Raw genomic sequence first — 253,016 nt, 5'->3', positions numbered from 1 at the left:
GCCTTAGACGTCGAGGCTCAAATCCTCAAAGATATTTAGGCTCCTAATTTCCATTAATTTTCCTGTAGAAGCAGCAAAGAATCCTGTGGCACCTTATAGACTAACAGACGTTTTGCAGCATGAGCTTTCGTGGGTGAATACCCACTTCTTCGGATGCAATACCCACTTGCATCCGAAGAAGTGGGTATTCACCCACGAAAGCTCATGCTGCAAAACGTCTGTTAGTTAATTTTCCTGGAAGTTTGGAACCTAAATACGCTGGAGGTGACAGGCCTGCCCAAAGAAAGTCAGACGAGATACAGCATAAGAACATAGACTGGCCGTGCTGGGTCAGCCCCGTATCCTGTCTGCCAACGGTGGCCAATGCCGGGTGCCCCAGAGGGAGTGAACAGAACAGGGAATCATCAAGTGATCTCTCTCCTGCCATCCATCTCCACCCTCTGAATAACAGAGACTAGGGATATTAGTGTCAAACTGGGGCGAGAGAGAGACTGGCTCCTTGCTGACGTTCCTGTGCCACGACAGATCCCTGTGATGTGCTGCTCCAAATGGAGACTGCCAACACCGTGACTGTGCCACATTGTAGGGTACTAGTCAGTGACGGGCACCTGGGATTTGAATAAGGGGATTTTCCCTGCTAAACCGCCATTTCCAGGCTGCCCCGAATGGCAACGGCCTGCTCAGCTTTCATTGAAACCAGCTGGTGGAGCTGGTTGTTTAGAAGACAGGGAGGAATTGCTCCCCGCTGCTGTGTCACTGGCGAGGTAGATGGGTAACACTCTGCCTGCCCCTCCGAGAGGCCAGCGCCACTCTCCCAAGGGGAGAATAACTTTGGAGGTGAGCTCCCTTTCCATGGCTTCTGCTGTGGCTGCCGCTCAGTGCTAGGTGCAGCTCTGTGGGCTTTACAATGGGCTCGCCCAGCCACAGCGACTGGAGAAAAAGCCGCCAACCCATTTCAGAGAAGCCACCGGATGTTACTGAGTTTCAGGCATTTCTAACCTCGTTTGGATTTGGGGCAGACCTGTGAAAGCCAAGAGCTTTATACTGCACCTGTTGAACTACACGGACAAGAGACAGGTGTGGCCTCACTGCCCAAAGGAGAAAACATGCACCTGTCTCCCAAGTTCCCAGGACTCCCCCAGCCCAAGTTCTGCGCTGGGGACGAATCTTTCCTGGACACTCAACAGCAACTACCGTGCTGCAGCATCCAAACTCTTAAGGGCAGACAAGGAGTCAGAGCTAGACAGATGAACCCTGCTCATACATCCCCCCGAGTCATTAATCCCTAATGCAGATGCCAATAGCTACCTCTGGAGATGCTTGTCTGATGGACTAGCCTGGCCCAGTTACCAGGGAAAGAGCTGTTAGGGCTTCATTTGTAACGTGAGTCCAATGCAAGCTGCAGTCGCTGCTGGAGAAATGCAACTTCCAAGGCTGGGGTTTAATAAACATTCGACGTCCCCTCAAACCAGCCATGGGGTTCATGACAGGGACACAGCTGGGCTCGAATTTCCACAGCAAGGATGTGTGGCGCAAGGAAGCCTTTCCTTTCACATACACCAGTGTTCCTCTGCATGATGCTGATCCTCCCTCTCTTCTGGAGGAGCCACAGACAGAGGCAGGTGTAATACAGAGCTGATTGCTGGCAGCTGGTTGCCCGCTTGGGAGGAAGATCAATAAATGCAGCTTAGGAAAATGACAAGAGTCCATCCAGGAGGAAGATCCCATCCTTGTCTGGGGTGAAGAGTAGAAAACTTTTGGCAAGGAGTTCCCAGTCTGATTTAGCCACAACCCACTCCTCTCCCAATACCACACTTAAGGAAGAAGGCCAGACTGGTTAAAACATTGACCTGTTTAGAAGGGAAGTGAAGGCTATAAACAATTTTAAAATTATATATAGCACATGGAAGAAAGGGGAAGTTGATAAAATGAATATCAATCAGAAGCTAGGAATTGTAGAAAATTGATAAGGGAAGCAAAGGGACAGAGATTTTTCTTTATGGCCTGCAGAGTTAAGGACAATAAGAAGGAGTTTAAGTATATTAAGAACAAAAAGAATCTTAACAATGGTATTAGTCCATTACTAGATGGAAATGATAGAATTTTCAGTAACAGTCCAAAAAATAAAGCAGTTGGTATATTCATATCCTATGATGATGATCCCACTCTTCCTATTCCACTATTGCCTCAGATGGATGTTAAACCACAAATACTAGAGTTAGAAATTTTAAATTAGCAGGTCCAGATAATTTGTATTCGGGAGTTTTAAAAGAGCTGGTTCAGGAACTCATTGGAAAACAGCGTTTGGGGAGTCCCTAAAATAACCTACTTACTGCCCCCTTAATCTGCTTTTCCGAAGGTCTGGGTCACCAGGGTTGTTAAGGAAATACTGGAAGGACACAGATAAGGCCTTCCAATAAGTGATTGACACAAGCAATATCCTTTTCCAAATATCCTGTTTATTGATCTGAATAATAATCCCTAATCCACTAACAATCTAAAAACATAAATCAGACCCAACTCCCTTACTGACGTGAGAAAAGCACAAATCCTTAAATGCAAGTTAAAGAGCATTCAAACCGCAATATCATACAGTTTAAACGATTCTAAGTGCTGCGGTCTTACAGACGGCCCCCTGTAAGAGATCACTGCAGTAGTTCTTAGTTATATTTTAAATTTTAAATGTGTAAATTGCAATTAAAAGTCACACACCTCTCAAGCCTACGCATACACTGCGCTGCACTGTACTATGCTGTGTTCCACCTGTAATTATCAGTGACAAGCTTACTCTGTGCCTAGAGTGCCTGTGTCCCACACAGTCAGCCAGGGCTCAGCAGGCTAATATATGAAGGGCTGCGGGGCATGAGATCAGTTCCCTGCTGGAGCGTGGCTGGTGAGCCTGGCTGGCTGGCGGAGCTACAGGACCCTGGACAGAGCAGTGCTGGCAGAGACCCGAGCGGTGAGGAATGCAAAGGAGCTCCAGGCTGGCTGCTGGGACTAACCAGCACAAGGCTCCGAGGTGAGGCTGAAGAATGGGCTGGGGCCATGGGGAAGTGGCCCAGGGAATTGGAGCAGTGACACAGTTTATTTAAAGGGATGTGGCATGGCTGCTAGCTGTAGGGTCTCTGGGTTGGGACCTGGAGTCGAGGGTGTCCCCACGCCCCCGCCAAGGGGAAAGTAGCTTGGACTTTGATACATCCGAGAAGGGGAACTGAACTCTCTTAGTGGCCAGAGCTCTTCAGGCTCCAGAGCGGTGAAGGTTTCTGGGGAGATGAGTCACTTTGCTGTTCCTGTCTTTGATAACCACCAGCTAAGGAAAAGCCTGTGCCCAGCGTTCAGCCGCAGGGTTGTTCTCCTAAGGAGAGGGGCTGCCAGGAGAGTTCCTAGGAAAGGAACTCGGGGAGGGATCTCCCAGCTAGCCACAGGAGGCCTGGCTGGGAGAAGGGCTGCAGGTCTCAGGAAGGTCCTGGCTCCAGGGAAGGGAATCGAGGTTGAGTGTGACTGTGGGTAAAGGCCCTCGCTGTCAGACTGGTACACTCAGATGGAGTTTGCCTCCCGGAGAAGCAGTCTGGGTGAACGTCTTGCTTGGCTCAGACGGGGGAGGCTGTTTGATACCTAACAGCCTTGGTGAAATTTACCCATTCCCCAATTAGGGAAATTAAGGTAGCACCTGGACGCAAGGGGTCATGCGGAGGTGTCCTGCACCTTTTACAGTATTCAAATCCCCTGCTCCATGGGACGTGCACCTTCAAGAAATTAGCTACCAAACCTACTCTGGTCTGAGAAACGTCTGAGAAATACCGGCAACTGGAGAAATCTGAAAAGATTGGAGAAAAATGAATCTAGTACCAGCCTTCCACTAAGTAAATAAGAACAATCTTTGCAATTGTGGCTCTATAAATCTACCTCTTCCCCCTGGTACCCACGGCTTGCAGAACCCACAGCAGTGGTAACTTAAACCTGTTTCAATCCGGGCGGTGTCTGGAATAAATCAATGGGAACACAGCACTTCTGGCTGATTGAGGAAAGTAAGCGCGCTCTGATCTAAAACTACTAATTATTAGCCCTGAGCACACACAGACATAAGCAATGGGTTTAGAAAATCCCAAATAATTACCTAAAATCAGAGATGGCATTGAAGTAATTAGCAGCAGGTCAGCGATGGCTGGTCATGTCCCTGCTGGGGAGTATGATGCCAGAAAAGTCTCAGGCTAGCTTCAGAGAACTGCTCCGAACTACACTCTATTATATTATCGAGTCTTTTTATGACTCACTTTTACAAATCACACAGCTCACAGTGACCCCTGCTGGGTCATCACTTCTCCCAACTTCAATAAACCACCATCAACAAACATTCCCAACAGTCGTAGACATCACAAAGTTCTGTATCAAAGGCGCCCCAAACTCCAGGCCTCCATCCACTTATTTTCTGTCAGTCTCCAATTGTTGACGCTTTTCTCCCCTCCTCCCATTAGCAGAGCCTGCCAGCCTGCAGCTAGTATTTGAGCCTGCCTCCAGAAGCCCTGCTTCTCCAAATGAACCCTTAACAAATGATGGTCTATTTTATTAATTCACGGTGACTGGATGCACACAGTATGGCTGCAATTAGCTTGCTGCAGATCTGCAGTAACGCACCATCCATTAGAGGGAAACACCCCCCCATAAAAGATGTAGTTAATATGAAGAGGGAAGATTGCTGAACAGCTGTGGGATAATAGAAACCCAGAAGCAATAAACTGCACAGGATTCATAAAGAATAAATCCTACTGCACAAACCTGATTGCTTTTTTGATAGGATTATAAAATAAGTGGCTGGAAAGGCAAGCAGATGCTGTAATGAATTTTGAATTTATTAAAGCACTTGATACGCCATCGCATGAAATCTTCCTTGAAAAACTATTTCAAATTGGCTTGGGAAGGGAGGTGGTCACGCCAACTGAAAGCTGCCGGCAAGAACATTAAAAACAAACAGCAATGGGTTGAGTTGTGGGGTGCGGTCTAGTGAATTGCTAGAGGGATCTGTGTTAGCCAGGATCACATGTAACATTAATGACCTGGCAAAGGGGTAATGAAATGCACAGCTGATACTGCTGTAAACTGGGAGGGGTTGCAGATAACCCAGAAGACAAGGGGATAGTGGAGTGCACTCGGATAGCTAAGAAACGTGGGCAGCAAAGAAATGAAATGAGATTCAGTTGGGAGGGAAATAACCTAAAACACAAATACCCAAAGGGAGCATGAAAACTGGAAGGCAGGAATGGTACAGGCAAGTAGACACGCAGTGTGATGTGGAAGCAAACCAGGCCAATGAGATTTGGGCCTGCGTACACAAAGCAAGTGGGGGGAGGTGGTGGAATCTCTCTCTCCGGCTGCAGGGCAATCACACCTTGAATATTGCCTTCATTATCCAGGTGTCTTATCACTGGACTGAAACTGACAGATTGGAGGGAGTTCACAGGAGAGCAACAAAAATTATGAAGGGGCTGAATTCCAAGGTAGGAGTTAAAGGGTTAAAGAGTAGATAGCTTGGTGATGAGATGCCTGAGGTTGGACATGAGTCTGCAGATATCTGGAGGGAGAAGAACTCTGTAGTGTGGCACCAGTGGTTATTTTAGAGCCGCGTTAGCTGCTGCAGAGTTAAGGCTGAAGTCACCATGAGCCTAGCCGTAAGTTTCCCCAAATAAATCAGTCCCGTGGGTATTTCCCACCTCATCCTAGAGGAGAATTGTCCTCGGAAGCTTTCAAAAAGTTGGAAAAGAAACATATGTGGAAAAGGCTTAAAGTGAGTGTGTCGCTTTAAGTCACTGGTTCAAATTCACGGCAGGGTGGCGGTGAGAGGAAGTCCTTACCAGTTGCTCCCTGTTTGATGGGGGAGTTCTTGGGCTGTGTGCCCGGATCCTCAGAGATCCAGCTGCTTTGCTGTTGTGATCCTAAGTCAGAGATGCCGCCTGTTGGTGGCCTGGCAGAGACTGGGGCTGTGGGGCCCAAGGAGAAGCAGGAGACGTCTCTCACTCACGTTACAGGAGACTGTGATTAACCTTAGCCAACAATCTCTGGGCCCCACCGTGAATTCCTGCCTGACGCCTTACCTGGCCCAAGCTCTCCTGATGTCAAAGGGAGTTTTGCTGAGTTAAGGACCAGAGAATGGGGCCACTGAGTGAGGCCTTCAGGAGAGATTTATAGCGCTCCCTTGGAATAATGTTCCGATCGGAGACCTGATGGTGGGAATGTCCCCTTCTTACTGCTCAGGTCTGCAGCTGCTGATTTCCTGTGTTTCTCCCATCCTTAGCGCTGCAGCTGGAAGGAATCCCACTCTGCTTGTGAGTCATGAGCACTATTGACAGCTAGCTTTGGACTGTGGCATCTTAGTTACCAGTCTGAGCTTGTAACAAGCGGCAGAGAGAGCCCCGACGGCGTGCAGGGCTTTGATTGTCAGCTACAAAACTACTACTCGGAACAGATCTCCAGTGCTTGCGGAATGGACACATTCTTTACTCATTTTAAGTCCCTACCCCCCATGTATAGCTTTGGCGGAGGGACTCTGTCATGTGCCCTACACAAAGATTATCGGCTGGCTAAGCAGGAATGGTTTGATCATTTCTCCTGGGTAGGGTGATGGGTTCGGTTCATTCCAGCTGTTCTATGGACAGTTGTGCAGGGGTAACAGACTTCCTGTATCTGAGGCTGGCTGACTCTTCCAGATCAGATCGACCGAGCTACGTTAATCAGTGCTGTGAACAATGTTGCACCTTGAGTGACATAGTTATGTCGACCTAACCCAGCGGTGGGCAAACTATGGCTCATGGGCCGGATACGGCCCGCCAGCCGTTTTAATCCGGCCTTCGAACTCCCGCTGGGGATGGGGTCTGGGGCTTGCCCCGCTCCAGCTAGGGAGCAGGGTGGGGGCCACTCCCCGCTGCTCCCTGAAGCAGTGGCATGCCTCCCCTCTGGCTCCTATGCACAGGGGCAGCCAGGGGGGCTCTGTCCTGCATCCTTCCCCCACCCCAAGCACCACCCCTGCAGCGCCTCTTGGCCAGGAACCGCGGCCAATGGGAGTTGCAGGGGCAGTGCCTGTGGACGGGGCAGCGCTCAGCAGAGCTGCCTGGCCACACCTCCGCATAGGAGATGGAGAGGGGACATGCCGCTGCTTCCGGGAGCCACTTGAAGTAAGCGCTGGCCAGAGCCTTAGGCTTAGGGCTATATTGATTTTGTGTGGTACTAATTAAGTCAAATGCCTTACAGAAACCTTAACTATTATGTCAACACAGTTACCTTATTGAGCAAACTTAAAAAAAAAAAAACCACAATGTCAAGTTTATTTGGCAAGACCTACTTCCCCTAAACTCCATATTCACAGACAAAGCCTCAAGGGACCATGGTGATCATCTCATCTGCCCTGCAGAGTAAGGGTCATCCCAGAATGAATTCCTGCTTTAACGACAGCAGGTCTTTTATAAAGGCATCCAGTCTGGATTTTAAGATTTCCAGTGAAGGAGAATTCCCCACTCCTAGCCCTTGGTAAGTTGGTACATGAGGGCTCTTTATTTCTGGCCTGACTCTGTCTAGCTTCATCATGTTAGTTACGCTGCCACTGATTGCATCCCACACCGGCCTTTCCATGACTTTGCCTGGGCCCATGTCAGGCTAACCGGCCTATAAACTGAATTTTAGATCTACGTTGATTCTCGAGGAACCTGTCCAGCTGGGTGCACCATCTCCCCAGCAAGAACAAAAGCTGCTCATCGGTGGATAAAGGGAAGAAAAATATGAAAACCATGCAGGATGGAAAGTGAAACAAAACGGAGCTAGGAATATGCCTAGGGCCACTATTACTCCGTCCCTGACCGTGTCTGCCTTCACGCTGCACATTGGAAGAGCTCTTTTTGTTCCCATTTTTCATGGGCAATTGAGCGCAAAGCTGAGGATGGGGAGGGAGTGGCAGGGACAGAGCAATTTAATGACTGATTGACTAGCCTGGGGGGAGAGATTCATCATTTGCTGCTTTGTCAGTGGGTGAGAAGAAGTTCTCCTCACCTAGGAAGGGATTCATACAGCCCCTTCCACTAGGAACCAAAGTGCTGCACCACTGTTAATGGAGCTTCACCTCACAACCTCCCTGTGGAGTAGAGAGGTATCATTCCCCTGGGGCACGCAGGGGAACTGAGGCACGAGGTAGATTGAGTCACTTGCCAAGGTCTTGCTGGGATTCTGCAGAACCAGGACTGGGATCCACATGGACTGAGTCTTGCTCCAACACCTTATCGCCTATGCTGTCCACCCTGCTCTGAAACATGGGCCAGCTGCTTTGTAACAGATCCCTTATGTCCATCCTGAGTTGCTCTGAACTGACACTAATGACCATGGCTCAGTATTTCCACCTCTCCCTTCACACCCCGAGATCCCACTTTACGGTCTTTGCACAGTCAAGCAGCTACCCAGTCCCTCGCCAAACATAGTTCACTTACAGCTAAGGCCGCGGCGCTCCGTATAACCCTTACCCAAAGCATGGAATGAGACAGAGGGCCCAGTGATGTGATACTCTCGCTATGTGGTGCCTAACGTCTGGTGGGACCGGTCTGCATGGCATCCTCTTCTCATACTGACTGAGTCTGTGCAGGCGCCTGGTACACCCCTGTCACCAGCCTCCAGGCCATCCAGGCACGCTCCAGTCCAGAGAGCTCATAGCCCATCTTGCAATTATGACCAAGCAGCTGGTACGTTGGCTAGTCTAGTGGCCAGAACTGAAGCCAGGCAAAGCGTGGAGGGGGGGGTTTGCAATGGCGTCCATGAGGGGAACTCTGGGGCTTAGTCCTTGGGGAACTGGCATGACATCCACACTCTTCAGGTTTGCTTGGATGAATTCAGAGTCCCTTCCCCCCAAAGCAACATCTCACCTCCACCCCCCAAACCCATGATGGTCCCTCACTCCCTCTATTTTCACCTCAGTGCTTTGCTGCAACATTCAGATGGGACCAACAGCCTCCTGGACCTCCAGGGACATGAGCTGGTAGCTCCTCACATCTTCTTTTCCTGGACAGTCCTTAGGCACAGCCACTGCCTCCCTGAGGGCCATAGGAGGGACCAAGAAGTGTCAAATAGGCCAGAAGAGAGAGACAAAAATGTCCATCAGCCATTGCAGTTGGTTCTTCGCTGAGGTGTAAGGGCAGGTAACACCCCATGAGGCCTCAGGGGCTGCATGTCCCAGTGCCTGGGTGCTGGGGAAGCCTGTCCCAGAACAGCACATGGTGGGGAGGGGTTATCGTGTGGCTCCGGAGGGGGGTTCGGGCTCTCTTGAGAACGGCATGGTGTGTCAGAGAGAACATAAGAACATAAGAACGGCCGTACCGGGTCAGACCAAAGGTCCATCTAGCCCAGTATCTGTCTACCGACAGTGGCCAATGCCAGGTGCCCCAGAGGGAGTGAACCTAACAGGCAATGATCAAGTGATCTCTCTCCTGCCATCCATCTCCATCCTCTGACAAACAGAGGCTAGGGACACCATTCTTTACCCATCCTGGCTAATAGCCATTTATGGACTTAGCCACCATGAATTTATCCAGTCCCCTTTTAAACACTGTTATAGTCCTAGCCTTCACAACCTCCTCAGGTAAGGAGTTCCACAAGTTGACTGTGCGCTGCGTGAAGAAGAACTTCCTTTTATTTGTTTTAAACCTGCTGCCTATTAATTTCATTTGGTGACCCCCTAGTTCTTGTATTATGGGAATAAGTAAATAACTTCTCCTTATCCACTTTTTCAACATCACTCATGATTGTGGTCAACCAGGGGGAGTTGCTATACAAGCGCGGTGCACTATTGTTACAATAAGTCAGGCGTCAGTTATCGGAGTGCATAGGAAAATCATCAGAGAACGCTCCGAGAGCGAGGAAAACCCTCGACCGTCCCCCATGCACCAAAGAACAAGTCCAGGGGGAGTTCACTAGCGTTCAAAAGCGATTCCCTTGGGCTGTTGGTTGTCATCTCTTTGGGGCAAGGCCCGTCTTTCACTTGGTGTGTGCAGAGCCCAGCACAGCCGGGGCCCACCAGACAAACCATGAAGCAGGCAGGAGAAGCGGCGTTGAGACGCTCCCCCAAAGTACCGTAGGGGGTGGGGTTGGAGGGCTAAGGGGACGTAGAACCTTGGCCTGGCTTGGCAGTGAGTGGAACCTGTTCCCATCTGATGGCAGTTCAGTGCCCACTGTGTGAATTCAGTCAGTGGCCCCTGCTCCAGTTCCTAGTAAGCAGATGGGCACGTCCCCAAAGCCACCAGCTGGACAGGACCCCTTGTAGGCTGGCTCAGAAGACACGGGCCATGGAGGCTGACCTCCTTTCTTGCCCATAGAAGACTCACAGATAAGGCCAGAAGGGAGCACTGTGATCATCTCGTCTGACATCCTGCATAGGACTTCCCCAAATTAATTCCTGTTTGAAAAGCAGGGCCCCTCCCTCTAGGCAGAGGCTGACGTCCCTTGGCAGGGCAGGGGGAGCAAGTTTCAGCTAAACTACACTAGGAAACAGCAGTTCCTCCTGCAGCCCCATTACTTCCCTGGGTCTCGACTCTCATAACAACGTAAGAACGGCCGGACTGGGTCAGACTAATGGTTCATCTAGCCCAGTGTCCTGTCTTCCAACAGTGACCAATGCCAGGTGCCCCAGAGGGAATGAACAGAACAGGTAACCATCAAGTGATCCATCCCCTGTTGCCCATTCCCAGCTTCTGGCAAACAGAGGCCAGGGGCACCATCCCTGCCCAGCCTGGCTATTCTCCATGAATTTATCTACAGTAGTTCTTTTTTGAATCCTAGAGGCAGCTGCTCCTGTTGATGCCCCCAGAGCTTAGCTGCACTTCAAACCCAATTCATCCCCGTCAGCAGAAACGCGCGTGTGTCTAATGGATTGGAAGTCCCATGGCCAACGTGTCCCTCTGTGCAGGGCGCAGGTGCCAGAGAATGCAAGTGCCACCATGTTGCAGAGAACAGCTGTCCAGAGTCCAGAGGCTGTGCCAAACCTGGAGAGCCAGGGCTCTTTTAGCTCCACCGGGCCGGGCGGACATGTGATCACGGGCTGGAAAGGGACAGTAAAAACAACCTCATCCTATGTAAGGTGCCTTGGCCAGAATCAGGCTAACGTCAGATGTGTCCTCTCCTGGGCATGTGCAGGGGAGACTATGTCCTGCCCTGGCAGGGGGGTGAGTGCTGCATTGTGACCCACCAGGTGTGCTCCATCTCTAGCTGCTGTAATGCAGGAGTCGCTCCCTGCTGACACCATGTTATTAAGCAGGCCTCAAGCTGCCCCCGTTTGCAACATGAACATTGCCTGTGCATCCCTTTGCTCAGCATCCCTGGAGTGCACCGTCGATCCCAAGGCCAGGAGGAACCATTGCAATCTTCTGGCCTGATCCTCTGGGCAATCCAGGCCAGAGAACGTCCCCCAATAATTCCTAGAGCAGAAACACATCAAACGTGATTGAAACGTTGTCCGTGATGGAGAATCCAGCCCTTCATAAACGGCTTTAATGGTTAATTACTGTCACCATTAAAAATTTACACCTTATTTCCAGGCTGAATTTGCCTCGCTTCAACTCCCAGCCGTTGGATCTTGGTTGACTTTTCTCTGCTAGACTGAAGAGCCCATGATTAAATATTTGTTCCCCCATGTAGATACTTATAGACTGGGATCAGCTCAGCCTTTAACCTTCTCTTTGTTAAGCTAAAGAGATTGAGCTATCACCATCCGGCACATTTTCCAACCCTTTAATCATTCTCATGGCTCTTCTCTGACCCCTCTCCAATTTATCAACATCCTTCTTGAATTGTGGACACCAGAACCGTCCCCAGGATTCCAGCAGCGGCCGCACCAGTGCCAAACACAGAGGTAGAATAACCTCCCTACCCCTACTTCCCCTGTATATGCAGCCCAGGATTGCATTAGCTCTTTTGACCACAGCATCGCACTGGGAGTTCATGTCCAGCTAATTATCCACCATGGGCCCCCAAGTCTTTGTCAGAGTCGCTGCTTCCCAGGATAGAGTCCCCCAGCCTGTAAGTGGGGCCTGCAGTCTTTGTTCCAAGATGTACATACGTCTATTTATCCATATTAAAATGCATATTGTTTACTTGAGGGGCCATGTGCTCAGTCCCAGGCCTGCATGTCACCTTCTTCTCAGCACTCCAGGGAAAGCCAAGGTCAGAGAGCCGGTCACCACCCCACAGGGCCCAAGACAGGTGGGCAGAGCGTGAGGAGAATCCTGTCCAGACTAGCCTGGCACTGAGACCCAGATGCAGCCAGGTGGCGATGCTGGCGAGAGGAACGTGACACGCCCATCGTACGCTCTGGCGGCGCTTCCAGCAGAAAGCAATTCCCCCTCTCAGCGTGCTCCCTGCAGCCCCATGGGGGCCAGGGACTAACTGGGGTGGGGAGGGGCAGCGTGGTCTAGTGGTCGGAGCGCAGGAGTGGGAGCCAGCCTTCCAGCACTTCTTGTGTGGCCAGGGGCACCTCACTTCGCCTGGCTGGGTCTGATTTCCCCTCCTGTAGATTAGGGTTAATGACGACGACTCTCCTCTCTCTGAGGGGCGTGAGGAGGAGTCAGTAACTGAGAGGTGTTTGTGATTAACCCCTCCCACTTCTCCCTGTTCAGGAACTGAAAGCAGCAGCAGGGCTGGCGGGCAGGACGGGTGGGGGCTGTGATATTCCAGCCATGGGGAGGAAGGGATCCGCTCACTTTACAACGGGGAAAATCCGCCATCTTCCGGGCACTGTGAGCAGAGACCCCCTTTGTGGGCAGCGCCCCGGCCGCTCAGCCTCAGGGAGTTTCCTCCCTCGGAGGCTGGGGACTGGGCAGATGAACTGGCCACCGAGCAGTGAATTCTGAGCTGGTTTATAGTAGGGGATAAACAGATCCCTGTGTCTGACTTGAAACGGGTCAGGCAAACCGTTCCCGGCCTAGTTACGGGTTCAAGGCCCTGCCCTGCCGGATTCAGCGCCGGCACTCGACTCGGGGTCTGTCACAGCCCAGCTGAGCACGTCCTACCCCCTGGGGGGTCTCCCTCTCTTCCCAAAGGGCTCATTTTCAACCAAACCTATTCTGAAGCTTCTCATCCAACAGAATTCGGGTTCCCTGGCCAGCCCTCGTTCCGCCAGGCCCGGGCCTTACCTGGGTGGGCAGGATGCCGTGTTTGATGCCCGTGTTATGTGTCCCTGTTCCAATAACCCCAGCGGCCGCCACTTCCGAAACGGCCCCTAAGCTGCACGCAGACAAAGAAACGGCATTGGGCGGTTAGTTGTGGTTCTCGTTCCCGGACGTGTCAAGATGATATTAATTAATGTGACACCCAGAAAAAGGGTCGTTAATTGCCAGCTGCCCCAGATCAGGAGGTGCCAAGTCAATGTACTGCACCCGCTGCTTCGCATCAAACCGTGCTGAGATCACAGGCTGGTGGGCAGGGGATCCAGACACGGGCCTGATGCTCCGATTCAAGACAGTCCCTTTGATGTTCTCCCAGGGCCTTGGGCTGATCTCAGGGAACGCCACCTGTCCCCAAAATCCACGGCACGGACCCAGTGCCAGGCAAGTGGGACTTGTGCACGGGGCAGGTCGAGCCCTGACTGCTTCTGGGCACTGCGGGGGCATGTTCACATGACACCAGCTGAAATGGAACCGGTGCCCCGGGCCACCTTCCCCGCCAGCATCCGAGATCCCCTGCTACAGGGGTAACCTGCAGTCCCTGTCATGCTGGGTGCTGCACAGCCAGACCCTGCCCCAAGGGCCCAAGCTGACAGACAAAGGGTGTGAGAGGAAAGTGACTTGCCCTACATTAGATAGGACGTCAGTAGCAGAGCCAGGACTAGCACCCAGGTCTTCAAAGCACCAATCCACTGCTCTAACCCAGGGATTGGCAACCTTTGGCACAAGGCCTGTCAGAAAAATCCACTGGCGGGCCGGGCCGGTTTGTTTACCTGCCGTGTCTGCAGGTTCGGCCGATCGCGGCTCCCACTGGCCACGGTTCACCGTTCCAGACCAACAGGGGCTGCAGGAAGCAGCAGCCAGCATGTCCCCTGGCCTGCGCAGCTTCCCACAGCCCCCATTGGCCTAGAACAGCGAATCACGGCCAGTGGGAGCCGCAATCGGCCGAACCTGCTGACGCTGCAGGTAAACAAACCCTCCCGGCCCATCAGTGGATTTCCCTGATGGGCCACGTTCCAAAGGCTGTTGATCCCTGCTCTAACCACTAGGCAATGCTATGTGACATAAATAGGAGTGTAAGCGGGGATGTGTGTGCAGAAGGCTGGGGTTGTAACATGGGACGCATCCAAAGGGAAGTGTCGGGGGGTCTGCTTTCTCTCACACCTCGTACACCCTCTTGCTGTGGCTGTCTTTGCTACAGCCCTGTCCTTAGCCTGTAAATTACACTGGCAACCACTCCTGGCTGTGTAACTTTCTGCCTCATTTGCACTGGCTCTGAATTCACCTCTGCACCCAACATTACAAATCCACAGTCCCCTGCAGCCTGTGAGCTGAGATGACTGTATGGGAGACGGGGGAACACAAGCCAGATGATTCCTATTTATTTTGCCATCATTTAAAGGGTTAAATCTCACCAAGCCCAAGAGCTAGTGCAAGTCACGGGAGCTTGGCTAACCCCTGAGGGCCTGTCTTCAGAACAGCTGCACAGCTAGGGTGCAGGTGCCGTAGTGTAGACGTGTCCTACACTAATGGAAGAGGGTTTTCCATCGACTGGCTGCATCTATACCTGGGATTAGGTCCGGGGTGGGCAAACGTTTTGGCCCGAGGGCCACATCTGGGTGTGGAAATTGTATGTGGGGCCATGAATGCTCACAAAATTGGTGGTTGGGGTGCAAGAGGGGCTGAGGGCTCTGGCTGGGGGTGCAGGCTGTCGGGTGGGGCCAGAAATGAGGAGTTCAGGGTGTGGGAAGGGGCTCCGGGTTGGGGCAAGGAGTGTAGAGGGGGTGAGGGCTCCAGCTGGGGGTGCAGTCTCTGGGGTGGGGTTGGAGGTGAAAGGTTTGGGGTGCAGGAGGGTGCTCTGCACTGGGACTGAGGGGCTCAGAGGGCAGGAGGGGGATAAGGGCTGGGCAGGGGGTTGGGGAGGTAGCTCAATGGTGCAGGCTTCGGCCGGCGCTTACTTCAACTGGCTCCCAGAAGCAGTGTCATGTTCCTCCTCCAGCTCCTATGTGGAGGCATGGCCAGGTGGCTCTGCTGCATGCTGCCCCATCCACGGGCACTGCCCCTGCAACTCCCATTGGTCGCGGTTCTCAGCCAATGGATGCTGCAGGGGTGGTGGTTGGGGCGGGGGCAGCATACAGAGAGGAGCCCCCTGGCTTCCCCTATGCATAGGAGCCAGAGGGTGGGATGCCGCTACTTCTGGGAGCTGTGGGGAGTGGCCCCCCCACCCTGCTCCCCAGCTGGAGCGGGGCAAGCCCCAGACCCCATCCCCAGCGGGAGTTCGAAGGCCGGATTAAAACGGCTGGTGGGCCGCAACTGGACCGTGAGCCATAGTTTGCCCACCGCTGGGTTAGGTCAACATAACTATGTTGTTCAAGGTGCAACATCGTTCACGGCGCTGATTGTCGTAGCTCAGTCGAAATGATCTGTAAGTGGCAGCCGGCCTCAGATACAGGAAGTCTGTTACCTCTGCACAACTGTCTATAGAACAGCTGGAATGAACCGAGCCCATCACCCTACCCAGGAGAAATGATCAAACCATTCCTGCTTAGCCAGCCGATAATCTTTGTGTGGGGCACATTACAGAGTCCCTCCGCCAAAGCTATACATGGGGGGTAGGGACTTAAAATGGGTAAAAGAATGTGTCCATTCCGCAAGCAATTCAGAGTGGTATACAATCATCCGTAGCTACTTCTCAGTAATTAAATAGTGAGTTACTTTGTGCAGTTTTTCACCCAGTAATTGAATTACTTACAAGAAATCACACTAATCCAGTTCCTTGGTTAAAGCCAATCCTCAGACAAGCTGGGCTGGGCTTGCATTGTGAATCCGGAGAGTGTTGTGGAGTTTAGCACTGGAGATCTGTTCCGAGTAGTAGTTTTGTAGCTGACAATCAAAGCCCTGCACGCCGTCGGGGCTCTCTCTGCCGCTTGTTACAAGCTCAGACTGGTAACTAAGATACCACAGTCCAAAGCTAGCTGTCAATAGTGCTCATGACTCACAAGCAGAGTAGGATTCCTTCCAGCTGCAGCGCTAAGGACGGGAGAAACACGGGAAATCAGCAGCTGCAGACCTGAGCAGTAAGGGGACATTCCCACCGTCACGTCTCCGATCGGAACCATATTCCAAGGGAGCGCGATAAATCTCTACTGAAGGCCTCACTCAGTGGCCACATTCTCTGGTCCTTAACTCAGCAAAACTCCCTTTGACATCAGGAGAGCTTGGGCCAGGTAAGGCGTCAGGCAGGAATTCACGGTGGGGCCCAGAGATTGTTGGCTAAGGTTAATATCAGTCTCCTGTAACGTGAGTGAGAGACGTCTCCTGCTTCGCCTTGGGCCCCACAGCCCCAGTCTCCACCAAGCCATCAACAGGCGGCATCTCTGAGGATCCGGGCACAGAGCCCAAGAACTCCCCCGTCAACAGGGAGCAACTGGTAAGGACTTCCTCTCACCGCCACCCTGCCATGAATTTGAACCAGTGACTTAAAGCGACACACTCACTTTAAGCCTTCTCCACATATGTTTCTTTTCCAACTTTTTGAAAGCTTCCTAGGACAATTCTCCTCTAGGATGAGGTGGGAAATACTCATGGGACTGATTTATTTGGGGACACTTATGGCTAGGCTCATGGTGACTTCAGCCTTAACTCTGTAGCAGCTAACACGGCTCTAAAATAGCCACTGGTGCCACACTACAGAGTTCTTCTCCCTCCAGATATCTGCAGACTCATGTCCAACCTCAGGCATCTCATCACCAAGCTATCTACTCTTTAACCCTTTAACTCCTACCTTGGAATTCAGCCCCTTCATCATTTTTGTTGCTCTCCTCTGAACTCCTTCCAATCTGTCAGTTTCAGTCCAGTGATAAGACACCTGGATAACGAAGGCAATATTCAAGGTGTGATTGCCCTGCAGCCGGAGAGAGAGATTCCACCACCTCCCCCCACTTGCTTTGTGTACGCAGGCCCAAATCTCATTGGCCTGGTTTGCTTCCACATCACACTGCGTGTCTACTTGCCTGTACCATTCCTGCCTTCCAGCCAATTTGAAATAGTCTTTCAAGGAAGATTTCATGCGATGCCGTATCAATTGCTATAATAAATTCAAAATTCATTACAGCGTCTGCTTGCCTTTCCAGCCACTTATTTTATAATCCTATCAAAGAAGCAATCAGGTTTGTCCAGTAGGATTTACTCTTTATGAATCCTGTGCAGTTTATTGCTTCTGGGTTTCTATTATCCCACAGCTGTTCAGCAATTTCCCCTCTTCATATTAACTACATCTTTTAGGGGGGTGGTACCGCAGAACTGCAGCAAGCTAATTGCAGCCATACTGTGTGCATTCAGTCACCGTGAATTAATAAAATAGACCATCATTTGTTAAGGGTTCATTTGACCAAGCAGGGCTTCTGGAGGCAGAGTCAAATACTAGCTGCAGGCTGGCAGGCTCTGCTAATGGGAGGAGGGGAGAAAAGCGTCAACAATTGGAGACTGACAGAAAATAAGTGGATGGAGGCCTGGAGTTTGGGGCGCCTTTGATACAGAACTTTGTGATGTCTACGACTGTTGGGAATGTTTGTTGATGGTGGTTTATTGAAGTTGGGAGAAGTGATGACCCAAGCAGGGGTCACTGTGAGCTGTGTGATTTATAAAAGTGAGTCATAAAAAGACTCGCTAATAGAGTGCACTTTGGAGCAGTTCTCTGAAGCTAGCCTGAGACTTTTCTGGCATCATACTCCCCAGCAGGGACATGACCAGCCATCGCTGACCTGCTGCTAATTACTCAATGCCATCTCTGATTTTAGGTAATTTGGGATCTTCTAAACCTATTGCTTATGTCTGTGTGTGCTCAGGGCTAATAATTAGTAGTTTTAGATCAGAGCGCGCTTACTTTCCTCAATCAGCCAGAAGTGCTGTGTTCCCATTGATTTATTCCAGACACCGCCCGGAGTGAAACAGGTTTAAGTTACCACTGCTGTGGGTTCTGCAAGCCGTGGGTACCAGGGGAAGGAGGTAGATTTATAGAGCTACAATTGCAAAAGATTGTTCTTATTTACTTAGTGGAAGGCTGGTACTAGATTCATTTTTCTCCAATCTTTTCAGATTTCACCAGTTGCCGGTATTTCTCAGACGTTTCTCAGACCAGAGTAGGTTTGGTAGCTAATTTCTTGAAGGTGCACATCCCATGGAGCAGGGGATTTGAATACTGTAAAAGGTGCAGGACACCTCCGCATGCCCCCTTGCGTCCAGGTGCTACCTTAATTTCCCTAATTGGGGAATTGGTAAATTTCACCAAGGCTGTTAGGTATCAAACAGCCTCCCCCGTCTGAGCCAAGCAAGACGTTCACCCAGACTGCTTCTCCGGGAGGCAAACTCCATCTGAGTGTACCAGTCTGACAGCCAGGGGCTTTACCCACAGTCACATTCAACCTCGATTCCCTTCCCTGGAGCCAGGACCTTCCTGAGACCTGCAGCCCTTCTCCCAGCCAGGCCTCCTGCGGCTAGCTGGGAGATCCCTCCTCGAGTTCCTTTCCTAGGAACTCTCCTGGCAGCCCCTCTCCTTAGGAGAACAACCCTCCGGCTGAACGCTGGGCACAGGCTTTTCCTTAGCTGGTGGTTATCAAAGACAGGAACAGCAAAGTGACTCATCTCCCCGGAAACCTTCACCGCTCTGGAGCCTGAAGAGCTCTGGCCACTAAGAGAGTTCAGTTCCCCTTCTCGGATGTATCAAAGTCCAGGATACTTTCCCATTGGCGGGGGCGTGGGGACACCCTCTACTCCAGGTCCCGACCCTACAGCTAGCAGCCGTGCCACATCCCTTTAAATAAACTGTGTCACTGCTCTAATTCCCTGGGCCACTTCCCCATGGCCCCAGCCCATTCTTCAGCCTCACCTCGGAGCCTTGTCCTGGTTAGTCCCAGCAGCCAGCCTGGAGCTCCTTTGCATTCCTCACCGCTCGGGTCTCTGCCAGCACTGCTCTGTCCAGGGTCCTGTAGCTGCGCCAGCCAGCCAGGCTCCTCCAGCTCCAGCAGGGAACTGATCTCACGCCCCGCAGCCCTTCATATACTAGCCTGCTGAGCCCTGGCTGGCTGTGTGGGGGACAGGCACTCTAGGCACAGAGTAAGCTTGTCACTGATAATTACAGGTGGAACACAGCATAGTACAGTGCAGCGCAGTGTATGCGTAGGCTTGAGAGGTGTGTGACTTTTAATTGCAATTTACACATTTAAAATATAACTAAGAACTACTGCAGTGATCTCTTACAGGGGGGCCGTCTGTAACAGACCGCAGCACTTAGAATGGTTTAAACTGTATGATATTGCGGTTTGAATGCTCTTTAACTTGCATTTAAGGATTTGTGCTTTTCTCACGTCGGTAAGGGATTTGGGTCTGATTTATGTTCTTAGATTGTTAGTGGATTAGGGATTATTATTCAGATCAATAAAAAGGTTTCTTGCTTTGGAAAAGGATATTGCTTGTGTCAATCACTTATTGGAAGGGCTGATCTGTGTCCTTCCAGTATTTCCTTAACAAGCCTGGTGACCCAGACCTGCGGAAAAGCAGATTAAGGGGGCAGTAAGTAGGTTATTTTAGGGACTCCCCAAAAGCTGTTTTCCAATGAGTTCCTGAACCAGCTCTTTTAAAACTCCCGAATGCAAATTATCTGGACCTGCTAATTTAAAATTTCTAACTCTAGTATTTGTGGTTTAACATCCATCTGAGGCAAGAGTGGAATAGGAAGAGTGGGATCATCATCATAGGATATGAATATACCATCTGCTTTATTTTTTGGACTATTACTGAAAATTCTATCATTTCCATCTAGTAATGGACTAATACCATTGTTAAGATTCTTTTTGTTCTTAATATACTTAAACTCCTTATTATTGTCCTTAACTCTGCAGGCCATTGATTTTTCCTTATGTCTCTTTGCTTCCCTTATCAATTTTCTACAATTCCTAACTTCTGATTGATATTTATTTTTATCAAATTCCCCTTTCTTCCATGTGCTATATATAAATTTTAAAATTGTTTATAGCCTTTACTTCCCTTCTAAACAGGTCAGTGTTTTAACTATATGGCCTTCTTCCTCAACTGTGGTATTGGGAGACGGATGGGTGGGTTGTGGCTAAATCAGACTGGAAACTCCTTGCCAAAAGTTTTCTCCTCTTCACCCCAGACAAGGAGGGGATCCTTCCTCCTGGATGGACTCTTGTCATTTTCCTAAGCTGCATTTATTGATCTTCCTCCCAAGCAGGCAGCCAGCTGCCAGCAACCAGCTCTGTATTAAACCTGCCTCTGTCTGTGGCTCCTCCAGAAGAGAGGGAGGATCAGCACCATGCAGAGGAACACTGGTGTATGTGAAAGGAAAGGCTTCCTTGCGCCACACATCCTTGCTGTGGAAATTCGAGCCCAGCTGTGTCCCTGTCATGAACCCCATGGCTGGTTTGAGGGGACGTCAAATGTTTATTAAACCCCAGCCTTGGAAGTTGCATTTCTCCATCAGCGACTGCAGCTTGCATTGGACTCATGTTACAAATGAAGCCCTAACAGCTCTTTCCCTGGTAACTGGGCCAGGCTAATCCATCAGACAAGCATCTCCAGGAGGGAGCTATTGGCATCTGCACTAGGGATAAATGACTCCGGGGAGATGTATGAGCAGGCTTCAACTGTCTAGCTCTGACTCCTTGTCTGCCCTCAAGAGTTTGGATGCTGCAGCATGGTAGTTGCTGTTGCGTGCCCAGGAAAGATTCGTCCCCAGCGCCTGCCCCTTTGAGGATTCAACTCAAGGCCACAAAACTTGGGCTGGGGGAGTCCTGGGAACTTGGGAGACAGGTGCATGTTTTCTCCTTTGGGCAGTGAGGCCACACCTGTCTCTTGTCCGTGTAGTTCAACAGGTGCAGTATAAAGCTCTTGGCTTTCACACGTCTGCCCCAAATCCAAACGAGGTTAGAAATGCCTGAAACTCAGTAACATCCGGTGGCTTCTCTGAAATGGGTTGGCGGCTTTTTCTCCAGTCGCTGTGGCTGGGTGAGCCCATTGTAAAGCCCACAGAGCTGCACCTAGCACTGAGCGGCAGCCACAGCAGAAGCCATGGAAAGGGAGCTCACCCCCAAAGTTATTCTCTCCTTGGGGAAAGCGGCGCTGGCCTCTCGGAGGGGCAGGCAGGGTGTTACCCATCTACCTCGCCAGTGACACAGCAGCGGGGAGCAATTCCTCCCTGTCTTCTAAACAACCAGCTCCACCAGCTGGTTTCAATGAAAGCTGAGCAGGCCGTTGCCATTCGGGGCAGCCCGGAAGTGGCGGCTGAGCAGGGAAAATCCCCTTGCTCAAATCCCAGGTGCCCGTCACTGACTAGTACCCTACAATGTGGCACAGTCACCGTGTTGGCAGTCTCCATTTGGGGCGGCACATCACAGGGATCTGTCATGGCACAGGAATGTCAGAAAGGAGCCACTCTCTGTCTGGCCGTTTGACACTGGTGTCCCTAGCCTCTGTTATTCAGAGGGTGGAGATGGATGGCAGGAGAGAGATCACTTCACCATTCCCTGTTCTGTTCACTCCCTCTGGGGCACCCAGCATTGGCCACCGTTGGCAGACAGGATACGGGGCTGACCCAGCACGGCCATTCTATGTTCTTATGCTGTATCTGGTCTGACTTTCTTTGGGCAGGCCTGTCACCTCCAGCGTATTTAGGTTCCAAACTTCCAGGAAAATTAATGGAAATTAGGAGCCTAAATATCTTTGAGGATTTGAGCCTCGACGTCTAAGGCCATCCTGAAGTGACCCAATCTGACAGCCCCACGGCTCTGCACCTCTGACTCTTTACATAACGGGTCACTCATTTCCAGCTTACCATGACAACACTGTCCTTTCGCCTACTTAATATCCCATTGCACCGATGCTGGCAGAATGCAGGCTAAGTGGTCGCTGGGTTTGCCTTCGCTAACGAGCTGTAAGTAAAAAGCACAATAACGAAGCTTGCAGATGCTGAGAAACAGCACAGTTAACACTGGCGCAGGCATTCACAGAACCGAGGATGCTGAGAGCACTTAGAAGCCTGGGCAGAAAAGAGAGAAATGTCTCTACCTGGTGGAACGTACCCAGTCAATCGGGGACGGAGCTGGTGATCAGTAATACTGACAGAGAGCTACTGCAGAGGTGGCCAGTGAATTTTTTTTGCTCTTGTATCCGACTGAAGACAGAGGTCTCTGGGTACGTCTACACTGCAGTTGGCCAGGTGCCTGCTAGAGCGGCGAGACAGACTTGCATCAGCTTTGCTCGAGCTAGCATGCTAAAAAATGGCAGAGTGGATGTAGCAGCTCTGGCAGAGGCTCTGGCTAGCCCCTGCCCCGAGTCCAAGCCCACCCCACCCAGCCCCGTTGGGCCGAGCTCGGCTGCTATTTTTAACACGCTAGTGCAAGTCTGTCTGCCAGGCTGGACGGCTCACTCGTAGCTGCAGTGTAGACACACCCTGCGTGACTGTGCAGCGCACACATGCAGGAATAGGAGGGGGCTGCAGTCAGGACTCAGGTGCGCCAGCACAGCGGTAAGTGTGAAGCAGGTGACCAGAGGTGTCGGGGTGTTTATGGGGCAGGCTGGAGGTGGAAACAAACAAACGGACGAATTTCTTCACACGACGCACAGTCAATCTATGGAACTCCTTGCCAGAGGATGTTGTGAAGGCCAAGACTATAACAGGGTTCAAAAAAGAACTAGATAAGTTCATGGAGGACGGGTCCATCAATGGCTATTAGCTAGGATGGGCAGGGATGGTGTCCCTGGCCTCTGTTTGCCAGAAGCTGGGAGTGGGCGATGGGGGATGGATCACTGGATGATTCCCTGTTCTGTTCATTCCCTCTGGGGCACCTGGCATTGGCCACTGTCGGAAGACCTGATACTGAGCTAGATGGACCCTTGGTCTGACCCAGTGTGGCCGTTCTTATGTTCTGGGAAGGAGAGCTGAGATCTCAATTCTAGTTGAAAGCTTTGTGTTATTAGTCCCTCCTTTTCAGAGCACAAGACTCACCTCAAGAGAACACCCCACCCCATTTTTGGTTGGCGTGAGGCTCCCTTCTAAAAAGGGTGTCTCAGGATCTGTGGGGTTCTCCATCTGGTTCCACTGTTAACCCCACTTCCGAAAGCACTCGGGGGTGACAATGTACCACAAACACGCCTTACAAAGAACCTCCACCTGCATGATCATAACCAGGCGCCACCTGGAAGAACACTGGATGCCACGAGATCAATTCTGGGATTTATTTCGGTTGCTGGTTTACAAAAGATGCTTGAAATAACAAAAGCAGAAGCAAGTTTTCAAAGCAGCATAGAAGAGCTATTAGTATCCTGCCAACCCCGTATTAAACCCGCAAATGTACAGCTTAAACTGACAACAAAAGCCCCAATCGCAATGCAAACAACCACTGGTGCCAAGCAAGGCAGCGCTTAGGGCTTGACTAGCTGCTGGCCAGGGTCCAAGGTTTGGGCACGAGAACTGACATCACAGGTCTCCAGTCTGAACAATGGACACCAGGGGGCGCTAGCTGCTTTCAGGAGATTTCATGGGACAAAAACTCCTCCCCTCATCTCTTATCGCAAAGGTATTGGCCGTGTCTGAACTGGAAAACAGGCCTTTCTGATTGCGGGCCCGAGCCGAGCGGTGAGTTCGAATGCCAGAGGTGGAAGCTTAACCCTACAAAATACTTACAGGGTTTCAGATGAGTGGTTCAGTATCATTAATAACTGAAATAGCTGCAGATGCAGGAGGCACTTGGGAAGTCACCCGTCCCCTCTAATCCCTGTGTCCTAGCTTGAAATGTTCAGCCGCTTCCTAGCCAGGGAATTTCCCCCCATTCTATTTTTCTGCAGTTTACATTATTTGCTAAGTATACGACGACGCTCGGTTTACTGCTCCCTGCAGCTTTGAGACTTTGATTTGGCCTCCTCACTTGCTAGCAAAGGGTGTCTTGCATCATAACACATGCAGGAGAACTGCCCCAAATCAGAGCGTCATGCTACAATCCCTCGCTGAGACGCTTGCATTCCAACGCAAGCACAAAGCAAGGCAGTTATCCGGCTTGATGTAGCTAGCCGAGCCCAGGCTACCCCACCTTTTACACTGGCTAGCTTGAAAACCAAAACCAAAAACCCAGAGGCAAAACCTAGTGCGATAGTGGCAGGGCCCACACCGACACACAAGCAGCAAGATTCTCCAATGAAGCAGGAAGTTGGAGGTTGAAATCTTCCAAGGGCAAACTCAGAGTTTTGAAATCTTCTGCAGCAAAGAATTGTCGTGAACATCCTCCAGCCACTGGATGAGGATCTTATTCAGAGCAGCTGGGCTGTAAAAAAAACAACACCACTCCATTAAGCTAGGGCTGCTCCTTACTGTGCCTTCTCCGGCCTAGCTTTCACGTCCCAAGGAATTAGGCTTCCATCCATTTCCTAGGGAGACTGCTCCATAGCCTGTGCTGCTTCGCTGTTGGGAAATGTTATTTCCCATGAAAAGTTTAGAAGAAAATGATACTGCCAGTTAATAATAAAAAGTAATGAGGTGGCGTTAACGTGGGGAAAATGCAGGCTGCCAATTAGAAGAGGCTGAAAATTTGACCCCAAAATGCCTTTTTGACTAAATAGAATGTTAATTATTTTATTGTTCTAATTTTTCAATCAAAACACTGTACCACGGCCAATGCCCTATTACATCTGTCTATTACATCGACACTCCCACTTGTATCAACCAAACTTGTCATCTCGGCAAAAAATGAGTTGGACAAAATCTCTTCTCCATAAATCCATGTTTACTGGCATTAATTATTACTCTCCTTTCATTCTTTGTTATTAGAGTCTGTATCAGTCACTCCACTGTTGTGCTGTTTTACAGCTTCTCTGCCATTCAGGCAGACCCAGGATTTAATTCCAGGAGTCATGGCTGAGCAGTCAGTGGGGGGTTATTTCCCAAGGAGCCTCTATGGAGATGATGAAGTGCTCTCTCTCTCTCTCTCTCTCTCTCTCTGAGGTGCAGAGGAGGTTTGGGGGCATGAAGGGGTATGTGAATAATTTGGGAGGATGGATCCTTTCTGTGGGGTGGAGCTATAGGAGCGAAGTAGAATGGAGATTTACTGAGACTTAGGGGAGGTTGGGGGGGTTTCACCCTCTGGCTGATGGGCAAGTGTAAAGGAATCTCAGCTGTGTCATTTCCTTTCCAACGATATGAAGAAGGTTTAATTTAAAGGAAGGGTGGAGCCTTCTTTAATTGACACCTCCCCCCACCCCACTGTGGGTCTCTATTTGCTTGGGCCAGGCCCTTTCAAATACCTGCACTGTCCTGCTAGAAGTCAGTGACAGCTAAGGGGAAGAAAGAACTCGCTGCTCTCGTGGAAGGGGAAGGGAGAGGTGGCGAGGAGGTTAGCACCTCTCACAGTTCAGCTCAACTCTGGCTGCCTGTGTGAGCTTGGGCAAGTCACTTAGCCTCGCTGTGCCTCAGTTTCCCCATCTGTAAAATGGAGATACTAGTGACCCCCTCCCTCCCAGGGGTGTGTGAAGATAAACATGTTTGTGACAGAGTGAAGTGTCACCTGGGGGGAGGGCGAGAAGGAAAAAAGCAACCGACTCAAATTATTCAGTCCTCTCAGAGACTGCTAGAAGAGTGTGTGTGTGTATATTGGGGTGGGGTGGGGGGGCGCCTGGGCCTACACAAACCAGACCCAGTTCCTTGCCGGAGGGGGAGAAGGACGAGGACGGATGCACTCGGAAGCAGAGCCTAGGGAAAAAGAGGGCCAGAAACGGGCAGGGGCAGGAGAAAAGACCTGCACCTGCTGGGGAAAACGTGCTGGGTTTGGGGCGCAGGCTAGGACCTGCCTCCCCTGGAAACTGAGGCCTTGCCACAGAGGGACGAGAACTAGAGACCTCGGGTGTAGAGGAGGATACATTAAATAGTGACCCAGCCCTTTTGATTAGCGTTAGTGGCTCAATGACTCTCTGAACTCCCTGGGGCTGGGGAGCATCCGCCAGTTCACACTGCTCGCCACCGGGGGGCTCAGACGCTCCCGCGGAAGAGGCCCTGTAAGGACCATAGAACGTATAGGTTGAACTTTGACTAACTTTTGCCTTTTCCTAACCCCCCCCATGACTCCGGCTCAGGCCCGCTCGCCTCACCACGCTCAGTTCCCTTCCGCCTCCAGTGCCCCGGGGATGCTGCCGGGAACGGCCTCTCGGCGAGCCGCGCGCACGGAGCTGTTCTAATCTGTTCTCGTGAGACGATCCCTCCCGGCCCAGCTCCTCTTCTCTGCTCATTACTTGTGCCGGAATAATGGCCAGCTGATGCCATGGGCTAAGCTAATGAGGCTGCTTTAACAGAGCTCATAAAAACACCAGACACCCCAACGGGCCGGCTCGCACAGTTGCAAGCTGCCGGAGGCCAGGCTCGGAAGCTGCAGCGCAGTAACGCAGGGATGCTCGGACGGCACACGAGCTGCCGGGGATCCCGGGGGATCTCCCCGCGCGGCACGACTGGGGCTGTGATGAACTCTCTCGTTAGCAGGTGGCAGGACGTGCGTTTGGGGTCGTATCCCAGCAGTCCCCACGCAGACCGAATCTCCACTGACCTCACTGGGGGGATTTTGCCTGAGCAAGCGCTGCAGCAGCTGGTTGGGTGGGGGTAGCCCAGGGGGTGGTAGCCCCTCCGAATTCTTGGGCTGGGCTATGGGATGAAAATGAATCTGGAGCTGCATCGTGGCCCCGGACGGTAATGCTGGCATAGAGGTAGGCTGGGTTATGCGTATATGTATTGGCCTAATTCAGGGAGGTGCTGAGCCACCCTGGCTCCCTCTGAAGTCAATGGAAGCTGGGGGCGCTCGGCCCACTGAAAATCAGAGTCAAATATGCAGTGATCTGCCATGAGCCATTTGGTCTGGTCCCTCCAGCTCAGGCCAATACTGGAGGCTTCACAGGAAGTGTTAAAGTCACTAAGCCGTTTAGCTAATTGCACAAGGCTTCCTCATCGGGCGGGGAGTGGGGGGGAGATAATCCATGGTGATCCCTGTGGGCAAATCAGTTCACGGACCAGACACGAGCTGACTGCCCTTCCCAGCTTCGCTTGCAGTGCTGACCCAGCCGAGCCGTTAGCAAACGCCAGCCGCAGCGCCCCACTCCCTCGCCGCGCGTACTCAGACTGGCTAACGGCTCACTCCGTGCATCCAGGGCGCTGGAGCAAGAGCTGGCTGCCAAGCAGCGCTTAGTCAGGCCCCAACGGCTGACTACGACTGGCCTTTAAACGCCAGCCAGCCCGCCCGCCCCCGCTGTGCACGTGGTACCTTTCCATCTGAGTCCAGTGTCCGCACTCTTCAATGTGGCCCCGGGTCAGCTGGGGAATCTGGAGAGAGATGCACAAGAACAGTGAGACTCTGTTTCACTCCCAAGAGGCTGCCGGGCCTCTCAAAGGTACGGAGGCTTTTAGGAAAGGTTGCTGCTTAGGACCTGCCATATGGGATCAGTCCCATCGAGCCTGGCACCACCACCCCGGCGCTGGAGAATTCCTGACGCTTGAGAGGAAGGTCAACTCCCCGGCCCAGGCGTGTGGGGCTATCCCTGGCTAGAAGAGCATTTCGCCCTGACCCTGCACATGGCCTGAAGCATGAGGTTGGATCCCCCTTCTCGACTCCTCGGCAGGCACAGCTTGTGGGATTGATGTAGCTCGTCAGTCAAGGCGGCTGGTTCGAGGCCTCCTGCTACTGGGAACTCCCCACAGTTGCCTCACATGTGAAGCACGAGCCACTTACGAGGGATTCGTTCAGCTGAGATGGAGTCCGAGGGAACCAACGTCAGCCCAATGACACTGGATATTGCTGGCCGCCGGGTAACCGGGACGCCATCGGGCAGCGTCTTATCAGGGTGGATGATGCTGCTCACTTACCCACTCCTCCATGCCTTTACTCAGATTCGGATGGAGAATAAAGTCCTTCCCCGCAGTAACCATCAAAGCCGGGACCAGGATCTGCAGGGGGATAAAGACAGGGCTGGGACATGAGACGCCCCCAGATCAAATCCGCTCTGTAAACAGTCTCCTTCCCCAGCGGGGTAGCGCTCACTAGCCGTTCCCAGCGGTGCGGAGCGGAGCAGACTCGCGTAGAATCCATGGGAGCGCGGTGGGCGGGGCCTGCGTAGACACCCCCACCAGGTGAGGATGCGCTGCCCAAAGCCACGCACAGCAGTGCACATGACACCCCTGCAGACGGGGAGCCCCGGGGCTTGTTGCAATTGTTCCTTGAATTTCAAACCGTTTATCCAGTGTATGGAGAGTATGGGCGGCGCGTGAACCCCCCATTTGAGGAGGCTAGTCCCCCCAGCCCCACCCCTTCTGCCCGAGGCCCCACCTCCCAGAGTCCCAACCGCCTCACCCTTGCAAATGGAGGAGCCCCGAGCCCCGGCCTGACCCCAGCTCCGACCTGACCCCCAGGCTACTGGCTGGTCCAAGCCCTGAGCTGGAGCTGAGCCCTCACTGGCTTCAGGGGAGAGGGGGAGCGTGGGTGGGGCCACGGCCTGGGCTACCGGAGGCTAAGCCTCCCCTGACCTTCGCTACCCACCGCCCACGATGGAGAGCTACCGGCTGAAGCCCCAGGGTTTTGCCACCTTGGCAGGCGTTTCTGCTCTTCGGTCCAGGAAATCACTCGGGGACGCTCGCCCAGCTAGAGGCCTAGAGAGGAGCCCCTTCGAACTGCCCCAGTTAGGACAATTGATGGCTGTCCAGGTACTGTGGCCATCCCAGCCAGAGCACCAGCGAACCGACCGTAGAGAGCACTTCTGCCCTGGCCCCAAACCACCATTCCTAGATCTGAGCCCACACTGAGCAACCACTCTGACCTCCTGCAGCAACCAGCCCCAAGAAAACAGCTGGGCAGATGGAGTAGATGGGATCTAATGAGGCTTCTCTGTCCCTCTGCTCTGAATTCCCCAGGGGAGCCGCTAGCCCCAAAAGAGCAGGGTGGGGACAGTGCAAGCCAGACCCGAGCCCCAGAGGGACGTGCCCTTCACACACTGCCCTGGGGGCGAGAGAGAGCGGCTGCACCGTGACCACTGTCTAATATAAATCACGACTCAGCCAATCAATCCCCCAGCTCAGCTGCAGGGGAGGAAGTGCCCTAGGCTGGAGGCCACCCACTGGCCCAAGAGTTCTCGTTTATATTCGCCGAGACCGAAAGTGAAGCGAGATCACAGAGCCAAAGCATGTGTCAGCATCGCATTCATTGCTCCAGCCAGTTGGCTAACCGCTCAGTGCCCTTGGGGGGGTGGGCTGGTGCTGCCCTCTTGTGAAGGCAGCATGGTTCAGTGGTTAGAGCACAGAACTGCTGTCCAGCCCACTGGCCTGCAGTGTGACCTTGGTCATGCCACCTCACTGCTCCGTGCCTCAGTTTCCTCAGCTCTGTAACGCATTTGAGATCTCCGGAGGAAGAGGGCGGCATGAGTGCTGATTCCTGTTCTTCCAAGCACAGCCACACTGACCCCGCGTTTGGCAACCGCTGAAAGCGAGGTCTGGGACTGTGTTCAAATCCTGCTGGGGTGAGCAGGTAAATTCTTAAAGGGATTAAGGTACCTAAAGCAGGCGTCACAATATCCTTACAAATCTGGCCCTAAGTCCGTAACCTTCCAAAGGTGTTGTTCTACCATGGAGACAGAGCTGACGGAGACCTGTTGGATCACCCCGCCCCGCTCCTGGCCAGCGGAGGATGGTGGACTCTGGGTGACAGGGATTTCAGCCCTCCACAGCCCCATACTCCCGCCCTCCAGAAACTTTTCCTTTCTTGCGTGGAAAGGTGGCCCTGGAGGAACAGACACAACGTTACTAGAGGCTGAGAAGGAACCAGTTGCCAGTTCACTCCATGGGTGCACTAAGTGGGTGTGTGTCAATCCCAACTGCGGGACAACCCACAGCCCCACAGGGTCCCCAGGCCAGGCTCCCACATGGGGGTACCACGAAGGGCACCCTGCCCTTCGCCAACCCTTTGCCTCTGGCAGAGAACACAGACGTTCCAGATGCCGGATCACGACGCTCTCGCAAGCCTAGAGGAGGACAGACAGATGAGCCTAGCGCCTGTTACCAAGCTACTGTTCCTTCTGCTCCAGGGAACGGAGGCACCACGGGCTGCTCTCGGCACGTTCCCGCATCTGCGAGTGGCCCAGGGCTGGGGCTGGAGAATGCTAACCGAGCTCCTGCCCCTGCTCCGAGATCCCAGCCCAGAGACAGGCGCCATTGACAGCCGCGCTAGGATCCGCTCTCACCTTCCTGCCTTTCGCAGAGAGGCCCCACTGCCAGTTGGCTCGCATGTTCCGGTACCAGTTCAAGGGTCTCCTAAGGGTGAGGCAGAGAGAAAGGGGGGAGGGGCGTAAATCCTTAGTGGGGTCCCCGAGAAGTTCTCGGGTGCTGCGTTCCGTGGGGAGGCGCAGCTGAACCAGGGGCCCAGATTTTGGCTGAGCTGGTATTTCCTTGCGATCCCAGGGCAGACCCCCCAGCCCTCTTAGCTGGGCCTTCTACGGTGGCTCATCTTAGGCTCCCCATGGGCACCAGCACCGCACGCCTGCCCCCAAGCAGGGGGGAGATTCCCAGGAGCCCCATGCAGGGGAGGGAGTGGCTGGTTTGCAAAGGACCCAGCCGAAGGCCTTGTAACAACGTCTCTGGGAACATCCCAGGCAGAGCCGACGTTACCTCCCTCTCGCCAGCGCCAGCCTCTTCCTTCGTTCTTTAGCTTCGCTCTTACCTGAAGCCAGACTTTTTAAACTGCTGGATGAAGTACTGGAGATCCGCTCCCGCTAGGATCTGGCTTGGAGGTGGGTCTTCCGGCATGCCAGCCAGAAGCCCTCCTGCCGAGAGAGAGAGGGGGGTGGTGAGAACATCTGCTAGGCAACCTCGTGGGCAGAATCAGCTGCAAATGACCCCGAGTCTGTGGCCCCGACAAAGGACTAAGGGCTTGCAAAGGGCCTCTGCAGACTCCCTGCACACACCCCCATGCTCAGTTTTAAAGCCGGGTGCTGCTCTGCGAACGGGATTTAGGCTGAGACGGGGGAGCCCTGTGGTGACGGGTGGATGGCGTGTGAGTTTCATGCCGGCCCAGGAGTTCAGGCTCCTCATTTAAGCGGCTATAGGAGCGGCCTCCTCTCCAGAGGCGCTTGGCAGCTGCAGCTCCCACTGAGGGGCTCAGTGCCTGTGATGGCAACACCGGTTATTTAGGCACTTAAATGTGGATTTAGGTGCCTCGACTTTATACACCAGAGCTTGTGATGTTCGGCCCAACGGCTACAGGGGCAGTGGGACAGAGGCCCAGTGGTGCCGGCTGGTAAAGGGTTCCCTGGTCTGTAACAGCAGCGCCTAACAGGCCTGACAAACTCACTACACCCCCCACCCGGCTTTCATAGAATGTATCCGTACCAGGGGTCACAGGCAGCCCGGGCGTGGCTGGAGGAGAACACGGCACTGGCCGAACTCACAGCGTGACGTTAAACCAATATGGTGAAACTGGTCCAGCTAAACCCAGACTAGCTGTTCACACTGAAATCCACACCGAGGTTCGCTCTAGGCTGGTTTCAAAGCCAACTTCAAGTCCTACCATTGCATCTTTCTCCTTTAGACCGGCCCTTGGTGCCCGGAGAAGAACCCTGCAGCCCTGGGCATAGGCCACCCCTCCAGCTCTCCTGGAGGTTTTGGCAGGGTACATGCCTCCAGCTAGAGCTGCACAACGAATGCTTATCGCTGCTACTATTTATAGCGCCCTTCTGCAGCGTGTATCGGTGGGTGATTTGATTAGAACGTGCTGCGTAAGTGGATTTGCAAGAAAGGGAAGAAACCCAAGGAGGGAGAGAGGAGTTTCAAAGCGAGGCCTTCAGGAGCTCTGGTTAACATTCAGCCGCTCCAGGCCATCCCACTGGCTGAGGCGTCCCTCCCGCTGCCCAGGTTTTAATTAAAGGGACAGCATCAAGGGTGTTTCTCAGTGTCATAAACATACAGCAAAGGGGAGCATAAAATCCCTCCTTTGCCTGTAAGGGGTTAAGAAGCTCAGATAACCTGTTTGGCACCTGACCAAAAGGACCAATAAGGGAAGAAGATCCTTTCAAATCTGTGGGGGGAGGTTTTGTTTGTGCTTCTCTTTGTTGTTCTCTCCAGGACAAGTATCAGAGGGGTAGCCGTGTTAGTCTGGATCTGTAAAAGCAGCAAAGAATCCTGTGGCACCTTATAGACTAACAGACGTTTTGCAGCATGAGCTTTCGTGGGTGAATACCCACTTCTTTCTTGCATCCGAAGAAGTGGGTATTCACCCACGAAAGCTCATGCTGCAAAACGTCTGTTAGTCTATAAGGTGCCACAGGATTCTTTGCTGCTTCTCCAGGACAGAGAGGGACCAGGGCAGGAAAAACCATCCCCTAAAACCCTACCTGAAATAAGCATCCAAGATTACAAAAATTGTAAGTAATAGCAAGGAAATGCATTAGATTATCTTTTGGTTTAGCTTGTGAGTTTTTCCTGTGCTGAGCGGGAGGTTTATTCCTGCTTTTTGTAACTTTAAAGTTGAGCCTAGAGAGGAATCCTCTGCGTTTTAAAATCTTATTACCCTGTAAAATTACCTTCCATCCTGATTTTACAGAAGTGCTTCTTTTACTTTTTTCTTTATAATAAAATTCTTTTTAAGAACCTGATTGTTTTTTAGTGTCCTAAAAATCTGTTGCTTGATATATTATTCTCAAGCCTCCCCAGGAAAGGGGGTGAAGGGCCTTGGGGGGATATTTGGGGGAAGCAGGAACTCCCAGTGGGCCTTTTCCTGAATCTTTGTCTAACTCACTTGGCGGTGGCAGCAATACTGTCCAAGGACAAGGAAAGAATTTGTGCCTTGGGGACGTTTTTAACCTAAGCTGGTAGAAATAAGCTTGGGGATCTTTCATGCAAGTCCCCAAATCTGTACCCCAGAGTTCAGAGTGGGGAGGGAGCCCTGACACTGAGAATAGCTCATATTTGACTACACCCACCCTCACTTACCGCATGATCTACCTAGAGGAACTTGCAAAGAAAAGTGATTTCTTTCTTAATACCAGCCTCTCTGCTCCCTGCAAGCACACAGGGTAGTTTGTTATTGCAGGGTCTCTCCCAAGCCTTGGGCTGCAGACGCTGGGGTATTATTGTAGGGTTGCACTATTATGGGACAATTCAGTGCTTCTTTCTATCCAGCCCTCCATACACCCTCTCTCTCTCCTCCATTCCCTTCTGTCGTGGCCCTGGACTTCCTTACGGCCAATGAACAACCCTACAATAACATATCTGCGTGCGCAGCCCAACCCTCATGAGCAACCCAATCCTTTGTTATTGTAGGGTTACTTGTGAAGTCGGGTCTGTTCACGTTTGGAGGGGAAGGGAGGGAGCCCCAGGAGTAGCTCAGCAGTACCCCCCGCTCCCCCGCCAAGTATTTGAAACGTCGTCGATGAGAGAGATCCACCTGCACCACTAACGAGAAGGCTGGGAGATAACTGGGGAACAGAGTGACAAATCCCTTCCCACCTGGGCCATTTCGTACCCTTACCTCGCTCCCGGACGTTGGTGGAATTGAGTGGAACAGGCAGCTGGTCCTGTGAGGGAAACAGCTCTAATTAACGGAACGTGATTAACTCCCAGGGCTGCTGGCCAGAGGGGAACTTGGAGAAAAGCCATGGGAACAATCACACGGTGGCAGGGATTGACATAGGGGGTTGGATTAACAAAGTGACGTACATCTAGCTAACGAGCCTGGAAACGTACTGTTATTGGTTAACTGCCCAGCTGTTCAGGGAAATGCTCCACCGGGCCGACTCGGCGTTGCGGGCGGCTGCAGGGAAGGGGCAGGCCAGGCTGTGGAATGGTTCCCCAAAGCTGCATATGAAGGCGCTTTTGTGGCCCGCAGCAGCACCGGGTCTCCTCTGTGCTCTGCTACCGAGCGCAGCCCCCGCAGCGCCCGGGGAAGGGGCTTGTTGGGGCCTTCCAAAGCCAGGAGCCGACAGACCAGCGCAGGATTTGCACCGAGCACACGGGGGCTGGTGCAATATGTAATGAGGCTGCTTGGATTGTAGGCCCTGGCCCAGTCCTATGCAGACCATGCCCAGTCCTGCCCAGGCCTTCGCTCGCCCGGCTGGCTCGGAGCAGACACTGCCGAGAGCTCTAACCCAGCCAGCCCCAAGCAGCACGAGACGCTGCGTCTGGGGCGAAGGAGGATCCCAGGCACGCGCAAGGGGCCCCGAGCGCCCCACGCTGCTGCTGGAGCACTCGCTCTCCGCGGGGACAGCAAACACTCGACGCCTGAACCCCGATGCCCCCGGGGCGTGCAAGAGAGTGGGTTCAACTCCCAGGCTGATCTCACTCCCTGGACTCTCCCGGGACGGGACTGTTACTCCATCGGCTCTGCAAAGGCCTGGAAGCCAAGCCAAAGAACTGCAGCGACGGCCAGACGTCCCTGCCTCAAGCACATGGCTCCCCCTTCGGCCCCCCTGGATTTACACTGTAGATTAGGGAAATAGCATCATCCCTGCATTAATGATGGCAAAGGGCAAACTGCAGTCAGGTAACTCGCCCCAGGCTACACAGTGAGTTAGCAGCTGGGCCGGGATTAAAAAAAGCCTTAACTATGAATCTTCTGCCTTCCAGACTTTGAGTTTGTTTAAATTATAAAGCTCTCAAGGGTTTTTGCCCTGAAGCTGCTGATAAATAGTTACTGCCTCCGTTCTAGGTTAATGACGCTATTTGTATTGTGCTCCGAGAAGGAGATGAAGAGACTCGATGTAACCCCTGGAGAGTGCTCAGGTTGTGCCGTATGCTCAAGGCCCTGCACCCTCCACCGAGTCCACCCCAGCATAGGGCCGAATTGGAGTGAGTTTCCTTAAAGGACATCCCAAGCCCTTACTAGTGAGAACACGGTTTTCCGAACACGAAATGGAGTAAGGCAGACAGCAGTGCCCTGGCTGAGTCTGCAGATAGCCAAAATTATTGTCGCCAAGAAAGGTGTGAACTAACACCCCATTCGTCTCAACAGAGCACGTTAACTCTGAAACCTACCGATGATCTAAATGCCAACATTCTTCTCCAAACATCCAGCGGGCCCATCACCGTTGGGTGGAGTGGCAGATATTGGGGTCGGGGGTTGTAACAGTTGGCAAAACTTCCAGCTGAGTCTTGATGCCACACCCCTCCCCCCCGGAATTTCCGGTCAGGCCTCCCCAGGTGAGAGAGATGGGAGCAGAGCGTTAACCCAGGCTGGGGCTGGATCATCAGCCTCCACTTCTCCTCCTTCAGACTCCAGCTATGGGATAAAGATCACACAAAGCCCCGCCCTACCCAGCCGCATGCCCCGCCCCTACCTCCTTCCTCATGGAGCGGATCATGATCCTAAACGCCCTGCTCAGGTCCTTCTCCAGTTCGAGCTCAGCAACACCCTGAAAGAGAAACAGCAGCAGCCGCTTTCAATAGCTCTCTCCAAAGAGGACCCAGAGTCCTGGTGGGCGGCTTGGCAGGAAGCGGCCTGCAGGGTAACACGGCACTGGTTTCCCAGGAATGAGGTTTTCGTTCATTATCAGCGCAGCTAAGATGGTGACAAACTCCTGCCTGGGGAACGGCCTTCTATTTGTATGCTCCGAAAAGCGCGTCTGTGTCCGTGCATGGAGTCAGGCCACGTGAAAATGTGCATTCAGGTGCTTAGTTACCCCTCTGCCTGTGCAGTTGTCCCGTTTGCTCGTGCAGAGGCATCCGAGATGCAACTTCCACACTCCGCTTGCGAATGGGGTCTCGGCCATTCGGGCAAAGTGAAGAGAAGCTCACAGGCTCACCCGGAAGGAAACACCCACCATGTATCGCACACAGCTTCATTTGCCTAGCTCAGAAAGACGACTCAACCCCACAGAGTTTCATAAGATTCCAGAGAGTCAGGGGGGTTCAAACTGGGGGGGCTACGCAGCCTGGCTGCTGCTCTGTGTAAATCTCACGCTGGAAAGACCCAGTTTAAAACCCTTGGTCAGCAAAGCAGCTCCAAACTAATGACAGGTCAGTCATATTCCCAGACGGGAACTTCCAGGCCAGCCATCACTCTGCTTTGGATTCAGAGCCTCCCCTTCTTCCCTCAAAGTTTTCCAATAGCTCCTCACTCCTCCAGGAAAATAAGGTTGGACTATAATCTCCCCACCCAGCCCCCGTGCTCTGCTGTGAGAATCAATACTATGCCTGCATCTAGCCCCTCTTAAAATCCCATCCCTTCAATTCCTTATTCTCATCCTCAAGGCCCTACGCAGCAGAGCTCAGAACATCCCCTTTCATTCCCTCTGCCAAGGCCTCTTTGCTCACAGGGCAGGAGCATCTGCCTATCTTGAAAGCACCAGAAAGTCCGTCTGTTCTTTCTTTATCTCCTCACCTGCCTGCCAAGCATGACAAACAAAGCCCAGCTCTGCCTCTTGCGCTGAAAACACATCCAGGTGCCATCTGCCTAATTATCATTTAAAAGACAAAGTGCGAAGGGAATATGCGCGGCCAGGGCGGAATTCACACTGGAAAACTCGCCATGCACCACCAGTTCGAGTCAGCTAATCGGATTTCTAACATGCTCTAAGTGACACTGGCTCAGCCCTCTGCCTCCGACAGGCGGAAATACATTTGCCATCCTCAGAGGCCCGGCCCCCAGCTACGAGATGAGCCCGCTAATGGTTTGTTAGCCACCTGCCCTCTGTGGAGAGAGGCTGCCTTCTCCATTTAATTTTGCACAGAGAACAGGGACTGAGCAGGTGGAGTTCCCACCCTGCTCCAGACAGAGGGCGGGTCTGGAGTACTGTGTCCAGTTTTGGGCCCCACACTACAAGAAGGATGTGGAAAAATTGGAAAGAGTCCAGCGGAGGGCAACAGAAATGATGAGGGGGCTGGAGCACATGACTTACAAGGAGAGGCTAAGGGAACTGCAATTGTTTAGTCTGCAGAAGAGAAGAATGAGGGGGGATTTGATAGCTGCTTTCAACTACCTGAAAGGGGGTTCCAAAGAGGATGGATCTAGACTGTTCTCAGTGGTAGCAGATGACAGAACAAGGAGCAATGGTCTCAAGTTGCAATGGGGGAGGTTTGGGTTGAATATTAGGAAAAACTTTTTCACTAGAACGGAGGTGAAGCCCTGGAATGGGTTCCCTAGGGAGGTGGTGGAATCTCCATCCTTAGAGGTTTTTAAGGTCAGGCTTGACAAAGCCTTGGCTGGGATGATTTAGTTGGGGTTGGTCCTACTTTGAGCAGGGGGTTGGACTAGATACCTCCTGAGGTCCCTTCCAACCCTGAGATTCTATGATTCTATGCTACACGACCGCTTAAGTCGATCTAACTTACGTCGCTCAGGAGTGGGGAAAAAAGTGACTCAAGTTACAGAGACCGGTAGACATGCCCAGAGTAAAACCAAACCGCTTGTAATCTGCCCTTTTCCCCTCCCCAGGGCTTGGAACTCAACCTGAGATCTCCCCCAAACGTACCTGCTCCTTGACTGTCCTTGCAGGACCTCTTCTGCCCTCAGCCCTTCATTCCCACAGCCCCCAAGAGACACACCAATCCCTCTCGTACCCGGGGCTAGCTAACAAGAGCCACCTGCCAGCACCAATCCGCTGCAATCACTCCACACCTGCTGTAATTACTCCGCACGCCTGGCTTTAACGCCAGAGACATTCCCAGCAGGCTCTAGCACCCGACACTTATTAGGGCTCCTCTTCATCTCGATCCGCTCTAGCCCTCTCTGGGAAGAGCCCATTTGGAAGGGGTTTCGGTCCAGGCAGACATCTGCCAGCTGTGACGGGTTCCGCAGCCACGCGGCTGTGGGCGTGTCTGACAGAGGGATACCGGGCTGCTCTGGAACTAAGCCATTGCCCTGGAGGGCACCGCACAAGAAACGTGAGCTTCCTCGATTCCATGACCCTTTCTAGGCACTTGGACGCTGGAACCGGTTTCCACTGAGGTTGAGATCTCCAAGGATGGTAAGATGGGGGGAGCAGTGCCCAGGAGTCTGCGACTGTCCCTTAACTCTTTTGGAATAGTGCTAGGGGATCTTTAACCCCCTGCCTGGACAGATACCAAATACAGGCAGAATCAGTCTCAGTTTAACATCTCATCTGATGGACAGAGCGCACCCACTGGTACACACTATATCAGCAGTGGGGCATACGACCAAGGGCGGAGACAGAGCATTACCAATGGAACCATCTCCGTCAGGCAAACTTTCTCCGCTCCAGCTGTTTTACTACCTTACGAGCTCTCCCCTTCCGCTCAACTCCATTTATGGCTCTATGGGGCTAGATCTTCGACTGGTGGAAACCATCCAGTTATATGGATTTACAGCAGCTCCGAATCTGGCCCCCAGCCGGAGCCATCTTTTGTATTTCCTCAGGTGGAGCTCTCTGTTGATGCCTTACATCACGGGACTGGCAGGCAGGAGAACAGAACCCACGGAGCGCACGTACCCAGCGCACTAGGAATAGAACCTCTTTGGCTCGTACTCACCGGCTCCTGGAAATAAAGCTGATAGTCAAACACAGGATTGGATTTGATCATCTCCATGACATCCACCTTGGGGTTCGCAGGTCTGAAGGGCGTGTTCAGTCCAGCCACTGCCCTAAGACACCAGCAGCAGGAATCAGAGAGGGAGAAACCAGAAGACCCAGTTTACAACCAAATACACTCTGATTTAAACAGTAGACTCTGAATTCACACACTGGCATTGGGCTGCATGCGCACACAGGGGCATTTACATGGGACAGGAAGTCACCCACGGGGAAGCTCCAGAGAGAAGTGAGATATGGACCTTTTCAGGTGCTCGCTCTGAGCTTCGAGCACATGGAGCGCCTTAACTAGAACTCCACCATGAAGGAGTTTGGAGATGAAATGATCGGGGAGCCATCCGACGGTGACTCACCTCACTCGCTCTGGGTAAAAGAGGGACATGTTCCACACCACAGCGCCGCCCCAGTCATGGCCGATGAACACGGCCTGGGAAATGCCCTAGGGGAGTACGGGAAACAAGTGTGTCAATGGGAGCAAAGGGGGTTTCCAGGGCAGAAGGACTCACGTTACTCTGGCAAGCAACCCAGGAGGGTGACCCAGCACTTACCAGGGGGCACAAAGGGGCTTTGGGACAAGGAGACATTTGGAAGCTCTCCAGCAGCCGGAGCGAGAGAGGAGTGCGGCTGAGTTTGCCAATGTGGCACCGTCTTTCTCCCCACCCCTGCTTCCCCCACACATCCACAGGGCTCTGCACCAGTCCAGGGCCTGCAGAACAGGCCCATGGTCATTGTTCCCCAGCCCTGGGAGGATGGGGAAAGAGACAGCCAGGGGAGGTGCATTTCCACACCCCAGCCGCTGGGGCGGGGACGGACTAGCTGCACAACCCCTGAGAGCCTGGCTCCAGTTGAGCCGCAAAGCTAGGGAGCTCTGCGCCGTCCCCTGGCCCCACGGCAAGCGTTGCTAGCAGGGAGTTCTTTGCTTGCACTGGGCTCCTAATACAGCAGGCTGGGTAGCCCACCCCGAGTGAAAACCAGTCCACTAGTGACCTCGTGACCCCCTGGGCACGCGAGCCAGCGTACCAGTCTGATCGCCCAGGACAAATTTCCATTCACAATGCCCCGCCAGGGGCCGACACAGGAACCAAAGCTTCCTCCTGCCAACCCACAAGCGGGCTCTCAAGTGCAATTCAATTAGCTGCTGGCTGCAGTTCTGCTGGGTCTGTTACAGGTGACTCGGTTGCTCTCCTGCCGCCCGCTGGCTGGGAAGTTTAAGGCCAAAGGCTGGATTCAAAGGGGACATGGAAGCTGGTGTCAGCTGGACCCTGGGATGCTCTCACTCCCGTAGCCCTCCTGACACTGAGGAGCCTCCAGTGATGTCACTTGCAAAGGGGCTGGGAGGGGGGTTTCTTCCAGTAGCGCAGGGGCTGCTTGAACTCCAGCCGCCTCCGCCTCCCGCTCGGCGCGTCCCTTGGGTCTCTCGGCACGTGGCCTACAGGGATTCGCTCCCTTACATTTCCAGCCGGCGGCCGCGCGAAGCGGAGCTGTAAGCAGCAGGGTCAGTTACGTGTAGGCGAGTGGGTACAACGCCAAGGCAGGGCAAGAAAGTTAGGAGCAGCAGAAATGATCAATTTAAGCAGGGCAAACCCTTAGCGTAACCACACTCGGACTCATTGAAACGGCTCGTAAGCTTAGCTCAGTCAGGCCTGGTCTATACACAGCGTTTCACAGTCTAACCAGAGGTGTGAATTTAAAGCAGTTTAGTTAAAGCAGTTCCCAAGGGCACAGGGGCACTCTTACCGGGGTCGGAGAGGGGCTTATTACAGCTTAGCCTGAGCAGATCCCGAACAGACTGAGGACAGGGCACTGGAATAGGTCGGGATATTATGGGTTCTAGTCCCAGCTCTGCTACTGGTCTGGGAAACTCGCTTTATAGAATATCAGGGTTGGACGGGACCTCAGGAGGTATCTTGTCCAACCGCCTGCCCAAAGCAGGGCCAACCCCAACTAAATCATCCTGCCCTGTGCCTCAGTTTCCCCGCTGTATAATGGGGACAGCGATCTTTGCCTCTCTTTGAAGAGCTGCAGGTGGACAGTGCTACGCGAGAGCTAAGCACTGCTGTTAGCCACCACCTCTTAACACAATGGCTTCCCTGTGAGGGCTCAGCTGCTGTCACTTGTCATGGGTGGCTTGGCCTTGCCAGGCAATGCCCTGGCAGAAGGTCAGCGGGAAAGGGGACCCAGCTCCCAGGAGATGCCACTAACCCAACTGCAAGACAGCAGCAAGACAGAGAAGAGGAAAGCCATTTGTTTCAGTTTCCATTGGCCAGGCCCTGCGTTACCTTGGAAGGAGCACTGCCAGCTTTGAAGCAGCGTCTGTTTCAACAAGATACAGCTTGATCCACAGTGTTCCCTGTTCAGATGTTATTTATTTGTGTCCTGATAGAGGCTGGGCCCGGCCAGAATCTCTCGCCTCCCTCGCACGTCCAGCCGTGCTGCAGTACCTACCTTCTTCAGACGGCACAGAACCCCCCTGGGGAGCTGAGCCCCCTTGCGGGTACAGGGTGGCACATCTGGATTTCACAAATATGACTACTTTATGTTTCACTGGCGCTCTCACAGCACTTAGAAATGCAGGCACCATTATCCCCAAATGGGAAACTGAGGCAGGGAGAGGGGGGAAGTGACTCACCCAAGGTCACATGGTCAATCAGTGGCAGAGGTGGGAAGTGCTTTATTCATTGGACAACACGGCCTCCTATTTCAAAGGGGACTGGATACCGAAATGAACCCAAGCCACTGTTCTGCCCACCTCATCTCTGCTAGTTTGAGGTACTTATATGGCCCCAACTTCCATTGTACCTGAGCGCTTCATGATCTTCTATGTGTTTATCCTCACACACACACCCCCGCATGAGGCAGGGCAGAGCCATTAGTACAGAGGGGAAACTGAGGCACAGAGGGACTAAAGCAGATGACAGAATAAGAAGCAATGGTCTCAAGTTGCAGTGGGGGAGGTTTAGGTTGGATATTAGGAAACACTATTTCGCTAGGAGGGTGGTGAAGCACTGGAATGGGTTACCTAGGGAGGTGGTGGAATCTCCTTCCTTAGAGGTTTTTAAGGCCCAGCTTGACAAAGCCCTGGCTGGGATGATTGAGTTGGGGTTGGTCCTGCTTTGAGCAGGGGGTTGGACTAGATAATCTCCTAAAGTCCCTTCCAATCCTAATATTGAAAAAAAATTGAAACTGGTGTGATAATGTGTTATTTTGATAATAAAATAATCATTTTGCAAAATTTTCAATTTTTTGGGACCGAATTCCCCCAGGAGTAACCAGGTGCACTGGGGAGAGTGCAGATTACTGGTGAACTGCAACAGTAATCCTGCAATACCGAGCCACCAGCGCGCATCGCCCAGCTCCCAGATGCAACCCTACCATAACAAACCAACAGCATGTGCAGCCCAGTGACCGCCTACAACCCTACCACAAACTGCGAGCGAGCCCAGTAACCCAGGAAAGAGAAACATCCCAGATGCAGCCCCCCAGCTCTATGGGGTTAGAAAAGAGTAGAGCAAGATGCGCTTTTAACAATTAGCAATACCTTGCTCAGGTCAAATGAGTTGAATCAGGGAGCATCCTAGTCTGTAACGAACCTTGGAGTCTCGCCAGCATTAGAATAATGAAGTGGACATGAACAGTGGTCTTAGTCTAAGACCAAGTGCCTCTGAAATCGGCTTGGCAGTGGATGGGGTTGTGAAATTAACAGCTGAGCAGTTCTAACAGGAGACACGTGGACTGCGGTGTGAAAAGGCCATCCTAAGAACCCACTAACCATTCCCAGCCTTTGAATGGAAGAGGGCCCAATGGACGAGGCTGGGGTATCTCTCACTGCAGTCCCCTGGGAACACTCTATAGCCTTCTCAGAGACCCCAAACTGAACTGGACAGGCTTGATTCTCCACGGCCCTGCTCCATGCACAGTCTTGTACACTCCCGGCCAAAGCAGGAGTAGAACTACATACAGGTGCTAATGACAGTGCAACCTGCAACGCGATGAAGGTTCATGGCTCAGCAATCCTAGCTCCGCTGCACTCAACAGCACGTGGGCACACAATCAGCAGCCGGAAATATCTGTCACTCCAAATATGGAGAGTCATTTGGTGACTCGTCCATCTCTTCCTGGAGTCAGCTTGTCACGGGGAACTAGCTGTCCCCAAACTCCATACCGTACTCAACACAATTCCTTCTGTAAGACGCCAGATGGAATGATGTTGATCGCTCCAAGCCCAGGGCAGCCATCCACCAAGAAAAGACTCCCCACGCTGAGAACACACCAACCCCGCGGACAGCAGCAGGGCCTGCCACAATGGGCTTATCAAGGCTAAGACGGGGAAGCTGGCTCCTTGTGACATTTCACTTTTAAAAGCCTTTCAGGATGGTTTATTCACAGCCGCAGCTGAAAGAAAATGTTACTTGGATTTCTCGCAGACTGCGGCAGGGTCAGAGAAGGGCTGAAATGTAAGATCTGACTTATCAGCCCACGAACCTTTGTGCCGCAGTTGAGTCTCCGCATCAATTATATGACAAACTCAATTCCTCCATCTTATCTTCCTAATTATTTTTCTTTCACCCTGTCCATATTCCCTGCCCTGGACAAATGCATCAAATGGCTCATCACAGATACTAACAAAGCTGGGGAACAGCAGGAGCCGAATTTCCATATAGGAACTGAAGGTCCTGCTAGAGTTTACCCTTAGGTCACAGAGCTGACCTACTATGTTGAAGTTGAGAGATGATTTCTGCTCTTGGGCTTAGCTAGGTCTCAAATCTTCTCCAACAAGCAATGAGGTCGCTCCGCTGTCTTAGAGGCAAGAAGTCCCTTAGAGCAGTGGGCCAGCCGCCAGGCAAGCGTTGTCCCCCGATCTCATGAGTGGTAGGGCCCCTCTAGCAGTCCTGGAAGGTGCTACAGCTACACACGGTCCTACCCATAGAGGGAGGCGGTGGCCTGGGGAGGCTGTATGGAACCCAGAGAGCTGTAACGCTCAGACCATGATACCCTGAGCTTCCCTGGGGGAAAGCCAAGAGCGTGACTGGAGCACAGGGGAGCCGAAGCCCCACCCTATTCACCAGGCAGGCTGCCACACCCTGCACCAGTGGAAGCTTTCCTTGCAGGGCTCGCCTTCCCAGGCATAGCACACTGCAGCCAGCCAATCTGCAAGTCACAGGAGCAAACGTTAACCCTCCTAACACCCTTGGCAGGTGTGACGTTATTGATATAAATTGGGACCATATAGAACATGGGTTGCAACCAAGGTCCTGTAGTGGCACCAAATCTTAGGTAAAGGGGGTCATCTAAGGTGTCTAAGACCAGATTATGGGTTGCTGGTTATAATTATGCTGTCTGTGTGCATGTGTCATTTTTAGTTGAAGTTATGAATGTTGGCTCTATGCTGTCTGTATTTCAAGTTGGTGATGTGCTTCTGGGGGAAGCATCCCAGACAAGCTGGTGTTAGCTCTGCTTAGCCTGCTTGATGGCCCATTAAGGACCATCAGCTACACAATTGACCCATGGAGAGAAGGCAGACACGCCTTGTGACTCAGCAAGGTATGCAGAGACTTGTCCATGTGACTGCAGACTCCATTTTGCTGTAATTTTCCACAGTAAGAACAAAGAGGTTCTTACACCTGGAAAAGCCTATATAAGGCTGATGCATCATCTCCATCTTGTCTTCAATCCTGCTTCTTACCTCTGGAGGGACTTTGCTACAAACTGAAGCTCTGCACAAAGGACTGAATGACCCATCCCAGCAGGGGATGTTCCAGAGACTTGATTTGAACCTGCAGTTTACTCCAGCACTGCTGCAAGCCTGAACTAAGAACTTTGCCATTACTGTATGTAATTGATTCCATTTAACCAATTCTACCTCTCATCTCTACCTTTTTCCCTTTGTAAATAAACCTTTAGATTTTAGATTCTAAAGGATTGGCAACAGCGTGATTTGTGGGTAAGATCTGATGTGTATATTGACCTGGGTCTGGGGCTTGGTCCTTTGGGATCGAGAGAACCTTTTTCTTTTATTGGGGTGTTGGTTTTCATAACCATTCATCCCCAGGACGAGTGGCACTGGTGGTGATACTGGGAGACTGGAGTGTCTAAGGGAATTGCTTGTGTGACTTGTGGTTAGCCAGTGCGGTGAAACCAAAGTCCTTTTTGTCTGGCTGGTTTGGTTTGCCTTAGAGGTGGAAAAACCCCAGCCTAGGGCTGTGACTGCCGTTTGAGCAATTGGTCCTGAATTGGCACTCTCAGGGTATGGCTACACTGGCGAGTTGCAGCGCTGGAAAGCCTCTACCAGCGCTGCAATTAGTAAGTGGCCACACCTGCAGGGCACTTCCAGCGCTGCAACTCCCTGGCTGCAGCGCTGGCCGTACACCTCACTCAGCATGGGGAATAAGGATTCCAGCGCTGTGATTGGCCTCCAGGGTATAAGGATGTATCCCAGAATGCTTTTATAAATTACTCTCTTTGTTTTGTTATGCAGCCTCTCTTTGTTTTGTTGTGAACTCCGAGCTCCATAGCTCCGTTGATCCCGGAGCTGCTTATCTACAAACACAGCTCCTGTTTGCTGTGATCAATCTGTGAATGATCAAATGAGATAATGAGGCAGGCAGGCAGGGAGTGTTTGCTTGACAGAAACAGCGGGGGCAGAGGGGAGAAAGGGAGTCGTGTTGGCTGCAGGCTGTTTGCAGTTAAGAGTTACGGGTAAGGGATCGGGAACAAGTTCTGATTTTTCAAGTCAGGAAGCTAACACACAGTGTTGGCTCCAAAAATCCACTCTCTCTCTCCCCCCGCTCCCTGTCACACTACGCCCCACCCCACCCCCCTCTTTTGAAAAGCACATTGCTGCCACTTGAACGCTGGGATAGCTGCCCATAATGCATCACTCCCAACAGCACTGCAAATGCTGCAAATGTGGCCACACACCAGCGCTGGTAGCTGTGAGTGTGGCCACACACCAGCGCTGGCCCTGCACAGCTGGACGACCAGTGCTGCAACTACCAGTGTTGCAGATTTGTAAGTGTAGCCATACCCTCAGTTGGGTCCCGCCAGAACCGCACCGTCACAGCAGGCATCCACAGTCTGGGGAAACTGAGGCACTGTGGGTGAGTAACTTGCTGGGAAGTTGAGCGACAGGCCTGGGGCCACAGCAATTTGAACGCTGCATTCAGTCCAGGAAAGCCAGACCCCAGAAAGGAGCCAAACAAATGGAGCTGGGCGAAGAGCCTCTGAGGCGAAGAGCAGGCCGAGGGGCTGAGTTACAAAGGAAGACGGAGAGGTGGGTAGATATCACTGGGTCACGGGGGCACTAGTGGGAGGGGCAGGGCAACTCGGACACTCAGGGATAAATAGCAAGAGCGAGAAGCAATAGTCGGCAGGGGAGTGACACAGGCCCCTCCATTGTAGCACCTGTCAAGAGACCCAGTGATGAGGGTCGCATAAAAGATTGTATGTGGCAGATTCATGCAATACCATGGACCTTTTAGGTCAGTTCCCTGCCCTCCTCAAGATCATAGAACAGATAGAATCTCAGGGTTGGAAGGGACCTCAGGAGGTCTCTAGTCCAACCCCCTGCTCACAGCAGGACCAATCCCGAGACAGATTTTTACCACAGTTCCCTAAACGGCCCCCTCAGGGATTGAACTCACAACTCTGGGTTTAGCAGGCGAATGTTCAAACCACTGAACTATCCCTCCCTCCAAAGATGGACTGGGGAAGAGTCTTTAAAGGAAAGTCAGGGGCTTGTGTCATTTAGGATATTTAAGAGAAGCAGCGTGTTCTAGTGGATAGGATACCAGTGACCTGAGTTTTATTCCTGGTTCTGTCACTGAGCAGCTGTGAAATCTTGGGCAAGTCTTATTTAGATTGTAAGCTCTTTGAGACGGGCTAGCTATGTATATGTACAGCACCTAACACAATAGGCCCCAAATACGATCTAAGCTCTCTATATATAGATAAGACCGGCAAAAATTCTAGACATTATACTATAGAGAACAACCTTGCATTTGCTGTAGGAGATGGACCCAACCAGACACCTCCATTTCTTGAATCATGCCATTGTTATAGGGCTCCTGATCCCTACACACACACACCTCTCAAAGCTGTGCTTTCACAAGCAATCATAGTCAGTCAAAACATAGTTTAATAAAAGCACCAGCACTGCACTGAAGAGATCCCCAGACACACAATGCACAATTAATTAAACCTGCTAAATGCATTTCCAGCCACAGCTAATGTGGCAGAGAATTTCCAGGCTGCTGGGATTTGGGCAGCCGACTGTAGGAGCTAAGCACGCAAGCAGCATTCCCATCAATCAGACTGATTAGGAGACAGAATAGGTTCTCTTTTTCAGGAAGGAACAAACAAATATATATGGAAGCTGTTCTGTGCCCTTCTCTGTACCTTTTCCAATTCTAATAGATCTTTTTAGAGATGGGGGAACCAAAACTGCACAAACTATTCAAGGTGCCGGGGGTACCATGGATTTAGGTAGTGGCATTATGACACTTTGTCTTATTATCTATCCCTTTCCTAATGGTTCCTAACATTGCACTTTTTTGACTGCTGCTGCACTGAGCAGATGTTTTCAGAGAACTATCGACGACTCCTCCATGAACTCATTCTTAAGTGGTGACAGGTAATTTAGACCCCATCATCTTGTATGTATAGGCAGGATTACATTTTCCAATGTGCATTACTTTGCATTTTTATCAACATTAAATTTCATCCGCCGTTTTGTTGCCCAGTCACCCAGCTTTGTGAGATCCCTTTCTAAAACGTCAGTCTGCTTTGGACTTAATTGTCTTGAGTAATTTTATATGAACTACAAACTTTGCCACCTCACTGCTCACCCATTTCCAGATCACATATGGACATACTGAAGAGCACTGGTCCCAGTAAAATATATTGGGTATACAGTACCCTGCAGTACTGCTTAAGGGCCCCAAGTCATGGTTCAGGACCCCATTGTGCCAGGTGCTGTACAAAGAGACCAGAAAGACAGTCCCTGCCCCCAAAGATTTTACAATCTAAGTAAACAGGCATCCCTTGCAGGTACCACTGCCCTGTTTGTACAGAGGGATAATGGTGTAATGCAGCCTTCGTGAAAAGAGTTTGGTGGTTCTCAGCCCAGATCCACCAAGCAGGCTGGTGTCTGCATCACAAACTATCGCTGCTGTTGGTCCCTTTTGTTGGCAGACTCAGAGAGATGGTCAGGGACTGAATAGGCCACCAGGGCGAGGGCATTCACCTCTTGACCAGAGAAGTGGTCCCTCCAGGTGAGGGTTGAGGCTCACTGGGGTGCTGTGTTTATGCAGATTAAGCATAGCCCCACCATGCAGATGGCTGTTCCTATCTAGTTAGAATCCCTGCCCCCAGGAGCTGACAGGATGCTTTTGGGAAACAAGCAACGGCAAGGGACTTGCCAAGGTCTCCCAGCAGCTCAGTGGCAGACCTGGCATTAGAGCCTTGGTCTCTTGAGTCACAGTCCAGTAGCCCACGCACTAGGCCACACCATCTTCCCCAAACCTGCCTTGCTCCTGCCTACGCTGTCCCTGTGCTGGGGACCTCCACCTCCAGGGCCATCTTTCTGCATAGGATCCTCCACCCACCCTGCATTCACTAAGGGAAGCCACAAAGCACCTGGTATTTCAGTAGGACAAAGCTCAGCAGCCCAGAATTCACACACACAGATCCAGGTTTGCTTCCCGGCCCCACCTGCCTCTCCACCTCCCCTGCCCTGGACCAAGCTGCACCATATTGATGGAGGCTCTTCCTTCTCCTTCCCTCACACCAAGTCAAATCCCTGGGTCGCACTGCAGCTTCCTTTCATTTGTACACCACAGATCCTTGTTCAGGGACCTTTGGGCTCTTGACTCATGTGTAAACATCAGCAACAACAATCAGAACCCAGCAGAGGCCCCGTAGGAGGTCTTTCCCCAGCCCTCTTTTCAGCGACAATCTCCTCTTGGGCCTCGCCAACGCGAGCTGGAGGGCTGAAGACAGACTGACAATGGGTTTCCTCTCCCCCTTACATTTTTGGAGCTCCAAACTGAAGGACTCTAGTCTATTCCTTGTCCCGTAGCGGCAGGGCCGGCTCTGGCTTTTTTGCTGCCCCAAGCAAAAACAAAAAACAACTGCCCGGGGGCCAGAGCGGCGACGGGGCGGGGGGGACAAACCTGCCAGCCAGCGGAAACAGCAAGGGGGTGGGGAAACCAACCGGCCGGCCGGTCAGAGCAGCGAAGGGGGGAGCAACAATGCAAAGGAACAATGAAAGTCACAGGGGGTTTCTCACCAGTTTGTCCAGGAAAACCGCAAGATCCTGTGAGGGGGGGAAAAAGAAACAGATAATCAGATTTCTTAGCCATGAACATGCCACGACCTTAAGTGCCAACAGGATTCTGAAGGCAGTTTGCCTTCACTAAGAGGTCTCCAAAGTCACCTGAGATCCAATACACCTCCCCATCCCTACGAGATCAGGGCCCTGCACTCCAAGCCCTCTCTCTAAGATTAGGCAGGAAGGATGGTCTGGGAGGGAGGCACCGGGCCGGCATTCAGGGGATTTGGATTCAAATTGCCAGCCGGGTCACAACTGTGCTGCAAACCACTGACCAGAGAGTCGGATTTATACTGCACTCCTTGCCCAGCTAAGTTCAGTCATTCAAGGAGCACCGTTCCCCCGAGTTGGAAACAGCAGCCCTGGGACTGCCTTTGTTCTCCCATCCCATCCTGGACCCTTTTCTACCGTCCATAGAGATACGCCGGTTAGAACCTTAACTAAGGAGCTCGGACCGTGGTTCCATAATACAGGCAGACCTAGGTCACAAACAGAAATCAGGACACCGTCTCCTACCTTGCATATTTCTTCCTGGGAATATTCTTCTATGTCTGCAAACAAACAACAACAACAACTAATTATTGAGCTCACTTACGTATCCTTCCATTTAATTTTTTAACATTCTAAATCTGCCATGAACCAGGCTGCAACCCCCTGGCTCCCACCAGCTCTACAAAAGTTCAGTACACACCAGGATTTATCTCATCACCCACTGCACCATCTTTGGGGGGGCGTGGGGGGATGGGATTGTCTCTAGGATTTCCATAGCCCTGCTCTGGGACGTTGATGAAGTATGGATGCTGGGTTCAACCCCAGAGATGGGTGCATTTTAATGGTGGTGGCAGCAGGTCGGGGGCAGGGTGAGGAAATGATCCTTCTATAGCAGGTTCTCACCAGCAGGGGTTGGCTCCCCCACAGCCACTCGCTGTCCAGACATAAAAGCCCTCTGGAAAAACACACCTGCTGGGCTCAACCAGTTCCTAGGCAAGCAGCTCAGATGTGCTGGTCCACTTTAAAGAACATTGTGAGACACGGGACACTTTACCACAGGAAGCACATGAGTATTTGCAACCATATTAAAAAGGAACACGTCAGTTCAACCACCGGTTACTGGGCTTGAGGCGGGAACCAGCCAGCTGGCGTAGGGGAGAGGGGAGGGGACCGGCATTGTCCCTTCTGGCCTTAGATCTACCAGTGCATCGATAACACGGCAGTGGGTGTAACTCAGTGAGCAGAGGGGAGGGGCTGGGAAACAGGGGCTGTTGGAAGGGAATGGGCTCGGGGTAGCCTTAAAGAGGACACCGGGCACTGGCAGGACCTAGGTGGAGGCAGCTGCAGAAAAGGGAACAGACGTGGCACACGCCGATCACCCTCCTGATCACTTGTATGTAGTATCTCTCTCCCGCCACACCCTTGTCTCTTTAGACTGCAAACTCCTTGGGCTGATGTTCTTCTGTGCTTCGCTGGGTTCGGAAAGCGCCCAGGGCCAGGTTTAGATGCCTGAAGAGATAAAGAGGCACCAAACAGGACTTACAAAAGTGCCTGAGTGAGTTATGTGCCTCTGCATCTTTAGGTGCCTAAATACCTACGTCAGTCTGGCCTCTGGTCCATTGTGGGCACCACAGCAACGTTCATAGTGAAATTAACATAGTGCAAACAGTGAGGGCTGCTGCTTTGATCAGCCCTCAAGATTAGCAATGGCATTTCACAGGGCCTTCTACCCCCAGCTCTTCCCTTCCCAGCCCCCCGGTTGTTCACTCTCAGAGTCGTGTGCAAATGCCCTGAAGCACAAAGGAAGATGCACTGTACAAGACAAAGCGATTTGGCTTGACACAGACATTGCATAACAATGTGGTTACAGCCTCGATCCAAACCTGGTTAGAACTAGCAGGTTCGGAGGGCTCTGGGGATCCCAGCCAGCCTCCCAACCTCTGTATTAGAGCCATGCCGGGGAAGACACAGGCAAGCGGGGTAGGGCGGGTGTCAGTAACGAACCCACTCAACCAGCTAGCGACACCACTCAGCTCCTGCTGCCTCGGGACAGAGGAGTGCGTGCTGCACTGTCATTGCTAGTCATCAGGCATGGATGGCTGCAATGACCCCTCATCCCCCAGGCGGCTCAGGGGATCATTAACAGGTGACAGAGCCTCTCGCTCCTAGTTTGCTGGTTCAAACCCAGCCCAGGCTGGTAGTGATTGAAAGTCACTGAGATCGGGCAGCTGTTGGGTAGTTCATGCAAAGCACCTTATAAGGAAAGAGGGTGTTAGCTGCCAGTAGCCAGGGCGTTCTCCCTATCCAATGCCACCTCTTGTTGGCAGCCGCAGCCAAGGCCAAGGATGGAACGGGTCAAGGAAGATCACCACCAGTTGGATCAGCCCCTTGGGTTTTCTTGGAAGGTCTCCCATTCACGTGCCAACCAAGCCTGACCCTGCTCAGCTTAGAAACTAAAGAGACAACTTGGGTATCTACCGCCAAGTCACCTCTTCTGGAGCGATTCTCCCAAGGCGCCCTGTGGGCAAGGTCACACCAAGGTTGTGCCAGGGATGGAAAGAGACAGGAAATGAAAACAAGACGGCCCGAAACAGTCGTGTCGTGAGCAGCACGTTTATAACTGACACGCCAGGTGGTTTCCTCCTTGACACCATGTAACCATTGGGAGGCTTTTGTATTTACTTCCCCTGCTTCAGGGGCATTTCAAATCCAAGCCACTCCTCAGACCAACACTAGAAGGAATAGATTCCCAGCCTGAGCTCACCTCACACCAGGAGATTCTAGGAACCCTCGGGAGGTTACGGGGGAGGACAAGGGGGGGTCGGCAGACATACAGATACCGAGCGCATGTCAAGATGGTTTTGGCTGCTGTTCAGTTCGTGCCACATCACAGACTTAGACATTAGCGCAATGGAAGAGATGTGTTGGACTATCCGGTTCATCTCCCTGCAAGGGTGCAATTCTTCCCTACAGACCTCATATTCCCAGGAACTTTAGCAAACGATGGGACATTCTCCCAAGAATCAGGGCTTTCCCCACTTCCCTTGGGAGACTCCCACAGCCTAAATAGTTCGCACCAAGAGTGATTTCTACCCAATATTCAGCCTCAACTTCTCCCGGCTCATCTCCACCACAACAGTCCTAGCTAGGACCCAGCAGACACACAGACATGCCAGAAGAAGGCTGAGCAATTTAGCTCGGCCCTTTGTTGCTTGCCCCCTCTAAGGGGGCAGGAGGGAGGAGGAGAGGATGGGAAACCCGACTGACCTGGGGGAGCAGTGGAATCTCCGTAGCCTTTCATATCCAAAGCCAGGACCCGGAAGCCAGCCTCAGCCAAAGCAGGGATCTACAGCAGAAACAGAAAGAAACGTGACCTTGGGAAACAGACTTGCGTCTGCTGTAGCTTGCCCACAGCTGGGAAGTGAACTTCCATTTGTTTGAACTGTCCCCTATTAGCATCCGGCACGATAACGACTATGACACGTCAGTCACAAAAGCAAAACTGCCACGTGAATTCCACACGCTGGAAGGGGCGTAAGAACGACAACAGACACTGCTCTAGCAAATGCCCGTAGCCAGCCAAACATTGGGCAAGCCAATCCACGTGGGCTAGCACCACACTCAGAACAAGAGTCAGCCACTGAAGAGTAAAGGTGCCTTACGTGCTGCACTGGGATTCAGACTGAGGCCGAGGCAAATTCCAGAGGCAGAGACCAAAAGAATAAACCCTGGGTCGGTGCAGAGATTCCTCGGGGGTTAGAGGTGGGACGTGAACTTCATACTAGACATTCAATCAGCGAGAGGGAAAGAGGGCTGGGGAGCAGAGTTCATTCGTGCACAATCACCTCTTGGCTGTGGGCTCAAAATGTGCTTTGGGTCATAGAGTCACAGACGTGTAGGACTGGAAGGGACCTCGAGAGGTCATCGCGTCCAGTCCCCTGCACTCGACACAGGGCCAAGTAATAACTAGACCATTCCTGACATGTTTGTGTCCAACTTGTTCTTTAAAACTGCCAATGATGGAGATTCCACAACCTCCCTAGGCAAATTTATTCCTGTGCTTAACCACCCTGACAGTTGGGAAGTTTTTCCTAATGTCCAATCTAAACGGCCCTTGCTACAATTTAAGCCTGTTGCTTCTTGTCCGATCCTCAGAAGTTAGAAAGAACAATTTTTCTCCCTCCTTCTTGTAACAACTTTTTTTGTACTTGAAAACTGTTTTGTCTCCTTTCAGTCTTCTTTTCTCCAGACTAAACAAACCCAGTTTTTTCAATCCTCTCCCATAAGTCATGTTTTTTTAACCTTTTATCATTTTTGTTAGTCCAGAAAAGAGTTTCTCCAATTTGTCCACATCTTTCCTGAAATGTGGCACCCAGAACTAGACACAATACTCCAGTTGAGGCTTAATCAATGCGGAGTAGAGCAGAAGAATTACTTCTCGTGTCTTGCTTACAACACTCCAGCTAATACATCCCAAAATGATCTTTTTTGCAACAGCATTACAATGTTGATTCATATTTAGCTTGTGGTCCACTATGATCCCCAGATCCCTTTCTGCAGTACGCCTTCCTAGGCAGTCATTTCCCATTCTGTATGTGTGCAACTGATTGTTCCTTCCTAAGTGGAGTACTTTGCATTTGTCCATATTGAATTTCATCCTATTTACTTCAGAACATTTCTCCAATTTGTCCAGATCATTTTGAATTTTAATCCTATCCTCCGAAGCACTTGAAACCCCTCCCAGCTTGGTATTGTCTGCAAAGTTTGTAAGTGTACTGTGTATACCATTATCCAAATCATTGATGAAGATATTGAACACAACTTGACCCAGAACTGATCCCTGAGGGACACCACTCATTATGCCCTTCCAGCTTGATTGTGAACCACTGATAACTACTCTCTGGGATCGGTCTTCCAACCAGTTATGCACTCACCTTATAGTAGCTCCATCTAGGTTGTATTTCCCTAGTTTTTTTAGGAGACGGTCATGCCAGATAGTATCAAAAGCCTTACTAAAGTCAAGTTATACCACATCCACCACTTCCCCCCATCCACAAGGCCTGTCAAAGAAAACTATTAGGTTGGTTTGATATGATTTGTTCTTGACAAATTCATAGTGACTTATTTATCATCACCTTATCTTCTAGGTGTTTGCAAACTGATTGCTTAATTATTTGCTCTATTATCTTTCCCGGTACTAAAGTTAAGCTGACTCATCTGCAATTCCCTGGGTTGTCCTTATTTCCCTTTTTATAGATGGGCACTACATTCACCCTTTTCCAGTCTTCCGGAATCTCTCCAGTCTTCCGTGACTTTTCAAAGATAATTGCTAATAGCTCAGATACCTCCTCAGTCAGCTTCTTGAGTATTCTAAGATGTATTTCATCAGACCCTGGTGACCTGAAGACATCTAACTTGTTTAAGTAATTTTTAACTTCCTCTTTTCCCAAGAGATGAGAGAGGTGCAGAGCCCAGCCAGGCTACAGCAGATCACAATGAAGGTGCTGCAACAGGGTGGCTTGATCTTTCTGGTCGGAGGGCATGGGGCAGGCCAACCCTGCTGGGTCGGACCAGGTAATTCCCTACGAAGGGCAGCAGGTGGCTGCAGTAAAGGGGGAAGCTCAGGAAAGATGCAGAACGTAAGAGAGACTCCTGCAGGGAAGACCCCAGTACCAGGCAGGTTGGAAGTCAGACCCAGAAACCTGAGGCTCCAGCCAGTTAGGGTCTGGGAGCGGCCTGTCAAAGCAGGAAGGGCCCCAGGCAGGAAGGCGTGGGAGTAGGGTTTGGCTGACAGGAGAAGGAAGCCACGCCAGAGTCTGGGACTGGCGGCTTTGGGTGGAGCAGCCTGGGACAGAGGGAGAGCTCCCTGCGTGGCAGATCAACCAGGGCCAGGTCTGAACTCTTGGGTTACCATGGTGGCCTTGGGCCCCCGAGGACTGCGTGACTCACTTGTGTTAAGCCAGCTCCAAGTGGGGTGCTGTCAGCCACAAGAGACTGTGTGGAGTTTAAGGGGCTCAACATGAGGGCTCAGAGGCAGCAGGGTGCCTGCAAAGCGACCTGGCCAAGAGGGGCTGCTAGAGGTGGCCCAGCAGAGCTGTGTGCAGGCCCCAGGCTGGAACAGCAGTTGGGGGAGGCAAGGCAGAAGCGAGGGGCTGAGTGGAGAGGACAAGGTGGTGCCCCCCAGCACCTAACGCTCTGCCTTCGCTTGCTGCTCCCAGCCCCTCACGGGAAGCAGGCACGTCACTGAACACCTAGAGCTGCGTGCCAGGACTGTCGCTCAGCAGATCTCATCAGGGCTTCAGCCCAAACCATGCGCTCAGGGACCTCCCACCAACACACGGCAATTACCACCAGCCAGAGCATTGCTGGGCCAGGACAGACTGTTACTGCTCTGAGTCTGCCAGGGCAAGTTCCCCACTGCTCCAAACTGACCGGGGCTGTGGGGGGGGACCTGCGATCACGGCCTGGCCGATCACTCATTTCAGCAGAGCAGAAGGGGCTGGGAGAGGGAAGGAGGGAGGGAAGGAAGGAAGGACGGACGGACAAAGACGGAGGGAGAAGCTCTAGATTGCAGATGGAAGAGGGCAATGGGAGACACACCAGGAATGAGGTAGAGTCAGAAGTGGCCTCCACCCCTCGTCATACAGTCACACAAGTGAGAGACACCCCCCCTTTCTTCTCATGGAAGGCCACACTGCTGCATAACAAATGGCCACAACATGCTGCACAGAGGTGGATACACAGACAGCATCGCTGCCAGCCATTGGCCCGGCTTAGCATTACCTGGTACCTCCAGGAGAACCAGGATTCAGGGAAGCCATGGCAGAGGCACACCACTGGGCCATTCCCCATCTCGACAAAATGCAGCTGGACTCCAGGCTAGAGGGAAGAACAGACAAATAGCACAAGTTTATTCCCTGCCCCACAGTCCTTCCCCCTCTGTTTTACACCCAGCAGTTACGCCCCACGCCCTCGCTGCGTGCTGGCATACACACAGAAGCCGTCCCCAGCACCTGGCACTCGGGTCATCGGCCATCCAGAACCTTAGCCCCCGGCGGTAAACATTCCCCACCTTCCCGTAGCCCGGCCTACTCTGCAGCAGAGACCAGACCAGTGCTCTCTCTGCTCCGGTTTTAGAGGATTTGGCTTCCAGCCTGGCCCTCAGAGACAGTCTCACATGGTCAGAAAACATCCCCCCATGTAAAGTCTCTATCTGCCTTGCTTGAATTTCAGCCCATTGCTGTTCACCACCAGTGTGCCCCCAGTCTTCTCATATGGATACAGCCACCTCTCTCCCTCCACGGCGTTAACACCCTTCACATGCATGGGGAGGGCCCATCACGGGATACTTATGGCCCTCAACACCATAGTACTGGGACACTTAGCTATCAAGATGGCTTTCCTACCACACCGGTCGTTACAGCCTACCTTGATTGGCACATAACCATGGGTCACGTTCACTGGGTCACACGCAATTGGCAGAGTCTCTTCGTGGCCAAGAAGCTACATGGTGAATAAAGAAAGTTCTCAGTTCTACACCAGACCCCGCCACTGACAATGTTGGTGCCCAGCAACACAGTGACCACAGGCTGTTTGCCCCAGATGATAACTTTCTACTGCTCAGCCAGCCTTCTAAACCAGCCCCACCCTCTTTGGGAAGCTTCCTTCATTCAAAATGGTCGTAGCTCATCAGGCCTCTAGCTCAGGGGTTCGCAAACTACCTTGCACCGCCACCCCCTTCTGACCACAACAATTACTACACAACCCCAGGAGGGAGGACCGAAGCCTGAGCCCAACCGAGCCCCACTATCCCATGTGGGGGGCCCAAGCCCAAGCCTGAGCCCCACTGCCCCAAGTGAGGGGGCCGAAGCCTGAGCCCCGCTGCCCCCAGCAAGCCAGCCCTGGTGATCCACTGTGGGGTCCCAACCCACAGTCTGAGCACCGCTGCAAGTCTAGCTGTTTGCCCACATTATGAAAACCCCATGTGATTTGGCAAGACTGGCAGTATCTGCAGAAGAGAACCTGGACTGGCTAAGACAACCCTTGGTGGGGCTGCGTGGCGGAGTCCAGGACTGGGCTAGCAGTACTGCCGTGCTCTCACAGCTGAGGGAAGAGGAATAAGCCTTACTCATCCAGTGCCATTACTCCTTCGCAGGTCTAAATGGAAACATGCCAGGAGGCAGCTTTCAGATCCAGAACTGTCTTTATCCAGGCTGGGACGGCACCTAGCCTGCAGCAGACACTCCTAGAACCCAGCCTAGAACCACCAGAAGCAATCCGGCAGGCTCAGGCGGGAGGTACTGGTTTCAGGTCCTCTCTGATTAAGGGGATTCAATTAATTCACGGCTTGAAAAGTAAATACCTACACTAAGGGGAAAGCCTGGGAAGGAAGATTGCATGTAGCTAGTGTTACATGCACATTGGAGAACACAAGATACACCTGTTAGAGATCCCCAACCCCTGTTCAGAGTGAGGATTCCCTGAGAATGGAGAGATGAGACCCATAAAAGCAAGCAATAAAAGAAGATTTCCAGGCCATTCTAGTACACCAAGGGTACTGCTCGGTCTCTTGCTTCCAGGGCTCGGTCTCCTGGGGAGACCATCAACCAGGAGGGCCAAATGGGCACTAACTTTGGTGGAGACAGAATCAAACACTTGGTTTGTTCTTCCTGGTAACCTAAGCTGCCAATCAGCTACCCAATGGTGGTAGCTGCCGATCAGGCCTGGATTGGAGCTTGTGACCTACAGGCAAAAGGCTTCGTGCTCAGCCACCAATCCTCTGCACTATCCATCTCCACTCAAGCGCGTAGGCTAAAGCTAGGCACCCACATGGGAAGACATTGGGCACCTAGAGCCTCATTCAGGCACCGGGACGGGATTTTCCCAAGGTACATTGCTTCTTTAGCAGCACAAGTCCCACGACTGTCAGCGGGATACTTCTAAGTCACCTGGATGAGGCTGAAAATCTCACCCCTACCACCTCGTGTCGGCACCTCCACAGCTCTCCGCTACATTACAAGACAGACTAAAAATCTTTTAAACCATAATTGCTACTATTTCTACTATTGTAGTGCCTAGAAACTCTAATCCTGCATCAGCGCCCCCCTGCGCTAGGTGCTGTACAAACACAAAGATACAGACTGTAAACTCTCGGGGGCAGAGATCAAGTTTAAGACAAGAAACAACAGGCGGATGCAGCAAACGGGTAGCGGGGAGCACAAGGGAACAATGAGACAATACTGGTCAAGCAGTGGTCAGAGCACATCCGCTGCCTGAGTTCTGGGGGTTAAAAGATTCTGACAGTTTTGATCAAAGAATTTACACCCCCAATGCGGATTTTTGTTACAACATGGTATTAGCAACCTAATCGCAAACATCCAACACTTATCAGATGCTTTGTGATCTCCGGAAGAAAAGCATCACATACAAGTGATAAGTACGTTCACATAACTAGAATGGCCTTAAAAATAATGTTGTGTGAAGGGTTGTAGCCATGTCGGTTAAAGGATTTGAGAGAGACAAAAGGTGGGTGAGGTCATATATATTTTATTGGCCCAACTTCTGTAGGTGAAAGAGAAACTTCTGAGTTCAAAAGCTTGTCTCTTTCACCCACAGAAGTTGGCCTAATAAAGTGTACCTCACCCACCTTGTGTGTCTGATAAAATAAAGGTCAAAGTCACAGTGCATTTCTGCACAGCAAAGTCCAGCATCTGCTAACATAGCTCAGTGAACTATTAACCATGCCAGACAACTCTCCAAGGGTGAGAGAAAGGGTAGAAGCTATAAGGAACCCTCTGTAGGGTGATGGGAGAGGAGCCAACTTTACAAAGGGTCAGGAAGAAGGAGCCTTGGCAGACAGCCTATGAGCAAGGGAAGCCTGGAAAGCTTCACTCAGGCTCTTCAGGTGGTAACACGATCAGCTTGTGATTAAATAAGCCAACATTAGTCAAACACTGCAAAAGGTGAGAAAGGCTGAGTGGAATTACAGTCACTAGCACTTTAGCCAAGGAGAAGGCACCTCTTAGTACTGATCCTCAGGGCACCACACTACTAACCTCCTTCCATGCGCATTAAAGTCTTACTCTGGTTCCTACCTGACAGTTCTTAATCCATTACAGGGCTTTACCTCCTCATCACATCCATGTGCGGGACTTTTGAAATGAATTTTATCTGCCAGATCTTTTAACATCCTCCTCTATTTTGCTACCTCTTCTACAGATTTCTAACAGATTAGAGCAGCAGAATTAACCCTTCTAAGAGCCGGACTCCTTTGCTTCTGGTGATTACATTCACCCAGGTACTGCATAACTGAACCAAGTTCTACTCTCACTCTGGATTGACAGCAGTGTTAGTAATGCCATCGCTACAATCGAGTTACTCTGGATTGACATTGGCATAACTGACAGCACAATTTGACTCTCTGTCTTTAACAGAGATGGGAGAAATTAGGGCATTTTTAGTTTCAGGCAGCCTCACCTTATCTGGGTTTCGTTTTGCAAAGCCGGGAGTGATCTGGACCTGGCTGAATTTGACCTGAACCCTTAAAGGACAAGCACACAGCATTTTAGCCTAAAGGTGCAATTTGTGAGGGATTCTGAGTCCGCTAACAATTTTATTCCAAGGCCTGTTTTTATCATCACAGCCACACCTATAGCATCACTCAGAAAAACACCGTACAGTGCAGGGTCAAGAAAGCCACTCTATGGAAATTTCACTCTAAACTACAGTAGGCTAGGCAAGAGCAGGAGTCTCTATCTACCATAGGTTGGATATTTCTACTGCACCCAGCTTTGCGGTATCTAAACTCTGAACTACGTATTCTGTCCAGAGGGAAGAGACAGTAAATGCACAGATTCAGATAGCACTTAGCCACTAGATACCTGAATTCCACACAGGTCCTGCAGTTCCTTCAGGGCAGCATTGGTGTCCTTGACAAGGATGGTGGCTATTCCCATTTCCCGGGCTGGCTTTAAGTTAGCTCCCATGTCATCCAGGAAAATAACCTGGATTCAGGAGAGATTCGGAACCTGGGGTCAGTCAAGGGAGAGCAGAGTTTTGGGGAGAAAGGGGGGAAGGGGACGTTGCTGTGATTCCCCAGTGATTTGGGCCAAGAGATTTTCACGTCAGTGTCTACTGATTTTGGGTGCCCAACTTGAGAAGCCCTGGTTCACAGCCGACAGGTGTGCCTAGCACTTTCTGAAAGCCAGGCCCCTTTGTATGTCTAGTTGGGTCGCTTTGGGCAGTCTTTGCCATTGTCCCGTAACTAGAAGTAAGTTGTGCCTGCACCTCCTGCGGTTTCGCCTTCAGCACGTCCAGCGCATACTCGTAAATTCGAGGGTCCGGCTTCTGCAGACCGACGCGGCAAGACTCAATCACCAGATCAAAATGCCTCCTCAGCAGAGAGTTCACAAGAGCCGTGATGCGTCTCTGAGGACCGTCATCTATCCAGTTATTTGTGAGCACACACGTCCTGAACCCTGTAATGAGAAAGATGACTAAATGGGTCGCAGGGCTATTCAGACTGGGAATGGTTAAGGAGAATCCCTCTTTCCACCACCCAGCTGTCTGTCAGCAATTACACATCTCATCTCTCTATGTGCACTTTAACCACAGAGGATCTCAAAGAGCTTTACAAACTTTGCGAGGCTCTACTCATGCTAGGTGTCTTTACTCCTGAAGTCAGAAGGGACCACTCGAGTGAGGACTCCCTGTTGAGCAAGGGGTGCACGATCAAGACCTTTTACCACCACCCAGTCATATAATCCTGTTCAGAAATTTACCCATCATCTTAAAGTCAGGTAGGTTGTTAGATGAAGAGCACACCGCTTCTGTTATGCAACACTTTGGGACAGGAAGTGAAGAAGAATCCCATGTCCCATTGGGACTGTTGGTGGAATTTAGGTAGGCAGAATGGAATCCGGCCACCAGCAGAGGTTTCTGCTTCTGGCCACTGGGTTGAAGAAATTGGCAGGACTTCATTTTGGGAGACAGAGGGACTGTTCAAAGGCAGCCACTCCATGCGGATTTGGATGCAGGCTCTAAGGCGGTGGTTCGGTTGCTCGGGTCTGTTTGACCTAGTCCCAACTGAGGAGTGGAGATTTTTTTTTGTTTATTTCCAATAAATCCGGCTATTCCCAGGATTAATGCAAAACAGGTCTGATCCAAAGCCTATTTAAATCAGTGGGACTCTTTCCCCTGAAGCTCAGAGTAACTATATTTCCCTCAAGTATCTGGGGGTAGCCGTGTAAGTCTGTATCCACAAAAACAACGAGGAGTCCGGTGGCACCTTAAAGACTAACAGATTGATTTGGGCATAAGCTTTCGTGGGTAAAAAACCTACTTCTTCAGATGCATGAAGTGAAAATTACAGATACAGCCATAAATATACTGGCACATGAAGAGAAGGGAGTTACCTTACAAGTGGAGAACCAGTGTTGACAAGGCCAATCCAGTCCGGGTGGATGTGGTCCACTCCCAATAATTGACAAGGAGGTGTCAATACCAAGAGAGACAATTACTTTTGTAGTGAGCGAGCCACTCCCAGCCCTGGTTTACACTACGAGTTTAGGTTGAATTTAGCAGTGTTACATCAATTTAACCCTGCACCCATCCACACGATAAAGCTGTTTTTTCCCCGACTTAAAGGGCTCTTAAAAGCGATTTTTGTACTCCTCCCCCGATGAGGGGATTAGCGCTGAAATCGACCTTGCCAGGTCGAAGTTGGGGTAGTGTGGTCGCAATTCAACGGTACTGGCCTCCAGGAGCTATCCCAGAGTGCTCCATTGTGACCGCTCTGGGCAGTGCTCTCAACTCAGATACACTGGCCAGGTAGACAGGAAAAGGCCCATGAACTTTTGAATCTCATTTCCTGTTGGCCGACGTGGCGATCTGCAGGTGAGTGCAGATCTCATCAGCAGAGGTGACCATGATGGAGTCCCAGAATCGCAAAAGAGCTCCAGCAAGGAGCTAACGGGAAGTACAGGATCTGATCACTGTATGGGGAGATGAAGCCGTGCTATCAGAACTCCGTTCCAAAAGATGAAATGCCCAAACATTTGAAAAAATCTCCAAGGGCATGAAGGACAGAGGCTATAAAAGGGACCTGCAGCAGTGCCAAGGGAGGATCGACTGATGACATGGTTTACAGGGTTGGCTTACAGGGAATTAAAATCAACAAAGGGGGGCAGGGTTTGCATCAAGGAGAAACCCACACAACTGTCACACAGAATGGTCCCCTCAAGGATTGAACTCAAAACCCTGCGTTTTGCAGGCCAATGCTCAAACTATTGAGCTATCCCTCCCCCACACTATTCCAGGAAGGACTGAATCTCCATTAAACTTTTCAAGGTGCCCCCGACAGACCTCACTGAAACAATTGTTGGACGTTGATTTCACAGAGGGAGGGAGGAGCAAACGAATACAAAACAAATCTGGTCTCTTTCTTGTTTTGATCCACTCCATCTCTCTTATACGTCTTAGGCTGGCAGCAGACGGTGCAGTACGACTGCTAGCCATTGTCGTCTCCTGGCTGCTCGCCAGAAGACGCTGCAGTACGACTGCAGGCAGGACTGAAACTCTAGGAGACGAAACTTAAAAAGAGAATGACCTGGAGTCACTCCCATTTATGCCCAGGCGCCCCTGACAGACCTCACTGAGGTCGGCTAAAAGAGCACCCAGGAGACAACGACGATGGCTACCAGTCGTAATGCACTGTCTGCTGCCAAAAGGCAATGGGCTGCTGCTGTGTAGCACTGCAGTACCATGTCTACCAGCACCCAGGAGACGTATGGTGACGGTGAGCTGAGCGGGTTCCATGCTTGCCATAGTATGGCGTCTGCACAGGTAGCCCAGGAAAAAAAGGCGAGAAATGATTGTTTGCCGTTGCTTTCACGGAGGGAGGGAGGGGTGTCCTGACGACATGTACCCAGAACCACCCACGACAATGTTTTTGCCCCATCAGGCATTGGGATTTCAGCCCAGAATTCCAATGGGCGGCAGAGACTGCGGGAACTGTGAGACAGCTAGCCACAGTGCAATGCTCCGGAAGTCAACGCTAGCCTCGGTACTGTGGACGCACTTCGCCGAGGTAATGGTCTTAAGTGGGGACACACACGACTGACTGTATAAAATCGACTTCTATATATTCGTCTTAATGTCATAGTGTAGACATACCCCCAGTCTCTATTCAAGCCCAAACTGATGGTGTAAAATTTAAAAGGGAACTGGATAAATTCATGGTGGCTAAGTGCATAAATGGCTATTAGCCAGGATGGGTAAGAATGGTGTCCCTAGCCTCTGTTCGTCAGAGGATGGAGATGGATGGCAAGAGGAAGATCACTTGATTGTTACCGAAATATCGGGTCTGCCTAGCTGAGAGCCAATAACAGCCTGACAGGGATAAGGAAAAATGCTTTATTCTGCAGAAGAAAGGAGAGCTCTGTAGTAGATACAGAAAACTCTACTGCACACAAGTTTCACAAGCTTTTTATACACTTTCAGACAAAGACCATGCCGTGTTAACACTTCATTGGTGGGTGTCAAGCCCAGTAACACCGTTATCTGTTCAAGAAAGACTGGCTTGAAGCGGAATCTTTTTCTGTCTCTGACAGAAGAAGATTAGTTACAAAGTTCAAGGTACTGGGTACGTGAGCCTTTTGGAGGCTTCTGCCTCCACCTACTGGCAGTTTGCAAATCTATTAATAAGGGTGGGGTACTAAATAGCTTTCACAGTTCCCCCGTTCGGGCCTGGTAAACTCAGATTACTAGGCCCGTTACGTAACTTACGATCAAGCTGAAGAGACAGGTATTGGGTTGTCTTGTGGACAGCAGAGCAGAAACCCTCTAAGGATAGCCCTTTAGATTATATGTTAAGTAAATGGCCTTTACCCGGTGTTCAGAAAGGTATATCAAGGAAGCACTTTTAACAACTTTGCACCCAGGACTGGCCAGCCCTGGGGACTGCATGGCCCGCATTTGGCTCCTTTGATATTCCGACTTATTTAACTCCTTTGCGCCTGATATTAGAGAATCAAGCGCCTGGTCAAATGGACTATTGGTTTTTGTGGGACGATGAGGCTCATCGTCGTTTACAGAAGATAAAAATCCAGGCCCCTCAATTCCCGAAAGCTTCTGCCCCAAGTGAAGCTGATTGTTGGGAAGATAGCCCCCCAATGTATTGTCCTAGACCACGACCACCCTCGGCAGCAATATCACAGGCTGTGACAGATCAGGTTTCTTTGTCTACGGGGCCCAAGACAGTGATTCCCCCACTGAAGACTGAGGAAACCACAATTCAAGTTAATGAATCCACTAGTGGAGCGACGGGTAGTGGGTACACTTCTGTTCTGTCTACCGCCATTAGTCCATCTCGTACAAGACAGGGAGTAATCTATGGGGAGGATGCAGTTAAAATCCAGGCACCCCTTCGGACCATCCCGGTACCCACTACGGATGGAGAGGTTGTAGACCGTTATGTACATGTCCCTTTTACTACAGCAGATCTTATGAACTGACAAAACACTACACCTCGCCTCAGAGACGACCTGGACATCGTTCACAGGCGATTCCGTGCTATTTTTCAGTCTCATAATCCTGATTGGCAAGACGTGGGCCAACTTTTAGATTGCCTACTGCGCACGGAGGAGAAAGAGCGGGTCCTAAGGGGGGCCCGGGAGGCAGCGGAGGCTGCCGGTGACGGGCATGATTTGATAGCTCTCACTAACCCAACCCAATGGAATCCAAATAATTCAACCCACCAGGCAAACTTAAAGACATTTTTAACCCATGTTTTGACAGGTATAAAACAAGCAGGAGAAAGAACTCTAGATTGGTCAAAAGTCCATAATACTGTGCAGGGGAAGGAACAACACCCTTCTGACTTTTATGAGAGACTTTGTAAAGCATTTTGTACTTTTACTAATATAGACCCCAAGGCTGCGGACACAGTCCACGGTCAGGCTTATTTTTATCTCTCAGTCAGCTCCGGACATTAAGAAGTGGTTGCAGCAGCTCGAAGGCGCTGAGGGAAAGTCCCTGGAGGAACTGGTAAGCGTAGCCACCCGTGTGTATCACACAAGAGATAGTATTCAAGAGACCAAACAGGTGAGAATGCTAGCAGCCCTTGTGAACGTGGGGAGCGAAAGACAAGGAGGGAAGTGGGGACCCCCCAAGTGGCAACCGAAGGCAGATCGGGGGGGGGGGCCAAGCCGTGCAAATGATATATGCCATTACTGTAAGCAACTTGGTCACTGGAAAAGAGAGTGCCCAAACCGACGTACCAGACGACAGCCCCAACCTCGATATCAGATGGAAGTAGAAAGAACAGACGCTGTCAATAATGCGGAATGACAGCGACCCGGGGGTCCACTTGTTACCTACACAAATGACTTTACCACTTATGTTTGTTCCTCCACAGACCCCCAGGTCCGTTTAACTCTGGGAGGAACCGCTTATTCTTGTCTTCTGGACTCGGGGGCTGCCCTTTCCACTGTTATTGCCAAGCCAAAGGAAGGAAACCTCACAGATAAAAGCATTCCGGTAATGGGTATAGGCGGAAAGCCATTTGAGTGTTCTGTATTGCAGGAGGCTGCTGTAGAAATCTCTGGTGTCTCAGCCTCCCATGCATTTTTGTTAGCTCCTGACAGCCCAGTTAATCTTCTAGGCAGAGACTTGCTGTGTAAATTACGTGCTCAGATTTTCTTTTCAGCTGATAAAATCATTCTCAGGTTGCCTCAAAATCAACTCCCCCAGCTATGTGCCACATTAACCCAGGCTACCGAGGACCCGATCCTGCCTGCGAGCCCGATGGACCTGCCTGAACGACTCAGACGAGAGGTACACGCCTCCCTCTGGGGCACTTCCAAAACAAACCTTGGCACTCTCCGGACGGAGCCTGTGCGAATAACCCTGAAGTCAGACATTGACATTCCTCGAATCAGACAATACCCCATCCCCCAACAAGCTCTGCTGGGCCTTCGGGATCTTATCAACACATTCCTATGGTTGGGAGTGCTTATTCGTACTTTGTCCCCTTTCAAAACCCCCATTCTGCCTGTTAGAAAACCTGACCTGGATCCAGAAGGAAAACCGGTATACCGATTTGTGCAGGACTTGCGTGCAGTGAATAGAGTTGTTCAGGCTAGACACAATGTGATACCTAATCCTCACACAATCCTGACTGCCATTCCAGCAGGTACTGCTTGTTATTCAGTAATAGATCTGTGTAATGCCTTTTTTAGTATTCCTCTAGATCAAGACAGCTGGGATAGCTTTGCATTTCCATGGACGGAGCGAGAGACCGGGAGAGCAGGATAACTGACCTGGACTTGGCTACCACAGGGATATGTTCGAGTGCGAGAGCGTACCACTTGGATTCATTACACCCAAGGAAGATCACTTGATCATTGCCTGTTAGGTTCACTCCCTCTGGGGCACCTGGCATTGGCCACTGTCGGTAGACAGATACTGGGCTAGATGGACCTTTGGTCTGACCTGGTACGGCCGTTCTTATGTTCTTATGTTATGTTCTTGCAAATGAATTGTAGCTCTGCAGTTTCTCTTTGCAGTCTGTTTTTGTTGAAGGATGGCTACTTTTAAATCTGTTATTGAGTGTCCAGGGAGATTGACGTGTTCTCTTACTGGCTTTTATATGTTACCATTCCTGATGTCTGATTTGTGTCCATTTATTCATTTACATAGAGACTGTCCAGTTTGGTCAATGTATATGGCAGAGGGGCACTGCTGGCACACCATGGAATATCACATTAGTAGCTGTGCAGGTGAATGAGCCCCTGATGGTGTGGCTCATGTGGTTGGGTCCTACGATGGTGTCGTTAGAATAGATATGAATAGAGAAGGCAACGGGGTTTGTTACAGGGATTGGGTCCTGGGTTAGTGTTTATGTGGTGCAGTGTGTAGTGGACTAGAAGTGGCTGGCTCACTACAAAAGCAATTTTCCCTCTCTTGGTATTGACACGTCCTCATCGATTATTGGGAATGGACCACATCCACCCTGACTGAATTGGCCGCCGACATTGGTTCTCCACTTGTAAGGTAACTCCCTTCTCTTCAGGTGCCAGTATATTTATGCCTGTATCTGTAATTTTCACTCCATGCCTCTGAAGAAGTGGGATTTTTTACCCACTAAAGCTTATGCCCAAATCAATCTGTTAGTCTTTAAGGTGCCACCAGACGTCTCATTGTTTTAATAATTTCCCCTCCTCTGGAGTTCTCTTAGTGCCTTCAAAGAGAAATAGTGTTACGGAGATTGCTAGATTGTTTAGCTAATTGTTGTTGGCTTGGTGACAGCATGCCTGATTTATCTGGTATTAACGCACAGAGAGAACAGCTCATTAGTCAAGTGATGGGAAGTAAATAGCAAGGAAATACTTTGAAGACAAAAAGCCCCGTCTAAGCCCCACGATTTCATTGGTTAGAGGATTTGGGATGGTTTGCTGATGAGTGATGGCTATCTGCTGCTGCCAGAGACCAACAGCAAGCAGCGCTTCGGGAAAGGTGCACCGTGGGAATTCATGATACATTTGGGCCGGGGATGGAACGTTATTATCAACAGCCACAGTCAGAAAGGTATCAGGCACAGCTATCCATTTATAGGGAACAGAGCTCTACTGAGAGACGTTTCCTGCGAAGGGATGGCAATCCAAGTGAGACAAGATGAATACAGACGAGACACAGGACATCGGTGAAGGGGAGGCAGGGTGTAGGGTTACTAGTGATGAGAAAGAGGACGGATTGCTGGAAGCAGCAAGTGTTCAGGAGGGATCTGGAAGAGAACCACCTGTATGATGGCAGAGGAGGGCAGCATGGCAGAAAGCCCAGGAAGGAAATGAAAGTCAGTGAGGGGAATGGGCAGAGCACAAGGCACAGGATGGGGTTCAGGGAAATGAGAGCAGAGATCCAGATAGGAACAACATTGCTAAGACCATTTTCCAACATGGTTATTTTCCATTGTGGTTAAGCAACACCCAGGAAGGGAGGGACTGTGCTGGTGCAAACCCTCCTATGGAGTGACCACCAGTTAGCCTGCAGCATGGTTTCGGTATCTGGCTGTACCACCGTCGGGGACAAACATTAAGGTGGAGTACAAATCCATGCAACAGCCAGGGCCAGCTCCAGACCCCAGCGCGCCAAGCGCGCGCTTGGGGCGGCATTTTGCCAGGAGGGCGGCAGGCGGCTCCGGTGGACCTTCCGCAGGCATGACTGCGGGAGGTCCACCGGAGCCGTGGGACCAGCGGACCCTCCACAGTCATGCCTGCAGGAGGTCCGCTGGTCCCACGGCTCCGGTGGACCTCCCGCAGGCATGACTGCGGAGGGTTCGCTGGTCCCGCGGCTCCGGTGGACCTCCCGCAGGCATGACTGCGGATGCTCCACCACAGCCGCGGGACCAGCGCACCCTCCACAGGCACGTCTGCAAGAGGTCCCCCGGAGCCGCGGGACCGGCGACTGGCAGCGTGCCGCCGTGCTTGGGGCAGCCAAATTCCTAGAGCCGCCCCTGGCGACAGCCACACAAACTCTAGCATGGACAAGCCAGAGATTCTGCCTGCATAGTCTTTGACTTGCAGCTTGAAGGCAAACTGCACTAAGAAGAGTCCTTGGAGAAATGTTGGCAATCAAATACAGTGGGTCTACGAAAGGAAGAAAACCAGGTCTTGTCTTCACATGGTTTTAGTCCAAGCAATTTCTGTCCACAGTGGCAAGAAGTAAGCCCATATCCTAACCATGTTTTAAACTAAGGACAGATCAGCGTTGAGACATGGCCCTTCAGTGTATCTATGAACCTATTTTTTCTGTCCACACAGGACAAGAGAAACCCTATCGTAACAAGAATGAACCAGAATCACACCTGAACGTGGTTACTGGTGTAGCACAGCTGGGTGGGCAGGAATGCTAACAGCAAGTAGCCATCACTTACCATTGTTCCTGAGAGTTACCGCAGCTTGCAGAACAGCAGTATTGAGCTTTCCTTGTGTCATAAAATCCTCAAAGACCTGTGCTACGGAGAACGTCTCCGGTAGAGAAGCCCCCGAGGAGGCAGCAAACTTCTTGCAATCCTCTTCCAGCTCAGAAACCAGCTTAAAAACAGAGTTCCCATTACCCAAAGGAGATCAAGTTACATCTCAACACAAAATGAGGGAAAGTCACTCAAAACTCTGAATCCCATCAATACACACGCTCTGCATTAACTATTTCCTAATGAAGTTTAAGGGTTACCAATAAGCTAGTACACCTCTACCCTGATATAATGCGACCTGATATAACACAAATTCGGGTATAACACGGTAAAGCAGTGCTCCGGAGGAGGGAGGGGGGGCGCTGCGCACTCCAGTGGATCAAAGCAAGTTCAATATAATGCGGTTTCACCTATAACATGATAAGATTTTTTGGCTCCCAAGGACAGTGTTATATTGGGGTAGAGGTGTATTAAAGACCCCTCTCCCCCAGAAAGCAGGAATGAAAGGATTTAGCCAGAACATATAAAGAAACCAAGTACACCGTGTTTTAGATCTAATGAAATAGCATTGGACATAAGCCAAGTAATTAATCTACACTGGTGGAGGCTATTTCTCATGGTGAAATTGCCAAGCTATAGCAGACTTAAGCACATCCTGAGGCCAGACTAGCTAAGTGTGAATGCCACAAAGTTACCATTGTCAAGATTCAAACCTAGCCCCTTCTTGGCCCAAAGGCAATAGCTTCACCAGGTGAGCTAAGAAGAAACCTTGTCTTGGCAGGACATCTGCACAGCTTGTGTCCAACACAAGTCGTGTCCTGCCCATCTGCTCAACTCTCACAGCGCTCAGTTGAGATGATCTCTTACCTGAGATAAGGCGATCTCTCCTCTCATCGCTCTGGCATAGGGACCATCAGGGCCTGCTCCAACCATGACATTTTGCAAGAAGTTCCTAAAAATCAACAAATACATTACAGTAAGGAACGAACAAGCAGCAACTGGCTCCAGGATGCTCCTGTCAAGTTACAACTTCCTGCCAGACAAGGACCGAGCACTGTCAATGCACTGGCTGGAACCCATTCGGTAGCTCAGTTCTACTCTGAAGAGGGACTGCCAGGAGAGCGTCTCACTCCCCAGGGATCTTTGATTCGTTGAGTGGGGAAAACGTTTATTCCTGTGTCTCCTGTTGACACTGCAGAGCACTGAGAGAGAAAGACGGATATTATTCTCCTTACGCATCATCTACCCATTGGTCCTGCAAGCCACAGAATAAAAGCCAGTAGCATGGGAGGGAAAGTCAATTATGGAAAAGACGTCATCTTACTTGAGAGCACAAGGCCTCTAAGTCAAACATTGGAGATGAAAATGGCCTATTAAGCTGGTGGGCTAAACTAATCCCCGGTGCAACTCCAGTCAAGTTAAGTCAAAGAATAAGCTTGGTTCATCCCTTGCCACTGCAGTGTGGCTCACAATACTCTCCGATGCTTTGTACAGCCCAGAACTGGAGTTCAAGTGCTGAAGCTTCTATCACTTCTGCTAAAAGAATATTGGTGGTCAGGTAGATTTTACGTCAGGAAAACTATTGTGACATTCACCTCAGACTTTCCCTTTGCTTCGTTTCATCCCATCACTGATTTGTATTGGGAGGCACCACGTGGCCTAGTGGACTGAGACTGCTGGGCAACCTTGGGAAATTCACTTCACCGCCCCGTGCCTCAGTTTCCCCATCTGTTTAATTGGGATGATAGTGACCTCCTTTGTAAAGTATTTGAGATCTAGTATTAATTGTAGGTGTTTCAGGATTGGGGCCTCAATGTTAGAGCCCTGTGCGCATACAAGATTTGCATTTGCATCCAACCCGCAAACACAGTCCGCAGATATCCGCAGATTTGCAGGACTCTGCTCATTGTGACTATCTTAGCTACTTCTATGGCCTCCTTATCCTAGTATCACCTGGCCAATGGGAGCTGGAGAGCCGGCGCTTGGGGCGGAGGCAGCATGCGGAGTCCCCTGGCTGCCCCTACGCAAAGGAGCCAGAGAAGGAGCCGCTGCTTCCAAGCCCCCCAACGCCGCTCTCCGGCTGGAGTGAAAGGTCCGATGGACCAGATGCAGCCCACGGGCCGTATTTTGCCCACCCCTGCTCTAGACCATCCTCTCTTTTCCAATTCTCTGCACCTCTCACAGCAGCACACAGGGTGGCACTTTCACCCTCTAGAGCAGAGGTGGGCAAACTACAGCCCGCCAGCCACATCCAGCCCACGGGACCCTCCTGCCTGGCCCCTGAGATCCCGGCTGGGGAGGCTAGTCCCCAGCCCCTCCTCTGCAGCTCAGCTCGCCGTGCCGCCAGCGCTCTGGGCAGCGGGGCTGCGAGCTCCTGCCGGGCAGAGCAGCGGCATGGCTGGCTCCGGCTGAGAGCGCGGCTGCCAGTCCTGGTGTTCTGAGCAGCATAGTAAGGGGGCGAGGAGGTTGGGTAAGGGGCAGAGGATACCAGGGGACGGTCAGGGGACAGGAGGCGATTGGATAGGTGTGGGAATCCCGGGGGGCCTGTCAGGGGGTGGGGGGGTGGCTGGCAGGCAGTCAGGGGATAAGGAGCAGGGTGGGTTGGATACGGGGTGGGGTCCGAAGGGGGCAGTTAGGGGTAGGGGCCTCAGGAGGGAGCGGTCAGGGGACAAGGAGTGCGGCGGTTGGGTATGTCGGGGGTTCTGAGGGGGGCAGTCAGGGAGTGGGGAGGGAGGGGGGCAGTCAGAGGGCAGGGGCCAGGCTGTTTGGGGAGGCACAGCCTTCCCTACCCGGCCCTCCATACCGCTCTGGAACCTCGATGTGGCCCTCAGGCCAAACAGTTTGCCCACCCCTGCTCTAGAGGGAGGATTCTTGCAGTGCCGCTGCTCCAAAGCACCTTCCCCTAGGGGGCGCCCCAGCAGCAGGACCTCAGGGAGGGCACCCGTCCACATCAACGACTAACCCAGCCCCACAACGAAGGGCCGAGAGGCAACTTTAAAAAAACCAACGCCCTTATTTAAGGCTCGATCCTGTGAGACGCTGGACGCCCTCAGCTCCCATTGGCTGCCCACCAGCATCAACGCCTTGCTGGTCAGGCTGCAGAACAGACGTGCACCTAGAGGGCTCTGCCACCCCACCCCAATAGTTTTGGGCCACCCAAACTAATGCCTCCCCCTCCCCCCTGCAAGCCCCTCAGGAAAGTGCCCCGATCCCATCTGCTTTAGCAGCAGCTAAATGAGCAGCTTGAACGACATTCGTTTGTTTAATCTTCCCCGATTAGCTTAATCCTTCCGGCCCCTCCAGCCAGTTTGGAGGACTTTGTTCTATCAAGGGCTTGAGCAACAATTTCTCAGATACCTGGCTCCCGTCTCACCAGGATCCGGCAGGTAATGGAAAGTCTGACACATCAAAAAAAAACATCAGAAGCGACAGGAGCTAACAGGACAAAGGCCTTTTGAATGGCGAGTCGCATCGCAGATCAAGTGGGGCCGCTCCAGTTTGTTGCGACATTAAGACGGTTTAAATAACCGGATCACAGCCAGTCCAGCTCCCTGCCAATGCAGGTTAAACCCCTCCAGCACATTTTCTAGGGCATTGGCCACCCTGGCTGCCAGCAAACCAAACAACATAGGTTCCAACGCTCCCCTAGTCACCGCTCTGTTGAGATGTTTCCTTCCATGGTCCCTGCTCCATTTCATCATCTTCCTCCACGTGCCACACTTAGTTCTTAGACATCCTTGAAGATGGCTACGCTTGGAAAGATTTGATTACGTTTTTTAAATCGGTAAGTGTCAATTTCACCGCACACGCACAAACCGAGAAAAAGTATTTCCTCACGTGTAGTACAAAAAGTGCTGCTGGAGACCGGAGAGTTTGATTTAAGGATATTTACTTGATATATTTTGACTTGTGATGTTGACACTTGGTGTTTTAACTATGATAAAGCTTTAACAGTTTGAATCTCTGTCTGCTCTCGTTAAATAAATGTCTGATCTCGTTCTAATGCCAACTTTCTAATCGCACAAACCCGAACACCCTAACCCTGCCCTTCCCCGAGTCCCCACCCCCCACTCACTACATTCCCCCTCCCTCAGTGGCTCGCACTCCCCCACCCTCACTCACTTTCACCGGGCTGGAGCAGGGGGCTGGGGTGCGGGACAGGGTGTGGTTCCAGGCCAACGGGAGTGCAGAGCCGGTGCTGGGGGCGGGGGCAGCGCATGGAGCCCCATGGTCCCCACCCAGGAGCCGGACCTGCTGGCCAGGGCACAACGCAATGCCCGGACAGGTAGGGACTAGCCTGCCTTAGCCCCAACCAGCACCACTGACCAGACCTTTAATGGCCCGGTCAAAAACTGGACACCTGGTCACCCTTATCCCTATCTGCAGAAAAGGACCTGGTGGTTACAGTGGAAGAGAAGCTGGATATGAGTCAGCAGTGTGCCCTTGTTGCCAAGAAGACTAATGGCATATTGGGCTGTATTAGTAGGAGCATTGCCAGCAGATCTTGGGAAGTGATTATTCCCCTCTATTCAGCACTGTTGAGGGCACATCTGGAGTATTGCATCCAGTTTTGGGGCCCCCACTACAGAAAAGATGTGGACAAACTGGAGAGAATTCAATGGAGAGCAATGAAAACACTTAACGGGCTGGGGCACATGACTTCTGAGGAGAGGCTGAGGGAACTGGGGTTATTGAGTCTGCAGAAGAAAAGAGTGAGGGGGGATTTGATAGCAGCCTTCAACTACCTGAAGGGGGGTTCCAAAGAGGATGGATCTAGACTGTTCTCAGTGGTGGCACATGACAGAACAAGGAGCAGTGGTCTCAAGTTGCAGTGGGGGAGGTCTAGGTTGGATGTTAGGAAAAACTATTTCACTAGGAGGGTGGTGAAGCTCTGGAATGGGTTATCTAAGGAGCGGGTGGAAAATCCATCCTTGGAGGTTTTTATGGCCTGGCTTGACAAAGCCCTGGCTGGGATGATTTAGTTGGTATCAGAACAGGGTTTAGACTTAAGACACAGTAATGGCTGAAGCCACCTTAGAGCACGTTCAACTTTGTTCATTTCCCCAAAGGTGAGGCAAGAAAAACAGACAGGGCAGGAAAGTGTGTGCATGGCATTCGTCATAGCCAAGCCCTGAGAGGAAAGACAGGCCTGTCGTACCAAGATGGCTTGTCCTCATAGCTTAGAAACTGGACTGGGACTCAGCAGATCCGTATTGAATTCCTGGCTCTGCCAAGCACTCAGTGGCCATGGGGGTACAGGCTTTAGGGTGGAGCTGGGAATGAGGGGTTTGGGGTGTAGTAGGGTGTTCCGGGCTGGGACCAAGGGATTCGGAGGGCAGGAAGGGGATCAGGGCTGGGGCAAGGGGTTCAGTCGCAGGAGGAGGCCAGGGTGCAGGCTCTGGACGGCTCCCGGAAGCAGCAGCATGTCCCCGCTCTGGCTCCTACATGGAAACACAGCCCCGTCTGCCTGGTTCCCAGCCAATGGGAGCTGCAGAGCTGGTTCTTGGGGCGGGGCAGTGTGCGGAGCCCCCCAGCTGCCCCTACGCCTAGGAACGACATGCCGCTGCTTCCAGGAGCTGCACGGAGCCACAGCAGGCAGGGAGCCTGCCTTAGCCCCACTGTGCCGCCGACTGGACTTTTTGAACTGGGCGTTCTGGTTGAAAACCAGACATCTGGCAACCCTATATCAGAATGATATGTATCCATTCCACACCACGTTGGGGATCTGGGGCATGGGTTCTCTCATCCCAAAATCCTGGGGTTAGAGAACAATGTGGGACCCAGGTGTCCCAGCACAGCATTCCACATTCCAACCTGTAGGGGAGAGAGAGCCTGGAGCACAGGGCCAAGTGCAAAGCTTAAGGCCTGAACTAAAAATCACAAAAGCCAGGCTATGAGCCCTGTCATAAAGCAGGCGCTTGCCTACACGTTCACTTGACAGAGGCACGGCTAGTGTTGCAGAAACACAGGCACTCCTAGGTAGTATTAGGCACCAGGTATTCAAAGAAACGCATTCCAGAAGGCTGGCACCAACCCGGGTAAGACAAGGACAGGAGGACAAGATGCTAGATGGGGACGTTCTGTTCAAACAAGCAGGTACAAGGTGCAGGGTTTGTAACTAACCACCTCAGAGGTTTAATATAACTTGTTTGTGTCAAAGTATCATAGGATTGCCAACCTGGCAGGGTTGTCCTGAAATCTCCAGGAATCACAGATAGATCTTTAATTACGGATTATGTCACGTGAATACAGCCAACCAAAACCAGCCACCCGAAGGTACAAGAGAAATAATAGCAGGGGCACCTTTGTCCAGCTAAGGGGGCAGCCGAAACTCCCGCTGCTCACTGGGCGGGTACCACTGTCGTGAGCACACACACATTAGTGTACCTGTAACCACAGGGCCAGGGCACTAGCACTGTGCTTGGTCAACAGTGAACCTGGCCGAGCACCTTTGTCACCGAACCGAGTTTGTGGTCTTTCTGGGTAGTACTAGTACCGTTCACTTTTTTTTTTAAAAACATCTTAATACAAGTTTTAAATCTGCTACGAGGTGCAGATGGACGCCCTGATCATCGGAGCCCTGGGCACCTGGGACCCCCGCAACGAGCGTGTGCTGCGGACCTGTGGGATCGGTCAACGCTACGCATGGCTCATGCGGCACCTCATGGTCTCAGACACCATCTGATGGTCCAGGGATATCTACATCGAGCACATCACCGGCCACCGACAGCACCAGGAGGCGTGAGCCAAAGTGATATCATTCTTCAACTACGAGAAAGGGACCAAGAGACTTTCTCTGCTGAATCATATGAACTGGAACCATAAACTCCCTGAACATTAAATCTCACCAAATGAGGGTCAATCCATCCTCATTATCATATCCACTCATACTCCCCACCCGAACATAGCCACTTTGTGAACTTCATACCCTCATATCTCAATGTCTGTACTTTGACCCATCAACCTTTTACCTCCAATCGGGGATATTGCAGATTATGTAATCCTTATGCCACCCGATCTTAAAACAAACTTTGCACCCTCGATAATCTGTATGTTATTTCCTGATAACCAGAAACTTCCATGCTTAAGCTCTGTACCATTCACTTTTTTAAAAATGTCATCTTAATAAAACTTTTAAATCTGTTCTTATCAAGGTCTGCTGGAACTGCTATCTGCGCAGGGCTGGGACAGCATATGAAGAGAACACGCCCTCCAACGGACAATGAAACCTAGTCATTTTGATCTGTAACCTCGAGCCGGTAACAACTCCAGTGTGTCTATGACTGTCTGTGCTGTGAAGTGAGGCAGCTCTGAGGTTAGGGGTTGATTGACTTCTCTGTGCTTTATGCTTTAACAAAAGCCAAATTAGTTTAAAATGGGTATTAAGATCCTGGAGTCACATGACAACTTCAGACACTCAGCTTTCATTTTATTCGAAAGTTTCTAGCCCTCATGATTACACTGAAAAGCTTGAAAATACGACCTCCAATAGCGACACCAGAATACAGATAACTCTCCCAATATTTATTCTATTTTTCAAGTCACATGATTTTTAAGCCAAACTTTGATTTTTGGAATGCATGAGAGTGGGAAGGGGTTTGCAATCTGGCCCACTGTTCACTGGACACACATCACCTCTTTGTAGTGTGTTGTGAAAGCTCAATACCACATGCCTTCCCAGGTGTCCAGCTGCTCCTCCCACAGAGATAAATTCCCATAGATACGTTCTGGCCCACACCTGGCCAGATTTTGCTCTTAAGGGCACCCAAATTGCCTCACTGAATGTAAAGGCTGGATCATGGTGGAACAGAACCTGGCCCCATTCCAGGGTAGATATTGGGCCAAACTCTCCCCAAATATGCAAACCACACAACCACAACATGCTGACGTGATCTCACAGGTGGAAAGCAGTTTGGGATGACGTCTAGGAGTGAGATGGGGGTAACATGCCCAAATCTCTTATTCTGTCACTTTCTCGTGCGCTACTATACAACAAAGACTTCAGCCATCTCATTCCACCTTGTGCTCTGCATCAGAGCAAGAACCTTCCATGAGAGAAGCCAAACCAAACCCAAGGCCAGATTCTCAGCTGCTGGAAGTCAGTGCTGTCAATGGTGTTGTAACCATTTATGCCAGCTGAGGATCTGGCCCCAGCGTATAGTGAGAAAAATATTCATGATAAGTCGGAGATGTGGAAGGTGAGTTTACAGGCACATGTCAACTTACAATCCATAGGGGCAAGAGACGCAAGTTAAAGGAAGGAGGGGCTCCCTTAATTCACACTGTCCTGTTGATGGTTTTCATTGCTAGACCCTTAGTCAAGTTACATCACATGTGTCGGTTCAAACCAAGAACAGATGATCTCAGTGCACAAATCACTGAGGGAAATTCTACAGCTTGTGTTGTGCAGGAGGTCAGACCAGATGGACTGACATGCAATTTCCATATAATTTCCAATTTTGGCTCATTATATGGGAAAGCTGTTTCCCTTATAGTTTTTCCCCCCGTCTTCCAGCCTTTTCCTCCTTAACCTGAGTACAGTATCGCTCCCAAACTGAAGTGCGATTTCCCCCACCCCTATTTGTTTAAGTCTTCTTGTCTATTATCAAATACAGCCAGGGCTCCCTTTGCTACCCCCAATAAAAGGGGAGGGGGGTGAATGAATTCGTTCAAACCGTACATTCTTTTTCTGCACTAGAACTTCCCCAATTGTTGTGCCTTGTAAATTAATTTGGCTTTCTTAAAAGCATATCTACATCAACCCCCTAACTTCAGAACTGCCTCACTTCGCAGCACGGACATTGACAGACACGTGAAAGCTACAGATTTAGGCCACAAATCTAAATTACTAAATCTGAATGTGGAATGAAGTCCTGCAAACTAGGATCCCACATTGGCCCCCACCCAGAAACCATGATTCCCAATAAGGAAGAGGCCCAATATAACACCAGATGGCCCCTAACATGCAACAGGTACCAGTTCCTTCCCATCTCCCGCAAGTGCCCTGCACTCCTCCATCCAGGGCATATAAGAATTCTGGTTCCCAAACAAAAGCCCTTTGGGACAAGATATATGAAATCTGGAGCCACCCACCTCCAAGCACCTTCACTGCTCTATCCAAAAGGAAGAGGATCACAGAAATTTCGGGCTAGAAGGGACCTCAACAGAGCATCTAGTCCAGCCCCCTCTGCCAAGGCAGGACCAAGTAAACCTGGACCATCCCTGACAGGGGATTGTCCAACCTCTTCTTAGAAACCTCCCATGATGGGGATTCCACAACCTCCCTTGGAAGCCTGTTCCAGAGCTTAACTCCCCTCACATGTAGAAAGTTCCTCCTTCCCCAATATCTGACCTAATCTCCCTTGCTGCATATTAAGCCCATTATTTCTTTTCCTACCTTCAGCAGAAAAAAACCACCACTTCTCTTTATCACAGCCCTTAACATGTGTGAAGACTTATCACCCCCCCCAAAACCTAAGTTTTCTTTTCTTCCAGACTCAACATGCCCAGAACTGGACACCCCAGCTGAGGTCTCACCTGCGCTAAATTGAGCAGGACCATTACCTCCTGTATCTTACCTACAGCATTCCTGTTAATCCCTCCTGGGGAGAGGGATAGCTCAGTGGTTTGAGCATTGGCCTGCTAAGCCCAGGGTTGTGAGTTCAATCCTTGAGGGGGCCACTTAGGGATCTGGGGCAAAAATTGGTCCTGCTAGTGAAGGCAGGGGGCTGGACTCAATGACCTTTCAAGGTCCCTTCCAGTTCTAAGAGATTGGTATATCTCCAATTATTACCTAATCCACCCTCCAGAATTATATCAGCCTTTTGTACAACTGCATCATGTTTGTGATTCTCCTGGAACTTGTGACCCACTAAAACCTCAGATCCTGTTCAGCAGTAGGACCTGTCTAGCCAGTTACCACCCCCTGACCCCCTGCCATATTCTGGGCCGCAGGGGGTAGGTCCGCATTTGATTTTTCCTTCCCAAGCCTAGTTCTTGTCTCTACTGAATTTCATCTTGTTGACTTCAGACCAACTCTTCAATTTCTCAAGGTCATTCTGAAGCTCCCCCCACACGCCCTGCAACTCCCCACAGCCCAAGGTATATGGGTGCCCTGAACCTCCCCCCTCCCCACCTTACGGTATAAAGTCACCTTGGACCCCCCGCTACCCCATAATGCTCCAAACCTTACCCCCAAACGCCCATCACCCCCCACCCCAGGTACAAGGGAGCCTTGAATCCCCCCCATACCCTTCAACCCCCCCATCCCAACGTACAAGCTGCCCTGAACCCCCGCATGCTCTGCACGCGCCACAGTGCCCCCCCATCCCCCCGGCGCCCTGCACCCCCCAACCACACTCCGCCCCTGAGCCGTGCAGGTGCAGCAGGGGCTGGGGTTCTGAGACCGCCGTGCGGGCGGCCCCGAGACACACACAATTAACCCATCATTTCCATGGGCTTCCCTCCCCCGGCAGCCGGAGAAGCGGGCTCGGGCGGGACGAGCGCCTACCTGGGCAGGGCCAGCGACGCCTCGTAGCGGCCGAAGGCGCCCAGCGGGCTGGGGGTGAAGATCACCCCGCCCACGTCGAACAGCACCAGACGCCGCGCCATGACCGCCGCTCTGGGGAGCCGCGGCCCCTCCGCGGGGAGGTCTAGAGCGCCGCGGGCCCCGCCCCTCGCCAAGCCCCGCCCTCTCGCCCGGCCACGCCCAGCCGCACCGACTGGCCACGCCCCCTCCCGGGCCACGCCCCTTCTGGCGCTCCAGCCCGGCCCCGAGAGCCCGGCTCCTCTGGGTCCTAGAGCCGGTATCATACCCCCTGGTCTCAGGACCTGGGACCCTGCCTGGTGGGTGGTTTGGGGCAGTGACATCACAGCAGTATAAGCCCTGGCAGGGGGCGGGGCTCCGTAGCAGGGCACGTGCCTGGGGGCAAACGAGGCAGAGGCGTGTACGGGGCGCTGGGGCTTGCTGGGCTGGAAGGCCTGTTGGTGGGAAGGGCTGGGGTTAAGCTGCCCAGCACAGGCAGAACGTAGGAACGGCCTCACCGGGTCACACCAGGGGCCATCTCGCCCAGTGTCCTGTCTGCCGGCAGTGGCCAATGCCAGGTGCCCCAGAGGGAATGAACAGAACGTGCAATGGCCAAGTGATCCATCCCCTGTTGTCCACTCCCAGCCTCTGGCAGCCAGAGGTTTGGGGACACCCAGAGCAGGGGGCTGCATCCTTGACATCTTGGCTAATAGCCACAGATGAACCTATCCTCAGTGGATATATCTACTTCTTTTTTTCACCCCATTATAGTTTTGGCCTTCACAACATCCCCTGGTGAGGAGTTCCACAGGTTGTCTGTGCATTGTGTGAAGAAATACTTCTTTTTGTTTGTTTTAAACCTGCTGCTTGTTAATTTGGCCTAAGAGGAGAAGCCTCATCAAATACCCCAAAGCCTTGTGGGAGTGGTTAGATAACCACACAGGTCCAGTGTACCCCCGAGTTCTGCAAGAAGGGAACTGTGGGAACTTTGGCAGTTTGGTTGCTATGCAGCACCTAAGCAGCTGGACCCATTTATGGATAGGAATTATTGAAAAATAATGTAAATTGTGACTATTAATGCTTAATTATGGACACTCCCAGGGCCACATATGGATAGAGGCAGCTATTGACCTCATTATAATCAAGGTCAACAATCAGATCTGGCAGACAGCCACACCATTGCCATAAGGAAGGGTGTAAAATGCCACACCCAGTTCCTGGGTTTGTCAGGTCCTTGAGCCAGTGTAAACTGAACCAGGACCTCTCTCCTGATGGGCTCCACTTACTTTCCTTTCTATCATTGTTTCCAATGGTCTCCACAAGTTGTAAGTGTGAGCAATGCAGGGATCCACTTGTCTAAGTGTATTGATCCTTTCCTAGGATTTCAGTTAGAATATCAGGGTTGGAAGGGACTTCAGGAGGTATCTAGTCTGACCCCCTGCCCAAAGCAGGACCAATCCCCAGACAGATTTTTGCCCCAGCTCCCTAAATGGCCCTCACAAGGATTGAACTCATAAGCCTGAGTTTAGCAGGCCAATGCACAAACTGCTGAGCTATCCCTCCCCCCAAGTCAGGGTTGTCTGTAGCAAATAATGTTTCTCTGTTTGTTTCAGCCAATCCCATGTTCTCAGTTAAGTAGCCCCCTAGGAAAAGAAGCTGTGAGCTGACAGTGCCTGTTGCCCACCAATACATAATCTTGTAAGTGTAATAATTGTTCAGGTTACAGGCCTCTAGTTGCCCCTCCATCGGGCTGTGCCGGCCTGGGGCGGGGCCACACACCGTCACGGGGGAGATAATACAGGATACGATAGCCCCTCCCCACCAGGGAGCCCCATGAGGTGACCCCCCACCTCCCATCCACATGGGTAGTGACTCCTCCAGGACACCAGGGTCCCCCACACTGCCCCCCCATCCACAGGGCCACAGTCACCACCCAGGACACTGGGGTCCCCCACGCACAGCACCCCTCCATTCACAAGACAATGAGCCCCCCAAGACACAGATCCCCTCTACACAGCCCTCTCCATCCACAAGGGCAGCAGCTACCCCCCCCACCCCCAGACACCGGGATCCCCACACAGCACGCCCCTATCCATAAAGACAGGGGCTCCCCCCAGGACACCAGGGTCCCCACCAACAGCACCCATCCATCCACAGGGCCACAACGCCACCCCAGGACACCAGATAAAACAGCACAGAGCTCCAATCACAGGGGCAGTGACTCCCCCTAGGACGCTAGGGTCCCCACACAGCCCCCCATCCACAGGGACAGAGATCCCCCTCCCCCCAGGATACACACAACCCCAGTTCCACACTCCACTCCATGCTGAGCCGCTGTTTCAGTAATCGAGAGACTCCGACTGGACTCTTTAGGATCAATGAACAGGGCAGCCAGGAGACCTGGGCTCTATTCCCATCTCTGCCCTGCGTCTCTTGGGCAAGTCCCACCCTCTCCCTTTGCTTCATCTTCTTCCCCTGTAAAGCGGGATTATGTTGTTCCCCTGCCTTTGTGAAGTGCTTCGAGGTTTGAGGAAGACCAGATACTGGGCTAGCTGGACCATTGGTTGGAGCCAGTTCTTACGAGCTTTAGCTCAAGCTATAGGGCTGTTGCTTTTAGCCCAGGGGGTCTCCGGTCCAACAGTGGGGCAATCATCACACTTTGGCTTCGTGCTGCTCTCTGCATGGGGTGGACTTTGCCCTCTGTGAACAAATCTCAGCTTGTGGAGTGATTGCAAACTGTTCACTCTGGACATCCTTGTTCACAAGAACAGCCATACTGGTGTGACATGCTGCACCTTGGGGGGTGCCCTGTACCCCCCTAGTCCTCACTTACATACAATTCTGATCTTGCACATAAAGCGTGACATGTAAGGCAGCAGGGGAAAGGTTGCGATCTGGGGAAAGTCACTGTTCTAAGTGTGCACATCATTAGTTATGAGCCTGTGTTGTATGGTTGTTTGACACCCACCCGGGTGTTGGTTACTTTCCTTGCTGTTGTCTCTGGAGGGGCTAATATGTGGCCGATTTCCCAACTTACAGCATGTTTTACTGACGACCATACAACACTTAACTTCATATGCACTAATGAGATACAAATTTAGATAGAACAGTGACTTTCACCAGACTTTCACCTTTCCCCTGGTGCATATAAAGCATGCCATGTAAGGCAAGATCACAGTTATATATAACAGAGGAATATGGGGGTTACAGGGCGCTCCCCCAAGCTATAGAAGGACACACTTTGCCCCCTTAGTTTACTGCAAAGAGAAGTGAACTATTTTGCACTTAGGAAGGAAAAGTCAAATGCACAATTACAAAACAAGGAGTAACTGGCTAGCGGGTTGTACTGCTGCAAACGGTCTGGGGGTTATAGTGGGTCACAAACTGAATAAGAGTCAACAATGTGATGCAGTTGCAAAAAAGGCTGCTCCTGCTCCGGCTGAGCTGTGCACTGGAAATGCTGGTGAATAAATCATGAGGCTCCGGTGCTTTACAAGCTGGGAAGTGGCGCCGTTACTCCCCACAGAAGAGGAGCCCGACTGAAGCCGGAGTTAGCGGATCTATTTGTAAAATGAACCGTCCGTCCCCAGGCCCCGAGCCCCCCACTGCAGCCAGCGCTAACTGGATGGTTCCGCCGGTGCCTGCTCCCCCTACTCCCTTCATGGCATCAGGGTCTAGCGTGAGCGCTGGGGAGATCTTCATCACTCCTGCCAGCGCTGGCTGAGATGCAGCATCCCTGAGCAAGGCGGCCACTCAGCCAAGGTGTGAAACCGCCTGGACTGGAGAGATCACAGCTAGGACCACGTCGTTCCCGGAGCGCTGCTCAGTGATGCTGGAGACAGGCGAGCAGAAGGGAGGTGGCTAAGGGGAGACCAGAGCAGGTTGCTCCGGAGCCTGTGCATCTGCTCACCAGGGGTGTTGATTAGCCCCTGCCGCGCGGTGCGGGAGTGGTGGGGCTGTGGGCAGAGTGAGATGCTTTCAGTTCTGATTGCAGGAAGGAACTTTGGGTGGACAACACTGAGCACGGTTCCAGCTGGCACCTTCCTTAGCCACCCCGACCCTTCCTCCTCCCAGCACTTCGCCCGACAGGTAAGGGGTCGCTTTGTGAGCCTGACAGGTTCGCTAGGAGAAAGCTGCTTTCACAAGAGCGCGCCCAGGGAGGTGATATGCATGGGCTTAACAGCAAAAGGCAGCAGAGCAAAGCTTAGCCAGCAAACTCAGCGATGAGGAGAGCAAAGGGACTGGAAGTTTTCTTGCTGGTGCGTGAAGTTCCTTTTAAAACCCTCCTATAGCCTTTGAAATCCAGGCACGAAATCCATTGAGCTATACAATGAAGCAAACTATCCGCTTCACTTTACAGCCCAGATGTTAGTTGGTACTGTGAGGCCTTTGAGCTCATCTTTAGCAGAAAGGAAACATGCGCGATCTTCCCATTTTCATTCATAAGATTTACACCGGAGCACTTGAAATACACATGCTCACAGCCTTTCGTGGTACATATTTCTGTACACACGCGCACGCACACACACACGCTCTGAAACCTGTCTTAAGTAGAGACGGGCGCACTATTCAAAGTGAACAATTTATGTTGTTGAATGTTGTTAAAGTCATCAAAGAAATTATCCAACAACTAACCAGCTCCATGATTAGCCTGTCCCGCCTCGGATAAAACACCCGGTAGATGAACATGGAAATGACTAAAGAAATGTGGCTCCTAATTTATAGGTGAAGCAGAACGGCCCCAGACTGTGAGCATTTGGGAAGCTTTAAGGTGCCTGCGTAAGACAAGGGGTTGCTGCCTGGAAAGGAGCCAAGTGTCCAGAGAAAGGATCCTCAAATGTTCCTGCTCACAAGTGACACAAGAGAAATGGACCCTGGCTGTTACAGGCGAGCCGGGAAGAAAAGGATCTCTGCAGGGCATGCGGCTGAAAGGTACGCACTGATTTATTACGCACAGTTCAGCTGGAATTCCTAGAAGGTAAAGCGAGTGATGCAACGTGCAGAATTACTCAGTTCAGTAAATGTACTGGTGTCCTTAGGGAACGTTTCCATATGTATAGCTAGGTGCGTGTACGTCAAATCTCCGCCTCTCGCACATAAATATGGTGCGCATCACAAAGTCACACATCCCTCATTCACATACACAAGTCACACATTACACATGACACCTGTCAGGCTCAAAACACCCATCCCCGCACATTACTCAAAACAGTCACACAACACCCATATGACACATACCAGCCACAAAATGCCAATCCATGCACACATTACACATACCAGTCACAACAACACATATTACACACACACACACACACACACACAATCTTAGTTTCATAGGTTTTACCCTGCCTGCACCTATGTATTTCTCCCTCTGCTATTATTTATCTGTTTATCTCTGCAAAGTCTTCAGCTATTGTGTGTATAAAATACTCAGCTTTCTTTTGCATCACATTGTATAATTATGCCCTTTGAGCTGGAGTAAATGCAGGCAAAGTCCATTGCCTGGGCCTGGCTGGCGACTCGTTGCGTGGCACGTCTTAGGTTCTGTCTGCACTGCAGTCGGGGCAGCAGGGGGCGGCATACCGAGCTAGCTTGCTAAAAACAGTCGTGTAGCCGCTGTGGCCCGGGTGAGCAGCCCACGTATGTCCCCGGGGCCCTGAGCACGACTGTACTGGAGCGCTAGCAAGGGCTGCCACCCGCATCGCCGCCGTTACACGGCTGCGGCCGAACTCGCCAGGTGTGGCTGCGGGTGTGGCAGTCACACCTCCTGCGGCAGGGCGGAGGGGCCCCCAGAGAGCTAGACCCCGTTTAAAAGGCAAGTACCTGCCTCTCTCCAGCCCCCACGACCGCAGTGTTGAGCACCTCAGAGTCTTTACTGTATTTACCCTCACAGTGCCCCCGAGGCAGGGCAGTGCTCTGCTCCCCACGGCACAGACGGGGAACAGCCTGAGAGTGACTGTCCCCAGGTCACCCGTGGCAGAGCAGGTCGCCCGGATCCCAGGCTAACCCCCTAACCTGGGGCCAGCCAGGGGAAGGCAGGGACAAGCCCCACATCGCAGGACCCTGCATTGTTTCTGCAAGGGAGGCTTCCTCCCCAGCCCTTCATCTTCCTCCCGAGAGCCAGTGCCTCCCCGCTGGGAGTCGCTGCCAAGTCACCCTTTAGCCCTGGCAGCCCCAGTGATCCACCCCCCGGATGGCCAGTTCTCCTCCCACTTCTGTACCCAGCAACTGCAACCAACTTGGGTTCTGTCTGCCCGGAGAGAGGCTTTAGCACATGAGAAGTGATCACCGTATCCTGCCCTGTACCAGAAGGGCAGACCAGGCTAAAGGAAGCTGCCCCCTGCTTTATTCCCAGGCTCCATGTGCTTGATCTCGTGTGCCCGTCTGAAGAACCTGGGTATCCAGGAGTCCCCCCAGGGGAAGTCCCAGAAAAAAACACTGTGCTGCAAATCTGCCAGTTCTGCCTTAGCCTTGAGAGGATCCAACTGGCCCTTCAGCGTCTCGTGATACTTCTGGCCGGGGCAGATAACTACCCACATTGCCCCGCCCCCAGTCCCTAAGAGCAGAGCGCGTGTGTGGCATGCTGCACACGCATTGCTAAGGAACGCAGCCCGGTGCTGGCCAAGAGCCAGGCAGCCCCACGTCAGGAAGTAAATACACGTGACAAGGAATCTTCCCTCTGCCTATGAAACGCCCTGACTAGGGAATGGAAAACTAACAGGGAAAGAAAAGGATGAAGCTGATGGAGCCTCCGGCTGTGCCAGCCTCTGGACTGATCAGAGGGGGTTGGCACTGACTGATACATAACCACCCCTCTTTCCTAGAATCCAGGAGCGTGGGTATAATGCCTGGCATTTCGGTCATGCCTAGGGCGTGAACCAAGAGCATGTGCCTCACTGCTGGAGCTAAAGGAACCCCATCCCTTGCTAGGAGTGGGAGCCTGACACATGGGCTGTAACACGGAACAGCTGGTTACACATGCACCACTGCAGAGGTCAACTGGCTCCTTGCAGGAAGGATGGTGCAGTGGGAAGAGCTCTAGCAGAGAGTGCAGGGGAGACCTGGGTTCAAGTCCCTCCTCTACCACAGGTGCTGTGTACGCTGGGACAGGTCATTGAGTGTCTGGGCCTCAGTTCCCTTCTGTACCATGGAGATCCCAGCCTCCCTGGGGTGGTGAGAGAATAAACACAGTGCAGATTGCCAGGTGTGCTGATCCCACGGGAACAGAAGGGCTATGCAGGAACCTTACACAAGCACCCAGAGTTGGATCCAGATCAGGCAGTTCACAGCATTTAGACCCAAACTCTGAGGGAGCAGGAGAGGGTTCAATCTTAATGATCCACCAGCTTTTGAATGCCAGGATCTGGCCCGTCTCTGGTGCGAAGGAATAGCTGCTGCAGGCTACTCAGCTTCCACCCTAGAGCTTTAAAACCCACCTGCACGGGAGGGTAAATGTTATTCTGTAACCCCTACCCTCCTGCAGGAGGAAAATCATTGTGATGCCGCATTCTGACCTTGTTCTAGTCCCTGTTGTATTTTCCGAGAAAGCCTCATCAGACAGCAGGTGTATTGCAGCTCCTGCTCTGTGCACGGCCGCTTCCGCTCTATTCTTTGCTGCATGATGGTAAAGAAATAGCAAGGCATGAAATCCATGGGATTCTCTCACCTCTGATCCGGGCCAGCTGCCAGTGGCATTTCAATGCTAACTGCATCATCCTTTCCGACACGATTCTCCGCGGAGGTGCTTTGAACGTACCCACGTGCTGCAGCACCTGGTTTAGCTCGATACAGAGCGTTACTCTCAATTCACAGCAGGAGAGCGGAGGAAAATAATTGTGTGATCAGGTCAGATAACGATCACTAAATGCACAGACGGCAGAGAAAGGAGGAGAAAGGCTGAGCCTTAAAGATCAATCCCAGTGAACAGATGATGAGTGAGGATGAAATGGGGATGGACGTTCTGGACGTCAGAGAGGTATGAAGGGAATAAAAATTGACAGTGGGAAGAAAAGAATGAGGCAGTTCAGAAAAGAGCAGTGAAATCAAAAGCCAGCAGCGTTCAGAGCCCCCATTGTGAGCCTTCCGGGGTGCCTCCACCCCCCAAGCTTCTCTCATGGCGTGTACAGCTGAGCCGCTCTCACTTCAAGGGTCACTGCCAGGCCAGATTTCAGTGAGTGGCACTCCATCCCTGTGTGCCAGGCTGCAGCGCCACATTGCAATGCCACTCGGGTTTGGGGAGCCTCTCACCAGGGGGCCTGGAACAACCCGCCCCTTTTGCCCCCGCTCCGGGATACACCCCGTGTTTAACGTGTGTATGGCTGTGGGCAGCACTGCTTGCTCCTGCGTATAAATGGATCCCACTGGCTCAGTTGGATCTTCCTCTAGTGGCTGGTCCACAAAAGAGGATAACAGCCTGATAGATCTGCCAGCGAAAGGAGCGACTCCTTTAGCTCACCCAGTAACGCTTGTGCTGGGGAAGCGGATTAGTCACTGTCATAGCTGAGCAAACAAAGACTTTGATTACAACAGAGAAACTCGGATCCCCTGACACTGGTCGTCGTGCTGCACTAGCACCTCTTAGGACAATGAAGAGGGACCCCAATAAAAATTAGATATTTAAAATCCCACCTCCAGATCCTCCGACCCTCTCATGAGACGTTAGGCTCTCCACATTCCCCCTCCCATCCAGGCCAGTGACAGGTGATAGTCCCCCTGGCAAAGCAAGGCTGAATGTTCGTTCCTCTACAGGAGCAGTCTAGTCTAGTGGAAAGGGCACTGGGCTGGCACTCTGGAGACATGGGTCTGTTCCCAGCTCTGCTGCTGAGTCACTGTGTAACCTGGGGCAAGTCATGTCAATGTTCCGTGCCTCAGTTTCCCTACCTAGTGTGAGGACAGTGGCACTCAGCCACCCTGGTAAAGTGCCTGCAGCTCTCTGGATGAGCAGGTACCTAGCAAATCACTGCAGTTCGGAGGCAGATTCTGCATCACCCCATCAAGGCTGTTCCTGAACAGAAATTCCCCGTGTTGTTACTGAAGAAGCCTGCAACATGAGACTCCGTGGCGAGATTCTGACTGCAAAGAAGCGGTGCCACCCGCTCTCTGGACAGGATGTGCCTTCGCTGGCTTCTCCTGCTGTTACTCTCTGATATTCCTCTTGCAACGCGCTGCCACCCAAGAGCAGTCTCTGAGAAGCAGCCCGATCTCCGAGCAGGCTAATTGCCTGACTATACAGCAGCAGCACCGGCATTGCTGCTAACTTGCTTGGGCTCTCATCCTGTTTTCATGCACTGCACCTTCCCAATGAGCTTTTACATCTGGGAGGGGAAAATAGCTCTTGTAACAAATCCACTGCTAGCCTGGACTTCAGGACTGTCACCATGCTGCACTGCACAGACACTCAGAGATTCACACTAAGATTTCAGATCCTCCTTCTCCAAGAGACCAGACCAGTCTGCTCAGAGGGAGAATCTCCCTTAAATATTTACACTATAGGGCCTGTGACACACAGTATGGCAGTTCTCAATCCATCCAGCAGAGGGCAGTAGTAACACACACACATGACAGTTCATTACAATATCAATGAGTTATCTTACGGTTTGTGGTTTAAATTGCTATGTACCAGCCTCTGCCAGCTTTGGGTGCCCCTTGCCAGTTTACTGTTAGAAAGCTGCATTCATAGACTGGTGAGAGGCTCACAGATCGGTGGCAGAGCCTTAGGGGGCACAGGAATCCCTGCCATAAGATGCAGAGAAAAAATGTGCACCCACCATTTCCCACCCACCCCCCCAATGCTTAAGACTCTGCATCTCCCAGCACCTCGGCTTTGTAATTGCTACCCAGCCGGTAGTGATCTGAGCCTCCCAGACCCTTGGGGAGGTGGAGAAGGAATTTTGCAGCTAGGGAACAGACAGATGAAGCCACTTGCCCAAAGCCACACAGACGGTCTGTGCCAAAGCTGGGAATAGACCCTAGATCTCTGGGTCCTGTGCTTCAACACACTCACGATCACACTCGCTCTCCCCAGCGCTGGCCATTTTCTCCTGACGCGTGAACCTGTCACCTTGTCCTTAGAGATGGGTCTGGATCCGAACACCCTGGACTCTGGGGACGCCAGGCTCTGAGATACCAGAACCAGCCGCTTGTATAATGGAGCTAAATCCGTCTCCTTCCAAAGCCAGGCCAGAATCCACAGAACTCCTGGCATGCAGATAACACCCTGACCAGCACTTTCTCCAGGAGTGGCACCTGGCAAAGCCCCCCTGAATCAGCACATGATCCGACAGCACAGAGCCTACAGACGGTTTCCATTCCCTGATGGTTCTTTATTGACGTGTTCTCTCTGACAATGCGTTCGGAGCTGTACAGGACACTAAACGTGGACAGTCCCTGACACAGGAGCTTCCAGCCGAAGAGCTGGAGACGGGATGTGCTGGAAGCCCAGAGATAACGGCTGGGTTCTAATCTGGGGGACATCATGGAAGGAGCAGGTCTCACAAGGAGCACTGCCCACCTCTAAAGGACAGAGCACAGGAGATGGGCTGGCGAGCTTCATTTCTCTGCTCCAGCGTCCCGTCCCCCCTCAATAAAACACCTTCTCCAGGTACGTGTTCAGGAACATGCCGGTGGGATCCAGCTCCTCCCGGATGGTGCAGAACTTCCCGAAGCCGGGATACATCTTCTCAAAGTCCTTCCGGGTACAGGTGTGAGCCTACGAGAGAGCGACCGTGTCAGTGAACCCTCCGCCCACAAACACTGAACAGCAGCGGCAGAACTGAGCTCTCCGTGTGCTCGTCTGGAGAGCTCCACAGGCGCGTACACAGCAACAGAGTCCCGACCCCAGAGGCTTTACAAGCAGGACAGGCTGGCTCCATCGCGACAGGAGCAGCCCAGGGTGGTGTGGTTCTTACAGACGGAAGGTCTGTGATGTTCAGGGTTGTCCAGAACTATCACATACAGTGAAACCTGCCCTGAAACCCCCCTGCCTCAGACACCTTTAGGGACATCCCCCGTTTTGTAAAGCCAGGTCTGCGGCTCGTTTCCAAGCCCAGCCTTGAGAGTCCACACTGCATGGTAAACCGGGACTCGTAATTGCTGGGCCTGGGTCTTCCAGTCATGCTAATGCGTCCACACTGCACAACACAGACCTTCTGACTCAGGCCCACAGCACAATGACAGGGGTTGGACCCAACTCACAGCAGGACCTGGGCTCTGACCCACCCCCTAGCAGGGTCCTAGGGCCCAGGCTCTGAGTGCTTGCTGGCCTGACTCAGAGTGATTGGTGTGTGGGCGGAAGAGAGACTTGGTCTCAAACCTGAACCAGAGCCCGGGCTCCATGTGCAGTGTAGACAGACCCTCTAAGTCTGAAGGGACCAATTTGCTCATCCGTGAGGTCTAGACTGAAAGCTGAGCCATGCCACCCCTTCCCCCATCTCTCCCCGGCCCCATTGCTCCAGGAGGACCCTCGCCTACCGCCCGTCCTTGAATCTAAGGAGGCCTTTCCCTGCCCCCCGTCCGATTCATGCCACCCCACCCCGGCCCAGGAAGTGAGCGAGGGGGCCAGGAACCCGCAGCAGTGGAGATGGGGCGTGTCAGAGAGGACAGGCCAGAGGGTTCCCAGCTGAGCCGGATCACGACTCTGCCTCAGTGAGCATCCAGGCAGGGCCCACTCCAGCCGCCCCCCTCGTTACCCACAGAACCTGGAGTGTGGGTCACAGTGTCTAGTTCACAAGAGCTGGGCTCTGGTTCCTCCCTGAGCCCACGGGCCAGGCTGCAGCGGTACCTTTGCCCAGTGCGGTCGCCCCCCAGCCTTCTTCATGATGCTCTCGTAGGCGAGCCAGTAGTCCAGCCGGGGCACGTCCTTCCCGTAGGGCCTGAGGGCACAGGGCAGAGTCAGTGGCTAGCAGCTGCCTCCGTCCCCCTTCCCAGAGGGTTTCTTTGGCATTAAGATGACCAAGGGGGTACGTGACACAGACTCATTCGCCTCTTACACGGACTGGCCACTGGGGGGAGACAGAGCTACCCTCGTCTTCACAGAGGTCATGGATTTCCATGCTCGTGGGACCTACTGGAGTCTGAGTTCTGCGGCCAGCCCAATTCGGGCCAGCAGTGGGGTGTGAACCCGGCACTGTCAGCGCTAGAAGCAGCAGCCGCTGCCACGGGAGCTCGAGGACTAACCCCCGCTGGGTAGGGCCCGTGGGAGACTCTGCTCCAGCTCAGACCAGATGGGCCAGAGACGCGCTCTGCCTCCTAAGCCTGGGTTAAAACTGAGCCAAGGGCACCTGGGCTGAATGGGGGGAAAAGCGTCCCGGGAGGGAGATGGTGGATCTCTGCTGTGCAGTGTCCCCCGGGGAAAGGGCTGGAGACCCATCGCTCGGGACAGAGCCCTGGGGAACAGGCTGAGGACCATTTTCGGGTCTGTGTTTGTCCAGCACAACGGGGTCCTGGTCCATGATGGGGCCCCTAGACATCCCCACAATACGAACAATTAACAACAAGTAACAATAAGAATTCCCAGGGGGACAGGACCCGACAGCTCTTTTAATCTCGTGTTCAGGATCAAACCAACCAGCTGGGAGTCAATAATCAACTCAACCCTTAAAATCCCCCTGAACCAGCCCGTGTTGTAATCCCCATGTGACATGTGGGGAAACTGAGGCATGGGGAGGGGACTTGACTGGCCCAAGGTCCTAGCTGGGAACATACGTCAGGACTCTCAAGCCACTGGACAGTTTTCCTGCCCCTGTGCAGCAGGGGAAGAAAACTCTGGGGTCGTCGCCCACCAACTCCGAGCAGAGCACGAGCAGTGAGATCTGGATCGGCCAAGCCGTCGACGTCTGGTAACACCAGCTTCCAATGTCCAGGTTAACTCTGGCTTGTGCTGCAGCCCCTGGCCCTGCCAGAGCCAGAGCCCCGTTCCTCCCGGCCCAGCCCCCGCTTTACCTGTACATGATGATGTTCATGTAGCAGCTGTCTCTCTGGAAACAGGGACTCAGCAAGATGTCGTCCCCCCGAGCAAAGCGCACCTCCACTGGGTAGTGTGCCACCACTTTGGGGTTGTTCTCCAGCGCGGCCTTCAGCTCCAGCAGGGCCTCCTTCGTCTTCTCACTGCCCAGGCGCAAACCGCCCCAGAGCGCACGTTAGCACTGGAGCCACCATCTCACTGCTGGGCCTCAAACCGCCCTTCCCCACAGCGGGGCGAGTTCTGAGCCTGACCACAACTCCCCCTAGCGCTGGAAGGGCAGGGGCTGCGGGTCGGGATTGAGGGGCACCAGCAGAGCTGTGTGGGGTGCCCAGAGCTGGGATAGCAGGGGGGCACCGGCAGAGCTGGGGGGAGCCCAGGGCTGGGATAGCAGGGGGCTGTGGGTCGGGATTGAGGGACACTGGCAGAGCTGGGGGGAGCCCAGGGCTGGGATAGCAGGGGGTTGTGGGTCGGGATTGAGGGGCGTCGGCAGAGGTATGGGGTGCCCAGAGCTGGAATAGCAGGGGGGCACCGGCAGAGCTGTGGGTGGAGTGCCCAGGGCTAGGATAGTAGGGGGCTGCGGGTTGGGACTGAGGGGATCAGCAGAGCTGTGTGTGGGGTACCGAGGGCTGGGATAGCAGGGGGTTGTGGGTTGGGATTGAGGGGCATCGGCAGAGGTGGGGGGGCAGGGCTGGAATAGCTGGGGGGCTGCGGGTTGGGGCTGCGGCACACTGGCAGAGCTGGGGGGAGCAGGGCTGGAATAGCTGGGGGGCTGTGTCACGCTGGCAGAGCTGGGGGGAGCAGGGCTGGAATAGCTGGGGGGCACCGGCAGAGCTGTGGGTGGGCGCCCAGGACTGGGATAGCAGGGGGCTGTGGGTCGGGATTGAGGGGCACCAGCAGAGCTGTGTGGGGTGCCCAGAGCTGGGATAGCAGGGGGCTGCGGGTTGGGATTGAGGGGCACTGGCAGAGGTGTGGGTGGGAGCCCAGGGCTGGGATAGCAGGGGGTTGTGGGTCGGGATTGAGGGGCGTCGGCAGAGGTTTGGGGTGCCCAGAGCTGGAATAGCAGGGGGGCACCGGCCGAGCTGTGGGTGGAGTGCCCAGGGCTGGGCTAGCAGGGGGCTGCGGGTTGGGACTGAGGGGCATTGGCAGAGGTGGTGGGGGGCAGGGCTGGAATAGCTGGGGGGCTGCGGCACGCTGGCAGAGCTGGGGGGAGCAGGGCTGGAATAGCTGGGGGGCTGCGGCACGCTGGCAGAGCTGGGGGGCGCAGGGCTGGAATAGCTGGGGGGCTGTGGTAGGCTGGCAGAGCTGGGGGGGCAGGGCTGGAATAGCTGGGGGGCTGCGGCACGCTGGCAGAGCTGGGGGGAGCAGGGCTGGAATAGCTGGGGGGCTGTGTCACGCTGGCAGAGCTGTGGGGGGCAGGGCTGGAATAGCTGGGGGGCTGCGGCGCGCTGGCAGAGCTGGGGGGGCAGGGCTGGAATAGCTGGGGGGCTGCGGCGCGCTGGCAGAGCTGTGGGAGCAGGGCTGGAATAGCTGGGGGGCTGTGTCACGCTGGCAGAGCTGTGGGAGCAGGGCTGGAATAGCTGGGGGGCTGCGGCGCGCTGGCAGAGCTGGGGGGAGCAGGGCTGGAATAGCTGGGGGGCTGCGGCGCGCTGGCAGAGCTGGGGGGGCAGGGCTGGAATAGCTGGGGGGCTGCGGCACGCTGGCAGAGCTGGGGGGGCAGGGCTGGAATAGCTGGGGGGCTGCGGTGTGCTGGCAGAGCTGTGGGGAGCAGGGCTGGAATAGCTGGGGGGCTGCGGCACGCTGGCAGAGGTGGGGGGGCAGGGCTGGAATAGCTGGGGGGCTGCGGTGCGCTGGCAGAGCTGGGGGGAGCAGGGCTGGAATAGCTGGGGGGCTGCGGCACGCTGGCAGAGGTGGGGGGGCAGGGCTGGAATAGCTGGGGGGCTGCGGCGCGCTGGCAGAGGTGCGGGGAGCAGGGCTGGAATAGCTGGGGGGCTGTGTCACGCTGGCAGAGCTGGGGGGGCAGGGCAGGAATAGCTGGGGGGCTGTGGCACGCTGGCAGAGCTGGGGGGAGCAGGGCTGGAATAGCTGGGGGGCTGCGGCACGCTGGCAGAGGTGCGGGGAGCAGGGCTGGAATAGCTGGCGGGCTGCGGAGCGCTGGCAGAGCTGTGGGGAGCAGGGCTGGAATAGCTGGGGGGCTGCGGCACGCTGGCAGAGCTGGGGGGGGCAGGGCTGGAATAGCTGGGGGGCTGCTGCACGCTGGCATAGGTGCGGGGGCAGAGCTGGAATAGCTGGGGGGCTGCGGTGCGCTGGCAGAGCTGTGGGAGCAGGGCTGGAATAGCTGGGGGGCTGCGGCACGCTGGCAGAGGTGGGGGGGCAGGGCTGGAATAGCGGGGGGGCTTCGGCCCGCAGGAACAGGTGCGGGGAGCAGGGCTGGAATAGCTGGGGGGCTGCAGCGCGCTGGCAGAGCTGGGGGGAGCAGGGCTGGAATAGCTGGGGGGCTGCGGCAAGCTGGCAGAGCTGGGGGGCGCAGGGCTGGAATAGCTGGGGGGCTGCGGCGCGCTGACAGAGCTGTGGGGAGCAGGGCTGGAATAGCTGGGGGGCTGTGGCACGCTGGCAGAGCTGGGGGGGCAGGGCTGGAATAGCTGGGGGGCTGTGGCACGCTGGCAGAGCTGGGGGGGCAGGGCTGGAATAGCTGGGGGGCTGCGGCACGCTGGCAGAGCTGGGGGGAGCAGGGCTGGAATAGCTGGGGGGCTGCGGCACGCTGGCAGAGCTGGGGGGGGCAGGGCTGGAATAGCTGGGGGGCTGCGGCACGCTGGCAGAGCTGGGGGGGGCAGGGCTGGAATAGCTGGGGGGCTGCGGCGCGCTGGCAGAGCTCGCGGGAGCAGGGCTGGAATAGCTGGGGGGCTGCGGTGCGCAGGCAGAGCGGGGGGGAGCAGGGCTGGAATAGCTGGGGGGCTGCGGCGCGCTGGCAGAGGTGGTGGGGGGCAGGGCTGGAATAGCTGGGGGGCTGTGGCGCGCTGGCAGAGCTGGGGGGGCAGGGCTGGAATAGCTGGGGGGCTGCGGCACGCTGGCAGAGCAGGGGGGGCCCGGGCTGCACTTGCGGGGGGGCGGCGGCGCGCTGGCACAGCTGGGGGGAGCAGGGCTGGAATAGCTGGGGGGCTGCGGCACACTGGCAGAGCTGGGGGGGGAAGGGCTGGAATAGCTGGGGGGCTGCGGCACGCTGGCAGAGCTGGGGGGAGCAGGGCTGGAATAGCTGGGGGGCTGCGGCACGCTGGCAGAGCTGGGGGGGGCAGGGCTGGAATAGCTGGGGGGCTGTGTCACGCTGGCAGAGCTGGGGGGGGCAGGGCTGGAATAGCTGGGGGGCTGCGGGTTGGGGCTGCGGCACGCTGGCAGAGCTGGGGGGAGCAGGGCTGGAATAGCTGGGGGGCTGCGGGTTGGGGCTGTGGCACGCTGGCAGAGCTGGGGGGGGCAGGGCTGGAATAGCTGGGGGGCTGTGGCGTGCTGGCAGAGCTGGGGGAGCAGGGCTGGAATAGCTGGGGGGCTGCGGCGCGCTGGCAGAGCTGGGGGGGCAGGGCTGGAATAGCTGGGGGGCTGCGGCACGCTGGCAGAGCTGGGGGGGGCAGGGCTGGAATAGCTGGGGGGCTGCGGCACGCTGGCAGAGCTGGGGGAGCAGGGCTGGAATAGCTGGGGGGCTGCGGCACGCTGGCAGAGCTGGGGGGGGCAGCGCTGGAATAGCTGGGGGGCTGCGGCACGCTGGCAGAGCTGGGGGCGGGAAGCTTTCACAGCTGCCTGCACCACACTTGGCTCTAGCTGGCATTAAAATCCCTCCTTTTTGTGAGCGATTTATTTACGGAGTCGTTCCCGAAGAGAAGATACTGCGAGCTAAGCCAGGACCAGAACCACCTCCCAGCCTGTCGCCACCAGCGGAGCTGGTCCCTGCAGGACGGCCCCTCAGGCTAACAGGGAAGCGATGCTGCTCTGAGTTTCTGCGCATGTGTTTGGAGAAATCCCCCCCACACACACACACACTGGGGTTTAACCCCAGCGGCCGGGCCCTGCGTTTCAGCGCCTCGTGCCCGGTGTGCTCTGAAGAGGCGACGAATTCACCCTTCTGTGTCTGTTTGAGAGGAACCTGCCAATGGAGGAACCGGATTGGGTCCCTGTGCGCCGACGCCTGGGTTACCCATGTGGGGTGGGAATCTGCTGATTGGTCCCAAAGTGGAACAAAACCAGAGTGTGAAAGCAATAACCCGCTTCGAGGAGTAACCCCGGCCCACGCCCTCCAAGGGTATTAGGCACCTAACTCCCATTGGCCTCAGTGGGTGTTAAGCCACAGGGAGTTAGGATCTGGGCCTAAATTCTGTGGGTCTCTGCATCCCAGCCCTGCCCCCACATACCCCTAAGCCGTGCTGGGCTAACACCTTGCTCAGTCATGGGGGGAGGAGAGGGTCTCTGCTGCCAGCATCACAGCACAGTGGTGCCCCATAAGTCCTGTCCTGGGCCCAGGCATCCTGGAAGGGATTGCTGACGACCCCAGAGCCTGGCTGTCTCGCACCCCCCCCAGCCTGGGCATCCAGGTGCTCTGGGCGCATCCAGCGGTCGCTGAGCAGATGAGTCAGTCCCTACCACTGGAAGGAGCTTTCCCGAGCCTGGCTCCTGCCTGAGTGGGCCTGGGAAGCAGGAAGGAAAGAGGCACCGTGCAATCTCTCCTCTCCCGCTAGCATACACGCGCCGGCCTGGGCCATGAACGGGTGCAGAGCAGCATTGCACGGCCAGCAGTCCCCGTACAGCCCCTTGCACGGCCTGGGTGTGGCGGGGGGTTCCGCAGAGCCGCTTACATGGGGATAGCCCAGTCCTGGACGTGCTGTCTGAAGCGGCACTCGTAGTTGAAGATCTTGTAGCTGAGGTCGACGTGCTCCACCTTGCCCTTGAAGAGGAGCCAGAAGAAGAAGCGATTGATCCAGCACACCAGGCTGGGCAGGAACGTGCTGCAGGGGAGACAGGGAGGGGCAGAACCACAGAGACCACGTGTCAGATCCGCAGCTGACGAGGGGCCAGGGCTCCCCGAAGAGGTGGGTGGGTCTGACGGCCAAGCCAGCCCCTCAGTAGTTCCCAATGGGAGGCACCACTCGACCAGCTGCCCCCTGAGGTTGTAAGGAGGGGAAGGGGTTATCTGGGTCTCCTTAGGGGGCAAAGGGAGGCCAGGGCTGGCTCAGGGTCTGTGAGGCCAAGGGGACCTGCAGGCCAATTGGGGCGGTAGGAAGGAGGTTGAGCTGCCTCTAGTGCACTGTTCAGTCATTGCCGTCACACCCCAAGCCCGAGGCGCTGCACCCCCTTGCACCCCAGCCGAGACGTCAGCCTCGGAGCACTGCTGGGAGCCAGGGAGGCCAAAGCTCGCTCGGACACACCGCGTCCCTTAGAATCAGGGCAATGCCACCGCATGCCCCCTTACTGGCCAAAACCCCACCCGTCATGTCACTGCACCACGGAGCACAGTCAGACCGCGCTGGGGCTTGGAAGGGGATTTACATCGCCGTACACCATGCCGAAAACGCTGTCCCATGCCCTTCGCGTTATTTCATAATCATTTTTTTTAAAGCATTGCAGGGCAGAAGTTATTTCTTTACATGGTGGGGCTTTTCGAACTTCTCAGTCCCCTCGAGCTCCGGTTCTTATATTAACAATCCCTCAATACTGGGGTTTGAACGTGGGACCTCTAGATCCAGATTACAGACCTGCCACCAGGTGTGCTAAAGGAGCAACGCCATGAGCTCGCCCTGTCACAACATGCCGGCCTCAGCGTTTCTGTGGGTCTTCCAGCCAGGCTGCAGTGACAGTGCCCTAGAGGGGTCCTAACCCCCCTAGTGCCCACAGAGGAGGAGATTTCACGGGGTAGGGCTCTTTTAATCTAGCCAAAGGTAGATCACGGCAGAACGGCTGGGAGCTGAAGCGAGAGAAAGTCAGGCTAAACTGCGAGGGTAATTAATCACTGGGGCAGCTCACTCAGGGACATGGTGGATTCTCCATCACACAGAGTCTTTCACTCAGGCCTGGGTGTCTCTTGCTAACAGATCTGCTCTAGCTCAGCCAGAACAGAGCAAAAACTCACTTCTGTGCAACCTCCGAACACTCCTCTGCCATAAACCAGTTCCCTCCACCTCCAGTATGTACCACTTACATCTGATTGGTTTTGATCTCAAGCTCCTTGCAACAGGGACTGCCTGAAGCTGCAGCTACCGGGGGAGTTTAGGGCTATTGCCATGTGATGTACGCTGGTTACTTGGCACTTTGTGGTAACAGCAGGACTAGAACTCAGATCCTCCTCCTCCTCAAGCATAACCCCTCTTGCCCAGCTAAGCTGAGGGAGAATCACCCTCAGCAGTAGAGAATCACTGACACACACCGCTGAGTGCTTTTGTTTTTAACAATAGTCCCAGAGCTTTCTGCACCTCTGGAAATGGATGCGCCGGGATGAAGCAAGGAAGTAAGGGAAGGTTCCCCCTTGCTCTGACAATGGGTGTCTGGAGAGTTTATTATCGCCTGGTGGCGATTTTATATCATGTTACACTTTCCATCCTTGCCAGGCCAGCCCCAGCCATCCTCCCTCCCCTCAATTCAACCATCATCTTTCCGGCCCTCATGTTCTCAGCTCCCTGCAGGGTGGGGAAACTGAGGCACAGAAAGTGTATGTGTGTGTGGGGGGGGGGGGAGAGGGTGACTTCTGAGGTCAGCAGCAGAGCCAGGACTAAAACCCAGGCAGTTCCACACTCTAAGTCAAGTTCCTTCAACCCCAGATCAGGTGCCCTGACCTAATTCAGGCGGAACAGCTGGTTGCCTCTTCTCCTAGTCCTAGATTTATTCTGTGGACGCAGGGAACAAACAATAAAGCGTAAATCCCCAGCACCCTGGCATGCTGCGTCAGCGTATCCCCAAGTGGACTCCTTAACAGCCATCCCCACAACAGGGTGCCACACCAAAACACTACAAGAATCCATCCCTACCTGATCCAGAGCAGAAACTCCAGCAGATAGTATCCGGCAGCATAGTCCCAAAACCAGTTGGCAGAGGACGAAGGAGGCTGAAAGGTACCACATGAAGGCTCGGATCAGAGATTTCCCCTGGCAGGAGGAGACTGGCAGCCCTTTGTCTCTCTCTCCAGGACATTCACACTGACAGCAGGGAGCGGAAAACGGATGCTAGGGAATGAAGGTGGCAAAACGAAACTGCCCCCGCTCAAATCTGGCCAGGAGTTTGGGGTCATACTTTTGTGCAAGGCATCATGGAGTCTTGGGTACAAGTGACATGGGGTTCAGTCACCCCTCTTGGCCATAGGAGGGCACCCCCGATAGCACAGCACCTCCAATGGGAGCGGCTTGGAATGCCACTGACTCATCGCCCCATTTCTTCAAGGACATTGGGAGACTCCAACCCAAGCATTGGCCGGGAAGGGCCCTCTTCAGTCTGTCAAAGGGGAGGAGATCCCAGCCCCGGGAGAGGAGACTAGCAGAAGGCCCTGCGCCTGGCTGTCCCTGAGGCATGACTGGTGCCCTCTGGCATGGTGGTTTCCTCAACGCTGGGGCCTGGCATTGTATCTCGAACAGTGCCTGATCTGCTTTTTCATTGCTGCCAGTGCGTGTGTCCTTCCTCGCCCCACCCTGGGGCAGGGTGGAAGGCAGGATCAGGGCTGCAGTGGGACGGGCTGTACCTTGTTGGTATGATCCTGATAGATGACGCTGACGTTCTCGCTGTGGGGGAACCACAGGAAGCGGAAATATTCCGATCGCCGCAGGTGGCTGTCGAGGTTGTCGAGCACCTGTGTGGGGCAGAGAAAGAATGCAGCGGGAAGAGAAAGAATATAGGCTAAAGGAGAATCTCCAGTTGTTGGTTATAGTCTGGGGTCTATGGCACACAGTCGAGCAGTTCCGATTGCATCCCGTAGAGGGCAGTGGCACATTAGCCCATATGTTAGAGGCAGCAGACAGCCAAGAGCTGCTTCACTGGCCCTGGGGAACTGCTCCCTGATGGTGGGTCTCTTGTCCTGGTGCTCAGAGCTCAGCACTTGGGACAGACCAGGGGCCTGGCAGTTGTGGGGTGCGGGTGGGGAAGCCAGATGCAAGGGCACTTTGTGATGGAGATAATAACTATATTAAATAGCAGCCCCGCCCCGCCCCCCAGGCCCATGCCCTGGGGAGCTCAGAGCCCCCACCGGGGTGCCTGTGATCAGAGCGAAGGCTAGCCTGGTCTGCAGCCACCTGGCCACGGGGCTATAGGACCAGTCTGGGCAGCCAGGACGGACCAGACCATTGTTACAAGGGTCACCGTGCAAAGGAACTTCTAGTCCCCCTTCCGTGGGAGCTGCGTGGGGGGGCCTCGTGCTGTCTGCACTGCGGGTCGGGTTGGTTTAGCTGCATTGCTCAGGGGGGTGGTTTTTTTGCCCCCCCCAGCGACATGATTACACTGTCCTAATTTCCTCATGTAGATATAAGAACGGCCACACTGGGTCAGACCAAGGGTCCATCCAGCCGCTGTCCTGTCTACCGACAGTGGCCAATGCCAGGTGCCCCAGAGGGAGTGAACCTAACAGGCAATGATCAAGTGATCTCTCTCCTGCCATCCATCTCCACCCTCTGACAAACAGAGGCTAGGGACACCATTCCTTACCCATCCTGGCTAATAGCCATTTATGGACTTCACCCCCATGAATTTATCTAGTTCCCTTTTAAACACTGTTATAGTCCTAGCCTTCACAACCTCCTCAGGCAAGGAGTTCCACAGGCTGACTGTGCGCTACGTGAAGAAGAACTTCCTTTTATTTGTTTAAACCTGCTGCCCATTAATTTCATTTGGTGACCCCTAGTTCTTGTATTATGGGAACAAGTAAATAACTTTTCCTTATCCACTTTCTCCACATCACTCATGGTTTTATATACCTCTATCATATCCCCTCCTTAGTCTCCTCTTTTCCAAGCTGAAGAGTCCTAGCCTCTTTAATCTTTCCTCGTATGGGACCCTCTCCAAACCCCTGATCATTTTAGTTGCCCTTCTCTGAACCAATTCTAGTGCTAGAATATCTTTTTTGAGCTGAGGAGACCACATCTGTACGCAGTATTCGAGATGTGGGCGTACCATGGATTTATATAAGGGCAATAATATATTCTCCGTCTCTATCCCCTTTTTTAATGATTCCTAACATCTTGTTCGCTTTTTTTGACTGCCACTGCACACTGCGTGGACATCTTCAGGGAACTATCCACGATGACTCCAAGATCTTTTTCCTGACGCGTTGTAGCTAAATTAGCCCCCATCATATTGTATGTATAGACCAGGCCTGAGTTCTCTGGTGTCCGATCAATAAGAACATTGAGCCCATTGGTATCAATAGGTTATTCAGGTCACACATAAAGGGTGCGTCTACACTGCATGGCAAACCAGGCTTGGAGACTGGGTGTTTCCAAGCCTGCACTTCAGCATCCAAACTACATAGTAAACTTGGGTTACCAGCTGCTGGACGCAGGTCTCAGCCCTGCTAATGGGTCCCACACTGGCCTTCCGGCTCGGACCTGTGCTTGGGCTGCGTCCACACCACAAAGTGACAGGGCTTGGAGCAGAATCTCAGCCGGACGGGCTCTGACCCAACCCCCAGCACGGTCCTAGGGTCTGAGTCGTGAGTATTTGCTGACCAGAGTCAGCCTGATTTGTGTGTGGACGGAAGGGGGCTTGGACTTAAACCTGAGAGGCTGGACCGGGGAACGAGGTGGGGAAGCCAAGGCAGGGCACGCTTCTGAAGACAGTGTGACTGGCCATGACCACAGCAGCCCAGAGGCTGGGGAGGAGGGTGGGCAGGAAGCCATGGGAGGTGTGGGGAGAGCAGCCGCAGTGGAGCTGAGAGCCGATGGGAGAGGGCCAAGCGGGAGGAACTTAAGGGGAGGGTTGTTGATGGCTGGGGGCAGGGCTGTGGTGACAGATGAAGCAGTGAGCATGCTCAGCGGCCATGTTGTGGCAGGGTGGGGTGTGGGAGACAGCTGGCTGCTATCGGGGGCTGCTGGAGTAGAAAGCTGCCCCCCCCAAATGTCAGCACCTCCGGCCCTGCCAATAACAGGAGATGCATTTCCCCCACGCCCCTGCAAATCCAACCCCCCACCCATAAAATGCTCCTCAAGCCTGGGACCATCCGTGATCCCCATTGGCCAGGGCCATGGCCCTCAGATCCCATCTGACAGACAGCAGCACAACACTGCACATCACCACCTACCACGTCTGACAGGTCTCCCATCCATGTACTGGCCAGGCCTAAAGCTACTTAGTTTCACGTGGGTGGACAAGACTCGCTAGGTGCGGGGGGGGCCTTAACACCCAGGGTCACATCCTCAGCTGGTGCAAATGGCCATGGTTCCCTCGATACCAGGGCTCTGCTGATTGGAGGTCCAGCTCGTGTCAGCCCCGTGTCTGTAGCTGTTTGGCTGTGTGCTCCATCTCCGGGAGGTGCGGGGAGGCACGGCCTGGCTGCCAAGCAGCCCCCTCCCCCTGGGAGCAGCTCGTCTTAGCAGAGTAACGGAAAGCTGCACACTGCCAATGTACCCCACCCCGGGGGTGTAACCAATGGCCCAGAGTGTCATCAGGGTAGCTGGGGCTAAAGAGAAACCTGAGGCCAGAGCAGGACGTGAGAGAGCAGGCGGGTCCGACCGAACCATGAATTCCCTCCGAGCAGCCCCTGTACTCCTCTTAAAAGCACCTGCTCTCTTGCTAGTCTCTTCCACCTCACTGGGTCAACCGACGGGAAAGCCCCGCGGGGCTCTGGAAATGGGGGAACTACAGGGCATGGGCAAAAAGCCCACAGGGTCGATATGGGTATTGATATTGAGATGGTGATTTCCATCTTCACACCCTCACTGATTAATCCTGAGAGCCTGGTGTTCTCCCCATTCCACAGACAGGGAAACTGAGGCAATGGGCAGTTATGTGACCTCAGCAAGATGCGGGAGGGCGTTTCTATCAAGACAGGGAGTTAGCCTGGGACCTGGGAGACCTGGATTCAATTCCTTGCTTTGCCACAGACTTTCTGAGACCGTAGGCACGTCACTTGGGCCCAGATCTTCCAAGGCAGTTAGGCACTTAAATACCATTGGAAAGCCCTGCCCTACCTCACAGGGAGGCTGTGAGCTGTTCAGATACGAAAACCTCGTTCTTGCATAGATACTGATGCAGGCCATAGCCCGGCTATTTGGGAATAGAGTGGGGAAAAAAGCAAATGCAATTTTAGGTTGCATTAACAGGCATAACATGCAAGTCACGGGCGGTGATAGTACCACTCTACTCAGCACTGGTCAGGCCTCAGCTGGAGAACTGGGTCCAATTTTGGTCCCCAATGTATAGAAAGGATGGAGAGACACTGGAAAGGATCCAGAGACGAACAACAAAAATGATCCAAGGGGTGGAATGTAAACCATATGAGCAAAGGCTGAAGGAACTAGGTACATTCACGTTGGAAAAGAGGAGACCAAGGGGGGACATCAACATTTTACATTCACATTATTCCCTTTATCAACCAAACTTGAAATCTCCAAAAAAAGAAACGATATCAACTTAGTTTGACAGGATCCATTTTCCATAAAGCCATGTTGATTGGCATTAATTACATTACCCTCCTTTAATTCTTTATTAATTGAGTCCCGTAACAGCCATTCCATGATCTTGCCCAGAATCGATGTTATAATGACAGCCTACAGTTACCCAGGTCATCTCCTGTTCACCCTGCTTAAATACTGGCAGATCTTTAGCTTTCTTCCGTCTACTGGAACTGTCCCAGCAGTCCTGGACGTATTGAAATCAACTCTCTGTCCAGAGAGCTCCTCAGCCAGCTCTTTTACAACTCTTGCAAGTTATCTAGAGCTGCTGATTTAACAATCTCTAACTTCAGTAGCTGCTATATAACATCCTCCAAAGATACCAGTGGAATGGAAAGAGAATCACCATATGCTATGACTAAGGCTGTGAGTTTTTCATGGAGGTCACAGATTCCCCCAGCACCCACAACACGCTCAAGGTTTAGTCAGGGGTATAGTACAAGTCGTGGACAGGCCACAGGCCGTGAATTTTTGTTTACGGCCCATGACCTGTCCATGACTTTTACTAAAAATACCCATGACTAAAACGTAGCCTTAGCTATGACAACATCATAATTTCCCCCCCAGATACAGAACAGAAATATTTACTGCCTTTTCTGTATTACTATTGATAATCATCTTATTTCCAGCAAAGAATCCTATGCCACCTTATAGACTAACAGACGTTTTGCGGCATGAGCTTTCGTGGGTGAATACCCACTTCTTCGGATGCAAGGCACGAAGAATACCCACGAAAGCTCATGCTGCAAAACGTCTGTTAGTCTATAAGGTGCCACAGGATTCTTTGCTGCTTTTACAGATCCAGACTAACACGGCTGCCCCTCCGATACTTGACATCTTATTTCCATCTATTAATGGTCTGATACCACTGTCAGGATTCCTTTTGTTCCTAATATGTTCTAAACCTCCTTTCTATTGTCCTTTACCATCAATTTCTCCTGGTGTCCCTTTGCTTCCGTTATCCATTTTCAACATTTCTTAGCTTCTTATTTACATTCATTGCCATCAGCTTCACCTTTCTTCCATTTGGTTCATATATAATTTATCACTGCTTTCACCTCTCCCACAAACCAGGCTGATTTTTAACCAGTATGGTCTCCTTCCTCAGTTGTGGCTTTTGAGATATCTAGCAGAGTTTTCTTAAACAATTCCCAGTGATCGTTCCCAAATTCACTCCTGAGACTGGAGTGCCACTTCCTTTGCCTGAGATCTGGCAGGTGAGCTCTGCAGTCAGTCCCATGGGCTCTCTGGAAGAAGTGGTGTATATGGTATCCTGGATTCAGAGAGTGACATTGTGCTGCAGCATCTGCACTGCCAAGGCACTTTTCTGGTGCCACCCACCAGAGTGCACAGAGATATAAGCACAGTACTAACGATGCACATCTGCCTGGCAACTCTAATGAGCAATTTCCATTGATCCTGAGCCACCCCTGTTGCATCTGGAAGCAGACCCTGCAGAGCAGGATTACCCATGACACGCTATGAGACCCACTGTCTCACGCCCATGTTGTGACAATAGAACTCACCCACTAACATGGCCTGTCTTCAGGAGAGACCCTGATGGCTTAAGCCCTATGGACAGTTTCCTTGGCTGCTGAGTGGAGAGAACCCTATAGCATTGCATGGTGCAAAAGCACCAGGAAAACAATCCCATAACCACCCCGCCCCATAACACAATCATTGCCTCTTCCAGACACGCCTTCCTTGCAACTCTGCCCCAGATGGACCCAGCAGATTTCGGAACAAACTGTGGGCTGGACCCTGTGCAGGGCAGGTGCTGAGTGCCAGGTGCACATGCCCGCAAACACCGGCTGCTGCAGACCTGGCATTGCCTTACCCCCGTGCACCCACTTGGGAAATTAAAACTCCATTTCCAGAGAAACGAGACCCCCCATTGGTCACTCAATCGTCGGCGTGAAAGTCTCCCATTTTTAAAGATAAATCTGTTCCCATGCTGGGTTGCATCATAAATGCATGGGGGGGGTGTAGTGAAAGTGGGGGATATTCCTTAACTGACTGTAGTCGCTCCCCGTCCAACCTGGGCCAGAACAGCTTGTCTCACCACGCACGGCATTTCACCTACCACGAAGGCCGCTTAAGAAAGGGCCTATCATTTTGTCCTCCCGCTTCTATTGTGGACATTACGGTACCTCCTGGAGGGTGGAGGGGAAGGTGGTCTCCAGCAGGTAGAACTCCGGCACGCACTGGAAGGTGATGGTCAGGACCACGCCCAGGCAGCCGAGATGCAGCCGAGCGGCCTGGAAGATTTCGGCGTTGATGGACTCAGAGCACTCCAGGATCTCCCCCGAAGCCGTCAGCAGCGTGAGCGCCACCACCTGTCGGGGGGAGACAATGACGTGGCATTCCCAGCCACAGAGGCTGAGCGAGGATCGCCCCGTGGGGAATGGCTGGCAGGGCTATGGAGCCACCCCAGCCTTTGCTATAGCCGCCACGCCTCCCCTCCCCTCGACAGCCGCCAGGCAGCTGGCGCGCTGCCCAAGCATCTCTTTGAGTTCCCTTGCGCTCCCCCCTCCGTCTACACCTATCGGCTGCCTCTTGTCTCATACTGTGATCGGAAGCTCTCTGGGGCAGGGCTATTCCCTCTGATCGGTGCTTGCAAGGTGTCCGGCGCCAATGAAGCGGGGAGGCGGTTCATGACTGAGGCTCCTGGGCCCAAACCCTCAAATCCCATCACTGCAGTCAGTGGGAGTTGGGAGCCCTTTGAGGAGGGTGACCGTATTTCCTTGTGCTGCATAGGGAGCACCTGGTATTCAAGTGAGTTCAATGGCAATCAAACATGCAGTACAAACGTTCACATTAACATCCGTGTGACTGAGCCCCATTAAAAAGAAATACTGCGGAGTTGGATTCTGTTTATTTACCTTCTTATCGTTAGGGCTTTAGGGGTCACACGGGGAGAGGTGACATACACACACTCCCATACACCTCTCTCACGGGGTGGGGGAGGAGTGACTGACCGACCCTCCCCTCCCCTCCCTGCCCAGTGCTCTCTGCCCTCCATGCCTGGCTGGGACCCTGGGATGGACCCGCCTCTCCTGGTACCTGGCACCACGTCTTCCTAAGACAACACGTGAGGGCAGGGCCGGCTCTAGGTTTTTTGCTGCCCCAAGCAAAAAAAATTTTGACTGCCCCCCGTCCCAGCCCTGGGCTCCCCCCCGCCCTGGGCTCTCCCCCCCACCCACACCCCCTGCCACCCCAGCGCTGGGCTTCCCCCTTTCCCCCCACCAGTGCCCCCCCCCACACCTCCTGCTGCCCCAGCCCTGGGCTCTCCCCCACCCACCACCTGCACCCTCCTTCCACCGCAGCCCTGGGTCACTGGTAACGCTCCCAGGGCAGGTCATTCAGCAGGAATTTTGGATGTGCACAAAACACAGACAGGATTGGTTCCCATATGGTTACAGAGCTGCAGTAAAGTGGAACAATTTTCAGCTTGTGTGATTGGAGGGTATCTGGATGCGTATTATAAGACTGTCCTCCATAAATGAGGAAAAGTTGAGGTGCCTTTATTATACTTTTGTTCCACTCTTTCTTTCTATGGGGAATTTGCCAATGTAATATCACTGTCTTCCTTTTAAACAAACAAAAAGGCAATGGCTGTTGAAAATAGCAATTCCAGTCCTAATAACCACTGGGGAGCATTTCTTGCTCAGTTTTATCCTACTTTTTCTACAGTAAGTTACAGTGGATCAGTATATTTGATTTGGGAGAAATGAAATAACAGCTGCTCAAACTGAGCTTGAGCACTCCTGAATTTTGAGGTGTTCAAATCTGGAAGGCAGGTGCTGGGTGTGTGTGCGGGGGGGGGGCTGTGGGCTCCTCGGGGGAGCACGGCAGCATGTATGCAGCAGTGTGTCTGGCGCTGCGCAGGGGATTAGATGAGTCAGGGGTTCGGGGGGGCAGTCAGGGGACAGGCAGTGGTTGGATAGGCATGGGAGTCCCAGGGGTTTATCAGAGGACAGGTAAGGGGTGGGGTCCTAGGGGGGAAGTTGGGGGGGTCTCAGGAGGGGGCAGTTGGGGACAAGGAGAAGGGAGGCTTAGATAGGGGCTGGGGTCCCAAGGGGCAGTTAGGGACAGGGGTCCTGGGAGGGGGCAATCAGGGGACAAGGAGCAGCAGCGCTTAGATGGAGGTGGGATTCTGGGGGGCAGTTAGGGACAGGGGTCCCGGGAGGGGGCGATCAGGGGACAAGGAGCAGCAGCGCTTAGATGGAGGTGGGATTCTGGGGGGCAGTTAGGGACAGGGGTCCCGGGAGGGGGCAATCAGGGGACAAGGAGCAGCGGCGCTTAGATAGCGGGTGGGGTCCCGGGGGGCAGTTAGGGGCAGGGGTCCTGGGAGGGGGTGATCAGGGGACAGGGAGTGGGGGGGGGGCTGGATGGGTTGGGGTTTCTGTGGGGGCAGTCGGAGGGAGTGGATGGTGGTGGGGGGGCTCCCCCTGGGGTGTCCTGTTTTTTGAATGTTAAAATATGGTCTCCCTACCATCCACAGCAGGCTGCCGCATGAAGTCCCCCTCCTTCTTTTCCAGTTGGTAGTGGCCAAGGGAATGCTGGGAAATGTAGTTCTTTCCCTGCTCCAGGGCTGGCTCTATAGGCAGGGAGCTAACCAAGGAACTACAGCTCCCAGAACCCCCTGTTGGTTCTCAACTCCCGGGCTGGATCTCTGCTGCCCCTGCAAATAGGCTGCCCCAAGCAGGTGCTTGCTTTGCTGGTGCTTAGAGCTGCCCCTGGGTGGGGGGCACACAGGGTCATATGCCTCCCCCCCCCCCCCCGATTTCTGCCAGGGTTCACACCAGAACGTGGCCAGCAGCAGCCTTTCCGCACTATGCAGGGGGGAGGAGACGGGAGCTACTTCCAGCCACAGGGAAGGGGAGAGAGGGATGACCTGGCCCGTGACTTTGCAGAGCTCGTGTCTTCTTCTTCTCTCTCCCCTCCCACCCCGCCGTCCGGAAGCAGCTTGTCCCTTCCTGCCTGCATAGTGTCAAACGGCAGCTAACACCGACATAACGCAGCCGCCTCCTGTCCCCCAGCGACAGTGTGGCAGGAAGGGGTTAAGCCGGAAGGATGCATTGTGCTCCAGGGCCCAGGGAACCTGATTACAGGGACTTCAGCAAACTGGCCACAGAGGTGGCTCAGCAGAGAGGATGTCTAGGGGATGGAGCAGCTCGATGCTCCCTGGGGGCAGGACCCAGGGCAGGGGGTGTGAGTGAAGATGGTGCTAAGCCCCTGCCTGGGGGGCAGCTGTGGATCCTGCGGGGTCAGGGGGCAAACAGGCTGGAAATTGCTTCCCCCCCACTCCAGAGCTGAGCGGAGGGGCGGAGAGGCTTGGGCTTGGGCTTTCCCGGGGCACCGGCCCAGCCAGAGGCAGTGGGGGCAGGAAGGAGCCTGCGGACCAGGCTGTGGGTGAGCTGAGCGCTCCGACCAGGGGCTGGTTCTCCGCCCGGCGCTGGGAGTGGGGTGCGCCCTGCCGGGGCAGGGGGAACATATGGAGGAGCAGTGGGGATGTGGAGGCGCGAAGGGGCACAGCAGGGAGAGGACAGTGAGAGGGGAGCACATAAAGGGTCGATGGGTGGGCAGCAGAGGTGACACGTAACCAGCTGCCGCCTGGCACCTGCCCGCACACACCTGCTTCCGCAGATCACAGCGCGCAGCCAGCGCTGGCCGGAAACGGGATGGGGGGCGGGGCCCTGCTGGCTGAGTGCTGGCACCGCGGGGGCTGTGCTGATGGACCAGCAGAGGGAGCGGCCAGCTCCATGCACTGCATCTTTGCCCCGCCACCAGCCTTGCACACCCACCCCCATTGTCACCCGCTGGACCCCACCTCTCACCACTGGTGGGTGGGTGGCTGGGAAGCAGAAATCCTGCCAGCAGTGGGACCCACCAGTACTAAATATAAAAATAATAGGAGATCTCCTAGAACTAAAAGGGACCTTGAAAGGTCATTGAGTCCAGCCCCCTGCCTTCACTAGCAGGACCATCTACTGGCCCCCCTCAAGGATTGAACTCACAATGCTGGGTTTAGCAGGCCAATGATCAAACCACTGAGCTATCCCTCCCCCTGGCTGGGGGAAAGATGAAAATACAGGACAATTTGCCTGATTTTAAGAAAAAGTTGGGACACCTGCAGGAGGGCTTAAATAAGGGACTGTCTCTTTAAAAATGGGACATCTGGTCACCCTACCTTTGAGGCCCTGTGTCCTAGGCACTGCTGCAGTATGACTAGTAAGAGGATGACACACAGGGATCACTCCAGCCAGAGGGAGGATGGATGGCCCAGGGTGCTAATGTAGGACTTGGGACACGGGAGGTTGAGTCCCCTGCTCTGCCACAGACTCCCTGCATGACCTTGGGCAAATCACTTAAACCCAGATCCCTAAAGGTGCTTAGGTGCCTGACTCGCATGGAAATCAATGGGAGCCAGGGGCTAGCCTATAAAATGCAGTAGGCTAAGAAATAAGTAGAAATGTGGCTTTGGCATAATATAACAAGGTCCCAGGTGTCTCATGGCCTTTCAGGAGCTGGGCTTTAGTCTTTCTGTGCCTCGGTTTCCCCATCTCTCCGTCGCACTGCCCTGCCTTGCGGAGCCTTGTGAGATGGAACAGGTGCCGGATCTGGCAGTGCAGCCAGGAAATTCCCTAGCACACGCGGCCTATTGGCAGGCAGGCACTGGTGGCGTAGAAGGCTCTATAATAACTCCTGTTAACACTGCCCGATGCTTTAAGACAGGAAGTGAAGCAGGTTGTTGTATTCAGCTGAGCCTGCAGGAGGATTTTTAATTGCATCATTTGGAATCTGACTAGGGCCTCACCATCCCGAGAGGAAAAGCCCTGGGATCCCCCATGACTACAGCCAGGAGCTTGGATTTTGTAACCCCTCTGTGAGATGGCACCTCCAACAGCCCCCGTCCCCCACCACTCCAGTGCCAGAATGCACTAGCTCAGAGACAGCAATGCCATTTGGAACATCAGCACTTCGGTTTTCCCTCCTCCAGGCACCAGCGTGTGGGAAAAGATAAGATCACTGGCCCAATGACATAATACTAATAATCCTTAGCTCTTCCAGCAGGAGATCTCAAAGCACTTGACAAAGGGAGAGTCAGCATCATTTTCCCCAGTTTTTTACTGGTTGGGAAACTGAGGCACAGGTAGAGGACATGACTTGCCCAAGGCCACCCAGCAGGCCAGAGGCAGAACTAGGATTTGAACCCTGGTCGCCCAGTCCAGTGATCTACCCACTAGGCGACACAGCCTCTACTCCTGGTGGTGTGAGCAGAATGACATGGCAGGCTCTTTGCACGCGTCATTCCGCAAGGGGCCCTAGTCCCAGCAGTGCCAGCTGCTGCTCTGAGGACAGGGGGGCTGGGAGGGGAATTCACCATCCCGCAGGAGGCTGTGGCACAGGGAAGTGCTGTCTAGGCCAGGGGTTGGCAACCTTTCAGACGTGCTGTGCCGAGTCTTCATTTATTCACTCTCATTTAAGGTTTCGCGTGCCAGTCATACATTGTAACGTTTTTAGAAGGTCTCTTTCTATAAGTCTATAATATAGAACTAACCTATTGTATGTAAAGTAAACAAGGTTTTCAAAATGTTTAAGAAGCATCATTTACAATTAAATTAAAAATGCTGATCTTACGCTGCCAGTCTGCTCAGCTCGCTGCCAGCCTGGGGTTCTGTTCACCTAGGCCAGCAGCGGGCTGAGCAGGGCCTGCGGCCGGGACCCCAGAGGATGAGGGCTGGAGTGTGTGGGGAGTGTAGGGCAAAAGGCTGAGTGGGTGTGGGGGGCTGTGGTGATGCAGAGCAGAGGGCTGGGTGTGTGTTGGGGTGGGTGGGGTTCAGGGCAGAGGGCTGGGAGGTTTGGGGGTTCAGGGCAGAGGGCTGGGGGGTTTGGGGGGTGCAGGGCAGAAAGCTGAGTGTGTGTGGGGGGGTCAGGGCAGAAGGCTGGGGATGTGGGGGGTTCAAGGGTCAGGGCAGAGGCTGGGGGGTATGGGGGCTGCAGGGCAGAAGGCTGAGTGTGTGGGGGGTCAGGGAAGAGGGCTGGGGGCGTGGGGGGTGTAGGACAGAAGACAGTGGGGGGGTCAGGGCAGAGGCTGGGGAGTATGGGGGCTGCAGGGCAGAAAGCAGAGTGTGGGGGGGGGGTCAGGGCAGAAGGCTGAGTGTGTGGGGGGTCAGGGAAGAGGGCTGGGGGCGTGGGGGGTGTAGGACAGAAGACAGTGTGGGGGGGGTCAGGGCAGAGGGCTGGGAGGTGTGGGGGGTGTAGGGCAGAAGACAGTGTGGGGGGGTCAGAGCAGAGGGCTGGGGGGTATGGGGGCTGCAGGGCAGAAGGCTGAGTGTGTGGGGGGTCAGGGAAGAGGGCTGGGGGCGTGGGGGGTGTAGGACAGAAGACAGTGTGTGGGGGGTCAGGGCAGAGGGCTGGGAGGCGTGGGGGGTGTAGGACAGAAGACAGTGGGGGGGGGGTCAGGGCAGAGGGCTGGGGCGTGGGGGGTGTAGGACAGAAGACAGTGGGGGGGGGGTCAGGGCAGAGGGCTGGGGTGCTCGGCCCCTAGGGGTGCTCCCAGCCCCCTGCCTGAGCGGCTCAGGGCAGGGGGCTGGAAGGGACGTGCCTGTTCCACCCCCTTCCCCCAGGCTCCGCCCCTCCCTCTCTGTGTCCCCTCTAGGGAGCTGCCTGCAGGCTGCTGCTCTTCCCCCCTCCCCCTCGCTAGGGCCATCAGCTGATTGGCGCAGGGACGGAGAGGGGGCGGGGCAGGAGAGCATCACTCTGGGGGAAGAAGTGGGGGAGGGGGAAGCTTGGTTGCCGCAGAACCAAGCTTCTGCCTCCTGCCCCCGCAGGGGAGAGCGGGGGGCGGGGGGGCTGAGTGGGGCTGGGGGCCAGGACTGCGGCAGGCGGCTGCGTGCCGCTCAGAATCGGCCGCGTGCCATGTTTGGCACGCGTGCCGCAGGTTGCCGACCCCTGGTCTAGGCCCTGTGGGTGAATTTCCCCCTGACAGAACATGAAAGGGGCCTTTCTCCAGCAGATAGCGTTGCCAAGTTGATTTTGGACCTGCATTTCCAAATTAAAAGCATAAGCACCACGTCTGTCCTCTCTCCTTCGGCTGTCTATGTCCACACTCTGCCACCTGCCTGCCTGCAGGAAAACAACATCTGATTTCCAAGCCTGCTGGTGCAAAAGCGTCACCGTGTGGCAATATGAGTGAAACCCTTGTGCCTGGCTCTGGACGGGGGATTTTTGGTGGGGGATTTGTGGTGTTCAAAAGAAGAGTGGAGGGTACAAAATAGGTGCATGAGGGGGAGATTTACTAGTCACAAGAAGGTATCATTGTGGGTTCAAAGAGGTTTGTACTGTAATACTGAGCTAAAGGAAAATCCCTGAAAGAGATCGGCTGATCATCTAGAAAGCTACAGATCCCAAGATCTATTGCTCCAGGACGTCCGCCCACGTGCCCGGAATATACCTGCTGCTCAAGTTGTCCTCGTCCACTTTATAGAGCCCATAGCTCTTACACAGACAGACTGCTGATGGACTGGAGCTCACTGGAGCTCACAATGGAGGGAGGTGACCAGTGAGGTCACCCAGGGATCTGTACTGGGACTTGCGCTGTTCAGTGGCCAATGCCAGGTACTTCAAAGGGAATGAAAAGAACAGGGCAATTTATCAAGTGATCCATCCCCTGTCGTCCAGACCCAGCTTCTGGAAGTCAGAGGTTTAGGGTCACCCTGTTCTGTACATTCCCCATGGAGCTCTGGTACGAGCCACTGTCAGAGACAGGATACTGGGCAAGATGGACCATGCTCTGACCCAGTCCAGCAACTCTTATTTTCTTAGTGGCTTGGCCTTGGGACACAGAGCCTTTCCTTATGCACAACGAACCATTTGAGCCACTCTGTATCTAACTCTGCAGCTGTGATCTAGCCCTGGAAGCACTGTTTTGTAAGGAGCTCAGAGATACTATAATATTATAGGTCAGTGGTCCCCAACCTTTTCGTCTGGCGGGCGCCAGATGAAGGACCACGGCGGCGGTGGAGCACACGCCGAAATGCCGCCAAATTTCTGCGGCATTTTGTCAACAGCAAGTGGCATCGTTGAGAGGTGTCCCCGCCGAAAAGCCACTGAAATTCAGCAGCATTTCAGCGGGTGCTACACTGGGGGTCAGGATGTGGGCCCATTTAGCTGCCCCCCGCGGGCACCGTGTTGGGGACCTCTGTTATAGGTGGTCGAGTAGCATGGCAAGTAATTCAGGTTGCTCAACACTTCCCATTATAAGACCCTGTTTTCAGTTGCTGTGCCAAACTTCATCCCATTGGGTGAAAATTTGACATGCTGCTGCAGGGTGAATTTTCTTGGAAAATTTCAGTCAAAACTGTTCAGCCATTTTCAAGACTGAGACTAGGGAAAATAACTTGCTTTGCCCAGGTTAAAACATTCTAGTGAGCTTTCTTTGAAAAGCTCTAGCACCCCCCCTGCTTACGAGCGGGGACTTGAAATTTGGCAGTCAGATAATTATGGCAGTTAGGGCCATATAAGCACTGAAATAAATATCTCCCAGGCTCAAATTCCTGGTACCCTGGGCACAGGTGAACCTCAGCCAACCTACCCCCAACAGGCAGGAGCTTGGTCCGGTGGTTGCACTAATTCACCGGGTAGGCTTGCCTTGCCGCTCACTGCATTGTAACAGGCGGATTTACTGTTGCTTGCTACGATGTGCCTTTCAGGTACTTTATGGAATTTTTGACAGGCGCTTGTGAATTCTCGGGGATGTCTGTTCTTGAGAGGCAGCAGCTGCTTGGCTGTATATGGAGCCCCCAGCCCCCTGCACCCCATTCATTCCACTCCACTATTACTGCACTTATTTGTCATTTCTTAATGCCCCGATTCTGTATGAATTTCTCAGACATGAAGAAAGCCGGGTAAGTCTGCTCTGGAGCTAACTCTGCAGCTAGGATCTAACGGTGGCAGCATTGCTCTGAGATATTAATGATGTCGTAGTCAGGGACCTGAGCCTGGGTGCCTCCCAAGCAGAGGGGCTCTTGCTGCTTTCAGTGAAGTCCCACAGAGGGTTTGCAGGACTGGGTCTCAGATCAGCAGTGCCTGATCCTTAGCATAGCGTTTCCTGGGGATGCCATGTGGGTCGCTCAGCACAGATCAGCAGGGATAGTGTAATGTAGTCAGCAGTCCCTTCCATGGCTACCGAGTCCAGGCCAGGACTGAAAGAGACCCTGTTTGCTGACACCAGGCAACACAGGGTGCGGACGCTAAAGAACCACAGAGAACCACAGGGTCAGTCTGTGTCCAGCAGCAGCCCCAGTAGAGCATTCCCTTTATCTTCAGTAAAACTGAGTCCTGTCACTTTTCTACCACGAGAGGGGGCGCTCTGGGGAGCCAGGGGAAAGGAAAAAGAGGAACAGTAAAAGAGATGAAAAGAAACAGCCATTTTCACTCCTTTGACTCTTCCTGGCTCCAGCAGCATCAGTTCATTCCTCCAGCTGCTCTAGACGTCAGTGATGGAAAAGATCCGCTAGGGCCTGGAGTTCATTCCCTGCTAATGGAGGGTGGTTCCCTGCGGCTGACTGGCCTGGGCTTTGTCCAGTTCAGCTAGGATAAGCCGCAGGCAGCTGGCAAGCCCTGCTGCGCTAGATGGTACCGTAAGGGGTATGGTCTGTTCTGGGCCTTCTGCACCCGTAAGAGAGAAAAGATCAGTGACGGTGCCTTTGCCTGGCGCATTTCATGAGTTGGGTCCTCATGGCTGACGTCAGGCCATAGAGGCTCTGTGAACATGCTGTGTGTGATGGGTGATGCAGGATGGGACTGGCCTGAGGATGGCAAACGTGGGGCATCTGCAGCCAGGCTAATGGTCTAAGAGCAGCACATTGTGCTGGCTGGAAGCAGATCAGAGTTAAAGCACAGGTCCCCTGTGATAGGCCAGGACATGGTATCCAGGGGGCCATGTGCTCAGTCCCAGGTCTGCATGTCAGCTGTTCTCAGCACTCCAGGGAGAGCCAAGGTCAGAGAGCCAGTCACCACCACACAGGGCCCAAGACAGGTGGGTAGAGAGTGAGGGGAATCCTGTCCAGACTAGCCTGCCATTAAGACCCAGATCCAGACAGGTGACGATACTGGCGAGAGGCACGTAACGCGCCCATCATACGCTCTGGCGGCTCTTCCAGCAGAAAGCAATTCCCCCTCTCAGCGTGCTCCCTGCAGCCCCATGGGGGCCAGGGACTAACTGGGGTGGGGAGGGGCAGCGTGGTCTAGTGGTCGGAGCGCAGGAGTGGGAGCCAGCCTTCCAGCACTTCTTGTGTGGCCAGGGGCACCTCACTTCGCCTGGCTGGGTCTGATTTCCCCTCCTGTAGATTAGGGTTAATGACCACGACTCTCCTCTCTCTGAGGGGCGTGAGGAGGAGTCAGTAACTGAGAGGTGTTTGTGATTAACCCCTCCCACTTCTCCCTGTTCAGGAACTGAAAGCAGCAGCAGGGCTGGCGGGCAGGACGGGTGGGGGCTGTGATATTCTAGCCATGGGGAGGAAGGGATCCGCTCACTTTACAACGGCGAAAATCCGCCACCTTCCGGGCACCATGAGCAGAGACCCCCTTTGCGGGCAGCGCCCCGGCCGCTCAGCCTCAGGGAGTTTCCTCCCTCGGAGGCTGGGGACTGGGCAGATGAACTGGCCACCGAGCAGTGAATTCGGAGCTGGTTTATAGTGGGGGATAAACAGATCCCTGTGTCTGACTTGAAACAGATCAGGCAAACCGTTCCCGGCCTAGTTACGGGTTCAAGGCCCTGCCCTGCCGGATTCAGCGCCGGCACTCGACTCGGGGTCTGTCATAACCCAGCTGAGCACGTCCTACCCCCCAGGGGTCTCCCTCTATTTCCACAGGGCTCGTTTTCATTCCACGAGGTCCAGGCCTTACCTGGGTGGGCAGGATGCCGTGTTTGATGCCCGTGTTATGTGTCCCTGTTCCAATAACCCCAGCGGCCGCCACTTCCGAAACGGCCCCTAAGCTGCACGCAAAGAAAGGGCATTGGGCGGTTAGTTGTGGTTCTCGTTCCCGGACGTGTCTCTCAAGATGGTATTAATTAATGTGACACCCAGAAAAAGGGTCGTTAATTGCCAGCTGCCCCAGATCAGGAGATGCCAAGTCAATGTACTGCACCCGCTGCTTCGCATCAAACCGTGCTGAGATCACAGGCTGGTGGGCAGGGGATCCAGACACGGGCCTGATGCTCTGATTCAAGACAGTCCCTTTGATGCTCTCCCAGGGCCTTAGGCTGATCTCAGGGAACGCCACCTGTCCCCCAAATCCACGGCACGGACCCAGTGCCAGGCAAGTGGGGCTTGTGCACGGGGCAGGTCGAGCCCTGACTGCTTCTGGGCACTGTGGGGGCATGTTCACATGACACCAGCTGAAATGGAACCGGTGCCCCTGAGCCACCTTCCCTGCCAGCATCCGAGATCCCTTGCTACAGGGGTAACCTTCAGGGCAGCTCCACTAATGGGGAGTTGCCTCCCTGGCTGAGCCCAGCTGGAACGCAGCGGGCTGGGACAGCGCAGGGGGGTAACAGCCCCACAGCCCCAGCACACTGACTGCCTGGCCTGCTGGCTGTTACCGGGCTTGACACAGGAAATCCTGGCGATGGGGAGGCCTTAACCTGGGATGTAATTCTGAGTGAGGAAAGCGGTTGGAACTGGTTTGCAATGGATCACTTGCATTTATTTTCCCACGCTCTATGAGGAAAAACTGGGTGAAAATTCAGCCATAGCACAAATCTCTAATGCTGGAGGTAGGACCTCGACAGGTCACCCAGTCCTGTCCCCTGCTCTCAGACAAGACTAAGCGATAACTAGACTGTTCCTGGCATGCCTCAGGAACGACAGCATTACAGAGCGTCCGGTCTCTGGGACAGGGACTGTCACTCACGACGCCTCTCTACAGCGCCTCTACAACGGTGCCCTGATCTCGCTTGGGCCGGCACAAGAGTACAAACAAACAATAAACTCGTGACTCTTTTGCTCTTCCAAGCCCAAGCGAGTACAGGCTGTGAACACGTCAGGCTGCACGATGGGGACAGAAACGGGCACCCCAGACGTGCGCCCTACCACAATGCACGGTGACCACGCAAAACGGATCATTTACTTCTGCAATTACCCACGTCGCTCACACCCCAAGGCATGTCTTTTTGAATCCCTGTCCACAGCCCAGCTAGCGGCCTGTTCAGTCAGTCCCCAGGAGCCCAGAATGAGTCCAGCATAAACTCCGATTGACCGAGCAAGCAAGCAGTTCAGTTACCCAGTGATTAAAGAGTACGCTCTCCCCTCGTGTCAGTGAAATTCACACATCAGGCATGACCACATGGCCTCCCCATTTTAAAAATCTAAGTGTTTTTCTAGTAGGGATTGTTTTTAAAAGGCTTTGAGGAGGGGTTCCCTAAACTTTACTTCAAGTCCATAACTTCTGGTTGAGCTATAGCTCATCTTTTAGAAACAGACTTCCGCTATAGACCCCGCCTCTCACTCTTAAAAGCTTGCACCTGATTTCTAGTCTGAATTTGTCTGGCTTCAATTTCCAGCCTTCGGCTCATGTTAGGCCTTCATCTCCTAGACTGAAGAGCCATCTATCGGGAATCTCTTCCCCGTGTCCTGCACTCCCAGCAGGGAAATCTATTGCCTGTTTGGAGCCAAGGAAGAGAAATCATTTGTCTGGGGCATGCTGTTGAACCATACAGTGTGTAAGTAAAGTCTTGTCTATACAGGGAAGTTTACTGGTATAATTACCTTGTGGACTCTTATTCCGGAATAAGAGCCTTTTCCAGTTTAGCTTATCCCGGGAAATTTCCCTGTGTAGACAAGCTCTAGACCCTGGCTTGGGGCAATGAAGGAGTCCAAGGATCAGAGAAGCATTAAGGTTGTCCTGAATAACACTGACACAGCAAACAGCTCACTTACTTGGGCAGGGCCAGCCCGTACTTGCTCAGCTCGACGTTCAGATCAGACAGGAGGATTCCCGCTTCCACCATCACTTGCCTCTTCTCCTCGTCCACCTGCAAGAGATAAACTCTGAGGACTTGTATTGTGGGCCCTAGAGAGGAGCCCCCCACTGCTTGCCACCACCCCTGGGCACAGTTCGCACTGAGAATCAACCCCCTGGCCGGGTGGCTGCATAGAACTGGAAGGTGAAAGCCAAAGCAAGGGGGTTGGTTGGGGTTTGGTTGGTGAGGTGATGCATAGCGTTCCACTCCTGGGCTGCGAGTCAGAACCTGGCCCCACTGGGCAGCGATTGCAAAATGGCTCCTTGGTGGCCTATGGGCAGGTGGGTCTCATTCCAGGTCCTAGACCACAAGTGTCCCCAGCACAAATCCCACCAGCACAGCTGGCCCCAGTTCCTTGAGAGTCTCAAATGTGCCGCAGAGTGTGGACCCACCTTCCTGTGTCTACAGAGAGGTCCTTGCTGTTGAAGCACACTGTGTCTGGGGAGGGATGGGTGTGTGTGGGGAAGGGCCGCTTGCTCTAACGCTCTGTCAGCTCTGTGAATGGAGGGGACTCTGGTCTTGGAACCGCTTCACAGGACAAGAACCCACATGAACTTTAGACAAAGACTTGAGCCAAAGTCTCGAGATGACCAGAAGCTGAGATAAGATGTCTTGTCTCCGCCTGTTGTTTTATTCTCAGGTGCCCCTGCATTTCTGCTTCCAGCCAGATACCCCAGGAGAAAAAGCAGCTCTCTTGATATTTCCAGAAATAGGAATTCGAGACCTTATATATCACCCTCACCTCCCGAAGCAGGTCTCTGGAGCACCTCCAGAGGACAACGCCTGGAGGGAAGTCTCCTCATGTCCTTCACTTTATCTCCCAACAAGATAAGCTCTTGGACAAGGTCACAAATGGGCCAAGAGCCAAGCGGGACACCTTCCCTTCCTGAAGATGCTGCTGGTAGAAGGTGAATGTGGACAATATGCCTACGCGGCAGTCACCGGTGTGACTATGTAGTGCGTCCAGGCTCCTCGCAGAGCACCTCCAACGGGATGACTGTGGTTTGACCCAGCCTCTGAGCTACACATCCTGAAGCTTCCCTAGTAAAACACCCCAGGGGATGAATCCAGGGGATTTAGCATGGACCAATAAGCAAAGCGGAGATGGTGCAGAGAGCTGTGTTGCCGGAACCGATGCTATTCCAGCCCAGATCTGCCTCCCTTGGCTCTGCCAATGCACCTCAGCACTGACCAGCAGCCTCCCTGCAGCTCCAGTCCTTTCCCTTGCTCCAGCCCTGCTCAGAATCGGACCACTTTGCAGTGCAGAGAAAAATCCACCCGCCTGGGACGAGCCTGACTCACCCAGACCATTCCAGCTTGTGCTCTACAGGACTCAACGCCTCTGCCCCCACCCGGTGCACTGACCCCCTGGTGCCCCCTGACCCCATGCTCTGCTTGGGGACACTGTCTATTCTGGATCATGCCCGTGCCCTGTAAGCCCTGCTGTCACTGCTCAGCCAGGCTAACAGATGTTTCTACCCTTGTTGTTCCACAGCCCATTCATTCACATTGCAAGCTATTTATTTCAGTCCCTAAGAGCAAAAGCCATCAGGGAACAGGCCTTGCCTGTAATTAAAAGCTGCTGCTGATTATCAGTCATGACTGAGCTCTGGTGATTTATTAGCTTAGAATGAGCAGTGTTCCCTGTGGGGCCACCCGCCCCCAGCTATCCCAATCTGTCAGTGCCCGGCCCCAGACAGGTACAACCTGCCCCTTGCCCTGCCACAGAAGAGAGCTGGAGGGAAGGGCAGCAGAAATCACTGTGCAGCGGCAGCCAAAAAAGCAAACAGAATGTTGGGAATCATTAAGAAAGGGACAGAAAATGTCATGTTGCCTCTGTATAAATCCACGGTACAACCACATCTTGAATATTATGTGCAGATGTGGTCGCCCCATCTCAAAAAAGATCTATTGGAATTGGACAAGGTACGGAAAAGGGCACCAAAATGTTGAGGGGTATGGAACAGCTTCCGTCTGAGGAGCGATGAATAAGACTGGGACTTGTCAGCTTGGAAAAGAGATGACGGGGGAGCGGGGGATAGGATAGAGGTCTATAAAATCATGACAGGTGTGAACAAAGTGAATAAGGAAGTGTTATTTACTCCTTCTCATAACACAAGAACTAGGGGTCTCCTAATGAAATGAATAGGCAGCAGGGTTAAAACAAAGATAAGGCAGTATTTCTTCACACAATGCACAGTCAACCTGTGGAACTCCTTGCCAGGGGATGTTGGGAAGGCCAAGACTATAACAGTGTTTAAAAAAGAGCTAGATAAATTCATGGAGGATAGGACTATCTATGGCTATTAGCCAGGCTGGGCAGAGATGGTGTCTCTAGCCTCTGTTGGCCAGAAGCTGGGATTGGGCGATAAGGGATGGGTCACTTGATGATTCCCTGTTCTGTTCATTCCCTCTGGGGCAGCTGGCATTGGTCACTGTCGGAAGACCGGATATTGGGCTAGATGGACCTTTGGTCGGACCCAGTGGGGCCATTTTGATGTTGATTGTAAAGTGTGTGTGAGAGCAAAGCACAGATTAAAGCAACACTACTTTATTATTATATACAGCTGGTCACAATGTGATGCATTTAGGGTTTAAAATGAGGCATAATTTTGAGGTGACTTTTGCTAATTTCCTCCTGCACCCCTGGTTTTTTGACCAGGTGGAGAGTTGCCTGAAAGTTCTTTATTTTGGGACATTTCAAAATTTGAGGTTTTTTCCGCAAAGAATTCCAAATGGGATAAAATGTTAAAAAAAAGTTGTGTGATTCCCCCCCCTTCCCCTTTTTTGGATCAGCTCTCACTGTTATTGCTACGACTATGACACACAATAATTACTGATTTGCATTACCAGGACTGTTACACCAATGTGTCCCCAAACCATAACACCTTGGGGAGATCCCGCAGCCTGGCAGAACAGGGACCTACAGTACCTTGAGGATCTTGTTCATCTTCCCCATTTGAACCATGAAGTCATCCGTGCAGGCGATGTCCGAAGGGGAATGTCCACCACCGACCACCTTCACCCTCTTACTCCGCTGCCTGGCCAGATCCAAAATCTGCAAAGACATCACACTGTGAGTGCTGGCTGCTTTTCAAAGGCACTCTGAGCCCGGAGCACATGGAGAACCAGCTGTGCGGAGGACTCGAACCCAGGACACTTGTGTACAAGAGTAGCAGTGAGACCATTTGAGCTGGATGAGATTAGACCACAGCAAATGCTTGTGGTAACAGTGCTGTCCTCTCTAAGCCTCCAGCCACTAGAGGGAGCAAAGCTTTACCACAGCACAGGTGAATAAAGAGGGCAACGTTGCTAACGCATATGCACCCAGTAAAATAAAATCTAGCCACTTATCCTCAAAGGGGCAGTAGCTGGTGTATTTACCCTGACCATCCCCAGGGGGCGAAATCCTCCACATGCAGATGGCAGCCTGAGGTTCAGGCACCCCTTAAATGGACTAAAGTGCTGCCTAGACCTCGTGTTGCGTCCCCCAGAATTTCACCTTGAGTCTAAAAAGGCCGTTTTGCTTTGGAATGCGGATTCTCCTCCCCCTCCTCCTGCTTTTTTTAGTTCAAGACGTGGCTCTGATCAGGGAGAGGGACGGTTCTAAGAACCTGCAGGCGGATTCTCCATCCCTGACAATGTTTAAATCAAGACTGGGTGTTCGTCTTAAAGCTCTGCTCCAGGAATTATTCTGGGGCAGGTCTCTGGCCTGTGCTACACGGGAGGCCAGACTAGATGATCGCTGCGATCCCTTCTGGCCTTGGGATCTCTGAGAGGAGCCCGTGCTCTGTACTTTGGAGGCTTCGGTGGTTGTTCTGCATTCTTGGTGAGGGCTGGGTTGATACTCAGAAGGAAGGGAGATACCTCAGCCCTGAACCTTCCACCTACCCATTCTGCCTTGGCTTTTTATTCCAACGGACTGTTGGACTGAAACCTCCTTCTTACCTCTTTGATCTCCTCCACCGATGTTGGCTGGAAGTACAGTTCTGGAGAGGAGCCGTAGGTCCTAGCCCAGTTCTGGAACTTGAACCCTCCCTGCCCATGAACCTAGGACAAAAACAAATCAAACCTGACAAAGGAAATGATTTTTTTTCCACACAACATGTGATTAAACTGTGGAACTCCCTGCCACAGGAAGCTATTGAGGTAAACAACTGAACAACATTGCAAAAGGATCTGAATATTTATATGGACATCAGGCATATCCAGAGCGTTCATAATTAATGACAACGGAATCCTGGAAGGGATATTAAGTATTGGACCTCACGCTTCAGGGCTTATGCCAGTCTCTAACTATGAGAGACCAGGATGTGACCTAGGTGGGGGCAGATTATCCCATACACACCTACTGTGGGGTTTCTTACTCCTTCCTCTGAAGCCTCTGCTGCTGGCCACTGTCAGAGAGAGGACACGGGGCTAGGTGGACCTTGGGTCTGATGCAGCCTGGCTGTTCCTATGTTCCCTTGACAGCACCATGGTCAAAACCAGAGGAGAGGGGACAATGGGATCAGGATAACCAGATACCCAGCCTGCCTCTGCAGGTCAGATCCGGAGCGGCGAACGGCCCCTAGTAATCACCAGCTGAGGGCTGCGCAGGGGCCAGGCCATGTGCAGGTCACGGCTGGCCTGCACCTAACGCCTAGAGCCCAGCGCTGACGACAGGGACTAGCACTGGGCTTTGGACAGGAGAGTGAACCAACGTCTCCTCCCGAGTCAGCCACTCCAGGTGGTGGAGATCACTCAGCTACCTCTGCTGAACAGCTTCCAGGGGAATAGTGAACTTCAGGGGCTGTCAATCCAGAGCCTCTCGCCAGCCCTGTGTCCTAACAGGGTCAACACACCAGCAGCAGCAGCACGATGGGGTCCCATGTCTAGCACGGCTGTGGGAGCAGGGAAAACTCCAGAGACATGCTGGCAAACGCTCCCCATGCTCAGCCCCCACCCTGCTCCCCTCCTGCCTCTGACACCCCCACTCCCCATGCTCTGCACCCCCCCTGCTCCCCTCCTACCCCAAACACTCCCCCACTCCCTACGCAGAGTATCCACCCCACTCCCCTCCTATCCCTGACACCCTGACTGCCCCCTGCTCCGCTCCTATCCCTGACACCCTGACTGCGACCAGATCCCCATGCAGAGCCCCCACCCTGCTCCCCTCCTACCCGACACCCCCACGGCCCCCGCTCTCCATGCAGAGCCCCCACCCTGCTCCCCTCCTACCCGACACCCCCACTGCCCCCCCGCTCCCCATGCAGAGCCCCCACCCTGCTCCCCTCCTACCCGACACCCCCACTGCCCCCGCTCTCCATGCAGAGCCCCCACCCTGCTCCCCTCCTACCCGACACCCCCACTGCCCCCCCGCTCTCCATGCAGAGCCCCCACCCTGCTCCCCTCCTACCCGACACCCCCACTGCCCCCGCTCTCCATGCAGAGCCCCCACCCTGCTCCCCTCCTACCCGACACCCCCACTGCCCCCGCTCTCCATGCAGAGCCCCCACCCTGCTCCCCTCCTACCCGACACCCCCACTGCCCCCCGCACTCCATGCAGAGCCCCCACCCTGCTCCCCTCCTACCGGACCCCCCCACTGCCCCCCGCTCTCCATGCAGAGCCCCCACCCTGCTCCCCTCCTACCCGACACCCCCACTGCCCCCCGCTCTCCATGCAGAGCCCCCACCCTGCTCCCCTCCTACCACTGACACCCCCACTGCCCCCCGCTCTCCATGCAGAGCCCCCCCCCAGCTCCCCTCCTACCCCACACCCCCACAGCCCCACCGCTCTCCATTCAGAGCCCCCACCCTGCTCCCCTCCTACCCGACACCCCCACTGCCCCCGCTCTCCATGCAGAGCCCCCACCCTGCTCCCCTCCTACCCGACCCCCCCACTGCCCCCGCTCTCCATGCAGAGCCCCCACCCTGCTCCCCTCCTACCCGACACCCCCACTGCCCCCGCTCTCCATGCAGAGCCCCCACCCTGCTCCCCTCCTACCCGACACCCCCACTGCCCCCGCTCTCCATGCAGAGCCCCCACCCTGCTCCCCTCCTACCCCAACTGCCCCCCTCTCCCCATGCAGAGCCCCCACCCTGCTCCCCTCCTACCCCAACTGCCCCCCACTCCCCATGCAGAGTCCCCACCCTGCTCCCCTCCTACCCCAACTGCCCCCCGCTCCCCATGCAGAGCCCCCACCCTGCTCCCCTCCTACCCCCCCTGCCCCCCGCTCCCCATGCAGAGCCCCCATTCAGCTCCCCATCTACCCCTGACACCCCTACTGCCCCCCGCTCCCCAGGCTCAGCACCCACCCCGCTCCCCACCCACCCCTGACACCCCAACTGCCCCCCGTTCCCCATGCAGAGCCCCCACCCTGCTCCCCTCCTACCCCAACTGCCCCCCTCTCCCCATGCAGAGCCCCCACCCTGCTCCCCTCCTACCCCAACTGCCCCCCTCTCCCCCTGCAGAGCCCCCACCCTGCTCCCCTCCTACCCCAACTGCCCCCCTCTCCCCATGCAGAGCCCCCACCCTGCTCCCCTCCTACCCCAACTGCCCCCCGCTCCTCATGCAGAGCCCCCATTCAGCTCCCCATCTACCCCTGACACCCCTACTGCCCCCCGCTCCCCAGGCTCAGCACCCACCCTGTACCCCTCCCATCCCTGACACCCCGACTGCTCCCTGTGCGAAGCCCCCAGCTAACACCCTGACTTGCCCTGTTCTGCCCCTGGTTTGCAGGGGGCAGGTGGAGGGGTGACAGTCTGACGTGGCCTGTGTCACCCACAGAAGGAAATGGGCTTTGAGGGGGGCAGAGGCAAGGTGCCAGAATGCCCCGCCACCCCCCGTTTGTAGCGAGCAGCTGCTGCCACTGCAGAGGAGTAGAGCTGGTTGAAAGTTTTTCCAGGGAACAGTTTTCCATAGAAAGATGCTGACCTGAAGCAACTGAAATGTTCCCGGGAACGTGTCAATTCCTTAAAGCTTTCACTGGAGGCCAGTCTGCAGCCCGCCGGCCAGCCCACCCACCGGCCAGCCAGAGCTGGCGGGTGGGGCTGGCAGGAAAGCAGGCAGGCCTGCTGCCTGGCTCCCTGGCATGTCCGCTGGCTGGCTGCCCAGCAGGCAGCACAGAAACGGATTGGTCCATTTTGCTGGAAATTCTGCCAGGTCGATGTTCATTCTAATGCAAAATGGAACAAAAATGTCGACCCAGCGGAATTGACTGGGCAATGGAAATTCCCTTCTCCGGCCAGCTCTAGTGATGGCGCTGGGATTGAGAGAGAAAGGGGAGGAGAGGCGCGGATGGAAGGTGCTGTCCCTGCTGTTACCAGTTTGGAATGAGGCGTGTGACACTGAAACACCCTCTGCTGTCTCCCACCACGACAGCGGGGATGTGTGCACTGGAGCTGGGGTGTAGGTGACTGCCGGTGTAGACGTACCTGCACTAGCTGGATCAGAGCTAAGGACAGCGTGGGAGGGGCTAGCTGCCCAAGTCCGTGCCTAGGGGCTCGGACGGGATCCTACTCGGACCACGTGCGTGGAGCTGGCTCCTCGGGCTTTGGAGAATGGTCACTTTCACCCCCGAAACTCGTTACAATGTGGGCACCAACACAAAGACGCAGGAAGCTCCTGGGTGCCCAGAAGGCTCCTTTCCTATCAGTGGGGCTGACCACAGCTCGCTCAACACAGCAACGCCCGATCCGCCCCCGGTTCCCCCTGGCAATCCCTGGCCTGCCAGAAGCTGCCTTTGTAAACGGTTCTCTAACTGCAGCTGCAAACCCCTGTATGGCCACCCAGCTCCCTGGGGGGCATCCACACTGTCTCTAAACCCGGGGCTGCCCGATCCAGGCTTGTGGACTCGGCGTTTCCGCGCCTGCACTCGAGTGTCCACACTGCATTGTGAGCCTGGGTTAGCGCGTCCCTCTGCGCTACGCCGACCTTCTGACTGGGGCCTGCGTCCACACTGCACGACCACAGGGCGTGGACCCGAGTCACAGCAGGGCTCAGCTCTGACCCATGCCCCAGCCAGGACCTAGGAGCCAGGTCCTGGGTGGGCTCAAAGCTGAGCAGCGCCTGGGCGTAGCCTGGGAGGCTGGGCCACGCAGAGTCCTTAACGCCAGCGAGGTTGCTGCTCCTGCTGGGGAAATGGGCCATCCACAGGGAAATCCCTCTGCAAATGGGCCCCATGAAAAGCCGGTGTGGCCCCGTCCAGCCGGATCTGTAACTGCAACTCTTGGATTTGCAAGGCATGGTCATCTCCCCCGCCCCCGTCCTATACATCCCCACCGCATATAACCCTCCCTCTGAGAACCTGCTACTGCCTCAACACCAGCTCGAGACCCTCCGACCGAGGTCGCCAAGCTACAAAGTCCTCACCATCCCAGCATTACAAGGGAGGAAAGCCAGGGTCTGTCTTCACTGCAGGTGGACGGAGCCTCCCAGCCCAGGCAGACAGACTCTTGCTAGCAATCACAGTGCAGACGTTGAGGCTCAAGGCCACCCAGCACCACAGGCTTGAGAGCCCCGGCTCTGAGGTCCCAGCGATTGTTTGTGCACTGGCTTGTGGCTGTGGAGCCGGGCTGGGCGGCTCGCTCCCAGCTGCAGCGTAGACACCCCCTTTGGACTAGAACCCCAAGGCTGCCTCCTCACTTGTCTCTTTCAGCTCCGCTCCCCAGATCCTCTCTTGAGCCCTGCCCCCCGACTCTGCCCCCAATCTCAGCACTGTTTGTGCAAGAGCAGCCCTGCTGCATGGGCTCCCCATCTGCTGCACTCCTGACACACTCTCACACCCCCTTTGCTATTGCATGGGGAGTTTAGCGTTGTGTTTGCACTCTGCGGACCCAGTTTGTCTTTAAGAGGCTGTACAAATAAGGCCCATTGTCATTGCATTGTCTGGGGCTCCCAGCAAGCAGCCAGGACCTATCTCCTATCTCAGACACCTGCCCTGGAGACAGATTCCTTGGGGGGGGGGATTCCTCCAGGGCCAGGGGCTTGGGGAGTGGCCAGCAGCAATTCCCCCCTCCTTTCTCAGCACTAAATCCCAGCCCCCAACAGCTTCTGAATTACAGCTGCTGGGCCAGACCAAGTCAGTTCTGGGGGGACATTTTGCAAAGGTTTTCTCTGGTTTTAAAATTCCCCATGGCTTTTTTTTTTTCCCCATGAAAAACCTAAACGAAAAACTGAACCAAAAACTCGGTGTCTGGTTAAACAAGAATGTTCCATTTTCAAAACACGCGCTTGTTACCACTAATCAGTCATCACCAAATAATGCTGCGGCTCAGAGGGGGAGCCGTGTTAGTCTGTATCCACAAAAACAACAAGGAGTCCAGTGGCACCTTAAAGACCAACAGATTTATTCGGGCACAGGCTTTCGTGGGTGGGCTTTTCATGGGGTTTTCTTACCCACAAAAGCTTATGCCCAAAATAATTCTGCTTTCCCGAGCCCCAGTTCTGACCACTGGGTACCAAAAGCAAAGTGGTTTGGGGTGTGGCGCCTCTTTGTTTCATCCACAAGTTGGGTGTTGGTCAAAGAGGCATTTTTTGTCCAATCCTCCACCCCCAAAGTTACAATTTAAAAACTCCCCCACGTGTGCTCTGCACCCCCAGCCACCCCTGGATTATCCCTGCGCTGCAGAGCCGCACCCAGGGGTTTCACCCTCACCCCTGCTCCCGGAGAGGCCAGAAGCAGTTTCCTCCAGAGGCAGATCCTTACCATCACGCTGGTTTCGCTGGGGTCCGGTCTCTGCCCAAAGCAAGGCCCCTGGGCTGTGGCTCCAGGCAAAGGGAGGTCTGCGGGGTGCAGGGAGCTGTGCCCAGATGGGGCAGTAGAAGAGGAGCAGGAGCAAGGTGTGGGGAGACCGTTCTCCTGACTTGCAAGGGCAGCGGAGACCAGCTGCTGAGTCAGCCTGGCTGGGTGCAGAACCGGTTTGGGGAAGTGTCTGGCCAGCAAAGCACCTCCCTTCTCCAGGCTAAGAAGGGCTAATGAGTAACCGCACTCGCCTTGTCTCTGCAACCTGCCCCCTACCCTCCTCTGAGCAAGCCAGGCCCCAGGGGGAACCTTGGGAGAGCTGATCTCTCAGACCTGGGGCCCTGTGGACCAGCACATGTGGGGCCTGCACAACTGGCCTGCATGTTAGGTCCAGGTCTGGCAGGAAGCGGATTGGCACCGGGCTCACGCCTCCTGCTGCCTCCAGGAGCAACCTAGAAAAGATACAGGGCACGAACAGCTTGGGCCCAGCCCTCTGCCTGGCTCAGGGCTGGTTTTAAGCCGGCTGGTCTGTGCCCCGTCTGTTACAGACACAAAACCGGGCGTGGTTTTGTCCAGCATTGGACAGGGGCCACCCTTTCGAAGGGCATGCCGTGTTCAGGGAACGTGGGAGTGGCCACCCTTCCCTCCGTAGCGGCTTTGGCAGAAGGACCATCCAACGGTTCAAGTATGAGGCTGGAGCTCCGCCACAGGCACTCTGCATGACCCTTGGCACGTCACTTAGAGTGTGTCTACACAGCAGCCGGGGGGTGTCACTCCCACACACACCCGCTAGCTCTGCTTGAGTGAGCGCCTACAAATAGCGGCATGGCCGCGGCAGCACGGGGTAGCTGCTGGAGTACAATCCCACCCTGGCCCCAGGCAGCCACGGTGTCGTTTTTAGGTGCGAGCTCAAGCAGAGCTGACACGTGCAGCACTAGGAATCACACCTCCCAGCTTCTGTGTAGATGTACCCACCACATCCAATTTTTAACGGGATGCAGGTGGGAGCCTGGTCGGGTTTCAAAAGTGCCTAGGACCCAGCTCCTCCATGGTAATTAGGTGTGTAACCAGGTCAGCCGCTTACTGTCTCCACAGCGCCTCCTTGTGGCCAGGGGTGCTTGTTTGCTTGCTCCCAGTTCACCAAGTGATCCAGATCATGCTGTACCAGTGACCTGTCCTTTCGCTGGTTACCTCTCCCCCAGTTTTTGTGTTGTGTGCAAACTTTTATCAGTGATGATTTTGTTTTCTTCCACTGATAAAAAGGTTAACTAGCATAAGGCCAAGAACTGACCCCACTAGAAACAATCCTGCTTATTTTGATACCCAAATCCTGCTATTCCTGCCACCGCAGCGCCCCACCCTTGTTTTCTCCTTCATAGAGCTCCTCAAAAAAACTCCACATAGTCCATGGGGAAATTTGGGGCCCAAATTATTCAGTCCTCAGGTACACGCTGGCCCTCCAGTTCAGTGTCTCTCTCCCTTTAGTTGGGGGTTCCCAGCCCTCTTGGCCAGAGCTGGGTCCCAGTTCAGTGTCTCTGCAGGAGTCAGTCTTTGCTGCATCTTCACGCCAGATACAGCATCTCAGGCTTCTGTTCCTGAGCATCCCCCCAGGTTACTACCCGGCCTCCCGCCCAGCTACTTCTCCCCATCACCCGCCCCCTGGCAGCTCCCTGCTGCCTTGTGCACAGAGATAGGAACTCGCTGCCTGCTCTCCGCTGGGGCTCATCAGGTCATCAGGGCTGGCTTGGCCCCAGGCTCTCCAGCCCATGGGCAACCACCCTGTTACAAAGTGCCTAACTCCCACTGTAACCAATGGGAGTTAGGCACCTAACTACATTTGAGGATCTGGGTGTCTAACTCCCATTGACTGGAAAATCCCACAAGAAATCTGTGTCTTTAGGTGCATAAACACCTTAACAAAGCTGGCCCTGGCCCTGGCATGAACCAGGTGTAGTGAGAATAAATCCAACCGGAGGAGGATAACAACCATCCCTAGCTCCCAGGAGACCTGCACTAATAACAGTGACTGATACCCCAGCGCGTGGTCAGTGCTGGAAGAGGGAGAAAAAGAAATGCCTCCAATTGTCCCATGCTACACACTGAGAAAAGCTGAGCTGTGGTGTCGCGGGACTCCCTTCGCCCAGACCCGTGGCTGTCAGAGCTGGTCCCAGCAAACAGAGGAGGTTGTAGCATTCCAGGCCTGGGATTTCCATCTCGTCTAAAAGTGCTGGCTCTCAGGAGCATTCTCTGGGGGCAGACGGCTGCAGTGGGGCAGTGATAAGGGACCCCCCCCCCTCAACACACACACACGCAGCTCATTAAAGAAAAAGCTATAACTATTCATCACGTTCCCCAGGACAATGAGCGCTGACCGCAGGAGGATGATAGATCTGGGCCAGGCGATCTCTAGGAAGTGTGTGTGGGCCTCTGATAAATGACTGATCTATGGCAAAATAAATGGCAGGTGGCCAAATGTGACTGGCTGTTAGCAGCTCTATTATTAACTTCATAATTAGCTGCAGCCGCTCGCAGGCTGGCTGCAGAGGTGCCCGGCTGGTACCCTGTGAGAAGAGCTGGCCTGTCACAGGCAAGGCTGGGGACCGCGTGCCAGGCAACCTTTAGGTGGAGTTATGAAACAGTGGATCAGGAGACAAGGAAATTGCTTCTTAACTCCAGGCCGGGATGTATTTATGTCATAGAGTTTAAGGGCAGAAGGGACCAGCGGATCATTTCTAGTATATCACAGGCTACCAGCACCACCCAGCACCTGCTCAATAAACCACCGAGCTCTGGCTCAGAAACCCCTGCTGGTGGAGAGGCAGCTGCTTTATAAAGCATCAGAACCTGCTCAGAAGTCACTGATTCCCAGGAGCTGCCAGCTAGTGCTGAGCCGGACGGTTTGCTGGTGTCTAACAGTCCCACGTGCCTTTCCCATATTAAGGATGAGAGGGGAGTTCAGTCTCCACAGCTCATCAGTCGTTGCACTGCCAAATGGTGCCCAATGAGACACTGCCTTTTCTGAGCTGGAAAACTTCCTACCCGAGATCGGACTCCAGCTGAGATCGACTCGCTCCGGCTCCTTTTTGAACCAGGGGCCGAGAGGCCAAAGGCCCTGGAGCCTGTTCCCCAGGTCTGATACTTGGCCTGCCCCGTTTCCTTAATAACCGACATTCTCTCTGAGGCTGATGTGATGACCTTGGGGTTTTGCTACTTGGCATAATGGCGTCTGCATCATCTTCTCCCTGGGCCTTCAAATCGCCCTTGGAAACTCCTTCATCTGATGCCATCTAACATTGCCCTTGATCCAGTTCCCCACAGACGTTTTCTTAGCCGCGTTTGGTGCGAAGCAGTGAATCATTCTGGGTACAGCACCTGTCCAAGGGACACATTCACGCCAAGTTCCTGTGGCTCCGTTAATTCATGCTCCCGTTATCTCACCTCACTGGAACAGCAGGCTTTGGTCCAGTGCAGTAAAACGCAGTCATGTCTGTGACCTTGGAATGAAAGGCTGGGGCGGCCATTGGAACATCGGCCTCTGCAACAGCTCAGCAGCTTTGATTCAACGCGCCAGCTGGGCAGTGCCAAAGGTCATTAAAAGCTGCACAACGTGCCCACAGCCTATTCCACAGCTTCATCACCAGGCTGAGGGCAAAGTGCAACCTAGTGAATTAGCCGGTTAACAGAAGCTGGTTGGGACATTCCAATGCATTGGCAAGTTAACTATTGCATAGTTCGTCATCTTCCCACATTGCCAAAGACTTTCCGGGCAGACTCGGCTGCTGCAGATTCTCAGCTCTGCAGCGGGTCCTTTGGGATTCTTAGAAGTCAACTTACTGCTGCTAAACAAGGTGAAGGCTGGTGACCAATATGCTCTGCTCACAGAGCACAGGTATCAGCAGTGAAATATTTCCATACGTACCATCATCCCTTATCAATGTCCTTCAGCCATTACCTGGAGGGGCCACCTCCTGGGGAGAGATGGTGGTTTGGAGTTCTATGCTCACTCAGCCCTAGGTAGCTGAGATAAGACTATTCATGAGATTTGCCAGATTGAAACAGGACTGAGACCACCCAGTCATTTCACGCAGATCCAGTATCCTGGCTTCTGACAGTGCCCAGTGCCAGATGCTTCAGAGGGAATGAACAGAACAGGGCAATTTGTTGAGTGATCCATCCCCTCGTCATCCAGTTCCTTGTGTTAGTTTTAAACCTGCTGCCTATTAGTTTCCTTGTGTGACCCTGGTTCTGGTGTTCTGGGAAGGGGTAAATAACACATTGTGGAACTATCGGCCATGACTCCAAGAGCTGTGTTTAGCTGGGCCTGTTTTCCGTGGGTGGTTTTTCCAGGGAGTTTTAAAGGCCCATTACCAGTGCTGCTGGAAGTGCCGGCAGCTCAGAGCTGAGGACATCTGTGCCTGGATGGTCTTTCCCTCCACCCCGAGTGAGAGCAGAGTGAGGGGTGCAGGTTTAGTGACTCCGAGGGCAGCTGGGCCGGGCTGCCCCCTCCCCTTTCACAGTTCAGCCCTGCTGATTAAACTCGGACATTTGCTATCCAGAGAGACTTCAGCTGAAATCGGTGGGGTTTTCGCTGTGGAAAGGAAGGGCAGGAGTCCGAGGTTTTCAAAGTGCTGGTGAAAGCAGCCCTGGAGACTGAAGCCCTGGCGATAAGTTCAACACAGCTGGTGACAGTGCTGGCTTTCCCCACACCAGTTCCTGCCATGCGCCCCTGCCCTGCCCCATAGGGACCAGCCCCTAGTAGTGAAAAAGGAACTCAGCGTCCAGCTGTGGGAGGGGAGGGTCCTCAGCTGGTGTCAGTCAGCACAACTCCATTGACATCCATGGGCACTTTGCCCGCCCCTCAGCTGAACGTACCAATAACAATGCTGGTTAGACGGGTGGCTTTTTCAGAACAAGGGCACTCGTCCACTGGGATCTGTGAGTGCTGAACACTGGAAAATCTGTCCCTTAAAAAAAACAAAAAACCAACCTTCCCATGCCTCAGTTTCCCCAGCTAGGAAATGAGGAAATGTACGTCATAGGGCTCGCGAGCTGGTATGGTGATGGGGGCCGTATAAAGGTGAGAATGTGCCACTTTCTCTCAAACGTCAGTGGGGACCCGTAAGAGGAATGTGGTAATAACAGGGCCTACAAATGTACCCTAATCACAGGCTCGGCTGTGAGGACTCAGTGAAATATTCATTGGGCCAGGGAAAAACAAGACTCCCCCTGCAGTCAGTGATTGGGACGCTCCCCCAAGAGGTGGTAGATCCCGGCTGGAACCCCTTCTCCTCCTCCTCAGGGTGGGGGAACTTGAGTCACGTCCCTGGTGAGGACCCTGGCTCTGCACTGTGAAGGAGAGCCTTCTTCTCTCACCCGGTTTGTGTTCTTCCAGGCAGCTTACCGGATTGGGCCCCACAGGCGAATCAGGCAGCGAGCGCCTGTCTTTCCCTGGTTCGTGAATCACAGGCATATCTCTGAGAGCGGGTGGGGCGGGGCTTGGCACCTCCTCTCCCATCAGCATCTTGCCTGCTGGCTTTGTGGATCACATTCTTAAGAGCCTCTCTCTCCCCCCTGCCTTTTATAGGGCACCTAGGTCCCTAGCTCAGGCTTCGGGGATCGCACTGTTGTGCCTGTGACTTTCTAGGCACCTAAACATTAGGCACTGCAATGCTCATTCCTTTTGTGAATCTGGCTCTTAGTTGCTCTGTGCCTCAGTTTCCCCATCTGTACAATGGGGATTATCACACTGCCCTGCCTCACAGCGTTGTGACCCACGGTGGGCTGACTCAGCCTGGCATCATCCAGCGAGGAAGCTACCTGGGTCTAGGAGCGTGTGAACCCATCTTCCCTCCCCTTTCCTTTCCGTGTGGGCGACTGACAGTCTGATCATCTCACTGGACGCAATCAGAGTAAGCGGCGCCGTCTCCCAGAGACTAGCCGACGCTCTTTGCTGAAGGGAGGTGTAGAAGAGTCGTAGTCATCCTCGTTAGTCTCTCCTGTGTGAGTGCCCTGTAGAGAGAGATCCTTAGTGTATGAGCCGCTAGCGCGGACAGGGCACCCTCCCTGTGTGTGTGTGATTGGAATATGGGTAGGGGACAGTCTAAGCATTCCACCTCACCCCCTAAGGGTACCCCAGCATATTACATGTACATTATGGTCCTAAAACCTGCAGGTATTTAGAGAATTGGAATCTTCACACGCGTGAAAATCCATCTAAACAATGCCCATTAGAAGGGACTAGGCATGCGTGTATATTAAAGGTGTCTAGTTTTTAATTGTTAAAAAAGGGTGGGGTGGGTTGCTCCAGTGAATATACACGATTTATAATGACACTGGCCAGGTCCTCAGACACTCCCTGGAGGTGCTATTCATAACAGTGCCACAGGGCCATTCTGTCGCGGCAGTCGGGATGCCGGGTGCAGGAGCACCAGGGCCCTGCTTCGGCATCGTCCTCCTCCTCCTCGCTGCTGGCATCCTCGCTGCTGGAGTCGTAGCTGGACTTGGGCTCCAGGCTTGGCATGCAGAGCTCAAAGAGCAGGATAATGAGCAGGAACATACAGCGCCACCTATCCCAGGCCACGTATTTGACCCCGTCTTCCCCCTGGCTCTGGTGTGGGCCCAGGCTCTGGTGTGGGCCCGGCCTCTTCGCTTGGTTCCTCTGCTCACACTCCAGCTCCAGGCGCGTCATCTCCAGGGCCAGCCGCTGCTCCTGCTGCTGCGCCCGCTGCACCGTTGCCTGGTCCTGCTTGTCACTGACCCTCAGGGGGTGGTGCACAATGACCAGCACCGCCAGGAAGAGCAGGCTGCCCACAGCCATGGCCTGGAGAAGGGGAGAGAAAACCACTCAGGGGACGCAGGAGGGAAAGGATGGGGGAGGGGTATCCTGCTCCCCTTCCACCTCTGCCAGAGCTTTGGGCAGCACCCCCAGGTGCCTGGCTGGGTGCTGCAGGAGCTGTACTGGGAGAGCACACGGCCTCCTCCAAGAGGCACTGCAGGCCTGGAGCCAGCGTTTCACATACCCCGGCCCAGGCTGGGACTGGGAGAGGTCATCTCCCCTCCAGGCCAGGGGGTGGGAGCAGGGAGTTCCTTCTCCGATGGGTGATTTGGGGAGTGGGTGAGCCTGGGGGCTCTAAAGGAAGGACAGAGAGATTTGGTGTCAAGGGGGCAGGAAGCTATGAAGTAAGTGAGGTTTGGGCCCCTCAGATGGGTCAGGAGGATGGAGGCCGGGTGGGGTATCTGGAGTCTAGACCCAGGGCTTGGGGGAAGGTTGCTTGTGCTGCTGGGGTCGTGGGAGAATGTGGGGGTCAAATTCCAGGTGCATTAGGCATGCTGGCTCTGAGTCATGGGCGGGATTTTCTGTCCCGTTTCGCCCTGAATCTGCAAATTTGTTTGATACCAGCCTGAGTTTGACCGCGGGTCTCTGCCAAGACACGTCTTAGTGCTATATCGTTTGGAAGCTAATTGCTGGCGAATTAGGGAGCTCGGAATAGTCCACTGGAGTCAACGGGATCACGATCTAAACAACTCCCTGATGTGGGGGAGGTTTGGAGTCCACCCCAACCCCCACAGCCCTGAGTCTCATGTAGCCCCACGGGAGCTGGAAGCTGAGCGCTGTCTCATTGCCTTGAGGAGCTGCGTTCTGTCAGTTTCCTCTCTCTGGAACCACGGGGTCATCGTCAGCTGGGTACAAACGGTTCAGATCGTCCCACCTCTCCCTAGAATGTGGGTCAGTGACCCCAGCTCCAGAGCCAACTGCTTTCCAAGACAATTGGTCCCTTAGTCGAAGGGCTGGAATTTATAGCGGAGCCAAAGAAAAGCAAATTGCTGATAGGCAGCATCTGGGCCACTTGCAGTTAAATAATTCTGCCTACCCCCAAGCTTAGGAAAGGCTAGTTACTAACTAGCCATTAGGGCCAGCGACTGGGGGTGGGGGCTTCATTTCTGAGCGCGTGGCCGGATGTCCAGAAGTGCGGAGCGCCCACTACTCCAGTTTGCAGCCGCTCCGCACACGTGAAACTCAGGCCTGGTTGTCTCAAGCTGGGCACTTCAAATTAATGACCGCTCTCGGCAATTTGGTCCAATGCTTCTTAAATGCTAAGGACTCTCTTAAGGAACATGTGCTCCAGCCGTCAGGCTGCGTCTCCAAGTCCGTGTTCGCTGCTCCAAGCTTTGCCTTGGGGCTCCTCCTCCATCTGCCTCCACCCAGCCTCTCCATACTCACTCTGTGGAGGCGTCACACTCTCTAAGGCCTGGTCTACACTAGGATCTTAAATCGAATTTAGCAGCGTTAATTCGAACTAATCGCTCAACCGTCCACACCAGGAAGCCATTTAATTCGAACTAGGGGGCTCCTTAGTTCGAATTTGGTACTCCACCCCGACAGGTGGAGTAACGCTAAATTCGCACTTGCTAGCTCGAATTAGGCTAGGTGTGGATGCAAATCGAACTTAGTAGCTCCGGGAGCTATCCCACAGTGCACCACTCTGTTGACGCTCTGGACAGCAGTCGGAGCTTGGATTCTCTGACCAGCCACACAGGAAATGACCCGGGAAAATTTGAATTCATTTTCCTGTCTGGGCACTTTGAATCTGACGTCCTGGCTGGACATCGGGGCGAGCTCCGCAGCACCTGCAACGATGCAGAGCTCTCCAGCAGAGGAGTCAGCCCAATGCAAGAATAGAAAGAGATCCCCAGCATGGACAGACCGGGAAGTCCAGGATCTGATCGCTGTGTGGGGCGAGGAGTCTGTGCTGTCGGAGCTGCGCTCCAACAAGCGTAATGCAAAGACCTTCGAGAAGGTCTCCCAAGCCATGACACAGAAAGGATACAGCCGGGATGCGATGCAGTGCCGCGTGAAAGTCAAGGACCTGAGGCAAGGCTATCAAAAAGTCAGAGCGGCAAACGGACGCTCCGGAGCACAGCCCCAGACATGCCGCTTCTACGAGGCACTGCATGCCATTCTCGGTGGGTCTGCCACCACTGTCCCACCACTGACCGTGGACTCAGTGGATGGCATAGTGAGCCAGGACAGTTCCTACTCGATGTTCGCCGATGGGCAAGACGACGAAGGGTCCGTGGAGGAAGGCGCAGGCGACAGCGAACACAATGCCGCTTTCCCTGACAGCCAGGATCTGTTCCTCACCCTCACAGAGATCCCCTACCAACCCTCACCGGCCGTGAACCCGGACTCAGAGTCAGGGGAAGGATCAGGCGGTAAGTCGTATAAACAAGAAAATATTTATTTGCTCGAAAACATGTATACCAAAAATATAAATTCTATCTATAAATACTATATCTAAAAGTTTTTAAAGGGAAACTAAACGAACAGTAGGTCTACACAGATTGGGATGGAACAATAGTCCTCCATGGACAATTCCACAAATGCTTCAAACAGTTCCTCAAATACCCTCCGCAGGAGGTTTCGAGGAAGAGGTGCCCTATTTGGTCCTCCGGTGAAGCTCACTCTTCCACGCCACGACATCCTCAGATACAGGGGAACCATCGCCTCTACCAGCATGGCCGCGTAGGGTCCCGGTCGGTGAAGTGCTTCCCTTAACATCCTTTCTTTCTGCACTCGAGAGACACGCCTCAGGGTAATCTCGTTACTGAAGTGCTGCATCTAATTAGGGCAATTAGCGAATAGTTACTGTTCTTAATGGTTTACTTATACTTTGCATAACAAAGCCCCGCGCTTAGCAGCCACGTGCTGTAGGCCACACAGGAAAAGCATACATTGATCTTTCCCCTGCAGTGTCGGGAGTGGCTGCAAAAGGGTCATAGTATCTGATTTCCAGATTGCCGTTAGCACGACGGCACAGCTATCCGTTAACTGATAAGCATAATGTACTGTAAGGCTTACCAGGACTCTCTGCTAGAGGGATTCTGCTCTCTCTCCCGACTTCTCCGCTCTCCTGTGCAATGGCGCAGCCAATCAGAGCGTAGGCCAAAATGTTGTGCTTCTCTGGAGACCACGTGACACTTGTTGTCCGGTACGGTCTTCTTCATGGAAATTGACTAGACGGTGTTCACTGTTCGCGAAAATGTATCTGTACAAGGAAATCACTAACTTTCCCCATCACACAGCTTCGGGTCCTTCCCGGACTGCCCCGGCATCCCCCTCGCAGAGACTGGCAATGATTAGACGGCGAAAGAAGAAGACTAGGGACGACATGTTCGCTGAACTGATGGTCTGCTCCCGAGCAGAGGCTGCAGAGCAGAAACACTGGAGGGAGACCCTATGTGAGCAGCATCGCACACTCATGGAACGTGAGGATAGGTGGCGGCAGGAAGACCAGCAGACCACCCAAACGCTACTTGGTCTCATGAAGGAACAAACGGACACGCTTCGTCGCCTTGTTGATGTCCTGCAGGACCACAGGCTGGAGGACAGGGCCCCCCTGCAGTGTCTCTGCAATCGCCCTCACCAGCCAAGAAGTCCTGGCCCCCCCTCACCCAAAAGTACAAGACGGAGGGGTGGTAGAGGACGTGAGAACTGTCACTGAACCAGAGCAGAGCGGCCGTGTACCCCGCACTTCTCACGTTAGAAATTTGTAGAAGTGCTTCCCTTATAGGCTCAGCCAGTCCCAAATCCAAGGTTCATCCCCCCACTGTTTATTAGATTAATAAAAGCTGTTTGCTGTTAATCACTGTTTCCGTCATGTCTTTCCTGTCAGAGGATTTTTCGGTGTATGGGGTGGACAGGGGTTTCATACTTGCACGGTATAGCCTACAGTACCAGGGTACAGACTTGGGGAAAGGATCAACTGCGGGGCACACACACACTGCAGTCAGTAGGCACCAGGGTCATTCTGTGTTGTGTATGCTGCCCCTGTTCATTTCGTAATGTGTATAATTGTCCAGGGTCCTAGCGCCTGTCACGCCATTACTGTGAAGGCAGGCTGCCCTTACGATGCACTTGCAACGGATCCACGAGCCTATCCGCTGCCCTGAGCCCCAACAAGAGCCCTCATCCACGGACAGATAGTCACCCTTCTCCCACACCCATCACCCCTTCCCACGCAGAAACCCGCAGCCCACTGCCGTCATCCAAACCCCTATGCAAAGAAGGCACCACTCGCCCCTTCCTGCAAACCCTCCCCTTCATGCAGAACCACTGTCATCCGTCCCCCACCCCAGAGACCTATGTAGGAGCAGGAGGATGTCAGTCCTCTATGGAGGAAGCGGTCTGTACGTCAGTGCACACCGTGCCCAGCACAGTATGCGTCCATGTCTCAACACCAGAACAGAAATGCAAAGTAAAAGAAAGATTTATTAATAATGAGTGTAACAATTACTTTGCTTAAAAACGTGCTTTGGAAGTGGGGGAAACTTGGAGAACAAGGCATGTAGCCGCAGATCCAAATCGACACAAACTGACACAGGCCCAGGGTCAGTTTCTCTTGAAAGCAAGTGGAGAGTCATAGGTTACCCTGATCTCCGAGGAAACTTGCTTTCAAAGCCTCCCGGATACAGAGCGCTTCCCGCTGGGATATTCTCTCGGCACGGGTGTCTGGCTGAGCGTAAACTGCAGCCAGGCGATTTGCCTCAACCTCCCATCCGGACAAAAAGGCCTCGCCCTTGCTCTCACACAGATTGTGCAGCACACAGCAAGCAGCAATAACTACGGGGATATTCTTTTCGCTGATGTCCGAGCGAGTGAGTAAGCTCCGCCATCTCCCCTTGAGACGTCCGAAAGCACACTCCACCACCATTCTGCACTTGCTTAGCCGGTAGTTGAAGAGTTCCTTCTCACTGTCCAGGGCGCCTGTATAGGGCTTCATGAGCCAGGGCATTAGCGGGTAGGCTGGGTCCCCGAGGATCACTGTAGGCATCTGCACATCCCCAACCGTTATTTTGTGGTCCGGGAAGAAAGTACCTGCCTGGAGGAGTCTAAAGAGACCAGAGCTCCTGAACACACGCGCGTCATGAACCTTGCCCGCCCACCCGACGTTGATGTTGGTAAAACGTCCCCTATGGTCCACTAGTCCTTGCAGCACCATGGAAAAGTAGCCCTTTCGGTTAATGTACTCGCTGGCCTGGTGGGCCGGTGCCAGGATAGGGATGTGAGTCCCATCTATAGCCCCACCGCAGTTTGGGAATCCCATCGCGGCGAAGCCGTCTATGATGACCTGAACGTTTCCCAGGTTCACTACCTTTGAGAGCAGTTGCTCAACGATTGCGTGGGCTACTTGCATCACAGCAACCCCCACGGTAGATTTGCCCACGCCAAAGTGGTTCGCTACTGACCGGTAGCTGTCTGGCGTGGCAAGTTTCCAGAGGGCTATGGCCACTCGCTTCTGCACACTCAGGGCTGCTCGCATCCGGGTGTCCTGGCGCTTCAGGGCAGGGGCCAGCAAGTCACAGAGTTCAAGGAAAGTGCCCTTACGCATCCTGAAGTTTCGCAGCCACTCTGTGTCATCCCAGACCTGCAGCACTATGCGGTCCCACCAGTCCGTGCTTGTTTCCCGGGCCCAGAATCGCCGTTCCACACCATGAACTTGACCCATTGCCACCATGATCTCCACTGCCCGGCGTACCCTGCTTTCTGAGAGGTCTGCGCCACTCTCCTCACCGCGCTGCCGGAGCCTCCTCGCCCGATTTCTCAGTAGCTGACTGTTGCACAGGTGGACGATAAGGTGCGAGGAGTTGACAACGGCCATAAGTGCAGCGATGATCGCAGCGGGCTCCATGCTCGCAGTGCTGTGGCGTCCGCGCTGTAACCGACCAGAAAAGTGCGCGAACAGATTTCCCGCCGGCGCTTTCAGGGAGGGAGGGCGTTTGTGAGTGACGGTTGAATGATGACAGTTACCCAAAACCACCCTCGACACATTTTTCCCCCAGCAGGCATTGCGAGCTCTACCCAGCATTCCAATGGGCAGCGGGGAGTGCGGGAACTGTGGGATAGCTTCCCACAGTGCACCGCTTCCAAAGTCGACGCTGGCCCCGTGAATGTGGACTCAGAAATTCGAATTAGTGTATTTAGTATGGATACACAAATTCGACTTCATAAGGTCGAATCCACAAATTCGAACTAAGTTGATTCGAAATAGTCTTGTAGTGTAGACAAGGCCTAAGGGAGGGGGCAGCGTAAGCCAGGGCTGGCCCAGCTACAACCCCGCCAAGAGCCACTCTCCGGGATGTTCCCCTCGCACTGCGCTGGCTGGCCTGCCTTCCCCACCCCCGGCCCGCTGACACCAACCACCTGCCATTATTACCCACTCTCTGTGACCTCACCCCGGCCAGAATCCCTTTAAAGGGGCGGCACACGAAGCCCCATGTGTGCCCTGCAATGTCAGACCCTGCCCTGCCCCTCCCCCTCTCTGCCATTGCCCGTGTCCAGCTCTGGGCGGTCCCAGCAGAGGTGTGACTGATGGGAACTGGATCAGGGCAAAGCTGGGGGGATGACTTGTGACCAGCCTGAAGTGCGATGTTTACCCCAGTCTGAGCAGCTCTGAGCAAAGCTAGCCAGAGCCGTGGCAGGAGCTGGGTTTTGAGCAAGTCTGGATCGGATGATAGTACCAGCTGGAACCCAGGCAGAAGCCCATGACTTTTTGGTCCATCCGTAGCAGTTTCAGATGAGTTACGCTGGGGGGAGAAAGGGGAGCTGGCATAGTGGGGGGGGGGCAGTATCCAGTAGAGGGCCGTCTGGTTGCCCTTGGCTTTGCTCTGTCTTTGATTTTCGCTCTGCTCTGTCACTGGCTTCCCCTGGCTCCTGCGCTGTCTTCTCAGTCTCTCCTAAGCAGGACGCAAACCCAATAACAGCTAGGGATTGCTGATCGCCACTGGCAGTGTAACGACCCCAGTCACTGGGGGGCCTTGAACCCAGCACCCAACCTTAAACCTCTGCCGCAAGATCTACCGGAACAGCCCCGTTAGTCGGCAGCAGCAATCTGCTCTAAGAGACGCTCTCCCAGGGCGTTGCAGCTGGAAACCCCTCTGGGTGTTTTCTGCTGGGTTATTCGGAGTGTAACCCTTCTGCCCCTCTGAGCTGGCAGCAACAAGGGCCGGGTTCAGTATCCAGGGATTCCGTGTCAATAACGCAATGCAAAACCGGCTCGAGCCCCCACCCAGTGACCTGGGTACAATTACATACCCCCCCCCCCGGGCGTCTCTAGGAGGCAATACTTCCTCTCTCGCAAGCACAGAGTCTGAGTGTAGCAAAACCCTTTTAATAAAGGAGGGAAACAATGTGGCATCATATTGGGGAAACACCACAAACAGGATTCATAACATAAACCATGAGCAAAAGACCCACCAAGTCAGTTTTGGCAATGTCCTTTTCCCCTTAGGGTCTTAAGTCCAATTACCCCAAAGTCCAACAACCCCAAAGTCTCTGTCCCTGGTCAGTGCTGCACCAGAGTTCAAAAGTTTATCTGCGGAGTTTTACCCCCACCCAGCCTGGGTGGAAATGGCGGGGGGGCGCACACAGGGTGTTAAGGAGCACCTTACATGGTCTGGGGCCGACTGCCCTGCCTCTCCGTGGAGTTCTGCTGGAGCCTTCACCACGAATGGCTCCACTCCACTCCTCCAGCCAACCCGTGAGCCGCTCCAGCCATCCCTGCAAACCGCTCCGCTCGCTCGCTGTTCCATGGGCCACTCAAACCGCCCCACAAACTGCTCCACTCCGCTCACATAAAAGGTTGTTACAAGGAGAAGGGAGAAAAAAATGTTCTTCTTAACTTCTGAGAAAAGGACAAGAAGCAATGAGCTTAAATTGCAGCAAGGGCAGTTTAGGTTGGACATTAGTAAAAACTTCCTAGCTGTCGGGGTGGTTAAGTACTGGAATAAATTGCTTAGGGCGGTTGTGAAATCTCAGTCATTGGGGATTTTTAAGAGCAGATTGAACAAATACCTGCCAGGGATGGTCTAGATAATACTTAGTCCTCACTTGACTTCAGAGGACAGGACTAGATGACCTCTCAGCTGTTCTGTGATTCTATAACACATAAGTGTGTATCTGCTTGTAATTGTAAATAGGAGATAATCAACACCAATTTCCATTTGAACTAATAAATGAATTCTTGTGCTAAACCTTAATAAACTTATTAGGGAAATTATTTCCAATATCTGGCCTTTCTGGTCATATTGGGGAGGGACTGGAACCACTTTGGTGAAGTTGTGAAGGAACGGGGGGACGGCTGACTGGGAAGGTGGAGGTTGACACCCTGGTGAGAGTATGTGTAGAACTAGCAGAGCTGGTAGGAACAGGGGAAGAAAAAGCTGAGGCTATGGAGGACACTTCCAGCCAGGTCAGTGGGCCGGCAATGACCACAGCACTGTACAGCTTCCAGAATGTGTTCAGCCGGGGGGTGGCTATCCTGGCCCATGACACAATTTTGCTCAGGAACGAGGGCAGACCAGATGATCAGTCATGCCTCAGGTTAAGAATTTGTTGCAATTATTTTTAGTAAAAGTCACAGACAGGTCAGAGGCAATAAACAAAAATTCATGGAAGCCCATGAGCCACTTCGGGATGGGGAGGGTCCAGCACCTGCTGCCGCCGTGGCTAACAGCTCCATGGCCCCTGCCGCAGCCCCAGTAGCTCAGAGCTCTGGATCCCCGCCACAGCCCCAGAATCACAAAGCTATGGGAGCCCCTGATGCCTGTGGCAGCTCACAGTTCTGGGTCCCACCACCGCCTGCGGGGGCTGAGAGCTGCTGGGTCTTTGGCCACCCAAGGCAGCTGAGAGCTCAGGGGTTCCCACTGGCTGATAGCTCTGGTGCACTGCCCTGGGGCTGACGTGGAAAATGTCTCGGAGGTCTCTGAAAGTCACAGAATCTTTAACTTCGGTGGCATAATCTTCCCCGTTCACCACAGCGAGTTGTCCATAGGCTTGGCTAAGGATAAGCGGTGGAACTCCAGAGACTGAGGCAGTGACCACACTTTGGGCAGAAGGTACAACAGTCGCTCAGTTGCTCCAGACAGTAGAGTTGTTCACCACTGGGCTCAGAGTGTCAGCTGGTTGCTGTCAAGTGCTGAAGGCTGGAATGTTGTGGCCTTGGTAACACTGCTCGGTGCTTGTGTCCTTGGAGCTCCAGTGTTATCAATATTCACAGAAAAGGCAGCCTGCTCATTCAGCAGACCTCGATGTTACTCATCAAGAAAAACCACAGGCACGGTTCGGTGACAAAGACACCGAGCCAGGTTTACTTCCCTCCAGGTATAATTCTAGCACTCTGGCCATGAACCAAATGTGCTTCTGAAATCCTTCTCCCAGGTGGTTATACCCCAAGAAATCCTTATTGACCAAGGACCTAACTTCACTTTACAACTAATGAAAGGACTGTGCAGTCTAAATGAGGGTAACAGCATTAGGAACATTGATCTACCATCCCCAAACTGATGAATTGGTGGAGCAATTTCACAGAACTTTGATGGCGACATTAAGAATGTTGTAACTTCAGAATCCAAACATTGGCACTAACTCTTCCTCCACCTCCTTTCTGCTCTCAGGATGGTGCCTGAAGCCTCCAAGATTTCTCCCTTTGAACTGCAGTCTGGGATGCAGGCAGATGCTGCCAGTAATGTCTGGTGTAAGTACCACCCTCCACAGCTCCCACTGGCTGAGGGAGAGGGACTGATCTATCATCATTAGTTGCCAGGCAGATTCAGCCATGGAGGCAGATTCACTTTTTTCCCACAATGAATATAAACAAGCCAAAATACCGAACACAACTACCTGATGCACACCTTGCTGCAATCCTGAAGGTTTCAACTGCTCAGTCCCTGAGGCCAAACATCAACAAACTGACAGAACTGAAGTGTGTCTGGCAAACACTCAAAACTCTCTGGCAGCGAAGAATTGTATAAAGTTGTATGACAGTTTTATTATTGCTAAGAAATTTGAAATAAAAAATACAATATAAACATTTTCTTTTCTGAGCACCATCTTCAGTGACATTATTGGCCCGCTGGGAGGATCTGAGGACTGCACTGGCCCTAAGGTAAATTGAGTTTGAGACCCCTGGTCTAAGCCTTGGCTCTTCCTTTATTTTCTGGTGTTTCCATAGTGCCGGGTGATTAAATCGAGTCTGCAAAACTGAATTTGCCCTGACAATCTGAGCCTCTGTTATCGGAGAATCATTTCTTCACTCCCGGGGGAGGCTCTCTGGCTCAAGTTCTGCAGGGTCTATTTTCAGCTCTTCCCACTGCTCAAGGAGCCAAGAGGATTGTCTTGTAGTCCAGGCCAACCTGATTGTCCACAGGGACTGTAAGGGGAATCATAAAGGTCGCTGTCCAGCACAGAGACTGTCAGACACTTGAGACTGATACACTGATTCTTGGGGCTCTGCCTTTCTGTCGCCGTAAGGAGATTTCCTCCCTGTGCCGAGCGGGATTTTGGTGAGTTACCAGTTTCTGCACGAAAGTTAGAACTAAGGGCTCAAGAAGAGTTCAAGGGTTCAAGTAAAAAAAAAAAACCAGCTGGGTAGGAATTCATCAGCAGGGCAACTTGATCTGTTTAGTGTTGTCAGAAACACCAAGGGACTGATCTGGTAAAACTGGAATTATAAATGTATTGGAAATGGTTTAGACAAATTTGTTGTTAGTTAAGATGTTGTTGTTAAGTTCTTTGTGTCTTACTGTGTCCTCTTATCTGTCTCAGTAGCTTCCTTTTTTTGGTTTATGTGGATTTTCCTCTGGTTAGCTCACATTTTTCCAATTCAGCAATTTCACAGTACTGTTAAGAAGTACAGCCAAAGCCTCTGCAGTGGATATTTGTGTTACCAGAGGGATCACAAGAAAAGGCCACACACTGGCCAGATTCTGCTCTCACATTCTGCCTTCACTGGGTCACTCCCGATTGACACTAGCCTCCCTGAGAGAAATATCAGGGCCCACATGTTTGAAATCCCCATCTTTCATGTGCAATCTCAGAGCACCACATAAACTGGGGGTTTCCTTCTGACTTTTTCAGTTCCATACAGAACAGCGCTCTCTGTAGCAGGATGTGAAGCCGTGATTCTCGTAGCTCGGAGCCAAAATGTAAACACTAAGGGTGAAATCTTGGTCTCATGACGTTCAGTGGCAAAACTCCCAACACAGCCAGGGGATCACCCTAAATCCACACGTAGGGACTTAAATAAATGGCCTGATTTACACCGGCCATGAGCCTCCAGTGACTTCAACTGGAGTCATCCTGTGGCCTCTAAGGCCGGGTGAGCTCATTCAGACCAAAGAAGAACTGACAGGGGAGTTGCTGAAATCTCAAACTCACAGGCTTAGGGTTGAAAACAATCAGGATAACAGTGTTTTTGTAGGAGGAGAGAGGTCTGCATTCTTTGTGCCCCTGCATCTCTGCTCCTGGAGAGGATGAGAAGCAGAAAAAAGCAGTTAAAATAGAAGCATGTTTCTGGCTTAGGGGAACCCAACAAGTCCAGGAGTGCACTGTGTGTGTGGTGCAGCGGGCAGGGGGCAGGGATGTGCAGTATCGAAATCACAGTGGCGTAGAGTCCTAACACTGGGAATGCACATCCTGCCTAATGCACAGACCAAAGAGGCATCATTAGGGTGGGGGTGTCTCAGACTGTAGTGGAATGTGGACAACGCTGTAGCAGATTGTCTCTGACACCATCCCCCATCCAGACTCTCCCTCCTCCTGTGAGCAGCCCCACTACAGCCTCAGGAAGGGGTGTCTGGGTTTCTAAGGGGCTTCAATACGTTAACTCTGTCATTCCGAGAAAGAGTTACTCACTCTGGCTCGCCACATCCTCTGTCCCTCCCACCGGCTCTGTCCCTCTCTCCTTCCCTGCACAGGCTGAGCTGCTGCTGGGTTTCCTTCACCCCCAGAAAGGCAGTTCAGGCTGATCTCCCACTTTTCTCCAGTGCAGGCAGACACTGAGTTTCACCCAGTCTGTGGAGATATTTCTCTGACCTGTCGCTGTGAGGTCTGGCACTTGGGTTTGCTCCTGGGTGAGGGGTATCACTGTGTGGCAGGGTTGGAATTTGTGGGGGTGGCAGGGCTACATGGACAAGCAGGGAGCGCCGGGGGTTGTGGGAGGAGGAAATGGGGTGTACTCTGACAGACAGGCAACACTGGAGGTTGTGGAGCAGGCGGGGGTGTGGGCTACACCAAGAGCAGCAGCGCTGGGGGTTGTGATGCAGGTACGGGGTGTACTCGGACAGGCAGGCAGCGCTGGGGTGTGTGGGGCAGGTTCGGGGTGTACTCAGACAGGCGGGCAGCGCTGGGGGTTGTGATGCAGGTACGGGGTGTACTCAGACAGGCGGGCAGCGCTGGGGGGGTGTGGGGCAGGTTCGGGGTGTACTCAGACAGGCGGGCAGCGCTGGGGGTGTGTGGGGCAGGTTCGGGGTGTACTCAGACAGGCGGGCAGCGCTGGGGGGTGTGGGGCAGGTTCGGGGTGTACTCAGACAGGCGGGCAGCGCTGGGGGTGCGTGGGGTAGGCAGGGGGATGAACACAGAGAAGCAGCAGTGCTGAGGGTTGTGATGCAGGTGGAGGGGTACACAGAAAGGCAGGCATCACTGCTGAAATTAATTTTTTCATTGTGATTCTTGGTCAAAGGCCAGTGCTGGAGCCTTTCCTGACCCCAAGTGCATGTGGGCTGGTCTCAGGGTCTCTTTCCCCTGACAAGCCACAGAACTGCAGCCTGCATGTCACAACCTTCACTCAGTTTGTTTCCAGTTGTTCTTATTCAATGTTATTTATGTAACTTCAGGCATTAAACTGATGGAAAGAACCACTGACCTTTGCTCCTCAGCTGGTTGAATCTCCCAGCGTATTCTGACCCCCTGTCTCCACTCTCCTTCCCCATCCCAGCCTGCCCCGATTCCAAAAGCACTCTGGTTGCTGTGCTTAGATGTTGGGCTGCATGTGCGTGTTCTCCCTGTGTCCTGTCCCAGCTCTGCACAGACAGCTGGCACGAGTGAACCTCGAGCGAACCACCCAATGACCACAAGATCTGCTAAGGTACGAAGGCACCCAGCCAGATTTATTGTCAATGAAGTATCCCACAGACTCTGCCAGAACACTAATACACATATGCCTGTAAGAATGGACCACTCTGATATAGTTAGTTACAGCCCGCTGACATGGCTAGTTATCAATATCTTTGTATATGTTGGTTCAATCAAAACATCTTTATTACGTACTGTCATCCCGCCCAGACATTTTTTACTTTTTCTTGCTGTTGTCTCTGGGGAGCTGCTGATTCCCAATTTACAGCATAATTTAGTGACAACCATACAACACAATCTCATAACTTCATAATATGCATTGTTTTATCTAAATATGCATAATATACATATTTAGATAAAACAATGATTTTCAGCAGATCAGAATCTTTCCCCTGACACCTCTCATGGTATGCTTTATATGCAATATCACAATTATATATAAAGGAGGAATATGGGGTTACAGGGCACTCCCCTGATGTATAGAGTATTGCACATGTCTCGGACAAAGCTGAGTGCTTGCAAGAAAGAATCCCATCAAAAGAAACAAGGGAAGTAACAGAGGTGCAGGCCTGTAGCCATAAATACCAAGACCTCTGTGCCCTTCATGACCATTCTGTTCAGCACAAAGTCATATCTCACCATGATAATATCTGTTTTCATGGGGAAAAGTTGGCTCCTTTCCAACATGGGGATTGCATCGTAGATCAGATCTATGGTCCATCTAGTCCACAATCCTCTCTCTGACAGTGGCATCCCCAGGTGCTGCAATAGAAGGTTTAAGAAACCCAGAACCGTGTGGATGGGGGAATGACCTGACCATCATGAGGGTGTCACCTTTATTGCCTAACAGCTAGAAATTGGCTTATGCCATGAAACACAGGGGCAGATAGGCTTTCCCAAATATTTATTTAGCTGTAACTATTATAACTGGATAGTATTACTATCCATGTAAATGTCCAAACCATTCCTGATTCTTGCTTAGCTCAAGGCCTCAACTATGTCCTGTGGCCATGAGTTCCTCAGGCTAATTAAGCATGGAGTGATGAAAGCACTCTTTTGATCAAGTTTTGAATTTGACATGTTTCAGTGTAATTGAATGTCTTCTTGATCTTTTGCTATGAGACAGGGAGAACACATTCTCCATCTACTCTCAACCAGTCAGTATTTTATAGATTTTTCTCATATGCCCTCCTATTCATCTCCTTTGTAAGGTAACAATCCCAGTCTTTTCAACCTCCATATGAGAGTTTCCCTGGACCCTTGATCATTCTTGTTGTCCTTGCCCAAAACCCTCTAGTTCTGCAATATCCTGTGTGAGAGGGCTGCTCAATATTACACAGAGGAGTCCAGAGGTGGGTGAAACATAATGACTGATTTCATGGCACTGTATTTACTGTAGGATTCCCCATCCCATTTCTCCTGAATTCCAACATTTTCCTTAGTTTCTGGTCATGCTAACACTGTGAGTAAAGTTTCACAGGTTTGTGTACTGTGATGTTCAGATCCCTCTCCTGAGTTCATATTGTTAAATTAGAACCTTGTAATATATTTGAGGAATTGAAGTTTTTCCCTCAATGGGCATACACGTTGCAGATATTGACATCGAAGGTCATCTACCATCATGCTGCCCATTCACTTGGCTTAGTTAGCTCCCTCTGAGAACTTCTCTGGACTTAACTCTGACCTCAATAATCTGGTGCCGTCTGTAAATGTTGCCACCTCACTGCTTGCGCCCCTTTCTAGATTGTTGATAAGTACAACATATTTACTGTACTAATTACAACACGTGTAATCCCCATCACTGTGCTTCTCTCCCTTCACAGACACCTGGAGCATTTCTGAGCCTCATCGTCGCATTGACCACCTCATGGCAGCTCTCAACCTCACCCCCTCTGACCCTTCAACATTCATCCTAATGGGCATCTCTGGTCTGGAAGCTTCCCATGTCCTGATTTCCATCCCTTTGTCTATGTTCTACATTATGAGCCTGCTGGGAAATTTCACTGTTCTGTTTGTTGTAGGGAAAGAGAAGTCCCTGCACAAGCCGATGTACCTGCTGATCTGCATGCTGGCGCTCACAGACATTGGCATGTCTACCTCTGTCATGCCAAAAGCCCTGTGTATATTTTGGTTCAATTTGAACGGCATTACTGTGGGTGGCTGCCTCACCCAGATGTTCTTCCTTCATGCGGTTTCTGTGATGCACTCAGGTGTCCTTGTGACAATGGCCTTCGATCGCTATGTTGCCATATGTAACCCCCTGAGATATACCACCATCCTCACTAACACACGAATAGCTAAGCTAGGGCTAGTGGGTTTGATAAGAGCTGTCGTCTTCGTTCTGCCTGCGCCTCTGCTCCTCAGCGGGCAGCCATTCTGTGCCAACCGCATTATCCCGCACATGCACTGTGACCACATGGCTGTGGCGAAGATGTCGTGTGGGGATATCACGGTCAACAGGACGTACAGCTTGGTGACAGTGTTTGTAGTCATTGGGTTAGACCTGACCCTCATTGCCCTCTCCTATGGTCTGATCATTAAGGCTGTCTTCAGAATCTCCCATAAGGAAGCCCACCAGAAAGCCCTCAACACTTGCACAGCGCACATCTGTGTGATGCTGACCTCCTATACTACCTTGCTCTTCTCTAGCCTGACATATGAGTTCGGTCAGGGCATCGCTCCCCATCTTCACATCATCTTGGCCAACCTCTATTTTCTCATCCCCCACATGCTGAACCCTATTATTTATGGGGCCAAAACCAAAGAGCTTCGTGACAAAGCGGTCAAATACATCTGCAGAATGTAATCACCAGGGGCCTTGGATTTTAATCCTGTCTGACAAGAGGGGGAAAGGATAACTCCTCATTAATCAAGGGTGCGCTGTCCAAGTTTGGCCGAGCTCAGCATTGTGGAAGTTCACAGCCTCAGAAATTCCTCACACCTAATGTATTATCTCTCCATTACAAAGCACTGCTCTCTCCATTGCTGAGTTCCCTCTATCTGACCATCACCTGATCTCCTTCAGCATCACCTGTCATCCCCCAATCCTAGATACCCTCTCATTCAGACTTTCTATGACTTACAGACCACAAGAAGATACTGCAGCTTTCTGAAGCAAGGTGGTTTTCCATTAGTCCCTGTGTGACAAATGGAAGCTACTGCTTTTGATAGCCAAGACAAATAAACAAACTAAAAATGCTGAACTTCTTTATCATATATGCAGTGATCTCGTGAACAAAATTTGCCTGAGTTTGTAGGTCAAATACTTCAGGAAGCCTGGATGATAAAGCGAGTGTTTCAGTTTGAAAGTGCTAATTTACAAAAGCTGTGGCAGGAATTGAGATCTTACTAAAGCTTATTGGTGATAGATGTGAAACTGCATTTTTGAGAATGAGACTGCTGTGCTAAACTACAACAGCACCTTTGTGTCAAATTACTTATTGCTTTGCACAGTCGATTTTGGAGTCACTTTGAGGTGGACCTTTCAAAACACACACTACCCATTGCTATTCTCAAAGATGTCAAGAGTAAGTTTCAAGATTTCATTTTGGAGTTTGTGAAACAGATGAAACAGGGATTGCCACCAAACATCCAAGTGATTGAATCGCTTGCAAGACTAAATCCTTCATGACCTGGTTTAGGCAATCTCTCATTTTTGCCATTGTTTTGTGGAGACCTTGGACAGTTGGAGCAGCAGTGGAGAGTTTTGCTTATGGTTCACTGGCCTCATACTCAGGACAGTCAAGTTGAGCATGTTTGCGTTGAAGTTCTCGAACACACTGATGCCGTTGAGGACAAAGGCTTCAGTGAATTTGTGTATTTGCTCTGTTGTTGCCACCACTGCCTTTTAGCAATGCTGCACTTGAAAGACTTCTTTTTCTCAAATGGACTTGATAAAAACAAAACTCTTAGAAAATATTTTTCATGTTAGGGTGTATATTGTTGACCTCAATTTATGGGCTACTTTAATTACGGTTTGTGAAAAATCTGATCAGAATAGATTTAGATTCTTGGCCCAAGTCAGGTTACAGGGTTAGAAAACTCAGAGTTCAATGACGTGAACAGACCCTCGGGTTGTGTGTGCCAAGGAGACTTATACTGAGGACATTACTATAATGTTAAGATCTTTATTAAAATTAATGAAAAAATAATCAAAGATATAAAGCACAGTGTTAGAAAGAAGTAATACAGTTCTATGACCCCTGGTGGTAACATCCCGATTCTTAAAGACTACTTAAACTAGCAGACTCACATCCTTCCCTGACAATTTGGTAATGGGGACTGTGATGCTCTGTACCTCGGGGAAACACCCAGCACCCCCATGTTCATACTTATACAATGTTTGTGTGGTATCCAATGCAACATTTGTCATTTTGGGTGTCTTCAGAAGGCTCATGATGAACTAAGCATTGTTGTTATAATATGGAGATATACCTATCTCATAGTAATGGAAGGGACCCTGAAAGGTCATTGAGTCCAGCCCCTGCCTTCACTAGCAGGACCAACTACTGATTTTGCCCCAGATCCCTAGGTGGCCAACTCATGGACTGAACTCACAACCCTGGGTTTAGCAGGCCAATGCTCAAACCACAGGCAAAACTCTCCAGGAGCAGAGGGGCAGTTCATACATCATCAGTGTGTGTATGAGACAAACCCTGCCCAACCTCACAGGAACTAAGGACACTGGCCTAGGCTGCAACAAAGGGTCTGTTGGACTCTCCAGTGAGTCACCCCCCTTCCTCTGGCCAGTCTGGGACTACGATGAGGTAATGCTCACCTGATTCTGGAGGGGGGAGGGGCAAAGCCAAGAGGGGAGAAAGAACATGATAAAAGGGAGAGACGTTTGCTAGGCTCTTCCTCTCTCTTCCATCTCCATCTACAGACACCACCACCAAGCGACTGAAGTGGTGATGAAAGGGGAGAGCCTGGCTGAAGGGCAACCAGCCGGCCTGTGGTGACAAGCATCTAAGTTTGTAAAGGGCACTGAAAGTGTTAAGATCAGCTTAGAATACGTTTTGCTTTTACTTCATTTGACTAAATCCAACTTGTTATGTTTTCACTTATAATAACTTAAAATCTATCTTTGTAGTTAATAATTTTGTTTGTTTATTCTACCTGAAGCAGTGCGTTTGGTTTGAAGCATGTCACAGACTCCCCTTGGGATAACAAGTCTGGCACATACCAATTTCTTTGTTAAATTGACAAACTCATATCAATTTGCAGCATCCAGTGGGCATAACTGGACACTGCAAGATGGAGGTTCCTAAGGGGTGTGTCCAGGATCGGAGGTATTGGTTAGTGTCATTAGGGTGCGCAATCCAAGGAGTAGCTTACATGGCAGAGGCTGTGTGTGAACAGCCCAGGAGTGGGGGTTCTCACAGCAGAGCAGGGTAAGGCTGGCTCCTAGACTCAAGGATTGGTGTGACCTAGCAGATCACCTGTCCGGATAACACCAGAGGGGAACGTCACAGAGACAGGTGACGCAGAGGAGTTCAGCCATTGAGAGTTCAGAGTATGAAGGGAACCCTGCCTTGGTGGCAAAGGTGGAATGTGCAGGAGCCTTTCCATTGCATGTCCCGTTATCAGGGATTCAGCGCAGGGCTTGTTAGCTGGGAGGAGAGGAGGAGATGCTCAGATTCTATGGTAATGGGCAGCTGCACGGAAATGCTGATAGATAAATGAGTACATCTAAGCCTTGGCTCTTCCTTTTCTCTCTGGGGTTTCAGTGGTACTGGACCACTCCATCAAATCTGCACGACTCAGTTTGCCCTGAAAATCTGAGCCCTTGTTATCAGCGAAACATTTCTTTACTCCCGGGGGCTGAAGTTCTGCAGGGTCTATTTTCTGCTCTTCCCATAGCTCACAGAGCTGAGGGAATTGTGTGTGGAATCTGATGGACTGCTTGCCAGGTAGGGTGAGAAACTGCTAATTCATTTCCAATGTATCTAATACTTTAAGCTTAGTTTGTGATTTTGTTTATTTGCTTGGTACTCTGCTTTGATCCATTTGCTATCACTTATAATAGCTTAAAATCTCTGTCTACTTAAACTTGCTTTTTCCTTATCTAAAGCACTTTGCCTTTGAGTGAAGTGCCTGGGGAAAAGATCAGCTTGGTTCACGCAACCACAACTTGGTTCACAGGCTTGTTGCACATCCTTCCCACATCGAGCGGAGGGTAAACCCTATCCATGAGCTTACATTGTACAGATCCTTGTGCAGTGCAAGACAATTTAATTTTGGGTTTATCCTCCAGTGGGGGGTGTCAGCCTGGGGAGCTGGGAAATTGGCTGGTGTCTGGTGTTTGTACTTGGGTGGCTTAGGAAAGCCCTCAGGTAGCTCAGTTTGGTGTATGGCGCCATCTGCTGTCGTCTTGGGTGATAACAGGGCCTGGAGAGGCTGAATCACCAGCAAAGCAGGGTGAAAAGGGGCCAGGCCAGCAGGGCCGGCTCCAGAGCCCAGCGCGCCAACTGCGCGGGTGGGGCGGCATTTTACTGGGAGGGCGGCAGGCAGCTCCGGCGGACCTTCCGCAGTCATGCCTGCGGGAGGTCCACCGGAGCCGCGGGACCAGCGGACCCTCAGCAGGCACGTCTGCAAGAGGTGCCCCGGAGCCGCGGGACCAGCGACCGGCAGCGCGCCCCGCGCTGCGTGCCACCCTGCTTGGGGCGGCGGAATTCCTAGAGCTGCCCCTGCAGGCCAGCTGGGTGGTTAGAGGGGTGCAGCAGTTCCCATGGCTCCCAGAGGTGACATCCCATCACACTCATACCATCCGGAGCCCAGATTAGGCCCTTAGGCACCTGTGATGCAAGGGTGGAGGAGGAACTGTAGCCTGAACAAAAGATCCAGATGTAGCAGTTGTTTGTTTTCTTTACTGCTGTGTTCTCACCCCAGGAGGGCACGGCTACCAAAAATACAACCATAGTTCTGATGCAGGATAACACAACCTGTTTCTGCACTGATTTCTGAAAGATCAACACAGTATTGACATTTTTATGCTGACCCGATGCAGAGAGTAGATGAACTGTTAGAACAGTTGGGAGCTGCCAGATATAGACCCACTTTAGACCTCACAAAGGGATACTGGCAAGTACCGCTGATGCCAGAATCCTGGCAGAAGCCTTTTCCACACCCTTCGGCCTGCATCAATTCAGCATCAAGTCATTTGGCCTCCACAGGGTGTCAGTGAATTTCAGAGGTTAATGGACTGGATATTACAACTGCCTGGGTGGGATGTAGCACTACGCTGCTACGATCACTTGAAAATGGTTTTTGGTCAGTATCTTGTGGCAGCATTCCCACACAAAGTGCAAATGGCAGTACATTACACACAGGAAAGAAAGGCACCATCTGTTGCTAGGCTGAACAGTCTGCAAGACACAGTTTGCAAGACTGACAATCTGAGCTCCTGGTGTCAGCGAATCATTTCTTCACCCCTGGGGGAAGCTCTCAGGCTGAAGTTCTCAAGGGTCTATTTTCTGCTCTTGCCACCGCTCATGGAGGTGAGGGAATTGTCTGGGAGTCCTGCCAACCTGAGAGTCTGCAGGAACTGTACAGGGGAATCAGAAAGGTTGTGGTTCAGCACGCCAAGTGTCAGATATGTGAGATTCGTACGTTGATTCTCAGGGCTCTGCCTTTCTGTCACAGTAAGGAGATTTCCTCATTCTGCTGAGCAGGATTTCGGTGAGTTGCCTGTTTCTGCATTAAAGTTAGTGCTCAGGGTTCATGTCAAGAACAATCTAGGCAGGAATTCACCAGGACAGCGACTTCACCTGTTTATTATTGTCAGAAACACCCAGGGATTTTCCTGGTAAAGTTGGAACTACAATAGTCTAAATAGTTTAGACCAGTGGTCTCCAACCTTTTTTGTCTGGCGGGCGCCGGACGACGAGCCACCGAGGACCATGGCTGGAGGACAAGCACCCACCGAAATGCCGATGACGAGCAGTGTCATCCAGAGGCATTGCCGCCAAAATACTGCTTCTCGGCAGCTCTTCGGCGGATGCTGATTCTCCGGCCAGTAGGCGGGTGCACATAGATGCCCCGGAGGGTGCCATGGCGCCCGTGAGCCCTCGTTGGGGACCACTGGTTTAGACAAATATTTATGATGATCAGTTTCTTGTGTCTTACTGTGTCCTTCTATCTGTCACAATAGCTTCCTTTTTTGGCGGCTGTGTGGTTTTTCCTCTGTTTTGCACGTTTTCCAATTCAGCAACTTTACTGCCCTGTTAGGCAGTACAGCCATAATCTCTGCAGTGGGTATCTGTGTACCAGAGGGTTCACAACAAGAATGGGTCACACACTGGCCAGATTCTGCTCTCACATTCTGCCTTCAGTGGGTCACTCCAGATGGACACTGGCGTCCCTGAGAGCCAAACCAGGTGTTCTGGAATCCCCATCTTTCATGCCTGGTCTCAGAACGCCACATAAATTAGAGGTTTCTTCATAGTCTTTGATCGCTCTACAGAATAGCGCTCTCTGTGGCAGGACCCGAAGCCGTGATTTTCACAGGTTGGGCTGAAAGTTAAACTCTAAGGGTCAAACCTAGGCCCCATTGAGATCACCCTAAATCCACATGTAGGGACTTAAATAAATCCTTATAGAGGTGTCTCTGCCTCCTTCAGCTCTGCCTCTTGCATGACTGACTCAGCCCCCTGAAGCTGCCCCGCTCCACGCCAGGGGGCCTGTTCGTGGCTCGCTAGCCGAGCGAGGGGCCTCCATGGGAAGGGGAGGGGTTAGCACCTGGCTGGCGTCCGTGGCTCCCCGCCTGGTGTGCTGGCTTGACGGGTCCCCTTCCCAGGCGCCCGCCTCTCCCAGTCACTGTGCAGGGAGCCCAGGCGCCGAGCTTCGCTTCGTAGAGCCCAGGGATCGAAGTGACTGACAGCTCCACGCTGCATCGCTCTACCCCAGAGACTTTGTGGGTCCAGCCGCAGGGACTTGTTCAGGATCACCCGGGATGGACCTGTCTGAAGCAGGAAATGAACCCGGGCCTCTTGAGTGTCAGGCCTGTGCCCCGCCACTGGGTCCCCCATGCTCGCTTCCTTCCTATCTTATGAGCCTTGTTCCCCTCTGTTAACAATACAGCTGAGGCCATCTCCCCATCACACCCAGCTCCTCTGCACACCCATGGCCGGCCAGGCAGCCGCCCCACACCCACCTGTCCCGGCTTGTCCCAGGTTAGTCCCACTCCTGCGAGGCGCAGCATGTAGGGACACAGATGTGCCCATAGGGAGCTCACCACAGGATCGGGGTCTAAGCCTGAGAGCCCTGTGGGGCAGGAGATGGCTTGTATGCCATGTCTGCCCAGCACAGGGCACCCTGCTCCGAGATGGGGCTGACGGGCCTGAATGAAGTCCTCACCCCACCGCCCGCACCCCAACCCACTGCCTCACCCTGAATTCCTCATTTCTGGTCCCACCCCAGAGCCGGCACTCCCAGCCAGAGCCCTCACCCCCTCCCGCACCCCAACCTCCAGAGTCAGCCCAGTGAGTGAGGGTGGGGAGAGTGAGCGAGGGAGGGAGGGGGGATGGAGCGAGAGGGGGCGGGGCCTCGGAGAAGGGGCAGGGGACAGGGCAAGGAAACCTGCCGTAGCCCCGCTGTGCCGCCAAGTGGACTTTTAACGGCCTGGTCAGCGGTGCTGACCGGAGCCACCATGGTCCCTTTTCGACCAGGCCTTCCTGTCAAAAACTGGACACCAGGCAACAGTCGTGCCAGCCACTAGACCCTGCCCTCTCCTCTGCTGCTGTGTCGGGCCCCAGATCACTCCTGCAGATTGCACACAAAATAGAGGTTTATTAGCCACCTGCAAGCCCCAACCCTAACTTTCTTCCAAGGCCGAGAGGTGGCTCTCCTCTTCGGAGGCGGCGCTGTTGAGGGACGGGGACAACTTCCTCCGCCGGGCCTGCATCCCCTCCCTGCATTAGGTCACTTTCAGGGTCACCCGTTCTTGGTATCCACCATACTCTGCTGAGGGCCCTGTTTCCTCTGGAGAAGGTTCTTCTCCCCTGATCACGCTGTCCCCTCGCCTGGCATCGGGGGAGGCTGCCCCATTCCCTGGCAGCCCCCTGGTCTGAGCGGCTGCAGCTGGCTCCTTTCTCCCAGCACCGTCCATCTTCTCCACGCTGGAACACAGCTGGCGTCTCCTGACCTCTGCCCGCACGTGAACGTTGGCATTGAAGGTCACGCTCTTGGGGCATGGGGCGAGTTTCTGAGGGGGTGGCGGGGCTCCACGTGGTGCAACCACCGGCCTATTGACCTGCCCTCTCTTCTCCACCGATGCCCTGGAGGTGACGCGTTTGAGGAAGCCCAGCATGATTCCCCTGAAGGTGGAGCCCTTCCCCTTGCAGGGGACAGACGGTGACTCAGCCCCTCTCCCTGGAGGGGCACGAGGCGGCTGTTCAGCCCCAGGCGGTGCCTCAGTCAGCACCAGGGCCTCTGTCTGCCTCACGTTGATTCCAGCCCTGGGGCCCGTCCCCTCCGCCGGCATCTCTCTCATGCCGCGTCGCCCCTCGGTGTCCCTCCTCTCCTTCCACCCCAGGCTGCCTTCTCCTTCCGCATCCCAGGCTGCCACGGCCTCGCTGTCCCAGTCCCCGACCATCTCCCACTCGCCATCGGTGCTGAACTGGGACTGCCCCTCTGCAGACCGCGGGCGCTGCTCCGAGGGGCTGGCTGGCCACCGGCTGCTGGACAGGGGGCCCACAAGCTCATTGGAAGCTGCGGACGAACCTTTGTCTCCCGCATTGTCTCTGGTTACTGGCTGGGGGTGATGTGCTGGTGGGGCCCTTGGAGCCCATCTCCCAGGCGGCAGGGGGCCGAGCCGGGGGTGTGGAGGTGTGGCTGCATCAGCAGCCTCAAGGACTCCTGGATCCTCCTGGGCAGCCCCCATCTCTTCAGCTGCACCATCCTTTGCAGCTGCCGCTCCAGCTCTGCCCTGGAGCCGACGCTCAGGAAGGGCAGGGCCTGTGGCATCGTCACCACCCTGCCTGCCCCCGAGGGTCTGCGTGCGATGGGGTTTCGGTGCTGGGGGCATGAAGATCTTCAAAGTGCTCTGCAGGGTGCAGGGCAGCCCCAGGGTGTGCTGCAGCCTCTTCACCTGGGCGTGCCGCTCGAGACTCGCCCTGACGTCACGCTGGAGGAAGGGGGTCTCCGCTTTGGCCAATTCGAGCCTGCCGGGCACACGCAGGGCTCCAGGGCTGACCTGCGCCAGGGGTCTCCCAGCCAGAGACATCGGAGCTTCCCCCGCGGCCCTGGGTGCCGTGATTTCTTGGTCTCGCTGCCGTTTGGCCTCCTGCCCTGATAGCCTGGTCCCACCTGGGGACTTGTCCAGAAACGGCACCCAATCAGGGTGATGCACCTGCCTCCTGGGAGCGGCCTGGGGACTCCTTGCTCTGCCTCTGCGCAGGAAACTCCCAACCCAGCCATGTTCCCCTTGGCTTGGAGGGAAGGGTTCGTGCTGGGCAGGAGAGGGGCCAGGGTACTCCTCATGCCTGGGAAGAAATGGCTCGTCATGGCTCGATCCAGTTCTCAGCTCCCAAGCGACTAGGGGCGGCTCGTGCTGGGACGAGGGAGCGGGAGGTGACCCTGGCCCAGCAGGGACCCACGCACTGGCCCTGTCAGCGTATACCAGCCGCTCGGCTTTCTGGGCCACCTCGTTGCACAGGGCATAGTTGTTACACAGCAGCTGGTGGATGGAGCGGCGCCTGGCGGCTCGGTGAGTGCGGCGTGGGGGGTCCCGGCACAGCCAGTCATGTGGCTGCTTCACCCGCTGCTTCTTTTCACCTAAAACAGAACAGCAGAGAGGGCTTCTGAGCAGAGATGGGGCCTGAACGTAGCGGGGGCCACGGGCACCCAAACTGTGACCGCACCCACCCGTACCACTCCAACCCCGAATCCCCACTCCCGCACTGCTCCTAACCCCGAGGACCTGCACCATGCCACTCCTCCCAGCGCCCCACCCACCTATGACCCATTCCCCCCGAGGCCTTGCCCCCACACCAAGCCCCGCTCCTTTGCCACTGCTTCCCTCCAAGACCCTGCACCCCCCCACTTGCTCTTTCTTCTCCGCACGCCCTGCCTCCTCTTGCTCGCCCTTACAGCCAGTCAAAAGTCAGAGGGCATGGCCCCTGCCCCCTCATTCCAGTGCCCTGGCCCCAGGCCACTCTGCGCTGCTGCTCCAGAACCAGGCATGCTGAGCTTGTGAGAGCCCGGAGCCCGATGAAACACTCTGCCAGCACCACGCCGGGCCCCCTCTCAAACACTGCCAGTGCTGTGAACCCGGCCACGGTGAAGTCCCAGCGCCGTGAACCCGGCCCGGGCATTGTGCCAGGGCCGTGAATCTGTCCGGTGCGCTATCCCAGTACCAGAAACTCTTCCGTGTCCCAGTAGTGAGCCATCATGCCACCCAAGTCCACCTTTTTTCCCAGGGGAAAAAGCATCAGCTTTCCTGCTCGTTCAGCTGCTGCAGCCCAGTCTCACAATCAGTGTCTTGGAATCAGTCTCTTATTTGTATTGATTCCAATCAATTTTGTGGCCAGAGCCAGCTAAGACTCAGTGCCTCTTACCCTTAGGAGCTGGTAAAGTTACTCCCTTCGCCCCACCCAATAAGTGTTTCTGCCTAATTCCATTTTTCAATAGGCTGGCGTAATCAGAGACAATCAGAGACAGCTGCAGTTCCTTTCCGGGTAATGGAGGTCAATCAGGATGGGTATCGCCCCCAGAGGCTCACTCTGAGAGGAGATTTGACCGATCAGGGGGAATTCCAGAGGGGGGTGAACCAGCACGCGCAGGAACTGCCGGACCTGCCACCCAGCCCCGGCCACGACGAGCCCATACTCGTGGACCCTCCAGAGGCCGATATTAGGACACTGGGAAGCCCCTATGACCCAGGGCCGTCCCCCTGCAGAACACAGCCTCTAAAACGATAGCCAAAGAGCTAGGGGTTGTGAATAAAAAACCAAGGACTGACAAACCATTCTCCCAACACCCTAAGCTTGCCACAGCTCCCGCATAATCTAGTGTTTGGGAACAGTCCCCTTACGCAAAGAGAAGCTGGAGAACATGAATTGAATGCACCCTAGCAGCTCAGACACCAGAAGGCAAATGAAGAGTTCCCCAGATGAATGTTTTTGATGCCCTCTCTCCTGCCTTATTCTGAGCTCAGCAGCTCAGCCCCCTTGGGCGGTTGCCCCATCCCATCTCCTGATCTAAGTACAGCATTGACAGCTCACAGGCTAGAGGGAGATGGCAGGGGGGCAGCCCCACTGTGACCTAGAGACGACATCAGCGCCTGCCTGATGCCAGAGCAGCAACCTGCCCTCAGGTGTAGCCTGGGTACTTGTTGCTGGTTTGAGAGTGTCAGTGGTTCTTAGTGCCTGAGCCTGGCGAAATGAGTTCACTCCTCCTATATCTCAACTCTGCCTTCTGCCTAACGATTCTGAAATTCACGCTGCTCTTTCTTGTCTTTTATGCTGTTCTGAGGCTCCCCAGATCTGAGGTAAGAGAATCCTAGGGAGCTGGAAAGGCTGGATTGCTGCCACACCAGGCCATCATGCCCTGACTATTGCTGGAGCCTGGGAACCAGGGACCCATGAAACTTGCTACCTCTGCTCATGGCAACTACCCCACAGCCCTCCCGCCGCAAGCCACGCTCCCCCTCTTCCTCCGCACGCAAGGTGACTCCACGGGACCCCTCATGTGTGCCCAGCAGGCCCAGTGCAGGAGGATGAGGCAGAGGGGTCGTCGGAGATCACGGCAAGGTGAGCAGCCACCTCAGAACCACTCCAGCTCGGTTCTTGCCCACGCTCGGCAATGTCGCCGTGTCCCTGTCCTGCACTGCTGCCTTGTGTCCGTAGGAGCCATGAGGCCCAGGGCAGGGCACCCGGCTGCTCCCATAGCCCTCGGGTCGGGGCATCTGGACCAGCAGCCCCCCCTCCCCTCCATCATGCCCCAGATCCCCATGGAGTCAGCTTGGGAAGAGACGCTGCCTTGATCCCGCAGGAGCCCTGGGAGACCCTGCCCCTGGCACCACTGCCGCCTCGCCCAGGGCACCCATCACATTGCCCAGGAGCAGCTGGAAACTCACCACCTCCTGGCAGCTCTCAGCCCCTCCCCAAGCGCCCTGCCACAGGGGCCCGGGGCCATCGGACGCGGAGCACGAGGCTGCCTGTCCTGGGCCAGGTTGCGCTGCGCAGCCTAGAGACCAACGTGCAATGCGAGCACCTGCAGGCCCTGTCGGGGGGCCCGATGCCCCACCCCGAGTCCCCGGCCCTGCTGGTCCCCGGCGCCCCCCATATGCCTGCCCCAAGCGCTGGGGGGTGGCCAGGGCTGGAGCTCACCGAGCAGGGCACCCCCTTCCTGAGCACCACCTCCCGCCACAGCTTGGAGTGGCACATCCGCAGCAAGAGGCTGCAGCACCACTGGGGCCTGCCCCCTGTCCTGCAGCGCTCCCTGGCAGCCTTCCTGGCCCCGGCCCCCCGCCCCAGCGCCCTGCCCACCAGGCACCCCAGAGAGGTGGTAACCGGCTCCCAGGAGCTGCTCTTCCTCTGCAGCAGTGCCCGGGGGGAGCTGGAGTCTCATCTCCTCAGCATGCAGGCGCGGCATCTCTGGGGGCTGCCCGGGAGGCTCCAAGCCTCACTTCACCGGTTCATGCCACCTGCCCCAGGCCACACACGAGCCAGACACCTGCCCACCACAGGTCACAGGCCAGCCAGCTGCCCGCCTACCCTGGACCCATGCACCAGACTGTTGATGAAGAACAGCCCCCGGCAGATACGGTGGTCCCCCGAGTGTGAGACTGCCTTCCGGACGCTTCAGACGTGCCTATGCCAAGAGCCGGTGCTGCACAGCCCGGATTTCAACCGGAGGTTCATCCTCCAGACGGATGCCTCCGAGGTGGGGCTGTCCTGTCCCAGGAAGTTGATGAGGAGGACCACCCAGTGCTGTACCTCAGCCGTAAATTATTTCCTCGGGAGAAGAACTACGCGGTGATTGAGAAAGAAGCACTGGCTATAAAGTGGGCCTGTGACGGCCTACGTTACTACCTCCTTGGGGCCCCGTTCACGTTAATCACGGACCCTGCCCCCCTCCGATGGTTGATGAATATGAAGAACAATAACGCCCGACTTATGCAATGGTATCTGGCCTTACAACCCTATGCGTTCGCAATCCAGCATAGGGCTGGCAAAAGACCATGCAAATGCAGATTTTATGTCTCACCTCGGAGGGAAGGAAGAGCCTGGCCCCGACAAGTGGGAGCCCGACTTGAGGGGATGTGTGTGTAGTGAGGCGGGGTGGCTCCCCTCCTGCCCAGAGGAGGGAGAGTCTAGCCAGAAGCCAGAGTGGGCAGAGCCACAGAGCACTGGGCTCGCCCCTCAAAGGGTCAGGCGGCGACCCGGAACGATAAAAGCCGGCCCTCAGAACTCAGTCAGGCCCCAGGTGGCGGAGAGAGCGGGCGTACCTCAGCGAGCTCGAGACTGGGAAGCCCCTGCAACCCAGGGCAGCCGCCCAGACTGGCCTGAGATTCCCCGCACCCACCAGGGCTGAGCAGCATGGTCTTCGAGACATCATGGATTCACATTCAATGGAACTGTGAATTCAAAGCTCTCCAGGGACCAGCCACCAATCAGAGTCTGCAAGAAGTGCGATAAGCGTCGATGGAACAGACCAGCTGGCTCTGCAGGTGCTGACTTGCCCGGAAGATCCCATGGAATTCCACAGCGATGGACTCCAGGAGACTCCTCAGCATCATCCAACCACAGCAAGACGCCAGAGGTGTGGCTCCGCCTCCTTCCAGCAGACAGGAAGAAGATGCAAGACGGAATGGGTAAAACCGCTCCCACCAAGCAACCAAAGATGGTGTCCATTGCTACTAGCACAACAGGGCTTTCGCACAGAGAGCGGACGTACCTCAGCGAGCTCGAGACTAGGAAGCCCCTGTGACCCAGGGCAGCCGCCTAGACTGGCCTGAACTTCCCCACACCCACTACCTGGAGGAGCCACCGGAGCTTCCCTGCGCCCGCTGCTACCCGGAGGAGCCGCCGGAGCTTCCCCGCGCCCGCTGCTACCCGGAGGAGCCGCCGGAGCTTTCCTGGCCTGACTACCCCGAGGAACTGCCGGACCTGCCACCCAGCCCCGGCCACGATGAGCCCATACTCGTGGACCCTCCAGAGGCCGATATTAGGACACTGGGAAGCCCCTATGACCCAGGGCAGCTGCCCAGACTGGCCTGCAGCATGGTCTTCGAGACATCATTGAATTCACAGTTCCGTTGAACCCATGTGAATCCAAGCTCTCCAGGGACTCTGGTTCAAGAAAACCTGATACTAGGGCAAGGGCCTCCAAGGGTGTCCAGTAGTAGTATACGGCCTTACTGTAAATGAAACCCTAACCCCGCCTTAAACTCTGACCACCTGTCACCAGAAGTCCCACCCATGGGGGGGGAATTATTTCCAGGATCAAGGCGGGCACAGGACTTGAAGCAAAGTGTGTCATGTGAGCCCCTCTAAGAACTCCTCCCACTGCCCTGTACCAATCAGGATGGGTATCGCCCCCAGAGGCCCACTCCGAGAGGAGATTTGACCAATCGGGGTATTCCAGAGGGGGGTGAACCACCCGGAAGTGGTTCATGCAACCCCTCTTAAGAATTCCTCACACCACCCTCTACCAATCGGGAGGGCTTTCTGCCACATAGGAACGTCCCGAGAGCAGATTTGACCAATCGGGGGTGTTTCGGGGCGGGGTGACCCGCCCAGAAGCGGGTCGTGTGACCCCTCTAAGAACTCCTCCCAGCACCCTCTGCCAATCAGAGCGCAGCACCATCACCCCAGAAGTCCCAGCGCTGGGGCAGAAGAGGCCATCTTTTACCAAGAACGCATGCTTTAGAAATCGTGGAAACATGGACTCCTTCACCACCCCGTGAGAAATTTTGACTTTGTTTTAGCCACGAGGGCCTTTGACCATCCGCGGAGAAAGCGCTACCTCAGCGACAGTGGAGGAGGAGGAGGGAGCGACCGAGGGGAGCCCTTTGGCCCAGCCATTGATGGATACGCTGGAACCCGAAACCCAACTGCTTGTGAGACACCCGGATGTCATCCACCCCCCTGGAGGAGGAAGGCAAACGCAGCTCGGGGGAGTCACTGGAGGACAAGCTGAATGGAAATTCTATGATTCTATGATATACTTGTTGTTTTGGACTATGCTACTCGCTACCCAGAAGCCGTCCCCCTGCAGAACACAGCCTCTAAAACGATAGCGAAAGAGCTGGTGGGGATCTTTGCCCGAGTGGGGCTACCAAAGGAGATATTAACAGACCAAGGAACCCCATTTATGTCAAAGCTAATGAAGGACCTCTGTACGCTGCTCCATATACATACCCTGAGAACTTCAGTCTACCATCCGCAGACTGATGGGTTGGTAGAAAGGTTTAACCGAACCCTCAAGGCTATGATAAGGAAGGTGGTAAGTCGGGACGGGAAGGATTGGGACACCCTACTACCCTATCTTATGTTCGCTATCCGGGAGGTACCTCAGGCCTCAACTGGGTTTTCCCCCTTCAAGTTATTATACGGGCGTCACCCCCGTGGCATACTAGATATCGCCAAAGAGATCTAGGAAGAGGAACCCAATGAGGGGAGAAATATAATAGAACATGTAATACAGATGCAAGACTGGATAGCCCGGGTCACCCCTATTGTACGGGAACATTTGGAAAAGGCACAGGAGGCCCCATTACAATTGCCAGGCAAAAGTCCGACAGTTCCAACCAGGGGATCGAGTGATGATGTCGGTACCCACGGCAGAAAGCAAGCTTCTGGCCCAATGGCAGGGACCTTATGAGGTGGCTGAACCCGTGGGGGAAGTAACCTACAAGGTGCGGCAGCCAGGACGCCGAAAACAAGAACAGATTTATCACATCAACCTTCTGAAACCCAGGCATGCGCAAGAGGCGTGCATAACTGTCCAAAAAGATCTAACCCAGGAAAACAAGCCTTCCAAACAGGTGAGAGTGTCTCCCGATTTAACACCAGACCAGAAGAATGAGGTGTCTGAGATGATCTTCCGGAACCAAGATGTGTTCTCGACGAAACCGGGTCGAACAACCGAGACATATCACCACATCGTCACGAACACTGGGGCCAGAATAACAATGAGGCTCTATCGGGTGTCAGCGGCAAAAAGGGAGGAAATAAAAGCAGAAGTAAAAAAAATGCTGGAGTTGGGGATCATCAAAGAATCCCAGAGTCAGTGGTCCAGCCCAATCGTGCTGGTGCCCAAACCTGATGGCACCACAAGGTTTTGCAACGACTTCCGGCGACTAAACAAAGTATCCCAGTTCAACCCGTACCCCATACTTCACATAGATGAGCTAGTGGACCGTCTGGGTAATGCCTGGTATTTGACTACTCTAGACTTGACAAAGGGGTACTGGCAGATTCTCCTTGCAGAAGACGCAAAGGAACAGACTGCTTTCTCTACACCACAGGGTCTTTTTCAATATACTGTCCTCCCTTTTGGACTACGTGGGGCCCCAGCTACTTTCCAGCACCTCATGGACAAGCTATTATGCCCACATAACAGTTATGCTGCTGCCTACTTGGACGATGTGGTCATTCATACCCCAGACTGGGAAACCCACCTAGAGAAGGAGGAGGCAGTCCTTGCTACCTTCAGGCGAGCTGGCCTTACAGCAAACCCTGCCAAGTGCGCTGTAGGGTTTACAGAGGCCAAATATCTTGGCTACATTGTGGGAAAAGGTCTGGTAAAACCCCAAGTGAACAAGTTGGAGGCCATCCAAAATTGGCCCCGACCACGTTGCAAGAAACAAGTCTGGGCATTCCTAGATGTAGTGGGGTATTACCGACGATTTATCCTCCACTTTGCCACAAGGGCAAGCCCCCTGACAGACCTAGTGAAAGCCCGTAGACCTGATCTGGTGAGATGGTCTGACGCAGCAGAGGAAGCATTCACAGACCTACGGACTGCCCTCTGCAGTAACCCCGTACTGATAGCCCCTGATTTCACCAAGGAATTTATCCTGCAGACAGATGCATCGGAAGTAGGGTTGAGGGCCGTTCTATCACAGATGGTCGGGGAGGAGGAACACCCAATTCTCTACATCAGTAGGAAACTCAGACTTCTGAGGGAACAAAAATATGCAGTGGTGGAGAGAGAGTGCCTCGCCGTAAAATGGGCCATGGAAACATTGCGCTACTACTTGCTTGGGCGCAGATTTGTCCTCGTGACCGACCATGCCCCTCTTCAATGGATGCAGCGGAACAAGGAGAAAAACCTCAAGGGTGACCAGATGGTTCTTATCCCTCCAACCTTTCCAGTTCTGTGTGCTACACAGAGCAGGGAGCCGTCATGGCAATGCTGATGGCTTGTCACGTGTGCACTGTCTGGCTTCCCAAGCTGCTCAACCCCTTGGTGTTAAGCAGGGGGGAGGGATATGTGACAGAGCCAGACTAGTGGTTCCAGGAGTCTGGTCGAGGGCAAATATACTGGTCACTGGATGAGTAGTTTTCTGTTCCCCTGAGTGACCAGAGCAAGGTCTGCACTAGAGTAATCAGGAACCTGCTAGAACCAATTAAGGCAGACAGGCTGATTAGATCACCTGCAGCCAGTCAAGGCAGGCTAATCAGGGCACCTGGGTTTAAAAAGGAGCTCACTCCAGTCAGGCGAGGAGCAGCCAGAGGAGAGGAAGTGTGTGTGAGGAGCTGGGAGCAAGAGGCACAAGGAGCTGAGAGTGAGAGGGTGAGCTGTGCAGTGCTGTGCAGTGCAGCTGGAGGACTAAGGAGTACAAGCGTTATCAGACACCAGGAGGAAGGTCCTGTGGTGAGGATAAAGAAGGTGTTTGGAGGAGGCCATGGAGTTGTAGCTGTCATGCAGCTGTTACAGGAGGCACTATAGCCAGCTGCAATCCACAGGGCCCTGGGCTGGACCCCGGAATAGAGGATGGGCCCGGGTTCCCCCCAAGCCTCCTAACTCCTGATCAGACACAGGAGGAGTTGATCCAGACTGTGGGGAAGATCACTGAGGTGAGCAAATCTGCCAATTAGCGCAGGACCCACCAAGGTAGAGGAGGAACTTTGTCACACACCTTACAAGCAAGTTCAAGCTGTAGCTCTTCTGGGATGGGAGAAATTCAGTTTAAAAGCAGACCTCTGTTGTTTTCATTGCTATCTTTTGAGTAGGTGGAGTTTTAAGTATCATTTTGGAGTATTTGAAATCATTTTCTTTTAATGAAGACCGACTTGTTTGTATAGGAAGGAGCAAAGACTTAAATGTTTTGATTCCTTTATTCAAGCACAGTAGAGGATTTTATAATTTCTTGAAATTCAAGGATTCTTTTTTATTATGTAAATATACCCGGAAAAAGATATGCTGTATATGAAGATCTGTCGTTTCACTCCAGTCACCTATCTGCACTGAGTTATTCAATGTATTTTGTTCATTACAGATGTTTATTGTGTGAGTAACCAGTCTAGAAATTGGAACCTTGTCAGTTTTAGTGAATTAAGATAGTGAAACAAAGCATTTTAACACTAAGAAAAGCTGCATCATTATCAGGTAAATAGAATAAAAATTAAAATAGCATTTAAAATCAAGTATTGTTGTGAAGGAGAAATTTCTCTTTTTCAAAATACTGCAAGCAGTCTGTCTGTCTGAGACTTATAAGTGACAAATGCAAGTCTAAAGTAGAAACTGGTGTCTGACTATTGAGATGTGGGAGCCGTGAGTTGTTCAATACAAACTCATGATGGCTTTATGAGTCAAAATGTAGACAAACTTCAAATAATCGAGCAACATGTGATGGGTACACCTGAACAAATTTGCTTCAGTCTGCTTGCTCCAGACGATATATATCCACACACCCACCAATGATACAACCTCGCCTCTTCCGCTTCAAAACACCACAGGCCCAGTGGAACTGACATGGTTCTGTTGTGCAGAATAGCAGGATATGGATAGCCCACACATGGATAGCCATGGACCCCAGCACTGCAAGGGGATTTTCCTAGATATCCCCATGCAGTGGTATTTAGGAGGATGAAAAATGATTGGGCCATGGGGTGGCCAGATGCTGAGGGCATAGACCTGTTGCTACATGGATTCAGCAGTCACTGATCTCTGTGGAGCTGGACTGCAGAAGTGACAAGAGCTACTGAAGACTCAGGATTATCATAGTGGGCTTGGATTTCTTCCCGCTGCCCCAGAGAAACAGTTTGTGCCCAAGCTAACTATTACTCTGCTTTGGGATGGCAAAGGATTTAACCCGTTAGGCAGAAATTTCACAATGAGCTGCACTTTTAAATAACCATTAACAACATTAAAAAAATATTTTTCAAACAACGCTATTTTTTGCTAATTTGAGTTTTGGTTCCTGTTGTTTCTATCTTAGCCTATCTTCTCCATATTTCTACAGTGCAGTGCTGAATTTGTGACATCACAATTGCTTCCACAGCAACAGACTGTGTATTTCATGATGACTTTACTGCAGAATTAAGCAGAAAGAGGAGCTAGGCTGAAAACCAGAAAGAGTTTATAATAGTTAAAAGGGGTGATGATGGTGCAGTCCTTGGGCATCCAAAACTCCCAGTGACTTTGAAGGATTGAGCCTAGATAATTTAAAACTGTAGAAACTGGGATTTAGCCAGTTTCAGGCAAAGTACTGTAAAAGGATTGTTTGCTTGTATAGAAAATGTTCTCGCTTTCACATTTGCCCTGGTATAAAAGTTCCTCTGAGTCAAGACATTTGATTAAAACTAAAGAAAGATCTGCATGAGCAAATTTTGTCATGCATTGCTTTAAAATATTTTGTGTATTATGACACTTCAGATGTAATTGGTAGTATGATTAAGTTGCTCATCTAGCCCACTGTTCAGATAGGAAGATGGAATGCTCCATTAAAAGTTATTTTATACAGTAGTTAAATCTGGCACAAATTAGTCCAGCACTTATGTAACTGACTGCTGTTCTATTTGGGGCGGTGGCGTGGGGGGGGGGGGGATGAAGTATATGTAGACAAAGGACAGACTTTGCCAGGAATGAATCAGATATTAGATTCAGGAAATTCCTGTGTGCGAAACTGGCAGTACTCCTTGCTGTAATAGATTTGTAAAAAATCTTCTTATGATCACACTGTTAAATTCAGCTCTACATTATGTTCAATTTATATCTTTCCTGCTCTTAATCAGATGATTAGTTTCAGCTAGAAGTTAATCAGGCTTTATACTGGAAATATGCATTTAAAGAATGTGCTACCAAAGAAGGAATACTCCGATTCCAAATGTTTTCAAGACAAATATTTGTAACAGTTTTAGCAGTGTTCAGAAGGTTCGAGGTCCTTAAGCAAACAAAACAAGCGCACAAAGGCCTCTATTTTTGTTTCTTGGCACTTATCTTTCTGAGAACTCTGGCTTTTTTTAGTATTGTTGAGAGTTAATGGGTGTTAAAAGCTCCACATAGACAAATCCTTCTTAGAAGTTGGTGATCTGAAATGTGCTCCTGCTGTTAAAAGAATTGTCAAAATTCTGGCACCTTTAGCTTGTATTTACTGAATGCCTCAATTGCCAGACTAACAAGGGCACTCGGTACACAAATACTGAAAATCTGCTTTCAGTTTTTTATTAGTTTCCAAGACATGTAGCCCAGATAATTCATTCCAGCTCTTACATGATGGTTTAGCCAGTTGGAGGCATTACATTAGACAAGGATCTCCCTGTAACATGGAGCCAGTCTATAGGAAACCAAATAAGTATCATTTTTTTACTCTATTTGTGCAGTTTGGCAATGACTAGGGGCCTTTTAAGATTGTCCCAAAGGATATGAAGTATTAGAAGACAATATTAGCAACTTTGCAAGCTATGCTCTATAGAAAAAGGTCAATGTTTGCTTCACTCCCTGTAGACTAGCTCAACATTTCAGAGGTGTTTAATAGTTTGATGCTTCCTGTGGCATTATATTGTAATAATACCACATAAAAATAGAGGATAGAGCCTAACAATAAAAATATAAGAGTTTTCAGTTTTGAATACCCTTGTTTGGCCTGGGTATTGGCAGAATTCAGAACATGTCGTTGCAGAATATTGATAATTCCCTTTGCAGGGTGATTAACATTTTGTTTTCACAAATTTTTAATTAAAATGATTATAAGCATGTACAAGTGGGAGGGGAGTTGTAAAACACAGAAGCTAATATTCTGTGTTTACTTCCAGTTTGATTCTCAGAAGGCAGAAAGGGTAAGCTAATGTGCAAAGATGGAGGAAAGTAAAAGAAAAGGAAACTGACAGTTCAGAGCAGTCATAGTTAAACTAAAAGCTAATTATCACTGCACATGAGTTTTGTTACCCCAAATCTCTGTGTAGAATAATAAGGAGGTGACATATACAACAGGTTCGACTCCTACCAGCATCTATCAACTGGGAGAATTAGAAATCTGTGTGCCTCCCACCTGTGTTGCATTGAACTCAAGGACAGAAAGAATATAACTTTAAACAGAAAGAAGATTTATTAAGGGATAGAGACAACTGGGGGATGAGTCACTGTCGGGAACACTACAGACACAACTGCCCACGAATAGATTCCAAGAAGGGAGCATAAAACCCAGGCCCTTAAACTCTCCCTTGGCTAAACTAATAAATGCCCTAAAATAAGAACTGTCTCTCTTCTAACTGCAGAGGGAGGACACTGGCAACGGATGGTCCATCTTAGGAGCTCTGGAACATGGGAGGATCTGCTGCCGAAGCAGGAGATCACAGATCTGAGCTGACGGCAAAGCCTTCACTGGCTCCTTTGCTGGATCACAGGAATCAGGTGAGTATCAGAGACCTTGACAGATGTTAGTAGCCAAAGTCTTGATCCGATGCCGCACAAAGAACCTGGACGTGGCTGCCTCGATGGTGGACAGCCCCTGCGTCACCGCCGACAGTCCCTTCTACGCTCACTGTGGTGCGCCTTTCTGAGGCCCGCCCTGACAGGCCCTGCCCCCAACCGGTTCCAGCCAGTTCTCAGTCCCTCAAGTTCTGCCTGGAAACAGAGTTTTGGCGGGAAAATGCCATGAAGAAGGGCACCGAGATTCTCATCTTGAATTTCTAATCTCCATTTTGAATTGAAGCAACATTCCTAACAGAATCTAATTATGTACCAAAACCACCTTACAAGCAAATTCAAGCTGTAGCTCTTCTGGGATGGGAGAAATTCAGTTTAAAAGCAGACCTCTGTTGTTTTCATTGCTATCTTGAGTAGATGGAGTTTTAAGTATCATTTTGGAGTGTCTGAAATAATTTTCTTTTAATGAAGACTGATCTCTTTGTATAGGAAGGAGCAAAGATTGAAATGTTTTGATTCCTTTATTCAAGCACAGTAGAGGATTTTATAATTTCTTGAGATTAAAGGATTTTTTAATTATGTAAATATAACCGGAAAACGAAATGCTGTACATGAAGATCTGTAGTGTCACTCCAGTCACCTATCTGCACTGAGTTATTCAATGTATTTTGTTCATTACAGATGTTTATTATGTGAGTAACCAGTCTAGAAATTGGAACCTTGTCAGTGTTAGTGAATTAAGATAGTGAAACAAAGCATTTTAACACTAAGAGAAAAGCTGCATCATTATCAGGTAACTAGAATAAAAATTAAAATAGCATTTACAATCAACATACTGCAAGCAGTCTGTCTGAGACTTATAAGTGACAAATGCAAGTCTAAAGTAGAAACTGGTGTTTGAGTATTGAGATGTGCGAGCCATGAGTAGTTCAATACAAACTCATCATGGCTTTATGAGAAAAAATACAGACAAACTTCAAATAATCGAGCAACATGTGATGGGTGCACCTGAACAAATTTGCCCCAGCCGATGTATATCCACATACCCACAAATGATACAACCTTCAGTTAACAGCAGAAGTTGCCTCTTCTGCTTCAAAACACCATAAGCCCAATGGAACTGACGTGGTTCTGTTGTGCAGGAATAACAGGATTTGGTTATCATAATAAACAGGATTGTTTCTAGTGGGGTCAGTTCTTGGCCTTATGCTAGTTAACCTTTTTATCAGTGGAAGAAAACAAAATCATCACTGATAAAAGTTTGCACACAACACAAAAATTGGGGGAGAGGTAACCAGCGAAAGGACAGGTCACTGATACAGCATGATCTGGATCACTTGGTAAACTGGGAGCAAGCAAACAATATGTTTTAATATGGGTAAATGTATACTTCTAGGAACAAAGAATGTAGGTCACAATGGAGGACTCTATCCTGGGAAGAGTTGACTCTGAAAAAGATTTGTGGGTTGTGGTGGATAATCAGCTGAATATGGGCTCCAGGCCACACTCTGGCCAAAAGGGCTAGCGCCATCCTGGGATGCATAATCAAGGGACTCTTGAGTTAGAGTGATGAAGTTGTTTTACTTCTATCTTCAGCCTGGTGCAACTGTTACTGGAATATTGTGTCCAGTTCTGATGTCCAAAATTCAAGGATGTTGATAATTAGGGAGTGTTCAGAGAAGAGCCATGAGAATGATTAAAGGATTAGAAAACACATCTTAGAGTGATAGACTAAAGGAGCTCAATCTATTTAGTTGAACAAAGCGAAGATTACGGGCTGACTTAATCACAGCTAAAAGTACCTACATGGGGAACAAATATATGATAATGGGCTCTTCAATCTAGCAGAGAAAGGTCTGGAAGCTGAAGCTAGACAAATTCAGACTGTAAATAAAGCATCAATTTTTAACAGTGAGGGTAATTAACCAATGGAACAATTTACACCAAGAGTTGTGGTGGATTCTTCATCCTAGCAATTTTTATATCAAGACTGGATGTTTTTCTAAAAGATCTGCTCTAAGAATTATTTAGGGAAGGTTCTCTAGCCTGTGTCAAACTAGATAACCATGGTGGTCCCTTTTGGCCTTGGAATCAATGAAAAATCAGTTTAAGTGCTTCTATATTAGGGATTTGCACCAGTTTAATTTAGTCAAACCAATGCAATTTTTCTAATACCGACAAGGCCTTAATCTCTGCCTTAGTTTCCCATCTGTCCAATGGTAAGAACACTTTCTTTTTCTACCCTTTGTCTAGTTTATTTAGAGTGTAAGATCTTCATGGCAGAGACTGTGTTTTACTATGTGTACATACAACATTTAGCACCAGGGAGTGCTGGGCCTCAAGCCACCACTGTAATAAAAATAGTAAGTAATAATAAATACTCCTGGGATTAAACTGGCCCACTGTGTGCATGAGATTATTCAGTACCACAGATAAACTGGGGCCGAAGCAATCTGGATGCAGGAAAAAGAGGATGGGTTTCTCTGAGAATAAGTTAAGATCTGTGTTCCCCTGTTAATAACGAAAATACATAATAAATCACACATGCATATGTTGTTAAAGAGGGGCAGGTCACATGAACAACAATTCCTAATCCAAGACTTTTTATTACTGGGATGCTACATCTAATGATATCCTAACATCAGACCTGCCAAGCCTCACGCATCTGAAGGTTGGACTTCTTCTCATTCAGGGTAATTTCTCCTTTTTATGATTACTTTGATTACAATGCCCTCGAGAGGCCAGTCAGGATCAGGGCTACATGTGTCAGACACTGTGCAAATGCATATAATGAAAAGAATGTCCCTGCCCTAAAGAGTGTACAACCTAGGGGTCCATTTGATCCCTTCATTCACATTGAATAGTACCTTATACCATAAGTCCCATTGTAGTCAGTGTAATACTCTAGACCTGTTTAACTAATACATTTTTAAACTCGAGTGTAGTCAGGTAAGTTGTATTTTTCTAAGTGACTTGAGTGCCCACATCCCATTTTCAAAAGTAACAGGCTCTTAAGAGCCTAAGTCCCATTGACTTTCAATGAAACTCTTAAGCACCTCCGTAGCTTCTGAAAAAAGGACCAAAGTGCTTCTAAAAATGTGGCTAAGGTCCAAGCGAAGACCACGTGCTTAGGAGGAGAGCCAAAGTTTCAGCTTGACCAGCTAACACATTTCAATACTGCCTGCCCCATCAACTCTAGGTGTTAGCTAATGCTCTTCAAAATTCCCATGTTATAAGCCAGTGGACAGGATGAGCGAGGAAGGGCACCAGATCATGTATATCTAACATCTCTCCCTCCAACAAGGAAGGGGTTTGTACCCAGTATGCGCATGTCAACCAGTCACCCTCTCCTCCTCCAGGGCAGTTCAGCACCTATGCCGTGGCCTGTGGTTACAGGGCCCTTTGGAGGTATATGTAGCTCCCATACCTCCCAATTCCTATGGGGAAGGTGGTTCTAGTCCCTTCCCCCAACCAGTTCCTAGGGAAAAGGCAATTCCAGTCACTGTCCCTCCATTCCGCACCTCAGTTCCTATGGGGAAGGTGGGTCCAGTCCCCTCCCCAGCCCCCATCCAGTTCCTACAGGGAAGGCAGCTCCAGTCCCCCCAACTGAGTTCCTATGGGGAAGGTGGTGATTTCCCTACACCCCCCCTGAATTTCCCCAACACCCCCCGCCCCAGTTTTGTGAGCTAGTTACATACCAATTTAGTGACTGTTTGTTTGGAAATCTGAATTTGAACTGAAACATTAATACACTCTTTAAAAGCTTATACAGTGTATGATAAAATATGTGTATCTGAAAAAGTATATGTCATAAACAGATAGTTAAGGGTTAATGTCTCTTTTACCTGTAAAGTGTTAACAAGCTCAGTGAACCTGGATGACACCTGACCAGAGGACCAATGAAGGGACAAGATACTTTCAAATCTCGGTGGAGGGAAGTCTTTATTTGGGTTCTTTGTTTGGGGGGTTGTTCTTTCTTGGATCTAAGAGGGGCCAGACGTACATCCAGGTTCTCCAAGCTTCCTAAAATAGTCTCTTCTATTCAATATAGTGAGTATTAATTAAAAAGGCGGATCAGTCTTTTGTTTGCTTTCTGTATTTGCAAATGTGTATTTTGCTGGAAGGATATTTTATCTCTGTTGCTGTACTTGTACTTATGCTAGGGGAGAGGGAGTCCCTCTAGTTTTTATAAGCTGTATACCCTGTAAGCATTTCCATCCTGATTTTACAGAGATAGTTTTTACTTTTTCTTTCTTTAATTAAAAGCTTTTCTTTTTAAGAACCTGACTGATTTTTTTCCCCTTGTTTGAGACCTCAGGGGATTAGTCTAACTCACCAAGGATAGGTGGGGGGAAAAGAGGAGGGGGAAGGTGAATCCCTCTTTGTTTTTAGATTCAAGGAGTTTGAATCAGGGTAATCGTTCCAGACGACCAAGGGAGGGAAAGTCTGGGAGGGGGAAAGGTGGGGAAATGGTTTATTTCCCTTTGTGTTAAGACCCAAGGAGTTTGGATCTTGGGTTCCCCAGGGAAGGTTTGGGGGGAATGGAAAGTGTACCAAAACACTATATTTTTGGTCGGTGGCAGCGCTCTCAGATCTAAGCTAGAATTTAAACTTAGAAGAGTACATGCAGGTCCCCACCTTTTGGACGCTAAAGTTCAAAGTGGGGAACAAACCTATGACAGTATAATAGGTTTGAAAAGTATGAACATAGACTAACTTCCTTGCTTCCTCATACAGCTGTTGTTTTTTATGATGTCAACGCATTCATTTCGGTGATGTTGGCCAACCTAATAATTTCAAATGATTATTTGTAAGCAAAGTCTAAATGAGCTCTCCCTGACAGCTAGTGATGAGCTTGGCTGCAGGGAAAGGCTTCAGGGCCAGATTATATTTACATTCACACCTAATCTACCTAGATATCCAGCACACAGACCTGTGTTGTCCAAGTGATAGATTTTGGCTGGGGTTGGGCCACAAACCACTTGAATGTGGGGGGGGAGGATGAAATGTTCTTCTTATTGTATGATGTAAAGGGCAGTAGAGCTGTACTTAACCTGTGATGATTTGAAGGCATTGAGAGAGGGTGGGGACCTGTCCCTCTCCACTGTTTAAAGACAGAGCTGATTAGGCTCCATAGATAGTCTTTTGTTCTGTTAAGTGACCACTGCAGCTGAAAGCACTGACAATCAGGTCTAAGTGCTTAGTCCTGTTGTGCGGACAGTGTTCCTGTAGGTACAGTGTTTTTGTGTAAGAGACAGCCCAGACTGCACTAGCAGCGAGGTTCCCTCACTGAGAGCTCAGCTGAAATCACTGAGAGCTGGTGGAACCTCAAGAGACCAACTCGCAGCGGTCACAGTGGCAGGTGGCAGCAGGAGGTGACTGTGCAGGGCCACTGGCAACAGAGCAGTGGAGTGACCGGTGGCCAGAACAGCCGTGGCCAGAGTGAACAGTGAGCAAGGTGCCTTCTTGTCCCCCACCTGGAAGGTGTATTCATGTGAAAGCACCTCTGAACTCTGAGTCTCCACTGACCAAGGACAACACCGGTGAGTGGAGTGCGGTGGAGGGAAAAGTGAGGGGCATGTTAAATAAACATTTGTTTGTTGGACTATATTTTAGTCACTTTGCTCCAGAATGCTAGATTTGGGAATGACTGAGAATGGAAACTTATATAAATATGTTTCCTAGTAGGCCAAGATTTTTAAAATGCATTATTTGCCAAGGTTATCTCACATTGTTATCTTGGGAGGTCATTATGTTGGGGAGATTCTGTACTAAACATTTTTATTATTATAATTAATTTTTACATAAGAATGGTCATACTGGGTCAGACCAATGGTCCATATAGCTCAGTATCCTGTCTTACAACAGTGATCAAGGGCAGGTGAATGACCAGAACAAGTAATCATCAAGTGACCGTCCCCTGTTGCCCATTCCCAGCTTCTGGCAAACAGGCTAGGGACACTCAGAGCATGGTGTTGCATCCCTCCCCATCCTGGCTAATAGCCACTGATGGACCTATTCTACAGGAATTTATCTAGTTCTTTTTATAATCCTGTTATAGTTTTGGTCTTCACACCATTCCCTGGCAAAGAGTTCCCTGGGTTGACTTTATATTGTGTGAAGAAGTACTTCCTTTTGTTTTTTTAAAAACCTGCTGCCTATTAATTTCATTGGGTGACTGCTAGTTCTTGTGTTATGTGAAGGATTAAATACAATTTCCTTATTCACTTTCTTCGCACCAGTCAAGATTTTGTAGACCTCTATCATATCCCCATTAGTCATCTCTTTTCTAAGCTGAAAATTCCCAGTCATTTGAATCTCTCCTCTTGTTTCATACCCCTGATCATTTTAGTTGCCCATCTCTGTACCTTTTCCAATTCCAATATATTTTTTAGGATGGGTGACCAGATCTGCACACACTATTCAAGGTATGCACGTACCATGGATTTTTATAGGGGCAATAAGATATTTTCTGTCTCATTATCTATCCCTTTCTTAATGATTCCCAACATTGGTTGCTTTTGTGACTGCTGCTGCACATTGAGTGGATGTTTTCAGAGAACTGTCCATAATGACTCCAAGATCTTTCTTGAGTGTTAACGGCTAATTCAGACTCCTTCATTTTGTATGTATAGTTGAGATTGTTTTCCAATGTGCATTACTTTGCATTTATCAACATTAAATTTCATCTGTCATTTTTGTTGCCCAGTCACCCAGTTTTGTGAGATCCCTTTGTAGCTCTTTGCAGTCTGCCTGGGACTTAACTGTCTTGAATAGTTTTGTATCAACTTCAAATTTTGCCATCTCACTGTTTACCCATTTTTCCAGATGAATATGTTGAACAGTACTGGTCCCAGTACTGACCCCTCAAGGATACCGCTATTTATCACTCTCCAGTCTGAAAACTGATAATTTATTCCTACCCTTTGTTTCCCATCTTTTAACCAGATACTGATCCATGAAAGGACTGCCCTCTTATCCCATGATGGCTTACTTTTCAAAAGTCAATTTAAACTCAATACTTTTTTTAAATGTATTTTTTTTAGAAATGTAGACCTGTTACGTGTTTTGATGTAACTTGCATTATTCTTATGTTAAATTTGCATAATCCTAACAAAACATTTACTTATTCATATCTCTTTTATATATCTCATTGGTCCTGATATCGCCTCCTAATTTCAATTCCTGCGGAAACCACACCATGGCTCCCATATAACTCCCCTGCCAGTTCCCCCCAATCCCCCAGTTCATACAGGAAAGGCAGCTCCAGGCCCCTTGGTTCCCAGGGGCAGACAGCTCTTGCCCCCACCCCCTCTGACTATGGGACAGGCAGCTTTAGCCTGCCACTCCCCCAACCCAATTCCTATGGGGAAGGGGGCTCCAGCCCCCCACCCCGTTCCTATGGGGAAGGCAGCTCCTACACCCCGACTCCCCGAGCAGCGCCACCCCCCAAACCCAGCCACAGTCAGGCGCTGCTGAACCCCGCGCGGGGGGTGCTCCGCCAAACGTCCCTCCCCCCTCCGGGCTCACTAACTGCAGAGCCCCAAATGGCGGTTAAAACCGTTCCCCTCAGCCGCCCTGCCCCGACAAGAGCCGCGCCGCGCGTTCCCCCGGCGCAAGGGAGTTGGGTGGGCACTGGGAAACGAGCGGCCAATCAGAACGCAGAACAGAAAGTGGGGGAATGACAAGGAAACAGACCAATCAGAGCCCAGAAGAGGGAAAGAAAGCAGAAACAGCCAATCAGAGCCCCCGGATCAGGGAGGCCACGCCTCCAGTTCGTAGGATTGCGCGGCCGGCTGCACTCCGAGCTGGAGAGGGTGGAGCGGTGCCCCACCCCCACCTCGAGCGCTGCCTGCGCCGGGCTCCGCTCCCAGGGGGCGGGGCGTCCCTGGCGGGATTCCGTGGGCTGGGGCGGCTTGTACCCCGCCCCCGACGCTGCGGGGTGTGAGCCCCTCCCCCACATCCCCCCCGCCAGGGGCTTAGACCCCCCCCGCCACTGCAAGGCGTGAGCCCCTCCCCCACAGCATGGACACAGACCCGGGCACTGCAGGACATGGGGGGGTGAGCCCCTCCCTCCACAGCACCCCCCCCCTGCCAGGGGCTTAGACCCCCCCCCTCCACTGCGGGGCATGAGCCCCTCCCCCACAGCGTGGACATAGACCCAGGCACTGCAGGACATGGGGGGGGTGAGCCCCTCCCTCCACAGCACCCCCCCTGCAAGGGGCTTAGACCCCCCTCCACTGCGGGGCGTGAGCTCCTCCCCCACAGCCCCCCCCCCTCCAGGGGCTTAGACCTTTCCCCCTCCCTGCCCTCTACACTGCAGGGTGTGAACCCCTCCCCCACAGCACACTCCCACCCACCAGGGGCTTAGACCTCCCCCCCCCCCGTCACTGCAGGGTGTGAACCCCTCCTGCAGAGCACCCCCCACCCGCCAGGGGCTTAGACCTCCCCCCTGACACTGCAGGGTGTGAACCCCTCCCCCACAGAATGGACATGGACCCCGACACTGCAGGACATGGGCCCTTCCCCTCACACCAACCCCACAAAGGGGCTTGGACCCCTGACACTGCAGGGGGTGAGCCCCTCCCTCCACAGCCCCCCCCCCGATGAGCTTGGACCCCTGACACTGCAGGAGGTGAGCCCCTCCCTCCACAGCAGCCCCCAAGGGGCTTGGACCCCTGACACTGCAGGGTGTGCAGTGCCACTTAGGGACTGGGTGTTATGCCCCTCCCACTGGGGCTGCTGTGAGAAGAACAGGGGCCTTGTGCCTTGCAGAGGCCTGGGGGAGTGATGTGTGTGTGTGTGTCACAGCCTTCATTGTGGGAATGCTGTGTGGAGGAGAGGGGGCTTATGCCCCTCAATGGCATGGGGGGGCATTGTGTGTGTGGGGAACTCATGTACCTTAGTGAGACAGTGCTGGGGGGGAGGTGGACCAAGCCCTGTGGTGTCCCTAGGGGGTTCATGCCCTTGAGGGGACTGTTGGGGGGAGGGCACCCATGCTCTGCAGTGTTGAAGTGGTCCATGCCTCTGTGGGGAGGCCCACTGTGGGGGCAGGGAGTCTGTCAGGGGTGCCATGCCCCTTGGGGGTGCTGTGGGGGGAGAGATACACCTATCTCCTAGAAGGGGGCAGCCAGCACCTAGGAGCTAGATATTTCAGCCTTGGAGCACACACAGGAAAAAATTAGCCAGCCATTGAAGGCACACTGGCACTTTCCACCAAAGGGGTGTTGGTGGCACCAGGCATGACCCAGTGTTGACAGAGGGGTGGAAAATGACAGTGCCAATGAAGGCTCCCTGTATTAGGCCTCTGCTTGTCCGAACCGCGTCCATGTTTAGACTTTAATTAACTCCACAGGCTAGATGGAAAGAATGGAATGTGTGGCAACTAGTTATCAGTACCAGAAGGCAATTATACAGCCTGCTTGCACCTGGCTAAAGGGAGTGAAACAAAATGACCGGTCAAGAAAAGTTACTAATAAGATAATATGTTTTTTGCCAAGTATGATCTAACCTGTTTAGAGTAATTGCTGCTTCATAATGTATTTGCTGTATGGGAACTGAAAAGGAGGGAGAAGGGGGGGGGGGAGCTGGGCATTGGGGGTAATAGACATGCTTAGCTAAGATCAGGGCCGGCTCTAGACCCCAGCGCGCCAAGCAGGCGCGTGGGGCGGCCCTTTCCCTGGGGGGCGGCATTTGGCTCCGGTGGACCTGCCGCAGGCATGCCTGCGGGAGGTCCACCGGAGCCCGGGACGAGCGGACCTGCCGCAGGCATGACTGCGGCGGGTCCCCTCTTCCCGCGGCTCCAGTTGAGCTCCCGCAGGCAAGAGGGGACCGGCCGCGGGACCGGGGAAGGGGCGGCGCTGCGCACGGCTGCTTGGGGCAGCCTATTTTCTAGAGCCGCCCCTGGCTAAGATCATGTATAAAGACAGAGAGCTGCTTTTCTGGGGGGTGTTTGATCTGAGACGTGGTCTCCGAGCACGCGCTTTGAGATCTCAAATAAACTTTTTTTGCTTCTCCACCCTGGTGTGTCTAATTGGAGCGAGGCACTCCGGGCAACGAATCACTGTTTGCTGCCTCAGGCCTTTTTGGCCGGCAACAGTTTTGGCGTCCCTGGGTGGGCTTGAGGCTAAATTTAGCCTTGCCCGGACCCCTCCTGTAGGTCGACGGATTGCGGCGACGACCGATGCCTAGCGCGCACCGGTGACTTCATCGGGGGCCTTGGCGGAGACGCGGTGTGGTCGACCCCGGAGGGCACTACGGTGCAATGCGCTCAGATAGTGGAGAAGCAGCTACGGGCGACGGTGGGGAACCGGTCTCGTGAATAAGGTAGGAACAGTCCAGTGCTGTTAACCTTTTGTTTGTCTGTTAAGACCTGGGGACGCCCAGTGTCTTCCCATAGGTATGGGGCAGGGACAGAGTACAGGCAGGGTACGGTGTACACCCTTAGAATGCATTCTGATGAATTGGAAAGTGTTTGAAAAAGATCCATTGACTAAAAGTAAACTGAAAAGATTCTGTACAGTAAACTGGCCTCAGTACCAGCTAGAGGGCCAGGAAAGGTGGCCACCGGAGGGATCACTTAATTACAACACGATCCTTCAATTAGCTTTGTTTTGTCAGCGAATGAATAAGTGGAATGAATTTATGTATGCACAGTTGTTTATGTTGTTGAGAGATAGGTCAGATCTGTTGCAAGAGTGTAATCTGACTCCGACAGGCTCGGCAGTCACTGTTAGTTCCCCGAACCCCTCCCCGGTTGTAATGGCAGAGTCGGTGTCCCCTTCGGCTCCTACACCCCCACCGTATAAAGACCAGGTGCCTCAGGTTTCAGAGATTGCTCCTTCAGTGGGATTTTATCCGTTGATTACTGAGACTGTGGTGGCTCGCCCGGGAGCAGAGGGGCGCCGGGCCACTACTATGCTAGTTTACTCACATGTGCCTTTTAACCCAGTGGACTTAGCAGCCTTTAAGGCACAGGCAGGGGAATTCTCCACGAATCCCAGCAAGTTTATTTCGGTTTTTGAGGGATGTTTTGCCAGTCACAAGCCTGACTGGGATGACTGTAATATCCTTATGAGGACCCTGTTGTCTGAAGTGGAGAGGAATCAGGTTATAGCTAAGGCAAGAGAAGGAAAAAAGGCAAGTGAAGATGATGGTTGCAGCAGTACAGGCCAGTGACAAGAGGAAGGTTCAGGAAGGTGGTGGAAGGGGCCGGGGGATGAGAGGTCGTGGACGTGGGCGCCCTGGCTCACAGGAAAGGCGTTTGGGTCGCAATCAGTGTGCCATATGCCGGAAGGAGGGACACTGGAAAAATGAGTGCCCCGAGAGGGAAGATACCCCTATGATGGCAGCAGAGAATCAAGACTAGGGGTGTCAGGGGAGACGGACTATCCTGCCCCCGGAACCCCGAGTAAAAATGCGGGTGGGAAATTCTGAAATAGACTTTTTAGTAGACTCTGGAGCAGCTCGAACCGCTGTAAATCAACCCCTCCAGCTGCCTGTGGCAGATTCCCTCACTGTGGTCGGCGCTACAGGAAAAGGAATCAAATGTCCAGTGTATGCCCCAGCAGAATGTGCTTTGGGAGACAGAACTCTCTCCCACAAGCTGGTTTACCTCCCCGACTGCCCAACGCCTCTACTGGGACGGGATCTGCTTTGTCGCTTAGGTGCCACCCTGCACTTCACCCAAGATGAAATCACCCTCACCCTGCCCCCAGAGAATGCCTGGATAATGACTCTTGCAGTTAAGCCCTCAGCCATGCAAGCCCCAGAGTGGAGCCAGTGGGAGGACCAGGTTTTTCCTCTAGTATGGGCATCGGGGGTCCCAGGAAAGGCAGTACATCACACCCCCATTAAAGTTCAGCTCCTGCCAGGAAAAAGTCCGGTGCGGATCAAGCAGTATCCGATAAAGAGGGAGGCCAGAGAAGGGCTGCAGGAAACTATAAATCAGTTTCTGAAGTACGGGGTACTGCGAGAATGCCAGTCAGCCTGGAACACCCCCATCCTGCCTGTTCGAAAGCCCAATGGCACCTATCGGCTGGTCCAGGACCTGAGGGCAGTTAATGAACGGGTTAAGACTCTGCACCCCCTTGTTTCAAACCCATATACACTGTTGGCATCTATAGGAGGGCAGTACACCCACTTTTCGGTCCTAGACCTGAAAGATGCTTTCTTCACAATTCCGGTCGACACACAATCTCAGGAGATTTTCTCCTTCGAGTGGGAAGACGACCGAAGGGTTAAAAGGCAGCTTTGCTGGACTGTGTTAGCCCAGGAATTTGAGAACTCCCCCACCCTTTTCGGCCAGGCTCTGGCCAAAGACCTGGAGGAGTGGAATACTCCGGACGGGATTCTCCTCCTGCAGTATGTGGACGACCTGTTAATTGGGGCGGTGGGATTAACCCCTTGCCTCCACGCCACTGTGAGCCTCCTGAACTTTGTTGGACTCAGAGGATACCGGGTAGCTCAGAGCAAGGCTCAAATTGCCCTCTCAGAAGTACAGTACTTAGGATTTCACATAAGACAGGGGGAGAGACAGCTTTCAAACGAGAGGAAGGAAGCAATCTGTCAAATTCCTGTCCCAAGCAATCGTAAACAGCTCAGGGCTTTTCTGGGCATGGCAGGCTTTTGCAGAATATGGATCCCAGAGTTCGGACTGTGGGCTAAGCCCTTGTATGAATGTGTTAAGGGAATGGATCACGACCCCTTTCACTGGTCCTCAGAAGCTGACAAGGCATTTAAAGTATTAAAGAGAAAGCTAATGGAAGCCCCGGCACTCGGTCTCCCAGACATCTTTAAGCCGTTTCAACTGTATGTGCATGAAAGGAAGGGAGTGGCTCTAGGGGTGCTTACTCAATTATTAGGCACTTGGAAACGTCCTGTGGCATATTTCTCTAAACAACTGGATCAAGTTGCCAAGGGGTGGCCAGCTTGCTTGCGAGCTGTCGCGGCAACTGCCCTAGTGCTTGGTGAAGCAGAGAAACTGACTTTGGGGGGGACTGTGCAGGTGTATACCCCTCATATGGTTCAAGCCCTGCTGGACACTAAGGGTGGTCTCTGGCTCACGCAAGCTCGGGTAGCTCGGTACCAGGCTAAACTCCTAGAAAATCCTGAAGTTACCCTGCAGACCTGCCCCTCCCTCAACGCAGCCACTATGTTACCAGAAACAGAGGAGCAGGAACATGACTGTTTAGAAATCATAGATGCCCAGTACTCCAGCCATCCAGATTTAAAAGATCAACCGCTCTCAAATGCAGACTGTGAGTGGTATACTGATGGGAGCAGTGCTGTCATAGATGGGCAAAGGAGGGCTGGCTATGCTGTTGTGACCCTCTACGATACAGTGGAAGCAGAGAGTTTACCTGCTGGAACATCTGCCCAACTTGCTGAACTTGTAGCATTAACCCGTGCACTTGAACTGGCAAAAGACAAACGGATTAATATTTTTACTGACTCAAAATATGCTTTTGGGGTATTGCATGCTCACGCTGGTCTGTGGAAACAAAGGGGAATGCTTACAGCTCAGGGGTCCCCGGTCAAGCATGGGACACAGATTCTCCGGCTTCTGGAAGCGGTGCAGCTCCCCTCAGAGGTAGCAGTGGTGCACTGCAAAGCTCATCAACGAGAAGACCAGGATGTAGCCAAGGGCAACGCCAGGGCCGACAGGGAAGCCAAGCGGGCTGCCACCCTGGAACCATTGGAAGCTGAGGAGGCCCATGTGCATGCCCTCATCCCATCAGTGGGTGAGCTCCCAGCCCCTCAGTACTCTCGTGAAGAAAGGAATCTGGCCGACTCCCTTGGGCTCCAGGAAAAGGAGGGATGGCTCCACTCCACAGAAGGAAAAATCCTCCTACCTAAAAGCCTAATACGGCCAGTACTACAGAAACTACATCAGACCACTCACGCTGGAAGGGAGGCTCTCACCCAGCTTATGAATAAGTATTTTCTAACCTCTGGATTAAGACCCCTGGCTTCCCAGGTACAGGCTGAGTGTTTAGTCTGTCAAAAAAACAACCCTCGACCAGGAGTGTCAGTGCCACCACCCACTCTGGAACCTACCCCAGGGCCAGGATTGGTGTGGCAAGTAGACTTCACTGAATTCCCCCGAACCCAAGGGTTCAGGTACCTCCTTGTCATGGTGGATCGATTCAGCGGATGGCCTAAAGCCTTCCCATGCCGAAACAACACTGCCAGAACAGTGGCTCTCAAGTTTGTCAAGGAGATCATTCCTCGCTTTGGACTCCCCCAGTGGATGGAATCTGACAATGGAACACACTTCACATCGCAAGTCATTCAGGGGATTTCGGATGTTCTACAGATCACCTGGAAGCTCCACACTCCATGGCGACCACAGGCCAGTGGAGTAGTGGAACGTACTAATCAGACACTCAAGCGGCATCTCTCAAAGGTCTGCCAAGAGGCTTCTCTTCGGTGGCCTGATGCCTTACCCCTTGTTTTGCTCCGAGTTCGTGCTCTCCCAAAGGGCAGGTTAGGGCTTAGTCCCTTCGAGATTATGTTTGGGAGGGCATGGCCTATGAATGGTACACCGGTTCTGTTAGGGGAGTGGGAGGTAGGCTGCGGTTTCTTATCTCAGTACATGTGCTCTCTGTCTGCTGTTCTCTGTTCTCTCCACAGGTATACCAAAGATTTGCAGCCTCTCCCGCTGGATGCCCCTGTCCACTCCCTGCAGCCTGGTGACTCCGTTCTCGTTCGTACCTGGAAGGACGAGCCTCTCCAAGAGAAGTGGAAGGGACCTCACACCGTCCTGCTGATCACCCACACAGCAGCAAAGGTCGAGGGATACAAGAACTGGATCCACTACTCCCGTCTGAAAGCAGTGCCAGCTCCTGAACGGTGGACCGTCCAACCTGCGGAGAAGACTGCCAACGACGATCTGGGACTTAAGCTGTTATTCAGGCGACAGTAAGGCCTGCTGGGAATGCCCTGTGACCCCTTTGGACAGTTACAGCGCACTCCCCGTGAACACTCTAAGCGTTGGCTGTGTTTATTTTCACAGGGCCAGCCTAACCTGTGGGCCTGGTCCCTTTTGTTTTTAATCTGCTTGTTGTTAGTAGTAGTAATTTTGTGGGTATTTGGGGAATTGTAATTGTTAGGCCTTAGGCTCACTTGCCCAGTATGGATCCAGGCCTAGGGTTTGTCACAATGTTACTCTTTGCTATGGGAACACTCCTCTCGTTGACTCCCGTTTCCCCCCGTGCCCCGAAGGTCCCTATGTACCCTCTCATTGACAGCCCCAGCTCCATAGAACTCAATTACGTTTTGTCCACAGTATATGAGAACACTCAGCCAAAGGTTTGTTGAGTATTCTCAAAGGAGGGAATTGTTGGTGGCACCAGGCATGACCCAGTGTTGACAGAGGGGTGGAAAATGACAGTGCCAATGAAGGCTCCCTGTATTAGGCCTCTGCTTGTCCGAACCGCGTCCATGTTTAGACTTTAATTAACTCCACAGGCTAGATGGAAAGAATGGAATGTGTGGCAACTAGTTATCAGTACCAGAAGGCAATTATACAGCCTGCTTGCACCTGGCTAAAGGGAGTGAAACAAAATGACCGGTCAAGAAAAGTTACTAATAAGATAATATGTTTTTTGCCAAGTATGATCTAACCTGTTTAGAGTAATTGCTGCTTCATAATGTATTTGCTGTATGGGAACTGAAAAGGAGGGAGAAGGGGGGGGGAGGGGGAGCTGGGCATTGGGGGTAATAGACATGCTTAGCTAAGATCATGTATAAAGACAGAGAGCTGCTTTTCTGGGGGGTGCTTGATCTGAGACGTGGTCTCCGAGCACGCGCTTTGAGATCTCAAATAAACTTTTTTTGCTTCTCCACCCTGGTGTGTCTAATTGGAGCGAGGCACTCCGGGCAACGAATCACTGTTTGCTGCCTCAGGCCTTTTGGGCCGGCAACAGGGGGATATTAAAATCTATCTCCTAGAAGGGGACAAGATACTTTCAAATCTTGGTGGGGGGAAGGCTTGTATTTGTGCTCTTTGTTTTGGGGGTTGTTCGCTCTTGGGACTAGGAGGGACCAGACATCAATCCATGCTCTTCAAGTCTTCTGAACCAGTCTCTCATATTTCAAACTTGTAAGTAACAGCCAGGCCAGGTGTGTTAGGTTTATCTTTGTTTTCTCAACTTGTAAATGTTCCTTTTTGCTGAGAGGATGTTACCTCTGTTTGCTGTAACTTTGAACCTAAGGCTAGAGGGGGTTCCTCTGAGCTCTTTGAATCTGATTACCCTGTAAAGTTATTTTCCATCCTGATTTTACAGAGATGATTTTTACCTTTCTTTCTTTAATTAAAAGCCTTCTTTTTAAGAACCTGATTGATTTTTCCTTGTTTTAAGAACCAAGGGTTTGGATCGGTGTTCACCAGGGAATTGGTGGAGGAGGTTATAGTATTGGGAGGGAGATATTCGGGGGTGGGGGGAAGGTAGACAGAGATTCCCAAAGAACTCTTAAATGATTTGGGTGGTGGCAGCAAAACCAGATCTAAGCTGGTAATTAAGCTTAAAGGGTCTCATGCAGGTCCCCACATCTGTACCCTAAAGTTCAGAGTGGGGAAGGAACCTTAACAATAGGGATGCCATGAGTATTATTGGTGTGTGTGTATGTGCTTATTCAGCTTGTTTAGTGTGCAGTTTAACTTCAGCTGAAAATCAGTCTGACAACAAAGCAAGCATGAATCAAACCAGAAGCAGCAATGCTTTTGCAGTTTGCTGTCCAGTAAGGCTAGGATTTTGGGGAGGCAGAGAATGGCGAAATACAGAAAACAATAGGAGTTCTTGTGGCACCTTAGAGACTAACAAATTTATTAGAGCATAAGCTTTTGTGGGCTACAGCCCACTTCATCGGATGCATAGAATGGAACACAGAGAAAGTGGCTATTTATACATCCAGAGAACATGAAAAGGTGGAAGTAGCCATACCAACCATAAGAGGCCAATCAATTGAGATGAGTTATCATCAGCAGGAGGGAAAAAAAACAACCTTTGAAGCAATAATCGAGATGACAATGTCCTGTTGGAAGAGTTTTCTACCACCAGAGGAATTTTGGTGGATTGGGGCATATATTTGAACAGCACAATTCTTATTTATTTTCTTGAGCTGATGATGTTCATTACTGGGTTGTAGCCACGTCTAAAGCAAAGAAGTAAAAACTGAAGAAAATGTCCTCATAAATAGGAAATGTTTGCAGATGCTACACCACGGTAAGCGCTGTGGCGCTTCGTAGTCTTGGGATGCTCTGTTTGTGAGTTAACTGAGTGCTAATTGTTTGCAACTAAATGCCTTGTTTCTTTCTTTAAAAGGGGAGAAAAAAACCCCCAACACTCCTATAATTTAACTGAACTTTCCCCCTTTTAATAGCCTAAAAACAAACAGTGTCCCCCAGGGCTAGTTTGAGGCCGGACTAGAAGGTGCCGCCCTCCTGAATTCTGCAGGATTGTCCAGATTTCAACAGTTGGCCACACACTGTGCCAGTGTTTTTCACATTTGCAAGCAGCGTTACAACCTGACATTCTGCCCTGCCAGAGTTCGTGCTCCTCACTGAGGGCATTGAGGAGGGGAAGTTACACCCTGCAGTGCCAGGGCTCCCCAGAGGATTCAGGGGACCTGGGGCAAAGCAATGTTGGGGGCCCCTTCCCTAAAAAAAAAAGTTGCAATACTATAGAATACTTGTGGGGGCCCCTGCAGGGTCTGGGGCAAATTGCCACACTTGCCCCCTGTGCAGTGCCACTTAGGGACTGGGTGTTATGCCCCTCCCACTGGGGCTGCTGTGAGAAGAAGCAGGGGCCTTGTGCCTTGCAGAGGCCTGGGGGAGTGATGTGTGTGAGTGTCACAGCCTTCATTGTGGGAATGTGTGGAGGAGAGGGGGCTCATGCCCCTCAATGGCATGGGGGGGCATTGTGTGTGTGGGGAACTCATGTACCTTAGTGAGACAGTGCTGGGGGGGAGGTGGACCAAGCCCTGTGGTGTCCCTAGGGGGTTCATGCCCTTGAGGGGACTGTTGGGGGGAGGGCACCCATGCTCTGCAGTGTTGAAGTGGTCCATGCCTCTGTGGGGAGGCCCACTGTGGGGGCAGGGAGTCTGTCAGGGGTGCCATGCCCCTTGGGGGTGCTGTGGGGGGAGAGATACACCTATCTCCTAGAACAGGAGCGACCCTGAAAGGCCACTGAGTCCAGCCCCCTGCCTTCACTAGCAGGACCACGTACTGATTTTTGCCCCACATCCCTAAGTGGCCCCCTCAAGGATTGAGCTCACAAGCCTGGGCTTAGCAGGCCAATGTGCAAACCACTGAGCTCTCCCTCCTGCCCAAGAGGGGCCCATACCCGGCCATGTCAGGTGGTACATGCCCCTTGGGGGGGCACTGTGGGGGCAGGGAGCCCATGCTCTACAGTGTCGGGGTACCAGGCACCTTGGGGGAGGGGCACACCCTGCAGTGTCAGGGGTCCAAGCCCCTTGGGGGCTGCTGTGGAGGGAGGGGCTCACCTCCTGCAGCGTCAGGGGTCCAAGCTCATCGGGGGGGGGCTGTGGAGGGAGGGGCTCACCCCCTGCAGTGTCAGGGGTCCAAGCCCCTTTGTGGGGTTGGTGTGAGGGGAAGGGCCCATGTCCTGCAGTGTCGGGGTCCATGTCCATGCTGTGGGGGAGGGGTTCACACCCTGCAGTGTCGGGGGGGGAGGTCTAAGCCCCTGGTGGGTGGGAGGGTGCTGTGGGGGAGGGGTTCACACCCTGCAGTGTCGAGGGCAGGGAGGGGGAAAGGTCTAAGCCCCTGGAGGGGGGGGGCTGTGGGGCAGGGGCTCATGCCCCGCAGTGGAGGGGGGGTCTAAGCCCCTGGCAGGGGGGGGGTGCTGTGGAGGGAGGGGCTCACCCCCCCATGTCCTGCAGTGCCTGGGCCTATGTCCACGCTGTGGGGGAGGGGCTCACGCCTTGCAGTGGTGGTGGGGGTCTAAGCCCCTGGCAGGGGGGGGTGCTGTGGAGGGAGGGGCTCACCCCCCCATGTCCTGCAGTGCCCGGGTCTGTGTCCATGCTATGGGGGAGGGGCTCACGCCTTGCAGTGGCGGGGGGGGGGGTCTAAAACCCCTGGCGGGGGGGATGTGGGGGAGGGGCTCACACCCCGCAGCGTCGGAGGGGGGGTACAAGCCGCCCCAGCCCACGGAATCCCGCCAGGGACGCCCCGCCCCCTGGGAGCGGAGCCCGGTGCAGGCAGCGCTCGAGGTGAGGGTGGGGCACCGCTCCACCCTCTCCAGCTCGGAGTGTGCAGCCGGCCGCGCAATCCTACGAACTGGAGGCGTGGCCTCCCTGATCCGGGGGCTCTGATTGGCTGTTTCTGCTTTCTTTTCCTCTTCTGGGCTCTGATTGGTCTGTTTCCTTGTCATTCCCCCACTTTCTGTTCTGCGCTCTGATTGGCCGCTCGTTTCCCAGTGCCCACCCAACTCCCTTGCGCAGGGGGAACGCGCGGCGCGGCTCTTGTCGGGGCAGGGCGGCTGAGGGGAACGGTTTTAACCGCCATTTGGGGCTCTGCAGTTAGTGAGCCCGGAGGGGGGAGGGGCGTTTGGCGGAGCACCCCCCGCGCGGGGTTCAGCAGCGCCTGACTGTGGCTGGGTTTGGGGGGTGGCGCTGCTCGGGGAATCGGGGTGTAGGAGCTGCCTTCCCCATAGGAATTGGGTTGGGGGGGTGGAGCCCCCTTCCCCATAGGAATTGGGTTGGGGGAGTGGCAGGCTAAAGCTGCCTGTCCCATAGTCAGAGGGGGTGGGGGCAAGAGCTGTCTGCCCCTGGGAACCAAGGGGCCTGGAGCTGCCTTTCCTGTATGAACTGGGGGAGTGGGGCAGGGGAACTGGCAGGGGAGTTATATGGGAGCCATGGTGTGGTTTCCGCAGGAATTGAAATTAGGAGGCGATATCAGGACCATTGAGATATATAAAAGAGATACGACTAAAGTAAATGTTTTGTTAGGATTATGCAAATTTAACATAATAATGCAAGTTACATCAAAACACGTAACAGGTCTACATTTCTAAAAAAAAACATTTAAAAAAAGTATTGAGTTTAAATTGACTTTTGAAAAGTAAGCCATCATGGGATAAGAGGGCAGTCCTCTCATGGATCAGTATCTGGTTAAAAGATGGGAAACAAAGGGTAGGAATAAATTATCAGTTTTCAGACTGGAGAGTGATAAATAGCGGTATCCTTGAGGGGTCAGTACTGGGACCAGTACTGTTCAACATATTCATCTGGAAAAATGGGTAAACAGTGAGATGGCAAAATTTGAAGTTGATACAAAACTATTCAAGACAGTTAAGTCCCAGGCAGACTGCAAAGAGCTACAAAGGGATCTCACAAAACTGGGTGACTGGGCAACAAAAATGGCAGATGAAATTTAATGTTGATAAATGCAAAGTAATGCACATTGGAAAACAATCTCAACTATACATACAAAATGAAGGAGTCTGAATTAGCCGTTAACACTCAAGAAAGATCTTGGAGTCATTATGGACAGTTCTCTGAAAACATCCACTCAATGTGCAGCAGCAGTCACAAAAGCAACCAATGTTGGGAATCATTAAGAAAGGGATAGATAATGAGACAGAAAATATCTTATTGCCCCTATAAAAATCCATGGTACGTGCATACCTTGAATAGTGTGTGCAGATCTGGTCACCCATCCTAAAAAATATATATTGGAATTGGAAAAGGTACAGAGATGGGCAACTAAAATGATCAGGGGTATGAAACAAGAGGAGAGATTCAAATGACTGGGAATTTTCAGCTTAGAAAAGAGATGACTAATGGGGATATGATAGAGGTCTACAAAATCTTGACTGGTGCGAAGAAAGTGAATAAGGAAATTGTATTTAATCCTTCACATAACACAAGAACTAGCAGTCACCCAATGAAATTAATAGGCAGCAGGTTTTTAAAAAAACAAAAGGAAGTACTTCTTCACACAATATAAAGTCAACCCAGGGAACTCTTTGCCAGGGAATGGTGTGAAGACCAAAACTATAACAGGATTATAAAAAGAACTAGATAAATTCCTGTAGAATAGGTCCATCAGTGGCTATTAGCCAGGATGGGGAGGGATGCAACACCATGCTCTGAGTGTCCCTAGCCTGTTTGCCAGAAGCTGGGAATGGGCAACAGGGGACGGTCACTTGATGATTACTTGTTCTGGTCATTCACCTGCCCTTGATCACTGTTGTAAGACAGGATACTGAGCTATATGGACCATTGGTCTGACCCAGTATGACCATTCTTATGTAAAAATTAATTATAATAATAAAAATGTTTAGTACAGAATCTCCCCAACATAATGACCTCCCAAGATAACAATGTGAGATAACCTTGGCAAATAATGCATTTTAAAAATCTTGGCCTACTAGGAAACATATTTATATAAGTTTCCATTCTCAGTCATTCCCAAATCTAGCATTCTGGAGCAAAGTGACTAAAATATAGTCCAACAAACAAATGTTTATTTAACATGCCCCTCACTTTTCCCTCCACCGCACTCCACTCACCGGTGTTGTCCTTGGTCAGTGGAGACTCAGAGTTCAGAGGTGCTTTCACATGAATACACCTTCCAGGTGGGGGACAAGAAGGCACCTTGCTTGTTCCTCCAGCTGCTCACTGTTCACTCTGGCCACGGCTGTTCGTTGTGCCACCAGTCACTCCACTGCTCTGTTGCCAGTGGCCCTGCACAGTCACCTCCTGCTGCCACCTGCCACTGTGACCTCTGCGAGTTGGTCTCTTGAGGTTCCACCAGCTCTCAGTGATTTCAGCTGAGCTCTCAGTGAGGGAACCTCGCTGCTAGTGCAGTCTGGGCTGTCTCTTACACAAAAGTGTCCAAAAGGTGGGGACCTGCATGTACTCTTCTAAGCTTAAATTCTAGCTTAGATCTGAGAGCGCTGCCACCGACCAAAAATATAGTGTTTTGGTACACTTTCCATTCCCCCCAAACCTTCCCTGGGGAACCCAAGACCCAAACTCCTTGGGTCTTAACACAAAGGGAAATAAACCATTTCCCCACCTTTCCCCCTCCCAGACTTTCCCTCCCTTGGTCGTCTGGAACGATTACCCTGATTCAAACTCCTTGAATCTAAAAACAAAGAGGGATTCACCTTCCCCCTCCTCTTTTCCCCCCCATCTATTCCTGGTGAGTTAGACTAATCCCCTGAGGTCTCAAACAAGGAGAAAAAATCAGTCAGGTTCTTAAAAAGAAAAGCTTTTAATTAAAGAAAGAAAAAGTAAAAACTATCTCTGTAAAATCAGGATGGAAATGCTTACAGGGTATACAGCTTATAAAAACTAGAGGGACTCCCTCCCCCCTAGCATAAGTACAAGTACAGCAACAGAGATAAAATATCCTTCCAGCAAAATACACATTTGCAAATACAGAAAGCAAACAAAAGACTAATCTGCCTTTTTAATTAATACTCACTATATTGAATAGAAGAGACTATTTTAGGAAGCTTGGAGAACCTGGATGTACGTCTGGCCCCTCTTAGATCCAAGAAAGAACAACCCCCAAAACAAAGAACCCAAATAAAGACTTCCCTCCACCGAGATTTGAAAGTATCTTGTCCCTTCATTGGTCCTCTGATCAGGTGTCATCCAGGTTCACTGAGCTTGTTAACACTTTACAGGTAAAAGATACATTAACCCTTAACTATCTGTTTATGACATATACTTTTTCGGATACACATTTTATCATACACTGTATAAGCTTTTAAAGTGTGTATTAATGTTTCAGTTCAAATTCAGATTTCCAAACAAACAGTCACTAAATTGGTATGTAACTAGCTCACAAAACTGGGGCGGGGGGGTGTTGGGGAAATTCAGGGGGGGGGGTGTAGGGAAATCACCACCTTCCCCATAGGAACTCAGTTGGGGGGACTGGAGCTGCCTTCCCTGTAGGAACTGGATGGGGGCTGGGGAGGGGACTGGACCCACCTTCCCCATAGGAACTGAGGTGCGGAATGGAGGGACAGTGACTGGAATTGCCTTTTCCCTAGGAACTGGTTGGGGGAAGGGACTAGAACCACCTTCCCCATAGGAATTGGGAGGTATGGGAGCTACATACACCCCAAAAGGGCCCTGTAACCACAGGCCAGGGCATAGGTGCTGAACTGCCCTGGAGGAGGAGAGGGTGACTGGTTGACATGCGCATACTGGGTACAAAACCCTTCCTTGCTGGAGGGAGAGATGTTAGATATACATGATCTGGTGCCCTTCCTCGCTCATCCTGTCCACTGGCTTATAACATGGGAATTTTGAAGAGCATTAGCTAACACCTAGAGTTGATGGGGCAGGCAGTATTGAAATGTGTTAGCTGGTCAAGCTGAAACTTTGGCTCTCCTCCTAAGCACGTGGTCTTTGCTTGGACCTTAGCCGTATTTTTAGAAGCACTTTGGTCCTATTTTCAGAAGCTACGGAGGTGCTTAAGAGTTTCATTGAAAGTCAATGGGACTTAGGCTCTTAAGAGCCTGTCACTTTTGAAAATGGGATGTGGGCACTTAAGTCACTTAGAAAAATACAACTTACCTGACTACACTCGAGTTTAAAAATGTATTAGTTAAACAGGTCTAGAGTATTACCCTGACTACAATGGGACTTATGGTATAAGGTACTATTCAATGTGAATGAAGGGATCAAATGGACCCCTAGGTTGTACACTCTTTAGGGCAGGGATGTTCTTTTCATTATATGCATTTGCACAGTGTCTGACACATGTGGCCCTGATCCTGACTGGCCTCTCGAGGCCATTGTAATCAAAGTAATCATAAAAAGGAGAAATTACCCTGAATGAGAAGAAGTTCCAACCTTCAGATGCATGAGGCTTGGCAGGTCTGATGTTAGGATATCATTAGATGTAGCATCCCAGTAATAAAAAGTCTTGGGTTAGGAATTGTTGTTCATGTGACCTGCCCCTCTTTAACAACATATGCATGTGTGATTTATTATGTATTTTCGTTATTAACAGGGGAACACAGATCTTAACTTATTCTCAGAGAAACCCATCCTCTTTTTCCTGCATCCAGATTGCTTCGGCCCCAATTTATCTCTGGTACTGAATAATCTCATGTACACACTGGGCCAGTTTAATCCCAGGAGTATTTATTATTACTTACTATTTTTATTACAGTGATGGCTTGAGGCCCAGCACTCCCTGGTGCTAGATGTTGTATGTACACATAGTAAAACACAGTCTCTGCCATGAAGATCTTACACTCTAAATAAACTAGATAAAGGGTAGAAAAAGAAAGTGTTCTTACCATTGGACAGATGGGAAACTAAGGCAGAGATTAAGGCCTTGTCAGTATTAGAAAAATTGCATTGGTTTGACTAAATTAAACTGGTGCAAATCCCTAATATAGAAGCACTTAAACTGATTTTTCATTGATTCCAAGGCCAAAAGGGACCACCATGGTTATCTAGTTTGACACAGGCTAGAGAACCTTCCCTAAATAATTCTTAGAGCATATCTTTTAGAAAAACATCCAGTCTTGATATAAAAATTGCTAGGATGAAGAATCCACCACAACTCTTGGTGTAAATTGTTCCATTGGTTAATTACCCTCACTGTTAAAAATTGATGCTTTATTTACAGTCTGAATTTGTCTAGCTTCAGGTCCAGACCTTTCTCTGCTAGATTGAAGAGTCCATTATCATATATTTGTTCCCCATGTAGGTACTTTTAGCTGTGATTAAGTCAGCCCGTAATCTTCGCTTTGTTCAACTAAATAGATTGAGCTCCTTTAGTCTATCACTCTAAGATGTGTTTTCTAATCCTTTAATCATTCTCATGGCTCTTCTCTGAACACTCCCCAATTATCAACATCCTTGAATTTTGAACATCAGAACTGGACACAATATTCCAGTAACAGTTGCACCAGGCTGAAGATAGAAGTAAAACAACTTCATCACTCCAACTCAAGAGTCCCTTGATTATGCATCCCAGGATGGCGCTAGCCCTTTTGGCCAGAGTGTGGCCTGGAGCCCATATTCAGCTGATTATCTACCAAAGCCCACAAATCTTTTTCAGAGTCAATTCCTCCCAGGATAGTGTCCTCCATTGTGACCTACATTCTTTGTTCCTAGAAGTATACATTTACCCATATTAAAACATATTGTTTGCTTGCTCCCAGTTTACCAAGTGATCCAGATCATGCTGTATCAGTGACCTGTCCTTTCGCTGGTTACCTCTCCCCCAATTTTTGTGTTGTGTGCAAACTTTTATCAGTGATGATTTTGTTTTCTTCCACTGATAAAAAGGTTAACTAGCATAAGGCCAAGAACTGACCCCACTAGAAACAATCCTGTTTATTTTGATACCCAAATCCTGTTATTCCTGCACAACAGAACCACGTCAGTTCCACTGGGCTTATGGTGTTTTGAAGCAGAAGATGCAACTTCTGCTGTTAACTGAAGGTTGTATCATTTGTGGGTATGTGGATATACATCGGCTGGGCAAATTTGTTTAGACTGAGGCAAATTTGTTCAGGTGCACCCATCACATGTTGCTCGATTATTTGAAGTTTGTCTACATTTTTTCTCATAAAGCCATGATGAGTTTGTATTGAACTACTCATGGCTCGCACATCTCAATCCTCAGACACCAGTTTCTACTTTAGACTTGCATTTGTCACTTATAAGTCTCAGACAGACTGCTTGCAGTATGTTGATTGTAAATGCTATTTTAATTTTTATTCTAGTTACCTGATAATGATGCAGCTTTTCTCTTAGTGTTAAAATGCTTTGTTTCACTATCTTAATTCACTAACACTGACAAGGTTCCAATTTCTAGACTGGTTACTCACATAATAAACATCTGTAATAAATAAAATACATTGAATAACTCAGTGCGAATAGGTGAATGGAGTGACACTACAGATCTTCATGTACAGCATTTCATTTTCCGGGTATATTTACATAATAAAAAAATCCTTTAATCTCAAGAAATTATAAAATCCTCTACTGTGCTTGAATAAAGGAATCAAAACATTTCAATCTTTGCTCCTTCCTATACAAAGAGATCAGTCTTCATTAAAAGAAAATTATTTAGACACTCCAAAATGATACTTAAAACTCCATCTACTCAAGATAGCAATGAAAACAACAGAGGTCTGCTTTTAAACTGAATTTCTCCCATCCCAGAAGAGCTACAGCTTGAATTTGCTTGTAAGGTGGTTTTGGTACATGATTAGATTCTGTTAGGAATGTTGCTGCAATTCAAAATGGAGATTAGAAATTCAAGATGAGAATCTTGGTGCCCTTCTTCATGGCATTTTCCCGCCAAAGCTCTGTTTCCAGGCAGAACTTGAGGGACTGAGAACTGGCTGGAACCGGTTGGGGGCAGGGCCTGTCAGGGTGGGCCTCAGAAAGGCGCACCACAGTGAGCGTAGAAGGGACTGTCGGCGGTGACGAAGGGGCTGTCCACCATCGAGGCAGCCACGTCCAGGTTCTTTGTGCGGCATCGGATCAAGACTTTGGCTACTAACATCTGTCAAGGTCTCTGATACTCACCTGATTCCTGTGATCCAGCAAAGGAGCCAGTGAAGGCTTTGCCGTCAGCTCAGATCTGTGATCTCCTGCTTCGGCAGCAGATCCTCCCATGTTCCAGAGCTCCTAAGATGGACCATCCGTTGCCAGTGTCCTCCCTCTGCAGTTAGAAGAGAGACAGTTCTTATTTTAGGGCATTTATTAGTTTAGCCAAGGGAGAGTTTAAGGGCCTGGGTTTTATGCTCCCTTCTTGGAATCTATTCATGGGCAGTTGTGTTTGTAGTGTTCCCCACAGTGACTCATCCCCCAGTTGTCTCTATCCCTTAATAAATCTTCTTTCTGTTTAAAGTTATATTCTTTCTGTCCCTGAGTTCAATGCAACACGGGTGGGAGGCACACAGATTTCTAATTCTCCCAGTTGATAGATGCTGGTAGGAGTCGAACCTGTTGTATATGACACCTCCTTATTATTCTACACAGAGATTTGGGGTAACAGAACTCATGTGCAGTGATAATTAGCTTTTAGTTAACTATGACTGCTCTGAACTGTCCGTTTCCTTTTCTTTTACTTTCCTCCATCTTTGCACATTAGCTTACCCTTTCTGCCTTCTGAGAATCTTAGATTCCAACAATAGAAATGTATTAATTTTAGTGGCTTCTCATACATCACACAAAGATTTCTATGAAAAATAAATTGTTGCGCGATGTTGACCTGTAGGAGTGATGTTACACACTAAAAGTTATAACATTAGTTTGGCAGTAAAAACAAGGAAGGAAGGAAATAGAATTCACTGGAGACTATCACCCCCTAAAATAGAACTGTTACACTTTAAAAGGATTGAACTTCTGAATGGCTTCAGTAGACTCATTACCAGACAATGTTAACATCCCCACAAACTGGAAGTAAACACAGAATATTAGCTTCTGTGTTTTACAACTCCCCTCCCACTTGTACATGCTTTTAATCATTTTAATTAAAAAATGTGAAAACAAAATGTTAATCACCCTGCAAAGGGAATTATCAAAATTCTGCAACGACATGTTCTGAATTCTGCCAATACCCAGGCTAAACAAGGGTATTCAAAACTGAAAACTCTGTTATATTTTTATTGTTAGGCTCTATCCTCTATTTTTATGTGGTCCTATTACAATATAATGCCACAGGAAGCATCAAACTATTAAACACCTCTGAAATGTTGAGCTAGTCTACAGGGAGTGAAGCAAACATTGACCTTTTTCTATAGAGCATAGTTTGCAAAGTTGCTAATATTGTCTTCTAATACTTTATATCCTTTGGGACAATCTTAAAAGACCCCTAGTCATTGCCAAACTGCGCAAATAGAGTAAAAAAATGATACTTATTTGTTTTCCTATAGACTGGCTCCATGTTACAGGGAGATCCTTGACTAATGTAATGCCTCCAACTGGCTAAACCAGGGGTGGTCAAACTTTTTGACTCGCGGGCCACAATGGTTTCTAAAATTTGACAGAGGGGCCGGGCCAGAATAGAAGGATGGTGTGTTTGTGTGAACTAATATAAATGAAATGTAAAAACAGGGGGAGACCCTGCCCCTGGCACCCCTGCCGCCTCGCCCAGGGCACCCATCACATTGCCCAGGAGCAGCTGGAAACTCACCACCTCCTGGCAGCTCTCAGCCCCTCCCCAAGCGCCCTGCCACAGGGGCCCGGGGCCATCGGACGCGGAGCACGAGGCTGCCTGTCCTGGGCCAGGTTGCGCTGCGCAGCCTAGAGACCAACGTGCAATGCGAGCACCTGCAGGCCCTGTCGGGGGGCCCGATGCCCCACCCCGAGTCCCCGGCCCTGCTGGTCCCCGGCGCCCCCCATATGCCTGCCCCAAGCGCTGGGGGGTGGCCAGGGCTGGAGCTCACCGAGCAGGGCACCCCCTTCCTGAGCACCACCTCCCGCCACAGCTTGGAGTGGCACATCCGCAGCAAGAGGCTGCAGCACCACTGGGGCCTGCCCCCTGTCCTGCAGCGCTCCCTGGCAGCCTTCCTGGCCCCGGCCCCCCGCCCCAGCGCCCTGCCCGCCAGGCGCCCCAGAGAGGTGGCCATCGGCTCCCAGGAGCTGCTCTTTCTCTGCAGCAGCGCCCGGGGGGAGCTGGAGTCTCATCTCCTTAGCATGCAGGTGCGACATCGCTGGGGGCTGCCCGGGAGGCTCCAAGCCTCACTTCATTCGTTCATGCCACCTGCCCCAGGCCACACACGAGCCAGACGCCTGCCCACCACAGGTCACAGGCCAGCCAGCTGCCCGCCTACCCTGAACCACGCGCCAGCCAGCCGGCTGCCCACCCCAGGCTACGCGCCAGACAGCTGCCCTCCTATCCTGGACCACGTGCCAGCCAGCCACCCTCCTGCCCCAGGTCACAGGCCAGCCAGCTGCCCGCCCACCCCGGGCCACGAAACATCCAGTTGCCCGCCCACCCCAGGCCATGCAACATCCAGCCGCCCGCCCACCCCAGGCCATTCACCAGCCAGCCAGTCGCCATTCCACCTCTCCATCAAGAAGGGTGACTGTGCCCACTTCCTGCTGAGGGTGCCCAGCACGGACAAGCCAGAGGCCGCACCCGCCTGCCTCCAAGCTGCTCCCCAGGGCAGTGGGCCTGCCGGGACCCAGGGCTGCCGGAGAGGAAGATGGCCGTGCAGTGCACCCCAGAGGGCAGAGCGGCTCACGGCCCTCCCCACGGCCTGTGCAGCCTGGATTCAGTTGGGGAGCCCCCAGACGACCCCACAGCCATGGGGCTGCCCACAGCGCCTCCAGGCTGGCCCTGCAGCCAGAGCTCTCTGCCAATGCATCCCAGCACCGGGCCCCAGGCAGGTCGCAGCGCCACCCGAGGAAGCGCGTCATCCTGAGGACGGACAGTCTCCCCACACTAGGGGCACGGGGCAGCGAGGGCCCCTCCTGCCCCCCACAAGACGGACAGGGTGCCCCTGCCAGCCCCGAGTGGCTCATCCGTGCCATTGTGAACTCACTGGGCACCAAGCGGGTGTTGCGGGACCTGCAGCTCCGGCTGCTGGACAGGGGCCAGTGGAGCGTGGAGTATCCCGTGTGCCTGCAGTGCTGCTGCTGCCTGGAGAGCGGCTGCCCCCACCACCCCACGCCCCAGGGCCAGCGCGGCCCCCGCCTCATCGTCTACCCAAGCTGAGCGTGCGGGGGGGGCCGCAGCCGCCTCCGCATGAGCCTGGGCTTCCTGTTGAAGATCAAGCGGAAAGAAGCCCGCAAGTGGCAGCTGGTCTGGAAGCCCCGACGCAAGGTGGGGCCGGGAAGGGTCTGGTAGGGGGCAGCCCATGAGCCAGCGGGGCCCGGAAAGGGCAGTCCCACAGGCACCAGCGCCCCAGAGCCAGTCCCAGCCAGCAGCACCACAGCGGAGAGCTAGCCCCGCGCCCACCCTGGCCAAGGGGCCAGGAGACACCGGCCTTAAGAGAAAACCCAGCGATACCATGTAAACCTGTTGAAACCGTGGTGAGACCGGGAGGGCCTGCTGATCAACCCTTACCTGCCTGAGCCGGAGATGGGCCCCCGCGCACCCCAGACAGAGGACCTCCCTGCTCCCCTGCTCGGTGACACCCTGACGGAAGGGCAGCGCAAGCAGGCCAAGTGTCTCCTACAAGCTTTCCAGGGAACCTTCATGGCCCTACTGGGATACACGGACTTGGTCTACCACTCTATCCAGACTGAACCCGGGAAGGTAATCCAGGAAATGACCAGGCCATTGCCGTACCGGATGCGCCAAGAGGTGGAGGAAGAGGTGCCTGGGGCCCGGTGCTGGGATGCATTGGCAGAGAGCTCTGGCTGCAGGGCCAGCCTGGAGGCGCTGTGGGCAGCCCCATGGCTGTGGGGTCGTCTGGGGGCTCCCCAGCTGAATCCAGGCTGCACAGGCCGTGGGGAGCGCGTTCAAGGTCAAGAATAATAATAATAATAATGGAACTGTCTATGGTTCGAGTCCCTGACACTGGCCAGGTCCTCAGACACTCCCTGGAGGTGCTGTTCATAACAGTGCCACAGGGCCGCTCTGTCGGGGAAGTCAGGATGACAGGTGCAGGAGCCCCCGGGCCCTGCTTCGGCATCGTCCTCCTCCTCCTCGCTGCTGGTATCCTCGCTGCCGGAGTCATAGCTGGACTCGGGCTCCAGGCTTGGCATGCACAGCTCAAAGATCAGGAGAATAACCAGGAGCGCACAGGGCCACCCATCCCAGGCCACGTATTTGGCCCCTTCTTCCCCCTGGCTCTGGTTTGGCCCCAGGCTCTGGTGTGGGCCCGGCCTCTTCGCTTGGTTCCTCTGCTCACACTCCAGCTCCAGGCGCGTCAGCTCCAGGGCCAGCCGCTGCTCCTGCTGCTGCGCCCGCTGCACTGTTGCCAGGTCCTGCTTGTCGCTGACCCTCGGGGGGTGGTGCACAATGACCAGCACCGCCAGGAAGAGCAGGCTGCCCACAGCCATGGCCTGGAGAAGGGGAGAGAAAACCACTCAGGGGACGCAGGAGGGAAAGGATGGGGGAGGGGTATCCTGCTCCCCTTCCACCTCTGCCAGAGCTTTGGGCAGCATCCCCAGGTGCCTGGCTGGGTGCTGCAGGAGCTGTACTGGGAGAGCACACGGCCTCCTCCAAGAGGCACCGCAGGCCTGGAGCCAGCGTTTCACATACCCCGGCCCAGGCTGGGACTGGGAGAGGTCATCTCCCCTCCAGGCCAAGGGGTGGGAGCAGGGAGTTCCTTCTCCGATGGGTGATTTGGGGAGTGGGTGAGCCTGGGGGATCTGAAGGAAGGACAGAGAGATTTGGTGTTATTGGAGCAAAGGTCAAATATTTGCTTAGCTCAGCCATTTGCTTATCATCCCAGCTGCCCTCCCCTTCCACGTAGCTACTTTCCGCGTATATGTGCACGGGATACCCAGGAGAAGGGGAGTCCAACAGATGTATTCCATTACCCCTAAAGAGAAATGCATAGGCGAGCAGTATTTAAGCACGCGAAGTTGCTTGTTACTGAGTATAAAAGGACCTGCTCTATGCTTGTAAAATGTGTCTCTCCTCTGGCATGAGTCGAGGAGAGCACCCGCTCAGCTGACTGACAAATAAAGGATCTGGTATCCGTCTTCTTGTCTTCCGTGCCTCCTTGGGCTAATTGGGTAAGCTCCAGGGGAAACGAGCCCGTTTGGCTAACAGTGTCAAGGGGGCAGGAAGCTATGAAGTAAGTGAGGTTTGGGCCCCTCAGATGGATCAGGAGGATGGAGGCCGGGTGGGGTATCTGGAGTCTAGACCCAGGGCTTGGGAGAAGGTTGGTTGTGCTGCTGGGGTCATGGGAGAATGTGGGGGTCAAATTCCAGGTGCATTAGGCATGCTGGCTCTGAGTCATGGGTGGGATTTTCTGTCCTGTTTGGTCTTGAATCTTCAAATTTGTTTGATACCAGCCTGAGTTTGACCGCGGGTCTCTGCCAAGACACATCTTAGTGCTATATCATTTGGAAGCTAATTGCTGGCGAATTAGGGAGGTCAGAATAGTCCACTGGAGTCAACGGGATCACGATCTAAACAACTCCCTGATGTGGGGGAGGTTTGGAGTCCACCCCAACCCCCACAGCCCTGAGTCTCATGTAGCCCCACGGGAGCTGGAAGCTGAGCGCTGTCTCATTGCCTTGAGGAGCTGCGTTCTGTCAGTTTCCTCTCTCTGGAACCACGGGGCCATCGTCAGCTGGGTACAAACGGTTCAGATCGTCCCACCTCTCCCTAGAATGTGGGTCAGTGACCCCAGCTCCAGAGCCAACTGCTTTCCAAGACAATTGGTCCTTTAGTCGAAGGGCTGGAATTTATAGCGGAGCCAAAGAAATCCAAATTGCTGATAGGCAGCATCTGGGCCACTTGCAGTTAAATAATTCTGCCTACCCCCAAGCTTAGGAAAGGCTAGTTACTAACTAGCCATTAGGGCCACTGATTGGGGGGGCTTCATTTCTGAGCGCGTGGCCTGATGTCCAGAAGTGCGGAGTGCCCACTACTCCAGTTTGCAGCTGCTCCGCACACGTGAAACTGAGGCCTGGTTGTCTCAAGCTGGGCACTTCAAATTAATGACCGCTCTTGGCAATTTGGTCCAATGCTTCTTAAATGCTAAGGACTCTTTTAAGGAACATGTGCTCCAGCAGTCAGGATGCTTCTCCAAGTCCGTGTTCGCTGCTCCAAGCTTTGCCTTGGGGCTCCCCCTCCATCTGCCTCCACCCAGCCTCTCCATACTCACTCTGTGGAGGCGTCACACTCTCTAAGGGAGGGTGCAGCTTAAGCCAGGGCTGGCCCAGCTACAACCCTGCCAAGAGCCACTCTCCGGGATGTTCCCCTCGCACTGCGCTGGCTGGCCTGCTTTCCCCAGCCCCCGGCCCGCTGACACCAACCACCTTCCATTATTACCCACTCTCTGTGATGTCACCCTGGCCAGAATCCCTTTAAAGGGGCGGCACACGAAGCCCCATGTGTGCCCTGCAATGTCAGACCCTGCCCTGCCCCTCCCCCTCTCTGCCATTGCCCGTGTCCAGCTTTGGGCGATCCCAGCAGAGAAGTGTGCCTGATGGGAACTGGAGCAGGCAGGGCCGGCTTTAGGAAGTGCGGGGCCCAATTTGAACAGTTTCAATGGGGCCCTGGCAGTGATCACTAAAACAAAAAAACACTTTAAAAAACCCTTTCATTTTTTCATGTATTATTTATTTTCCATGAATATATAAATAATTACAAAATTCTATATGACTGTGACAAAGTTCCTCCTCTAGGGACTGTAGGATGGACACCTCATGACAGGGTGTCATTTGATTGCTGTTTCTTTCAAACATAGCAAGGAGCAGGGGCAGGTTCTTGACAGTCGCCTGCTGGGAGATATTGCCAACCAGAAGGATTTGATCCTACTCACAACCCCAACTTGTAGTCTCTGCATTTAATTTCTGATCATCCCTCACCTCACTTTCACTGGTATCTCACCTTGGAAGCTAAAGTCTCTTAGGGGCTTTTTCCCTGTTATTTTAGGATCCTGGAGTGTCTGGTTTTCCTTGTTCCCTGCTCTCTACACTCACTCTCCCCTCCCATCCAGCCCCCAGTCTGGTGCCTCCTGCTCAGTTGCCTTCCGGTATCATAACTTCATCCAGGTGTCTGGCCATGTACTGTAGCCTCCTCTCAAGGAGCCTGAGGCTCTGAGCCAAGGGGAGCTTCCCCAGGGGCACAGGGCAGCTGTGGAACAGAGAGAGCAGATAGCTGAGTGCAGGCCCTGCCCTCAGGCCCTCTTTTACCCAGAGGTGCGGCACCGAAAGGCTCCCTGTCCCGTTCTGCACTGAGGCAGCCTCCTCCCCTGCAACACCCGGGCCGTGGGATGTTCTGGTTTTGGGTTAGCTGGATTGTTAGGTGAGCCCTGTCTAGTGCTGAGGAGGTGAGAGTATATCTTGCTGGCAGCGTGTGTGTCATGTCCCTTCCACAGAAGGTAATCAACAAATGGGATAGCAGACTACTATAGCTACCAACTAATGCAGCTTCCTCTTCAGCTCTCAGGGGGGCTTTATGCTGCAGAGCTGAAGGTCCAGGGTTCAAATCGGGCTGGGAACCTGTGCTGGGGGACTGGAGGAGGGGCCATTACCCAAGTGCTGCTGGATCCCTTTCACCCTACTCACCGTACGAGAAAGCCCAGCCTTCCTCCTGACCTCCCCACCTCACCTCCCCGGGGTGCACGGGGCTGCTCCCAGAAAACATTTTCTCCCCCTCATGGGAGGGGAGGATGGTCCAGTCCAGTCCAGTCCAGTCGACACAACCTACCTGCCCTCCCCACCACTGCCCCAGGGTAAACGAGTCATATGATGCTAGAGGAAGGGAATGACCCACTGTACGAGGCATGGGGGTGGATTAGAGATGGCAACTTCTGCTGGGTGGGAATGAATTGCAGGAGTCTAAAGGAGAAGAGTTGCTTGCCTGGTACATAGGTCGGAACAGGGGAGAGATTACTCGGGCTACTGCCCCTGGGTGGGGATGAATTGCATGACGCTAAAGGAGGGGACTGACCCACTGCAGATTTATGGAGGGGGGCATTGCTTACCATGTCTCTAGGGATGCACAAGCCACCTCCAACTCTTCCTCACAGCGTCCAAAAGCTGCCAGAAGTGAGACATAAAGGAGCCATTGAGCTGCTTGGGCACTCGTTGCTTCCTATCTCCCTAGAGCCCCAGATTTCAGGGGCAGCCTGTGAACGGCGCCCCAGCCAGTGCCTCTGCACGACTCTGGGCACGACTGAGCCTTTGCAGGAAGAGGGGGGCACATGGGGGAACATACCCTATTTCTCTGCTTTGCATGGGGCCTGAGTCTGACACCGCAGCTGTGGGGTCAGGGGCTGCTTACCTTTCGGTTTCTTCTTTTTCTCTAAAAGCAGCAAAGAATCCTGTGGCACCTTATAGACTAACAGAGGTGCCACAGGATTCTTTGCTGATTTTACAGATCCAGGCTAACACGGCTACCCCTCTGATTCTTTTTCTCTCTGTGCCTCATCTTCCTCGAGAAGCCTGACCAGCAGACCCTCCGCGGGCACGCCTGCAGGAGGTCCACCGGAGCTGCCTGCTGCCCTCCCGGCGACCGGCAGAGCACCCCCTGCAGCATGCCTCCCCAAGCATGTGCTTGGCGCGCTGGGGTCTGGAGCCGGCCCTGCCCAGATGTATAACTCTGTGTTGGGCTGTGTGAAAATGCATTTTGTTTGAATGGGCCCCATTTGCCAAACAAACTCTCCAGAACTCTCTGTCTGACTGCCCTGTCCTCATCGTTATTTACCATTCTGCCAATCTTCGTGTCATCAGTACATTTTTATCAGCAGCAATTTTGTATTTACTTCCAAGTCATTGAAAAAACATTGACTAGCATCAGACCTAGTACTGATCCCTGCAGAAACCCATTAGAAACACCCACATTCGAGGAGCCCCTTGACAATTACTTTTTGAGATCTGTCAGTTCGCCATTAGCCTGTTCTCAAGCCATTTAACCTGTGCTCTGTTGATATTGTATAGTGCTCACTTACCTCAGATCTGGGGAGCCTCAGCACAGCATAAAAGACAAGAAAGAGCAGCGTGAATTTCAGGATCGTTAGGCAGGAGGCAGAGTTGACATATAGGAGGAGTGAACTCATTTCGCCAGGCTCAGGCACTAAGAACCACTGACACTCTCAAACCAGAAACAAGTACCCAGGCTACACCTGAGGGCAGGTTGCTGCTCTGGCATCAGGCAGGCGCTGATGTTGTCTCTAGGTCACAATGAGGCTGCCCTCCTGCAATCTCCCTCTAGCCTGTGAGTTGTCAGTGCTGCACTTAGATCAGGAGATGGGATGGGGCAACCGCCCAAGGGGGCTGAGCTGCTGAGCTCAGAATAAGGCAGGAGAGAGGGCATCAGGTTTCCCAGGAAAACCCTGGGTCTTTTCCGAGCTCTATGACTCTCAAGCCCCTGGGCAAGGGACATTTTTTCCCTGCTCGTGGGAACTCATAAAACCCCTGTGACTGAGGCTGAATCTCCCAGCCTGAAGTGAGAAGCAGCCCTGAAGTGATTCTCTAGTGCTACGAGTGCAGAAAATCGTTCATGGTATCGCCAGCCCAAGCATTGCAAAACCATGAGCTGGGCCCCACCAAAATCATGAGATTGGCTTCAAAATAATGAGCTCTTCAAAAAACATTCATCTGGGGAACTCTTCATTTGCCTTCCAGTGTGTGAGCCGCTAGGGTGCATTCAATTCACGTTCTCCAGCTTCTCTTTGCAACCACAAGGGCTTAAAATTGGCTAACAAATAAAATAAAACAAAGAGCAGAGATTCTCAGATAAATCGCTTGACTCCAGCAGTGGGTGCTTTAAGAAAAACACATTATATAATAAGATAATAAAGAGTCCTAACTCTTCTCTAACATGTTCAATCAGTAGCCCTCAAAGCACTTTACAAAGGAGGTCTGTAGCATGAGCCCCCTTTTCGAGATGGGAAACTGAGGCACAGAGAAGCGCAGTGACTTGCCCAAGGTCACCCAGCAAGACAGTATCAGAGCCAGGACTAGCACTTAAGTCTTCTGAGTTCCATCTAGTGCTCTATTCACTAGGCCACAGTGCATTTGAAGTAAGGGGTCATAGTCAATACATTCCTGTAGTGGTTATTTTGGGCTCTTCCAATACCATTGTTATTGAAGTTACACATATTGACCTGTGGTCTGTGCTGGTACAGGGGCATCCTTATTAAAACGAATTTCTCACAGCAGTTTGCATCTGAGTTCTTGTTAGGCCTGAACACAAGTTAACTGGACCATGTCTCTGATGTCCCCATGGGAAAGTTTATAAGCCATTGAAGGCCTTGCAGTGCACTGACATACTGGGATTTTCAGAAAGCCTTTGACAAGGTCCCTCAGCAAAGGCTCTTAAGCAAAGTAAGCTGTCATGGGATAAGAGGGAGGGTCCTCTGATGGATCAGTAACTGGCTGAACCATAGGAAACAAAGGGTAGGAATACTGCATGCAGATGTGGTCTCCCCATCTCAAAAAAGATATCTTGGAATTGGAAAAGGTTTAGAAAAGGGCAACAAAAATGATTAGGGGTATGGAACAGCTTGCATAGGAGGAGAGATTAATAAGACTGTGACTTTTCATCTTAGAAAAGACAACTACAGGGGCTATAATAGAGGTCTATAAAATCATGATTGGTGTGGAAAAAGTAAATAAGGAAGTGTTATTTACTCCTTCTCAGATCACAAGAACTAGGGGTCACCACATGAAATGAATAGGCAGCAGGTTGAAAAGAAACAAAAGGCAGTATTTCTTCACACAATGCGCAGTCAACCCAGGGAACTCTTTGCCAGAGGATGTTGGGAAGGCCAAGACTATAAAAGGGTTAAAAAAAGAACTAGATAATTTCATGAAAGATAGGTCCAGCAATGGCTACTAGCCAAGATGGGCAGGGCTGCCCCACCATGCTCTGAGTGTCCCTAGGTTCTGTTTGCCAGAAACTGGGAAGGGGCGACAGGGGATGGATCACTTCATGATTCCCTGTTCTGTTCATTCCCTCTGGGGTACCTGGCATTGGCAGCTATCGGAAGACCGGATACTAGGCTAGATGGACCTTTGGTCTGACCCAGTGTGACCGTTCTTATGTTACAGCTGTTCAGTCTCCTTGATACCTGTGATGTCATAATCCTGCTCAGTTCTCCAGTCTTCCATGGAGTCAGGATGGAAAGACAGGGTAGATGTCACCTAGTGAGCTGGGCCTGTGAGAACAACCAGTGTTCAGGCAGAGAGGGGCTCCTGGGAGAGCAGAGTCAGGGCTCCGTTAAAGAGCCGGAGACAAGGGCCTGGCCTGAGTGTAACCCACCAAACTTTGATTGCACCTGTACCTGTAATAATTCCATTGTATTGCAGGGACAGTGAGCAGGTTCAGTCTGTTCTGACAGCGGAACTCCCACCTGTGGAGAACAACGCTAATCTTCACATTGGGACAGGTGCGGATGCCAGTACCCTGAGTTGCTCCGATTTGGAGGAAAGACACCACAGTGTAGTAAAGCTGCTCAGACTAAACAAAAAAATCCTTCCGTTGATAAGACGACAATTTGTGGGTTAACTAAGATGCCTCATAAATCAAAACATGCTCTTATCATTAGAACAATACAGCACATACCGGTCAGAGAAAAAAACAGTATCCAACATACAGATTTCTTCTTTACTGAAAGGTACACGGGCCACTAATCCTATGCACTGAAAGCATGCGCTGCTTATTTGGCATTTTGGACAGTTGGAGCAGCAGTGGAGAGTTTTGCTTATGGTTCACTGGCCTCATACTCAGGACAGTCAAGTTGAGCATGTTTGCGTTGAAGTTCTCAAACACATTGATGCTGCTGAGGACAAAGGCTTCAGTGAATTTATGTATTTGCTCTGTTGTTGCCAACACTGCCTTTTAGCAATGCTGCACTTGAAAGACTTCTTTTTCTCAAATGGACTTGATAAAAACAAAACTCTTAGAAAATATTTTTCATGTTAGGGTGTATATTGTTGACCTCAATTTACGGGCTACTTCAATTACGGTTTGTGAAAAATCTGATCAGAATAGATTTAGATTCTTGGCCCAAGTCAGGTTACAGGGTTAGAAAACTCAGAGTTCAATGACGTGAACACACCCTCGGGTTGTGTGTGCCAAGGAGACTTATACTGAGGACATTACTATAATGTTAAGATCTTTATTAAAATTAATGAAAAAATAATCAAAGATATAAAGCACAGTGTTAGAAAGAAGTAATACAGTTCTATGACCCCTGGTGGTAACATCCCTATTCTTAAAGACTACTTAAACTAGCAGACTCACATCCTTCCCTGACAATTTGGTAATGGGGACTGTGATGCTCTGTACCTCGGGGAAACACCCAGAACCCCCATGTTCATACTTATACAATGTTTGTGTGGTATCCAATGCAACATTTGTCATTTTGGGTGTCTTCAGAAGGCTCATGATGAACTAAGCATTGTTGTTACAATATGGAGATATACCTATCTCATAGTAATGGAAGGGACCCTGAAAGGTCATTGAGTCCAGCCCCTGCCTTCACTAGCAGGACCAACTACTGATTTTGCCCCAGATCCCTAGGTGGCCAACTCATGGACTGAACTCACAACCCTGGGTTTAGCAGGCCAATGCTCAAACCACAGGCAAAACTCTCCAGGAGCAGAGGGGCAGTTCACACCTCATCAGTGTGTGTATGAGACAAACCCTGCCCAACCTCACAGGAACAAAGGACACTGGCCTAGGCTGCAACAAAGGGTCTGTTGGACTCTCCAGTGAGTCACCGCCCTTCCTCTGGCCAGTCTGGGACTACGATGAGGTAATGCTCACCTGATTCTGGAGGGGGGAGGGGCAAAGGCAAGAGGGGAGAAAGAACATGATAAAAGGGAGAGACGTTTGCTAGGCTCTTCCTCTCTCTTCCATCTCCATCTACAGACACCACCACCAAGCGACTGAAGTGGTGATGAAAGGGGAGAGCCTGGCTGAAGGGCAACCAGCCGGCCTGTGGTGACAAGCATCTAAGTTTGTAAAGGGCACTGAAAGTGTTAAGATCAGCTTAGATCTTGTGTTAAGATCTGTTTTGCTTTTACTTCATTTGACTAAATCCAACTTGTTATGTTTTCACTTATAATAACTTAAAATCTATCTTTGTAGTTAATAATTTTGTTTGTTTATTCTACCTGAAGCAGTGCGTTTGGTTTGAAGCATGTCACAGACTCCCCTTGGGATAACAAGTCTGGCACATACCAATTTCTTTGTTAAATTGACAAACTCATATCAATTTGCAGCATCCAGTGGGCATAACTGCACACTGCAAGATGGAGGTTCCTAGGGGTTGTGTCCAGGATCAGAGGTATTGGCTAGTGTCATTAGGGTGCGCAATCCAAGGAGCAGCTTACATGGCAGAGGCTATGTGTGAACAGCCCAGGAGTGGGGGTTCTCACAGCAGAGCAGGGTAAGGCTGGCTCCTAGACTCAAGGATTGGTGTGACCTAGCAGATCACCTGTCCGGATAACACCAGAGGGGAACGTCACAGAGACAGGTGACGCAGAGGAGTTCAGCCATCGAGAGTTCAGAGTATGAGGGGAACCCTGCCTTGGTGGCAAAGGTGGAATGTGCAAGAGCCTTTCCATTGCATGTCCTGTTATCAGGGATTCAGCGCAGGGCTTGTTAGCTGGGAGGAGAGGAGGAGATGCTGAGATTCTATGGTGATGGGCGGCTGCACAGAAATGCTTATAGATGAGTACATCTAAGCCTTGGCTCTTCCTTTTCTCTCTGGGGTTTCAGTGGTACTGGACCACTCCATCAAATCTGCACGACTCAGTTTGCCCTGAAAATCTGAGCCCTTGTTATCAACGAAACATTTCTTTACGTCTGCAAGAGGTGCCCCGGAGCCGCGGGACCGGCGATCGGCAGCGCGCTGCGCGCCGCCCTGCTTGGGGCAGCGGAATTCCTAGAGCTGCCCCTGCAGGCCATCTGCGTGGTTAGAGGAGTGCAGCAGTTCCCATGGCTCCCAGGGGTGACATCCCATCACACTCATACCATCCGGAGCCCAAATTCGGCCCTTAGGCACCTGTGATGCAAGGGTGGAGGAGGAACTGTAGCCTGAACAAAAGATCCAGATGTAGCAGTTGTTTGTTTTCTTTACTGCTGTGTTCTCACCCCAGGAGGGCACAGCTACCTAAAATACAACCGTAGTTCTGATGCAGGATAACACAACCTGTTTCTGCACTGATTTCTGAAAGATCAACACAGTATTGACATTTTTATGCTGACCCGATGCAGAGAGTAGATGAACTGTTAGAACAGTTGGGAGCTGCCAGATATAGACCCACTTTAGACCTCACAAAGGGATACTGGCAAGTACCTCTGATGCCAGAATCCTGGCAGAAGCCTTTTCCACACCCTTCGGCCTGCATCAATTCAGCATCAAGTCATTTGGCCTCCACAGGGTGTCAGTGAATTTCAGAGGCTAGTGGACTGGATATTACAACTGCCTGGGTGGGATGTAGCACTACGCTGCTACGATCACTTGAAAATGGTTTTTGGTCAGTATCTTGTGGCAGCATTCCCACACAAAGTGCAGATGGCAGTACATTACACACAGGAAAGAAAGGCACCATCTGTTGCTAGGCTGAACAGTCTGCAAGACACAGTTTGCAAGACTGGCAATCTGAGCTCCTGGTGTCAGCGAATCATTTCTTCACCCCTGGGGGAAGCTCTCAGGCTGAAGTTCTCAAGGGTCTATTTTCTGCTCTTGCCACCGCTCATGGAGGTGAGGGAATTGTCTGGGAGTCCTGCCAACCTGAGAGTCTGCAGGGACTGTACAGGGGAATCAGAAAGGTTGTGGTTCAGCACACCAAGTGTCAGATATGTGAGATTCGTACGTTGATTCTCAGGGCTCTGCCTTTCTGTCACAGGAAGGAGATTTCCTCATTCTGCTGAGCAGGATTTCGGTGAGTTGCCTGTTTCTGCATTAAAGTTAGTGCTCAGGGTTCATGTCAAGAACAATCTAGGCAGGAATTCCCCAGGACAGCGACTTCACCTGTTTATTATTGTCAGAAACACCAAGGGATTTTCCTGGTAAAGTTGGAACTACAATAATCTAAATAGTTTAGACCAGTGGTCTCCAACCTTTTTTGTCTGGCAGGCGCCGGACGACGAGCCACCGAGGACCATGGCTGGAGGACAAGCACCCACCGAAATGCCAATGATGAGCAGTGTCATCCAGAGGCATTGCCGCCAAAATACTGCTTCTCGGCAGCTCTTCGGCGGATGCTGATTCTCCGGCCAGTAGGCGGGTGCACATAGATGCCCCGGAGGGTGCCATGGCGCCTGTGAGCCCTCGTTGGGGACCACTGGTTTAGACAAATATTTATGATGATCAGTTTCTTGTGTCTTACTGTGTCCTTCTATCTGTCACAATAGCTTCCTTTTTTGGCGGCTGTGTGGTTTTTCCTCTGTTTTGCTCATGTTTTCCAATTCAGCAACTTTACTGCCCTGTTAGGCAGTACAGCCATAATCTCTGCAGTGGGTATCTGTGTACCAGAGGGTTCACAACAAGAATGGGTCACACACTGGCCAGATTCTGCTCTCACATTCTGCCTTCAGTGGGTCACTCCAGGTGGACACTGGCGTCCCTGAGAGCCAAACCAGGTGTTCTGGAATCTCCATCTTTCATGCCTGGTCTCAGAACGCCACATAAATTAGAGGTTTCTTCATAGTCTTTGATCGCTCTACAGAATAGCGCTCTCTGTGGCAGGAGCCGAAGCCGTGATTTTCACAGGTTGGGCTGAAAGTTAAACTCTAAGGGTCAAACCTAGGCCCCATTGAGATCACCCTAAATCCACATGTAGGGACTTAAATAAATCCTTATAGAGGTGTCTCTGCCTCCTTCAGCTCTGCCTCTTGCATGACTGACTCAGCCCCCTGAAGCTGCCCCGCTCCAGGCCAGGGGGCCTGTTCGTGGCTCGCTAGCCTCCATGGGAAGGGGGCGGGGTTAGCACCTGGCTGGCGTACGTGGCTCCCCGCCTGGTGTGCTGGCTTTGTGGGTCCCCTTCCCAGGTGCCCGCCTCTCCCAGTCACTGTGCAGGGAGCCCAGCCCAGGCTTCGCTTCGTGGAGCCCAGGGATCGAAGTGACTGACAGCTCCACGCTGCATCGCTCTACCCCAGAGACTTTGTGGGTCCAGCCGCAGGGACTTGTTCAGGATCACCCGGGATGGACCTGTCTGAAGCAGGAAATGAACCCAGGCCTCTTGAGTGTCAGGCCTGTGCCCCGCCACTGGGTCCCCCATGCTCGCTTCCTTCCTATCTTATGAGCCTTGTTCCCCTCTGTTAACAATACAGCTGAGGCCATCTCCCCATCACACCCAGCTCCTCTGCACACCCACGGCCGGCCAGGCAGCCGCCCCGCACCCACCTGTCCCGTCTTGTCCCAGGTTAGTCCCACTCCTGCGAGGCGCAGCACGTAGGAACAAAGCTGTGCCCATAGGGAGCTCACCACAGGATCGGGGCCTAAGCCTGAGAGTCCTGTGGGGCAGGAGATGGCTTGTATGCCATGTCTGCCCAGCACAGGGCACCCTGCTCCGGGATGGGGCTGACGGGCCTGAATGAAGTCCTCACCCCCTCCCGCACCCCAACCTCCAGAGTCAGCCCAGTGAGTGAGGGTGGGGAGAGTGAGCGAGGGAGGGAGGGGGGATGGAGCGAGAGGGGGCGGGGCCTCGGAGAAGGGGCAGGGCAGGGGGCAGGGCAAGGAAACCTGCTGTAGCCCCGCTGTGCCGCCAAGTGGACTTTTAATGGCCTGGTCAGCGGTGCTGACCGGAGCCACCATGGTCCCTTTTCGACCAGGCCTTCCTGTCAAAAACTGGACACCAGGCAACAGTCGTGCCAGCCACTAGACCCTGCCCTCTCCTCTGCTGCTGTGTCGGGCCCCAGATCACTCCTGCAGATTGCACACAAAATAGAGGTTTATTAGCCACCTGCAAGCCCCAACCCTAACTCTCGTCCAAGGCCCAGAGGTGGCTCTCCTCTTCGGAGGCGGCACTGTTGAGGGACGGGGACAACTTCCTCCGCCAGGCCTGCATCCGCTCCCTGCATTCGGTCACTTTCAGGGTCACCCGTTCTTGGTATCCACCATACTCTGCTGAGGGCCCTGTTTCCTCTGGAGAAGGTTCTTCTCCCCTGATCACGCTGTCCCCTCGCCTGGCATCGGGGGAGGCTGCCCCATTCCCTGGCAGCCCCCTGGTCTGAGCAGCTGCGGCTGGCTCCTTTCTCCCAGCACCGTCCATCTTCTCCACGCTGGAACACAGCTGGCATCTCCTGACCTCTGCCCGCACGTGAACGTTGGCATTGAAGGTCACGCTCTTGGGGGTGGAGCGAGTTTCTGAGGAGGTGGCGGGGCTCCACGTGGTGCAGCCACCGGCCTATTGACCTGTCCTCTCTTCGCCACCGATGCCCTGGAGGTGACGCGTTTGAGGAAGCCCAGCATGATTCCCCTGAAGGTGGAGCCCTGTGGGATTGTTGTGCATGAGAGTGTGGGAAGTTTGAGATGTTTAGGTTTTTAGGTTGGGTTAATTAGGCTGTGAGTTTTGTTATGAGAAGTTGGCCTTGGCTAACTTCTCTCTAGCAGGCAATAATAGGATAATAAATTAGAAGGCTGTCTAGGATGATGTTACCCTATGAAGTTATAGCAGTGCTTGTGTGTATTTTGTTAACCAATTAGCAATTGCTTGCTTGCCTGCTTCAAGTGTATAAAGATGTATGCTGGAGAGAAATAAATTGACTCTGCTTCAAATCAAATTGATTGTTGAGCTTTGTCCACGCACGCCTGCGCTGCAACAAATGGTGACCCCGACGTGATTCGTATCGAATGAAAGTGTCGGTGGCCTGACCCAGGCGGAGAAGCCCAGAGGCGAACGGCCAGGAGCCTGAGCCCAGAGGCGGGGAGTGCTTATCCGACGTGACTCGTATCGAGTGATGATAGTGTCGGGAGCCTGAGCCCAGAGGCGAACGGCCAGGAGCCTGAGCCCAGAGGCGGGCGGCTGGGAGCCGCGGTGGGGAGTGCTTGGGAAGCCCCCGGACCCCGACGTGATTCGTATCGAATGATGATAGTGTCGGGAGCCTGAGCCCAGAGGCGAGTGGCTGGGAGCCTGAGCCCAGAGGCGGGGAGGAGCTGCGGCGGGGAGTGCCGGAGAAGCCCGCGAGCGTCCGAAAAGAGAGACGCACCTGAGCCCTGAGGAGAGCGGCTATAAGCCGCGGAGGAGAGGGGCGGCTATAAGTCGCGGAGATAAGCGGCGGCTACAAGCCGCGGAGGAGAAGGGCGGCTATAAGCCGCGGTGGATAAGGGCAGAGCAGCTAACGTGAATACCGCTGTATCAGCTGAAGAAAAGATAACACAGAAGCCTTTATTGCACATTATGAACCGACAGGGGGAAAGAATCTCCCCTGCTGCACTGATTCACTTATTAAGAAGAGAGGGGGAGTTGGGGAGGCTCCTCCTGACCGGCCTTCGGGCACAGGACGAGGAGGTGCTCCGCTGGAAGCGAGCCCTGGACGGGAAGACGTTGGAGTGCACGGCGCAGGCAGAGGCTCGTGCCGTGGCCCCGGAGGTCGTTTGGACCTACAAGCAAGTAAGTTGTTTTGGCAGAAGCCCGGAGAAGGCGTCCTACGCTGGCTGGTTTGAGCCTGGGACAATGCCGGGAAAATCGTTATGCTTCTCCGGTATGAGCAGCAACAGCTGGGTGTTCTGACACAGGATTTACAGATTAAAAGAAGCCAAGCAGGGAAGGAGAGAGAACAAAACGATTTAACCGAAGAAAAGCTTATTCTTTTCTCGCCCCAGTCAAGGACAGCTAAGACTTGGCGAACAGCCCAGACTAAAGAGAGCTTGACTGGGCCCAAAAAAAGCTAATGAGAGCTGCAAAATTAACTACAGGATGATGTTCTGGTAAATTTCCCCCGTAGAAGCTGAACCACGACGGTGGTGGAAAAGAAGAAAAAACACTCACGTTGTTGATATTGTCAAAGTCCAGAAATTCCTGACTAAAAAGACATTGAGAACTGACCCTGGTGAAGAAACAAAGAATTGTACACAGGCAGGAATAAATTTGGGACTCCTGCTGAGAAATGTGATGTTAATTGGATTTTGGGATTTATTCTACAGGCTGCGCCCTGTGTTTTGGATAAAAATTTTAGCATGTATTGCCCCCCCCCTAATTGGATTGTAAATGGTATTACCCCCCCCCCATTACTAACCCTAGCATGTGGACCGGTTGGGTTGGGGGGTGAGGGCTCTCACATACCGAACCCCTGCCGGGTTCATGGGGAGGCTGATTGTGGAACTAATTACCCCAGCTTTTTAGAGTTTAATTGTTTGTTGTTTTTTAAGTTTGAGGAAACTCAGCCAAAGGGTTTGTTGAGTATTCTCAAGGGGGGAATTGTGGGTTATTTAGGCATAAATTTAGGTAATTTGGGAGAATGGCTTTGAATTTATGTGATCCAAAGCACCTTTATATAAAGTGCTTTTGTTAGCCTTATTTAGATTTTTGCAGATTTTGTGTTATGTGCTGATTATTGGCTGTTGTAGACTGCTTGATATTAGATGTAGCCTATATTTAAAATAGATAGGCTGAATGCAGATGTTGTAATTAAAGTTATATGCATGAGAATGTAGCCCCCATGGTGGGAAAGTATAGATAATTGCTTGCAATAGAGTATGGGGGCTAGTTAAGAAGTACACCCTCCTAGCTAAATTGATAGTGGAATGAGTTGGTGTTTATGTAAGGAACGGTTTAGCAAGAGGAAAAAAGGATCGGGCCCAGGCGGCCAGGCTATGGAAAAGAGCTTGGGAATTTCAAATATTCAGGGGGATGTTTGGAATGGTGTTCTGAGTTAATTAGTGGCTGTTGGAAAATAAGCTAGTGATTTTTTAGAGAAGTGAGAAGTTAATTTTGTGGTTGCTAGAGGGAATAGCAGCTGAATTTTGTAAAGATGCTAGAGAAAAGTTTTTGATGTTTTTGTAAATGAATTTAGGCAAAGAAATTAGTTTATAATTGTTTGGCTATGAATAATTTTGTTGTATTAGCGGCAGAATGTATATAGTGCTATGTAATTGAGTTTGTAGTAGGTTTTATAGGCATGTATGTGGTAAGAAATTTTATGCTGTGATTAGCTTTGAATTTTAGAAGTAAGCTAGGAAGCAATTGTATTATTGTAAATGCTTTAATTGATGAAGTAATTTTTTTGTTTTGCCTGCAAGCTATATAGGGTATTTGTATATTTTATGTAATGATTGATTGCCCAGTAGGGGTAGATTTGTTTTTGTTTTTTAGATATTAAGAAAATTGATGCTAGCTGCATAGCATTTAATGTACCATGCATTTATTTATAGAGTTAAATTTATGTTATGTGTTTTATGTTTTGTTTGTGATGTTTGTTTCTGGCCAGAATGATTGTTGTGTTGTTAAGATTTTTATGTGATTTATGTTGTGTTTTTTCTGGGACCCCCCCTCCCTCAATGTCAGTTTGATTGCCTGACATATGAGGGATGAATTGGTAATAGAAATTTGTCACAATTTGGTGAGCAATAGAGTATGGGGGAACCCTGTAGAATTTACACCATTTATTTGTTTTGCCCTTGTTGTTTTATGTTTGTTTTGTTTGCTGTTGTTGGTGTTATATGTTGAGAATTGCATGGTTATAGGTGAGCCCTATAGCATAAGATATATTATGTTTTTTTGTTTTGTTTTGCATGCCTTTTGCTATAAAGTTTGGAGTAGTTTTTTGGATGTTTTTAATTTTTTTGTGTTTAAGAATAGGGGGGAGATGTCCGGTTGCATCTTCCCTATGCTGCCTTGGTGGAAAATTACAGCAGCGTGGTCACAAGAACAGAGGGATGAGATAAAGTTGTTATGAGAAAGTAGGGAATTGCCAGAGCGAGGCAAATGCCAGGTGGCCTAACTGGGATCAGATAAGTTGCGTGGGAAATGGGAATTTAGTAAGCAAGGTGGATTCCGGCGAAGTGGGTCCGGCCTTGGCTGATTTTGGCGCAGAGTGCCATAAATACTACGGCCTTTGCTTGCCCCATGTTGCTGCAGTGGAAGCCCTTATTGGAAATCTGCTTTGTGGCTGTTTGCACATTGGCAGAACCCTTAGGGGCTCTTTCACCTACACATCTACCAATGTGATATATGCCATCATGTGCCAGCAATGCCCCTCTGCCATGTACACTGGCCAAACTGGGCAGTCTCTGCTCAAAAGAATAAAGGGACAAATAACCCTTGACCTCCTTCAATTTCTTCTTACTGCCAGTGACATTTATTGGAGCACTTACAATCTTGCTATCACAAGCTTTTCCCTCCACGTTCTTTCTATGTAGTTCATTTGTTCTCTTAGTGGCTAGTTAGGTATAGAGTATTGTTAGTGCGAGTGATAGATTTAAGTTTTAGGTTCTTTTGGGACCAAATTTGACTCTCAGTACTGGTACCAGAACCAAGCCATGCCCTCAAGGGTTTAAGCCCTGCAGGTTGCGTGTCAGGCTGAAGACGTTCAGAAACCCACACCCCAGTTGTCTAAAATATTTGGGGGAGTCCCACATCAATGATATATGTCATAGTTGTAAAGGATTTAAGTCTCATTCTAAAAAAAGATGGATCAGTGAGAGTTAAGTGTATCCTTATAGAGGTAGCACTCCACCCTCCACCAGAGTCATCAGGTTCAGAGCATATTCCGAATGCTGCACCTTCAGTACAGAGCGTGCCACCTGAGATGGCTTCAGCACCTCATTTGTGTCTCTGGTACCCAAAGAAGAAACAGAGATCTTTGAAGGATTCAGTTTCCCATCCAGCAAGATCATCGGTAGCAAGGCCATCTAGAGGCAAAGACTCTGGGAGAGACTCTAACGTGAACCATTCCCCAGAGCATTATTCTAGAGAACCTCTGCCAGGTTCGTGGAGGCAGACCCCTTAAGTCCCTATGCAAAGACATCAAACTGAAGACCCCGTTCTGTTACTGACAACACTGGAGGCAGACACAACCACTAGACAGTTACTCAACCTTTCAGTACTGGTGTCCCCAGTGTTACAGGAAGTGTTTCAGCTAGTACCAGTGACTCCGGTTCTTACACCAGCTCTGAAAGACCATGCAATACTGATGCTTTCTCTGCATCTGGTATCTAAGAGGCCGGTTCATTCCAGAGGCAAACCACTGTTAATATCCTCAGATCTGCCACCCCCAGACTCAGTGTATCTATCTCCTGTCCACACAGAATCTGCTCCACCGTCATTGCAGTACTTGGAGTCATCTTCATTTGCGGAGTTGGGGTCTTCTGTGTCCCATGCCACATGGGACGCATATCCTCCATCAGAGCCTTTGGGTCCATGTGTGTCACAGTGCTCCCAGAAGTCAGCACATCTCCAGTGGCCTGTGCAAGTATGGGACCCGCCTCTACTATTTCAGTGGCATTTTTAGACATCGTGGAGTGTCCCTCCCCCTGCTAGGACCTCCCGCCGTCACCCATCTGATTTGGCTTCCACTGAGATCATCAGCACTGCAGACAACATCCTCTGATGCCCAGGACTGATACGGTGCAGCTGGAAGTTATTCAGACAGCTCCTCTACTGCACGAGACAGACCATTCATTTCCTCAGCATCCGAGTGCATTTTATTCCTCATCACCAGGTTAGGCTACAGGGAGGATGAGCAATTCGCTGCAACAAGCAGATACAAGGCTTACTGAGAACTGCTTAAAGGAGTGGCCTTGACATTAAAAAGTAAGGAGGAAGATGTCCACAAGAAATTCCATGAGCTAGTGGACATGTTATCTTCAGTAGGGCCCTCCAAATTGGCACTCCTGTTTTAACTAAGCAATTCTGGAGCTGGTCAAAATATTCTGGAAGACCCCTTCTTTCCTTCCTCTACAGTGAAAAGGTCAGAGAGGACATATAATGCCCCTTCTAAGGGTTTCAAACACCTCTATGGTCACCCTCCTTGAATGAAAGGGAAAGTCAGTGACCCCACATGTCTTCACCAAAGAGTAAGGAATCAAAGACACTGGACTTACTTGGTCATAAGCTTTATTAAGCAGGAGGACTGCAACTTAGAATTGCCAATCAACAATCTCTTCAAAGTTGCTATGGCTTCACTTTGTGGGAAAACATCATGAAGTTTAAAGACAAGCTACGGGAGGACTCCAGGCAGAAGTTCAGTCTGGTAGAGGAAGGCAAGCTGGTGGCAAGGACAGCTTGGATGTGGCAGACTCAGCAGCTTGATCCACGGTGTTTACCATATTTATGAGATGTTCATGGTTGAAGTCTTCTGGTCTCCCTCTTAAGTACAGCAGACCATGCAAGATCTGCCCTTTGAAGGTCTCTCTCCCTGTTTGGAAAATACAGAAGATAGGCTACATAGCCTAAGATTCCAGGGCAACACTGTAGTGCAGTTCCAGCTCCTACAGGTTCATGGGTATCAGAGCTTTATACCTCTGCCTCAAGATCTTCTGAGAAAATGGACCAGAAAGTATAGTAGGTGACCACCTCCCCCAACTCCTCTGACAGCAGGTTCCCCTCAACCAGCAGCCCAGTCTAACCGTGTATTTTGACAGTTTTGTCTAGGGCAATATACCAGTTCCTACATGCCTATCTGTACCTACCCATATCCTTGCCAATCATCTATCCAAGTGGTTCTCACCGAGGGATGAGTGAATCAGGGGGTGTTGGTAGAGCTCCCTGCCTGGACCCTGCTGTGCAGAGCTGGCTCAAGACCTGCTAGCCCTTGCTCAAGCCCCACCAGCCCCCCAAAATAGAAGTAAAACTACGCCTATGCTGAAGGGTCCCCCCTGCCATCCCAGAGCCCTAGACTCACTCCCTCCTGCCGGGCCCTGGTGTTTTTCTAGCATATTGAGGGTTGCCTCAGCAAGAAAAAGGTTGAGAATCCCTGATCTATCTCACTTCCTCCATGCTTGGACTCACATCACATCAGATCAGTGGGTCCTAGGCAGGATGTATCTGAGCTATTCTCTTCAATTTGTTTCTATCCTCATCCTTCCCATTACCCTTCCTTCTGCCTCTTCAGGGACCACTCTAATGAGACCATTCTCAGGAGGTCCAATCCCTCCTTTCAGCAGGGGCCACAGAGGAAGCTCCTCTGGGGAATAGGTGTTTATTCCTGCTATTTTTCTTATTGTCAAAGGAAAAAGCAGTCTCAGTCCTATTTTAGATCTAAGAGTTAAACAAATATGTGAAGAAGATAAAGTCCTGCATGGCTACCCTAGTTTCCATTATTCCTTCTCTGGAATAAGAGGACTGATATGCTGCCCTCAGCTTAAAAGATGCTTTCCTTTGTATAGTGATCCACCCAGACTACCAGAAGTTTCTCAGTTTCCGTTTGGCCTGTCAGAAGCCCCTTGCATTTTCACAAAGTGCATGGCAGTGGTAGCTGTGTATCTTAAGAGGTTGGGAATCCATGTGTTCCCTTACCTAAAAAACTGGCTAGTGAGAGCAAGCCAAGTCTCAAGTATTGTCCAGTGTGACTTTGATCCAGTCGACCTTCAATGAACTGTGGGTATTACTCAGTCTGGATTAATCAATTCTGAAACCTGTGCAAAGAATAGAATTTATCAGAGCATTTTACTGAGGCAGAAATGCCCCGGCTTTGATAAATTTGACAATGTTCCAAGTGCTCCAGGGCCTGGTCTAAAAGCACATCCTGTTACCACAGTGGACATTTGTCTCAGTCTCCAGGGGCACAGAGCAGCATGTACCTACATAGCACAGCATGCTAGACTATGCCTCAGGAGGCTTCAGGGATGACTAGCATAACTAGTGTGTTCTCCCAGTCAGCATCATCTAGACAGTGTGGTTCATGTACCAAAGATAATTTTGTTCTCTCTCAGAAAGTTTGAACAGGAGTTCACTTTGTTTCCCTGCAACCAACTCTTTATGAAAGTCCGTAGGTTGTGTGGCACACATGGGTACCCTGCAAACTCAAGATTTGAGGTCTCTGGGACTCATATAAACATTGGGGATCTGCATGCTGTCTGCCTAGGCTGTTCAGCCACATATTGTGGGGGAAAAAAATCTGTTAGTGCTAACAAACACCACAGCAACTATGTTCTATGTAAACAGAGAGAGAGAGGCACTGTCTCATAACTGTTCCAGGGGTCTGTTCTGTATGGGAGTAATGCATAATCAAGTCTATTCCCTCAAAGGTGCATACATTCCAGCAGAGCAAAACACATTGGCAGATCACCTGTGCAGGACTTTTTTTCCTAATGGACACTACATCTTGATACGGCCAAGTCTATCTTCCAGTTGTGGGGGACTCCCCACGTGGACCTGTTAACAACGAAGGCCAGCAGAAAATGCCGTTAGTTCTGGTCCCAGGGATGTCGTAGCCTGGGTTCATTGATGGTCGCTTTCCTGCTATCATGGATGAACTCCCTGCTGTATGCCTTTCCTCCAATACTCTTACTGCCCAGAGTCTTGTTCAAGACCAACCAGAACCATGCATTCCTCATATTAGTACCAACTTGGCCTCAGTAACATTGGTTCTCAACCCTACTAGAGTTGTCATTGAGACTTCCTCTGACTCTTCCATTGGATCCAGATATGATTTTTGAGGACCATTTATGTCTGCTCAACCCCAGCCTGCAAGCATTCCATTTGACAGCATGCATGCTTCATGGCTAACATCTCTGAAAAGGGCTTCCCCAAAAGTTGTTCAGGAAGTGCTTCTGAATAGAAGAAAGCCTTTAACTAGGCTTACTTACCTGGTCAAATAAAAAAGGTTTTCTATCTGATCTCACCAAAAATGTGTGTCTTCAGTGAAAGCTTCCATTAACCAAGTTTTGCCCAATCTGTTGCACCTAAAACATCAAAGTCTGAGAGTTCTGTTAAAGTATATTTAGCAGCTCTTTCAGCTTTCTACCCTTCAGTGGATAATAAATCGCCTTTTCCATCCCTATAACTATCATATTTCTAAAAGGGTTAGACAGATTACATCCACAGGTGCAGGAACCCGTTTCCCGCTGTTTCAACCTGGTGCTAGCAAACTTAATGGGGCTACCCTTTGAACCTCTTGCTCCCTTCTCCACCGCTCCATGAAAATGACATTTCTGATTGTGATAACCAGTGAAGGCTTGATTTTTCAGCCTGATTTCAACTTGACTCATATTTATTTTTAAACCCAATTATTTATGGGTACATTATATGCCATTCTGGTGTCTACCTTATTATGCCTGACAATCAGACATCTAAACACCACAAACTACAATTGCTGATTTGAAACTACCCTCAACTATGTAGGTATGGAAATTGTGTTTCTGAAAAAGGAGACTGGCTTTTAAAAACATATGTTTTAAGCTTTGAGAATAAATTTAGGATCATGGCTGTTTTATTTTGTGCTGCATGAATAAGTAAATCAATTTTAAAAAGTCTTTGGGACCTCTATTTTAAACATTTATAAAACATATATATTTAAAGAGTTTTAGTGGGCTATTTTATAGGAACAGAACTAAACATCCTAAATCCTGTACTTCCACAACACAAGGAAGAGAGATAAATATCCACAATGGTTGCAATTAATTATAAAAAAAACAGGCACTCTGGTGAATGTCTGAGGGAAATGAAGTACTCTAATTTGCTAAGAAATCTTGGGAAAAGTGATTGCATAATTTAGTGTTAATCTAGTTTAGATTTTGCTACTGAATTTGATCAATGATCAACTAAATGCTTATGGAGTGTGGCAACATTCCACGAAACGTGTTTTCACATGCAGAAGGTGATGTGTAACTGAATGGTTCCTCCAATGTATTGGAAGTAAACAACATTTTGTATACTCACAATTTCTTCTTCCAACTATTTTCCTGGAGCAAATGCCTTCAGCAGTGGCCCTGTTTGTTAATTGATCCTCCATTTAGGTCCCAAATAACCTATATTGATGGGGATTTGAGTGACAGCATACTGAGTCAGCTCCTGCCTCAGAACCTGTGTCACACTGACATATTTCACCCAGTTACCCCTATATGAAGCCTGAAGATTTCAATTAACCAAAACATTTAAATCCTCAGGAAACTAAACTGTGTGCCACAGGCAAAGAACAGGAGAGACCAAGGTGCCACCAGTGCCTGAGGATATCTGCAATAGAAAGGAAGTGAGATAAACCCAGATGATCCCGGATGGGGAGGGACGGGGCTCATCCATGCTCCCAAGGTGCCGTCTCGTCTCCAGCTGGGCTGGGGCACAAGGTCCACGGGGGGGTGGGGGAGCAGATCCATGTGGCTGGGGGTGGCTCCATGAAGTGCTGAATCGGCGTCTGGCCAGACTCAAGTGCTGCCCTTCTGGGCGTGTGCAGGCCATCAGTTGGCCGTTGGCGGGGGGGAGGGGGGGGCTCAGCTCCCGGACCAGGAGGCTGTTTGCCCAGTGGGGTGAAGCGGGGGGATCTAGATGTTCCCAGGGGCTGAAGGGTGTTAGGCCTGAATAAAGATGTAGCACAAAAACCAGTTATGTCAATCTGACTGAAGTCAGCATGTTTCATAAAGCCCTGGGAAAAAGTGAGATACGAAAGGGAGGTGCATTCCTCAAGTTACCAGCTGCGTTAACTCCTGTCTTCCAGTGTCTGGTGCTTGGCAACTATGCTGATAAGAAAGTTGCTGGGGCATCACAACTTGCTTACATTATAAAGAAAGACAGATGTGCTTTGTTATTAGGGTTTGTTACTAACCAAAGGGGGGTGGGATATGGGTTGTGTGAAGTGAATAATTTATGACGTAATAAAACTGTCTATATAAGCTAATACTAAGCTGTAAAGGGGGGGCTGGTTCTTTTCGGATACGAGCTGTTCTTTACTGATACGTGCACTTGTCAATAAAGAACTTTTGATCGGACCTTGCTGGTGTTGCCTGTCTCACTGCGGTCAGACAACGAACTTCGCTGTTGGGGTTCGAGTCCCCGACAAGGGGAATGAGGAGACCCCGAGGGGACCCAGGTCCCGCCGCATGGAGGATGGCCCCCACCTGCCTGTGTCTCTGCATCGCAGGCGGAGGGCCACACACCCAGCCCCTCTCTGGGGCCAGACCCCTGCCCCTCTCCCCCCCCCCGACGCCCCCCTGCTGCTTACGGGAGGGTGACTTCATCCAGGTGCCGGGCGAAGTGCTGCAGGTGCCACTCCACCGTGTGCAGCACGTGGGCCAAGGGCAGCTCCTGGGGCAGCACTGGGCAGCTGCAGGAAAGGAGCCAGCTCAGATCCCCGAGACAGGCCTCTCCCGCCCCTCTGCCCCCCAGCCTGGCCCCCCGACCTGCTGGGGGGTGCATACCTGGTCCCTAGGGACGGCTCTCTCTCCCGGGCTCCCTGCTCCTGGAGCGCAGAGGTGGCTGGAGGAGACACAGAGCAGAGCGTGAGCTGCTGGGGGGCTGCGGTGCCGCACCCCGAGCTCTGCAGCTGTGGGGGGACAAGGGGTCTGCTCACCTTGCTGTGATCTCCGGCGACCCCTCTGCCTCATCCTCCTGCGCTGGGCCTGCTGGCCACACACGAGGGGCCATCACAGCTCTGCTAGGACAGTGCCCCACAGCCAGGCAGGACACCTGCCCTCGGGCAGCTCTGCCCAGCACGGAGCCTGTCGCTGCCTGCAGCGCTGGGGCCTTCGCTGGCCGGCTGGCCCAGAGCCCGGGGGCTGCTGGCACGGCCAGGGGCAGCTCCCCCCTCACAGACTGCCCCCCACTCACGCAGGCCTGTGCGTGGACAGGGTCACCCCCAGATTTCTCTGAGGCCAGATGGGGCCCCCAGGGCGAAGCCATGGCCGGGTTACGCTGCCCACCCCAAAATCACGACCAGCTGATCCTGAGAGCGAGTGGCCCTGTGGTTCGGGCACCTGCCCAGGACACATGTGATGTAGCTTCGAATCCCCACTGAGTCCCAGGGTGAGCAAGGGCAGGTTCCCCGTCTCCTCTCTCTGCCCTGCCCTACCGCCCATCTTGGGGTGTGAGAACAACACAGGGTCTGCAAACGCTGCACAGGCTCCGCTTCCTGGGCACTATTTCGCACCTCCCCGCGCCAGGAGGACCATGAGACAATTCAGAGAGGGCTCGGGGTGCGCTCCACTGCCGATTCTGGGGGTTTCTTGCCCCGGTCCCTGCATGGGGGGGGATGGGCCCAGTTTGGGGTATTTGCACCTGTGATCCCCTGTGATGAAGTGGGAATTTTCTTAATGTTTTCTCTGAATACAGTGTGTGTGCCTCAGTTTCCCCTACACAGTTCTCAAGTAGCTAGGTGGTGGGATCAGGGTATGTGATTGTTTCAGAGCTCTAGAGGGCCAGTGTGATGCTGTCTGCACAGAGAATGGCCGACCCTCTGTCACCTGGCAACTGATGGCCTGGGCCCCTCCCCTGCAAAGGTGTTGGAGAACAAAGAAGGTGTTGGAGAACAAAGAGATCAGGTGGCCCCCTGGCCAGGGAAAGAGACTGTGACCAAGTGGGGGGTTCGCTTGTGTTTGCAATGGTTTGCATGCAGAGGGGGTGGGACTCAGTTTCCTTGGGTGTCCCTGGTTTAATGAGGTGAGGGGAGAGGCAAGGCTGGGCAGGTCTCCACACGACTGGGTCCCCAGGGCAAGGGGAGCGCGCCCCCCAGCTGGGGCAGTGCCAGGAAGGCAGGACAGGGTGTGGGGTTTTCAGAGCTGCCTCCGCAGGCACCACTCCAGCTGGGTTCTTGTCCACGCTTGGCAATGCCACCGTGTCCCTGTCCTCCACCGCTGCCTTGTGTCCGTGGGAGCCGTGAGGCCCAGGGCAGGGCACCCGGTTGCTCCCCTGGCCCTGGGGTCGGGGCGTCCGGACCAGCAGCCCCCCCGGCCCCTGCCATGCCCTGCATGCGGAGGGAGAGGGGGAGGGTGGCTCAGGGGGAAGGGGGCAGTTGCCATGAGCAGGGCAGCAAGTTACATGGGCCCGTGGTGCCCAGGCTCCAGCAATATTCAGGGCATGATGGCCTGGTGTGGCAGCAATCCAGCCTTTCCAGCTCTCTCGGATTCTCACTTACCTCAGATCTGCGGAGCCTCAGCACAGCATAAGAGACAGGAAAGAGCAGCATGAATCTGAGAGAGTCAAGGGTGGATCTTGTTAGCTGCTCAGAGCCTGGTGCCTCTGGGGCAACCTGGTGGCACTGGGTCCTGGGAAGATCTGCCCTGCCCTCACCTGCCTGTGCCCCTGGCTCCAGGCAGGAGCCTTCTCCCAAGAGAACCTTCCTCTCCATGTGCAGCTCCAGCTTCTCTTCAGTCCCTTTGGTGCCACTCACACTGGTAAGGGGCTTTCTCAGCTCGCTCTTGTAAAGGTGGAGTGTCGCTGCGAGTGTCTTCTCTGCTACTGCGGTTCCTGGAGGTGGCGATGTCAGATCCACCCCTGCTGGCAGAGTGCAGCGATCTAGGTTAGTCTGGTTTCCTGCCACGCCATCATTCCTGCCCGTCTCCATGGTGGTATCTTCCACTGGCGTTGGACGATGTGTGGAAGAAGAGGAGCTTGTGCTTTGCCTCCCTGTCTGCAGGAAATCGGTCTCCATCTCACTGAACTCCACACCGGCTCCCCTGGCTCAGACGGCGTGAGGCAGCTTTTCCGGGGGCTCTGGGTCCAGGATGAGCAGCCCCCTCTGCATGATGAGATGCTGAGGCCTTATGTGGAGTTCGATGGGGTGGGCAGGCTGTTGTCCCATCGCTGGGAATGCCGCTGTCCTGTGCTTGCCTGGCTCCCTAGGGGGATGAGGTGGCCCAGGCAGGGCAGTCTCTCTTCGGAGGGGAGCATCTCTGTGCGACTCTCACACCATCTTAGGAAATGCCTTCATTTGGATCTCTGAGCATTTCTGAGCCACGTGATCCTGCAGCTTGATCACCGCCGTGGGCACATGCCTGGCCAGGATGGCATCAGAGGATGCCATGATCCTGTGGGCCTTTTGGGGCCGGGATCCTGAGGGGCAGACACATGGCTCCTGGATCTCCTGTGCATGCTGAGGGATGGTGTTGGATCTCAGGGGCTTTGGGACCTTTGCTGGAAATCCACATTTGGGCGGATCTGAGTCTAATTCCAATTGCTGCTTGGTGTCCCACTGCTCTTCAGCACAACCCAGAGCAACGTGAGAACAACTGGCAATGATACAATCTGTATCATTGGTGACTCTAACAATAACTTTGCAATAGGAGGAATGATATAAATGTAACACTCCCTGGTTCCTCATAGGAAGGGCACAGTCAAATTACTTGTGGGACAATAGAAAGAACAAATGGGTCCATCTCAAAAGAGGGTGAACTGCAAAGGGCAAAAATGGGCCACTCATCTGGTGCTGCAAACAGTTCAAAAAGCTTTAAAAGTTAGTACGTGGGAATCAGGAAAAGTAAAGTATTGATAGCCCTAGAGATTTTTACAGTATTGATCTCCCTTGCAGATATTCTGATGCCTAACATGGGATGAATGCCAAGAGAAGCTTTTCCCACACTCACTGCATTCGTAGGGCCTCTCCCCCATGTGGATTCTCTGATGTTGAGAAAGGTTTGAGCTGCTAGTGAAGCTTTTCCCACACTCACGGCATTCATAGGGCCTGTCCCCTGTGTGGATTCTCTGATGGGTAATAAGGTTTGAGCTGCGATTGATGTTTGTCCTGCAGTCACTGCATTCATAGGGCCTCTCTCTTCTGTGGATTGTTTGATGCCTAATAAGGTGTGAACTGCAATTGAAGGTTTTCCCACAATCACTGCATTCATAGGGCCTCTCTCTTCTGTGGATTCTCTGATGTACAGAAAGGGCTGAGCTGCGAGAGAAGGTTTTTCCACACCCACTGCATGTATTTTTTCTCTTTTGCCTGAGGATATCCTGCTTTTTCGTAGTTTCCATGAGGACATTCTGTGTTCCCCAAGAGGGAATAAATTTATCCACTTTCTCCCCTGGCTGGTTTCCTTGCTCTCTTTCTAGTCTGTGCTGAATCTCACAGGAGTTTCCCTGCTCATGACTCCTGGACACATTCCTTTTCGATCTTTGAGATAATGCTCTGTTTTTACCCACTGGCTCAACATTTTCAGGCTGAGAATTCTGCTCCTCTTTCTCACATGCCATTGCATTACCTGCTGTGATAGAGACAGATACCTCAAACAGGGATGGAAAGGAGAAGACCAAACAAAAACAAGTGCTGAAGACAGGTCAAATAAAAATCAGGAGCTGAACTCCCCAAACTCTTCACCCAAATAGAAGAGAGGAGGGGGATGAATTCAGCCTTCACATCCCATCCAAATACGTAGGGGGAAGGGAGGAAGCTACTGCCTGGTGTCTACTAGGATCTATAGGAAGCCATGAACTATATTTACCCTGAGGATATGATCCCTGCTAGGGACAATAAGGAACTGAGAGACCTCCCAAGGGCTTTGTTGGGCATCCCAGATGTTTCCTTCAGGCACTTACAGATTCTGAGGTGGTTTAATGTTTCCTCAGCTGTGCAGGGAGATCTCAGGATCTCTCTTTCCTCTGAACCCTGGAGGTCTGGGACCCATGGCTCTTCCCCTTGTTCCAGCTGGGAGATCACATCACATTGGAAAACTAGAAACCCTGCTCAGATGAAAGAAAACAAAGGAGTTCAATGGATTTCATAAGACTTGGTCATGATGGGGATTTTACAGGGTCCCGCTTACCCCAGACAATGCTTGCTAAGCACAAGTTTTGCAGGCCATTGTAGGCCAGCTTGACATTAAGGTATAGGAAAATTTGTAATAGCTTGTGTGGCAATCAGAAGGCCAAAGAAAGAGAAGGGAACTAAAATCAACGGATAATTGTGCAATATGGCCTTAGTATAGCAGCTCATTAACAAGAAACATAATTAAGCAGAACAGTATTGTACAATGTAACCGCACGTAGGTGGGCAAACACGAGGTAGGAAAAAGCTTATTGTACAACAGTATTGGAAAATTACATTAGTAAGCAATAAGGTAACGCAAGAAGAAGGACATGGCGTAAGCAGGGAGCATCTAGGACAATAACAGGAAAACCCCTAGATGGTAAGGGGCTCTGATTGGCTTGCTGATAATAAAGATTATACCAAATAAGGTGTTATTAAGAATTAAGATTTGTAATGTGTGATTATGCATTGCGATTTTTACCTTTAAAAGCTTGTTGCAATTGAGCCAGAGTAAGGCAGCTATCCCCTTGCATGGGGCCATGCTGACCTTCCCTATATGCATATTTGTACTTTAATAAAGAAGCCTCAGGCTGTGTCTGACCCAAAATCAACGGTGTGGTTAATTTTTCACAACAATTTGGGGGCTCGTCCGGGATCCGCAGATGACATCCCTGGATCGGAGGACCGCGGGCAGTTCCCTTTCAAACCCCGGGCCCATCTGAGAGGTAAGAGACCTTTTGAAATCTCTAGTGGGGTTTGGGGGGGGACTGGTCCGTAGGCTCCGGCTGGGGTAAGTCACAAGCTGGATCCAACCTCGGGACAAAGTCAGACACGCTTGACGCCCTTGTCCAGGCCTCAGTAGGGTTGTTTGTCTGTCTTGATTTTTGGGTTAGGCTGAGTTTCGGTCTCAGTCTCAGGTCAGGTTGAGTTTCGGTCTCAGCCTCTGTTTCAGTTAGACTGGGTGGGTCCCGGTCTTGGAAAGTGCCGGCAGCCCCAGACCTCGGACCGCGCTCTTTTGGTCCGGAGGAGACTGATCACCTATTAGATCTGGGCGTTCGGGGTCCCGGAGCCACTAGGTTGGGAGGGACCAGGGGCGGTTTTCGCATCCCTGGCGGCTCTGCCAGGAAACGTGCCTGTGTGTGTGCATAAGGCCGTGCGGCCTGTGTGTGTGTATAAGGCCGTGCGGCTGGAGTGTTGTTGGTTGTGGAAAGACGCCCCAGACCCCCTGCGAAGCGAAAGCTCGTGACCGGGGGTGTTCTGAAAGCAAGCTCCACAACCCCGCTTGAAGAGAGACTGAAAAGCTTCCCTGACTGGCAGGCCTTGGTAAGTGGTTAACCAGTCGAGGTGCTTGTGTGTTCCCCATCCTGTTGTCCTTTACCCCTCCGCATCCCCATGGCCCTGTGACCGCTCTTTGAGCACTGCCTTGCAAAAGGCCGCAGGGTCCCTTTTGCCTCTCCCCTTGGAGCCATAAGCTCCCTTCCCTTCCTCAGAGAGGAGGGAAGCCCCAGGAAACCGTACCGTCAGCTCAGAAGCTACTGAAGCACCGTTGGCTCGAAGGCTGGTGCCCAGAGCTGAAGAGGGACGTACGGGGACCACGGGTTGTTTGGTCAGCCCGCCCACCCTTGCCCGCGTTCCTGTAGGTTCACCGGAGGGAACCTACTCCCTTGTGCTCCTGCCATGAAACAAGGGCAGGCCGGATTGGGCCATTAGTGTTAGAACTGTGGTAACCCCCTTAAAGAAAATAGCATCCCAAGTGTGACTGGCTTGAGTAAAAGTGAGCTGTGGTGAAAATGGGGGCCAAAGGATCTAAAGTCCTGCCAGTCCCATCCAAAGGCACGCCTGCTGCTTATATGTATGTACATTATGGGTCGTCAACGTGTAAATACTTAGATAAATGGAACTGGTAATACTAGAGATAATCTAAAACTGCAGCTTCCCCTGGAGGGCAGTTTTGATCTTGACAGAACGGTGCACCTGAGAGGAGCCCTTCTTGCCAACACGGTGCCCCAGGGTCAGTTTGATGCATATTTTATGTGGTACGATGAAATGGGAAAGAGGCGTCAGGAGTCAAAGGTTAGGGGACTAAAAGATTCCCAAGAAAAACTCCAACAGAAACTTAAGGAAGCCCAGGAAAAGCTAGGGCTTATGTATGGCCCCTTGCAGTAGACAAACATGGGCCAAAACCCCTCCCTTTTTCCTGTTCGGGGGGAGAAGCGAGCGGGGGCCGCTCAACGTGCCCCGTTGGCCCCCTCCCCGGATTTAATAGACCTATTTGTAGAGTGCCGGCAGTGGCCTGCTAGGGCCACGGAGGGCCCCCCTTCCTATTCTTCAGCGGGTTCTGCCTCCCCTAGGGATTCGGAGGGAGCGGGATCCTCCCAAGTCACCCAATCCCCCTCCGAGTCCGAGAAATAGAGTTCTTCAGAGAGGCCAGAATTTGCCCAGGTTTCCCCGGAAACCCAACGGCGACTTGCAAGTTTAACCCAGCAGGTCGAGGAAGCGCTTGCTCAGGCAGCGAGCGGCTGTGGTACTGAAGACGATCCGGTTAGACGTCTGTCAGATACCTTTGAACAATTAAAAAGTCTTATACAATCACCAAACTCGCCCCCAGCTTATAATACTCGATATCAAGCTTTGTTGGCTAGGGGACGGGAACAGTTGGGTGACCTAGGGAAGGAGTTGTTTGACCCTCAGACGGGGAAACTGTTGTTACCCTTGAGGGAGTTGCCGGGAGGGGCGGATGGGAGATTGGTGACAGTGCATGCTCCTTGGTCGCCAGGAGACTTATACAACCTAATTGATAAGTTCCCTAAAATTCGAGAAGACCCAGTGAAATTTCAGGAGCAGCTAAAGATGGTTGTGCAGTGTTATAACCCATCTTGGGCTGACATGGACCAGCTCCTCCGAGCCATGTTGCCCAGGGAGACGCTAAATCGCCTTTATGAGAAAGCGCACTGGCCCACACAGGAGGAGGCAGCAACCCTCCGCCACCTCGATTTGGCCCGGTATAGGGATAATTTAGTTAGGGAAGTCTTGGAGGTATGTCCAAAAAGGACTGATTGGACCAAAATAAACTCACGTAAGCAATTAAAAGGGGAAAACCCTGCTGATTATATGGAGCGCCTGAAGCAGGCATTCGAGCGGTATTCTGGCATAGACAGGGCGGAGGATACTGCTCGCCAAGCTGTGGTGGCGGCTTTTGTACAGGGGCTCCTTCCCAAGATTAGTGAGCCATTGAGGCTAGGAATAGTGGATTGGGAAGGCAGAGATGTGGAAGGAATTCTGGCTGCTGCTCAGCATTATTTCCGGCAGCTAGAAAAGAAAAAGGATGATACTGAGACCCAGCTGATGGCCCTACAGATGAAGTCTCTGCAGGGCCCTAGGGGACGGTCGGCTAAACCAGGGCCTTATAATCCAGCCAATGAGACACCCGTGCTCAGTGCAGCTCCACGCCCTGGTTTGAACGCTTGCTTCTCGTGTGGCCAGGTGGGCCATTGGCGAGCCCAATGCCCCAACTCAAACCCCCAATGTGCTTATTGTAAACAGTTGGGTCACACTATCCGGGAGTGTCCTACACGTCCCCCTCGACCCGTTAGGCCCCAGCCCTATCCAGACCAAGTTCGCCCCCCTCCCTTCCCTGACCCTCAGCCCTTTCCCAATCCGCCCCTTCAATTAATAAGCTATTAGGAAGGCCAGGAGACTAGCGACATCATCTGCCCGTTTCTCCCTGTTGACCAAGCGGGTCCGACTATTTCTTGCATAATAAACGGCATCCCCACTTCTTGTTTGGTAGACACTGGGGCTTCGCGTTCTACTTTGAGGGCACAAGAATTCTCATCTGTGCCCCTCTCTTCAGAAATTGTCACCGCTGTCGGGGTGGGAAATGCTCCTATTCCTCACCCTGTTACCTCTCCCCTGTCAGTCTCTATTGGTCCTCTATCTGACCAACACGCGTTCCTTCTCAGTCCCTGTTCCCCTGCTAATTTGTTGGGAAAGGATTTGCTGTGTAAATTGAACTGTACAATCTTTTGTTCCCCGGACGGGGTGTTTCTGGAGGTGCCCGATCCTGCACAGGACGCAGTGTTGGCTCTGTTGCAGGAAGAGCAAACCCCAGTGTGGGAAACCCAGCCCCAGCCCTTCCTTGTTGCAACAGGAATTGCTGGCTAGGGTCTCACCCACACTGTGGGCAGACCATCCCAACCAGGTTGGGCGCATTGGTTCTGCCCAGCCGGTTAAAATTCGTGTAAACCCAGCAAAGCCCCTTCCCAGAATTCGACAGTATCCTTTGTCTAGGCAGGCTGAGGAAGGCATTCGCCCAGTAATTACTGCTCTGTTGGAGCAGGGAGTTATTATACCGACAGTTAGTGTATGTAATTCTTCCATCTTGCCCGTAAGAAAGCCAGGAAAGCAAACTTGGCGATTTGTACAAGACCTCAGGGCCATTAATGTTGCTGTTATCCCCAGCTTTCCAGTAGTCCCGAACCCAGCCACTATCCTTTCTTGCATTCCTGTAACAGCACAGTACTTTTCTGTAATTGATCTGTGTTCTCCCTTTTTCTCTATCCCTATTCACCAAGATAGCCAGTATCTGTTTGCCTTTACTTACCAGGGATTTCAGTATACTTGGACGAGGTTACCACAGGGTTATACTGAATGCCCCACAATCTTTTCCCAAATATTAAAAAGGGATTTAGACGATATTGTGTTCCCTGAGGGTTCTGTTTTGATTCAGTATGTAGATGATTTGTTGCTTGCTTCTGACACTTTGGAAGCCTCTAAGGCTGACACACTTGTTTTACTCCAAGCATTGGCTCAGAAGGGCCACAAAGTTTCTAAGACCAAATTGCAGCTTTGTTTGACCTCGGTCCATTATCTTAGACATGATATTTCGGCAGGCCAGCGAAGTTTATCTCCCTCACGTGTGCAGGCTATCCTTAAGATACCCAAGTCTGTAACAAAGAAACAATTGTGGGGGTTCCTTGGCATGGCGGGTTATTGCCGCCAGTGGATTTTAGGTTATGCTTCCCTTGCTCGCCCCATGCAGGATCTAACACTGAACAAGGTTTCTGACCCTATCCCTTGGACAGAAGAGGCCACGGAGGCTTTCCAGCAGTTGAAGAGTGCTCTGGCGGAGGCTCCTGCATTAGGTCTGGCTGATTACAAAAAGCCATTCACCTTGTTCTGCCATGAGAAGGCAGGGTTTGCTCAGGGAGTGCTCACCCAATTACATGGAGATAAGCACAGACCCATTGCTTATTTTAGTTCCTCTTTAGACTCTGTGGCTGCTGGCTTACCGCCATGCCTGAGATCTGTTGCGGCCGCGGCCACCCTTGTGGAAGCTTCCGCTACCTTAGTGTTGGGACATCGTTTAACTGTTGCTGTGCCTCACGCAGTCACAGCCCTATTGACTAAAAGCAAAACACAACACCTTTCTAATTCACGGCTTACAAAATATGAGATGCTGCTTTTAAATGCAGCAAACGTAACTTTAACCAGGTGTTCTGTTCTTAACCCAGCCTCCTTATTGCCCACCGCAACTGACGGGGAGCCCCATGATTGTATGTCTGTTACTAATGAGCTTGTTGTCCCTAGACACGATCTGCAAGATATTCCCCTTCTAAATCCTGACTTAATATTCTTTGTAGATGGTTCTTGTCTTCGGGACTCAGCTGGCCAGCTTGTAGCAGGCTATGCTGTCTGTGATTTGTATGGGACCGTGGAGGGTTTTTCCCTCCCGGCCATAGGCTCTGCTCAGGTTGCGGAACTGATAGCCCTCACCAGAGCTTGCCATTTGGCTGCTGGCCGGTCTGTCACTATCTATACGGACTCAAGGTATGCCTTTGGGGTCATGCATGATTATGGGCAGCTTTGGAAATATAGAGGTTTCCTCACTTCCAGTGGTTCACCTATCTGCCACGGCCCTTCTGTTGCAGCCCTCTTATCTGCCCTCCAGCTCCCTTCCTCTATTGCAGTTGTTAAGTGCTCAGCACACCAAAAGTCCTGCGATGATGTTACGCGAGGAAATGCCCTAGCGGATGATTCCGCCAGGCAAGCAGCCCTTTCCGGGTCTCCGGCTCCCACTAACCTTTTTCCCCTTTGTTCTCTTAAACCCCTCCCTCAGGCAACCTCCTTTCAGGATCTTGCACTTCTGCAGGGGTCAGCCCCTGAGAAGGAAAAGGTTGCCTGGAAACTGTCTGGGTGTGTGCAATGCCCAGAGGATGCCTTATGGCGTGACCCAAGTGGCTGCTTGGTTGCGCCCCAGGCTTTGCTTTCTTACCTTGCTCGACTAGCCCACGGTCTGGCTCATGTGAGCAAGGGAGGAATGATTGCGTCAGTAGCACAGCATTGGCATGCCCCACGGTTTTCTAGCATCGCTAAACACTACTGTGATTCCTGCCCCATTTGTTTAGCTTATAACAGTGGGAAACCGGTCCGCACAAAACCAGCGGCCCACCCCGCACCGTGGGGACCCTTTGTCAATATCCAGATTGACTTTATCAACCTACCAAAGTGCTGTACATATGAATATGTGCTGGTTTGTGTGTGTATGTATTCGGGATGGGTTGAAGCCTTCCCATGTGCAAAGGCTGATTCTGTTACAGTAGCTAAAAGACTTTTAAAAGAATTTATCCCCAGGTTTGGGCTGCCTGTCTCCATCAATAGTGACAGAGGTACTCATTTCACGGGACAAATCATGCAGCACATTTGCAAAGCCCTCAATATCGCGCAACGTTTCCACTGCGCTCACCACCCGCAAAGCGCAGGCGCAGTGGAACGTAAAAATGGGGAACTTAAAAACAAGCTCACGAAGCTATGTGCTGAAACTAGCCTTAAGTGGCCTGATGCCCTACCTTTGGTCCTAATGCAAATGAGGAACACCCCACTGCGGAAACATGGCTTATCCCCACATGAAATTCTCATGGCCCGCCCGATGAGAATGCCTGTTTCCCCACCTTTACCTCCTGGTCAGGAAGATTTACAGCTTACTGATGATACTGTGCTTGAATACTGCAAATCTCTAATTCGTTCTGTCAGTCTTATTCATTCACAGGTTCGTGAAGCTCTTCCCGAGCCAGCAGACAAAGAGGGGTGGCTGACACCTTATGGAAGGGGGCAAATAGTGCTGCCTCAGCCTGGAATGTCTTCAAAATCTCCCAGCATGAGACCAGGCTAGGGCAGCTTGAACATGCAACCGGTCTTATCTCCGCAGCACAGGTAACCGGCATTCAGGCAGGGATAGGGGAACTGCACGTTATCTCCACCCTCAACTCCCTCACTCACGACCTCCTATCCCGAATGGTGTACCACATTTCTGGGGCTGGGAAGGCATTGCAGTGGGACATGGCCTGCTCTGAGGTGCAAGATTTTCTTAACGTCCAGCTTGCGGACATCCGAGAGGATCTCAGGCACCAGGCATGGCCCGCTGCCCTTCGCAACACCTCGGGTGTTCCCCCAGAGTTGTGGCCTTGGAGGCATACATGGAGGTTTTCCGGGTGGGACTGCCAGCGTTCGCAGTGCTCTTTCCAGGCTTACGGCCCAGTGAGCGGGATATGGGCTCCCACCTATCGGATCCTACCTGGCCCCTGGGGAGGTTGTTTGTGGGATTGGGTGGTCCACCAAGATGTATGGGAGATCAAACCGCCCCATGGCCCGAACCGGTTCCTTGTCAGTGCAGCGGAGATAATTCCTGATATCTGGATGGGCCAGGGCTCTTTATGGACCCTGTGGCCTTTGCAGCCCCCTCAGCTCCGGTGCATTCGTAAACTCAAGCCCGGAGAAATTGTCGTTCTTCACGAACATGTCTGCTGGGAAGGCAGGGGCAGGTTGGCGACCCTTAGTTCCCAAACTATCCTTGAGGCTGACAGTAGTTGTGTTCTCGTCAACTCTTCTACCCTATTGGACACTGTCTTTAACTTGACCACTGCCTTGGGTTCCCAGGTCGTTTACTGGCCGGCGGACAGGCGATACCAGGTTTCTCTGTCATTTTCTGTCCCCTTTGATTGGGCCGCTCTAGTATTGGATCGTTTCCATTCCCTGGAGACCCTCCTACTGGAGATTCGCAAACTTTCCCAATTAAAAGACCAGGTGGACGTTTTGGAAACCACATATAACACCGAACTCCGAGCCTTTGAAAAAGCACACAGAGTTACCACCCTCTGCACCGGCTCGGACCTTCTCTGTATAATTACAAAGGTTTTCCGGACTCCTCATGTGCATGGGTTTATCTTTTGGAGCATGGTGGGCGGCGGGCTCCTATTAAGTACCTGTGCATGTTACTGCTGTTGTAAGCGCTGCCACCCTCGCCCCACATTGATAACCTATCCACCTCTACAGATTCTGAGGTGGTTTAATGTTTCCTCAGCTGTGCAGGGAGATCTCAGGATCTCTCTTTCCTCTGAACCCTGGAGGTCTGGGACCCATGGCTCTTCCCCTTGTTCCAGCTGGGAGATCACATCACATTGGAAAACTAGAAACCCTGCTCAGATGAAAGAAAACAAAGGAGTTCAATGGATTTCATAAGACTTGGTCATGATGGGGATTTTACAGGGTCCCGCTTACCCCAGACAATGCTTGCTAAGCACAAGTTTTGCAGGCCATTGTACGCCAGCTTGACATTAAGGTATAGGAAAATTTGTAATAGCTTGTGTGGCAATCAGAAGGCCAAAGAAAGAGAAGGGAACTAAAATCAATGGATAATTGTGCAATATGGCCTTAGTATAGCAGCTCATTAACAAGAAACATAATTAAGCAGAACAGTATTGTACAATGTAACCGCACGTAGGTGGGCAAACACGAGGTAGGAAAAAGCTTATTGTACAACAGTATTGGAAAATTACATTAGTAAGCAATAAGGTAATGCAAGAAGAAGGACATGGCGTAAGCAGGGAGCATCTAGGACAATAACAGGAAAACCCCTAGATGGTAAGGGGCTCTGATTGGCTTGCTGATAATAAAGATTATACCAAATAAGGTGTTATTAAGAATTAAGATTTGTAATGTGTGATTATGCGTTGCGGTTTTTACCTTTAAAAGCTTGTTGCAATTGAGCCAGAGTAAGGCAGCTATCCCCTTGCATGGGGCCATGCTGACCTTCCCTATATGCATATTTGTATTTTAATAAAGGAGCCTCAGGCTGTGTCTGACCCAAAATCAACGGTGTGGTTAATTTTCCACAACAGTCATAAAAAAACATTCTATTAATTTAACTTCAGTGCTTAGTGTGATCTGGTGGCCCAGAGGCAGTTCTCACTGAAAATGCCAAAGTTAGGGCAGGCTGAAAAAGGGAGAGCAGATGCTCCCAAAACTGCTGGTTAACACTGAAATTAAATTCACCGACCAGTCACCAACTGTGCTTCTGATCCCCTACATGGGTTATCGAGAAGCTGAAAAAAGAAATCACACAGCCCCCTTTATTGCATCCCAGTTCTCTGGCTCCTAATCAGCAACTAGGTCCAGTACAGTGAGAGGTTATTTAAAAACTCTGCTCACATAAACAAAGTGTTCTTCTGACCCCAAAGGGTCAGCCACATCACCGGGTCAGTATAGGTTTGGATATTACCCAAAATTCCATCCTTCCAGACAGTCCTTTAGCATCTAAACTAAAGGTTTAAACAAAAGAAAGGAAGACAGAAAGAAGTTAAATGGGAAAGCAGTCAGATACATTCCAAAATGGATATATCAGGTTCTTAGCAGTATTGGTGAGTTGCTGGCTTGAAAGTCTGTCTGGAACGTATCCACAGCTTGGATGGGTCATTCAGTCCTTTGTTCCAGGGTTCAGTTTGTAGAGAAGTTTCTCCAGAGATAGGAAGGGGGATTGAAGACAAAATGGAGATGATGCAGCTGCCCTTTACATTCCTTTGCCATGTGGCCTGTACTTCCTGTGTCCCAAACACAAGGCATGGAAAAGCCTTGAAGTTCTCATTACACAGGCATACCCTGGCATGTCTTGCTGACTCAATAGGTGTATCCCCTTGGTCCTTTCCATGGGCTCATTGTACAGCTGATGACCCTGAATGGGCCATCAAACAGGCTAGGCAGTGTTGATGCCAATATATCTGGGGGTGTCACCCAGAAACACTGCACAAGTCTGGAAATACAGATATACTCTACACATCTATAACTCACAATACAAAGGTGATACAAACATGGAAACAAAATTATCATACGTGGAAAATCATAACATTTTCACTGACACCTGGCATGGCATATCTAGCATGATTAATTGCAATTTAATCAGATTATATTATTATTTTATTATTAATACCAAAGTGTCTCACAATTCCATACAGTGTCACACTTGGTAAACCAGTGAATTCCCAGGACCAGTTCCCCAGGTCCTTGAAAATGCTGAACACTGTGCTTATGAAGGATTGAAATACCAACATATCTGCTGGGAACACACACACAGACAGACACTGTGTCAGTCTATACCCCTGTGTTCACTCTTCTAGAAAATTATGATCAATTTCGTACACAGTATGGCTTGTGAGGTATCATTTGAAAACGCATAATCTACTGAATATTATCCTCCTGTTAAAATGTGTAGTAACACTGTATGTAAAGTTATGAGATTTTACTGTATGATATTACTGAAAAAGTTACCATTCTGGGAAACACCCACAGAGCAGTTCCTCAGAGACAGCAAGGCAAACAGCTGGTCAAACAGCCATTCTCCTGCAGGGGGAAGGTGGGAAGAAGACATTTACATTCCATCACAGGGACCTCTTGAAGCTGTTGTGGAAAACAAACACACGACTGATTTTGAACCAGCTCAGCCTGAGGCTCTTTTCTTGGTTAAAAGTGCGCAGGGCGCGACAGCTATTGGAATACTGTCCCCCTGAGCTAAAAATCACACAAGCCTTTTAAAGCTTAAAACCCCCAACAATGACACATACGTTGCTCGTTAATTTCCTTATTTGGAATATATTGCAAAATATGATGCAGGTCAAAAGCGAGCTGAACAATCAGTTTCCCATATTTGGCCCTTCCTGTTATTGTTATTACACCTGGTGATATGGGAGCAAGACTCTGCATGTCTCAAGAAATGTCACTACCAACCTAGGCCATTTTCACATGCTGGGGTGCAATCCAGAGCAGTGAGGAGTTGTGTCATCTGTAACCCTGGGTGAGATTCAGTGTTCTGCTGCTGGAGCTCCCCTGTCTGGATACCCCCAGCCAGCATTCAAGGATGCACCGAGTGTCTGTGTGATAAGTAACCCTGGACCGGCAGCTCTGACTCCAGCCGCCTGCTTCTTACACCCCAAGCACTTTCTGGTTTGGGTAGAGAAGGCTCAGGGTTTGAGAGAAGGCCGGGGGTAGGAAGCTTCTGTTCGTTATTCTGGACCTAACCCCCAGTTTTACTTGAGTAAAGAGGAGCTATCTGACACTGTGTGATACGGCTCCTGTGCTCTGTTCCCAAAGTGTTCTGCAGCATGGGAGGGTCTCTGGTAGTGTGTGTGTGTGTGTGTGTCACTGGCATATTGGGGTGATGCTGCCAGGGCCAACTCTAACAGTTTTACCGCCCCAAGTAAAAAAAACAACGCCCCCCGCCCCCCCCCCCAGTGCTGCGCCGCCCTGCCCAAGTCCCCGCACCCCCAGCACCACCTGGCCAAACCAAAAACAACAAATACAAACCCCGATCGCCACCCCCTCCCAAGGTGCCGCCCCAAGCATGTGCTTGGTAGGCTGGTGCCTGGAGCCGGCCCTGGATGCTGCAACAAGACAGAGTAGAGGTGGCATTGTGGGGGTGGCATGAACCTTCACTCTTCATTTCCCCTTCCAAGAACCGAGGGGACAGGAATCCTTACCCAGCGAGGTCACAGTCTCATAGTTCTGCTGCATGACATCCCAGTAGAGGGCTCTCTGAGCGGGGTCCAGCAGAGCCCACTCTTCCCTGGTGAAGTGTACACAGCCACCTCCTCGAAGGTCACTGGCCCCTGAAAGAGCAAGAGTCCAACACTCAGTACCTGCTGCCCCACTCACAACCCCACTATTCACGGAACAGCAGCATCAGGGAAATGGAAGCTCCGTGAGGCACATGTTAACAGAGTCTCACCCCACCTAGTTTAGAGCAGCCAGGAGGCATCAGAGGGTGGAAAGAGAGAATCTTTGTGTCTCCCAGCTGACAGACGGAGGCAGGGTCATCACATAGCTACTAGCCAGAGCTTGATATAGGAGATAGGGCTGTCTCTGGACCCTACTGGTGTCTCCCTGGTAGGAATCCCAACACTCTCCAAATAAAATATATGGAAGAAAGGGGAAGTCAATAGTAAAGAATAGAAGTTAGAAGGTCAGAATTGTAGAAAACTGGTAAAGAAAGCTATCAGAAAACAATGACCAATCAATGACAATAAGAAGGAAGTTTTTAAAAGTATATTAAGTGCAAACTTAATCCTAACAATGGTACTTTACTAGATAGAAATGGCAGAATTATCAAAAATAATGCAGAAGAGGTAAAAGTCCTTAATAAATATTTATCTCCTGGATTTGGAGAAAAACAGATGATGTACTCGTATCATAAGATGTTGACGACGACACTCTTTCCATTCCGACAAGAAGTCATGAGGACATTAAACAGCAGCTATTAAAGTCAGACATGTTTAAATCAGCGGGTTCGGATAACTTGTATCCAAGACTTTCTAAAAGACCTGAAGTCTGACATCTATACTCATCAAGAGAATGGAGCAGCCAATACTGGATTTCATTCATTAATAAAGAATCAAAGAAGGGTAATATGATTAGTGCCCACTAACAAAGGTTTAGAGAAAATAGAGCCTATCAAACTAACAAAATATCCTTATTGGATGAGATCAAAAGTTTGGTTGCAGCTAATAGTATTGATGTAATATACCTAAACTTCTGTAAGGGATATGACTTGATCGGCACAATATTTTTACTAAACAAACTAGAATGATACAAAATAAACACGGCATACATTAAATAGATTAAAAACTGATAGTAAATGGGGAACCATGGCCGAGTGGATTTCTTTCTAGCAGGTTCCCTCAGGGATTGGTTCTTGGCCCTGTGCTATTTAACATTCTTATCCATGAGCTAGAAGAGAGTATAAAATCATCACTGATAAAGTTTGCAGTTGCCACAAAGAATGGTGTTGGTGGTAACTAATGAAGTGCCAGTAGATTCAGGCTCCATCACTGGGAGTCTGGGAAGTTGTCCCAGCCCTGGCTGGAGGGTTACTTCCTGTTCCACAAAGAGGGGAAGTTCCATTCCAAACTCCTGTGCCTTGAAATTAGGCCCTATCTGACACTACACCCCCATATTCATCATAGTGGTATGGTTATAATATGATTAGGACATAATTATGATGTATTTTGTACAAGATGCATCATGTGTGGTGTCTGGAAAAGTTATGATTTGCTGAATATGATTATCCTATTTGTGTGCACATATCATGTTCATATCTGAAGTTATGGATATTGACTCTGTATCTGTCTTTCAAATGTGCTTACTCTGGGTAACACCCACAACGAGCCTTTCAGGTACAACAATGAAGAAGCCAGACAGTGCTGATGGCTCATCAACAAAGATAATGGACCGTGGAAGAGCTTAGCCTTCCTCTGAATGTTTCAGCCAGCCTATTAGTCATGGATACTATGACGCAGCAGGGCTTGTGACCAGACCACATGACACTAAACTCCATTTTAGTACCTGTATTTTTCCACAAACTGGACTGGGAACTGAGTTTGGAACAAAGGGTTCCCGCCATATGGAAAAGCTACATAAGGTGGGGTGTGACATCATCTCTTGGTCTCATTCCCCACACAAGAGAACTCCTGGAAACACCTAAGAAACAAAAACTGAAGTGAGGGAAGTGCTGGTCCCAGGGTAAAGGGTTTTCTAGCTTGTGTATGGGAACTTGGTGGACTGCTTGTATCATCAGTCAGGGTGAGAAACTGCTAATTCAAATTCTATCCAGATAGTATGTTAGGCTTAGTTTGAGTTTCGGTATTTGCTAAATAATCTGCTTTGATCTATTTGTTATCACTTATAATCACGTAATCTACCTTTCTGCAGCTAATAAACTTGTTTTATGCTTTATCTTAACCAGCATATTTTGAGTGAAGTGTCTGGGGAAAATCTCAGCTTGGTTAGCACAAACTTGCTGTGCACATCTTTCCCATATCGAGGGGAAGGCAAACTATATTAATGAGCTTACATTATAGAGATCCCTGTGCACTATAAAATGGTATAATTCTGAATTTATACTACAGCAAGTTTGCAAGGTTGGGGAGCTGGGAAATTGGCTGTTGTTTCTATCTCTCCTTGAGTGGCTTAGGTAAAGCACTCAGGTAGCTTAGTTGGGTGTATGGCACCACCTGCTGTCGTGTTGGGTGATAACAGGGCCTGGAGAGGCTGTCTGAGGGTACGTCTTCACTACCTGCCGTATCGGCGGGTAGCAATCGATGTCTCGGGGATCGATATATCGCGTCTCATCTAGACACGATATATCGATCCCCGAACGCACTCCTGTCAACTCCGGAGCTCCACCAACCCGAACGGCGGTAGCGGAGTCGACATGGGGAGCCGCGGACATCAATCCCGCGCCGTGAGGACGGTAGGTAATTCGATATAAGATATTTCGACTTCAGCTACGTTATTCACGTAGCTGAAGTTGCGTATTGTGAAAGTAGAATGAATTATATTACAAAAAATAGATAGGATTAAAGAAATGCTGTCTGTACCTTTAAGCAAAATCACTGGAATGCTGCAGTCCAGGTGTCAGGAATACAGACATTAACATAGAACAATTGCACCGTTTAAGGGCAATTGGTGAAGCATTAGCCTTAGATCGATAAGAGTTAGTAAGGAAGTAGGATATGCATGCTGTGCCCCAGGTGAATTTTGCTGTTTTTCTCTCTTTGTCCCTTTGTTTAATTCCCGCTCTTTTATCTGTATAAATAAGACTGTTTGGGTCTTGCATGGCCACTCACATTATCTGGGTGTTATTGGCAGAGCGCTGTGCTAATAAAAACAGAGTGGTCTGACAAATTGTGAGTCTTGATTCTAACTTTGACAATTTGGAGGTTCCACCGAGATGGCAACCGTCTTCACTGGGGCTGTGTGATTCCTGACCGTTTTGTAGGACGACCGTGGCAGCCGGCACCTGGGCATTTGGCCCTAGCGGTCCTCCTTCTGAACGGAAGGGTGCACGACCACAGTGAAGTCTACGCCATCGAACCTGTTGGTTCCCACTCTGTTCTGGTAGGGATCCCAGGATCTGGCATCAGGAATCTGGTCAGGTAATTATATCTGTGTTTTGTCCGGACTGAGGACTGTCCTGTCTCTGTGTCTATCCGTCCTCTCTGTGGAGTGTTTGAGTCTGGGTGCCGTCTTCATCCGGGGATTGGCCGAGCAAGGGGTTCCTGTCCCCGCGGTCTGAGTGAGTGAAATCTGCACAATCGCAGCTGCACCGCACCGTGGGTAAAGCCCTTGGTGTGCAAGCAAGGGTGATTGAGGCAGTAGCCTGTGGGCTCCTTTTGTGTGTTGCACCGGGCATCGCTCTGACGAACCCGAATTTCCTTCTTGTGTGATTGGTGTGTGAAGTCCTCCTGTATGGGTAACCAGACGTCTAAGTCGGGACAGTTCCCTAAAGGAACGCCGGCTCATTTTATGCATTTTAGGAAGGGTCCTGACTCCTGTAAATTTCTGGAAAAATGGTCTAGGCTAACTCAGGGAGATCCCAAAACTCAGTGGCCACTGTTAGCATCTTGGGACAAGGACCGAGTAGACGTCTTAAAAGACAAACTCGGCCAATCTAAAACTAAATTGGCTAAAGGAGAAGTTGACTGTTTCATGCAATGGTGGGAAGAGGCAAATCATAGATGGACAGAATCGAAACTCGCCTCTTTCAAAGATTCAAATGATAAGTTAAAAACCTTATTGGAAACCTCCTCTCCCACCACTAGACCGAGTGCTCCCCTTTACCCAGTTCTCCGAGCAGATCCCCCTTCATACTCCTGTCTCCAGGTAGGAAAAGACGAAGAAAACCCCTTGCTAGATTCCGGGGACGATGATGAGGAAGACGCATTAATTGACCTGGCAGCCTTGTGTCGGATCAATAGACAGCCACCCACGCCCCCAGCTCAGGAACAACTGTCACCAGATTTCTCAGCTCAGGAACAATTCCCAGAGATCTCCAGTTCAGACCCGTCCGGATCGTCCAGTACTGCTGAGGCCCATTCCTCTGGACTCGCTCTGCCCCGTAAAAGCTCGCGCTTGGGCCTTTAAAATGTCCAGGCTCCCCTCCGAATCCTGCATACTGGGGGCCAAGACGGGGGTCCCACTTGGAGCTATAAACCCTGGACTCGCACAGAGCTCCTTTCAATTGTAAAAGGCTTTCCAAAGCCCTGGGAAAACCCTACCAAATTCGCAGAGGAATTTTTGTTAGTATGTGACACCTATGAACCCTCTGAGGCAGATCTCCTGCAGCTGTGCAAGCTACTTGTAGCAGCCCCAAGTGAGCATGAAAAATGGCTCACAACAGCAAATTGGCTCGCTGCTGACCGCCACTCTACTTTACCAGACACTGGTCCTAATGCTGAATACCAGAAAAAGTGAAACGAGCGAGCTAAAAATCTATTTGAAGCCATCCCTCGGGTATGGACTCCTAAAACCAACTGGACGGTCATAAATGGCTGTAAGCAACGACAGGGAGAGAACCAGGGCGACTATCGCACCCGGCTAACTGACATTTTTCTGCAACATTCTGGTATACAGGAACCAGATAGAAATGGACAGGGCTCCCTGGCTAGTGCGTTTGTTAATGGCCTCCTGCCTGCTATTGGCAATATGCTAAAACGAATAAGTGTTGGGTGGGAGACTGAAACCATGGACAAATTGCAAACAGTGGCAGAGCACTGCCAACGTACTTTAAAGGGAAAGGAGGAACAATCAGCTCAACAGTTAATGGCCCTGCAAATACAGCATTATTCAGGGCAGGGCAAACAGTACCGGGGACGGGGAAAATACCAGGGACGGGGATGTGGTCGAGGGAGGGGCCAAGGAACTGGATCGTCGGGTTATGGGGATGTTTGTAATTACTGTAAACAGGCCGGACATTGGAAGAACGAATGTCCGAGCAGGCCTGGTAACTCTGTAAATAACCAGCTAGACCCCCTGCCCCCACAGCCAGTCAGTCCCCAGCCTTACTTTGCCCCACAGCAATGATGGGACGCCGGAGAACCTCAGGAAATTTTAACTCCTTTACTACCTCTCACTCCTACGGGTGAGTGTGTGTTAACTATCAATGATCTTCAGGGCCGTAGCAACAAAGAACGTGGCCCCCTCCGAACATATGTCTGGGGCCCCTTACAATGCAGAAACTGGAATGCGGTATTTATTTTATACAATATACAGGGTTCATATTATGTATACATAGGCCTACAGTGTACATGTATTCCGTATTTACGCAAAGCGCTTCTTTCGAGCCTTGTTCTCCGCAAATTGGTTAATCAATGCGTCATAGTCCAGAGATCTGGCAATCTTGTTTTCGATTGAGATAACTGCAAGCGCAGAAAGCCTGTCATCTGTCATGGTTGAGCGCAGGATATTCTTGATCAGTTTCATTCTGCTGAAGCTCCTTTCAGCACCGGCGACAGTAACTGGTGTGGTCAAAAGAATTCTGATGCAAATGTAAAGATTCGGATATATCTCCTGAAGGCTGTTCTTGTATATGTACGTTAAAAAATTGTTTGCCGTGACAAGTCCTCTCTCTTTCTCAATTCCATTATGAGTTCGTTGGCATCAATGTCTCCCATTTTTCTTTACAAAATTTTGCTGTGATTCTCCAGTTCATTTTCTCTGTGACACTGCTTCAGGCTGTTAGCGTTGTACAGAAATCCAAACAACTTATACCACTCCACGAGTTGGTCAAATCGCGACGAAACAGAAGATATGGCCTGATCAGTGAGAACAAGAAAGAACTGCGATTTGAATTTTTCTTCGGCAGAAAGACGACTTGAATCATCAGCACATTCGTAATCAAACATTCTCTTCTTACATCGCACCCTGGTTTCTGGAAACACCTGCTCAATACCCATATGCTCTGCTATTTCACGTGCATTTGTGACCACAGAGTTATATCCTGTATTTCGATAGTCTTCCAGAAACTTCATTGTAGCACCGACTTCTGCCTGCAGTACGTCAATTGACACATCTGGTGACTGAATTAATTTGCTGGTTTTATTGATGTGAAATAGTATATTGTACCACGTGTACACAGTCAAAACAAAAGGCCACGTAGTAACATGGTCTAAAAGCGCACCGGCTTCTGTTGCTGTATTGCCATCTTTCTTTTCGAGCGCATATTCCCGCAAAGATGACAAAGCATTGCACAATTCTTCAAGGTGATAACGCAATGGCTTCACAGCATCAATTCTCGACTCCCAACGAGTGTCCGATACCCTTTAACAGATATTGGCATATGTTCTTGAAGTATATCCCAACATGAAGGTGAAGAAGAAAAGATAATGTATATTCTGTTAATCAGACCGAAAAAGTCAACGGCATATTTCGATGACTTTGCCGCATCTGAGATCACAAGATTCCAAGTATCAAAGGGGTAGCCGTGTTAGTCTGGTTCTGTAGAAGCAGCAAAGAATCCTGTGGCACCTTATAGACTAACAGACGTTTTGCAGCATGAGCTTTCGTGGGTGAATACCCACTTCTTCGGATGCACTTCTTGCATCCGAAGAAGTGGGTATTCACCCACGAAAGCTCATGCTGCAAAACGTCTGTTAGTCTATAAGGTGCCACAAGATTCCAAGTGTGAGCTCCACATGGTACATACAAGGCACGGTCATTTATTTCTAGCATGCGGGCTTGAACTCCTTTATTCTTTCCTCTCATATTTGCGCCGTTATCATAAGCTTGGCCTCTCATGTCAGCAATGTCTATTCCTAAGTTGTTTGCCTTTTCAAGAAACGCTTCCAATAAGCCCTCGCCAGTTGTATCATGAACATTAAGAAAACCAACAAACACTTCACGAATATTGACACCATCTTCACCGTTGCATTCAACAAAGTGTAACACCACAGACATCTGTTCTTCATGTGACACGTCGGGAGTACAGTCCAAAATAACTGAATAATATTTTGCATTTTTAAGCTGCGCTATGTTGGCTCTTGAATGTTACTGGCAACAAGTTGAATCAGCTCGTTTTGGATCTGTGGACTGAGGTACTGAACATGTGTCTCTGCCTTCTTAATCCTTTCACTGAGGACAGTATCATACTTTGCAAGCAATTCAAACAGTCCCAAAAAGCTGCCATTCGAAGGATCGCCGAGCTTTTCATTACTTCCTCGAAATGCCAAGTTTCTTTCGGACAAGAAAATAACGACATCAACCATGCGTTTGACAATGTCGGAGAAAAACTCAGTTCTCGCTTTTTCTTTTGGGTGCAGCAAAATCAAATACTTTATTATTTCTCCAGTAATTACAGTGGAGGGAGAGAGTGCCATAGGACACAGGGTCGCCCCAGTCCCGGACAGGTCTCTCAACTGGTAAACAATTACAGCAAGCCTTTATACTTTTGTTACAGACAATAAAATAATAATACAGACAATAAAGAGCAACAACTACATTTTGTTTATACATAAGCCATTCTGCTATCTTGTTTTCTTACTCCTAAAAGACACCAGGCTGCATATTTGGTTATCAGTTACAAGGTCGTAATAACTTTTTACACAGTTCTTTCCCTCTGCCTCACACTATCCTTGCTTCTAGAAATCTCACGTCATTAGGGTTACAGCTGGGCTAACTCTTGCTAACTGACTGACATGCATTAAGATCCCCTTCAAATCCTTATTAATTCTTTCCCTGCTTCCACAACAACATTTCTCCAGAAATCTCTTTCTTTCAGAAAAGCCTGCAATTCGAGTTCATAGAATCATAGAATCATAGAATCATAGAATTCAAGATCAGAAGGGACCATTATGATCATCTAGTCTGACCTCCTGCAAGATGCAGGCCACATTAGCCGATCTACCCACTCTTTTAGCAAGCGACCCCTGCCCCATGCTTCGGAGGAAGGCGAAAAACCTCCAGGGACACTGCCAATCTGCCCTGGAGGAAAATTCCTTCCCGACCCCAAATATGGCGGTCAGCTGAACCCCGAGCATGCGGGCAAGACTCTCCAGCCATACCCTCTGAAAGAGGTTAAGAATATCATATTATTGACCCAATTTGACCCAATTAAGCACCAGTTTGGCACTTAATTGACCTATTGACTAAGCCCGTTATCCTATTATACCATCTCCTCCATAAACTTATCTAGCTTAATCTTAAAGTCATGGAGGTCCTTCGCCCCTACTGTTTCCCTCGGTAGGCTGTTCCAGTATTGCACTCCCCTGATGGTTAGAAACCTTCGTCTAATTTCAAGCCTAAATTTCCTGACTGACAATTTATATCCGTTTGTCCTCGTGTCTACATTAGCACTGAGCTGAAATAATTCCTCTCCTTCCCTGGTATTTATCCCTCTGATATATTTAAAGAGTGCAATCATATCTCCCCTTATCCTTCTTTTGGTTAAGGAAAACAAACCGAGCTCCTCAAGTCTCCTGTCATACGACAGGCCTTCCATTCCTCGGATCATTCTAGTGGCCCTTCTTTGTACCCGTTCCAGTTTTTCATCCTTCTTAAACATGGGAGACCAAAACTGCACACAATACTCCAAATGAGGTCTCACCAACGCCTTATATAACGGGACTAGCACTTCCTTATCCCTACTAGAAATACCCCGCCTAATGCAACCCAAGACCGCATTAGCTTTTTTAACGGCCACATCACATTGCCTACTCATAGTCATCCTACGATCAACCAGGACTCCCAGGTCCTTCTCCTCCTCCGTTACTTCCAACTGGTGCGTCCCTAGCTTATAACTAAAATTCTTGTTAGTCATCCCTAAATGCATAACCTTACACTTCTCACTATTGAATTTCATCCTGTTACTAATACTCCAGTTTACAAGGTCATCCAAATCTCCCTGGAGGATATCCCGATCCTTCTCCGAATTGGCAATACCTCCCAACTTGGTGTCGTCCGCAAACTTTATCAGCCCACTCCTACTCTTGGTTCCCAGGTCAGCAATAAATAGATTGAATAAAATAGGACCCAAAACCGAACCTTGAGGAACTCCACTGGTAACCCCCCTCCAACCCGACAGTTCCCCTTTCAGTACTACCCTCTGCAGTCTCCCCTTTAACCA

At 51.8% G+C, this 253,016-nt stretch overlaps 6 protein-coding genes across 8 annotated transcripts; 2 read left to right on the top strand and 4 right to left on the bottom strand.

The window, feature by feature from the left end:
• Positions 1 to 23,421: 23,421 nt before the first annotated feature.
• Positions 23,422 to 79,671, bottom strand: LOC123365830 (bifunctional epoxide hydrolase 2-like). The gene is made up of 19 exons (XM_045008805.1): positions 79,545 to 79,671; positions 69,902 to 69,986; positions 68,996 to 69,155; positions 60,352 to 60,542; positions 59,946 to 60,068; positions 56,494 to 56,568; positions 55,849 to 55,944; positions 52,333 to 52,411; positions 49,591 to 49,625; positions 49,033 to 49,059; positions 39,101 to 39,186; positions 38,689 to 38,800; positions 35,538 to 35,612; positions 33,734 to 33,779; positions 30,929 to 31,031; positions 30,453 to 30,522; positions 28,090 to 28,170; positions 27,491 to 27,549; positions 23,422 to 24,517 (listed from the first exon to the last, which is right to left on the bottom strand). Exons 1-19 carry the CDS (start codon positions 79,643 to 79,645, stop codon positions 24,433 to 24,435), a joined length of 1,689 nt encoding a protein of 562 aa, XP_044864740.1. The 5' UTR covers positions 79,646 to 79,671; the 3' UTR covers positions 23,422 to 24,432.
• On the top strand, positions 63,583 to 76,147 carry LOC123365831. 3 transcript variants are annotated; one of them, XM_045008807.1, is made up of 3 exons: positions 63,583 to 65,166; positions 65,480 to 66,256; positions 75,585 to 76,147. In XM_045008807.1, exons 2-3 carry the CDS (start codon positions 65,605 to 65,607, stop codon positions 75,857 to 75,859), a joined length of 927 nt encoding a protein of 308 aa, XP_044864742.1. In that variant the 5' UTR covers positions 63,583 to 65,166; positions 65,480 to 65,604; the 3' UTR covers positions 75,860 to 76,147. The 3 variants fall into 3 exon arrangements, with proteins under 3 accessions (XP_044864742.1, XP_044864741.1, XP_044864743.1); XM_045008806.1 differs by having other exon boundaries at positions 63,583 to 66,256; XM_045008808.1 differs by having other exon boundaries at positions 63,584 to 66,256; positions 75,591 to 76,147.
• A 10,190-nt stretch (positions 79,672 to 89,861) lies between the features above and the next one.
• On the bottom strand, positions 89,862 to 129,201 carry LOC123365715 (L-gulonolactone oxidase). Its single transcript, XM_045008566.1, has 12 exons — positions 128,862 to 129,201; positions 123,121 to 123,222; positions 122,105 to 122,230; positions 119,090 to 119,184; positions 117,057 to 117,147; positions 106,292 to 106,477; positions 100,223 to 100,330; positions 99,519 to 99,595; positions 97,356 to 97,505; positions 92,499 to 92,663; positions 91,339 to 91,429; positions 89,862 to 90,267 (listed from the first exon to the last, which is right to left on the bottom strand). Exons 1-12 carry the CDS (start codon positions 128,862 to 128,864, stop codon positions 90,139 to 90,141), a joined length of 1,323 nt encoding a protein of 440 aa, XP_044864501.1. The 5' UTR covers positions 128,865 to 129,201; the 3' UTR covers positions 89,862 to 90,138.
• A 5,994-nt stretch (positions 129,202 to 135,195) lies between these two features.
• On the bottom strand, positions 135,196 to 142,106 carry LOC123367477 (inositol 1,4,5-trisphosphate receptor-interacting protein-like 1). The gene is made up of 3 exons (XM_045011753.1): positions 141,967 to 142,106; positions 137,119 to 137,139; positions 135,196 to 135,717 (listed from the first exon to the last, which is right to left on the bottom strand). The coding sequence occupies exon 3, from the start codon at positions 135,712 to 135,714 to the stop codon at positions 135,262 to 135,264; it is 453 nt and encodes a 150-aa protein (XP_044867688.1). The 5' UTR covers positions 135,715 to 135,717; positions 137,119 to 137,139; positions 141,967 to 142,106; the 3' UTR covers positions 135,196 to 135,261.
• Positions 142,107 to 150,673: 8,567 nt separating this feature from the next.
• On the top strand, positions 150,674 to 151,612 carry LOC123366479 (putative olfactory receptor 52P1). Its single transcript, XM_045009991.1, has one exon. It carries the CDS (start codon positions 150,674 to 150,676, stop codon positions 151,610 to 151,612), a length of 939 nt encoding a protein of 312 aa, XP_044865926.1.
• Positions 151,613 to 203,061: 51,449 nt separating this feature from the next.
• LOC123366077 (inositol 1,4,5-trisphosphate receptor-interacting protein-like 1) lies at positions 203,062 to 205,490 on the bottom strand. The gene is made up of 2 exons (XM_045009185.1): positions 205,380 to 205,490; positions 203,062 to 203,601 (listed from the first exon to the last, which is right to left on the bottom strand). Exon 2 carries the CDS (start codon positions 203,596 to 203,598, stop codon positions 203,062 to 203,064), a length of 537 nt encoding a protein of 178 aa, XP_044865120.1. The 5' UTR covers positions 203,599 to 203,601; positions 205,380 to 205,490.
• Between the last annotated feature and the right edge of the window lie 47,526 nt (positions 205,491 to 253,016).

This window comes from Mauremys mutica, chromosome 3 (genome assembly GCF_020497125.1).
Source record: "Mauremys mutica isolate MM-2020 ecotype Southern chromosome 3, ASM2049712v1, whole genome shotgun sequence".
Taxonomy (NCBI): Eukaryota; Metazoa; Chordata; order Testudines; family Geoemydidae; genus Mauremys; species Mauremys mutica.
The sequence above is the reverse complement of the archived record's forward strand: the minus strand, read 5'-3'. Positions and strand labels throughout refer to the sequence as shown.

Excerpts from the sequence above, each read along its gene's own strand:
- LOC123365831 (XM_045008807.1), top strand. The coding sequence starts at position 65,605 with ATGGGTATAGGCGGAAAGCCATTTGAGTGTTCTGTATTGCAGGAGGCT. Across the intron at positions 66,257-75,584 it reads CCTGACTGCCATTCCAGCAG|GTGCAGATGGACGCCCTGAT; the intron begins GTACTGCTTGTT and ends ATCTGCTACGAG.
- LOC123366479 (XM_045009991.1), top strand. The coding sequence starts at position 150,674 with ATGGCAGCTCTCAACCTCACCCCCTCTGACCCTTCAACATTCATCCTA.
- LOC123365830 (XM_045008805.1), bottom strand. The coding sequence starts at position 79,645 with ATGGCGCGGCGTCTGGTGCTGTTCGACGTGGGCGGGGTGATCTTCACC. Across the intron at positions 52,412-55,848 it reads GGTTCTCCTGGAGGTACCAG|ATCCCTGCTTTGGCTGAGGC; the intron begins GTAATGCTAAGC and ends TTTCTGCTGTAG. Across the intron at positions 27,550-28,089 it reads GTAAAGGCATGGAGGAGTGG|ATTCCCCAGCTGACCCGGGG; the intron begins GTAAGTGAGCAG and ends ATCTCTCTCCAG.
- LOC123367477 (XM_045011753.1), bottom strand. The coding sequence starts at position 135,714 with ATGGCTGTGGGCAGCCTGCTCTTCCTGGCGGTGCTGGTCATTGTGCAC.
- LOC123365715 (XM_045008566.1), bottom strand. Across the intron at positions 91,430-92,498 it reads ATGAACATCATCATGTACAG|GCCCTACGGGAAGGACGTGC; the intron begins GTAAAGCGGGGG and ends CTGTGCCCTCAG. Across the intron at positions 90,268-91,338 it reads GGCGACCGCACTGGGCAAAG|GCTCACACCTGTACCCGGAA; the intron begins GTACCGCTGCAG and ends GCTCTCTCGTAG.
- LOC123366077 (XM_045009185.1), bottom strand. The coding sequence starts at position 203,598 with ATGGCTGTGGGCAGCCTGCTCTTCCTGGCGGTGCTGGTCATTGTGCAC.